This window comes from Pseudorca crassidens, chromosome 2 (assembly GCF_039906515.1).
Source record: "Pseudorca crassidens isolate mPseCra1 chromosome 2, mPseCra1.hap1, whole genome shotgun sequence".
Classification (NCBI taxonomy): domain Eukaryota; kingdom Metazoa; phylum Chordata; class Mammalia; order Artiodactyla; family Delphinidae; genus Pseudorca; species Pseudorca crassidens.
The window spans coordinates 57,617,998-57,906,355 of NC_090297.1; the positions used below are offsets into that span (position 1 = coordinate 57,617,998).

Sequence of the window (288,358 nt, forward strand, 5' to 3'; positions counted from 1 at the left end):
TAACAGAGAAGGTGCTCAACATCACTAATCATGAAGGAAATGCACATTAAAACTACAGTGAGATATTACCTCACACTTGTTAGAAGGACTTTTTTATCAAAAAGACAAGAGATAACAAATGTTGCAGAAGATGTAGAGAAAAGGGAACACTTCTACACTGTTGGTGGGAATGTAAAATGGTACAGCCATTATTGGAGATAGTATAGAGGTTCCTTAAAAAATTAAAAATTGAACTACCATATGATCCAATAATCCCACTCCTGGGTATATATCTGAAGGAACTGAAATCAGTATCCAAAGAGATATCTGCACACCTATGTTCATTACCTTTATACACAATAAGTGCAATAACCAAGCTATGGAAACAACCTAAGTGTCCAACAAGATGAATGGATAAAAAAGATGTGATGTATATATACAATGGAATATTATTCAGCCATGAGACAGAAAGGAATCCTGCCATTTGCAACAACATGTATGAATTTGGAGGACACAAAATGAAATACACAAGACAGAGAAAGACAAATACTATTTGGTATCACTTATATGAGGAATCTAAAAAAAATAAAAAGTGAAACTCATAGAAACAGAGAGTAGAATGGTAGTTCCCAGAGGCTGTGGGGTGGGGAAAATAGGGAGATGTTGATCCAGGGGTGCAAACTCTTATTTATAAGATGAATAAGTTCTGAGGATCTAACATACAGCATGGTGAATATCGTTCATAATACCATATTGTATACTTGCTAAGAGAGTAGATCTGAAGTGTTCTTACAAAAAAAAAAAAAGAGAGAGAAAGAAAGAAAAAGAGTAACTATGTGAGGTGATGAATGCACTGATTATCTTGATTGTGGTAATCATTTAACATATGTATACATATACCAAATCATCACATTGTAAATTTTAAATATATATTGAATACAATTTTGTCAATTATACCTCAATTTAAAAAATATTTATTATTATTGCATTTCTGGTATGGCCTTCTTTTCTTTGAGTCACTAAAGACTTAAGGTCTCTTTTAAAGAAGATGGTAGAAGAATGAAGGAGAATTTAGTGGGATAAAAACTCTTCCCCCGCCTCCACTTAGAGTTGAGCTTGCATAAATAAATGTGTACACCAGTAGACATATCAACAATTGCCTCCAGCTGCCTCATATTTTAGAATCGACTAGGAAGTAATCTCCTCTTTATATCCTTCCCTTTAAAGACTTCCTGTCCTTAATGTGTTTAGTATTTTTTAAATGTTTTTAAATTATCATATACAATATACTCATCCTAAAAAATAGGAAGTTATAGAAAAGCAAAAGGAAGAAAAAGTAACCATAATTCCATAATCCAAAGAAACCACTATTGATATTTTGGTGTACTTTTTCCACATACGGATTTTGTTTGGCTAGTATAGGTGAGAACTAGTACAGTGGTCTTCCAAATGTTTTCCTTAAATACCCTTAAAATAAACTTTAAAAATTATGTACCCTATTGCATATTTTAAAATTAATGTCTAAAATATTAAACATAAGTCTAAAAAAGTTTACTTCCTTTTAAATAGAAATTACTGAATGTTTTACAAGATGAAATAAGTGAGACAAGGCTGTTATAGGGACAAATATGCCATGATATAGTTTGATAACAAAACCTTTAAAATTTTACTTGATTTCTTTCAGATTTGCTGTACTTTATTGATAAGGTAGTTACACATGAATTTTATCCAATGTGTCTAGAAAAAATATGACAGTCCATCAAAAATCTCATTTACATTTAAGAGGATAACCATAAGTCCCCCATATTACTTCTGATGCTCAGCATTCAGACTATTCCAAAATGGGCCCAAATATCCCCAAATTGGCTAAACTTCAGAGTACATCAATATGGGCTGAAATACAAGTATTTTAGTAAGCTTCACTTTTCTAAAAAATGTATACAATGCAGGAAAAGATTAGAAGCCTTATGAGTTTAACGCACCTTGATTAGTAATCAGAAGAGTTCTCTCTGAAACCAGTATCTCCATTTCTCTGTTTGTTTGGTACCCTGGAGCTAATTATACCCAGGGTCATGCACAATACTGAGATTTGGGGTGGAGGGATACCATTCTTTAAGAAACGAAAGAATGACTACTGTGAACCCAGGCTCATTCTCAGAGAAATCAAATGTAGGGAAGTGCACATTAGGAAGTGGAAAATCTGGAAACTGATCTCCTTAGGAGTATGCATGAAGTCTCCAAGAGCTACAGTTGTACACTGAAGGTTTTGAGTTCACCTCCGCTTCTGAGCATTCTTAAGTCTCTAAGAAACTCACAGGAAATAAGATAAAGTTGACCTTTAATGCACACCTCACAGGAAATGGTGATGATTCAGCCAGTAGCGCCCACTCCTCCGATAGAACTGAATGAGCCATAAGGTACTTGATACTGAGAAATGCTGAGCAGATGCATGTAGGGCACATGTAGGGTCCTTTGGATGAGTCAAAAGATTTATGGTATTTATTTCTCTTCAAAGCGACTACCTAACTCTTTATGAATAATGGGATTATTAATTCAGTAGTTGAGAAAATTAATAAAGTGACACCTCTTTTATCTGGCATAGTAGAAGAATGAGTTTTTCCAGGTAAAATTATCATCAAGAAAATTATAACTCCAAGGCCATAAAGTTACAAAAGTAAGTTCAACATTTTTGACAAAAAGTTTTCTGAAATGAATACTACTGTCTGTTACATTCTTAAGACTGCGGAACTGAAATTGTACTTTTCATAATTACTCAGTTGTGAGTTTTGAAAAGTAGGGCAGGCCCAGACAGTGAGCTGGGTACTGTTGGTGAAGCAAAGTGATATGGTGTGGTACACACCCACTGGAGGATGATGGGGTAGAAGTAGAGGCAGCTAAAAGAGGAATGCTGGTACCATAAAAAGGCAAAAGATTTACATGATCTGAAGAGAAACCAGAGTTATTTGGTACCATAAAATCTAGTTCAGAGTCACAAGTGTGAGATCAAACTGCAGGGAATAGGTAAGAAACCAAGCCTGAGTCACTGACCCAGATCAGGTAAACTTTGCCCTACAGGAGTTGGCATTCAGGGCTGAAGCTTGCAAAAGTGTGAACCTGAGGCTCCTGTATATTCCTCTCTGATCCCCTAATTGTTTTCATATTTTCTATTAGCATTTTTTTTCATTGTAATTTTAAAATACAATTTTGTTTCCTACTTCAGGGTCCTTGAAAGCCATTAACATCCTCTTCTGTAGTCACAACACTTAGCCAGTCTATGCTGGCTCACAGAAGGCACTTAAGGCCCCTTTATCAGGCCTGTAATAATAGAAGGGCAGGGTGACACAGTCAATTATCCAAATAAGTCTTCAATTGCACATGCAAATGTCAGTATATTGAAGAGTGCAAAATGGTTCTTTACTCCAGGCTCAAGCCCCTTATTGCAGTATATACAGAAACCACCTTAAATAGACCTGAGGAGTGGCTCACTGCCCCTGCACAAGTCCATCCACAGCCACAGTGGGCTTTTCTTCTCTCATCCTAAATTTTGGGGGGCCCACACATGCAGTTGCCTCTCTTTTGAATGTTTAAAGAAGAAATTGGGAGGAGGAAGCCACTTTCCTAGCCAAATGTCTATTAAACAATTAGACTATTATTCTACTATGAATTGGGGAATTGCTTCAAAGCATAACTCCTGTTTTTTGCCTAGGGAAAAAGCAGCCCTCTGTCTTACCTTTGTGCTGCAGTTTCTAAAGGCCCTTTTCTGTCATCTTGGTTCGATTTGTGACTGCCCAAGGAGGAAGAGTGGATACATGTCTAGCCCCTGGCAGGGAGTGAGGAGGGAATCCAGTCACACTTTAGTCATTGTAGTACAGTAAGCCCTCTCAAATGGGAACACCTGTTTTACATGGTGTAGTGAGAGACTGGGCTGTACCACTGTATCCTAGCTACCAAGAGTTGTGCAGATATGTACAAATGTCTGCCCTGAGCATATCCGTATATTAGGTGACTTCCTCTGGCCTCTATGGGTAGCCGTTGTCATCTTCTCTCCTACAAAAAACAATTCATCCAAACACCCATCAGTCTCCCCACCCTTCCATAATATTGATTTCCTTTTTTTCCACACAGAATTGCTAGATTACTATGGCACAAAACTTTAAGCCTCCCAAATCAGGTCTACTGAATGGGATCTGCATATTTAGTGGTACCTTCAAAGGGATGGCTTAGGAGCTTTCACGTGATTCAGACATTCTCCCCTACTAAAGCCACTTCAAAGAAACGCAGTAATCAAAGTAGAAATAGTGTACCTGCTTTGCAAGCACAAATTCAAGAGTTCCCTAGTCCTCCTCTCTAACCAGATTATCTGCCCTAAGCCAGGCCTATTTAAAAATGTTGGGGCTGCCATATCACTTCCCTATACAGAGGTGGTAGGTTTTCCACCTCTATTCAGAGTCAGGGAGTCACTAAGTTCCCATTTCAGGGATCAACAGTCCACTCCTTGTTCTTCTCATTCCCACCCATATAGGGCATCTGAGTTCTGAGGCAAGACAGATCCCTCTAGGTCTCCTCCCCAATGCTAGACGAGTGTTGTTAGGCAACAGTTTAACATTCCAGGTCTTGGTCCAGCTATACTTCTTAAACTGGAAGATCCTAACCAATCCACTTCAAGGAGCTCCTTCTAGTAGTCAGTTGGTTTATGACAATGTTGCCACTGGATGGGGAAACTGGAGATATTTTCAATCCACAATAGGCAGGTAAATTTATAGAAAAGCACAATTGCATAAGGACTATAGTTCTAGCTGTTTTCTTCTGTTCTGAAGTTCCCTAAAGTGGATTTGAAGTCGGAAAAAAGCTAAATGTTGCATTAAATGTATTTACCCTGTATGTGTTAACTCAAAATATACTTACTAATTTAATATGATATATTTTCAAGATCATGCATTTTACACTCAATCACCCTTTTCATCCCCTCAGCCAACAACCATTCCAAACTTTTACCAAATGCTAGAGAAAAACTTGAAATTGTGTGACTTTTAGAAAATAAACAAGGTTTATTACTTGCAGGCTTGTAAGATGGTGACAAGATATCTTCCAAAATGGAATAATTTTGAAAGTAAAATGGAGTGTTATGTGTAATTACCTTGGGACAAGTTTAAATTGCACTGTCCCAGGGTACCCAGATGGCAACCCTGCCTATGGAAAGCAAGCCAGGACAATGGGTTTTGATGCTTTCTGATTAGCAAGTGAAGTCAGACCATTTACATACAAGATTTTATATAGTCGATCCTCATCATTCCAATTCTGTATTTGTGAATTTATTTACTAACTAAAACTGATTTGTAACCCCAAAATCAACACTTGCAGCACTTTGTCAGTCATTTGCTGAGATTTACAGAGTGGCGAAAGATTTGAGTCACACAATGTGCAAGTTCCCAGCTAAGAAACTTGTCTCGGCATGATACTGTAATCAAGTGTCCTTTCTCAAGTCTATTTTAGTGCTACATTTTTCACATTCTGTGCTTTTTTTTTGGTGATTTTGCTGTTTAACATGGCCCCCAAGTATAGTCCTGTAGTATTGTCTAGTGCTCCTAAGTGTAAGAAGTCTGCAATGTACACTACAAAGAACACCCGTGTTACGTAAGCTTTGTTCAGATATGAATTATAGGGCTGTTGGCCCTAAGTTCAATGTTAATGAGTCAACAATATAAACAGAAACACACGTAAACAGAAACACACACAAACACACATAAAGCAATATTACGTATTGATCCATTGATAAAATTGTAAGCAGAGACTCACAGGACAAAGAAGCAAAAGAAAGAATCACTAAAATAATTAATGAATTGGACTTAATCAAAATTAAAAACTTCTTTCAAAAGATGTTGGTAAGAAAATGAAAAAATAAAGTACAGACTAGGACAAAGTATTTGCGAAACGTATGTCTGATAAAGGACTAGTTTCCAAACCACATATAGAACTCTCAAAACTCAGTAATAAGAAACATAATAAACCAATAAAAATGGACAAAAGATTTGAACAGACTGTTCACTAAAAAAGAGATATGCATGGCAAATATCTTTGAAAAGATGGTTAAGAAGTACCACCAGCCCCCATTAAAATAAATAAATAAATGAATCCTGATTTGCACTGAGCTGTCCATCAATCTCATCTCCACTGTCCGAATTCCTGAAAGATTAGATGATGTCCTCTCCTTTATTTTCTATTCTAATTCACTTCAATCTCCTTTTTGCCCCCATTTCTTTTCTGAAACTATTCTCAGGGAAGACAGACTTTTGTTAAATTCAACACTACCTGTTAGTTCCTATCATATTTAATCTCTGACAATTTGACACTGGGCACACACTTCTCGTGTCTCTTCTTCTGTCCTTTGGTCAAGATTTTTGGTTCTGGCCACCTACTCCCTTCCCTTAGCTCCCTGGATGTTCTCTTTGAGTTCTCTTATTCTAATCTTACTTTTAATACTATTGACATGCTGAAATCTTCTAAATTTAGATCTTCAGCTCAAACTTCTCTCTTAATTTTACCCATGTCTCCAATATCCTACCAGTCGTCTCTGAACATGCTGTAAGCTCCTCCAAATCACCACGATCAGAACCAAATTCATTACTTCCCCACCCTCACTCCTCCTTTTGTGTGCTCAGTTAATGCTGTTATCTGCTGAGTCAGCAAAAGTAGCCACAGAGTCAATCCTTAAGCTCCCAAATTCTTAGCCCCACACAGCGGTTGTTCACTGCACAGCTATTGAATTGGCCTCAACAGAGCTCTCAGGTGTGTTTCCTCCTCTCAGGTCTTACTGCCTTTCTTTTGCCTTAGGCCTTCATCAGACTCTGATTTTCCATAGCCTCCTAACTGGACTCTCTACCCTCATTCAATTCTTCACACAGTAATTAGAATTATCTTTCTAAAAATCCAACTTGATTATGTATTTCTCTGCCTAACAATCTTTGCTATCTCTGACACTTTCTGATAAAGGAAGTTGGGGTTTTGTTGTTGTTGTTTTGGTTTTTTTTCAGCTGTGTAGCCTGACAAGCAACGGCCAGGTGGCGATGTGCAGCTGGGTGAATGGGAGGACGGACAGCAATACACAGGAATACAAAGCCCATTACATTCTGCCACTGACCTAATTTTCCAGCTCAAATCCTTTTCCTTTCAACCTGGAGAAACAACCTGCCAGTCCCAAACAATTTACTTGCACCTTCTGTTCTTGGTATGTGAAATGTTTTCCCATACCCTCTCCTTCACAGTTCAGAAAATTGTTACTGGTGATTAAAACCCAGTTGATAGTCAAAGACACTCTTATTCGTGTATTCCAGTGGACCTCAGCCCTGGCTGTTCCTTGTAACTACCAGGAGAGGCTTTTTAAAAATATCGATGCACAAACATCCACTCACAGAAATTCTGATTTCATTGGGTACAATAAATTTGAGCATAGGAATGTTTTAAATATTCCCCCAGAGTATTCTAATGTGCTAGGTACAAAAGATATAAAAATTAAAAAGACAGTATGGAGTTTCTAACTTCAAGAAATTCACTGTGGAGGAAATTAATAAATTAATTGTCATTTACATTATAAAGGAGTACAAAGAGTGAAAAGATATTCATGTACAACAAATAAGGAGGCAAGAAAAGGAGGTGTGTCGCAGAAGTCTCCTGGTGATGCTTACTATAAACCAACCAAATAATTTGATAATTATTTTATTTGGTTGTAGGATCCTGCTAAACCATGAACAATAGTTCAAAGCCACTAATCTGTAATTTTGTCATGTAAACAATACAATAAAGCGGATGTTCTGTGATTAATCACCATTATATCTTTAATGCCCTGAACAATACCTGGCACATATTAGATGCTCAAAAATGCTTGTTAAATACATGAATGGTCAACAGTAGCATTTAAACTTTCTTTTCTTAAGAAATGGGTTTATAATGGATATCACTGTTGGTTGCAAATGAAAACTAAGCATCATATCTTTGGTGTCAAAGATTTTGATAGATAAAGCATATATATGTGTTCTACTTCTTGTCTGAGACAGATTATTTTAAATTAAGATGAGGGAAAAAAAGTACTGACAAAGCAGTTCACTTTCAGTAATCTGGGTTTTCCCAAATAGTGACATAAGAGCCAGTCGTTTTGAATTGGACGGTTTGAGTTCCTCTTTGAGAATCTGAAATGTAGGTCGGTGCTTTGCTGACATTTCCATTTGCCTCATCACAGAAAACCTGAAGTGATCGTTGACAGGCAGGCAGTGAGGAAAGAAGATGTGACACAGGCGACAGCCTGGCTCTGAAGTGGAATTATGTGCTTCAAACACGTTGAAAGGTAAAGAGACAACGATCATCTAAATACTCAAAAAACAGCTATATTTTCTTTTGGAAATACACGGGCCAAGTTGTCTTCTCTTATAAGTTCTTGTGGTATTTCATACAGTGGTTACTGATGGAAGTTGAATCTGTAATATTGTCTATCACATCACTTTAAATAATATTATTGCGTATATTCTATTAGGTGAGTAGTTAACTCCTAACTAGGAACATTTTAGGTCTTGTTTCGCCTATTATTTATAAAGTGAAGACCTACTATTGTTAACAAATTATGAAAGGGATCCTTATATTCATAAGTCACGGGGACCCCAGTTTTTAAAAGTGTTATCAGATATCTTGTGCTATTTGATGAGTCATGAGTTTTGTTGTTTTATATGAAAGGCTCAGATTTTACTAAAGAGATAAAAATAACTGAATAATGTTGATTATTGAATAATTTATTCAATAATGTAGGTAACTGATTAACTGAATAATGTAACTCCAGTTGTAAACTCATGGCAATATTGTTTGGCATTTCTATAAGGTATTTCTTTTGAACTCTCTACAGATAAAAGGGCTTTCTGTAGATTTAACCGGTGATAGCACATAGGCCTTTGTCTCACTTTCTCTTTCTTCATTTTGAATGCTTTTTTTTCTGGAAGTTCTGACATTTTTGGCTTTTCCTGAGTTTTACTTATCAAAGACTAATATTTCTGAAGCTTGATAGGCATGTAAACCTGGTCAGGAAAAGAACTGAGCATCAGGGGTTAGAGCAGAGAGAGATTTCTGATGAGAGAGACAAGATTAGGAGGAGTTATATTTTATCAAGGGTCAAAATGTCCTACTAAGGTAATTCATAGTGATTTTGGGAGGGTATAAAATTCCATACTTTTGCTTTACTCCTCCACCTGTATTATACCTCCTCGCACTCCAGTAACTCCTTTGCCCTGTTTCCTTTACCTCCCCCTTCCTTCCTTCCTTCCTTCCTTCCTTCCATTTTTTCTTCCTAACTATTCTCATCAAAAACAACTGTTAGAAAAAATGTTATGCCTTTTAGTATTTTATTGTTATATTATTAAAATATTACAATTTAAACATTTTTCATATTTTTTCTAGAGGGCGACAAAGAGCTTTTTCCTGCTTTTGGTCATGAATCAGGTCACAATTCAATGGGACGTGGCAATAGCTCTTTACATATTCTTCAATTGGTGTCATGGAGGTACAGTGTTTTGAGTACCTATTGCTATTTTTTATTCAAATAAAATATTGAGTGTTTATTATGTTCATGGCATTATGCTAGGATCTCTGAAGAATAAAAACTTATTATATTCAAAAAAATTATATGCACATAAAATTATGTGGAATGAAATAAAGTCCAACCTCCCTACTAATTCAGGATTCATTTATCAAGCATCCTAACAGACAGACGTCTAATTCTTATACCAACATTTCCACGAAGGAGCTTATTATTTTGAGTTGGCATATTCTATCTTTGAACATTTTTAACTTATACGATAACTCATCAAACATTTCAACTTAATTCAATTCCACAAACCATTTATTGACGGTTACCGTGTGTCAGGTGCTGTGCTAAGCCTTGTATTCCTTTGTGCAGTAGTATTATGTGCTATTATTATTCCTATTTTGTAATTCATACAAACATCTGGCATTATGACAAAGGCATACACAGATTTTAGGAGTCCAGGAGGGAGATCATCAGAAGTTCAGGCAGGGCAGCCATCAGCATTTGAGAGTTTCTGCATAGCATCCTGGGCAGGTGACAGGGATTCATTTACTAGGAGATAACAAACACCAAGGCAGGGTTCTAGACCTTGAAGGAAGCTTTGCAAATCATGCAAGTTACTCAGAATAGTGACAAAAGCAAAACTGTCTTCTGTAGCTTGGGACACATTATATTAGAGATATAGAAGTAGCCCCACCTTGAGAACTAGAATCCTTCCAGCAGGATATTGGACACTTCCAGAGTCAGACCAACAGCTATCCAAGAAGACTTAGTAAAAATAAGACACCAGCTACTTTTTCCAGCTTCTGGAAATATGCAAATGATAAGTAGGACTTCTGTTTATATATCCAAGTGATTAATATAAAGCATAGAGAAATAAGACAAGCCCGTGTCATGTGGCAGAGACCTACTAGCTGTCCATTAAAAATTATTTTATATATTATTGTTCAATCTGCTATGAATATTTTTAATATCATCCAGACTATCTTCTCCACGTTTTCTACTAGAACAATATTTTACCCCTTTTTAACAGATTTGCTGAATAAAAAATATACTATGTTTAGCATTACTCTGACCAATCTAAAAAGAAGAAATTAATGTTTTATATGACTTATTTTAACATATTAAAAAGAGAAATTGACAATTTTTCGTATGACTTATTCTTATATAATCCATGTTGATTCCTGCTGATTACTGATTTTTTTCTATGTACTGAAAAATGATCAACTTACTAATTCATTCTTGAATGTTGTGAAGCTCAGTGGTCCAGTGTTTCTGGGGTTCTTCTTTATTCCACTTTTGAAAACCAGGAGAATATTTGTCCAAATCTGAATTGATATTTTCTGTGTATTCTCAAACACTACTCGCAATGGTTTCATGAAAGTATTCACAGATTTTTTAAGGTGCTCAAGATGCAGTTTGTCTGAACATGAATTGTTGAACTTATTTAAAGCAGTCAGATGCTTTCTTAAAACTTCTTTCCATGTCTTTGCCTTCAATTCCCTATTGATAATGATGGAATTATTTTTAGCATTACCTCAACATTTAAATATTTATAACTTATATGTAAATGTTCATTACATAAATGGCCATATTCAATTATGTTTATATTATAAAAAATTTAATTCTTTTTTTTTTAAATTAATTAATTTATTAATTAATTTATTTACTTTTGGCTGCATTGGTCGTTGCAGTGTGCGGGCTTCTCATTGTGGTGGCTTCTCTTATTGTGGAGCATGGGCTCTAGGCACGTGGGCTTTAGTAGTTGTGGCACGTGGGCTCAGTAGTTGTGGCTTGCGGGCTCCAGAGCGCAGGCTCAGCAGTTGTGGTGCACGGGCTCAGTTGCTCTGCGGCATGTGGGATCTTCCCAGACCAGGGCTCGAACCCGTGTCCCCTGCATTGGCAGGTGGATTCTTAACCACTGCTCCACCAGGGAAGCCCCCAAAATTTAATTCTTTAAGCTTTGAATTCCAAGGATAAGAACTTTTAAAAATCAAATACTGACCTTTAATTATCACTATTTTGATAAGGTTTTAAGATATTCTGATACAGGTATTTCCAGAAAAAGCCTACAATAAATTTTCCTTGATGTGAATTTAATTTAATTGATATTGCATTGCATTGTCATTCAAGTTTATGAAAATGACTTTATTGTCTTTTGGTTATAAAAATAATATATTATATAATTTTTAAAACACAGAAATATACAATAAAAAATTACTGTAACACACAGAGATTATCATTGTTAATATCTTAGTGTATTTCTTTTTAATTCATTCATTGAGTTATTTTTAACATTGAGCCTCCATTAAATATGTTGTTTTGAAACTTGCTTTTCAACTTAAAAATGATGAATTTTAAGTGGTTGTTAAGCAATAAATTTTTGCAGTTAGTAATTAGTACTGATTTTACTCATTAAACTCATAGTTTTCTGTTAAAAGTAGCCTTTATCAAGTGAAAGTGAAAGTAGCTGGTGAAAGAGTGAAAGATTGAGTAGCTGGTTAATGGGGTTTGGATTCTGCAGTGCCAATTCTTATTCCTAATGTTACCTTTGAAAAATGAGGTAGACTCAAAAAGTCTCAGTCCTCACCTTTAAAATAGGAGAGCTAATAATATTTGCTCTTTAGACAGCTAGAGAAGCTTAAAGGCTGAAAGCTGACTCTAGTCTGGTGTCATGCTGCCGAACATCAATAGAACACGGTAAAAACACACTTTGATAAACTAAACAAATGATACTCTGAGTCCTAAAACTCTTTTCTAATGGAAATTATTCAGTTAATTGAAAAAAATTTTTAAATGCAATAGCACATTCTTCTGAATCTCTGGTTTTAATGCTTTACATGGAATTTTTAATTTTATCTATTTGTTTTCCAGGAATTACAAATATAAACTGCTCTGGACGCATCTGGGTAGAACCAGCCACAATTTTTAAGATGGGTATGAATATCTCTATATATTGCCAAGCAGCAATTAAGAACTGCCAACCAAGGAAACTTTATTTTTATAAAAATGGCATCAAAGAAAGATTTCAAATCACAAGAATTAATAAAACAACGGCTCGCCTTTGGTATAACAACTTTCAGGAGCCACAAGCCTTTATGTACTGTACTGCTGAATGTCCTGGATATTTTCAAGAGACACTGATATGTGGAAAAGACATTTCTTCTGGATGTAAGTGTTGAGGTGCATTCAAAATCCAAATGAAAGTTAGGCTAACAATTAACTGGTAATTACCAATCTTGTCTAAAAATAGAGGCAAATTTATATATTTCACTTCTTGTATTAGTTTAAAGTAAGAGTTGCAAATTCAAATGTCTCCAGGGGCCAGGCTGGTGAAATGTGTGAGTTAAGGAGGCTGGTGGGATCCGTGCAGAGAGGAAAGCACAGAGATGGTCTACTGGGCTCAGCCTCTGCCCAGCTTCAGCATCTATGAGGGTCCAGTATCCCTAGATCTTTGGACACTTCAAAAGAAGACAGAAGTGTAAATTTTCAATGTGAACTCTACAAACTTTAAATGTTTGTATGCCAATGCATTCAAAAAATAATTTTTCAACACTAGTCTGGCCAAACACAGCATATGTGAAGGGCAGCATCCTCAGATTTTCACTGTTGCTCTTCTCATCTGTCTTTTACTTAACATTGTTATCCAAACTATTCAATAATATCAACCTTGAAGCAGATCCCATTGCAAAATTTTGAGGCTAAGATTTAGGAAGGAGAAAAACATTTGCAACATTAGCTTTGTGTGCCTGCTATACTTCTTACCAGCTGTGTGACCTTGGGCAAGTTGCTTAACTAGTCTGAGCCTCAATTCCATGTCTGTAAAATGAGGCTAATTATATTGGCTATGGTAAGCATCAAATTTCAATAATTTATTTGAAAGTATATTATACACTTTAAACTACAACATTAATGTGCCTAAATCCTCTTAAATGCATCCTTTTGATAAAACATGGGGAGATTCTGATACAATTCCCTGCTCCTAATGTCACTGCCCTAATTGTGAATAATTGTGTTTGTTATTACAATTATTAAGAAAAAAATTAAGTTAATTTTTTAAATATTTGGTAAGTTCAATTTGTGTTCATGGTATTCTGAAGGTGTTTAAGTTACTATAGTAACATGGGCTGGCTTGTATAATTATACACTTAACTCTTGGTTCTACTATTATGAAGGAAAAATCAGTAAGTTCAGCACGGTTTTAACCCAGAGGTTCATTCCCTACAGCATCTGGGCCCATTTTCAGTGAAAGATAGAGGGCTTTGGGTCTTTGTCATGCTCCCTTTCTCCATACTTTTGAGAATCAAATCTGAGTTCTTCCTCATCTCCAGTACTCAGCTAGACAGAGCAAGCCCACCTGGCCACCTCCACCTGCCCCTTGAGGGGATGTCTGAGAAGCAAGAGGCTTCCTTGTTCTCAAGTAAGGCTATCGTCCTGCTGGGCTCCTGATCTCTGTGATTTTCAAGAGAGAAGAGCCGTGGGAAGTGGTAGAGGTCAACTAAGGAAGGAAATTAGTAGGTTTTGGAGTCAAAGAAAAAATTTATGCCTTAAAGTAATACTAACATGCTAAACTTGCCCTAAATTGTAGGAATTGAAACCACAAGTAGACATCTTATCTGATGTCTAAGGACTTCTTAGCTTGTCCACATCCTCAGGAAACAGAAATAACCCTTCATGCTTAAATACTTTCCTATTTTTTCTTTGGGGGTGTGGTGGGGTGTTGAGAGAATATTTCTTTAGAGGGCAAATGAGTAACTTTCACAGTTGTGTGGAAAGGTTAGTTTTTAATTAAAGCCAGAGTAAGAAAGGAGGCAAAAGAAGTACGCCTCCTTCCCTCTGTTGCAGTTTGGGTGACAGGTTATTGCCAACCGCTCTCCCTGTGTTGCCTGAGGCCCTCTGCCCTCAAACACAACCACCAGGCGATGTTTAAGGCCAGGAAATGGCCTTTTCTCCCCTTCCAGGACAACATATTAGAAGCACTTATACTTTTTGCTGATGGCTGCTTAGAAAGAACATCATCCTTTCCACTTATTTACTTTGTGAGTTGGAACTTCTTACATAGACCTCTGGTTATGAGCATGAAATTGTAACTGCCATGTAAGGGTTTACTCAAACCCCTGGATTCAAGAACCCCTGTGTTCTCAGGCTCTGCACTCTTAGCAAACAGAACTTTCTATTTAAGTAGGTCAAGCAAAGGTTTTTGAGGGGTTTTGTGGTATTCTAGAAATCACATTGCTTTCACTGATCACTTTGATTACAGGATATTCATCCTGTGAGCTTTATTGTGTCAACTTATCATCACTGTTCTGAACAAAATGATTATGTGTATTTTTTTAAACTGGAGACAAATCATAAAAGACAAAGAGAAGATAAATGAGTCGTTGCTGTTCCTAAAAAGATATCTAAACATATTAAAAAGGTTCTGTACCTTAATGTGTAATTTGTGAAATACAAACTATTATTATCACAGTTTTCATTTTTAGCCATAATCTTAAAAACTTCCTAGATTCTTATCTGTGATTAAATGCATGCATATTATGAAAAGTATTCTATTAGAGTCACACCATTCACGGGATAAAATACTATAAGATGTCTTTATTCATTTAAAAACACCAGATTAAACTATTCATGAAAGTCATATATCCACATAATCATTTATTTAAAAGTTTAAATATCTTTGACTTAAATTTTAACCATCTTTGATCTCTACTTGTCATCAGTGCCTAGAAGGCACTGAATATTCGTCTTTAACATTGCTACTACGTCTCATTAGTGACACAATAGGCTGGTCTGCGTGCTCCTTAGGTAAGGAATTATGGAGTGATCTTTGACAGAAGTATTGACTTTCTTTTAATTTTAAATTCTTCTCATTGTCATTTTATTAATCAAGCCAATCAAGTCATGAAATAAACTTTACTAAGTGGTTGGTATGCACCATAAATGTGTTAAACGATAGAAATTCAGAGAAGAGGGGATCACAGACAGTGCCTTCAAGAAGCTCTCAGTAGAAAATGATACTTGGCTAAACTTTGAATTAACAAGAAACCTGGCCTGTGAATAGTGAGGGACCCAATGGTAGGGGAGAGGTGCAATTAGTAGGAGAGAGCAGAGTGTTTTCTGCTATCTGGCTGTACAGAAGGTTTTTATCCATGGACATTTAATAACCTGGCAATGAGATCTAAAAACAATTCGGTCTTATTCGTATAACCATATTCACATTCCCTTCTTTACATAGCTTCACATTAACAAATAGTGTGTATATTTGCATGTGTGTATATAATCTATTTGATCTTTTGCAAAGTTAATTAGTTATCAGACACTTCAGAGAGAATGCTGTGGAATAACATAGCCCAAAAGACTGACAGCTGTCTTTTAGGATGGCCAAATCAGTGATACTCTGTCTGAAACCAGAGGGAAAAAATAACTTCAGCACAGATCACTGAGGGACCCCAACTCAATCAATATCCAAAATGATTTAAATTTATGTTTCCACAGCTACCTCCTTCAAGGCTCAAAGAAAACTTAAAGATTTCTTTTATCCTACTTGGAGTCCAGTTTCTCCCCATTGTAACTTGATACTACAACTACACATTTTAGTGTGTTCTTACTGTTTGAAAACACGTTTTTTTTTTTGTTTTTTTTCTGAGAACGCCAAGTTAAAGTTTTATTTTTATTTAACATCTTTATCGGAGTATAATTGCTTTACAATGGTGTGTTAGTTTCTGTTTTAAAACAAAGTAAATCAGCTATACATATATCCCCGTATCTCCTCGAAAATATGTTTTTTAATTGTAAAATCAAATTGCATTCATGTAGAAAGTTTTTAAAATTTTGGACTAACAAAAAAGAAATACTTATCATTTCTATAATCCCATAATCTCACTACTAACAGACTCCCTCTTTAATAATTTGGAATATGTCTTTCAAGTTTCAGTCTTTTTCTCTCTCTCCCCTTCTCTATCTCTCTGTTTGTCTCTCAAATGAGACTACTATACTATACTATTTTTTTCACTTTATCATATGGCCAGTACTTACTTACTTAATTAAACATATTTCTAGTGCCTTCCAAAGGCCATATACTTAAACTGTCTTCTATAACTTTGTTTTTGGATGTATTTTAGGAGTGTATTTTGGGTTGTTAAGGTGGTCTCCAATTCTTTCATTATTAGGAACAACACTTTAAGAGGCAAACCCTTTTTAGCCAAATATTTTTGTATATCTATGAACATTTCAATATGGTTGCATTCCTAGATTTAAAATTGCTGGGTCGCAAGATATTACTCCCACTTTTAAAGATTGTGATATGTAAAGTGCTCTCCATAAAGGTTGTATCAATTTGCATTCCCACCAGCAGTGTGTTAGAGGATTTCCCTGAGTTCATTCCAATACTGTGGATTAACATTTTTCAAAATCCTTGCCAATTTGATAGATCTAAATGACATCAATTATCGGTTTAATTTGCAATGAGGATAAGTTTTTCATATATTTATTTCTTCTTTTATAAGTAGTATTCTTGGTAGATGATTTACAGGTGAAGTGCAAGAACATACTTGTATTTAAGATAAAGCTTTGGGTATAACTTCAGGTGCATAAATGTCTGCATTTTTATTCTTTCTGAGCCCCCATCCTTTCCTTTTTTTTTTAATGGGAAAGAATTATCATTTTCTTTTTTTTTTTCCTTTTTTTTGGGGTGCACAGTGAGGCATGTGGGATCTTAGCTCCCCGAGCAGGGATCGAACCCACGCCCCCTGAAGTGCAAGTGTGGAGTCTTAACCACTGGACTGCCAGGGAAATCCCTCTTGTCATTTTTTGAGTCGTCAAGTTTCCCAGGCAGTATTGCAAATGTAGGCACAAGCTGAGAGAGCCACACCTGAAAAGTGAGCATATGCTAAACACTCAGTATTTCCATACTTCTTTTTTTATCTTGATTCTTGGTAATTTATTATTGGATGATGCATCTGAAATTCCAGATGCAGTTCTACAGTTGCTGGGGTTTCATAGGCTTCAGAGGCTCCAAGGGCTCAAACAATGTCATTAGAACTCTCTCATCTTTTCTCATTTCTTGGGTTTTGTTTTCCCCTGTGTTGGCTTCATTCTTAAATAGACTGTTTCACTATGACAGCAAGATGGCCATCAACAACTCACAGCTCACATGTTACTCAGAGATAGCAGTTTCAGTGGGGGAGAAGCACCTCTTTTACAATGGCTCCAGAAGAAGATCCTTGGATAACTCTGATTGGTTCATCTTGAGTCATGTGTTCATTCCCAAGGGAAATACTCTGATTAGTTAGCCTAGGTCAAGGGTACACTTCTGTGTGATTGACAGCCCTTGGCATAGGGGCGGAGGTTGGGAGTGAGGGAGATGTCAATTCTCAAAGGGAAAGATGGTAGCAGACAAAAACTAACAATATTCCCCATAACAGGGCCACTCGGGGAAAGAGTTGAGGGCATGGGAGAAGGGGAAAAGAGAGAGAAACTAGAAATAGAATTCTATGAATGCCAAAAATTTTAAATCTTTTTTATTGTAGTAAAATGTACCATTTTAACTATTCTTAAGTGCACAGTTCTGTGGCGTTAAGCATATTGTATATTCACATCACTGTGTAACCATCACCACCATCCATTCCCAGAACTTTTTTCATCTTGCAAACCCAAAACTCTGTACCCATCGAACAACTCCCCATCTCCCCCATCTCCCCAGACACCATCATTCTGCTTTCAGTCTCTGTGTGTTTGACTGTTCTAGATACCTCCTATAAGTGGAATCATACAGTGTTTGCACTTCCATGTCTGGCTTATTTTATTTAGCATAATGTCCTCAAGGTTCATCCATGTTGTAGCATGTCAGAATTCCCTTTCTTTTAAAGGCTCAGTAATACTCCATTGTACGTATGAACACCAAACTTTTAAAGTGGGTAGTGGAATAGGTGCTGGAGAAGTAGATAGTTGCCAGAGCAGAAGAAAAACACCATGGGGAACCCTTTCACAAGAGCCAAACGGCAGAGAGGTTTCAAGGTGGGAGTGACCAAAATAGCAAATGCTGCAGAGGTCAAGCTCAATGATGACTTCACAGAAATCATGGGATTTGTGGATTAGAAAGTCACGATGACCTTAACAACAGTGGTTCTGGTGGAATTGCAGGTCTGAATCTTGATTGTTTGGGGTTCAAGAGTAAATGGGAGTTGAGGGAAAAGACCAGTATAATGGACTTAAAAAAAAAAAAGCTATTATGAAACGGAGAAAGATACGTTGGCAGCTGAGGGGAGACAATTTGGAGAGGAATTTTCTTTTTGGATGGGAGGAACTTGATCACCTTAGTATCCCAAAGGAGGGGAGAATATAGTAAAGTATATGGAGAAAAGTAGCAATGTTTGAGGGCAAAGTGGGTTGCAAGGTGAGCTGGTAGGGATGGAATGGGGGAGGTGCTGTGTACCAATTGGCCTGGTTTTCCAAATAAAATGGAAAGTTTATCAAGTAACTATAAAAAACTTTATGTTTCTATGCTCCTAAGTGATATATTTTGTTGCAGATCCACCAGATGTCCCTGACAAAGTAACCTGTGTCATTTATGAATATTCAGGCAACATGACTTGCACCTGGAACCCTGGGAAGCCCACCTACATAGACACCAAGTATGTGGTGTACGTGCAGAGGTAGGTTCCCTCCTAACAGTCTAACCTGAGCAATTCCACTCCAGTCCAGCCCATGCTGTGCCTCCAGCAGAGATCCAAGAAATCAACTTTAAATATTAAATGCATCCTTTTTATCACCAACTCCCTAATAATGATCAAGGAAGCTACCAAAACGCTTTTCAGGCCATTAATATTCTCACTCTGTGGGAAAATGTGTTCCATAATCTTTCTACTCTTTTTACTCATTGGAGGTAATTGGGGGCAAGGGCCTAATGGGATACAGCACAGCACAGTTTTAAAAGGATCTTTGCTCAAATCCCAGCTCCATCCTCCTTCTAGGGTTTAGGCAATTTTAATCTCTCCAAATTGCCATTTCTTTATCTTTAAAATGGGTTTAAAAATAAAACCTAATGCACAGGGTAATTTTAATTATTTAAGTGGAATTTGGCTTTTTAAGTATGTATCACTGTGCCAGGTCCACAGTCAGCACTACATTCATCGAAGCTATTAGTTATTAATAATGACCCCCAAATCTTAAATTTGGTGTCTGTGTAGGCTGACCATCTTCCCTGGTTTGCCTGAGACTAAGGGAGCTATCAGGACACAGGACTTTCCATTTTAAAACTGAAAGTAATAATTGAATGAAAGTAATAATTTTCTAATTGGAGTTGAGGAGGGCTTTGTGGAAACGCTCTTTTGTTACGTTCTAACGATAACCAGACTTCAGGAGCCAGACAACCATGCAGCCAAAATCTCTTAAGTTTTATGCTTAAGGACAAATAATTGATCGTAAGAGTTATATTACTTCATACTAAATTAAATTGGGAGAAATGTATCTTTAGTTTCTGCTATTCAGAAACTGCAAAATAGGAAAAGGTTGATGTGAAAAAAATCTTTTCCTTCCTGAATGTACATAGTTCAAATGTTTCACTGTTAGAGCAGTTCCTCAGAGCTACTGAGGCTGTCTCCTGGGCTATAGTCCTCAGTTTGGCTTGAATAAAACTCTCTTCTATCCCTTAAAAAAAAAAAAGTTTCACTGTTACATCTAAACTATATCCACATATGTCAGTCTGTGTTGGACTCCTTTGCTAGTGTTAAAGATGGAAATAATACCATTAATTTTGGGGGAAAAATTGTGGGCAAACTGGGCTACATTGGTCACCCTATCCTTGTTTTGTTTCATTTATTTTTTTTTAAAAAGAATGTCTTTAGTTTTGTACAATTGATCCTTGAAAAACGCAGGGGTTGGGGTGCTGACCCCTTTGTGTAACTTCGTGTAACTTTTGACTCTCCCCAAACTTAGCTACTAATAGTCAACTAATAGTTGACCAGAAACCTTACTGATAACATAAACAGTTGATTGACATATTTTGTATGTTATATGTATTATATACTGTATTCTTACAATAAAGTAAGCTAGAGAAAAGAATATGTTATTAAGAAAATAATAAGGAAGAGAAAATACATTTATAATACTGTACTGTATTTCTTGTAAGTTAATGTTGTCTGTTTACAAGCTTAATCATCTCTTACTACTGATATCAAAAATGAAAAGATCATGTGAAAAAGAAATTCATGTTTATTTACAGGTGTCACAATTCATGCATTGATAGGGAAGAAGCAGCAATATGATTGCTTTATAATAGCCTAGCCTATACACTAATGAATGAATCATTATAAAATTTTTATGGCGTACAATATTGCAGTCATATTCATAATACAGCATTGGAAGCTTTTACATTTTTTAAAAAACCACTTACCTGTGATGATAGGCTGATACACAGTTTCTCTGATTAGGAAAAACAGGCGTACTATATGGTAATGTAATTCTTTGAAAGCAAAGTTATAGAACAGTAAGAAAGTAACACATCATTAATTTTATATTAAATATCATTCACTTTATGCCTATGTAAGGATAGACAAGTATCTACTAACATCTACAAATATTTTATGCATTTATGACATACCTAAGTTTTTCTTAATTTTTTGATATCTCTAGGCTATATCTCTATGCAGTTCATCTGTGAGTTTTTTCAAATTGTCACAAATCTCCTAAAATTTTTCCAATATATTTATTGAAAATAATCCACCTATAAGTGGACCTGCACAGTTCAAACCCATGTTGTTCAAGGGTCAACTGTATTTGAAGTACACGTTTTCTCTAGTGATTCTCAAAAGTTTCACAAACTACTTTTTCTTTTATACTTAAAAATATATATATATTTATTGGACTCCTACTGTTTGCCAAGCACTGGGCCAAAAGCTTTATATGTGCTACCTCATTTAATCCCCTATACAACCTTGTGTGGTACATATGATTATTTTTCCGATTTTTGTAGACAGGTGACTGAGGCTTAGCTAGGTTAGGTGATGCATCCAGGGCCACGCAGCTATGAGAGGGAGAGGTGGGATTTGAATCTGGGGTGGCCTGACTGCTTTCTTCCTAGTTTAGTCTTTTCTGCTGAAGTGGTGTGGGAACCCAGATCACAGGGTATATTTGAGAGATGCTATCCAGGTCTCATCATTATGGGAAAGAATAACCTTCCAATCTTACTCTCTCTCTCCATCTGTTAGGTACTCAGAATAACTTTGATTAAGTGAAACATAAAAATAACACCTCTGTGTTCAAGACATTTTGGGTAAAAACTAGACAGATTTTATGAATACATTGCTAAGCCTGGGGTTACTGGCTACATGTCATGGGCAAGAAGCTCACATCTTTCACTAAGTAGCGGTATGGTCAGGTAGCAAAGGGATGATGGAAACACTGAGATCAGTGATGGGTGTGTTGTCAAATATATAATATACTAAGCACTGCGCTCCATACTTTATGTGCCTTACATCTTCAATCCTCAGCTTAACCTTGAGCAGTAACTATTAGAATTGTCCCCTTTACAGAGCTTATGTTACTTCCCCTTAGACATAAGGGAGCCAGAATTCTAACAGGTGTCCAAGACTTAACCAATCCTCCTTGCCTCTGGGACAAAGTAGTCCCCTCGAGATGAAAAGAGTCCATGAGGACAAGAATCTCATTGCAAAGGCAACTTTAGGAATGTGAAAATGAGGGCAGTATGGGAGCAAACACCACAGTTTAAGCTCAAAGAAAAGTTAGATAGTGCCAGATTGACAGAGAATGCCTAGGCTTTGCTATCTCCTGCAACTTATACTATCTCATGGACTCACTGATCTTGATTAGTTGGTTCATTCTTTTTCTTTTAATATAACAGCTTTATTGAGTATAATTCACATACCATACAATTCACCTTATTTAAAGTGTACAATTCAATGATTTTAGTATATTCAAAGAGTTGTGCAACCATCACCACAATATTAGCACGTTTTCTTCATGCCAGAAAGAAACCCCATCTTCATTAGCAGTTACTCCCCATCTCCCCCCAACCCTCCCAGCCCTAGGCATCCTCTGTGCATTTGCCTACTCGGGACATTTTATATAAAAGGAATTATACAATATGTGGTCTTTCATGACTAGCTTCTTTCACTTAGTGTAAGGTTTTCAAGGTTCATCCATGGTGTAGCATGTATCAGTACTTCATTCCTTTTTATGGCTGACTAAAGTTCCATTATTGTATGAATATATCACATGTATCCATTCATTAGTTGATGGACATTTGGGTGGTTTCCATTTTGGGGGCTACTAACATTCATGTACAAAATTATGTATAGACATATGTTTTCATTTCGCTTGAGCATATATTGATACTTAGGAATAGAATTGCTAGGTCATATGGTAACTCAGTTTAAACTTTTGAGGAACTGCCATACTGCTTTTTTTAATTGAATTATAGTTGATTTACAATATTATGTTAGTTTCAGGTGTACAACATAATGATTCAATATTTTTATAGGTCATATTCCCTTTAAAGTTATTGCAAAATAATGGCTGTGTTTCCCAGTGCTGTACAATATATTTTTGTTCCTTATTTATTTTATAAATAATAGTTTGTATCTCCTAATCTCATACACCTATCTTGCCCCCCCACACACACTAGTAACCACTAGTTTGTTTTCTATATCTGTGAGTCTGTTTCTGTTTTGTTACATACATCTGTTTTATTTTTTAGATTCCACATATAAGTGATAACAGAGTATTTGTCTTTCTCTGTCTGACTTATTTCACTAAGCATAATACCCTCTAGGCCCATCCATGTTGTTACAAATGGCATAGTTTCATTCTTTTTTGTGTCTGAGTAATATTCCATTATATATATATATATATACCACATCTTCTTTGTCCATTCATCTGTTGATGGATACTTAGGTTGCTTCCATATCTTGGCTATTGTAAATAATGCTGTTATGAACATTGGGATGCATGTCTCTTTTTGAATTAGTGTTTTCATTTTCTTCCGATATATACTCAGCAGTGGAATTGATGGATCATATGGTAGTTCTATTTTTAGTTTTTTGAGGAACCTCCATACTATTCTCCATAGTGGCTGCACCAATTTTCAATCCCATCAACAGTGTACTAGGGTTTCCTTTTCTCCACATCCCTGCCAACATTTGTTATTTGCAGACTTTTTGATAATAACCATTCTGACACGTGTGAGGTGGTATCTCATTGTTTAGTTCTGTTTTGTTTTGGCCATGCCGCACATCTTGTGGGATCTTAGTTCCCCGACCAGGGACTGAACCCAGGCCCTTGGCAATGAGAGCACATAGTCCTAACAACTGGACCGCCAGGGCCCCTCTCATTGTTGTTTTAATTTGCATTTCTCTAATGATCAGCAATGTTGAGCATTTTTTCATGTGCCTGTTGGCTACCCCTAATTTCCTATTTAATATCATAAAAATGTTCTCCTAATATTTTATAAGATTATTATATATCTCTTTTAAAAGCCATTAATGCATTAACAATTATATCTGTCTAAATTATTTACACGTGGTTTTTGAGGGACACATCTTCTTTATCAAGTGAGGAATACTTGCAGTAGTTATGAATACTGAAATTGTTCTCAGTACCCAAAAAGTCACTTTGGAAGTCTTAAGAATAGATTTATTAAAGAGCAAACTGTCAGAAATATCCATTGGAAAGAGTACAGGCTTTAGAATTTTATGTTTGAATTCCAGTTCTGAGGCTTATCATTTAGATGTCTTTTGTGGTACAAATATCTGAAAACCCAAGTGCAGTGACTGAAACAGACAAGGCCATAGTGGTAGGTAGTACGGAGCTAGCATGTTAATTCAACGATACCCCAAGGAACCAGGCTCTTGCCACTTTTCTCCTCTGCAGCCTTTAGTGCGTTGGCCTTAATCCTCAGATGCTACACATCCAGGCTTCTCATCCAAGTTTCAGGAAGGAAAGAGGTGAAGGGAAAAGGATATTCTCCCATGGAATTCCACTTGCATCTCATTGGCCAGAGTTGAGTTACATGTCTACTCTGTCAGGATGGCAACCTCAGAGAGGGGTGTTATGGGTGGAGTTCAGTACTGTCATCTAATAGTATCTGCCACAATTGCTAGCTGAGGGATCTTGGTAAATTTGTTTAGCTTTGCTAAGCCTCAGCCTCCTGAGAAATGAGTATAAGTAATACCATACTGAGTGTTATAAAACTTACAAGAAAGCAAATTATAAGAAAAGGCTCACAGATAGGAAATGCTTAGAAACTGACAAAAAGGTGATGTTAGAATATTAGAACATTAGGGTGAAACTAAGGCTGGCTCTCTAGACTTGTTTGATTTGTTCCAAAATCAAAACCTGACTGATTTGGGAGACAAGATTAATGTAAAGCCATAAAAAATGATCACTTACAGGATATTATAAACAATAACTTTATTTACATTATTTTCAAGTAACAGTAATTTTGGACAGATGACTATCTAGAAAGATTGTTAAATGTGCTCTAATAAGACTAATTTTCTAACTGTTGTACATATGTCAGTAGTAAATTCACTCATTTATTCCAACTAGAAATGTAAACCCAATGTGGGCAAGAATTTTTGTTTGTTTTGTTCATTGCTATATTGCTTGAGCCCAGGATGAGGCCTGGCGCATAGTAAGTGCTCAATAAACACTCGTTGAGTGATTACTCTGATAACTAGAAATAAACATTTCCTGCATCCTCCCTTCACAATCTAGTTAACTAATAATACTACAAGGTCCTATATATTAAAAAAACTTTTCTTACTGTCTTTTCTGAAACCAAGAGCAAATTATAGCCAAACTCAGGCAAACCTAACCCAAATTCTGACCTGATTGAGTCCAGATTAATGGAATTTTATCATTTTTTTAAAAACTTCATCATAGGTTATCATAAAAGATGTGAAGGGTTACCATAAAAACAAATGTTCTCCTCTAGCAAATTCAAAGAATGAGCTCCTATAAGCACAAACTGGAAAAGAAAATAAACATCTGTTTGTCTTACAATTAATTAAAAATGCACCCACGAGTTGAGAAAAATTAGAGCAATCCATTTTTCTAACTTATGGTTAAGAAGGCCTTTCCCCCTAGGAAAAAGGTGAGTTATAATGAATTTTGTGGTTGAAGTGGTATCAGATTTAAAAAGCCTTTTCTAGATCCTGGGTTCTCAGGGTATTTTCCACTTGGGCAGATAGGTAGAGATCAGCATTTGCAAGGTTTCACTTCCAACTCATGTGGTTCTGTTTTCCAGTAAAATCACATATAGAGAGAGGCATTTCACCTCAGCCCACCCACTTGTTTCCACAGTGGCAGAAAGATGGCATTCCCTCTATGGCAGCATAGGGGCCATCAGGGCCTCCGTCTGGTGTTGGATTGAAGTTGTAAAGTAGAGGAATTGTGTCTGTGTTGCTTCAAGAGTCTTCTTTCTCCCCAGAACCTTTGTGGTGACCCCACCAGCAGAGCTGCATGTCCATTCACATACACTCCTCAACCCCTCTGTATTTTGCTATGTACCAGTGGGTGGTGATAGAAAAAAAAAAATGAATCTCTGCTAATAAATATCTACTTACTGTTGTCCCATTACGCTCAACAGCTTCATGTAAATACGTTCTTTCTTTACCTTGGATACTCTTGCAATGTCTGGCACAGTACCTTGTTGAATCAAAATAAATAACTTGTTAAATGAAAATAAGTGCATGATGGCCCTTCATTCTATTTTATTCAAGTCAATTTAACAAATATTTATTTAGTATTTCATGTCTTCTTGGAACTATGTTAAATGCTAGAAAAATTTTTAAAATACGCAACATGTCGGTACATGACAAGTTTATAAACTGTTTAGAACAGCACCAATGGTAGAATTTTCAGGTACTATGAAAGACCAATAGGGTCTTTTAATTTTTTGTTTTTTGTTTTAGATATTGTATTATTCTTATTATGTAACTGCTACACTTCCACTTTTTATTTATTTATTTATCTTTTGGCTGTGTTGGGTCTTCGTTTCTGTGCGAGGGCTTTCTCCAGCTGTGGCGAGCGGGGGCCACTCTTCATTGTGGTGCGCGGGCCTCTTACGGTCGCGGCCTCTCCCGTTCCGGAGCACAGGCTCCAGACGCGCAGGCTCAGTAGTTGTGGCTCACAGTCCTAGTTGCTCCGTGACATGTGGGATCTTCCCAGACCAGGGCTTGAACCCGTGTTCCCTGCATTGGCAGGCAGATTCTTAACCACTGCGCCACCAGGGAAGCCCAGGGTCTTTTAGTTTTAATGAGACCCCTAAAAACAACTGCCTACTTTTCCAGTTCATAAGGCCTGCTTGTTTTTGCCACATCTTCCTCTCCATATGCATATTCATTATAACCAGAGTTCTTAGATATAATTCCAAATATATTTGAGGCTGTGATGTTATATTTCTACTGAGTTCAATAACCAGTTCATATGTTAAAATCCATCTCCTCACCGATTCTGCACCAGTGCTTGGAGAGCTAATTGTGGCTGGGGACAAACACAAACTTACTGACTGATATTATTTTATATTCATGACCACTCACCTCACCTGGACCCAGGTAGCCACCCAGTAGTCCTACTACACTTCACTGGTCAAGTCACTCCCCCACTAACCGGGTAATTATTTCATTACTCTTTCTTTCATCTCTGGTCTCTAACATCTTCTCCTCTTCCTCACTCTATTGATGACCTGCTTTCTATTTCACTGAGAAAATAGGAGTAATGAGAAATACCACAGCCTCCCTCATCTGCTGACACACTGACATCTGTATCCACATACTTGGTCTTCCCTTCTAGTACTGTGGATGAACTACCATTGCCCTGATGCCAGCTCTCCACTGTGTACTAGATCTTACCCTGCCTGCCTACTAGAGGACATCGCTCCAACAATACTCCTTTTCTCTGTATCATCACCTTTTCTATCTTTACTGGATCTCCTCATCAGCTTTCAAAGATGCTGTAGCATCTGCTCTCTTGAAAATACAACCCTCCCTTGGTCCTTGCCTTCCACTAATCTATTTCTCTGCTCCTTCTACGGCAAACTCCTCAAAAGAGTTGTTTGTACTTTCTGCCTCTACTTCCTCTCTTTTCATCGTCTCTTTAATCTAGTCAAGTTTTTGCCCTTCACCTCCAGGTCTTAGCAGTGTCACTAATGACTTCCCCATTGCCAGATGCAATGGTTTATTCTCAGTCCCCACCCTCCTTATCAGGAGGATTTACCATCAGGAACATTTAACTTAGCTTTTTACTTCCTTCTTTTGGCTTCCAGGACAGCACTCCCTTTTGGTTCTCCTCCTACCTTCCTGGATGCTTTTTCTCAGTCTCTTTTGCCAGTTCCCCTTTATTCCAGTTAAGTAATGGTGACCCAGAGCTCTATCCTAGGACCTCTTATTATCTCTATCTACATTCATTACCTAAAAGATCTCACCCAAATTTATGGTGTAAAACTCCCTAATCTATATCTCCAGTCCAGATATCTCTCCTGCAATGCAGCCATCATTTATCTAACATCTTACTCAGTATTTCCTCTTGGATGTCCAAAATGTATTTTCAAGCTAACACTTTCAAAACCAAATACCCAGTTTCCTTTCCCCAGACTCACATTCCCTATCTCAGTAAGTGGTAACACCATCCTTTGCAGTATTCAGGTTAAAATCATTGGAGTCCTCCTGGATTCCTCTCTAACACGCCCCCCCATTCAACTGATCAGCAAAACCTACTGGATCTGTCTTTAAAAAACTGACTTCTCACTGCCTGGTCCAAGCCATATCATCTCTCACCTGCATTAGTAAACTGGTGCCCTTCACCTTTGCCCTGCTACAGTCTATTATTCACAAGTAGTCAGAGTAATCCTTTTCACATGCACATCAGATGTCACTCCTCTGCTCAAAATCTCCCATTTCACTCAGAGATCAAAGGCAGCATCCTTCCATGGCCTTATGTGACCTTACAATGTCTTCTAAATCTCCCACTCCTCTAGGACTCTCTGATATCATCTCATCCCTTTCCATCCCTCAGTCTACCAAGCCTCAATGACCTCCTTACTGTTCTTGAACAGGACAGGCAAGGTCCTGCCTCAGGGCCTTTGCATATCACCTAGAATGCTCCAAAGAGCCACAAGACCTGATTCTTTACTGCTCTAGTGTTACCTTCTCAGATGCTCAGATCTTCCCAATCTCCCTAAAAAAAAAAAAAAAAAAAAAAAAACCCACATCTACTCCTAGCATTTCCTAACCTCCTTCTTTTCTCTTCTGAATGTTTATCACCACAAGACATATTATATATGCATTTGTTTCCACCAGAATGTGTGCTCCACAAAGGTTGGGACTTTACCTGTTTTGTTCACTGTGGTAGCCCCAGTGACTAAAGTAGTGCTTGGAACATAGTGGGTGTTAAATAAATATTTTTTGAATGAATGATTAAATTAAAAAGTACTGTTCACCATTATCACCACAAATCAGCAGTGTTTATTAAAAATCTATTAACTACAACTAGGATTAGGTGCAATGGAAACTTCAGAAAAATATAAATCATGCTGACTCCTTCAACAAATAATCTGTTATGTATTAGTTAGCACAAGAAAAAAAGAAATAGAAGTAAGAAATTTAAAAAACTTTGTAGCAGGGCTTCCCTGGTGGCGCAGTGGTTGAGAGTCCTCCTGCCGATGCAGGGGACACGGGTTCGTGCCCCGGTCCGAGAGGATCCCACGTTCTGCGGAGAGGCTGGGCCCGTGAGCCATGGCCGCTGAGCCTGCGCATCTAGAGCTGTGCTCCGCAACGGGAGAGGCCACAACAGTGAGAGGCCCGCGGACCGCAAAAAAAAAAAAAAAAGAAACAAACAAAAAAAAACTTTGTAACATACAGTTGTATGCAAAAATTGTCCTAAAGTATATAGTCAGTCATTACAATTAGATTCTTCATCTAAAATAGTGCTTTGTGGTCTAGGTGCTGATATGAGGGGTAGACTTTAAAAGAAGAATTAAATTGCCTAGTAGCTATGGTTAATGTCGGTTTGAGAATACATTTCCATTTTGACTTGTGGTCTCAATACGTGTGATAAAAGAATTAGCCACAAACCAATTAACAACATGTATGTGGTTTTCTCTAACTGGAAAATATTCAAAGATGCCCTACTTACTACTTACACATAGTTGCCATTCTCTTATTTTCACATTTGAATACTTATTTACCATGAAGTTAGCACTCCTTATTACAAAGCCCTTGCATGGAACCCCTGTGCAATGCTCCTTCTCAGAGGGAGCTCATTTACTTCAAGCCATGTCCACAGCTGCCCTTCCCAAAGAGGTACAGTAGGCATAGTACCCAGGGCTAGCCATACTTTCAGGAGTCTACAGGATGTTTAATTGCATTTAAAATCACAGGAAAAAAAATGAACCATTAGGTCAAAGAAAATGGTTTAATATGTGATATTAATATAGTTGCTTTTATATCAGCAGTTGTGAAACATAATCTATATGAATATGTGTGTGTGTGTGTGTGTGTGTGTGTGTGTATATATATATATATAAACATAAACATACCTACACACATATAAACTTTTTTATGTTAATGGGAGAAGGGGTCTATGAAGGCAAAAGTGCTTAGGGCCCATGAAAGTCATACTGTGGCCCTGGATGGTCTTGACTTTGTTTTAAAAAATTCTAAAAGTGAAACCAATTCTGATTCATTTTTAAGTAAAAGGTTGCCTTCTGAAAGCTAGCTAAAAAGATAGCATCAAAAAAATTGAGGAATAATTAATTCAAACCAACATAACTGGTGATCATAATCTTTTTTTTAAGTTTAGAGACAGAAGAAGAGCAAGAGTATCTCACTTCAAGTTATGTTAACATCTCCACTGATTCATTGCAAGGTGGCAAGAAGTATTTGGTTTGGGTCCAAGCTTCAAATGTACTGGGCACGGAGAAGTCAAAACAAGTGCAAATTCACCTGGACGATATAGGTAAAGAAAAAGAAATTCTGTAATGGCTTTACGAATAAACAACTAATTTGTTCTGACCTAATCAAATGAAGTTGAGATTTGAAAAGAGTTTCCCTAAAGTTCCTGAAGATCATGATACAGACAACAAGAATTACCCATAAGTCACTGCCTGAGACAAGCCAAAGATAAGTAAGGCTGCCATTGTGTTGTATATTCTTCCAGTCTTATTTCTACATGGGGTATGTCTTTTCACAATATTTACTGAGAACTTCTTATGTTTAACCATCGTTCTAAGGGCTAGGGAGAATGAGATAGACAAGGAAGATACTTCCTGTCCTAAATATCTTGCAATCTACCAGGGAAGAGGGAAAGAAATAAGGATTATAATAAAGTGTGATGAGTCTTATGTTGTGAGAAGTACAGCATACTAAAGCATTCTACTGTATATGCTATTTTGGAAGTTATGTTTTTGTTTGAAAAGTTCTACAAAAAACAGAAAATTGTGGAGAATTATGTAGACATCTCTATGTACACCAGCCAGATTCAACAAAAGTTAACATTTTTTGCTTCAGGTATTTTAGAACTTGCCTTTAAAAAAATAACAATATAGAATATATATTTCTATTAATTTAATCTATAATCTGTTTTTAATTAATATCTTTAATTAGTTCCTTATTATTGTTCTCAATTTTTCACCATCATAAACTGCACTGCCATGGACAACCTTTTGGCTGAATTTTTGCATAGTAGTTGTTTTTTTCCTTAAGATAACTTCCAAAAAGTGATTGCCCTTGAGCCTTTTACAACTATATCGTAGTCCTAAAGCCAGAGTACAGCCAAAGAGCACCAAGTGTGAATCACCTTCTCTCTGGAGATTCTAGTGCCAATTATTCCTGTTTTTGTTATTAAAGATGATTTCAGTAGCTAACATTTATGGCACACTTTCTTCAGTGCTAACTGCTTTTACATACATTATCTTATTTAACCCTCACAACAGTCCTATTCTGTAGAAGAGATTATAATTTACACATGAGGAAACCAAGGCTAGGTGGCATTAGAAGTTGAGTTTGCAGAGCTAGGAAGCCTCTAGTTCTAGTATCCTCAACTCCTATCCTCAGTCTTTATTTAAAGCACACTGCAATGTGTCTGACAACTTTCCTGCTGATTAATGTTCTAGGGGATGTGGCACCTCTTGGGGCACAACACGGGTATCCTTTGGGGACTACTGGGGTCTTTTATTGGAACTAATATCTCAACGTCTCAACTAAACTGAACTATCTCAACTAATAAGATTGGTCTAAAAATCTGTCCTTATGCTATGAATATTGGCTTTGAAAACAAACACTGCTGACTGTGGTGGTGAATAGTAACTCCATTGTACTGTATATTCTTGGACTTATAGTTCTCCACATTTTTGTAAGTTTACATTTTGAGGTAGGATATAGCCATAACATGCCCTTATCTTAAAACAGGTTCCCCTCAATGGATTAATGATGTTTAAAGGCTATTGTGTTCAGTATCATTTTGGCAGTATCATTTTTAGGAACTAGATTATGACTATTAGTCTTACTGCTATTATTACCATTGTTATCTTATTATGATCTTAGTGTCATTGCATCCATTTATTGAACACCTATAGTGTTCCAGACAATTAACATGCAAATCACATTTAATTCTGAAAACAATCATGCATGGTACCACTGTGCCCATTTTACAGACGAAGAAAGAGATAAAATAATTTGCTCAAAGCACATAGCTAGGAAGGAGGAGAGCCAGATGTCATCTCAGACTTGCCGACTTGCTGTAGTTAACCAGCACCCCACCTCCCATAAAGGGAAAATCTCATCTGGCTGTCACCTCCAAATCTGCTTTTCACACTGAACCAGGGAGCCTCTTGTTTAGAGTAACTCCACCTCCTTCTCTTCCTCCTTTCTCAGTATCCCAAAATGCACTCTTAGAAACTCAGGTTGAAAAGCACAGGTTGACAGTGTAGGAGGCTACTCCCAACAGAGCCCCTAGGTTATTAACGGATGAACTATATTCATTTGTGGCCCTTTAAGATTGAGACATTGCAAGTTAGATATATGAACTGTTCTATGAAACTGAAGACAGGGAACTCTCCTGGGAGCAATTTCCACATAACGGCTATGGGATTGGTCTTTAATTAAGTTAGGAAGATATGCTGAAAGGCAGGGCTGAATTAAGAGTGCAGTAACACTGCCAAAATGACATGTGAGAGGAATGCTTAAACTTCTCTTATAGAGAAATAAGTTTCAATATGGAAAATGCAGTGCCTTCCGGTTGCCATCTTGAACATTAGTTCTCCCCACTGAATAATTATAAGTAAATACATGCTGTTAGAAAGACACCAAAGAACTACAATATGGTTCTTTATTTCAATATAAGTGGAAACTAAAGATATGGCATCTACGATGGAATTGACGGTTTTTTTAAAAAATGTAAGATCTAATGGGAATGTATGAAACCAAAGCAATGAGAGCAAAAATTCAACATTCTGAGTCTTCTGTAACAAACTAATTGTTCAAGTACATATTATATAACATGTTTTTATTTGAAAAATATAAGCTCATTCAAACCTAAACCATCAGATCTCTATTGCACCGATCTGCTCTGTGCTAAGACAGATCTATCTTAAACTCAACTTACGTTTCTCATAGGACTAAGCAGACTTTTGCTTCCTCCCCAGAATATCTCTTTCTGCAAAAGGGTCTCGGAATGCTTGTGCTGTTACGTCTGTGGCAGGTCACACTCAGAGGTGGGAGACAGGAGGGGGTAGGTAATTTGTAGCCTTGAGGGTGCTTAAATGGTCCCAAGTGGTTTCAGAGCCCTGGAGATCCACTTCCCTGACTCTAGAAATCTCTGAATTCTGATTCTCATTACAAGAAGCTTAAACTAGCAAAAGGAAACCACCTATGGAATTCAGATGATAAAACTTCAGTATGGTAAGCTCTTTAATTAGATTAATCCTGCTACTACTACTTATGTTCTATACTGGGTTTAGCCCACGGATTTTATTTTAGGTCAGTGCTACTAGAAAGCAAATCTTTAATTTTTATATTTTTCTACAAATCATATATCTGTGCACATAATTTTAGATAATATTATTCACTGAAAATAAAACAAATTTCCCAAAGAATACTTTATAAACTTAGAATAAACAAAAAGGAAACTAAGTCATAGAGAATATTAAGCTGTAATAATGGCCTCTAAAAACACACATACAGGTTCTTGAGTTCTTTGTTAAGTAATACATCTAACAAAGTTATAGGTTTTCACTGTTCTACTATGCATATAGGAGAAATGGGAAATGCCCATGATTTTATTCTGTTCAGACAGAACAAATTTACAAGAATTTACACAGTTTAGAAATACAGAGCTTCCAGTTACACCATTACACCTACTACAAAAAATAACTAGTAAGATAACCAATCAGAATGTCAGTTTCCTTTTGAAAATCATAATCACAGAACACAGCAATAATTTGTAAAGTCTAAGAGTCTTGTGAGACTCCTTGTTCAAATCATACTTTCAAGTACAGATTTATTTTAATAGATAACAAAAGTTAGCAATAAATATAAATATTCATACAAGTTTCCCTATGACACAAGAGAATAAAAATATTATTGTGAACGATCTTAATTTCACATCTTACCAAATTAGATTCTCTGAACTAAATTTAGGATGCAAAACATCATTTCTCCCTAAACAGATGCGGGAAAGAAGAGATATCTTCTTTACCTCCTTTTTACATTCTTTTGTTAATAGGTCAAGCTTCAGAATTTCATTAGTTCGGAATACAGGGGAGTATGAGGTGGGAAAGGACAAGACAGAGCTCCATTTAACAGAAATGGAGAATGGGTGGAACAGAATTTTACTTAAGAACAGCAGTTTTCTCCTACATAATAGATTAGAAAACAAGAAAAATTTCATGTTAATTAGATCATGAGATTTTTTTTTTTTGGTACTTTGAGTTTTAACATTCTAAATATTGATGAAAAAATATTGATTTCTCCCTAGGCAAGTTTTAAGCTGCTGGATTTCTGTTTTTGTTTTTCTTTAGTGATACCTTCTGCATCCATTATTTCCAGGGCTGAGGATATAAATACTACAGTGCCCAAAACCATAATCCACTGGAATAGTCAAACATCAATTGAAAAGGTTTCCTGTGAAATGAGATACAAGGCTACAACAAACCAAACTTGGAACGTAAGCTAACTTTCACTATTCTTTTGCATGTAAGTGAGTGAAAGAAAAGCCAGCCAATAGTCAGTGACCACAGTGGATGTATAATGATCTATTTTACATGTTTTTATCTGATTGTTCATGTAATATTCAAACCACTCTACTTTTAATAATGATGCTTCCAAATAGAGAGGTGTTTCCTGAAAAGGTCTCTTGCCTTTTGTAAACTGCTAAATAGACAAATGTCCAACTAGGACGGATTCATCTCTTTAGCTCCTTGTAATTCACTGTCTCTTAGGGTGAAATTTATATCAGTGATTATGAATATAAAATGTAAGTATTCTATGCTGAAATTTAACAGCCACCCAGGGAAATAAAATCTGTTCAAAGAACTTCAGATTTATGGGTGTCTCTTTTTAAATGAAAAATGTGCAAGCCAAAATGTAAAATTTGTTACTATATTAGTCTTAGATGAGCATAAGGTAAAAAGTGAATGTCTAGGCAAACTAATCATCCTTAAATACCAATGGTAAGTTAGTAAGCGTCTTAGGAGAGGCATAGGTACAAGGTTCATTAATAAAATCGCATCACATGACAGCACCTGTGAACATTATAGTAAAAACTCACTAATTTGAACTACAGGGTAACACTAGCCTGGCTGAAGAAAAAGTACCAATTTTAGTGTATTTGAAAACAAATGCCATTTTATTTTTTTTAAGTACAATAAACTGGCATTTAGTCAAAATAATTAAGGAATGGAGTTTATGGCTTTGCTTAATTAATAGTTATGTGTCATGTATGAATTTACCAGTTTTCAGAGAGTTAAGTGAAATGATATGTATTTATTCTCTGGTGATTAGCATGGCTCCAAAGTTTTCATCATTCTGAACATGAACGATATTGGCTTTGCTGTAGAACAATATGTTTAAAGAGTGTCAAGAAAATGAGGGTAAAACTATACTGATTTCATGACATACTCTAAAGACTGCTCTTTAAAAAGAAATCCCGGATGCCAAGTTGTTTATTTACCCTTGTTAATGTACATGAGAAATGCGATCTTTTAGTTGTTTAGATTACACTTGGATGCAAGTCCATGTTCTGCAACATTTGGTCAGTAACCAAATGAAGAGCCTGCTGGACTTCGTTGACTAAATAACTGCGGCATTTGTGTGCACAGCAACCCCATGCTTGAAGCCTAGGACGAGCAAGATTAAAAACTGCACAGCCAATCTTTTGCATATGTGGAATTTAGGTAAATTTGAAAACAACCCAAATGAAACTCTCATCCTAGATTCTGAGTGGATGAGGCTTTACTCTAATAAGACACCTGGGTAGTGTCAGGGTCATAGGATGATACTGAGAAGATGAAATTTCTTTATTTGGCATAATAAGCTATAAGAATGTTTAGAAAATAGAAAGGAGTTACAGTATCAGTATCCCTGAATAGATTTTCAGAAACCAACTGTTTTCTTGTTGAAATTCTTGTTCTCTGCTCCCCTTGGTGGTGCTACATATGCCACTGTGAGACTTGGTAACTCAGAGGTAAATCCGAGTTCCCTTTTCAAAACCTTCTCTTTATCAGAAGCAGGCAAATGGAGGAGCTGAAAGAATATTTGCTACCTCGTTTCATCTTCATCACAATCTTTTATGATAGGTAGTATCAGCTCCATCATCGAAATGAGGACACAGGGCTTGAAAAGAGCTTAAGCCAGGTTCTCCAAGCTTACAGAGTTAGTAACTTAATGCCTCTTACAGACCGTACATCACTTTGGGCACCCCAAAAATGTTGGGAAAATGAAGGAACCAGTTTCAATTCAATATGTGTATCCTATCCCTTTTACCATGATTCCTCCAAATGTAATTACTCACACAGATGACCTAAGTCCAGTTGGTAACAGCCAGAATGATGCTTTGTTTTTTACATTTGTTACCCATCAGTTTCATCTGGATCATGCATAAAATGTTGTCTTTACCTCCTTGTAAGGAGACAGGAAGCGAGAGTCATGAAGAGTGGGCAGACACAAAGGACTACCGATTTGTTCTTCCACCTCAGCTCTGCCTGCATCAGATAACTGATGGAAGGAAGCTCTTCACTTCAAAGTGGCAGACAGCTATGCACAAAGCCTTGTGGCTAAGCACATAGGCTCTGGAGTTCAAAGCCTGGCTCTACCACTTTCTGGTTGTGCAGCCTTGGGCAAGTTCCCTAGCTTCTCTGGGCCTCATTATTACCACACCTAAAAGAGGGATAAGATAAGCACCTACCTCATATGGTTTGGGGGATGATCAAATGATGGAAGAAGCTAGCCCAGAGCCTGGAATAGAGTTAATGTTCAGTAAATGCTGGCTGTTACTGTTCCTCTTCATCTTAACCTCCAGGAGAGCCATGCAGCAGGTGTGGTCGAGCCAAGGATGCCCACCTGAAAATCAAAATCAGTGCATTGAGGGTGTTTTCAGCTGTTTTTAGCTAAGCTGCATATAAATTACGAGGTATCAGCCAGTCCTTCAGGTGAACCTTCAAGGCTGACACCATGGGGAGAATACCTACTTGTTGGTTATCTTCACGGACTGTCTCCCTACCTCCCTGGCATCCTTGCCCACTTCTGTGTACCTTATCTCAGGAACATTTACCATGTTGTTTGTATTTACCATTTTACACGTGTATTTTCCCATCCTTTAACTATGAGTCCCTGGAAGACAGGACTGTTCCATAAGCATTTTTGTATTTCCATTGATATTTATAATGTCTGGTTCACAGAGATAGTATTTTGACACATTAGCTATTAGTATTATTATTATTTGCCTTTAATGGTGCCAACAGCAGTGATAGTAAAGTAGGGAAATCCTGACTAGAAGTTCAACTGAATGGATTAACATTGACTCGAGTCTCTGATTAAGCTAGACCAGGGTATTGGCAAACTTTTTATTCAAGGGCCAAATAGTAAACAATTTAGGCTTTGCAGGCCATAAGATCTCTGTCCCAACTATTCAACTCTCCATTTGTAGCATAAAAGTAGCCATAGGCAATATGTAAATGAATGGACATTGTTGTGTTCCAGTAAAATTTTACTTTTGGACACTGAAATTCAAATTTTATATCATTTCCATGCATCATTGAAATAGTCTTCTTCGGATTTTCTTTCAACAATTTAAAAAATGTAAAAACTCTTCTTAGCTCATGGGCTGCACAAAACCAAGCATTCACTTTTTTCCTGGAATGGCTAATAGAACAGCAGGCAGATAGCCAAGGTTCAAATCCTTGGCCTTTGCATTTCAAAAGTATAAATGCTAGTATAGGACAGAAGACTTGTAAGAAAATGTGATTAGTCATGACTGGCTCTCTCAATCCCCATCCCCCTTCCCTCTCACACCAAAGACTAGATAAAGATTCCTGAGCAGAGAGAGGGGGAAATGGGTGAGGGGAAGAGGTTGGTAAGGGGGAAGAACAAAAAGAGTTTAGACTTGGGTGGTTACTGAGCAGGACCCCTCATCTGGGCCATGCCCCAGGTTGGAAGTCAGAGGAAGTTGGGATTATAGAACTCTGAATAGGTTGAGATTCTCCCCTTCACCCAAGGATGCTCCCAGAAATTTAGGTGTAATCCTAAGAAAAGAGGTACCTCAAAATGATGGAGATTAAGTTTCTAGGCCTCACGCCTTCAGAATTGAGGCTCTAAAAAGAAAGCAGCTGCTATAAAAATAAAGTTATATTTCTGGCCCTTGAGGTCATACCCTCTGCATAGGAACACAGTTAGGTCCAGCTCTCTCAATGACTATTGTAGCCTCTGAAAGTATCATTTTGAAGGTACCATCTTCAGCTTGCAAGGCCCTAAGCAGGCACCTGGTTGGCCTCTTAGTAGAAGCAACTGTTAACAGTTCCATAAAATTCTTCTTTCTATTTTAGAACTCTGGCTGTACTTTAGGGTATTTCTCTTCTTAGAGGACTTATCTATAAACATAATGGCAAGAGACATATTGGAGAACAGCAACTCCCCTCCAAAAGAAGCTCATATGAAGCAGGGTGCATATGGAAGTCAAACTTCTGGCACTAATAAAAACTCTCCTGGCACAGGAGATCAGCTCGGTGCTTTGTGACCACCTAGAGGGGTTGGATAGGGAGGGTGGGAGGGAGGGAGATGCAAGAGGGAAGAGATATGGGAACATATGTATATGTATAACTGATTGACTTTGTTATAAAGCAGAAACTAACACACCATTGTAAAGCAATTATACTCCAATAAAGATGTTAAAAAAAAAAATTTCTCCTGGATCCCAGTAGCCTCTAGGGGTCTTCAGTCATATTTAGAAGAGCAGAAAATTTCAAGGGCCGTGGGTAGAAATGTGGCTTACGGAAACTCTGAATGATATCTTTCAGGAAACGTGATATCCCAAAACAGATATGTTTATGATTTTTACATTTTCAATGCATTGCAAGTTTTAAAGATTTATGTTAAGACTGGGTTTTAACATTAGAATCTCTAAATGACGTGTATACCTTGTTGTGTGTGTGTGTTTTAATCGTGATAGTTTTAACTTTCTCTTTCATGGTGACTGTTCTCTCCCAGTTGCTGAATAAATGCATTTCTAGACTTTTTTTTTTTTTTTTGCGGTACGCGGGCCTCTCACTGTTGTGGCCTCTCCCATTGTGGAGCACAGGCTCTGGACGCGCAGGCTCAGCGGCCACGGCTCACGGGCCATGGCTCACGGGCCCAGCCACTCCGCGGCATGTGGGATCTTCCCGGACCGGGGCCTGAACCCGTGTCCTCTGCATTGGCAGGCGGACTCTCAACCACTGCGCCACCAGGGAAGCCCTAGACGTTTTTTATGTTTACGTTTCAATTGTGCTTCACTTTTTTCAGTAGATCCACTATTACGACACACTAAGGTGCTGCGTAAATGCCTTGGTTTTTCTCTCGCATCTGAACCAGCTTGTCTGGGGGTCCTTTTTCATTATATTTTATAGCAGGTTGTAGTCCCAGAAAAATGATTTTTAAGTTTATCCCTCAGCTATTTTCTTGCTTATCTTCCATTGGATTTTCACGTTTCAACAGTCTTAAATGTTTTGTTTTCTCATATATATATATGAGAAAGGATATATATATCCTTGTAGAATGCATAGATCTGCAATAAGGACCAATTTAACAGCTTAGTTTGTAGGTAATTTTTTCCAAAAGTCATCATTCACAAGTGAAATTATTTCATCATTCAGGAAGAATTATTGATCTAAATATGCAACTGCAGAGAAAGAGAGAGAGAGAGGAGGGAAGACTGAATTCAAACAATTGCTATTATGTCCCCCTTTCTCCCACCCTATTAAAATCAGCTGTTCCAAAATTAAGACTATATTACATTTTGGAATTTCTTGATATTTAAAAGCTTGAAAGAGTTGTCAAACACTAAGCAACATGTATTTCACTTTTAAGGTTAAATAACACGTATTTGATTATCTTTGGCCATCTTTTATACAAAGTAGCCTATTCCTCTCTGTTTTCCCAGGGTCCTGGAACATAATAAGTGTCCCATACATTTCTGCTAAATGGAATAATTGTTTTAAAAGCACGGTGCATCATATCTTTATGGTATTTCACTATGGTTATTCATCCATTTTAGGTTAAAGAATTTGACACCAATTTTACATACGCGCAACAGTCAGAATTCTACTTGCAGCCAAACACTAAGTACGTATTTCAAGTAAGATGTCAAGAAAAAGCTAAAAGGTACTGGCAGCCCTGGAGTTCACCCTTTTTTCATAAAACTCCTGAAATAGGTGAGTGTATTTATATATTTAATCTCTTAGGCTTCTCTTTTGACTTCTGTCTCTTTTCTAAGTATATATTTGTTTCTCCTTAATTTCTATCAAAATCGACAAAACTATTCTAGGGCAGGTGATAACATTTAAATTGTCATTTTCCTTTGATTTTGTTAAGGCTGACTACAATTTATGTAATGGTTCTCAAACATTTCAGAGCATAAAAACCACCTGGGGGTGCTTGTTTAGTATGCATGGGATTACGTAATTCTCTTCTCAATAAAATCTAGCTGAGCTATTATCTTTAGGTATTTTCCTGCTCTTAATATTATTCGTTTAATTTTCTAGTCATTTACACATCGTTCAATAAAATCTTAGCCAAACAGACTCAATTGTAAGCAAATAATAAAATAAATCTATAGTAATTTTCATAATACTCCGTAGTGGCCCCATTATCCTGAAGATGTCTCCCTACTGTAGGTAGCTTATACACTAGATTAAAATTTTTTTTTCAGAACTGAAGTACTTAATTGTAATCAAAGCATTGTTAATAGCGTTCTTACTATAATACAACATCTTGGAATTGTGTTTTATGTTTTCAAAACACTTTGACATACATTATAAATATTGATGGACACCAAATAAGCAGAAGGTGCCAAGAGCCAGACAAGCTAAGAAGTTCTTTTGGTGCCCCCTACTGCCAAAATCTCAGAAACACATTATTAAGGGAATCATTTACAATACGGGTTATCAGTTCTCTTTTTTTAAAGTGATTTTTTAATTTAAGGTATTCTGTTTTAAGTTGATATTGTTAAAATTCTTAGGACTTTAGATGCCATTTTAGAATAGTCAGAATTTAGTTGATAATCTATTTTAATGAAATCTAAAATTGTTTAGCAAGATTATTCAAATTGATAATTAACATTTACTTACCACTTACAACGTACCACTATATAGAAGCTTGTTTGATCTTTACATTAGTCATATTTGGTAGTGTAATTGGCATCATTTTACAAATGAGGAAACTGAAGCATGATTTGCTTCAAGCATGATTTGCTTTAACAGCAGTTAAAGGAGAACACAAGTTTTCTTACTCACCACCAGCCCTCAGTAATCTCATCAATTTCTTTCTTTAACCAATTACAGTTGACCCTTTAACAACATGGGTTTGAACTCTGCGGATTCACTTATACACAGATTTTTGTCAATAAATGCTACAGTACTACACAGTCTGTGGTTGGTTGAATCCACGGGTGCAAAACTGGGATGTAGTGGAACCAAGAATACTGAAGGCCAACTATAAATTATACGGGGATTTTTGGCTGTGTGGAGGGTCAGCACCCCAACCTCTGTGTTGTTCAAGGGTCAACTATACATCAAAGTGGAGGAACAGCTTACTAAAATATCCTACAGGTTCAGTACAGTCAGCTCTCCATATTCATGGGTTCCACATCCACAGATTCAACCAACCACAGATAGAAAATATTTGGGGAAAAAAAGCCTGGAAAGTTCCAAAAGCAAAGCTTGAATTTGCCTCACACCAGCAACTATTTCCATAGCATGTACATTGTATTTACAACTATTTACATAGCATTTACATTGTATTGGGCATTATAAATAATCTAGAGATGATTTAAAGTATACGGAAGGATGTGCATAGGTTATGGGAACATACTACTCCATTTTAATTAAGGGACTCGAGCTTCCTCGGAGTTTTGTATCCGCTGTGGGGGGCGGGGGGGCGGTCCTGGAACTAATCCCCCATAGATACCAAGGGACTACTGTATAGGACCACAAATGTTCTCCTTTAAAAGTAAAGGCCGTAAAAAAAAAAAAAAAAGTAAAGGCCGTAAACCTCACATAGAAGGAACAGGAATATCAGCTACCCCGCAACAATTCTAAATGTAAAGTCTTTGTTTCCTAAGGGGGAGAAAACCACTTAAGAAGCAAACATGCCAGTTAAAATGAAATATCCCTGAAAACTTGCATCTATCCATGTTTAACATGTTAGCTAAGAGGAACCATAAACTATTGTCTTGGTACAGATTCCTTTCTAAGACACATTAAAGAAGAAACAGGGAAAGTGTGTTAAGGAAAGTACTAGTATTAAATCTTTTCAAAAATTTATCTCTTTTTATCTATTTGTAAAAGCAATGTAAGTCTGTTGTAATATGCAACCTAGACATAAGTGTTGTTTACATTTTAATGGATTTAATACTAGTTTTTTCCTATGCACATATTTTTAAATGGTTGATGCTGTGGTATATGTACTGTTTTATATCCTGATTTTCTTACTTAATCTACTTTGTTGAATTTAAAAACCTATTAATGGGTGCATTCCAGTTTATGGATGTAGTATAATTTAATCATTTCTCTATTTAAACAATATCTAGGTTATTGCATTTTTTCCGTTATCAATAAACTTCTTTGAATAGCTTTGTATATGAACTCTCCTTACGTCTTTAGGTCTTTTTGGATCAAGAGTTAAGCACATTTTAAGATGTTTGATGCAAGTTGCCAAACTGCTTTTCAGTAAATCTTTAATATCAATTTCTTTTTAAAAAGGTATCCATGAAAAGACAGTAATTCATTTAAGTTGTTCATGAAGTATTCATGTATCCTCTACCATGCACCAGACACTTGCTAGGTACTTGCAGAACCTCAGTGAGCAAAGGAGACAAAGATCCCTTAATTCTAGAGAAGACAGTCAATACAAAAGTATAATAAAAAGTATATAACATTATAAATATAGAAATCAAGCAGTAAGAATCAAACCTCACAACTGAAGTTTGAATTGTTTCATAACCAACTTGTTTAATAATGGGGTTTTTTTGGCTAAACTTTCCCAGTCATTAAGGTTTATTTATTTATGAAGAAACACAGCCCAGGCAATACTTCACCCTCCATGCAGGAATTTCCTGGTTTTGTTCTCTAAAATTCTCATATGTGTATCACTAAACTGATTCATCCTGAAACAATGTGTTTCCAAAATTATGCCCAGATGGCACAGCAGGACAAATCATGAAGTAGGTACGGCTTTTCCTGCAGGCCCCTAGCATTCTTCTGTACCACTTTCCCTCTGGACAGCGCCTTTCCTTGGTCTTTAAAAACCTGGTCTCCAAAAGAAACCAAAGGAACTCAATTATAATAATGGTTAAATGACGTATTATCTTTTCCTTCCTTAGAGTATTTAGACTTCAATGGAAAACAAAGCCTTACACAGTAGTCCCCCCTTAACAGTTGGGAGACATATTCCAACCCCCCCAGTGGATGCCTGAAACCACGGATAGTATTGAACGTTATATACGTTTTGTTTTTTTTCCAGTACATACACACTTATGATAAAGTTTAATTTCTAAATTAGGCACAGCAAGAGATTAACAACAATAGCTAGTAATAAAATAGAACAACTATAACAATATACTATAGTAAAAGTTATGTGAACGTAGTCTCTTTCAAAATATCTTGTGGAAATTTAATGCCTTTTGCATCTTAACTAAGCACTTATCACACTCTATAGCTGTAACTTTTACAGTTTCAGGTATGACAGCAAAACTAGCACAAATTTCTTTTTCCCTCTTCACAATTTCAAGGATAGAAGATTCATTCTTACCGTACAAGTTAGCAACCTCAGCATAGGATTATTTTTCCTTCCTTAATAAGTTGAGAACTTGCATCTTTTCACTTAAAGGAAGCACTTTACGGCTTCTCTTTGGCATATCCAAGTTGCCAGCATCACTGCACTTGTACTTTGGGCCATTATTACGTAAAATATGGGTCACTTGAACACAAGCACCATGATAACCAAGACGGTGTTCTGATAACCAAGATAGCTACTAAGTGACTAACAGGCCAGATCCGTGGATGATTCCCATCTGGGGTGGGACAGAGCTAGACAACGTGAGATTTCATCACACTACTCAGAATGGTATGCAATTTAAAACTTAAGAATTGTTTATTTCTGGAATTTTCCATTTAATATTTTGGGGCCCAGCTGACCAAGGTAACAACCCAAGGAAAGCAAAATGTTGGATAAGGGGGGACTCCTGTACTAAAAAAGAAAAAAAAAAAATCAACCTTAGTTGATTACTTCCTCTTGGGCTTTAACAATCACATAGGAGAAACTTCTCTAGATTAGAGACTCACATTTTCCTACACTGGTATAATAACAAGAGGCTAATTCGGTGACTGAATCCAGGTGACTTCAGAATAATAAATAATATAGCTAACATTTACTGGATGCTTATTGTGTGTTGGGCACTGCGATAAGGATTTTACTCATCACTGCAGCCCTATAAAACTGTTATTCCAACTGTGCAGATGAAGAGATGAGGCTCAGGGAGGTTAAGCAGTTGGCTGAACATTATAGAGCTGGTAAATGGTAGGGCCAGGGCATAGCTCAGGCTGTAGGATTCCAGCACTCATCCTGTAGCTCTACTTCCTAAGAGACCTAGGAGGGTCCCATGTCAACCTTCCCTGGGCCACCTAACCATATTCTCCTCTACACATTAGCTAATATGCCAACATAACTTCATTTAATGTAATGCTTGTTATGAAATGCAAATGAATGAGAGAAGAGGGAACTGTAAGATGCTATCAACTATTTCTACTTTGGCAAAGAATACAAGATGTGGAAGCACGTTTGGGTTAAAGTGATGAGAATGAAACAATGGAAACTTTGGGATAGGATAGTGCAGTCTGAGATGAGGACAAAGTATACACGGGAAAGGTGACCTTGCCCAAGACAAGGCACCACAGGGAAATGTATAGTGTGTTTTTCCAGCTGGCCCTGGCTCAGGAAAATGTCCTGAAAGCAATGCTTCTCAGAGCAGGGTCTGTGGACCATCTACATTAGAAATGCTTGGTACTAGTTTAAAATGCAGACGCCTCAGCCTCTAGTCAAGTGATACTTCTGCAGCGAAGTGTAAAAACCAGTGTTCTGGAAGTTGGACACACCCTTTAAGAGGGAGAAGTGTCATGAAGGGTGTGGGTAGGAAATGTGGACAGAAAGGAGGAGAACAGAGTGCCCAAGCCATTGCCTTGGTAAGAGTGGTTCTGGGGGCCAGAAAAGGGTGGGCACATGAGAGTCTCAGGCCACTCTCTCTAGTACTGTCCTGTTCCCTCTCTATTCCTTTTCCTCCTGCCCACCGCTTTCTCAGTCACTGGGCACCCCAAGTCTCTTGGCAGCCCAGGATCCCAAGAAGCACGGGATGCAGGACCTAGGCTCCAGTAAACCATCACATCCCACGTTACCCCCTCTGCCTACACCCTCCCCTGCCTCTGGGTGTGAGGTTTCAGCAGAGGCTCTGAAAACCTCCAGGGGCTGCTGAAATGGCAGCTTCTAGACCACCAACCTGGATAGTCGCTGTAAAAATTTCTGGGGTCTTTAAGCAGTACAGAAAGAGCCCCAAAGGGGAAAAGATGGTTTGTCAGCATAAAAAACCAACACTGAAAATGTGAACATGAATTCCCTACTACCAATGTGAGGAGAGGTCTTCCAGGCAGGAATGTTTTTTTTTTTTTTCAATTCTGCATTGTAATACAGATCCCTTTGTAATGAAGAAAAGGTAGAGGCTTCTCTAATCCCTTTAAAGACAAGTCAGAAGCCTGAGGGAAGGGCAGTCACATTTCATAATGACTAATTAACTTGCTTGAATTGCAACTTGCAGTAGAAAAGTTTCCCAGAGAAATCATATTCTTTTTTTTTTTTTTGACAATTCTCCAGAGGAAGGCAAGTATAAGTAAGATATTAAACCACATCGTACTTTGTTCTCACAAAATACTGTTTGTTGTTGCATTACCAGTGACTCAAAGATTCTCATTAATTTTCCAGGACTTTTAGTGGCTTTTTAGCCACTAAAACAAATGTCATATCAATGGAACCAAATATAGGTGGTATTAAATATAATGCAAATTAGAAGTGGCACACAGAAAGTACTCTTGCAAAAATTCTGTTATTTGTAACTAGAGATTTCTGATTCATTCATATTGAGATGGATTATAAATTTGTAGATTTGTGGTTACTAAACTGGGTTAAACATATACACAATATTCCTTGAAATACTAATCATTTTAGACCCTTCATCTGGATTTATTTAATCTTTGGGTCCTGTCCCTAATAAACCACCAGCGTTTTGTAGAATAAAAAGCAATTCATAAGAGTTTCACAATTTCTCTGAGGTTTGCAATCCGGTAATAGAGAATAAAGATTATGCTTTTTCATGAGGAAGTAATAATCTCCTGTATTAGTTTCCTATTGCTTCTGTAAAATGTTACCATACATTCAGTAACTTAAAACAATACAAAGGTATTATCTAGTAGTTATGGAGGTGAGAAATCCAAAATAAATATCACTGGGCCAAAACCAAGGAATCGGCAGGACTGTGTTCCTTCCGGAAGCTCTAGGAGAGAGTTTCAGTGCGCTTTCCAGACTCTAGAGGCTGCCTGCATTTCTTGGCTTGTAGCCTCATCTTTCATCTTCAAAGCCAGAAGTATAGCATCTGCCAATCTCTTTCTCTGACTCTGACCCCCCTGCCTCCTTCTTATAAAGACCCTTGAAATTTCGTCCCTGTAATTTAGGATAATCTCTCCATCTCAAATCCCTTTTGCCATATAAGGTAATCTATACACAAATTCCAGGGATTAGAGCATGGTCATCTTTGTGGGGTCATTATTGTCCTACCATGTCTCCTCACCTAACCACCCACTACCAACAATTGCAATTTTTACCAACTACACAAGTTTTCACTGCGATAGGTGCAAGCAAAAGAAATAAAATCTGGTTCTCTTAAGCAGAAAGAGAATTATGGGAAAGATAGCTGGAAAGTAGTAGAAAGGCTGGCAAAATGATCACGGGCAGGATCCAAGGCCTGCAGGAACTAGAACCACAGCCAAAATCGCAGCCTAGGAAGAATCTGGTGAGAACTCTGCAGCTGGCACTGTGGTCACTGCCACTGCCTGCCCTGTGCCCTGGACACTCCACTGGTGCTGCTGCTACCAGACCCTGGATATAGCTGCTGCACCCATATTGGATTCTAAGCGATTTCCTGGAGCTGTGTGTCCTGTGTGAGGTGGGGAGGAGGGCATCTGATGAGCTAGGCTCAGGTCATCTGCTTGCAGCTACTTGCTGGCTGTGGGGAGAGGGGGCCTCTGCTCCATTGAGGCTACCACAGTGGGAAGCCCTACTGGCCTCCTACCTACCCTAGGATGCCCACAGAGTAAGTCCTGGTGCTGGGCAACTGAAACATGGCAAATGTCCACTAGACTGTTCAGACTCAGGAACAGGAACACGCTGGCTTGACAGCAAGGTTGCACCTCTGAAGAATCCTAAACCACTGGGTAAAACTTGGAAGCTGCCTATTCTTGCACATAGAATTTTGCTACACTTTGACATCAGACCCTCACCTCTGTGTGGTCCATGTCACTCAAGAAAATGTCTAGGTGGCTGCTGCTTTTTACCTTTTCCTTCTCTTATTCTTTCTCTTTAACAATATGATTGCCATATACATATTTCTTACCTTCTTTACTCTCTATGTACCAAGTACTTACAGCCTAGGAATATAAGCATGAAGACGGTCCCTTGAATATGCCTAGGCACGACCTCCTATCATTAATATACAAGGATAACACGGTAACTCATGAAATGATTCATAGTTTGACTTGTTTTTCGAGGTGTGATAAAGAGTTTGTTCTGATGTATTGTTTTCTCTGCCCTGGGCTTCTGGTGCCTATTTGATAGGTCTGGCCACTGTCTTTTGCTTTGCCATCTGACATGGACTGGGGTCAAATCTTCACCCTTGGCCCAATAATGTTGAATTCCAACCACAGAGCTAAATTGGCCTAGGGAGGGCTTCCCTGGTGGCTCAGTGGTTGAGAGTCTGCCTGCTGATGCAGGGGACACGGGTTCGTGCCCCGGTCCGGGAGGATCCCACATGCCACGGGGCAGCTGGGCCTGTGAGCCATGGCCACTGAGCCTGCACATCCGGAGCCTGTGCTCCGCAACGGAAGAGGCCACAGCAGTGGGAGGCCTGCGTACCGCAAAAAAAAAAAAAAGAAAAATAAATAAATAAATAAATAAATAAATTGGCCTAGGGAGATAGCATGTAAATGCTGTGAATAGCTGAGATTATTAGAAGAAGGAGAATAGAAAGAAATCAAAAGGAGATGTTTATGTTTTAAGAAAAACAAGATGGAAAAAAAACCCTTCACTAACTTGAAAAACACACCTTTAATATGGTTCCTCTTTCTTAAATATCTAGAAACTTCTGAAAGAGAAAGATCTAGAAAGGTCCCTGTGTCGGCTCTGGTCAAACCTCTAAGAAGCAGGCCTTGATCAGTGTGGCTCTGACACCAAGACTGGCAAGGACAAAAATAAACAAAGGAGCATTATAAAATGTCCATACCCTTTGGCCCAGTAATTCCACTTATAGAAATCTAGCCTTAGGAAATAAGCAGAGCTATGGAAAGGAGTCTTATGTGCAATGATATTTATTTAAAAGCTAATCATAAAAGTAAGAATTTGGTAACAATCTAAAAGTCCAATCATAGCAATAGCTAATGCTTATTAAGCTTTTAATTTGTATAAGGCATGGTACTAAGTGCTTTGTATGAACTATGTCATCAAACCTCATGAATGAAGCGTTGTTATTACCCAATTTTACAAATGAAGATACTGAGTCACAAAGCAGTTAAGCAACTTGCCCAGGGCCAAGCAACTCCAAGTGGTAGAGCCGGGATTTGAACTGAGTTTCATCTGAATCCAAAGCTGGTTATTTGAAATCACCAAGCTATACACTTTTTTAATGGAGGATGATTGAATAAACACAGTACAAACATCATGAAATATTAAATTGCCATTAGTATGATGATTTTGAACAATTTTTAAAAAAATTTTAAAATGTTCATGATATAATATTAAATTTAAAAATCCCAGACACAACATTTAGTAAAGAGCATGATCTCAACTAGGGTACAGATATACACAAAAGACTGTTAACAAATGTAAAAAAATGATTGTTTCTAGTTTGTGAACAAATGTAAAATTATATTTTCTTTTTCATACTCTTCTATACTTTTCAAGCATCCTACAGTTAGCAAGTATTGCTTGTATAAAAGGGAAATAGTTGGTGTTCAGAAGAAGATAACTCTAGGCTGGAAGAGTCTGAGAATCAGTGCTCAATGGGTTAGCCCAACCATCGTCCACTGTGGTGGGTTCCGAGCCCTACAAGGCCAGGCAGCTCTAACACACTGGCCAGCCCCCAGGGAGCAATGGCTAAGTCTCAGCATGGGAGCACTGCTTGCAAGGCTGACTCAGCTGCCCCATCTGGAGCCATCCTGCTACAAAAGTGAGATTATTAATTAATGGAGCCAGTGACCAGCACAAATTACATGCCAGAACCAGGGAGGAATTTTCACTCTTGGACCTCTACCTAGGTGACTTTGGACAAGTCATTTATCCTTTTTATGCCTTTGTTTCCTCATCCATAAAATGAGGACAGTAGTACTATCTACCTGATTGGGTTGTTGTAAGAATTAAATGAGAGAAAGCATGTAAAGTCTAGTACAGTATCTGGAACATAATTAGTACTCGATAAATCATCACTTTAAAAGAATAACAAAACACACTTTGCCCCATGATAGACGTAGAGGGAAAGGCTGAGGAGGCTGATTTAACATTATCCCTAAGAAACAGATGGAATACATTATTGCTAAAACTAATTCCTTTTGAGTGGATTTGATTAAATTAAGCTGGTATTGGGTAGGCCAAAGAATGTAGTTATGCTTCTAGTTTTGTCCAAGAACAAGAAACTGCATCTTTTTTTAAAACCATTCTAAACTCCCTATAAACATACTGCCTTCTGTTAAGACTAACTCTAGTGTCCAATGTCAGTGTGTATAAGTTATATAAAAATTCTTACCAAATTAGAGATGATTTGGGGTTTCTGAGTATACTCAAATATATGCTGTGAGAGTAATAAAGCATAATTTAATATTCCGCTGCAGGGACAGAACTGTCTCTTTACAGACATAACACTGCAGATATTAAATAAATAACAAAAATACCATGAGATTTTTTTCTAGCATTTTAGGCAATACACTGACGATTAGAGTTGATATAAACAATGTTTTTCAGTCATGGCAGGTGGATTAAGGGGATGTATTAGAGGGTTTTTCCCTCTCTCTTTTATTTTTCTTATTAAAATTATTTTTTCCTATCATAGTTACTGCTTTTATAATGAAAAATATTAAGTATGATTTAAGAAGAAATGACCTAGCCACTTGGTGGCAGTATGTCATGAAGATAATAGTCTATATGGCTTCATTTCAGTCCTTCGCTTAAAAATTTTGTCATTGACATATATATACTACCATGTATAAAACAGGTAACTAATGAGAACCTACTGTATAGCACAAGGAACTCTACTCAATGATCTACGGTGACCTAAATGGCGAGGAAATCTAAAAAGAGTGGATATAGGTACAGCGTATATACGTATAACTGATTCACTTTGCTGCATAGCAGAAACTAACACAACATTGTAAAGCAACTATACTCTAATAAACATTAATAAAAAAAATTTGTCATTGGCTTGATTTCTTCTCTGACAGTTTTGTTTATAAATTGTCTTACTTCAGATATCTGATTCTTTGTGAAATTACCCTCTTACAATTAAGCATCTCTTTTAACTGACTTTAATTTAATCTAATTTAAATTAATACACCTGGTTGATTTGAAACTATGATAACAAAAAGACTCTAAAGGAAGATTATGTTTATTCTCTATTACGGCTAATAAAGCCCTAGTCAGATATGAAAATTATTTTTATGTGATGCAAATTAATAACTGACGTTTCATGCCAAATAACCACCTGTAGTTTATACAACAGAATTATATTAACCTGTATTAAAAGCCAACAGCACCATATATATTTTTAAATAAAAATGTTATCTTTAAAATAATGAAAGTGAAAACAAAAATAATCCAGCAACATATGCTGTAAACCCATGATTTTGCAAAATTGAAAGTTGTGTTACATTTTAATGTAATATTTTTCTTAAAATTGTAAACTAATGTAGATGCAGACTCCTGCTTGGGCTCCCTGAGAATGAACATAAGCCTGTAAAATACTAATTTAGATGAATAAACCTGGCTGTTGACCACTGGGGATGGAACCACATACTTAGGGAAAAAAGAGACGTAGTGAAGCACTGAGGAGCCAGAAAGAGCTGCTGATTTGTCACAATCCACAGTGAAACATTTCCCTCTTGCTGTGGAGAAGTGAGAATAAAAACACAGGAAAGAACTTTTGGCTTTTCTGATGTTTTCATCTTCTAAAATTCCCTACCCATTGTTCTTAGAAAACTACTCTTCAATCGAGCCTGTGTTTGCACCCAGATCAGCCTTTTTAAAACATTTCCAAAGACCCATAGGAATCTTTTTATCGGAACTCTGTGATATTTTTCTCAAAGAGAGTTGCCCTGGCCACATAGCTTGTTATACAAGCCTATGATATCTCCGTAGCAGTTAAGGACACCTCAAGTTGTGATTTCTCCCTGGCCCCCAAAGTGATTCTTTTAATAGAAGAATTTGAACACTGAAATCAGAATGACTGAATAAATAGGGCTTGAGGCCCTCTTGGAGATCCAGAGCTTAGAAACATTTTCAGGAATATCTTCTGTCAGCTGGGAGAATTGTGTCCTTGAAGTCACCTCTGGCAGCTTTTAATTATCAGGAGGGAGGAGGTGGGTAAGGAAACTCCAGGACTCTTTTTTCTCTTTTATAAATTTATTTATTTTATTTTATTATTATCATTATTATATTTTTGGCTGCATTGGGTCTCCATTGAGGTGAGGTGTGCGGGCTTCTCATTCGGTGGCTTCTCTTGTTGCAGAGCATGGGCTCTAGGCGCGCGGCCTTCAGTAACTGTGGCACGAGGGCTCAGTAGTCGTGGCTCCCAGGCTCTAGAGCACAGGCTTCAGTAGTTGTGGCACACGGGCTTAGTTGCTCCGCGGCATGTGGGATCTTCCCCGACCAGGGCTCAAACCCGTGTCCCCTGCATTGACAGGCGGATTCTTAACCACTGAGCCACCAGGGAAGCCCATCCAGGACTCTTCTGAGTTCAGGCTGAAAACAAGTTAGCTACCAAGGCAGCTGACCCCACCCTGGTCAGAAGATTTCATTAGCAGTGTTCTGACAGGCTTTACGGGTAGACAGGGCTGGCCAGGATCCTTGCCCGTGGGGAAGGAGCAGAGGGAAGTCATTAATGGCATTCCACCCTTATGTTATAACCTCAAAGTGTCTGCTAATCAAAACTGGGCTTCTTATATGAAGCCAAGAGGCTGTTCACAAACAGCATCTGTAAGACTGTGCAAAGGCAAAAGTGACACATCTTGGAGGCTCTTAAGGAAACCTAAACTTTATTGCATCATCTATTGGAAGGAATCAAGTAGAGACCAGTTGTGTGTTTTTTTCTGGCTCGGTGAATGAAATAAAGCTCCTTGGAATTTGTTGCCTAGAAGCCTCATGAAATTAGTGGACACACCTTCAAGTCTTACAAACCCTAGGTAGTTTTTATTGTCCTTTGAATGTTTCCTCCTTTAGGATTTACCCAATTTAATAAAAAGAAGAACACACACACACACACACACACACACACACACACACACACACACACAGGTTTTTGCTTTTACTCCATCTTTCCAGCCTATTAAAGTTACTGGTTTGCTTTAATCATCTCCAAACAAGTGAAGAAACTCTCTTAGGAAATTGGGTAACCTGAGTGCAAAAATAAAAAGCTGACACTATTTTCTTTTTGTTTAAGTTCCCCAGGTCACACTGAAATCATTTCAACATGATACTCAGAATTCTGGGCTTCTAATTGCTTCCATCTTTGAAGGACACCTTACTTCTGGTAAGAAAATACTGCTTAGGTTTGTTGAGTAGTCTTTACTAATCATCCATCTGAATGCTCCATGCTGAAAAATCATGTGTCAGGCATACGTTTCTTGACAGTAAGATATGCCACATGCTTTCCATAGGAAAATAATCAAACAAAAATCTGCTTAAAATTGAATGTAAGGAGTGGTTTAGGTAGATTTTGCCAGCTTTGCTCTGGGTTAGATACACGTTCAGTTCAATTGCTGCTGGGGCTCAAGACCTCAAAAATTCTTCCCAAAAAATACCATTATGTGAGCGTCTACCATGTGCTAGGAATTTCATATACATCATCTTTTTCAATCTTCAAAATCTTCATCAATCTTCAAAGCAACCTGTTGAGGTAAGTGCTATGTATCTATTTTACAGATGGGAAAACTGGAGCTCAGAGAGGTGGAGGAACTTGTCTGGACTAAAATTCAAATACAATTTTCAAATCCTGAAGTCTGTGCTCCTTCTCTTATGTAAACCAGCTCCCATTTTATTTGTTAGTATGACTTTGTATTTTCCATTGATAAGCATATCTAAATGTTTCAGGCATAAAAAAGATACTAGATTAGGTTGTAGAGCATTTATCTCCTTGCATAGAAATCTGGCAAGAATAGTATAAAAACTTTGGCAGGTGATATTGACATTCTTTGGACTTCTGTTTATTTATTCAAAAAATATTCTATGTTTCCAGGCACATATTTTATGTGCCAGGCACTATTCTGAGTACTGGGGAATCCGCAGTGAAAAAGATGAACAAAGGCTCTGTCTTCATGGAGCTTCCATTCCAGATAGACAGGGTGGGGTGGGGGAAACCACAAACAAAAAAAAGAAAAGGAAGGTGGCAGCAAGTGTTATATAGGAAATGAAGCAATGTAAGGGTACTCTGAACTTGCGTTATGTGAATCAATTACGGGCCAAGTGCTTAGGTTCAGCACAGATCCCTAATTACAAATGCCTGCACAGACCTGCACCTTGATATTTCTGTGGGAATTGTGGAGGCTAGGAACCCATGGCTGCTCTGTGAGATAGCTATTATTTTACAGAAGAGGAAACTTGAACTTCAGCAAGTTCATTATTATGCTCTGATGTTACGGAGCTGATAAGCAGCAGCATCTAGTTCGAACCCAGGTATCTCAGGTTATTCTCTTGGTGACTCTGCTCTACTCCTCAAACCCCTTTACCTGGCCCCATGTTAACTTGGGAATTCCTCATTCTCCTCCAGGACTAATGCACAAGGATATGTGGAAGCCAGTACCTCCCGTTAGTTGCTTGAAATCCTTAGCAATAGTATTGTAGTCCTAGGAAAACACTAATTCCATACCCCACTGGGACTTTGGAGCGAAGTAAGCCACACTGGCCCTGGCCCACCAGTGGCTTTAGGAGAGGGGCTGGACAGCATGGAGACCCCCAAGTGCATGTTAGGTGCAGCTGGGGAATAACTAGGCCAGGGCCAATTCAGTGTCTGACACATGGTATGTATCCGACAAACGTCTGCCAAAGCTGGGGAGGAAGGAGGATGGAAGGGGCCAATACCCAGCATGGCTCAGAACCAACTCCAGCATGACAAGTCATGTCCAAATTAAAGTTTACATTTGAAAATAGAAAATAGGGTTTTTCATGTACTAGGGAGAAAATAGGATGAGCCTGGTAGGTAACACATGCCGAATATAATAATTATTTAAAGATTACAGGTGATTAATTCCACTTCAAAATTCAAAAAAAGCACTGTTTTTAAAATAAAATGCCAGTGTAAGATATATGGCAATTTGGATTTCTCTCATAACAAATATTGTTCTAAGTAGAGTGAAGGTTCTTTTTTAGCAGGAAAAAATTCATGAACAATAAATTTCGAAGAATGGTGACAAGTTGTACATAACTTCCGTCTTGTACAAAAGGTTAAAAAAAAAACACAACTCAGTTGTGATTGTGGCCAGCTTTAGACTCTGTCGCAAGCAATTGGGAATTCTCACTCGTGCCAAACAAACCAAGTGATGTTTATCACTAAACTTTTTTTATATAAAATATGCAAGCACAAGCTCAGAAAAATGTCTAATGCTGACCACGTTTGCCAGAGACTCAATTCACTGACATCAGATATATGCAGCCCAATTCCCTCAAACAAAAGGTATTGTGCAGTTTGGAAGGGCAGTCACTTTACAGCCCAAGGTAAAGGTTAATTTTATTTCCCCTTCCTATTTCCTTTGAGATCAATGACCTTCACTTGGAGCAGAGTAGAAGAACAATGATTCTGGCGTCACATAGATGGAAATTATACCTAAAATTATTTTTCTTTCCTCTCAGACAATAGGCAACAAGACATTGGGCTTCTATTAGGAATGGTCTTCTTTGCCGTTATTTTATCAATTCTTTCTTTGATTGGGATATTGAACAGATCGCTCAGAACTGGGTAAGTTTTTGTAGAATTTGTTTTCTCATTTGGACATATATTGGTACCATCAAAATGTAGTCAATTCTATGATTTACTAGAAAAATTCATCAACATTTTTCTTGAGAGAAAGACAAAAGAAACTGTTCAATGAGTACCCACCCATGCCAAACTATTTACAAATGTCATTCATTTAATCCTTGCAAGATCCTGCCAGAAAAGCTCAGTGGCCTATTTTACAGATGACTTACACGAGGCTTAGAGAGGTTAAGTGCTCAGCCCAAGGTCAGCAAACACTAAGCCAGGAACAGCTCACGTCTCAGCCCATGTTCTGTCTTTCCTTAGGCAGCCTTCTCATTGTGCCCTCAAGTCTGTCTACAGTGCCTGAATTCTTCACAGTAGTTTAAGTCGTAACCTACCTCAAGTTCTACCCAAGCAAATCCCCTGAATCAATGTGAAGAGAAGTGTGGCAATGTGTGAATTCATCACTTTGATACCAATCGTGTTAGTGTTTTAGCATCCAGCCCCAATGCCCATTCCCCTTGGCCTCCTTCAGTCATTTTTTTCCAATATGGTATTAGTATAATAAAGATCAATGCCTAATTATTTTAAAATGAGACTTTGAGGGAAGCAAGGCCTTTGACACCCTAAATTTTACCAGATGCACTGAGTAGTTCTAATTGGTTAATAAAGTTGTTTGATGTGGCAGTCCCCCAGTTCGTCCAGTGACGCACAAATTTAACACATGTGAATGTTCTTTGCCTAATTGGCACTGAGTTTCTATTTCTTGCCATCACTTGCTTCATGAGATAATCCTTCTTTCTTTGAAATTTATAATCAAAATGCAGTAGAGAGATTCAGAATGAGCTATTGTGAATAAGGTACACTAGTGATATATTTTTTAAATTTACATAGGTTTTTTCCTCAAAACCTAAGCTTTTAAATTACACATTAATAAATATATCCCTGGTACCCTTGTGAGGTGAGAAAACTAATATGGAACTTTATTTCAGGTTGTTTTAAAATATACTTGATTATAGAACCCTTTGAAATATCTTAATGTTCCAACTTGTAGTGCATAATCATATTAATATTTGTGTTATTATCCAAAGATGTCCTAGAGAGTGTAAAATTTTAAATAACATTAAGTTTGTTACGAACTAAAAATTAACTTCCTACTGGTAACAATAAATAAGAAAATAAAACAATTCTTTGCTAATTTAATTATTTAAATAAGCATTCTTTTTAAAAAGATAAAACTAGAGATAATTCCAATATTACTGTTTTGCATATGAGCAGATACTGTTTTTACTATAACTTTACATTATTTATAAAAGCCTTATTTCAGAAACAGAACTGGAAAATGGAGAGCAAAACAATTTTAAATATAATGAAAACAAGAGTGGTATCTATCTATTTATCTATATATATACACACACACACATATATATTTTTCTCACTGTATCAGTATGCTGTATAAAAACTTTTCTTCAATAGCATGAACTTACTAATTTGGTCTAATTTTAGGTATACAAAGGGAGTGTGAATTATTTAAAAAACCGAACCATAAAACATTGTATAAATATGTGTAAAGAAATTATTTTTTACCCTACAGTTCAAGGTCAAATTGGGCAAGCAAAGTCCATGCAGCTAATTTGGTTGATACTTAGCAAAAGTTCTTAGAGAAGCTGCATAAACAGATATAAGAGTCTGATCTGTTGTGCTGCATTGTTAACACATAATAATGTGCCAGAGATCAGTGTAGTCTCTTCGAAGCTCCCGGGACAACCTTTTTGCTCAAATCAATTTTTACGTAAATGCAGAAAGTGCTTTCAACACAGTTGCAGTGCCAAGGGGTAGCTTAGGAGGAAAAGTGAGGTGTTCACAGCTTCTCACTCTTCCTTCCACCACCCGATCCCAGAGATCCGTAATAAGCACACAGCCTAAGTAAAAACTGGTGTCCTCACCATGCCACACAACTGCAAGCCAACTTCCCAGGACTCCTGCTCCAACTACATAAGGAAAGTCTGGAGCCACCACTATCATCTCAACCCTATTTAGAATCATTACAATTAGAGGAGCTCAAATATTATAGTTTTATTATATGACATTCTCTTCTTTAACATTTCTCTGTGGTTATGGTCCCCTTGGAAAGTTTTACAAAATATCCCTTAGGTTTTACAAACTTTTCCACACTGACATCTCCGCTTATAATGGTTTGCCATATTTAACATGTGTATAGTTTCACTTCCTGGGTGGTTCTCCCATTTATCTTGAATCTAGTGTGAGTGTTTTGTAATGTTCCGGCTTATTAGAGACAGGCAGAGCAATAGAGAGAAGAGGAAAATCTGAAAAGATATTGAATCAACTTTCCACATAACTTTTTAAAGTAAGAGATGGAAATCTTAGTTTCTGCATCGGAAAGTTTGGTTTTAATTATGCATTCCATTCTAGTTGATTTCCTAATCTCCTAGATGATTGCCTGCACCAATCCTCAAGTAAGATGCTTATTCTTAGTCATTTTTTGTTTTTTAGAATTAAAAGAAGAATCTTATTGCTAATACCGAAGTGGCTTTATGAAGATATTCCTAATATAGAAAATAGCAATGTTGTGAAAATGCTACAGGTAACCAAACACCATCAAATACAAACTAAATGGCAGCTGAAACCAAGAGTGCAGTCCAATAATTAGAGTAGAATTTCCATTCAAATAAAGAAATATGTGTGCATATTTGCACAACTGTATGGCTTATGTAGAGATAAAATTATACATATTTCAAATCATACTTGAGAGATGAGAGAATGGACTAAGGGAAGAAAAGAGAGATGAAAGAGAGAAGCAATGCCATTCAAAAGAGAAGAGTGAATGGAAGATTGTAAGCCAGGTGCCAGAGCCACTTACTTGGTAGCCAAGCAATTGGAAGGTGTCTTCAGGGACAAAAGGAAGAGGGAAGAAAATCTCAATAGATCGAGCCTCAGAGACACAAAAGGGCTTCTGTTTTACATGAGACTGGAGAAGCAGGTGGAGCCCAGGGAGGACACCACTTTGCTCCTGAGACCCAGTGGAATTCGAGAAGATGAATGTGAGGGGACTATGGCAGATGGCGTCACCAGGGGTGGGCCAGGTATCCAGTTTAGCAAAGAATAGAAGGGTGCCCCAGGAAGACCCTGAGGCTGTAGGGGGACTTTGCCAGTTATGGAGGAGCTGCTGCTGATTATGGAAGAGGGGAAGTAATCTGCTATGTGTGCTCCTACACTTTCTGGCTCTCCAGCCTGGCTGTCAAGGGGTTCAAAACTCAGTTGATGGGACAGACACATCATTCAAGCATTGCAATGCAGTGACGTAGTACAGTAACAGAGATGAGACAAAACATGATGAGAGTATAGAGGAAACATGTTAAAAGACAGGAAGGAGTTGCTCAGGAGAAACGGAAGACATTCAAAATAGACAGGCTACATGAGCAAAGGCACAGAGGTGAGAAGAGCATGTTGGGTGTTGCTTTGTAGAAACACTTGATGTGAGGAGTGACTGGAATAATGTGGGAATGCAGAGTGGGATCAGGTCACAGGAGACCTTATTATGGAACTCAGACTTCATTCTGCCAATCAATAGTTTTCAAACTTGAAAAAAAGTTATTTTTAGCCTAGGAACCCTTTGTTCAAATGATGTGAGGAAGACAAATACTTGTAAAACAAGAAAAAGTGGCTCTTTTTGGAGATCTAGTGAGCCCATTAACCAACTCCTTCCCTAGCCCCAGGTGAGTCCCTAAGGCAACAGTTCTCAGCCTTGGTTGCATGCTAGAATCCTGATTCCCAGGCCACAACCCAGGGTCTTTGGGGGAGGGAGGGCAGGGGGAGACCCAGGCCTCAGCATTTTCCAAAGCTTCCCAAGTGATTCCACTACACAGCCATGCTGAGCACACTGTTAAGGGGTTGAAAACTATTGCTAAAGCCAGTGAGGAGTCAGTGAGGGTGTGTCCATTGGAATAGGAATGGTCCTAGGAAAGAGGCAGAATGGGAAGGTAGAGAAATAAGCATCGTGAGTTGTGGGCCAAGTGTTGGGAAGCAAGGGTCCTTGGTGCTGACTTTGTAGAGGGTCTGTAACATAAGAAGTGGAATGCATCTGTGGAATGTGACAAGGAGCAGGTCACTGGTGGTCCCGGTCCAGGGGTTCAGTTAGAAGTGAATGGAAGGGGACTGAGAGTGGAGACATCTTTTGAGGAGTGTACTCTAGAAGGGAAGTAAGAAAGGGGCTATGCTGACACATGATCAAATACTCTCAATACTGATGCGACGAATGTATTAACAGTAGCTCCAGAGCAGTATGGACTCAGAAGCGTGTTTGTACTAAATTGAATGGGCTTGAGAGGACTAGTATGGGGGGGCGGGGGAGGGAGAGGACTGATCAAGTACGACTATGAAGGGATGTGGAGGAAAGTCTCACCTGGAGCAAGAGGAGGGATCCTTGTCTCTGGATCCTTGAAGGAGAGAAAGGGTGTGGACGTGGTTGATTTTGAAGGAGGTAATGTTGCCTACACAGTGGACGGGTGGTCTGGAATAACTGAACCCACATATAGAATAAAGTACACAGTTAACAGCTGACTGAAGGACAAGTACATAGTCACCAAACTACAACTAATAAATACTGTGGTCTTGATATACATTCCACTTAGTCGTTCTGTCTTGCTCCCCCACTAGTTATGCTAGGGAACTGGGGACACTCTGTGATTCAGAGCATTGTCCCTGCCCTCGTTGTGATCAGATCCTCCTCTTCCTTTACTGTCCTCACACTGGAATAGTCCCTGTTGCTCTTCTATGTCCTTCACTATGGTCTGACTCCCATCCACTTCTCCACTCAGCTGCCAGCCTGAAGAGGGGAAAACACCGCCTTCCTCTCAGTTTACTATAGCAACTCTAGTTCCTTTGACTTCATCTGACCCACGACTACATGTCTGCCCTTCCCAACCCAAACCTGGCAAGTGCCTTGGGGAGGCAGAGCCGATGAAAATTTGAACGACCCTTCATGCTGCTTTATTCAAGGTCTTTGTCTTTGTCAAACTTCCTTCCCATTCTGGGCTCCTGGAATTAGAAATGAACCTTAGGGTTTCCTTCAGATGAGGTTTTGCTTTCTGCCCAAAGACTAAGGAGTAGTGTTCTAGTCAGTTCAGGCTGCTCCAACCATAGACTGGGTGGCTTAAATGACAAACCATAGACTGGGTGGCTTAAATGACAAACATCTATTTCCTACAGTCCTGGAGGCTGGGAGGTCCAAGATCAAGACACCAGCAGATCTGGTTCCTGGTGACAGCTCTCTTGCAGATGGCTGCTTTCTGGTTGTGTCCTCACATAGCAGACAGAGAGATCAGCTCTCTCGTGTCTTTTCTTATGAGAACGCTAATCCTATTCATGAAGGCTCCACCCCCATGACCTAACTACCTCCCAAAGGCCCCACCTCCTAATACCATCACATTGGGGGTTAGGGCTTCAACACATGAATTCTGGAGGGACTCAAACATGCAGTCCATAGCAAGTGGCTATAATTTTGTAATTGTGTTGGGTGGGAGTTATTTGCCCTGGGAAGCCAGCCATCAGCTGGAAGGCTTCGAGTCCTTTTCTTACCAGAAGAGTCATCAGGCTTTTATACAAAGAAAAACTTTCTTCACCCACCCTCCTGACTGATCATCACAGACATGTCTGACTTGTGAGCAGCTAGCTGCACGCCTTTAGAACCACAGCACAAAGCATTTACTACAACTTTATTCTCAAATGGAAGCAAAATAGTATTCTCCATGCACTATCCCCCACCGCCAACTTTCTTTTATTTAAGCAACAAAGTATTTTCTTGTAGAAAGGAACTATAATATTAAGAAATAGTCCAAAATTTTAAAAGGCCCTGAAATAATTTGCAAGTTAATATGAAAGAGGCTTCTTTCTCTTTAAAATTTTTAAATAAAGGCATGTGCTTACAGCATGGACTATTTTTATTACTCCCTTCCTTCAGTCTCCTCCTGGGAGAATTTAACAAACATTTGGAATGGAGCAGGGTTAACAAAAGACAAAAGGAGGAAACCATATGGGAAGCGAAACAATATGAAGAAAAATTAGGGGGAAAGGAAAGTTGAGGGAAAGCAAAACTCCAGTCCTTACTCAATTATCCAGTTGGCTCCTTTAAACTTCTTTTGTAAAAAAAAAAACAATGTCTTTTCTTTCTAGGAAAAAAGTGAATTTATGAATAGTAATTCCAGAGAACAGGTCCTATATGTTGATCCAGTGATTACAGAGATAGAAATCTTTCTCCCAGAAGAAAAACCCATGGACTACAAAAGGGAAAAGAACACAGGATCCGTGGAGACCAACGACAGCCTGCAGAAGTCACTACTCACCAACACTACAATTGTATATATTCCTGATCTCAACACTGGGTATAAACCCCAGATTTCAAATTTTCTCACTGGGGGAAACCATCTCAGCAATAATGATGAAACAGCTTCCTCAACTCTGGAGCCACCAGCTGATTGCTTAAACCTGGGAAAGAATGCCAGGTTTAAAAAATATCCTAATTTTTCTTTCTCTGTCTCAAGTATGAATTCGCTAAGCAACACACTATTTCTTGAAGAATTAAGCCTCATTTTAAATCAAGGAGAATGCAGTCCTCCAGACATGCAAAACCCTGTAGAAGGGGAAACCACCATGCTTTTGGAAAATGCATCACCAAATGAAACTATTCCAGAACAGACCCTGCTGCCTGATGAATTCGTGACCTGTTTGGGGAGCATGAATGAGGCGTTACCATCTATAAATTCTTATTTTCCACAAAATATTTTGGAAAGCCACTTCAATAGGATTTCACTCTTAGAAAAGTAGAGCTGTGTAGTCCAAAGCTGCCTTGCAATTTGAAGATGGCTCTCTCCCTCAACACAAATTTAATTCTGCCCTATTTTTTTTTAATTGGAGAATTAAGATCTAAAGATAGAACATAATTCATGGCCACAAAAGCAGCAACAATATTAGGGATGCCTCCTATATTTTAGAAGATGTATCAACTATATCTTTTTGAATTTTCCTCATTACAAGGCACAAAACAGATCTCTCTTTTGTATGAAGGATAAATAATACAAAATATGTGGTAGTGAAATAAATGCTGAAAATCGTTCTTTGAAATTGAGATATTAGTATTCGCTTACAAGAGGAAAAGCAAGTTTAATTTTCATTTTATTACTTAGTGTTCTCTCGAGTAGATAAAAATACAGCCCACAGACAACAAAATAGGTAAGGGATGGAAACAGAGGAACAATTAATTGCATGTTTACTGTGTTGGGTTTTTGCCCTACGACTTTCTATTCAGATGTTAAGAATTTGATCTTCCTTATTTTGATTTTGGACTGAGAGAGTTGTAAAACAGTGATGTGTGGAAATCACAAGATAGCTGTCTTCATTCCAGTTCAGAGTGATGGCATTGTTCTCCTGTGGTGTAGTTGGTGTATTAATTACACTGTAGTAGATTTATTGAGGTAGAAGATCAACAAGGTGTAATTATTTCTTTTGTATTAGATATCTGTCACAAAATTATTGTTAAACCAGGTATTTTTCCAAATCTAGGATGGCAATACTTGCCACACCTGTCACTGCCCCATATCCTGTGTCTCCTGTAAACATCACCAACTCATCACCACGTGCCTTTCTGCTGAGCCCTAAGGTGGCCTCAGAATCCTCGCAACACAGTGCTCCTCATGGCCACAGTCAATAAGGGCTGGGACTGGAGATGAACTCTATCTGCCAACCAGGTCAATATTGGAAGTAGGTGATCTTAAAAATATAAAATGCATATTTTAATTGAGAAACGGTACCCAGCAGACATCTCTATTATGATTAATTTTTACATCAGGGGGACTTTTTTCTAAAGATCAGAACAATTTGAAAATTGAATAGATTACCCATTGAATTTCTCTTCTTCTAACAGTTGTCAGCAATAATTTATATTCAGATTAGTTTTATTTTAGCAAACAAAGCAGTTAATCAAAAAAGGACCAGTTGTTAGCACATGAGCAAGCTATTTTGTTTTGTTTTGGCTTTTAAAAAAAGAAAAACCACAAAAGCAGTTTTGTTGTCATTAAATGTCCCCATGGGGCTTCCCTGGTGGCGTAGTGGTTGAGAGTCCGCCTGCCAATGCAGGGGACGCGGGAAGATCCCACATGCCACAGAGCCGCTGGGCCCGTGAGCCATGGCCGCTGAGCCTGCGCGTCCGGAGCCTGTGCTCCGCAACGGGAGAGGCCACAACAGTGAGAGGCCCGCGTACTGCAAAAAAAAAAAAAATGTCCCCATGAGGAGGATGACCACACATCCTGGTTTGTCCTGGTTTTTGTCTGTTGTCCCAGTGTTAAGTATGGCCAGTGTGCCTTTTCCCTCTCAGAAGCGTCTCTTTGGATGATAAATCATTTGGTCACTCATCTATGAAGACTGTTTAATGTCCAACATATAAATAATTTATCACAATTCATCTCTTTTTTTGCCTTGGTGGTCCTCTTTACTTTATATCATTTACTAAAGCCATTGTGCTCCAAAATGAACATACTATTGGTGTAAAAAATATATCTCCTGCTGTGAAATTCTATTCTGTTTACCCTAAAATATGTATATATTTGTTGTACTTCACATATTCTGAAAGGTGTATATTTTAAATCACTAATGAAATGCTAACATTAAATATCTTGACTTGTAAATGATCATATGCCTTTGTGTTATTCCTTACCCAATGGGAGAATACAATGAAGCAAAGAGGCGGGTAGTATTTGAGATAGAAATAACAAAAGACCAAGATGAAACTTTGATGTTTACCAATCTGCTGAAGACATCTGTTAACAAGTGAAAAATATTTTCATAGTGTGTTTCAGTATAACTGTAATCTGCCACACATCAAAAAAGCTTTTGTCAGGCTTATAGGATTGCAGCATTATTTGATCTTCTGTGTGTGCTTTCAATGCAGTCAGTGCTTCCTTTATAACATCTTCTTGTCCCCCTGGAGCAGAAAGGGGGCTGCTTTCTCTTCCTATAGTGTCCTTCTCACACCCACATCACGTTAAGAATGGAGGAGACACTTCTAGTTCCATCCATGCCATTGGCCCTTGTTGGTCCCAATGGACTAAAATTTGAGGCTATACCTATAAACAAAGCAGTATGCTTGCCATTGCCCCAACTCAGAGAAAATTTCAACTGCTTCATCACAATGCAACCTTGGTAAAGGGCAAAGGGTTTTCTTTCTATGATTCTTTTTTTTTAATAAAGTTATTTATTTTATTTATTTATTTTTGGCTGCCTTGGGTCTTCGCAGCTGTGCGTGGGCTTTCTCTAGTTGCTGTGAGCCCGGGCTACTCTTTGTTGTGGTGTGCCTCATCATCGTGGCTGCTCTTTTTGCAGAGCATGGGCTCTAGGCACATGGGCTTCAGTAGTTGTGGCACGTGGGCTCAGTAGTTGTGGCTTGTGGGCTCTAGAGCACAGACTCAGTAGTTGTGGTGCACGGACTTAGTTGCTCCACAGCACGTGGGATCTTCCTGGACCAGGGCTCAAACCCATGTTCCCTGCATTGGCAGGAGGATTCTTAACCACTACGCCACCAGAGAAGCCCATCTTTCTATGATTCTTATTCAACAAGTATTCACTGAAGTGTTGAATGCCCCTACTATGTGTAAAGGCACTTTGAACCAATATAGATGTTAACAAAACCAGCCAAGTCCCTGCAGTCTTAGAGCTTATATTCTACAAGCAAGAAGCAGATAGCACATGGAACCAAATCACTGCCCTTCAGGGAGCTTTTGGTGGGGAAGAGGGTGAGGATAGGAGATCGAGAGAGGCAGAAAAAAATAAAGAAGAAAAATGCCAGCTAATGAGTGCCATGTAGAGAGGTAAAATGGGATAATGTGATAGAGAAGGACCTGGTGGCCACTTTGTGCTGGGCAGTCAGGGAAGGTCTTTCCCAGGAGGGGACATTGCAATCTGAATCACAGGTAGGAGCTGCATGTGAGAATCAGCTTGCCACTGATAAGTCCCTTTTATAGAAGAATTCTCCAGAGCTAATGTCTCTACTTCTTTCCCTCCTGGACAAGTTGCCCCTAACCCCAGACCTCTGCCACCTTTCCCTTCCTCAGTCAGAATTTTCTGTAGCTTTAGGGGACAACTTTGTATCTTTTCACCTTTCCATCTAGCCTTTGGGCTTATTATTAACTTTCTTTCTCTGAGTCTCACAATCTAAGTTGCTGTTTCCTAAATGAATGTGTCATACTTACTGGAGTGGGTTACGGAGAAAGAGGAAGAAAGAGAGAGAAAAAGCCCCTCGAGATACCATCGAGAGGAAAGAAGGGGAGAGAAATACAAAGAAAGAAAGGTAGATTAGTATGCAGTGATGCTGGAGCAAAATGGAATACCTTGGTCTGGACAATACTGAAGCTGATTAAGGGACATCCAATTTCCTCCTGTTTTTGAATCTTCTTTGCCCCCTACCTCTCTTTTCTTACACAGAAGCAATATGGGGAGGAAAAACTGAATTACAATTTGGGGGTATCTTCTTGGTTTGTGTGTGTGTTTTATCCTTTTTTAAATTAGGAATTTGTTTTTGCCAGAGTTAGAAATAATATTGATGCTATAAGAGGGCTTTAGAGTTTTAGCATGCAGTTTTTGGGTAACATGGGTTGTTGTTTGGCCCTCCTGGTTCAGTCAGAAGGTGTTCCCAGCTTCTTTTCTTTCCTTCTATTTTCAGTCCCTTTGACATAGAGGCAGAACATGACTATGGCATAGGGCAGAGGTTTTCAAAAATAAATGTTAGCAGCTGATCCCCTTTCTCCAAATGAAATCTGTTGCAGAAGCCCCAAATATAAAACAAGTGAAAGCAAATATTCTGTTGAAACAGAGGGTGACGTTCATGCTTGTCCCCGCTACCCCTCCCCTGTAGCTGCTGCTGAAGCAGCCTATCCGTCCATGCATAGGCTTGCATATGAAAATCCAAGGCTGGGGAATTGCTAGTCCACACCTGGGTGATCCGGGTCCTAGCCCAGCCTTGAGAAGCCTGTACCTCAGGATTGAACTAAACTCCCCATCTCAGCCACAAGGTTGCCACTAGGCAAAGAGGACCAGAACTCCCTCGAACCTCCCTACACTCTGAATGACTCTGTAAAATGCTTTCTCTCGGAGACTACTAATAGAGGTGGTACTATATGCAATAATTAACTTGTTTCTTTCCAATTACTTCATCATAAATGTCTGGGTTTTGTTCAAGTTTATGTTCTTTTTGTGATTACTAAGAATAAAATATTGTGTTGTGAATATAATTAGATTTTATAAACCCAAAGACTGCCAAATTGTGCTGCAGTTTATCTCTTTATGAAGTAATCATACCAATTATAGGGAGATGATGTTTTAATGGAAAACATTACCCACTTGGCAGACACTATTGATTTAAGATAAAAGAAGTGATTAAAAACAATTTATGGATCTCTCTTGGGTAAAAGCATGAAACCAATAAAAAATAACTGGATTCTGATTCATGGAGTGGATTGTGTGCAACTTTCTTGGATGCTATCATTAAGGCAATATTACAAGGATAGCTAACAAAGGTTTGATAGAATGTTATTATGTCTCTTTCCTACCGCTAAGATTATCACCATTAAATCCCAATTAATGTTTCATGTTAGGACTACCCTAGCCACTTTGCTAATTTCACTTCTGAATTTAATTTAGGATAAATAATCTGCATCTTTTATATACAGAATTTCCATCGATTTTCTGAAGATGCATTTCCTTTATGTTTATGGTCAGGAAAACAACTTATTATCTAATTCTCATCGTTAGCATTTAGCAACAAATTAAGAACTTATTCTTAAATGGTCCCTTTTGTTTGGGGTAGGAAGAGGATTCACACAGTAAGCAAGTGTTGCAGAAACACAGTTCTTGAGATCACTGGTTCAAAAATTCAAGCAAAACAAAATGCAGTTTCTAACCATAAAGGCATACCTAAAATTAGTGACTTTGTCAGAGCACAGGAAGGAAATCATAAATAGTCAAACACTGGAACCCAAGTGTGAGATGCGGAAGTCCATAAACCTGACTGTTTCTTTCTGTTCACATCCTGCCTGAGAATTTTATTAGAAGTGAGTGAGAAAGAAAGAGTACAGCAGTAAAATATATACATAGTTTTAAGCTATACAGTTATACATGACAAAATCAAATCTAAGCAATACCAATGTAAATGGAATGAAAAGTGACAGTGCCTCTTCCCACCCCTGCTTCCCATGTGTCATCCCCATCATCAAAAATAGTGACTCTCAACAAGTTAATGGTGTTCTTTCCAATATGTTTTCTACCTAAGTGGTTAACATATAGTATTATTCTGTGACTTTTTATTTTCACCTATCAATGTATCTTGGAAATTTTTACGTCATTATATTTAACCTTATCTTACTCCTTTAAACAGTTGCATAGTATTCCATAGAATAAATGTGTTTTTAATATATTTACCTATTCTCCTGTTAACAGACATTTAGATTGTTTCCAATTTTTCACTAGTATACCCATTCCTGTAATGAATCCTCTTATATATGTCTGTACACACATATGTGAGTCTGGGGGGAAGAGACAGATACTTAAATGGAGACAGCAAGAATGGGAATATGAGGTACCTGAGAGGAGAGGCAGGAAGTGTCACTAGACTTGTGGACTGAAGAGGAGGAAAAAGGACTAGAAAAGTTGAAAAGCATGCATTTTAGGTAATGCAGGCTGCTCATGTCCACCTAGTAAACAACACCAACCCTAAACTCTCATCACGCTCCTGCTGTTTTCTTTTCAGTGTTCAGGATTTCACGGTAAACATGCAAAATTTGATATTCATTGGATACTGGCTGATGTGATGCTTATTTAAAACCTCTTCTCATCTGGATTTAAACAAAGTTCAGCACTCATTTTACTTTGGTATTCAACGTAGAATATTATTTTAGTAGCTAAAATTGAAAATCACTTGTATTTCATTAAATGAGATTAGGATTTTAAGAAGCTGCCAGCTGCCAAGTGTTTGCAGGTTCATTTCTCCTTTTTTAGTATTCATTGCACATTCCACCCAGCATGCTACTTCGGAGATTCCACTTGATTGAACAGAGGCAGCATATGTAGAACCTTGTGAGGGATGGGGAAGGAGCTCGCTAAAGCCCAGAGTAATGCAGAAAAGCAATTCGAATGCAACAAACAAACCAACCCAGAAACACTTTGGAAAAATGCTAGATGTTGGTTTCAGCCTATCCTCATAACTTTAATGAAATGATGATTTTTAAAAGCACTTTTTAAAACTCCTATTTTTTTCCCCATTTTGTTTCCTTTGTTTTACTAAGCATGGAAATCCTTCTGTTAAAAATCCAAATTTTTTTAACAAAAAATTTGCAGAAAAGCACGTAGAGCTATAAATACAACTGATGTTGCAAATAGGTGGACTACACTTTGTTTTATTTTCCCTTTAAGAGCTTGGATTAAGGTCAAACAATCAGGGTTTTTGAATCTCAAATCTACCACATGCCAAGTGTGTTACCCTGGGCAATCACTGGAGTTTCATGTTCTCTCTCTTCATCCTATTTTCTGGGACAGGGACACGGATCTTGGTGTACCTTGCAGAAGAAGATTTGACTGAGTTGACTACTCTCTCCTTCCTGAAACACTCTCTTCATTTCACTCCCAGGACACCGCTAGCCCATGACCTCTTTCTCTGGCTACTCATTCTCAGCCTCGTTTTCAGGTTTCTCCTAGGCCTCTCTGTCACATAAATGCTGGAGGCCCCACAGCTCAGGCCTTTGTTTCTCCTTTGGTGATCTCGTCCATTCTTGTGGCTTAAAGCACTATCTACATGTCATGAAAACAGATTAGCCCGACCTTGACCCTGAACTCCAGACTCATACATTCAATTTTCTGTCTGACGTGTCCATTTGCACCTCCTCACAGGCTGTAAGATCCAATACAAGATGATCTCCCAAGACTTCTCTTCTCACAGGCATGCCCATCTCAGTAAATAGTACTGCTCACAAATCTTGGTGTCATCCTTGATTTTTTTTTTTTCTCTTACTCCTCATGTCTACTCTTTCAGGAAAACCCATTCACCCCACCTTTAAAATATATCCAGAAATTAAATCACTTCTTACTACCTCTGCTCGACCACCCTAGTTCAAACCACCAACATCCCTTGCCTGGGTCATTGCAAAAGTCTCCTACAGATCTTCTTCAATAGAGTAACTAGATGATCCTGCTAAAACAATGTTGTCTGTTCAAAACCTGTCAGTGGCTCCCCATCCCACAAACAATAGTAGTCCAAGTCACTACAGTGACCTGTGAAGGCCTACCTGGTGTACCTCTCTCTGTCCCCTGGCCACCTAGCAAACACCTCAGGGCCTTTGCCTTGCTGTTCCCTCTTCCTGGAATGCGCTTCCCCAAGGTTGTTGCGTTGCTCACTAGCACACTACCTCCGGGCCTTCCCTGGTCACTCTATCTAAAATTGGAAACCTGCCCCCCATACTTCCTACTCTCCTCCCCTCCCTTTTCTTTATTTATTGTACTCACCACCATCTAAAAACAAACATACTGCATATTTCAAACATTATTCATTGTCACCTACTACAATGTAAGATCCAGGAGGGCAGAAATTTTGTCTGCTTTTTTCCGCACCAATCTTTAATGCTTAGAAGAGTGCCTGGCACATCGTAGGTGCTCAATAAATACTTGTTAAAAGAGTAAATGAATAATAGATGATGACACAATTTATTAATTCCATCTGTTTCCCATGAGAAGGAAAACAATCTTACATGAAGGCATCAGAGAACTTTCAGGCCTCAGTGTGTCTTCTGAGGCTTTTCCATATAGTCTATTATTTTATCATCATCATTGTTGTTTCTCTCTAAGCTGCCACAGTATAACTGATGAGAAAGCAATGATACAATGTAAAAATATGCGTTCTTCTTTTCAATTCTGCAGTTTTCTTTTATTTCCTTGGATCATTTCAACATGGCAGTTATTTTCAACCACCTTTTAAATTTTTGACTGAATTCCTTACTTCAAATAGATTCACATGGCAGAGTTAACAACACCTCAGTGAGCAAACAATACTTTCCATTTCTTCAGGAGAAAATGTTTCTAGCTACCACACTAATTAGACAGCTTTCTCTGATAATCAGGAGCAAAAAAATTGTGTGGTGTGTTAAAGAAAACGAGCAAACCAACAGGTGTGCTCACCTTACAGGACCTTCATTAAATAGCTCACTAATAAAAAAAACACCAGCTGAATTCTGAAAGACCAGGCATTCTCGTCGATAGGAACTTTGGTGTAAAAAAAAAGCACTATAGTCTACTAAAATAGTAGAGATAATACGTAGAATATACTTACTTACTTATTACTTTTCTAAATGTCGTCTATTTTGTTTCAATCTAGCCTGTTAATTTTTTCAATGAAGCTGGGGTCGGCTCAGTGATTTATGCAGTGTGGCAGAGCTGGGGGCACACCCACTTTCCCGACTCCTGCTCCAGGGTTCTTTTATCACCTAAACCAACTTAACTGCTTAGAAATAGACCAGTAGTATGGACTTGGAGGGCATTATGTTAAGTGAAATAAGTCAGACAGAGAAAGAAAAATACTGTATGATATCACCTACATGTGGAATCTAAGAAATACCCAAACTAGTGAATATAACAAAAAAGAAGCAGAATCACAGATTAAAGAACAAACTAGTGGTTACCAATGGTGAGGGGGCTGGCAATAAAGGGGTAGGGAATTAACAGGTATAAACTACTGGGTATAAAATAAGCTACAAGGATATATTGTGCAACACAGGGAATATAGCCAGTATTTTATAGTAACTATAAATAAAGTATAACCTTTAAAAATTGTAAATCACTATATTTTACACCTGTAACTTATATAATGTTGTATGGCAACTGAACTTCAATAAAAAATAAAAAAGTAAAATATTGATTAAATAAAATGCTTAATCAATTCAGAAAAAGAAAGAAATAGAGCAGTAGTTCTTACCTGCCTAAACTTTAGAATCACCCGAGGAACTGAAAAATCAAACAAAAAAGAAAACCCAAAACCTCCTGAAGCCTGATCACGGTCGCCAGCCTCATCAGTACCTTTTTAAAGGTTCATCAGCGGTATCTTGTGCACTGCCAGGGTTCAGAACCAGCCACTTAAATGTTTTTCCTTGTAAAAAGGAGCTTTTTGCCTTTGTCCGTTATTATTCAGCATCCCCACTTCTTCCATGACCTCTTCTTCTCAGGGACAACAGACGCTAATCAATGGAGCCCCTTCCTCACCACCACCTCACCTACAAATTGCTTTCCCTCATCCTCTCTCCTTACTTCCATAAAGCAAAAGAGATACACCTTTCCCTTGTCAAGCTACTCTCTCCACCTGGCACTGGACTCGCCCCCTCATCTTGTGCCTCCTTAGGGACTGGCTATAGTTCACTGTTTATAAATCACACCCACCTCGTTCTTGTTTACCAGTGTCTGGCTCATCGTAAATGTGGTAGAGTCTTCTAGTTGTCTCTTCAGCATCCATTCGCACATTCTTACTATCAGGACCTCTCTGTTATTGAAGCAGCAATGTACCCCACTAAAAGCCATTTTCCAGCCTCCCTTATGACTACGTGTGGCCGTATGATTGAGTTCTGTCCAATGAGATTTACATAGAAGTTTTTAGAGGGATTTCCAGGAAGTCTTTTAAAAAGGGAAGACAGACACATGGAGAAACCTCTTCTTTCCTCCCCCTTCCTTCTTCCTGATGACTGGAAAGTAGACATGATAGCTAGAGCTCCAGCAGCCATCTGGGACTGTGAGACAACCTGAAGGATAGAAGCCACACACTGAGGACGGTGGAGCAGAAAGATGGAAGGAGCCCACGTCCCTGATGATTTTGAGGGGCTGCCCTGGAGAACTTACCACTATTTTTAGGTGAGGCTAATATTTTTAACTCACTGTTATTGGTAGTCTAGATATTTGTATATGAGTTAATCATTATGGATGCAATAAGTAATCAGAAATTAATTTTTCTAAGAAAGGATGGAGTACACCCCTATGGTGGCCATCTATCGTCTGCCCAGTTCCCCTTCTCTGGGAACTGCCCCTTTCCTCCCTTCCACATGTTCCTTCAGTGTCACACTGGTCAGCAGGCTGCAGTTGATTAGTGTGGGGTACCCTAATCCAAGGCAGGCCAACCAAATGCCCTCCTAGGACTTGACTCTGGTTATAACAATTGGGCTAGAGGTACACACTTGACCTAAGCTGGACCAATGAAAGGCCTTCCCCAGAAATTCTGGAGAAACAGTCTCTCCAGTGATAGAAGTTTAGATGCAGAGTTCAGAAGCTGTTGTTAGTCATGTTTTTTTCTCACATGACCAGAATTTAAAAAGGAGGATGGTTTGCAGAGAGCAAGAAGAATAAACAGATGAACAGAAAAGGGCAAAGAGGAGAGGTGGAATGAGAACCCCAAATGCATCACAGTCCCTGGTTTTAATTGTTAACAAGGTTCAATTACATTCGTGACCTACAGTATAAGAGAAAACTTTATCATACAGTCATCATTTTGCATAAACTACTTAGAGTTGTATTTCTGTTATTTGCTATTGAGAGTCCTAATACAACCCTCCAGAGTTATAGCTTTGTATTTTGCTCCCAGAATCTATATAGTTTTAATAATGATTAGCAATAGTGGTGTTTATCTTGTGCACTAATTTACCTGAAATTGAATAGGGACTACTGCACAAACATATATTTGGTGTTGTTTTCAGTAAATTTTTAGTAAACTGGAGTTAAACCTCAAGCCGTCCTGACAACTTCTTCCTCGATCAACCTCTTTGCAATTACAGACAGAAGAATTGGCCATAAATGCAATTCAGCTTAAAAAACACCATAAATTTTAAAAGCCTGTGAGGGACCACTGGATTGCATTATCAACTCATTGTACTTCCTATTTGGAAGACTAAAATTAGAAATGAAATTCTAATGTTTTTGTTTATATAAATGTTTATAACTGTCCTCTTTCCATCTCAAACAATTATGCCTCAATAAAAACATTGCACGCTATTTGAGAAGAGGAAAATACCTTTAAATTATGTGACTGAGTTTTAGAATGTTAATAAAGGATGGCTAACCAAAATGTTCAAACTAACTGATGAAAATTTCCTTTTCTATGACTACGTACACAAAAATCTTTTGCGCAGTACCAAGTTGTTTTTCTTGTGTGTGTGTGTGTGTGGTTCGCGGGCCTCTCACTGTTGTGGCCTCCCCCGTTGTGGAGCAGAGGCTCCGGACGCGCAGGCTCAGCGGCCATGGCTCACGGGCCCAGCCGCTCCACAGCATGTGCGATCTTCCCGGGACCGGGGCACGAACCCGTGTCACCTGCATCGGCAGGCGGACTCTTAACCACTGCGCCACCAGGGAAGCCCCAAGTACCAAGTTTTATGTGGTATAATGTGTAAAAGAGAAAGCACCTTATCTGTGTTTGTGCAGAAACCAGGTAACCTTGTCATAAACTGGGGAAGAAATGACTTAAGTGTCACCGCCCACTTCTGCTGTGAATAGGCTTAAGGGCTACTAGGTGTCATAACCATTAACACAAACTTTGACAGAAACTAAATCTCAGTGCACAAACTAAAAACAAACCCGGTCTGCTCTAAAAGTTCTATGAATTCATATGGGGCTATTCCCAAACATTGTTTAACTTCCCAACAACTTGTGAGGTATTATCATCACCACTTTGCAGCTGAGGAAACTGAGTCAGAGAGCTGTTGCATTGTGCCAGGGTCACCCAGCTTGTAAGATTTTGAACAAAGGTCACTCACTCCCACCATATGCCTAACTCAGCACTGTGCTCTACTGTGAATTTCTCAGCTGTGGTTTAAATTGTTTCTTTAAAATTAACATTTGCTATGCAAGACTGGAGTTTTCTTCTTGGGAGTAATACTGTACTCAGCACCAAGAATATAGTAATTATACCAAGAGTATATTAAAGTCAGCAGGTGTGTGTAATAGAGCAATTACAAAAAGCACACCCGTGCAACATGTTCAGATGCAGCAATAATAAATCATTTAAAAACTAGGCTTGACCACTAAAACCGACACATGATTCTGGACTGAATCCTATGCTGAGGGCAAGTATGAGGGGCAATTTACTATCAAGACTATTATTGGGACATTCAGCAGAATTTTAATATGAGCTGCAGTTTATTTTTAAAATGCTGTATCAATGTTAAAATTTCCTCTATTTGATACCTGCACTGTGAATATTTAAAAAAATATTGATATGAAAACACATTGGAGTATTTTAGCTAAAGGGCAATAATATATGCAAGCAATCTCTCTCAGATGGCTTAGTGAAGAAATTGTGTCTCAAGAGAGATAGGAGAGAGATGACGAAACAAAAGCAACACGTTAAAAATATCCAGTAAATGTATATGTGAATTCTTTGTGTTATTTTCATGGTTTTCCTGTAAGTTTGAAATTATTTAAAAATATAAGATTAATTTAAAAAGAGCCCTATGGGCTTCCCTGGTGGTGCCGTGGTTAAGAATCCGCTTGCCAATGCAGGGGACACGGGTTTGAGCCCTGCTCGGGGAAGATCTCACATTCTGAGGAGCAACTAAGCCCGTGCGCCACAACTACTGAGCCTGTGCTCTAGAGCCCGCGAGCCACAAATACTGAGCCTGTGAGCCACAACTATTGAGCCCGAGTGCCACAACTACTGAAGCCCACGCGCCTAGAGTCTGTGCTCTGCAACAAGAGAAGCCACCGCAATGTGAAGCCCGTGCACCGCAGTGAAGAGTAGCCCCTGCTTGCCACAACTAGAGAAAAGCCTGCACGCAGCAACGAGGACCCAATGCAGCCAAAAACAAAAATAAATAAATTTATAAAAGAAAACTTACACACAAAAGAGTAGATATTAAAAAATTAAAAAAAAAGAGCCCTAGGTTACACCCAGGGGTTCTGGATTCAGGCTCAGATTTCCCACTGTTCAACTGAGTGACATTTGCCATTTCACATAACCTCTCTGGACCATGTAAAATACGGAAGTTTTTTGTTTTAATTATGGATTGGCATTCCATTATATGAATAAACCTCAGCTCATCCATTCCCCTACATGGGGTAGTTTCAACTTTTTCACCATCACAAATAGTGCTGCAATGAGCAGCCGTATACATGCTTCCTTGTGCTCACATGCAAGCTTGTCCCAGACCTGATCCACATTATCGACAGGGATAAATTCAAGAATATGAGTGAGTGGGGAAAAAAGCACACTGCAAAAGGATATGTCAATCTGATTCCCTTTATACAAATTTTCAGACACTAAAATACATCATAAAAGTACAAAAACATATACTGGATTAATGTATATCAGCTTCACCATAGAGCTAACCTCTAGGCGGGAGGGAGGAAGGGAAGGATAGGGTGGGCTTTGGTCGTATCTATAATTTCCTTTTTTTTCTTTTAAACTTATTTTATTTTATTTTATTTTTGGTTGCATTGGGTCTTCGTTGCTGCACATGGGCTTTTCTCTGGTTGGGGCGAGCAGGGGCTATCCTTCGTTGTGGTGCGCAAGCTTCTCACTGCGGTGGCTTCTCTTATTGGGAGCACGGGCTCTAGGTGCACGGGCTTCGGTAGTTGTGGCTTGCGGGCTCAGTAGTTGTGGTTCACGGGCTCTAGAGTGCAAGCTCAGTAGTTGTGGTGCATGGGCTTAGTTGCTCCACGGCATGTGGGATCTTCCCGGACCAGGGCTCAAACCTGTGTCCCCTGCATCGGCAGGTGGATTCAGAACCACTGCGCCACCAGGGAAGCCCTATAATTTTCTTTTAATAGATCTTTATTGGAGTATAATTGCTTCACAGTGCTGTGTTAGTTTCTGTTGTACACCAAAGTGAATCAGCCATATGCATACACATGTTCCCATATCCCCTCCCTCTTGAGCCTCCCTCCCACCCTCCCTATCCCACCCCTCTAGGTGGTCACAAAGCACCGAGCTGATCTCCCTGTGCTATGCAGCTGCTTCCCACTAGCTATCTGTTTTTCATTGGGTAGTGTATGTATGTCGTTACTACTCTCACTTTGCCCCAGCTTCCCCCTCCCACCCCGTGTCCTCAAGTCCATTCTCTAAGTCTACATCTTTATTCCTATCTTGCAACTAGAGAGAGAGAGAGAGAAGCAGAGGGGAAGAGACAGTGAGAGAGACAGAGAAAGTAAAATAATTCAGCTAAAGAATCTTTCAGTCCTTTCCAGCTCTCATGTTCTATGTTCGAGTTAGATTTGTAACCTTAAGAAACTTTATAACCTTTAGCCTACACAGAGACAAGTAAAACATAGTTTAGTATGCTTTGAAGGAAAAAGGACTGATGTTGTATTAAAGAAAAAGCTTGATTAATCATTTCCTTGAGATAATGGAACTTAAGCTGCAATTAGAGGAGATAGTGAACATGGGGAGAAGGGCAGGCTTTGGTTAGAGAAGTGCTTTTAGCCATAGATTCCTGATGGGGAAAGAGGACCTTTTCATTCTTAGCATTGTTTGCTCAGTGAACCACCTAAGGAAGTTACACCCCAGAAGGAAACCTGTTATTACACATTGGAATTAACTGGTCCTCCATTAATAGCTACCACTGAATAGCATGTTTTGAAACAGCAGAAAAGCACAAAGAAAAAATATTTTTGATCCAGGACTGGTGTCATTTAAAGTAAACAAAGTGGAAATTTCGTAATTATCCAGTGAATTTCTGCAACTTGATTACTAGACTGGATAGTTCAAGCAAAAAGTGCATCTATTGGGACTGTCCCTAGTGGAGCAGTGGTTAAGAATCTGCCTGCCAACGCAGGGGACACAGGTTCAATCCCTGGTCCGGGAAGATCCCACATGCCGTGGAGCAGCTAAGCCTGTGTGCCACAACTACTAACCCTGCGCTCTAGAGCCCGCAAGCCACAACTACTGAACCCGAGAGCTACAACTACTGAGCCTTCATGCCACAACTACTGAAGCCCACGTGCCTAGACCCCATGCTCTGCAACAAGAGAAGCCACAGCAATGAGGAGCACGCACACCGCAACGAAGAGTAGCACCTGCTCGCCGCAACTAGAGAAAGCCTGCGTGCAGTAACAAAGACCCAACACAGCCAAAAAAATCAATCAATCAATAAAATTTTTTTTAAAAAGTGCATCTATTGGTGAGTACACACAACTGCAGCAAAACATCTCTCTAGCTCTGAGGGTCACCTTATATAAAATTAAACAGAGAGGGGTTTATCCATCAGGGCTCTTTTGGTACCAAAGAGTAGAAAACCTGATTCAAATGAACTTAAATGAAAATAAGAGTTTATTGCATCAGGTAAAAAAAACCCAAAAAACTCCAAGGGCAGATTTAACTTTAAGTACCTCTTGATCCAGGAGCTAAGGCAATGGCATCAAGACTTTGCTTTCCCCCATCTCTTGGCTTGTCCTCCTACACTGCTGGCTTATTTTCAAGCTTCATATGGTGTCCACCATCAGGTCACTCTTACTGCTAGCAGTCCCAGGGAAAAAGAGATGGTCTCAGCTGAGCAGCTCCTACACAAATTCCAACAATTAAGGTGCTTGGAATAACCCACATCACATACTTATCTCTAAGCTAATTAATCACTGTTGCTAGGGAGTGCAATGCTTTCATTGGCCAGGCCAAGTCACATGCCCAGGAGTCAGGGGTGGAGTTAGTTCCAACCTCAGCTCCTAGGGGAGAAGAAGTGTTATCAATGAACACTTCTCCCACTTTAATGTGCACTAAATTGCCAGGGAACTTCTAAAATGGAGATTCTGATTCAGGAGGTCTGGAGTGGACCCAGAATTATACAGACAGAGAGTCTGTATTCACAATAATCCTGGCCATATAAAACTCCCAAGGAGAATGCTAAACTACTGTTTAAGGATCTCAAGTGTTGTTAGTTACAGGCCAAGCCAGCTACATAAATTAAGGGGCCCAGTGAAAAATGAATTGGAGCTCCTTGTTCAAGAATTATTAAGAATTTCAAAAGTTGGGGACAGCAGAGCATTAAACCAAGCGCAAGACTCTTTTCAGCTTGGGACCTGTGCATCCTTACAGGTCACACATCCATGAAGCCAGGCTTGACTGCAGGCTTCTGTTTTGATGAGTCTATGGCCAGAGCAGGATTTCTGTGAATACTAGGGGACAGGCTGAGGCAGACCCTGAGGTCCTTCGCTGCTCTTCCCCCAAAGAGATTCAGCCTCATCTTTGAATAAATGTTGAATATCTATTTGAAAATCATCTCCCTGAAGGAACACCAGTTATTAGGCTGCCTGTGGAGCCCACGAATCTCAGTCTGACTCTCATTAGAAGAGCCCTGCAATGCTTACTCCTCTTCTTAATTGCCACTGATTTTACTCCCATATTAGGCTAGATATTCTTGCTGTGTGTCCCAAGGCATCTCACACTTTCACAATCATTGCACTTAGCACATACTATTTGTTAGCTAATTTAGCTGTCTGTCTTCCCTCCCAGACCATAAGTTCAAGGAGGGTAAGAAAAGTGTCTACCTTGTTTAGAGTCCCTTTCTCTAGTACAGTGCCTGGGACAATGTTTTACAAATATCTGTAAACAGAGTCGACAATTATAGCAATAGTTAACACTTTTGGCACTGTCAGATGTTTAAATTTTAGCCATTCAGGTGGGTGTGGTGGTAGCCTAGTGTTTTTAATCTGCATTTCCCTGATGATTAGTGAGGTTGAACACCTTTTCGTGTATTAACTGGCCTTATGAATACTTTCTGCATCAGCTGGCTGGGGCTGCCATAACAAAGTATCACAGACTAGGCGGCTTAAACAACAGAAGCTTATTTTCTCACAATTTTGGAGGCTAGAAGTTTGAGATCAAAGTGTTAGCAGGGTTGCTTTCTTCTGAGGCCTCTCTCTTTGACTTGTAGATGGCTATGTTCTTCCTGTCTTCACGTGGTTATCCCTCTGTGTATGTCTGTGTCCTAATTTCTTCTTATAAGGACACTAGTCAAATTGGATTAGGGTCCATCCTAATGACCTCATTTTAACCTACTTCCGCCTTTAAAGAGTCTATCTCCAAATACCGTCACATTCTGTGGTACTAGGGGTTAAGACTTCAACACATGAATTGGGGGAGGGGTGCATAATTCAGCCCATAACCCCTCTTCTGTAGAAGTGCCTTCAAGTCTCTTGCCCATCTTTCTTTTGAGTTGTCTGCTGCTAGAAGCTCTTTATATAGCCTGGATTCTGTCCTCTTTGCCTTCTTCTCTCTCAATGGACTCCAGCTCTATGTATGTTAGACCTTTTTACTGTGTTCTATGTGTCACTTACCTCTTTTGTCTCTCCCTGCTTCAGTCTGGATATTTGACTCTGACATATATCCAATTTTATTTCCTCTTTAGCTGCATCGAATCTACTATTAAATCAATCTATTCAGTGCTTACTTTTTATTTTTCAGTTCTAGAACTTCCATTTGATTCATTTTTATAGTTTTCAGTTCTCTGACAAAATTATTCATCTTGTTCTTTAATATCTTAAACACATTCTCATAGTTATTTTAAAATCATGTCTAAAAACCCCAACATTTGTATCTCCTGTGGCTCTGTTCATATTTTCTTTCTGGTTTAGGTTAATTATTATTTTGGTAGGCTTCATTCTTTTTTATTGAATTCTAGACATTGTACATGAAGAAATATGAAGGCAATTTGGGGCCCTGGGTTGACTTTTACTTTTGGCAGGAAGTTTGGCGAGAGGTAGATCATCTTAATGCAATCTGGGATTAAAATAATGCAAAGCTAGGCTGGAGTTCTTGCGAAGCCTATTTCGTACTCCCATTGACTCATAGGCTGAAGCCCTTCAGGATCCCAACTGAATGCCTGTAGAGTTTACCAGGGAACATTTTCTGAGATCCATTTTTTTGTCCCTGCAACTCCTGGGACTTCTCAAGGAGCTTCTCAGTCACACATTTGTCTGGCACCTCTAAAAGGAAAGAGTCCAAATGCCAAGCTCACATACCCAGACTTTACTTCCAGGTCTTGCTCCTGCAAATTCTCATGGTCTTCCCTGGCCTCTTGCCAGCCAGGTTTAGATGGGAAGAGGTAACCAGAATCAGTTTTTCAGAAGCTGACTTTCTCAGAGGGTCCCACTGTTGGGACACACTGGCTGGTCCACTGAGCTGTGCTCAGGTGTCTCTTGGAACCAGTAGTACTGCCTCTTCAACAAGGAGTCCCATCACCAATCTTAACTTTCTCCCACAGGCAGGAGTATATGCCTGGGAACAAGTAAGCCTTAAAAATATGTTCTCTAGAGAATCATTTTTTTTTATTTATTTTTTTGGCATGTGGGATCTTAGTTCCCTGACCAGGGATTGAACCCACGCCCCCTGCATTGGAAGCGTGGAGTCTTAACCACTGGACCACCAGGGAAGTCCCAAGAATCAATGTTTTGAAGGCATTTATTTTCAACAATTCCTCCTCTGAATCTGTGTATGTTTCAATTAGATAGGAAACTCCATCTTTAAGCTGGGTTGTTGCATGTAAGCACAGCCGGCAGCATAAGCTCTCTATGTGAGCAGCCTAATGTGAGAACTCTGCCTCATACCAGTTTGGAGAGTGACTGTGCTAGATTCAATAATGTCTCCAAAATTCATGTCTATCCAGAACCTCAGAATATGACTTTATTTGGGGAAAAGGTCTCTGCAGATATAATTAGTTAAGATAAAGTCATACCGGATTAGGGTGGGCACTAAATCTAATGACTGGTGTCCTCATAAGAACACATCATGTGAAGAAATAGGCAGAGATTGGACGCTGCTACAGCCATGGAATTCCAAGGACTGCTGGGAGCCACCAGAAGCTAGGAAGAGGCAAAGAAGGATTCTTCCCTAAAGCCTTCAGAGGGAGCATGGTCCACCTTGATTTCAGACTTCTTGCCTCCAGAACTGTGAGAGAATAAATTTCCATCATTTAGGTCACCTAGTTTGTGGTAATTTTTTTTTTTTTTTTTTTTTTTTTGCGTTACGCGGGCCTCTCACTGTTGTGGCCTCTCCTGTTGCGGAGCACAGGCTCCAGACGCGCAGGCTCAGCGGCCATGGCTTACGGGCCTAGCTGCTCCGCGGCATGTGGGATCTTCCTGGACCGGGGCACGAACCCGTGTCCCCTGCATCGGCAGGCGGACTCTCAACCACTGCGCCACCAGGGAAGCCCCTGTGGTAATTCTTTATAGCTGCCTTAAAGAACTAATAATACAGTGACAAACAAATTTAATCACAACTTCTCCCATTAGTAATATTAAATCCGAGACATTGTCTTGATTGTACTTGGGATTTATTTTATAGAGATGACTGAGTGATGACATGGAAAGGAAACTGTGAGGGTTTTTTTTTTAACATCTTTATTGGAGTATAAGTGCTTTACAATAGTGTGTTAGTTTCTGCTTTATAACAAAGTAAATCAGCTATACATATACATATATCCCCATATCTCCTCCCTCTTGAGTCTCCCTCCCACCTTCCCTATCCCACCCCTCTAGGTGGTCACAAAGCACTGAGCTGATCTCCCTGTGCTATGCGGCTGCTTCCCACTATCTATCTATTTTACATTTGGTAGTGTATATATGTCCATGCCATTCTCTCACGTTGTCCCAGCTTACCCTTCCCCCTTCCCGTGTCCTGAAGTCCATTCTCTACATGTGTGTCTTTATTCCTGCCTGTCCTGCCCCTAGGGTCAGAACCTTTTTTTTTCTTTTTTTAGATTCCATATATATGTGTTAGCATACGGTATTTATTTTTCTCTTTCTGACTTCCTTCACTCTATATGACAGACTCTAGGTCCATCCACCTCACTACAAATAACTCAATTTCGTTTCTTTTTATGGCTGAGTAATATTCCATTGTATATATGTGCCACATCTTCTTTATCCATTCATCTGTCGATGGACACTTAGGTTGCTTCCATGTCCTGGCTATTGTAAATACAGCTGCAATGGACATTGTGGTACATGACTCTTTTTGAATTATGGTTTTCTCAGGGTATATGAGAAATCCAGTAGTAGGATTGCTGGGTCATATGGTAGTTCTAGTTTTAGTTTTTTAAGGAACTTCCATACTGTTCTCCATAGTGGCTGTATCAATTTACGTTCCCACCAATAGTGCAAGAGGGTTCCCTTTTCTCCACACCCTCTCCAGCATTTGTTGTTTGTAGATTTTCTTATGATGGCCATTCTGACCGGTGTGAGGTGATACCTCACTGTAGAAACTGTGAGCTTTATTACTCCTCACAGTTCCCAAGAGAAGGGGGCACACCACACTGTGCAGGGCCACATAGGGAAGTTCCAGGATTGGTCAGGAGGCAGAAAGAGTGAGGGGAGAACATGTCCTACAGCCTTTTGGGGGGTTTTCATGGGAAGGAATGAGCGGGGCAGAGCAGGCAAGTTTGAGCAAGTTTAGGATTGGGTAGTTTGAATAATCCCAGTGGACTCTGGGCTATAAAGGTGGTCTTTAGTCGTCTGGTACTCGGACGTGGGGTGGTTTGAGGAAGGGGAAATACTGACTTGATGCATGGAAATTGTATAAAGGAGGTGTTCAGGGATATGGACTTTAGGTTAGTTGGTGTTATGGACTGAATGTTTGTGTCCCCCCAAAATTCATATGTTGATGCCCCAGTTCCCAGTGTGATAGTATTTGGAGGTGAGGATCTGGGGAAGTAATTAGGCTTAGATTAAGTCATGAGGGTAGGACCCTCCTGATGGGATTAGTGTCCTTGTAAGAAGAGGAAGAGAGTGAGAAATCTCTCTCCATGAGAGTGCACGGAGGAAAGGCCATGTGAGCACACAGCAAGAAGGCAGCCATACGCAAGCTGGGAAGAGATCTCTCACCAGGAACAAATCTGCTGGCACCTTGACTTTGACCTTCCCAGTCTCCAGAACTCTGAGAAGTAGATGTCTGTTGTTTAAGTCATCCAGTTTATGGCATTTTGTTATAGCAACTGGAGCTGATTAAGACAGTTGATCTGTATATGAAGAGTGTTTGAAAGCAAATTGTTTACTATCTTAGGAATTAGCTAGTCCTGGGAGGGGAGGTCTCTCCCCAGGTCTGCAAGGCCCCAAAATGTCAAAGCATCATAAAACACATAAAGTAAAAAACATGATCATCAAACTTATAAAAAAGCTTTTGCACAGCAAAGGAAACCATAAACGAAATGAAAAGACAAACTACAGACTGGGAGAAAATATTTGCAAATGATGCAACCAAAAAGGGCTTAATTTCCAAAATATACAAACAGCTCATACAACTCAATATCAAAAAACCAAACAACTCAATCAAAAAATGAGCAGAAGGGCTTCCCTGGTGGCGCAGTGGTTGACAGTCTGCCTGCCGATGCAGGGGACACGGGTTCGTGCCCCAGTCCGAGAAGATCCCACATGCTGCGGAGCGGCTAGGCCCGTGAGCCATGGCCGCTGAGCCTGCGCGTCCGGAGCCTGTGCTCCGTGACAGGAGAGGCCACAACAGCGAGAGGCCCGTGTACCGCAAAAAAAAAAAAAAATGAGCAGAAGACCTAAATAGACATTTCCCCAAAGAAGACATACAGATGGCCGACAGGCACATGAAAAGATGCTCAACATCGCTAATTATTAGAGAAATGCAAATCAAAACTACAACGAGGCATCAGAATGTCTATCTTCAAAAAGTTTACAAATAATAAATGCTGGAGAGGGTGTGGAGAGAAGGGAACCCTCCTACACTGTTAGTGGGAATGTAAATTGGTGCAGCCACTATGGAAAACAATATGAAGTTTCCTTAAAAAACTAAAAATAGAATTACCATGTGATCCAGAAATCTCACTCCTGGGCATATATCTGGAAAAGACAAAAACTCTAATTCGAAAAGATATGCACCCCAATGTCCACAGCAGCACTATTTACAATAGCCAAGACATGGAAGCAATCGAAGTGTCCATCAACAGATAAATGGATAAAGATACGGTATGAAAGAATAAAGAATGGTATGATATGTATGTATATACATAAATATATATATATATCTGAATCACTTTGCTGTACACCTGAAACTAACACAATATTGTAAATCAACTATACTTCAATAATACATAAATAAATATATAAATAAAAACATGATCAATACAGACAGAAGTCACCAGAAGCAGAAGCTGAGAGAGAACGAGACAGAACCTGAAATTACCCCTTTGTATTCAGGGCCAAATTTCTTGAAAGGATAACTTACATTTCTTATTTATTTATTTCTCATTTACTCCTTACCAACTACAATTTGACCTTTTTCGTTACCTCTAAAGAATTCCTCTTACGCAGGTAATTGCCAAATCCAATTAATACTTTCGCATATGTCACCTTCTATATGAATCCTTTCCATTTCCCCTGCCCTCCACAGGTAGAACTGGTCTCTCTTGCATTGGTGTTTTTTGGTATACCTTACGGAAATTTTGATCAAACACCTTAAATATTTCATTGTTCATATTTGCTTATATAATACTCCTCTACCAAAATGTAAGCCACCAAACTCTGAATTTCTATCCTTAATATTTAGAATTGCTTCTATTCTTAATGTTTAGAACCTGACACAGACTATGTTCCCAATATATATTTCACAAATGAATTTAATGACTAAATGCACTCCTCTGAAGCAGAACTTATCATTTTGGACAGTTCCTTACCTTTTTAAGTTAGTTCCTCCCTCAGTTTCCATGGTCTCTTTCTCTACCTGATTTTTCCCCAGCCTCTCACAGTTTCTTGTCTATCCCTTTTTTTCTCACATTCTTTCAAGATTAGTGTTTCTAAGGTTCCCAAGGACTTTATAAAATCTCCCTGGATGATCTCATGTACTTTCATGTTTTCAATTACCACCTTCATGCTGATGCCTTCTATATGTCTTGGCTAGATCTCTCTTCAAAGTACCAGGCTTATATAGCCAGTTGCCTACTAGACATCCTCCGTCATAACTCCAAACGGCCTCAAACTCAGCCTGTCCAAAGCTGAACTGACAATCCTCCTCTATGTGACATTCCATAATCTGGTTGAGTCCTATTTTGGAATCTGTTCCTAAATGTCTCTTAATTCCATATTCTCCTCTGCATCTCTGCCTCACTCACAGAGTACCCAGTCTCTCCTTCCTCCAGGTCACTCTCCTCTCTATTTCAAGACTTAAAAGGAGAATTAGGTCAATGTTTTTAGTGCTTCAACAGTTCTCTATATACTTCAGGATAATTCTCTCTCCCTAAACATAACATGCTTATTCCTTTGTCCTCTACTTGGGAGACCCCTCCCTGTCATATCAGCCAGCCAGTCTCTTGTCCGTGTAATCATCCAAGGAACTTTAACGTGTGCCTTCTATGTGCAAAACACTGGGCTCATATATCTTTTCTTTTTTTAAAGTACAATGATTATACATTGCAGTTGTTAATAACACTTTCTTTTCTTTAATATTTATTTATTTATTTATTTGGTTGTGCCTGATCTTGGTTGTGGCATGTGAACTCTTAGTTGCGGCATATGCTTGTGGGATCTAGTTCCCTGACCAGGGATTGAACCCTGGCCCCTGCATTGGGAATGTGGAGTCTTAACCACTGCACCACCAGGGAAGTCCCTGGGCTCATATATCTTCCTTCAAAAAGCTTCCCTGATCTGCCTCCCCATTTTACAAGATGGCCACTTTCACAGAATTCATCAAACTCTATTATGATTACTTATCTACACATCTCTTTTTTTCCCCTCAGCGTTAGTGAGGTATAGATGAGAAACAAAATTGTAAGGTATTTAAAGTGTACAACATGACGATTTGATATACACATACATTGTGAAAGGATTCTTCCCTGCATCAAGTTAATTAACACATCATATATTTACCTTTTTTTTTTTTTTTTGGTGAGAACATTTAAGTTCTACTCTTTTACAAAATTTCAATTTGTGTCTCTTATCACGTCTTTCCTGTGGGGCCTATCATAGCGCCCAACCCATACCAGGCATTTAACAAATTGCCACTAATGGAATGGACGGTTGAATCTTTCATGGGTCCTCACAAAAGACAAATGAGAATCTTCCAATCTGACCAACCCTACATGTCAGCTCATTTCCCACACTCCACCCCATGCATCTTTAGGATTCGTAGAAATTATTCAAACCTTCCCAAGCTCAACCTACACTTTGACTCCTTACATCTAACCATACAATCCACCTCCATCGATGATCTTCCCACGCTCCTTTGGACCTGCAAAGTTCCTATTCATCCTTCCAGACCCACCGTGAGTGTCACATCCTGTGACTCTGTTTTTTATTCCCTCAGGATGAGTTAGATACTCTTCTGATTATTACCATAGCAGTATACACATAGTAAAACTTACTCTTGCACATATGCTGTTGTTTAAAAATATCTTTATATCTGTTTTTTTTCACCAAAATGGGGAAAGATTGAGGATATGAAATATCTACCCATCTTGGTATTCTCAGCAATTGGCACTGTAAACTGAATGAATGGTTGACTGGCTAAACACATGTTCAAATTTGGGCTTTAGGAAGATTAAATTGGCGAAAGAGTAATTAGGAATATAATACAAAGGCAATGAATACCTGAACTAGGATGCTGCTAGTGATGATAGAAATACTAAGAATATCAAGGTGGCAATGTTGAAAGAAATTGACAACCCAGCCAAAGTTAAAAAGGAGAGAGAAAAAACAAAATTAACTCTAAGAGTTTTATTCAGTTATGCACGCCTTTGAAAATCTAAAGAAAGCTAAGGGCATCATTCCTGGAAAAGAATGCACATATGCTCATTCGAAAAAGCTTCTTTGCATAATAAATCAGGAGATTCCTTCCTTTCTTAAATATCACCACTTAAGTTCACACACCACTCCTTTAGAGTTGTAAGACTGGATGGTTTGGAGGATGGTGATAGCGTTAAGCAACCTATAAACAACTTGAAAAATAGTTGGTTTAGAGGAGTAGAGGGAAGTCGAGTTTTAAAAATACAGAACAAACACCTTACAGTGTGCGTGGTTTTGACTACTCTAAAGAGACCCTTGAGGAGCATGACGTGTAATTTCTAAGGATGCTGAAGCCTGAGGCAGTGCTCTATAACAGCAAGTGACTTAGTAGTTAGCCCGGCTGAGTGCCTAGCCAATGAAACTCAGCTTTTAATGCGCTAGCCCTAACAAAGTGAAAAAGATCAGCTTGTGGAATGGGTATGTGCAGAGGAAACTCATGACTTTAAAGGCTAAGTTTAAATTATGAACTCACACAATCATCTCCTTATGTGAGAATTAGATACATCATTGATCAAGGTTTACTGTATCGAGTTTGAAATGCTCATGAGCCACAGAAGCAGAGATGCTCATTAGATGGTTGAAATGGTTATTGAAAAAGAAACTGAAGTTAAGGTACAGACTTGAGATTCATTCCTGCTAAAGAGTGAATTTCAAATAGTATTCAAGTATAAGATTACCAAGTGTGATAGGCAGACTTCTAAGATAGTCCTATGATTCTCACTCTCTTGTATTCATATCTTTGTATAATCCTCCTTTCTTGAGTGTGGAACCGGTGACCTGTTTCTAACCAAGAGAAAATGGTAGTGGTGGTAGGATATCACTCCTGTAATTATGCTACCTTATATGGCAAAGGTGAAGGTATTTTGCGGGTGTAATTGAGGTCCCAAATCAGTTAGCGTTGAGTCAGTTAAAAGGGAGATAATCAGATGAGCCCTCTAAAAGAGGGACTGAGGCCTTCCCCACGTTCAGAGATTCTTCTGCTGGCTTGAAGGAACAAGCCACCAAGAGTTCTATCGTTGCATGGAAATGAATTCTGCCAACAACCCTGTGAGCTTGGAAGAGGACAGCATGCTTCAGATAATGTCACAGCCTTGGTCAACAACATGAGTGCAGCCTTGTGAGACGCTTTATGAGCAGAGAGCCCAGCTGAGCCATGCCCGGGCTCCTGACCCACCAAAACTCTGAGATAATAAATATATATTGTTTTAAACTGTTACCTATGTGGCAATTTGTGATGCAGCAGTAGAATACTAATACACCAATGGAAAAAGAATATGAAGAGAACCAAAGAGGGTCAAAATTTCTGACAAATATTGATATATCCATATTTGAATGACTGGGAAAAGAAATAGGGACAAAAATGGGTATTAAAAAGGGGTGGTGGTCAGACGGTGTCTTAGTTTGGGCTGCTATAACAAGAATTCTAGAGACTGGGTGGCTTAAATAACAATATTTAGTTCTCACAGTTCTGGAGGCTGGAAGTTTGAGATCAGGGTGAAAGCATGGTCAGGTTCCTGTGAGAGCTGTCTTCTTGATTTCCTCACAATGTGAAGAGAGAGCTTAGGTTTCTTTAACTCCTTATGAGGGCACCAATCCCATCATGGGAGCTCTACGCACATGACCTCATCCAAACCTATTACTTCCCAAAGGCCTACCTCCAAATACCATCACACTGGAGATTAAGGTGTCAACATATGAATTTGGGGGGGAACGCAAACACTCTGTCCAAAGCAGATGGAGACTTCCTGATAATAATATAGCAGGTGATATAAGAAGCTGTCTCTAACTCCAAATACATTGAAATTCTGAATTTTTAAAAAAATTTGTTTAAAATACATAGCCAAGCCAAAAGTAAGAAAGAACTACCCCATTTGCCAGATACGAAGAGAGGCTCAAAGTAAAAGCACTGAGTAGGAGCTAAAGCAGAATTCACAGGGGTAAAGGAAATAATTACAGACCTTTGGGACTGGAGTTTCACTACTTGTGAGAAGAAGCAGCACATAGCCTCAGACCCACGTTTGATGGAAAGCTTGAATAATTCTGTGAACCACTCAAGGTTGACCTGTTAGTGAAAATGGGTCAAGGAAAACTCCACCAAACCAACACAATAAGACAATTAAAAAAATAAGAAGTATAAGAATTAGAAGTGACAAAGGTTTCATATTTTTAGGTGATACAATCATTTATATAAAAAAAAGATAAACTATGATAACCAATAAGATTAACTATTATAACAGAGTGTTATAATAATTTATCAGAATAAGATCTGTATATAAAAATCATTAGTGCCCCCTGGTTCTAGCAATATCCAATTAGAAAACATAATAAAAAGATTTTTTTCCAATTAAAAAACGTAATAAAAAGATTTCTTTTATAACAAAAGATAAAGTTGGAATTAGCATAATAAGTAATGCCAGACCTTTATGCAGAAAATTTTAAGTAAAAATTATTCATAAAATAACTACAGCATACATATAGTTCGAAAATTTAAAACACAAAAAGAAAGAAATATTATTTAAAAATGACCTCCCACCCTTTCTCAGCCACTTAATTCCCTTCTCCAGGGGAAATCACTCTTGGTTTCTTATGCATTCTGTCAGAGATATCCTAGGGATACACAGGCAAATATATATTTTTCTTTCTTTTTTTTTTTTTATAAAATGACAGCATAGTGGAACATTGCTCAGTACCCCATCTTTCTTCACATATCAATATATCTTGGGGATAAATTCATATTAGTACATATGAAATTGCCTCATTCTTTTGAAGTGTAGCACTGCATTCCATTTACATAACCAGTCCCATGCTAATTAATATTGGTACAAACAATGTTATTGTGAAAAGCCCTGTACGTAAATCACTTTCCACATTTCCATATGCAAAAGTATCTCAAGTTCAAATTGCTAGAAGAGGAATTGTTAAGTCAAAGGTTTGTGCATTTAAGATATCAATAAATAAGCCAAATAGCCAAAATACCTCCCTAGAGGTTGCACTAATTCACATTCCCACCAGCAATGTTGGTTAGTGCCTGTTTTCTCCCAATATACTCTCCATCTCAGTGTTTTTTCAAAATTTGATCTTTGCTAATATGACAGGTAAAAAATGGTCTCATGCAAGTGAAAACCACAAAGAGATACCACTTCACACACAGTGGGATGGCTATAATAAAAAGACAGATATTAAGTTTTGGTGAAGAACCTGTATACACTGCTGATGGTAGGAATTTTAAATGATGCAGCCACCTTGGAAAACAGATTGAACATTTCTCAAAAACTTAAACATAGAGTTGTTATATTAGACCAAGCAATTTCACTCTTAGGAATATACCCAAGGGAAATGAAAACATATGTCCACACATAAATTTGTACATGAAAGCTTATAACAGCATCATTCCACCAAAAGATAGAAACAACCAAAATGTCCATCAATTGATGAATGGCTAAACAAAATGAAGTATATCAACAAAATGGAATATTATTTAACCAGAAAAAGGAATAAAGTTAGTGATACATGCTACAACACAAATGAACCTTGAAACCATGCTAAGTGAAAGAGGCCAGCTGTCAAAGACCGTATATTATATCATTCCATTTATATGAAATGTCCAGAATAGGCAAATCTACAGACACAGAAAATAGATTAGTGGTTGCCTCCGGTCAGGAGGGTTAGAAGGGTCGGAGGTGATAGCTAAAGTTTACAGTGTTTCTTTGGGAGGTGATGAAAACAGTCTGAAATTGATTATAGTGATGGTTGCACAACTCTATGAATATACTAAAACCATTGACTTCTACACTGTACATGGATGAGTTATGAGGTATAATAACTATATCTCAATATATCTCAAACTGTTACCAAAAATATCTCAAATTATTACAAAAAAGTGGTTTCAGTGTAGTTTCAACTTGCGTTCCTATTATTAAGAGTGAAGTTGAGCATCTCTCCATATATTTATTAACACTTCAGGTTTTTCCTTTTGTGACTTGTCTATTTATATCCATTACTCATTTTCTATTCATTTTTTTCTTATCAATTTATAAGATTTTTTTGTACATTTTAGCTACAATGAGATGCTTTACAAATTGGCAAGAACTATAAAGTTGGTGTGGTCGGCAGAAAAATGCACCCCCCCCAAAATGATCCTGACATTTTAATCCCCAGAACCTGTGAATATATTAGGTTACAGGGCAAAAGAGAATTAAGGTTGAAGGTAGAATTAAAGTTGTTAATCAGTGGACTTTGAAAGAGGGAGATTATCCAAGTGAGCATAATGTAATCACAGGGGTCCTTAAATGTAAAAGAGGGAGACAGGAAAGGGAGAGTTAGGGTGATGTGACATGAAAAACACTTGACTGACCATTGTTATCTTTGAAGATGAAGGGAGCCGTGAATCAAGGAATGTGAGTTGATTCTAGAAGCTGAGAAAGGCAAGAAAATGGATTCTCCCTTAGGGTCTCTAGAAAAGAGTGCAACGTTGCCAACAAACTGATTTTAGCTCAATATGACCCGCTTTGGACTTCTGACCTTAAGAATGTAAAAATCTGTGTTATTTTAAGCCACCAAGCTTGCAGTAATTTATTGCAGAAGCATTAGGAAACTAATACAATTGGATAGTACAAGTTTCTGAAAAAGATGAGGAGAAATGGATATCCTCACATGCCACTCATGTGACTGCCAAATGGTGCAGCCAATTTTAAAGAGCAATCTTGTAGTACTTAGTTCATTTGAGTGTGTGCATCACTTATGACTCAGCACTTCTATTTCTGGGTGCACACCTTAGAGAAACATCCACATACATGCACAAGAGACATACACAAAGACGTTCAAGGTATTATTTGTGGCAGCAAGGAGTTCGAAGCAACTGAGAAGCCCATCAATATGAGAATGAATGTGGAAATGTGGATTATGCTTTTGAAGGAATGTTATGCAACAGGCTGCAACAATGAACCAAAGCTACTTGTAACAACATGAATCGATCATAAAAACACAATGTTGAGAGGGAAACAAATGTGAAAACAGTATTAAATTTATAAAGCAATACCATTCATTTAAATTTTTTAAAACATAACAATGTTAGATATTTATCATAAATTCATAAGTATGTGAATAAACACACAGAATGCAAATTGGAAAGATACATTATATAAATGAGAGTGTCAGTGAGTTGGGAAGTAATAAGACTGGGGATAGACAATTAGAAAGAAAAAATAAAAGTAAACAAAACAAAAAGTTAAAAGGGGGTATGAACTAGACTCACCAAAAAAAAAAAAAGAGAGAGATAACTCAAATAAATAAAATCAGAAATGAAAGAGGAGACATTACAACTGATACCACAGAAATACAAAGGGTCATAAGAGACTACCATGAATAATTATATGCAAAAAATTGGACAATCTAAAAGAAATGGATAATTTCCTAGAAACATACAAAGTACCAAGACTGAATCATGAAGAAATAGAAAACCTGAACAGACTTATTACTAGTAAGGAGATTGAATCAGTAATCAAAATCTTCCCAACCAATAAAAGTCCAGGACCTGATGGCTTCACTGGTGAATTCTAACAAACACTTAAAGAAGAACTAATATCATGCCTTCTCAAAATCTTCCCAAGAAATAGAAGAGAAGGGAACCCTTCCAAACTCATTTTACAAGGTCAGCATTACCTCACTATCAAAACCAGAAAAGGCCACTACAAGAAAAGAAAATTACAGGCCGATATTCCTGATGAACATAGATGTACAAATACTCAACAAAATATTAGCAAACCAAATCCAACAATACCTTAAAAGAATTATATACCATAATCAAATGGGATTTATTCCAGGGGTGCAAAGATGGTTCAACATCCACAAATCAATCAAAGTGTTACACCATATTGACAAAAAGAAGGATAAAAATCATATGATCATATCAATAGACGCAGAAAAGTTATCTGACAAAATTCAACATCCATTTATGATAAAAACTCTCAACAAAGTGGAAACAGAGGGACTAGACCTCAACATAATAAAGGCTATACATGACAAGTCCACAGCTAACATAATACTCAGTGGAGAAAAGCTGAAAGTATTACCCCTAAGATCAGGAACTAGACAGGGATGCCTACTCTTGCCATTTTTATTCAGCCTAGTACTGGAAGTACTAGCTAGAGCAATTAGGCAAGAAACAGAAATAAAATGCATCCAATTGGAAAGGAAGAAGTAAAACTATCATTATTTGCAGATGATATGATACTATTAGAGAAAACCCTAAAGGCTCAACTAAAAAAAAAGCAAAGAAACTGAGAAGTAATAAACAAATTTAGTAAAGTTTCAGAATATAAAATCAATATACAAAAATCAGTGAGGTTTCTATACACTAATAATAAACTATTAGAGAAAATAAGAAAGCAATCCCATTTACAATTGCATCAAAAAGAATAAAATACTTAGGAATAAATTTAACCAAGGAGGTGAAAGACCTGTACACTGAAAACTATAAGACATTGATGAAAGAAGCTGAAGAAGTCACAAATTGAAACATAGTCCATGCTCATAGATTGGAAGAATTAATATTGTTAAAATGTCTATACTACCCAAAGAATCTACAGATTCAATGCAATTGCTATCAAAATTCCAATGGCATTCTTTCACAAAAAGAACATACAATACTAAAATTTGTATGGAACCACAAAAGACCCTTAATACCCAAAACAAACTTGAGAAAGAATAAAAAGCTAGAGACATCATGCATCCTGATTTCAAAGTATATTACAAAGCTATCATAATCAAAGAGTATGATACTGGCATAAAAATAGACACAGATCAACCGAACAGAATAGACAGCCCAGAAATAAGCCCACACATATGTAGGTTTATGACAAAGAAGCTGAGAATACACAAGGGGGAAAAAGGAGTCTCTTTGATAGATATTGCAGGAAAAACTGGACAGACACATGCAAAAGAATGAAACTAGACCACTCTCTTACACGTTACACAAAAATTAACTCAAAACAGATTAAAGCTTGAACATCAGACCTGAAACCATAAAACTCCTAAAAGAAAATACAGGCAGTAAACTTTTGACATTGGTCTTGGCAATGATTTTTTGGCTTTGACACAAAAAGCAAAGGCAACAAAAGCAAAAGTAAACAGGTGGGACTATGTCAAACTAAAAAAGCTTTCACACAGCAAAGGAAACTGTCAACAAAATGAAAAGGCAACCTACTGAATGGGAGAAAAAATTTGCAAGTCATATATTTGAAAGGGGTTAATATCCAAAATATATAAAGAACTCATACAACTCGATAGCAAAAAAACAAACAACTCAATTAAAAAATTGGACAGAGGATCTGAATAGGCATTTTTCCAGAGATAATATAGAGATGGCCAACAAGCACATGAAAAGGTGCTCCATATCACTAATCAAAAGGGAAATGCAAGTCAAAACCACAATGAGATATCACCTCACATCTGTTAGAATACTATTATTAAAAAAACAAGAAATAACAAGTGTTGGAGAGGATGTGGAGAAAAGGGAACCCTTGTGCACTGTTGGTGAAAATGTAAATTGGTGCAGTCACTATGGAAAACAGTATGGAGCCACCTCAAAAAAGTTAAAACTAGAGCTACCATATGATCCAGCAATTCTCCTTCAGGGAGGAAAACAAAGACAATGACTTGAAAAGGTATCCACACCCCAAAATTCATTGCAGCACTATTTACAATAGCCAAGATATAAAAACACACTAAATGTCCACTGATGGACAAATGGATCAGTTGTGTGTATATATATGATGGAATACTATTCAGCCATAAAAATGAAGGAATTACTGCCATTTGCAGCAACATGGATGGACCTTGAGGGCATTATGCTAAGTAAAATAAGTCAGATAGAGAAAAACAATGCTGTATGATCTCACTTATACATGGAATCTAAAAAGCGAACAAACAAACACCAAACTGGTGAATACAGATAACAGACTGGTGTTTGTTGAAAGCAGAGGATGGAGAGTGGGTGAAATTGGTGAAGGTGGTCAAAAGGTACAAACTTCCAGTTATAAAATAAAATAAATAAGTCCTGGGGATGTATACAGCATGGTGACTATAGATAATAATACTGTATTATAGGTCTTCCCTGGTGGCGCAGTGGTTGGGAGTCCGCCTGCCGATGCGGGGGATGCAGGTTCGTGCCCCGGTCCAGGGGGATCCCACGTGCTGCGGAGCTGCTGGGCCCGTGGGCCATGGCCACTGGGCCTGCACGTCCGGAGCCTGTGCTCTGCAACGGGAGGGGCCGCAGCAGTGAGAGGCCCGCGTGCCGCAAAAAAAAACCAAAAAACAAAAAAACTGTATTACATATTCAAAAGTTGCTAAGAAAATCTTAATAGTTCTCATCACAAGAAAACAAAATCGTAACTCTGTGGAATGATGGACATTAATTAGACACTGTGATGATTATTTCACAATATACACATATATCAAATAATTATGTTGTACACCTGAAAGAAATATAATGTTATATGTCAATTATATCTCAATAAAAATTGTAAACATGCACTTTTTCTGATGCTTAAATTCTACTTCCAAAATTTATCCCATGAAATAGCCACAAATGTTCAGAAATGCGTATATAAACTATGTAAAGTATGTTTCTTGCAATATCATGTTGATAATGGAAAATTACAAAACAAAATGTCCATTAAAATGAAACTAGTTCATGAATTGTGGCCTATTTGTGTTACAGATGTGATGAAGTTGTTTAAGAAACATATGAGATAGGCTTACACACTTTGACATGGAAAGAACTCCAAGATGAACAATGGTAGAAAAGACCAATATGTATACCATGGTCCCAAATGTACCCACACAAAGAAAGGCGTATGTTTGTGAATACAATGAATAGAAAGTGGGTGTAGAGGTTAGAAATTGTTAACAGTAGACCCAGCTAAAAGTTGTGTTTGCTTGGGACTTTGCATAAATTCAAACAACAGAAGGTGTCACTATCAAAGTATGGTCTGGATGGACTGATAGATATAATAAGAGGACCAAAATCTCCCTAAACTAAATTTGATAGTTGTTGGGTTTGTGATGAGGGTGGGGAAAAAGGGCATTGTTTATTTTGCTCTCCACTCTTATATTCTTGACTGTTGCCTAATTAAAAAAAAAAAAGTACTGATGTATTAACTGCAAAGAAAGAAAGAAAGAAAGAAGAAAGGCAGGGGTGGGGTAGGATTTTAAAAGACAACTGCATGCTGTGTACTCCATGTACTGGCAGTTATACTCAACATGATTCTATACATCTAGGGCAAGGTTAGCAAATTTATTTTCTGTATAGGACCAGATAACAAATATTTTAGCCTCTGTAGATCCTGTAACATTTACAATATCTAGGATTCAGTAAAAAATTACTACATGGGCAAAGAAGCACAATTAATGTGATTCATAAGCAGGCAATAGAAATAAAATCAGAAATAGCAAAGATGAAAGAAATAGCAGACAAGGACTTTACTACAACTATTATAAATGCACTCAAGGATTAAAAGGAAAAACTGATAACAAGTGAAAAGGAAACTATTAAAAATGGAACTTCTAAAGATGATAAACATTTTAAAATTTTTTCTAAAACTAACTGGATAGGGGGCTTCCCTGGTGGTGCAGTGGTTAAGAATCCACCTGCCAATGCAGGGGACATGGGTTCGAGCCCTGGTCCAGGGAGATCCCAGATGCCACGGAGCAACTAGGCCCGTGTGCCACAACTACTGAGCCTGCGCTCTAGAGCCTGCGAGCCACAACTACTGAGTCCGCATGCTGCAACTATCGAAGCCTGCGCGCCTAGAGCCCATGCTCTGCAACAAGAGAAGCCACGATGCTGAGAAGCCTGTGCACTGCAACAAAGAGTAGCCCCTGCTCGCCACAACTAGAGAAAGCCCGCACGCAGCAATAAAGATACAATGCAGCCAAAAATAAATAAATAAATAAATAAAACTAGATAGATTTAACAGATTTGACACTACTGCAGAAAGAGCAATAAACTTGAAGACACAGCAATTGAAACTATCCAAGCTGAAGCAAAAAGAGAAAAAAAAACTGAAAAAAAAGAGGTTTACAGGAACAATGTCTGAATATTTTTCCAGTTTTGGCAAAAACAAAAAACCCCCACAGATCTACCAAGTTCAACAAACACTAAGCAGAATTAACACCAAGGAAATCACACCAAAGCACATCATAATATAATATGAATATCAGTGATAAGGAGAAAAATCTTGAAGACATCAAGGGGGCAAAAAGGACATTACATATAGGAGAACAAGATAAGAAATCCACCGACTCTCATCAGAAACAATGCAACCCCAAAGACCATGGAATAATATCTTTAATATGCTACGGAGAAAAAAACTTGTCACTTTATATAAACACGAAAAATACTGCAAAATGAAGGTGAAATAGACATTTTTAGACAAATAAAAGCTGAGAAAATTTGTCACTAGCACACCTGCACTATAGGAAATGTTAAAGGAATTTCTTTAGACAGAAGTGAAATGATACCCAGTGGAAACTTTGATCTCTACAAACGAATAAAGGGTTCTGGCACTGAAAAATATGTGGGAAATATAGAAAATTTTGTTTTCTATTTTTAAATTTCTTTAAAAGATAGTTAAAGCAAAAGTAGTAATAATGTATTGTGTGGCTTGCAATATGTACGAAGGTAAAATGTGCAATGGAATAGCACAGAAGATATGAAGATAGAAGCCTACTGTTGTAAAGGTCTTGCATTATACATTATTTGAAGGCAGGCTGAGATAAATTAATAATACTTATTTGTAAAAACTATCAGACATAGGAAAAGATGATCGTAGTCAAGGATATACAGTTTAAAGCAATGAGATACCATTTCTCACCTGTTATATTGATAAAAATTACAGAAGATGGATAGCATTCATTGTTAGTGATGATGTGGTATGCTCCTAAGAGTGTGAATTATTACAGTTTGGATAATAATCTTGCATAATATATTAAAGTGAAAAAGCTCAAACCCTTTGATTCAACAAGCCACATGTGAGATTCTACTACACACTATACATTTGTGTATGTTTATGTTTAAGAATATTTTTCTTTTGGTGAGTATGTTGTATTTTTGTTTGGAGGAAAATAGGACAAAAACTGAAGACCTATAAATAAGAGAAGGGTCAAATAAATCTTAGTGTATACATAGTATGGAATACTTGTAGCTATGGAATAAATGAATTAGATCTATTATGTATGTTGTGGAATGAAGTTTATGCCAAGTGGTAAAGAAAAACAAAAGATAGATAGAATGACTCAATTTTTGTTTAAAGCAGAAAAAAAAACCCTATACATCTGTAAAGACATGAAGAAAAATGTGGAAAGATTCTCACAAAACTATTACTTTAGGGGCTTCCCTGGTGGCGCAGTGGTTGAGAGTCCGCCTGCCGATGCAGGGGACACGGGTTCGTGCCCCGGTCCGGGAAGATCCCACATGCCACGGAGCGGCTAGGCCCGTGAGCCATGGCCACTGAGCCTGTGCGTCCGGAGCCTGTGCTCTGCAACGGGAGCGGTCACAACAGTGAGAGGCCCACGTACTGCAAAAAAAAACAAAAAAAAAACTATTACTTTGGAGGGAGGGACTAGAAAGAAAGGCCAAATTATTAATTTACCCTATTATTACTCTGTTGTGTTTGACTTGTAGCAAAGGATACTTAATTGAGATTCTGTCTCAGTTTTAACAGAGGTCCTGTAGACTAAAATCAAAAACACTAATACATCACCCAGCAGATAGCAGTGCTTCAGACCAATGACTTCCGGTGTCTCACATTTTTCTCCCTTCCAAAGGGGAGCATTCATTGTTCCTGTTCCACCACTTTACATCATGGGTGAGGGAGTGGGGTACAGGTAATGTGTGTCTGGCGGTTATAGGCAGTGGACCAGAGGAGTCATAGCTCACTAGGTAGCCACTGTTGCTCACTACCCAGAAAGCTTGGCTCTGAGCTGGATACATTGACGGGACAGGATTGGAGGTTATCTCACTACAGAAATCAGAGAGTATTTTTTTTAACATTTTTGTTGGAGTATAATTGCTTTACAATGGTGTGTTAGTTTCTGCTGTATAACAAAGTGAATCAGCTATACATATACATATATCCCCATATCTCCTCCCTCTTGCGTCTCCCTCCCACCCTCCCTACCCCACCCCTCTAGGTGGTCACAAAGCACCGAGCTGATCTCCCTGTGCTATGTGGCTGCTTCCCACTACCTATCTATTTTACATTTGGTAGTGTATATATGTCCATGCCACTCTCTCACTTCGTCCCAGCTTACCCCTCCCCCTCCCTGTGTCCTCAAGTCCATTCCAGAGAGTATTTTTTTATGTATGGAAAGCATGAAGCAAAGAGATATTTGGAGCCTAAAAGACTGATACATAGAAAAGAATGTTAATGCTCACCAAGCATCTATGTTCCAGAGTGCCCTTCATTAGATTTTCATTGAGCAAATCTATAACTAACTAACTAATTAAATAAATAAGAATCTACTGTGTGATTTTATGTAGGAATGTTTGTGAGAAATTTGTCTTTTATGTGAACCACTCTCCTCTTTAGAAGAACCTAAGAACTTTCTCTTGGGCCACCGCAAGTTCTGCTTCTGATGCCCAGGTTACAAGCCATTATATGATGGGATCTGTGAATCCTGTGTGTCATATGTCTCTTAGATTTAGCTGTTGAGAAGAGCCAAGCCAGACTGCGAATCAAACTTATATTGTGCAGGGCCTGTGGCTGTCAGTGTTTTAAATTTGCCTCCTGTCTCATTTTACTCTTTAAGCTTTATTTTCATTTAATAAGGCTTCTGGCAACCTAAAAACCTCTTGTAAATGCATTGTTCCTATCTAAGACACGGCATTTTCCATGTGGTTTGTTCATCTATAAACAACATCTGCGCTTGCTGAATGTCAGTTGTGGAAAAGTTACAACTCTGCATTTTAAGAATCTTTGGGGATCACAAATAATCTAAGAATCTTACACTACAATATTTTATATTTTCAACATATGACACTATAAGTATATTTAGGAGTTACATTGGTGTCCTATCAGTGTAACACTTTGGACAGATGAGTAAAATTGATAATTAAGCAAAAACTTTCAGAAATGGAACTTTTGCAAAGTGAAGCAGTAAGAATGAATAATTAATCTTAGATTCTAATCTTCTTATTAAAATAAAAGGTTAAAATGTATGTCAAAACTTCTTACCAAGCTTAAGTGTGCCAGCATTTGTCTGATGCACTAAATCACTATGTTGGCAACCATCTCTTAATATTTATTCTGACAAATGACACTCAGTTGTTCATAGCACAGTATGATTAAGTACTTTCAGGACTTCTGGTATCAACAATGAGCCAAAATAGACATTTAAAGGAATGGAAAAATACCAGAAATGGAAACTGAACTAGTATTTCCTAGAAAAGTCTTTGTCACTGTCAGTGTGGTTATTCACTTAATTGAGCTTTTGATTTGCAAGTGCTATAGCTACACAGATGACCATCTCATATCCAAAGACTTAATCATCCTAACCATCATAGGTTGATAGTTTGGTTTGTATGTTAGGCTCTTGCTTCACCAGCCTTTCTCAACTGTCTAGGGCTTGTTCTCAGAAAATACAGAAGCAAGATTTTTTTTTCTCTAACTAGATAGGCAACCACTGACAACCACCACGTATCTACTAGGGAAACTCCCCAGAGATTCAAAGAAGAGGAGGAAGGAAAGGAAAAGAAAGGAAAAAAGAAAACAGAAAGACCTCTACAGATGGTTAAATTCCATACGGAAGGGTCATTGACATGCTAAGCAAAACTATATATAATTTTCCAACTATTCTTTTTTAACTCTGTTGAAAGTTTGAAGATTCAATACCACTTATAACTTTGGTTGACCAGAGAGAATGAGATCTCTCCAGAGCAAGTCAATTCAACTCAACAAGTATTTGTTGAGCCCCTGTTCTGTGCTGCTCACTGTGCCAAGTGCTGGAGATAAGGGGGCAAACAAGACAGGACTCCTTGCAGTCCTGGAGCTTACAATAACAGGAAGGATGCAGGGAGGATGGGAGAACCCCTGTTATCAATAACTATTAGCACGAGCTTTCCCTCAATATTTAACCCTAAACTGAATGAGCTACTGATGAACTTAGAAGAAGATAATTTCTCTAATAATGCTTATGTAAGATAAGTCATCTTCTGATTTATTTGCATCCAGGGAAAAGAAAAGAATAATGAAGGCTATCATTGTTGCCTGCATCTTATAGTTTTCTCATAATTTGTTTTGCTTGCTTAACTGATTCAAGTCCTTCCTCCAATACCTCTCATCTGTTCCCCTACAGAAAATGGCTCAGATGTACTGGAATACCATCTTGTGTCTGATTTAGCAATTTTATAACATGCTTCAGTTAGAAGTTAACAGACTAGTGGTTTCTAAACATTTTAGATTGTGCATGCCTTAAGAAAAAAGGGACTTGAGAATATATCCCCAATATATGGTCAGCTTTTTAAAAAATTTTATATATACATAAATATATATTATAAATATGAATTTCCAACATATATATTGTAAAATGTACACAAAAATAGAAATTAATTTTAAAATGAGAGTAAAATTCATTTTTTGAATAATTTATTAACAAAATAAGAAGCCTTTCTTCTCACTAAAAATTGTAGAAAAATAAGCTAATCTATGAATTATATAAGCTTTTTATTAACATTTGGTTACATAATTTTATTACTCCTGATATTGATTAGTCGTCCTTTCAAACTGAGCAGAAGCTGCTGCATTTTCATATTTTTTAACACCTGGGTTGAAAATTCACTCAATTACTCAACTGAAAGACTGAAAAAGATAGTAAATTGTTTCCAAGTTTTTTAAGCATTTTTTTGTAGGTGACAAAGTTACATATTTTTAGCAAAAAAAAAAAAAAATCTCACAATAGTGGTAACGTTTTGAAATATTTGTTTTCAAATGTTCTCTTTATAGCACTTTCTCACCCAGTGTTGAAATGTTATCTTTACTTGAAGGGACAAAAAAGCCTTGTTTTTTATTTTTTTCCAAAAATATCTATTAGGTAACATACTACTAAGAGACACATCATTACAGAAAAGATCAGCGAGTTTAAAATATTTGCCTTCTTCGTAAAAAAAAAAAAAAAAAATAGCTCAGTTTTAACTAGATTCTTTTAACTTTGTTGCAAATAATTTTCACAGTCACTCACCAGCTCACTAGGCAGTGATGTTAAGATTCTATAACTTAAGGATTTGTTTTTATCAAATTATTCACGTAGATAAATTGCTGAAGTATGTAAACTACATGTCACAGTCTCATAAAAGCAATCCACTGTACTTTGTGATGTCTAAGACGTACATTTTTCATATTTAACATCTTCAAAACTGGGAGGTGTCTCTACATAATGATCAAGGGATCAGTCCAAGAAGAAGATATAACAATTATAAATGTTTATGCACCCAGCATAGGAGCACCTCAATACATAAGGCAAATGCTAACAACCATGAAAGGAGAAACCGACAGTAACACAATAATAGTAGGGGATTTTAACACCCCACTTACACCAATGGACAGACCATCCACAGAAAATAGATACATAAACAAAAGCTTTAAATGACACAGTAGACCAGGTAGATTTAATTGGTATTTATAGAACATTCCACCCAAAAGTGGGAGAATACCCTTTCTTCTCAAGTGTACACAGAACATTCTCCAGGATAGATCACATCTTGCATCACAAATCAAGCCTCAGAAAATTTAAGAAAACTGAAATCGTATCAACCATCTTTTCTGACCATAATGCTATGAGATTGGAAATCAATTACAGGAAAAAAACTGTAAAAGACACAAATACATGGAGGCTAAACAGTGTGCTACTAAATAACCAAGAGATCACTGAAGAAATCAAAGAAGAAAAAAATATATACACAGAAACAAATGACAACAAAACACAGTGACCCAAAACCTATGGGATGCAACAAAAGCAGTTCTAAAGAGGGAAGTTTATAGCAGTTCAATCTCACCTCAAGAAACAAGAAAAATCTCAAATAAACACTCTAACCCTACACTTAAAACAACTAGAGAAAGAAAAACAAAGAAAACCCAAAGTCAGTAGAAGGAAAGAAATCATAAGGATCAGAGCTGAAATAAATGAAATAGAAATGAAGAAAACAATAGCAAAGATCAATAAAACTAAAAGCTGGTTCTTTGAGAAGATAAGCAAAATTGATAAACCCTTAGCCAGACTCATCAAGAAAAAAAAGGGAGAGGAAGCAAATCAATAAAATTAAAAATGAAAAAGGAGAAATCACAACTGACACCGCAGAAATACAAAGGGTTATAAGAGACTACTACAAACAACTATATGCCAATAAAATGGACAACCACAAAGAAATGGACAAATTCTTGGGAAGGTACAATTCTCCAAGACTGAGCCATGAAGAATTAGAAAATATAAACAGACCTATTAAAGTAATGAAATTGAAACTGTAATTAAAAATCTGCCAACAAACAACAGGCCAGGACCAGATGGCTTCACAGGAGAATTCTATCAAACATTTAGAGAAGACCTAACACCAATCCATCTTAAACTCTTCCAAAAAATTGTAGAGGGAGAAACACTTCCAAATTCATTCTATGAAGCCACCATCACCCTGATACCAAAATCAGAAAAAGATATCACAAAAAAAGAAAATTATATAACAATATCACTGATGAACATAGATGCAAAAATCCTCAACAAAATACTAGCAAACAGAATCCAACAGCACATTAAAAGGATCATACACCATGATCAAGTGGAATTTATCGCAGGGATGCAAGGATTCTTCAATATATGCAAATCAATCAATGTGATACACCACATTAACAAATTAAGGAATAAAAACCATATGATCATCTCAATAGATGCAGAAAACGCTTTTGACAAAATTCAACACCCATTTATAATAAAACCCCTCCAGAAAATGGGCATAGAGAGGACCTACCTCAACATAATAAAGGCCATATATGACAAACCAACAGCAAGCATCATACTCAGTGGTGAAAAACTGAAAGCACTGCCACTAAGATCAGGAACAAGACAAGGATGTCTACTCTTGCCACTCTTATTCAACATAGTTTTGGAAGTCCTAGCCATGGCAATCAGAGAAGAAAAAGAAATAGAAGGAATACATATTGGAAAACAAGAAGTAAAACTGTCACTGTTTGCAGATGACATGATACTATACATAGAGAATCCTAAAGATGCAAAATTACTAGAACTAATCAATGAATTTGGTAAGGTTGCAGGATACAAAATTAATGCATAGAAATTTCTGGCATTCCTATACACCAACAACGAAAAATCAGAAAGAGAAATTAAGGAAACACTCCCATTTACCATTGCAACAAAAAGAATGAAATACCTAGGAATAAACCTGCCTAAGGAGGAGAAAGGCTTGTACTCAGAAAACTATAAAACACTGATGAAAGAAATCAAAGATGTCATAAACAGATGGAGAAATACACCATGTTCCTATATTGGAAGAATCAATATTGTGAAAATGACTCTACTACCAAAAGCAATCTGCAGATTCAATGCAATCACTTTCAAATTACTAATGGCATTTTTTACAGAACTAGAACAAAAAATCTTAAAATCTGTATGGAGACACAAAAGACCCCGAATAGCCAAAGCAGTCTTGAGGGAAATAAACGGAGCTGGAGGAATCAGACTCCCTGACTTCAAACTATACCACAAAGCTACAGTAATCAAGACAGTATGGTACTGGCACAAAAACAGAAATATAGATCAATGGTACAGGATAGAATGCCCAGAGATAAACCCATGCATATATGGTCACCTAATTTATGACAAAGGAGGCAAGAATATACAACAAAGACATTTCTTCAATAAGTGGTTCTGGGAAAACTGGACAGCTACATGTAAAAGAATGAAATTCGAACACTACCTAACACCATACACAAAAATAATCTCCAAATGGATTAAAGACCTAAATGTAAGACTAGACACTATAAAACTCTTAGAGGAAAACACAGGAAAAACACTCTTTGGCATAAACCACAGCAAGATCTGTTTTGACCCACCTCCTAGAGTAACAGAATTAAAAACAAAAATAAACAAATGGGACTTAAAAGCTGTTGCACAACAAAAACCATAAACAAGATGAAAAGAGGACGCTCAGAATGGGAGAAAATATTTGCAAATGAAACAACGGACAAAGGATTAATTTCCAAAGTATACAAACAGCTCATGGAGCTCAATATCAAAAAACAAACAATCCAATTAAAAAATGGGCAGAAAACCTAAATAGACATTTCACCAAGGAAGACATACAGATGGCCAAGAGGCACATGAAAAGATGCTCAACATCACTAATTATTAGGGAAATGCAAATCAAAACTACAATGAGGCATCACTTCACGCCAGTCAGAATGGCCATTATCAAAAAATCTAGAATCAATAAATGTTGGAAGGGATGTGGTGAAAAGGTAACCCTCCTGCACTGTTGGCAGGAATGTAAATTGATACAACCACTATGGAAAACAGCATGGAGGTTCCTTAAAAAACTAAAAATAGAACTACCATATGACCCAGCAATCCCACTACTGGGTATATACCCTGAGAAAACCACAATTCAAAAAGAGACATGTACCACAATGTTCACTGCAGCACTATTTACAATAGCCAGGATATGGAAGAAGCCTAAGTGTCCATCGACAGATGAATGGATAAAGATGTGGCACATATATACAATGGAATATTATTCAGCCATAAAAAGAAACAAAATTGAGTTATTTGTAGTGAGGTGGATGGACCTGGAGTCTGTCATACAGAGTGAAATAAGTCATAAAGAGAAAAACAAATACCATTTGCTAACGCATATATATGGAATCTAAAAAAAAAAAATTGTACTAATGGACCTAGTTGCAGGGGAGGAATAAAGATTAGACATAGAGAATGGACCTGAGGACATGGGGTGGGAGGGGGAAGCCTTGGCGAAGTGAGAGTAGCATGGACATATATACACTACCAAATGTAAAACAGTTAGCTAGTGGGAAGCAGCAGCATAGCACAGGGAGATCAGCTCCGTGCTCTGAGATGACCGAGAGGGGTGGGATAGGGAGGATGCGAGGGAGGCTCAAGAGGGAGGGGATATGGGGACATACGTATGCATATGGATGATTCACTTTGGTGTACAATAGAAACTAACACAGTATTGTGAAGCAATTATACTCCAATAACGATCTATTAAAAAGAAATTGGGAGGTGTCTTATGCTTACTGCCCAAACGGTATGGTGATGGAGTTGGCTCTGCACATACTAAGCAAGCCTGGATTGGTTTCAGTGGAAGGGAAGAACATCCCAGAGGTAACAGTGGGACATTCTTTTAAGAAATGTGGCTTTATTAATACTCATGTCACTGAAGATGATATTGAGTGAAACAAAAAAGTCATCAGGAATGTTGCAGACTGAACGCGAATGTATCTAAAGAATATTTTAACCAAATTTATTTTGCTTCTATTTTCCTTTTTCTTTTCAAATGAACAAGACTGATAGCAAACACATATGTCTAATAAATCTAAAAGGGATATTTTTTAAAACATAAAAATTTTAGGGGCTTCCCTGGTGGTGCAGTGGTTAAGAATCTGCCTGCCTTCGCGGGGAACACGGGTTTGAGCCCTGGTCCGGGAAGATCCCACATGCCGTGGAGCAACTAAGTCCGTGCGCCACAACTACTGAGTCTGCGCTCTAGAGCCCATGGGCCACAACTACTGAAGCCCACGTGCCACAACCACTGAAGCCCACGTGCCTAGAGCCCATGCTCCTCAACAAGAGAAGCCACCACAATGTGAAGCCCACGCACCGCAACGAAGAGTAGCCCCCGCTCGCGGCCATCAGAGAAAAGCTTCCACGCAGCAACGAAGACCCAACGCAGCCAAAATAAATAAATAAAATAAAATAATAAAATAAAAAAATTTTTTGAAAATAAAAATTTCAATTAAAAATATTCTAAGTGACAAGAAAGCATTATGTCACAAGTTTATAAGACAGTTCTTTTTCTTACTAGTGTATAAAAAATAGTACGGGGCTTCCCTGGTGGCGCAGTGGTTGAGAGTCCTCCTGCCGATGCAAGGGACACAGGTTTGTGCCCCAGTCTGGGAAGATCCCACATACCGCGGAGTGGCTGGGCCCGTGAGCCATGGCCGCTGGGCCTGCGCGTGCGGAGCCTGTGCTCCGCAACGGGAGAGGCCACAACAGTGAGAGGCCCAAGTACCACCAAAAAAAAAAGCAAAAAAATAGTACGTCTTAGAGTTGAATTCCTAGCGTCAATAAAATATTGTCATAAGTAAAAGCACCGCTGTCATCCCCTCTGCATTTTGGACAGTTTTCCCTCTTCCCTCAGAATCCCACTTATAACATATGGAACATGGGACCATTTAGAGTCAGGGTCATGCCACCTATTTAATGTGAATTCTTTCTTACTTTTTAGTTACAAACACAAATGAAAGTTCTAGTATTTTCTTCTCACACCCAGTCTAACACACAGCCCGCTTCGGTGACCGCAGCACTAGGGTGTGGTAAGTGCTGGGCAAGCACAGAAGAACGTCTCTGAGGAAAGTTCTCTACAGAGTGTCAACGAAGTGCCGCTTCCCCGTGGCGGTGAAGGGCGAAAACATGATTCGGCCGTGCTTTTCATACCCTGGTGCTTAATTCACCTCACCACCCCGGCTGAGGAGCGAGGCTTTCCTACCCTCCTTGTATAGAAGGGGAACCCGACGTGTGCCGCGGTAATTACCTTGCTCCGGGCGGCACGGGCACGGGCATAGCCCGCCAGGAGCGGAACCGGACCCTGGCCGGCCCGCTTCGACAGCTGACAGTGCAGCCTCTTTCCCTCTGCCGACGACCACGGCCACATCCATCTCCTCGGCCCGGGCGCCGCCCGACGCACGTCCGCGCGCGCCCCTGCGCCGCCGGAGCGCCCACCCCGGGGTCACAGGCGGGGCGCGCACGGGCACCGGAACGCCCGGAGCGCACACTGCCTGCGCCGCACGTGCGTCCCACAGCACCCGGGCCATCGGCTCCGCGCCGCCCCGCAGCGGGCCCGCGGGCTGGAGACGCGCGGTGAGTGGCCGGGGAATCGGTGGGGCGCGGACGCTTGGGACCCCCGGCTTTCGTGCTTCGCTTCTCCCGGGGAGGGGGATTTGGGGGCGGCCTCTGCTCATCTGGGTCCTCACTGTAGGCTGGACGTTCGCTTGAGAGTGCCGGGTCGCGGTTGGCCAGAGGGAGCGGACGGGCGCTCAGATTGAGTTTCCAAGGCGTTCGCAGAACGGTGGGAACGTGAGGAGGGGAGGGCTGGTGTCTGGAAACGGCAGCGGGTACCCGTCAGGGGCCAGGCCCACTGGCGTGACTCGCGGCTCGGAAGTGGATCTTTTGTGAATAAGATATGGAGGAGTCTTACTTAGTCTTGCATGGGGGTGAATTGTCCCTTTCTCCGCAGCACTTTCCTGAGGCCTCTGTAGAAGCACAGTCCCCACCTGTCTAGTCACTAGCAGAATGCTCTGGGGCGAGCCGCCTGGCCAGTCGCTTTTCTCATCTGTGAAATGTCTCTTTAGAGAGGCTCTTTTCACTTGGTTGAGGGGCAGTAAATACAAACATTGGAGGAGATTAAGTATCCCTGCGATTAGATCCAGGTTTTACGAATAGCAATGCAAATGCATACAAAAAGTTTTTTCCTGGTATCTCTAAAGAACAAGGCAAAACTCCGAATGTCTGTTACAATCCCCTACGAGTATATCCTGTGTGGATAAAAGTCTTCGTTGAGCACCTACTATGGACTTGGCCCTTGGGTATCACTGTTATCCTCTATAATTCTTTAGAAACTCAGTGAACTGGTTATAAGTATTCCCGTTTTACAGATGTGGAAACTTTCACACTTTCACAGAGATAGTGAGTTACAGGTTTTTGGCTCCAGGCTCTGTGCTCCTTGCCTTTGCACCTCTGACTCAAAACATTATATCCACCTCCACTTGGGCAAACAAACATTAGATTCTGGTTCCCATTAACAAGGAATGGTACAGTGCACTGTTTCTCTGTCCAGCATATAACTGAAAGGACCTTAGTGGCTGAGAGCTGATACTCTTTCCCTCCATTTTAATGTGAAATTCTCAATTCATTACTGTCACTTTCTTGGGCACAAAAGGCTCTAAAAGAGTTTGCAGCATTCTTTTATCATGTATCATGTTTCTTGACTGTCATGATGCTTACATAAATTCCCAAATTTTGGCAAGCTTTGAATCTTTCTTACATTAGAATGAGTTCTAGTGTGGAAAAAATTCTAAAACAGATGTGAGATTTTTATGGGAGAAGAATCCTATAAGTACAGTAGATGTACATCATTTCTCAATTGTGGACTTTTTTTTTTTTTAATTGTACCTGCTTTGTTCTTTGGCCAATTATTTGTCATCTTTGCAATTACACTCACAGCACTGCTCTCAACTTCTGCATGTACATTTGTGCAGGCTAATCTGGAAAGAAACCCAAATCCCAAAGAAGCTTTGTCCAATTTCCTTTGTTCTTGGAACATGGTGGTGTTCTTTGCTAATGGTAACAATGTGTTTTTAAAGTATAAATACGTATTGAACATCTGTTATGTTCAAGACATTGTGCTGGTCATTGTAATATAAAGAAACGTAAGTCTCAGTTCCTGTCCTCAAAAAAGTTAAAACTGTTTAGGAAGACAATAATTATGAGAACACTTAGTATGTCATAAATTATAAGTGGCATGAAGTCACCTTTTATGAAGGAGGTATGGGATCTAGTTTTAATCAAATTAATTCTTCAGTGATGAGCCAGATGAATGGGCCAAGAGAGAGGTCAAAAAGCAAGACTGTCTAGCTTAATTCTAACAATGTCCTTGATAAGTAAATGATATTATCTTTTTTCTTAAAATAATAATAATGGATGATAGTATTTATTGAGCTCTTTCTATATACCAGGCACTTTGCTAAGAGCTTCTCATTTAACTCCCACAATAATCCCGTCAGTTTGGTGCTATCTTTATTTTTATTTTACAATTGAGGAAACTCAAGCATGGAAGGTAGTTCTAATTTAGCTAATTCTGAATTTACTTCTGGTTTTTCTGTATTAGCGTGATCAACTTGCAGATCTCTCCACCTGCAGAATAGAGATACCAATAGTTACTTTATTTAGTAGAAGACCAAATGTTAACAACTCAGTCACATGCTCTGCATTGTGATAAATTGCTAAGTAAATGCCTATAAAAGATTATTAAGATTAGAATCTTAATTTACATCCCTTTTGCAGTAAAAGGAAAATATTAAGTAAAACAGGCAGAGGTGCTGAGATATGGGATTATTAGTGTCGAGATTTCGGTTGAATTTTTAGTTTATAGAAGAAACCTTGAGGAATATTGTAGCATGGTGATCATTAGTCTTTGCCGCCTAGACCCAGGGTGCCTCCAATTATATTAGGATAGTTGTGAAATTCCGAGAAGACTCTTAAAACAAAGTAATTGTAATGTGCTTTAATATTTTTAATGCCTTATAGCACTAAGAAAAGACTCAGGGGTTGAAGCTACAAAACTTGCCAGGATTTTACAAGACTCAAGGATAAACCTGCCACTCCCATGCCATTGTCCACGAATAGAGACTTCAAGGTTAAATGTGTCAAAGGAGAGACCTTTCCAATAAACTAAGGAAGAAAAGTTAGTGAAAGAGATCTAATTTTCTCAATAAATGTGGATTGCCATTTTTCAGAGTTACTTGTGATGATGTTACTATGATGACACAGGTAGAAGTGGAGAAACCAGGATGACACCTGGCCCCAGGATGATCCTCTGGCCCTAAATACCAGGCTCTTTCCAGTACATCATCCTTTTCAGTAAGAGATGGCTTATTTTTTATTTTTTTATTTTTTTTGCGGTACGCGGGCCTCTCACTGTTGTGGCCTCTCCCGTTGCGGAGCACAGGCTCTGGACGCGCAGGCTCAGTGGCCATGGCTCACGGGCCCAGCTGCTCCGCGGCATGTGGGATCTTCCCAGACCGGGGCACGAACCCGTGTCCCGTGCATCGGCAGGCGGACTCTCAACCACTGCGCCACCAGGGAAGCCCAAGAGATGGCTTATTTTATTTATAGCTATTGAAAGATGCAGAGAGTGAAATTAGAGAAGATTGGATTGTTGAAACTTAATTGAACAAGTGCCATGAAAATTGTAGCCTTGTGAAGCTAATCGAAGAAAGAAAAAACATAGCAAATAACACCAACTGATCTGAAAGTACCTTGTTTCTTCAAGACTCCATCCACCTCTTATTTCTTCTTTCTTTATTTCCTGTTTATTGCTCTATTGTAGGAATGCTTGTTCAATTTATAAGACAGTTCACAGTACACATGATTCTGGGGTTGGGGCCTGATAAGATTCCCTAATGCATTTTAAATGTAATTTGTTTACACACAACATTTCAGGAGCCAGTATATTATGTCCAGGGTGATATATCTGAATTGGAAATAGAGACGAATAGGTCTGACAGAACATTCCAGAAAAACAGGAAAGAAGGGGAAAAAAGCATAAGGGGATCTTTGTTAAGAAAAATTATAAAGAGGTCATAAAGCGGGAAAGGAGAAAACACCCTAAAATTTAAAAAAAGAGAGAGAGAGGGACCCAAACTTCAGAAGTCTCCTGAATTCAAGCAAGAGAAGAAAGTTCCTGTAAATGGGTAAAATTAGGACTACAAATGCTAACCAGTGAGATGAGAGAAGGTTCAAGAGAGCCTCAGCAGCTGCATAAGAAAGGAAAACAGGTGTGCGTCCAATTCGGCTCATGTAATGGGGGTTGGAACTGTTGGCTAGAGAGAAGAAAAAGCAGAAGGGGTTGATGTGGTTACTTTCCTTCCCCTTTAAGCCATCTGACATGACATTATGAAGGGGGTGATTTGATGATCTGAGGCTGGCAGGCCAGGGTTTGTCCGTGTTATGGCTTGTTCGATTTTTCAACAAATGGTAGACTCAGAAGCAAAAAGGAGATGATGCTTTGGTCAGGAAACTCTTCTTTTTCATGACATAGCCCATGGAAAGGTATGGGGAAGAGAAGTTGGCTCCAGTGGCTGAGTTGCAAGTTAGCTACTTGGTGGACCTGATTTTCCTCTTCCATCCTCAGAGTGGAATAGATCATTAGAGATGGTTACATATTGTATGTACACTGGGTTTTATTGTTTGATCTTCTTTTGAGGGAGGTGGGTGATTCAACCTTCTGAAAACTAAAGCATTAGTCATTGTAAGTGCTTTACTAGATGGGTATCATAAAGATTGTATGTAATGTACATCAAACATAATAAAAGATCAACAAACTGTAGCATTAGTATTAAGGGCAGTGTTAATATTAGCGTTATTTCTAGTTTCATGCTGCTATAGTTGCAACTGGTCAGAAGCAATCTTACCTGCTAGAAGTAATCTTGGATTAGAAATTGGGACACCTCCGTTCTGATCTGGATTCTGCTATTAATGTGACCTTTGGACCTTTGGCAAGTCCCTTGTTTTCTCTAGGGCTCAGTTTATCTGTATATAAAATGAGGAATGTAGGGCTTCCCGGGTGGCGCAGTGGTTGGGAGTCCACCTGCCGACGCAGGGGACAGAGATTCGTGCCCCGGTCCGGGAAGATCCCATATGCCACGGAGCGGCTGGGCCTGTGGCATATGGGATATGGGCCATATGGGCCATATGGCATATGGGATATGGGCCATATGGGCCATATGGCCATATGCCATATGTGGCATATGGCATATGGCCGCTGAGCCTGCGCGTCCGGAGCCTGTGCTCAGCGACGGGAGAGGCCACAACAGTGAGAGGCCCGCGTACCGCAAAAAAAAAAAAAAAAAAATGAGGAATGTAGAATACATGACCTCCAAAGTGTTGTCCCTGATCTGCCACCAGTAAGATATGTCTGTCAGTAGCTTTGCTGGCAGAAGAGAATGATTTTGTACCCTGCCTCATTGCGTCAACTGGGTAATTAACGGCATGTATTTATAAGGCAGACAGCCTTAATGCACATTCAGAACAATCACTTGGTTGTTCTCTGGTGGCCCAGACTCAAATGTCAGCTTTTGGGAGAGGAAAGGAGCAGTAGGACATGGTAATTATTGGCTAACCTTTGAGGTTCCTTCCTCCTCTGAGTTATTAAATTCTTTGATAGCCAGGGCTAAGACTGCCTAACATATGACCTTTTACCTAGTCTAACAAAACATACAATTCCAATACGTTGAAAGTCGTAAACGATTTAGAAAAGAGATACAAAAGCTGGACCCAGAAGGGAAAATGGGAGCTAGCCTCAGTGGAGTGCCTACCCTGTGCTAGGTATTCTCATGGGTCCATGACACTGGCATATTCATCCTCCTAGTAACTTTGTCTAGGTAGGTATTCCTGAACTCATTGCATGAATGAGGAAATGGCCCCCTGACAGTTAACAGCACACAGTAGAACTGAGATTCACTAGCCTTTTTCTTTTCCACAATACCATGCTGCCCCTTGAGCTTACTATGGTGCTACAGAAGAAAAGTGATGTGGAAGTAGGAAGAGTTCTAGCCTACATGAAATTACCACCTGTGGTAAGGGTTTTTCCTAGCCTAGTCAAATATGATTTTAGCTCTTTATTTTGTGCTTCTTGGAGCAGTGGGGAAAGAGAGGCTCACTGAGGGGGAATTGTCTCTGCCCTCCTGCCAGTTGCTTTATTTCTGGCTGGTCCCCGCCCCCCTCATTGAGATGTTGTTTTCACTGTCTGGAAATTGTCACCACTTGAGTGATGAGTCAGTGACATAGCACACTTTTTGATTTTCTGATTCAAGACAGAGTTGTAGTTTTAATATTGACCCTCCAGGCAGGCTGTATGAAGGATGTTTACAGTTGATAGGAGGTTTCATTTTATTGGAAGATACCTCATTTACTTGAAGGTCTTTGGGGTTCTGAGTTTCTTATAAATGAAGCAGCTATTTTATCTGGTCATTCAGAGGAAATGAGCATGTTTGTGTTTGAATCAATGTACTATATAAACTCAAATTTATCCTCTATTTTGCCTATTTCATATATAGGTGTGTGTATATATCTATCATATATGTACATATTTCAGATATATACATTTTTAAAATTCTTATAATAACCAAGTAATGTTTTACTGTTGAATATTTGGAGAATGTTATTGCTTCATAAGTTGCAAGGCACATTGAAAGATACCCTGTAGATACCCTTTGCAGTTAAGAAGCAGAAACCTATTTAATCCCTATATATCTGTTCATTCAGTTATCTTCTAATTCAATCCATAATTTCCTTTATGCCAGAATATTCCAAGGCTTAATGAAAACTAACGAATTTTAAACTAAACTAAGGTAGCTACAATAAAAAAAGACTTATTAATGATGTCGAACACCATGTAGCAGAATAAGATTTAATGTACTTTTAACGTATTGTAGTTATATTAAACTAAACCAGAAGTAAAAAACAGAAAAACCATTTAAATTTTATTCAGTTCAGCACATGCCTTTTATGTGCCACGGATTGTGGCCTCTGCCCATGAGGAACTTGCAAGCTAATGGAGGAGACAAGCCGATACCAGAAGAAATTAGTCCTATTTAATACAACAGGTGCTAAGATAGGAGGATGCCAGGATGCTATGAAGATACTAGTAGGAGGCTTCAGTCTACCTGAAGACATCAATAAGGCTAAGATCTGGCTACTTCTTTCCATCTCTGCTGCTATCATTGTGGTCCACATCACCATCACTTCCTACCTGGGCCTCCCCAGGTGCTTCCTAACTGGTCTGCTTGCTTCTACTCCAGCCTCCATACACAGAGCCAAGACTAGTTTTTCTGTTTGTTTGCTTTTGTATTTGTGTGTGTGTTTAATGTAATTCATATCTTGTGATACCCTAGTTAAAACCCAGCTAAATAAATAAATAAACCCTCTAATGATATACCAATGGTTTCCCATAGATTGGAGAGTAAAATCCAGGCTCTCTTCCATGGCAAACAAGCCCATGGTACATCTGGCTCCTACCTTCTTCTCAAATTTCATTTCATACCATTCTCCCCAGAGTCACTTTCCCCAGCTACCCTGACCTTATTTCTATGCCTCAACCACAGCAAGCTTGTTCCTTTGCCTCCAGGCTTTGCACTCAACCTTTATTCTGTCAGGAAGTCTTTTTGAGTCTTTGTCTGGCCTGTGCCAATCTCAGCTCAAGTTTCACCTCCTAGAAACACCTTCATTGACTGGCTTCTCTCCTCCTCGGGTTCTCTCTCCCCTTAGCCTCTCTTATTCTTTCGTCATTATCTGAAGGTATTTGTTTGTTATTTATTTGTCTTTTGTCTACCTTCTCCAGAATGTTGGTTCCATGAGACCTAAAACCTTGTCTGTCTTTTTCTCCACTCTCTCCCAAGTCCTTGGCACATAGCAATGGCTAAATATATATTTGTTGAATAAATGACTGAATAGAAGGTGCCTGAGCTGAGTTGGGATGGATGAGTAAGACTTAGCCAATCTGGGGCTTCCCTGGTGGCGCAGTGGTTAAGAATCCGCCTGCCAGTGCAGGGGACATGGGTTCAAGCCCTGGTCCGGGAAGATCCCACATGCCGCGGAGCAACTAAGCCCGTGCGCCACAACTACTGAGGCTGTGCTCTAGAGCCTGTGCTCCTAGAGCCCGTGCTCTGCAACAAGAGAAGCCACCGCAGTGAGAAGCCTGTGCACCGCAGCAAAGAGTTGTCCCTGCTCGCCTCAACTAGCGAAAAGCCCGGATACAGCAACAAAGACCCAACACAGCCAAAAATAAATTAAATAAATTAAAAAAAAATACCATTCACTAAAAAAAAAAGACTTAGCCAGTCTAAGAACAGTGGAAATGTAAGAGAATAGCATGAACAAAGACACAGAAGCATGTATTGGCATGGGATGTGCAGCTCAGTGTTACTGGACAACAGTGTCAACAGTGGTGGATGTGGCTGGTAATGAAGACAGGAATTAGCTCACAGAAGCCATTGTGTGCCATGACTTGGGCCTTCATGATTTAGAGAGAGCAAAACTGTTGGATTTCAATTTAGATCAGTGTTTCTCAAACATTTTAAACCAAGACCCAGAGAATACATTTTACAGTATCTGTGAGCTGAGGGTCATCTCCAGATTTCAGAGGCACCACCTTCCTTGGCCCATAACCCCCTCCCTCCATCTTCAAAGGCAGCTGCACAGTCCTCGCTCTACAGCTGTCTGACCGACCCTTCTGCCTCCCTCACCCACTTTTAGGGACTCGCATAATTAGATCGGGCCCATCTGGGTGTCCAGGATAACCTCCTCCCCTCAAGGTCCCTAACTTTAGTCACATCTCCAAAGTCCCTTTGTCGTACAACATAATATATTCACAGGTCTGGGGATTAGGGCATGGACATCTTTGGTGGGCCATTATGCTGCCTACCACAGGGACGTTTATAGGGAATTGTCTATAGCCCCTCCATTCCCTTCTCTCATTCAATAAAGACATATTGAGTACTCTTTCCCAATGCCAAGTGCTCGCATACGGCAGTGAGCAAGACAGTCAGAGTTCCTGCTCTCATGGTGGCTTAAACTCTAGCACAAAGACAGATGACAAATAAGACAATCAAATAAACAAGATAGTTACAGATTGTATCATGAAGTAAATAAGGTGATGAGTAGAAAGGAGATGGCCAAGACCACTTTGGCTGAGTGGTCAGGGAGGGGCTCTCTGAGGAAGTGACACATGATCTGAGGTCTGAGAGATGTAAGCCAGTCAGCCACTAAGAAGAGCCAGGGGAAGAGGATTCTAGCAGAGGAAATGAAAAGCGCAGAGTCCCCGGAGCAGCAAAGGGCATGTCTTGTTCAAGGAACAGTCTGAAGGCCAGTGTGAATGAAGCAGAGCTGGCAAGGCAAAAACGTAGAGCAAATGATGGTGGCAAGATAGGAGACATGAAGCCATGCAGTGGCTGAGAGACTCATGTATGGTAAGGACTTGGGATTTTTTTTCTAACAGCAATGGGGACCTGTTGATGTTTTTTTGTTTGTTTGTTTTTTTTGCGGTACGCGGGCCTCTCGCTGTTGTGGCCTCTCCCGTTGCAGAGCACAGGCTCCGGACGCGCAGGCTCAGCAGCCATGGCTCACGGTCCCAGCCGCTCCGCGGCATGTGGGATCTTCCCGGACCGGGGCACGAACCCGTGTCCCCTGCATCAGCAGGCGGACTCTCAACCACTACACCACCAGGGAAGCCCTGTTGACGGGTTTTAAATAGAGGTGATATGAAGCAGGTAACATAATCTGATGTATGTTTTTAAAAGGTAGTCAGCTATGTGAAAATGACTTAGAAAGGGGCAAAGATGGATGGAGAGGCACATTAAGGAGCTACTGCAGTCATCTAGGGGAGAGAGGACAGTGGTTTGGACTGGGGTGAGGATGGTAGAAATGGAGAGAAGTGGACTGATCTGTGATGTATTCAGGAGATAAAATTGACAGGACTTAGTGATGGTTTGGCTGTGGGGCATGAGAGAGAGGGTGGAATCGAGGATGACGTCTAGGTTTTTGAGCAATTCAGGGGATAAAAATATTATTCACGGAGGTAGAAAAGGCTGGAGGAAGAACCAGTTTGGAGAAGGGAGACCAAAAATTCAATTTGAATATGTTAATATTGAGCAGCCTCTTAGATGTCCAAGAAGTGATGCCAAGGAGACATACGTATGAGACTAGAGCTCAGAGCAATGTCTGAGTTGAAGATAAGCATCGGAGAGTCTTTAGCATACAGATGGTTTCTAGAGCCAGGTGACCAGAGGAGATCCCTCGGGAGAGACTAGAAATAGAGACAAAAATGTCTTGAGTACACTGAGGTCCTCCAAGACTTAACAGTCAGGAGGAGGAGGAAGAGCCACCAGCAAAGACTATTGAAAAGATGCTGATATTATCTGGGGGCTACCCTGAGTGATGATTGGGTTAGAGGCAGAGGAGTCAAAAGAGCAGGTGGGGCTTCCCTGGTGGCGCAGTGGCTGAGAGTCCGCCTGCCGATGCAGGGGACGCAGGTTCGTGCCCTCCAGGAAGATCCCACATGCCGCGGAGTGGCTGGGCCCGTGAGCCATGGCCGCTGAGCCTGCGTGTCTGGAGCCTGTGCTCCGCAACGGGGGAGGCCACAACAGTGAGAGGCCTGTGTACCGCAAAAAAGGAAAGAACAAGTGGACACTTTCTAGAAGCCCACTAGGGCAGGACTGTTGTATCTCTAGCACTTAACACGGTGCCTGGCAGATGAAAGGTAGCCATCACTGTTGAATGAATAAGTGAATTTTTCTGAGGCTCTCCAGTACGTTCTGGCCCATTTCTAGGTATGGGAATGTGAGGTGAACATTTGCATTGGCTGGTTGCCAGTGGCCCAACATCACACAGCTTTTCAGCCTGCTTCGTGAATTTCTGGCCCACCTTTAATAGAATTTAGGGATTTGCTAAAGCCATTCCTTAAGTTTAAACTTGGAAACAAACAGAAATCACCAGCTTGCGTTTTCCAAATCATTCAAGGTAAAAATACTCAGTAAAATAAATAAATAATGAATTAACAAGCAAACAAACAAAATTGAACTTCTATAGAAAACCCAAACAGCCCCCTAAGAACCCTTGGAATTCTTTTCTTACTGCCAAAGAGATCAATCTTTTACTAAATTCTTGGTGGGGGGGGGGGGGGCGGGGTGTGTGTGGTTATGAGCCACTTTTTTTTAATTATTATTATTATTTGTGTGTGTGTGGGGGGGGTACGTGGGCCTCTCACCGCTGTGGCCTCTCCCGTTGCGGAGCACAGGCTCCGGATGCGCAGGCTCAGCGGCCATGGCTTACGGGCCTATGAGCCACTTTTTAATCTCCTGTTACTTCCAGAAGCACATAACTAGATCAGAAATTCTCACTACTGGAGCTTCCCTGGTGGTCCAGTGGCTAAGACTTCACCTTCCAAAGCAGGGGGTGTGGGTTCCATCTCTGGTCAGGGAGCTAAGATCCCACATGCCTTGCAGCCAAAAAACCAAAACATAAAACAGAAGCAATATTGTAACAAATTCAGTAAAAGACTTTAAATTTTAAAAATTAAAAAAAAAGAAAGAAATTCTCACTACTCTTGGAATTTAATACTACTGCGTTTGACTATGATGATGCAGCCCTGTTTGGAAGAAAAAAGTTTTGTGTGAGACTGAAGCTCAGAAGGTTAAGTAACTTGCCCAATAGTCTCAAAAGTATTTAAACCAGTTCTAAAGGACTCCAAAGGCCAGATCTCTTCCCCCACCCTTTGCTGACCCCAAGAAGCTTAAAGGACATGGGGGTTAGAGGTGGCTAAGATTTTCAGTTTACTAGTTTTAAAGGTAAACTTCATTAAAAAAAAAAAAATCTTAACAACGTGAAGAAAATTAAAGGGGCATTTTAAGCCCTCTGAATAGTATTGGTTCTGGTATTTTGTGAATGTATTTAACATGAATGAATTTGTGTTCTTTTACAAGGAAAAATACAGAGGTGTATTCCAGAGTTGGCTGTCCATGGTACATACAGTTAACGGGTGCCCATTGGCACTTATTTTTATCATCGTGTGGCTGTTAGTTAAAGCAAAAATAGGTAAGATATTTCTGTAATCTAATCTGTGGAGGGATTTTTGGTTTAAATTCTCAGTTATAGATGAAATATGCATTTGTGGTAAATGTTCTGGTAGTTGGTCTTTTGTAGTCAATCTTCTGTCAAGTTTAAGTGGATAAGTCTGGTTCTATGTCTGTTACTAATATGTATTTTATTTCATTAATACTAATGATTAAGAGTCCAATGATATCTTTCCTCTTAACAAAATGACTAGGTATCAAGCTAGGCATCATGAATGAATGTTTTACATTATAGTGCATTTTAACAGAGGGTATTCATGGATGGTTCAGCTCTGCTAAAAAAATAATGGCTGGCATTTTCTTTGCTGTTTTTATTGGCATCTTATTTTTTACTTTCTGGCCCCTTAGGATCAAAGAAACAGAAAACAAAAATATAAGTAAGATTAGAGAGAGAAAGAGACTTAGTTCTGAAAATAAAAATGGAAACTTTTCAGAATTCAGTATTTCCTTTATTTGATTTGAATAACTTTTTTACCAATTTGTTTATGGTAGTTGATCCAAGCAATCTGATAATTACCAAAAAAGGCTTTCAGTGGAGGCTTTATATCACATCTAAAAATTCAAGGTGAGTCTATAATTCTGAGGGTTTTTTTCTTTTTTTCATCAGCAGTAGTGAGTACTACCCAAAACTGCTAATTTCTGATTAGTTGTCGTATCTACATATACAAAACCTCCTGGAGAGTAAGAATGACCTCTCTTTAAGAGTTTATTGTGGGACCTGGCATATAGAAAATAATATGGAGAACTCTTTTTAAAAGAAGAATACATTCATGTGATTTCGTATTAGCTGTATTGGGCAATGGTTCATCCTACCTAGGGTCTTACATCTTGAAGGAATACCATGGTAAGACTTGATTTCCATCCTTGATGCAAACTACACATACAGAGCCCCTAAATATTTTCTCTTTGTTATAAAATAATAGATTACACATACTTTAGACCTCTAATATAGCAAGAGAGGGAATTATTCCCAAATCTTCCCTTTAACATTTGTAATAGCCTTTTAAACATTTCTAATAGCTTGTTCATCATTTTGGTATGAGTATTGAAGTAAGTGTTATAAATCATAAGTGGGGATGGAAACAAATGTGATTTATTCTGGGAAGTGATTTTTAGTAGTCTGGTGAATAATTTGCATATAAGAGAGATTGGTTTTTCCTAGAACTGTGCTCCTGAATGTTCTTCCAACCCTATTTTCTCACCACTTTCCTATTTATAGTTCTGGTTATAGTATTACTGTTTTGAGAAGGATGTACATTTTAATTCAAATACAGTTAGCCTTCAATATGTTTGCCTTCTCTCCTCATTGTGCTTCACCAATACAGCCAGAGCAATGTAGCTTATGTATATTTCCATCATTTGACAGGGTTAGTTTTATCCAGCTTTGGGGAATTACACAAACCCTCCATCTTGCAATGGGTTTCTTATATGCCATCTTATGTCTTTTGCATTTGTGTCTATTGCAGATGTGTGCAAGAGAGGGGATGTGACTGTGCAGCCTTCCCATGTAATTTCACTTGGGTCAGCTGTCAACATTTCGTGCTCTTTGAAGACCAAACAAGGCTGCTTGCAATTCTCCAGTTTTAACAAGTTAATCCTCTACAAGTTTGACAGAAGAATCTATTTTCAGCATGGTCATTCCCTCAGCTCGCAAGTCACAGGTCTTCCCCTGGGTACAACCCTGTTTGTCTGCAAACTGGCCTGTAGCAGTAATGATGAGATTCGAATATGTGGGGCAGAGATCTCCGTTGGTGGTGAGCATTCCATCCTGAATTCCTAAAAATTGGTGATCTTCTTGTATTTGTCATGATTAAGCAGAAATCCAAGTAGGAGACAGTGTTCTTTCTTCTCCCACCACAAGGATATATTTAATCTTTTTTTAAATATAAATTTATTTATTTATGGCCGCATTGGGTCTTTGTTGCTGCACGCAGTCTTTCTCTAGTTGTAGCGACCGGGGGCTACTCTTCGTTGCGATGTGCGGGCTTCTCATTGCGGTGGCTACTCTTGTTGTGGAGCACAGGCTCTAGGCACGTGGGCTTCAGTAATTGTGGCACATGGGCTCAGTAGTTGTCGCACACGGGCTTAGTTGCTCCGCGGCATGTGGGATCTTCCCGGACCAGGGCTCGAACCTGTGTCCCCTGCATTGGCAGGCAGATTCTTAACCACTGCACCACCAGGGAAGTCCTGGATACATTTAATCTTGATAGTAACATGAGCACCTCAATGTAAGAAGTCCAGAAATCAATAGAACTGGGATCACATTTAGTAAGTCTCCTCTTCCTTCTCTTCTCTCTTTTCCACCCCTCTCCTCCCCTCTCTCTTTCGCTCCTCTTTTTGGCCATTAAGACCATTTACCTATTGCCCGTGGCCTCCAATGGCAGGAAAATGGCTCTCCACAGCTGAGTCTTCATTCCTTCTTACTTATGAGAATTGTTCAAAGCCACTGCCCCCTAAAAAGAAGAGAGATGTCTCTTTTGACTTATGCAGCCCAGGCTGATACCCAAGGCTGAGCACTTTTCCTCTCTCTGACTTAATGCACAAAAAATAGTTCTTCCATCCACCTCACTCCTGACCACTGGTTATCAGACTTAGCAGAAGTTGAGAGAACTATCGTCATACTTAGTATCTTTTCCTGGGTTTTCTAGAAAACTGCCTGAGACAAAACTGACATGCTAAGACTTCATGGGGGGAGGGGAGTTGTACAGTTCTAGAGAAGCAAGAGTGAGGGAATGAACTAGGAAAGGAGCAGAGCAAACACGAGGTGGTTAAGTGACTGAGCTGGCCTTGGCATCAACAGAAGATACAGCTGGTTTCTTGGTCAGTAGCGACATCCCCAGAAAGAACATATAGAAATAGAGTGACACGTGAAAGAGTTAACAGTCTGCCATCGGTCAGAGTTCACCCACAGAGCACCAACTCCCCCGCACTGCTTGCTTGCACTGTGTGTGGGCTCCTCCACGCAGCCGTGGGGAGAAAGAACTAAGATGTCAGAGTTGGCGTCTGCAGCCTGAGCCACAGTGCACAGGGTGAGCCAACAGCACACCTTCCTGCAGCCTGCAGCCTGCAGCCTCTAAGGCCCAGCCCAGCAAGCCAGTGAGCATACATAGGCCCTGAGCGATCCCACGGCACTCTGTGCCTCTGTGGATCCAGGGAAGCTCCGAAGGGGCAGGTGAGAGGCATAAGAAGAGTGGGAGGAATTGCTGCAGTAGGCTGACTGACCAAGATGCGAGGACGGGGTCCCTCTCATAAAGAGAGTGACATAGAGCTCAGTGAGACTCTTCAGGATGGAAAGAGTCTCTTTCCCTCTTCTAGGGACCTCTTCTCTGTGACCTATAAGAAGGTGGTTGGTACCAGGCGGTCTTCCTGGAGGTCAGCCACAAGCATTGAGCAGAACACCAAGCAAACGTCTAAGCAGATCATTTGTGGGCACGGAGGCATAAACTAGGTCCCGTACTCCTCTTCCAGATCAGGGGCTCCTGTTCACACCACTTATGGGTCATGTACTCTCAGCTCTGATAGCCTGTGGTGTAGTAAAAGGTACCTGGGCTTTGAATCTCAACACTGCCACTAGCAGTGGGCTCTTAGACAATTTCAATTCTCTGAGTCTCAGTTTCTCCATCTGTGTGATGAAGATACTAACACCTACCTCATAAGATGGTTGTAGTGATTAGATGACACCTTGTATGCAAAGTGCTTAACCTAGTACCGGTCACATAGGAGGCACTTAAGTGATGAGCGCTAGGGTTGCAGGTCCATCGGTTTTACTCTTTTCTTCATGTGTGCAGCATGCTAAGTGCTGAGCCTGTTTCTCTTGAAAGGAAGTATAAGCATTGGTTACAGACAAAATGAAAATTTTTTCTTAAAAACACCATTAGTCCTCACCTCCCTTGTCCTCAGAACACCTGAATATTTCATCCAGGTAATTCACAATCTTACAGACCATCATACCATATTGGTATCAGACATTCTCAGCCCTGTGATGTCAGTTCCAGGTGTCCACAGTGCTGCAGGTGTTTTCTTCTTATTTAGGGGGCTAACAATGGCCTTGAAAGTCAGTATCTTTGCAGATGTCCTTAAGCCATTCCATTCCATTTCCTATCTTTGCTTAGGTGCATGAGAGTGATGTAACCCCTTTTCATTTGTTTACTTTTTTTTTTTTTTTTTGCGGTACGCGGGCCTCTCACTGTTGTGGCCTCTCCCGTCGCGGAGCACAGGCTCCGGACGCGCAGGCTCAGCGGCCATGGTTCATGGGCCCAGCCGCTCCGCGGCATGTGGGATCTTCCCGGACCGGGGCACGAACCCGCGTCCCCTGCATCGGCAGGCGGACTTGCAACCACTGTGCCACCAGGGAAGCCCTCATTTGTTTACTTTTCCATCCAGAGGTTGTGGATACATCTGTGACAGTTTGCAACATCAGGAGATCTAGGGAGATAGTGAGGGGTATCTGCCCAGTGCAGCTCAGTTGGGTGACACTGCTGGGATGTTGCTTGTGCAGCATACTCAGGTGGTAACCACACTATCAAATGGCTGCTCTTTGAACAAGTTTAGCACCTTTGAGGTGAAGAACTGACTGGAAGCAACACCTTTTTCTGAGTATGGCTAGTCATTCCAAGAAAAGACACAATGAATGTTGGTTTAACCCAGTGTAGTAAGCTTAAACCTATCTAGTGAGGGATTGAGCAGCCCATTTTCTTTTTTGTGATAAGCAGTAGCCCATAGTGCCATTGCATACTCTGAGTGGGCCTGTCATAAAGTTGACTGGTTCTTCAGAACTGGGAATGGGTAAATGGCCTTTAAGCCTTCTCTTTCTGGCCCCTTCCTGGGCTTGTGCTGCTCTGCTGCCTGGAGCTCATCCAAATTGTGCGGTAACTAAACAACCAGTGCTCTACCTAACCTCAGAGGATTGGGCCACAAACTATTTGGACAATCAAGGAAATAAATGAAAGGCAATGGATCCTTGCTTAGTTGTTTTCAATATATGTTTAGCTGTTGATATTTCTGAAAGCTGTTTTTCTAAGACCTTTTATTTCACCTAGTAAGTAGGGCTTTTAAAAATAATAAGCATAATACGCATAACAATTCATTACATGGTAAACCATTTTAATTTTCAGAGACTTTGATTTCTGACCTTTCCTTAGCATCGGCTATTATATATTTGTATTGAAGAGAATCACATCTGGTTTCTCCTGGGGCAGACAGTCTCTGCCCAAACCAAGTCCTGGGCTGAAGTAGACACCTTGATTTCATGGTCCAGGGAACTCACACCGAGAAAGTTGACTTGATTTGTGGGTAAGAGCTGTGGTCTTTAAAATGAGATGCTCTGCAAACTTTTAGGAGTAAAGGTGAGGGTGAGTAACTTTTTCATTAAGCAAAAGTGCCAGGTACTTTATCTCATTTGGTCATCAAAAGACTGTATGAAGCGTTAGGGTAATGATGCTGGTTTGAACACATGCATTTACTTTCATTCCTTGTGAAATAAAGCCAAGATGCAGTAAAAAAAAAAAAAAAAAAGTTTTGTAGAGGCACAAACCGTAAAGGACAAAAGGAATGGGAGGGGAGACACAGCAACAAAGTTTTGGAAGCTGGAAAACAGGTGGGCCAGTGATAATTGGCTTAGCCTACAGCTGGCAGTGAGAAACTTCAAGATGCAACCTGATTTAATGCAGAAGCTCCCACCCCAGACAGACAGAAATTGGTGATACCATATACTGCTGGGAGTGAGGGTAGCAGTGGGGATAAAAATGGGAGATTTTAATTGAAAAATCTATTTAAAAAACAGATTCTCAGATTCCCTTCCCAATTTCATGTATCCAGTTACTTGCTGCTTTTCTACACTGGCATAGCCCTGGAGGCCTGGTATCAGAGGGCCACTGAGCTAGTTTCAGCCCATTCAGTTGAGATTGATGGTACGCACTGAAAAACAGAAGGATGAAAAGGACATTGGCATATAGCTCCCTTCAGACCTGTACCCTCCTCCTGGCAGATTAGAAAATCCTTTTCTAGAAATCAGACCAGGCTAAGAGGAAATATCTAAAATTATTTGCAATAGAGGTTCCTAAGAAACCGTAGTCAGATCATCCTGGAGTGAAACCCAGAGTCAACAAATGTCCCTCAACTGACATACCCACAGAGCTCCAATCTATAATGTAGTGTTCCCCCTCCTATATATGAATAAAAATACAAGGATCCAGGAATTCCCTGGTGGTCCAGTGGTTAGGACTCAGCGCTCTCACTGCCAAGGGCCTGGGTTCAATCCCTGGTTGGGGAACTAAGATCCCACAAGCCACACAGGGTGGCCAAAAATAAAAAAATAAAAGAAAAAAAAAAAACAAGGATCTGAGGAAAATGCCTAACACGGAGAACAGAAACTGAAACAAACATGTGGAACAAAGCATAGAAGCAAAGTGGAAGAAACAGATGTATTCAGGGAGAAGAAATGTTAAGAAACAAAATCTATCCTTGATACACTTAGGAACTAAGAGCAAATATTGCATGTAGAACAAAAATAGGATGCTATAAAAAGGAAATATTCAGAGAATAAAAAACATCCCCCCCCAGAAAAAATAAGTGGAAATGAAAAACTCAATAGGAGGGAAGAAATGTAAACTGAGGGGTTTTTTTCCCTCATATTAGAGCAAAAGGATCAAGAGTTTTAAAATATAGGAGATAAAATACAAAATTAGAGAAGAAGGTCCAACCTATGAAACTAGGGATTTTTAGAAAGAAAAAAACAGATAAGAATTATCAGAGAAATAATTCAAAAATGTTTCCCAAAATAAAAACTAAAAGTTCCCAGAAGTTATGATCTCTTTGAGAATCCATAAGAATGAAAGAAAAGAGACCCCATTAAGCACAGTCTATACTCAGCCAAAGTATCAGTCAAGTGTGAGGGTAGAATAATGACATTTTTAGCCATGTTCAAAATATTTCCTCTCCTGCAACCTTTCCCAGGGAACCACTGGAGGATATACTCCACCAGCACAAGTAATTAAATCAAGAAAGAAGAAAGCATTGGATCTAAGAAACAGGAGATCCAACACAGGGAAAAAGAAAAAGAGAAGGAATTTCCAGGACACTGAGGTCTGGCAGTTCCAGAAAGATAGCTGTGTACAGGCATAGAGGCAAACCCATCTTACTGGAAAGTTCACAAGGCTCCCGGAAACTGGTCTCCAAGCAGATGAAACAAATAGAATTCTCAGTGCTTCTGAGTATGTTGAACAGTGATTCAGATAATTGACTTGAAAGTTTAGAATTATATTAATAATAAGGAAACTAAACAAATGGAAAAACAAGACAATGACTACCTCCAAGATAAACAAGAAGTTGTACATAAAATGAAATGTTAACATAGTATTAGTCATAAGCGGTTGTATATACAGATACATAAATGTATACATGTATATATGTATATCTATATATACACATATGAGTCTATTATCCTAGGAAAAGAAAGAGTTTATTATTCCATTAAACAAACCTCTATGAGCTACATATTGTTCTACTCACTTTATAGATGAAGAAACTGAAGCTCTGAGAAGCTCATCTGGACAAGATCACACAGTGGGTACTTACTGTCCCCAGATCTATGGTGTGTGCTAAGGACAAAAAAAGCTTTTATTCCATCAATTACAGCTTTCTTTTTTTCTGAGCAGACAGTGTCTAGGGCTTCGGTGGTACCCTCGCTTTATCTCACCCAAAGGAAGCCTCTGTCTACATCTGGGTCTCAGTATTAGGGTAGAATGAGATGACCCAGTAACAGAGTATTCTCTCTTATCTCCATTAAATCTGAGAAACTCGTAGCTTTGAGTTCTGTCTTTGACTATAAAATGGCTTCATTTAAAAATACACACCTTATGATAGAAGGGACCATGCCTGCCTTGTTCACCTTTGCATTTCCACAGCTAACACTGCCTAGCCCATGGAAGGTTCTCAATGTCTGTGTACATAAAGAATTAATTTATACGTGTTCATTAAGTGCTCCAAGTGATGCTGCAGAAATTAGATTCAGGTGGTACAGCCCAGGAAGGCATGACTAAGGGCCAGTGCGTAAAAGTGCCTTGGCAACAAATCTCAGGTCAATGGAGAAAGAAAGCCCCTCAGTTTTAAACGTTTCTAATATTTGAATGGGCTTCATTCTAAAAAAGTAAACTCATCATCAACCGGGGTAATGGAGCTAGCACTGGACGTTCACCTGTCAGGGAGAACAGTAAAATATGGTGGTGAAAGGCTTGGATTCAAGTCAGCCACTCCTGGGCTGGAGACCTGATTCTGCCACTTCATCGTTTTGTAATCTTGGGCAAGATACTTCATCTCTAAGTCTTAGGTACTTGATATAGCTGCTATGATTTCCAATTGAGAAAAACCACACATAAAACACTGAGCATAGGACTTGGCATATAATAATTGTTTGATCCATATTCACTATTATTGCCATGGTTATTAGAAGAAATGCATGCCTAGGAGGCAAATTTGAACTTCATGGGATCTGAAATAGCTCCCAGCTCCTCTGGGTATAGGAGACATAGGGGAAGTATTGTTATCTTGTTGGCAAATAATAACAATGTAATAGAAGTATCACCTGTGTGCTGTTTAAAATAGGTGGTTTTGTTATTTATTTTTAAAGTTGTTCCAGAACAGCCTCAAAACTTATCTTGTATACAGAAGGGAGAACGTGGGACCGTGAGATGCACCTGGGATAGAGGACAAGACACCCACCTGTATACTGCCTATACTTTACAGTGAGTGAGACTGTATTTTCACAGCTTTTTTGGTAGGTCTTCTCTTAGATGACATTTAGAAGTACCGAACAGTTCTAGTTTTACCAGAGAGAAGAAGCAATAAACACCTCTAGATAATTAGATACTTTAAAAAAAATTCTAGTGTTCATCAAGTAAAACTGGTTTATTCGTCTAAAGTGTGACTAACTCAGAGTTCTCTTCAGGGCCTCCAAGGCCCCTGTTGTAGTCGTTCTTCCCTGCTCTATAGGATTAAACTGGCTGCATTATATCCCTTTCCTTTTCTGCAGTTGTGGACTCTTAGGGTCACGGTATAGACTCTTAGAGTCTATAAATAGACTCTTTTTTGTGGTAGCATTCCATTTGCCTTGGAGGAGTTTCTTTTTAAAGCACCTTTGCCTGACCTGAGAGTTCACAAAAAGAGAGAGTCTGGGAGATTCTTTTCCTTGGAGTTGATTCTGTAATCCTCTCCAAAGATCCCGCTGGTAGCGCTATGCCTAAGTGAGTAGGAGATAAGGAAAAGGCAGTGGGGCTCAGGGTTCTGGTCTCTACCAGCATCTGGCATTTCTGTGCAGTAAATGCCAAGGTGGCCATGGATCCTTTGGATGATTGGATCTGTCCTAAGGAGCTAAGATGTCAGCCAGGGTTTTGGGAATTCAGACAGTGTAGAGATGGTTACTCACCCATACGAATGTCAAAAAGTCTCAGTCCTACCAAAAAAAAAAGAGAGGGGTGAAGTATGGTCCTATTTATGACCACAGAATACAAATATTCCCATTGTGTATCCCCTAGTAGTAAAACTGACCTTAAAAATGTGAGGAATTTTAAATATATGAACATTTTGTTCCTTTGTGCTAAGAAGGCAACAGCACATAAAGTATCTTGCTAAACACAATCGTCTTTCATTTACAGGTTAAAGGGACCAAAAAATTTAACCTTGCAGAAGCAATGTAATGATCACTATTGTGATCATTTGGACCTTGGAATTAACCTAACCCCTGAATCACCTGAATCTAGTTACACAGCCAAGGTTACTGCTATCAATAGTCTTGGGAGTGCTTCTTCATTCCCATCCTCATTCACATTGTTGGACATAGGTATGTATTATTTCACTTTTTGTAAGTGTCGATCTTTAGCACATGAATATTATTTTTTAAATCACTTGAATGTTCTATGTGTGATTGTTTCAAAAGGGACAGTGGTTCATGGAAAGTGGCCAGTAGGCATAGGCAAAGGATAGATGTTTCTTTGATGCAAGCAAAAGGATGTATGTCTCTAGAGCTATAGAGAGATGTTCAAAATGGGATATTGAACATTATTCTCTCTGTTGGAGAAATAAGAGCCCCCTGGCCTCAAATCCCATGAAGGCACTGGCTGCCAGTGATACCATCTGACTGAGGCAAGGGTCATGTGAGGTTATTCAGATGTCTTTTCACCCCCATGGCTACTCCATTGTTCTGAGATAGGCTGCATGTTGGCGTGCAGGGCTAGAGCAGCCAGGTGCCACCTATAAAGAAAGTGTATCATTGTACCAATCCATCTTCCTCAGAGAATACCTACCTCCACCCCTCTCATCAGCTTGGGAGCTAGAGTGAGCCAGTCCCAGCACATTTCTGAGCAAATGTAATTGGCCCAGTTGAATCAGAGGCCAATCCCAGGCATTCCCAAGGTCTCAACATCCCATGTAGGACTGGGCTTCAGGCCTGCCTGAAGTTCTGGCCTCACACTATGTGTCTCTCTTCTCTCTTCCCAAAGCACCTCTTTGCACACATACTGCTAACTGTGAGTCTGAACGTCGGTATCTACTCTATATTTTCCTATCAAAGTTCTGCCCATTCTACCTTCCATCTCTTTACATTGATCATCTCTAGCCACCTTCTTTCCCTCTTATTCTTCTCTTCTATTCCTCTGTTGCTCTCTTTCCTATGGCTTTTCCTACCAATATTTCTTCTCCTTCTGAGGTGATCACCACTAACCACACCTCTACCTTCTCAGCCACTGGAACTCCTGGGTTTTGGCATATTGGTTTTCTTTTAATCATTGAATTAAATGGAATCGAAATTATTACTGATGTTCATCGTAGTTTAGTAAAAATGAGGGTAGATTAAAGGGAATTACTTTAATGATTTAGAAATGAATCCAACTTTTTCTTCTTTCTAAAAGCCAGGGACTGCTCTCTTGTCTATTTCACCGAGTTTAGTAGCCATGCATCTTAGAAATGAGATTTGTTCAACTCCTTGTAAGCCCATGTCAATACATAAGACAATTTCCAATTATGGAGCCTGAATCACACTTTTTTTTGTCCTGGTTACCAGTGAGGCCTCTTCCTCCGTGGGACATCAGAATCAAATTTGTAAACGCTTCCGTGAGCAGGTGTACCCTTCAGTGGAGAGATGAGGGTCTGGTGCTGCTTAATCGACTCAGATATCGGCCCATTAACAGCAGGTCCTGGAATATGGTAATGGTCTCTAGAGTGAAGGGGAAACCAGGGAGGGGTTCTTAGTAGCAATGCCCAGATCTCTCTTTTCATACCAGCAAAATATGGAGTTTAAGAATATTTAGCCCAAAAGTACACATACACATTTGAGACATACCAGTCACTTACACTTCTGTTTATTAAGAAATATCTTAAAATTTGATCGCTGATTCCGAAATTGTTTAAGCCACAGGCTTCTGTAAATCCACATTGATTTTCTACAATTTATTTCTAGTGAGTCATTTTTCCTTGTTATTTTACCCCCTACCCCATCATTACTTCCATTATTACTTTTTAGTAATTTTTTTTAACATATTGGAAAGAGAAATATTAGGGAATGTTCAAAGAGGGGCTTATCTGAATTGAATACTCCAAAGAAAAAGCTTCACATTTTGATGTAATAGTAAACATTAATTTTTTTTTTTTTTTTTTGGCCATATGCCACGTGGCTTGTGGGATCTTAGTTCCCCTACCAGGGATTGTGCCCCAGCCCTTGACAGTGAAAGCGTGGAGTCCTAACCACTGGACCACCAGGAATTTCCCTAAACATTAAATTTTTTACAATAAAAAATATAAGGTTATAATTCCTTCCAGTATTTTGTAAAATATAATGGCTTATAATAATAACAAAGGATCAGCTCCACATGTAGAGAGGTATAATCATTAAATTTTTCACCTATAATTTTTCCTATATAATTTTCTTATATAATTAAATTTTTCTGTTTGGGACCAGTTTTATGTCTGTGTTAAAACATTCATCACATCCTAGTTGTAACCAAATAAAGAATAATCTCTAGTGTAGGAACAAGCTTCTTCAAGGCCCTTTTGAAAACTGGTAGTTTTCAATCTTGTTTTTCAGCTGGTTTCGGGATCCCCCCTTGGAATCCATATAGATGGGTTCTTAGACCCAGGAGTTTTTTGTTTTATTAATGAGAAGCTATTGTTTCAGATTAACATCACGTGTATTCAGTAACCCAGTCATTGATATTTCTTCTTATTGAATGACAGATTTGAAAAGTAAAAAGCGTTATCTGGTCTGGTTTTCCTACCTTTATTTAAATTAATTTAGTATTAACGGGCACTTTTTAAAATCTTGTTGGATTCAAGGTTAATGCCACAAATGCCAAAGGAAGACATGATTTGCTGGATCTGAAACCCTTTACAGAATATGAATTTCAGATTTCCTCTAAGTTACATCTTTATAAAGGTAGTTGGAGTGATTGGAGTGAATCATTGAGAACACAAACACCAGAAGAAGGTATGTGTCTAAAAAACAACGGAGGGGAGGGAGGTGGATAGAGTGGAGGAAAGACAGGAGAGAGAAAGATGTAATGATTTCCTTGGAATAGAATCTCTAAAGAACTGTTACTGAATCAAAAAGTATGAGTGCATTAATTAACAAGCTCATTTTGACATTGACTTAAGTATTGAAGCTGTCCAGGGAGATATGTTTATATTGCTAAAAATTTTTTAACATTAGGTAAGTCCTACTCCTGTTTGCCACATGTTATCATGCTGGTTACAAGTTTATGCCTCAGTAATGTTTGATTATATCTCTTATTTCTATTTCACTTACTTTCTCAGTTACTTTCTCTTATTCCACAAAGCTGCAACCAGTAATTTCATTCCTTTACCATTAAACCTTGATACATTTTACCCTTTAGATTCTATGAAAATTAATATGGCTTTATAAGCCATACTAAAAGCTTGAAAAAAGGTAAACTCTGGAGACAACATTTTAAAATAAAGTTTAACATCTGGCAATCTTCTCTCCTCCAAATGTTACAGCACTGCACTTCTTCAAACCTTTGATACTCACTGCTCACATGAGTACCACTAGACTGCCCATAGCTATAAAGAGGAGATCAAATATACTTTTAAGTCTGATGGACTTTTCTTTTTGGTAATTATTGGGAAGACAATTTTATTGAAGTATAATCGAAAAAGCAAAAATGCTTATATGAACTTTATGACAATACTAAATCTTTGGAGATATAAAAATAGCCATCTGAATATTAGTTTTCAAAAGCACTCAGTGATACAGTATACAGCTTCATAATTTATGAAAATTTGTTTCAGAGGAAAAGTAATTGACATATAATCTGTTGCTTTATTATCTGGAGATTTTGAAGCATTAATGTCAGAAAAGCTAAGTCCTTATTTGTGAAACTTATAGATATGTGTGCATGTAAACTAGCCTAATGATTAAGCTACATTCATTTTCTGTGAGCTACTAGTGATTTCTGGTAACTGATGACACTTATCAGTGATACTCCAGTGACTTTCAAGGATGTAAACTATTAATAAAATAAATAATATATAAATTGTAGAATAATTGTATACTCTTCCTTTCTTCTGACAATAATTGCATTTCGCTATTTAAAAAAATATTTTTAAATGAATTCATTCAGCAATTATAATTTATTCCTCTCATTTTATGATAAAAATCTCTTAAATTAATGTTAAGCCACTTTTTCTCTGTTTAAATGTGTGTCATTTTTATACTCCGGAGCTTACTCTTGTTATCCTTTTAGTACAATGTCAAAGTAATGCATTTTAAAAATACCTCATGGATTTTTAGACTTTATTTATACATAGTACAGATAAAATTCTTGGAAATGGGCCATATTTTATGTCCAAGTCCAAGGTAGTAAATAGGCTGAAAATTTTTAAGTTATATCACATTAAGCTAAAGTATAAACTAGGGAAACTCTGGGCTTGTAAATTCTTATCATTTTTACTCACACTTGATAATGACCCATTTAGAGATGTATGAAAAGGTTTTTCTTTCTTTCTTTTTTTTCAAGTGTTTATCTGTTGCATTAAAAACCCAAGGCAGGATGGTAACTTTCTCATATCCTATAAAATAAACCACCATCATAACAATGAGTGTAGCAACTTGTTACGGTTATGAACTCGTAGATGATTATGAATTGAACCAAGGAAGCTGGCTTATTCAGAGTAATTGCAAACATTCATAAAGAGAGAAACGCATTCTCTGAGATACACCACGCTACCAAGCTCTGCTGGTTTCCTTTCAGTGTCTGAATCTCCCTTTTTTGTGTTTGATCTTTCTGTGGGTTGTTGTAGGATCTCTTTTCTCTTACTCTAAACTTCATGGTTTTCACCTCTAACCGCTGTTCCTGTCATCAGTTTCTGTATGAAACATCAACTGATGTAAACCTAAAAGGTGTGAATTTTTTTTTAACACTATTTCCTTTTGACCCCTGAGATGTGTACGGATATATAACTTGGCATTTAAAAAAAAAAATACTAGTAAGCTTTTTTCTTTTTTTTTTTTTTTTTTTTAGTTACTGTCTAAAACTGAATGATCTTATGGTAGAGCTTTTTCTTTGCAGCCTTGGCTACTCAAAACAGAGCAATATGTTATCTCCTGGTGGATTGGGCACAGTTATTTATAGCACTCCAGCAGAGAATGAGGGTATTATTCACTCCATATGGCCCTTTCCCATGTCATTAAATTCAACTCTTGTCATGGTCCTCCATGAAAAACACTTTTTAAATGACCACTAAGTAAGGGGTGGAAGGAAAGAGATAACTTTCTTATGTTTGGGAGGACAGTCCAGCAATCAGTAACCATCAGTGGGCCTGATACTGGGAAACAAGCAATCATATTTTACTTCTAGTGGGAAAACAGTCTGAATTTGGGCTGCATAGTGTCCAAACATGCCTGAGAATATGCCCAGATGTTGGGGGGAAGGCACTCCCTCATCATTTTGAACACCCAGGAGGAGACTCCAAAATAAAGATGAATGAGCCATTCCTTAGAGCTGTATCATCAGTTACGTGTTTCTGTCTGTTCATTCACCATTTTTCAGTCTTATTTATATGTTTGGTCTTGCTAAATGTGACGGTGAACAATTAATAAAGGAAGTGTTAAATGCTCATACTAGTGCCAGAGCAGCAAAGGAGGAGTCCTCCCCCACTGTGGTGATAGCATAGGTGATTGGTGAGAGATCCCAAAGAGGAGAAAATGCAAGGCTACCAGCTGCAGCCACCCATGTTCACATTAAGAAGCTAGACAATTATTCATTCATTTGTGACTTTGAACTATTGCTAGGATAGGTTAGGTGTGAACAATTAAATACTAGAGGTTATTTTACCATCTTAGTTAGCAAGCAAGATGGTAAGTCTAGCTTAGGAGTCAGCAAACATTTGCTATAAAGGTCCATATAGTAAATATTTTCAGCTTTGCAGACCATATGATCTTTGTCACAACTACTAAAATCTACTGTTATCACAGGCAAGCAGCCATTGACAGTATGACAAATACATAGACAAAGCTGTGTCCAAAATTTTATTTTTGCACACTAAAAATTGAATTTTATAAAATTTTCATGTCACTAAAAATGATTCTTCTTTTGACTTGTTTTCAACCATTTAAAAATGTGAAAACCATTATTATTAGTTCACTGGCTATACCAAAACAGGGAATAAGGAATCAGCCAGATTTGGTCCATGGGCCATAGTTTGCTGACTCCTAAACTAGCTAAACTTGAAACTATTATACTTGCATCTTTTTTGCCTAAGGCTTCAGGAAATGAGAATGAATGGTTCTTTACATTCTAAAGGGATTTACCTACAAACATTTTCATTAGAGGGAAAATGTTATGTTTTAGATCCAGTGAGTGTCCCTACCCTTTTTTCTTCTTCTTGTGGTCTCTTCTAAGCCCAGCATCTGTCCTGGAAGAAGTAAATGCCTGAGCTTAACTATTTGACAAGGTAGTGATCACCCAAATGGGAAGAAATGTTTTCCATGAAGCCCTCCAAAAGAAGCCACTGGGGGAAAAATACTTCTCTGGATGATCTGTGAGGAATGTGTGTATATCAGGAACTATGCCAGGTGCTCAGACATAATGATAACCAGTCAGATCCTCAGACTCAAGAGCTTATAGTCTATCTTGGAACGTCACGGAAAGATTCCTGGAAGAGACGACACCAAGAAAAACCTGCAAAGTCCAAAGGGAATCTTGTGGCCTTCCTCCATCTGGAACATGTGGTCTCCAAGGTTATTGCAGTAGAAGAAAAGAGCTATTTCCTCCTAGAAGTACTTGATTCTCTTGAATTCTGTGAAATCCCTTGTTCCTGGTTTTTACTCTACCATGTTGGTCAGTTCTTCTTTGTCTCTTTTGCTGTCCATCTTTCTCTTTTTAATCTCAATCTGTAGGGCTTTATATTGGACCCCCTTCTTTTCCCAGCTGACCTCATTCAGTCTCATGGCTCTAAAACTAGATAGGTAGGTGAAGAGAGAGAGAGAAAGATAGACTATAGTTTCTGTCCAGGACTCTTTCCAGAACTTCAGGTTTGTGTTCCAATCACCTATTCCATATCTTCACTTAGATGTCAACAGACATTCTAAACCTCACATAGCCTAAACAGACACTTTTATTTTTTTCTCCAAAGCAAAATGTTTCCAAAATGCCTCTGTTTCAATCTTTCCTATCGTGGTAATTGACACCACCATCTTCCTAGCTACGCAAGTCAAAAATGCAGAAATCATCCTTAACTTCTCCTTTTCTCCTATCCCCTCATACCAGCAGTTGACTCTTCTAAAACATTCAGAATGCATTCATTCTTTCCATTGCTACTCTGACTATCCTAGTTTAAGCTACTTTCTCATTACAAAGCGTAACAATAAAATGAACACTTAGAAACCCACCATTCAGCTTAAATGCTATAAAATTACCAATATATTCTTACCGTGTCACGCTTCACTATACGTAACCACTATTCTGGACTGTGTGTTTATATCATCCTCATACTTTTTCTCGTAGCTTTCAGAAATGTATGTATTTCTAAACAGTGATTAGTTTTGCTTATTTTTGAGCTTAATCAAAATTATATGTGTATGTAATCTTTTGCAACTCACTTTTTTCCCTTGGCACTCTAACATGAGGCCTCCATTGACTTTCGTATGGATGAAACATTTCTGCTTCTATTAAGAAACAAGCTCTTCACTTGTGATCTGGATGTTGAAAGGTTATGTTTCTCTAAGAAAAGAAAAGATGGTGGAGTATTCAGCTATGTCAAATGCTGCCAGTCAATCCAATGAAATGAGAATAGAGAAGTGATCATTAGATTTGGCAAAATAGCATTCATTGCCGAACAGGAGCAGCATCAGTAGTGTGATGGGGACAGAATCAGTTGGCATTGCTTGAGAGTGAATGTTAGGTGAGGGAATAAAGACAGTGACAATTCACAACTCTTCAAGAAGTTCTGTGAAGGAGAGCAGAGATGTTGGGCAGTAGCTGGAGCAGGATGTGGTATTAAGAAATTCCCTATTTGTTTTTGCTTTTAGGATCAGAGATAATACAGTATATTTGCAAGGTGATGATAAGGTCCCAGCAGAGAGGGAGAAATTAATGATACAGGAAGTAGGATAATGGTGGGAGAGAGATCCTTGTTGAAGCAAGAGGATGGGATCCAGAACTCAAGGGGTTGGTCTTTGATGGAGGTGGGGATGCTTCATCCACAGTAAAATCAGTAGGGGTGCTGTGTTAGGGAATTGATGGGGAAGTTCGAAAGTTTCCAGGGTGGAAAGATTAGGGAATCCCTCTCTGATTGCTTCCTTTTGCTCAGTGAAGAAGTTGAGAGAATCAGATCATTGGAAGTGAGCAGGTGGAGGGAGGGACAGTACCAGCCATTGGGAAGGAACACCAGGGTGGATGATGAGCCACCAAAAATAGTGACAGAAAGGAGTGGAAAGAGAGAGTGAACCAACTGTTGAAAGTTGTCAAAGAGGAGGAAGGGTGGGAGCATCTGTGTAGGGCTTCCCATGGAGACATAGCAGGGGGTAACATATAAAGGCAAGAGTATACCACTAAAAAATTGTTTAAGCAAATGGGTGTTTGTAAATCTGTTTGAGTTATTTGAAACTAGATTTTAGAGAAATGTATCACAGCCCAAAGAGTGGACGTGGAGTAACCAAGATGGCAAATGACTTATCTCTATCTTGTCCTGCTTGGAGCATGGTTTGGACCAAAATATTCTCATGGGTTCAATTTAGCCCACTACCTGAAATCTCTCAAGATATTCCTTTTTCATATTTACTTTGTGTTAAATTCTCCATTTTCACTGTTCTTAGAGATCTTTCTACTCCACTCCACTGCCTGCTCAAATCTCTGTGGAGGGATTGCTTTCCACTTGCAATTCAATTGCTCTTGTTTACGCCCTTGCACTTGCCTTGGCTTCAGAGATGGATGCTAACCTCAGAAGCAGCACATGGCTTGGCCCTGATTTATTTACCACATGTGCTGTTTCACAGAATCCTAGAATCTTGGGATTTAGAGTTGAAAGAACCCTCGAGGTCAGTTAGGTCAGTTAAACTGATCTTCTGCTTAATTTAGGATGTCCTCTTTTTTCATATTGGTGATTCCCTCCTCTTTAACCCAGTGGTTTTTTCCTTTACCTTGAAGGTACATTCATCTCAGGAGAACTGACTTCCATTTCTCAATATTCATATTTTTAATCATTTGTACCCATCTTTTTTTTGTCACTTGGACATATGGGCCTTTGACTTACCTTTTCTCGTCTACCCATAGTAGTTTTATCTGTCTTTTGTTAGATAACACTGAGGTTAGGACTTTAAGTGATTTTATGACAGTTGAATGTCAAAGATTGTCTCTAATATTAGCCCTTAAGTTGCTCTAAGCAGAAATGGTTTGACATTCCTGGTCATGAAATTTTACGCTTGACACTCATACAGATTTAGCTAATGATTTCTCTCCCATAGAGGCTTATGCTGCAAGTGGGCACCATTAAAATTTCAGCTTCACTTGCAATTTACCCTGTGAACAAAATATGACTCTAGAATTTGATTCTTAGCTCTGTGATAATCTGGTAGGTTGTAGAGGCAATGAGTGACAATGAGAGGCAATGAGGCAATGAGTGTTCCCTTTAAATTTCTTACCAATATGTAATTGACTGAAGACATTTAGCACCATGGAACACGTCCACTGGCTTTGACATTGAGCACACCCAAGTTTCCAAATCCTGATTATGTAGTCAATGTCTGGATTATCTAGTTTGTGGAGTGTTCAGATCTTTGCTCAACGCGGTGGACTGTAACGGACGAGCGGGGTCTTTGGAGACAGTGAGACCTGGGCTCGGCTCTTAGCTTTGCCATCACCAGCTCCACGCTTTTTGTAAATCACTTAACATTTGTCAACCTCCTTGTCCTCAGCTGCAAAACAGGTATAATCACATGTACCCTCTGCCTTGTGTGAGGATTAAGTGAGATCATGCATATAAAGTATCCAAAGATTACCTGGCACATGGTCGGTGGTTAATAAATGTCAGGCCCCCTTTCCTTCTGTTGCCTGTGCTTTTTTCCTTTTATGCATCTGGACTAGCAGAAAAAAAGTTCTGAGCTTGACTCCTGGCTCCCTGTAATCCTGAACGATTGAGAGCACTTTCAGAATGTCTTCTGTACACATTTCTTACTTCTAATTCCTGGCTGCAAGGGTAAATACTACCACTGGTGGGAAGAGAAGGGGAAGAAAAGAAGTGAATGTTTAGAAATAAAAAAAGAGAGACAAAGGCGAGAGAGGCAGGAAGAGGAAGTGACAAAGGAAGAGAATAGAAAGGTGTACCTGATGGAGGATGTAAGTTTTATAGAGAAATCATAACCCTTCACAGAGCCAGGCAACCACATGATGCAGAGCAAAGAGCACAGGCTATGTGATAAAACAGAGCTGTGTTCAAAGCCTGGCTTCTCCGATGATTAGTTCTGGAACCTTGATCAAGTTCCTTAACTTCTCAGTACTTCAGTTCTCAAAGGAAGAAAACACAGCAGCAAAATTTACTGAGTACTTACCATGTGTCAGCACTCTTCCGTTCATTTACATTCTCACAACAGCCCCATCTGATGTGTAGAATTACTGTCCTCATTTGACAGATGAGGAACCTGGCTTGAGGACATGGTAAACATTTGTTCAGGATCACAGAGCTGGGATTTGCCCATAGACAGTCTGGCTCTGGAGCTCACACTTTAACCACTGCACTGAAGCTAGTGCATCACGGGGCTGAGGAGGACGGGAGATGTAATTGAATGGGCCCACAAAGGGCCTGCCCATAGTATGTGCTGGGACATGTGCTCCCTCCCTGTCCTTCTTTCTCTTCTCCCCTCTCTGGCTGTTTGTCTTCTGCTCTCCAGATGGGACTTAGTTTCTGGAAATTTCCATCTGGTTAAATGGAACTTGCTGCTCCAAAAGGAACCCCAAGATAGCCTCACCCTAATATACTCTGAATGTCACTGTTACACAAGTAAAATTGGTGCAATTGAAGCCGTTTTCAGGGATTGCTTCTGCTGATTCCACCCCTGGCTGTAAATCAAAACAAATCTGACAGTGGGAGAAATAAAACTACTTGACCCATTCATACACACACACACACACACACACACACACACACACACACACACACACACACACACTCTTAGACACAGGAGTTGATTACTCAGTTTCTTTTCAAGTATGTTCTATTGACTTTCTCAAATTAAATTAGGTAATATTTGACCATCGTCTTATGGATTGGTGATTATTTCTTCTATGAGTTCAGCCTGTGTTTCAGCATCAAGTAGATAATATTGCCTGGTTTTTTCATTTGCTTATTCATCATTTAACAAAGAGTAACTGGGAGTCTGTTACATTCTAAGCATTGTGCTAGGTATGAGGAGTATTAAGATGAATGAGATAGGCCTCCTTACAAATAGATTATTGTCTAGTGATCATAAAACCAAATAATTATACTCCAGCATAAGTTCAGGAACGGAGATGAACACAAAGTTCATCATTTGTATTTTGTATTTTTACAGGATCAAAAAAATGTTTCCCTTATGATTTATGTTTATTTTTCTATTGAGAATTCTTTCTGCATTCCAATAAAAAAGAATTAACCAGACGTACTTTCTTTGAGTTGTTTTACTAATACACGTTTTAAGAGTAAGTTAAGAATCTAATTTCCTCGTCATTTTTTAAAATTTGTCTTCAAGGTAACCTTGTTTTTTCTGACTTCTGTAGTCAAAGATATATACATGTTCATTGTGTAACAGCAGAAAAAGGAAGATACTGGGACACAAAGAAAATTGAAATTATCCTATAATCCTACTCCCCCTGAATTATTTAATGAATAACCAATTGACTTCCAAAGTCTTCATATTGTATAGATATATATGTATATATGAAACTGTTTTTTTTCCCCTTCAAAACAGAGCCTACTGGAACATTAGATGTCTGGTACATGAGACAGCACATTGACTACAATAGACAACAGATTTCTCTTTTCTGGAAGGTAAGTTTGCAGTGTCCACTTAAAATTCAGGAGAATTATAGATTTGGGTTTTTTGTTTTGTTTTTGTTGAGGTATAATTGACATATGAAGAGAATTACATATTTGAATGATAAGTTTCAAGGCCAGAAAAAGACCTTCTGTTTCCATAGTGGCTTTGGTATGAGCCTTCAGAGTCTGTGTTGGAGCTCATTTTCTCAGCCAGATCCTCATGATGCTTGATTCTGTGTCATTTATTTTTCCCAAACAAGGGTGAGAACTCTGACTTCCTGCCTCCACACAATCACATCTTTCCCTCACCCACTTCCAGTCAGATCAAGGTTCCCTCCCATCCCCGAGCATGTCCACCCTTTGACCCCACTCAGTACACCTTCTCTTCTGATTCATACAATATGCCCAACAGTGACCATGCAACCTCACTTATTCATTTGTGGGGAAATTAAAGCTGTGGATGTTTAAGAATATGGTTTCTTGCAAATCAAAACTACAATGAGGTATCACCTCACACCAGTCAGAATGGGCATCATCAAAAAATCTACAAACAATAAACGCTGGAGAGGGTGTGGAGAAAAGGGAACCCTCTTGCACTGTTGGTGGGAATGTAAATTAATACAGCCACTATGGAAAACAGTATGGAGGTTCCTTAAAAAACTAAAAATAGAACTACCATATGACCCAGCAATCCCACTACTGTGCATATACCCTGAGAAAACCATAATTCAAAAAGAGTCATGTACCACAGTGTTCATTGCAGCTCTATTTACAATAGCCAGGACATGGAAGCAACCTAAGTGTCCATCAACAGATGAATGGATAAAGAAGATGTGGTACATATATACAATGGAATATTACTCAGCCATAAAAAGAAATGAAATTGAGTTATTTGTAGTGAGGTGGATGGACCTAGAGTCTGTCATACAGAGTGAAGTAAGTCAGAAAGAGAAAAACAAATACCGTATGCTAACACATATATATGGAATCTAAAAAAAAAGGTTCTGAAGAACCTAGGGGCAGGACAGGAATAAAGACGCAGATGTAGAGAATGGACTTCAGGACACAAGGAGGAGGAAGGGTAAGCTGGGACAAAATGAGAGAATGGCATGGACATATATACACTACCAAATGTAAAATAGATAGCTAGTGGGAAGCAGCTGCATAGCACAGGGAGATCAGCTCGGTGCTTTGTGACCACCTAGAGGGGTGGAGTAGGGAGGGTGGGAGGGAGACTCAAGAGGGAGGAGATATGGGGATATATGTATATGTATACCTGATTCACTTTGTTATGAAGCAGAAACTAACACACCACTGTAAAGCAATTATACTCCAATAGCGATGTTAAAAAAAAAACCAAATGGAAAACAATATGTTTTCTATGGTCATTGAAAAGGGAAAGGATGGAAAAAAAGCTGCTCTACCTCAGGAATACTAATAATAGTAGAAAATAATAGGAATAGGAAAAGGAAGCAGCCCTTACGAATAGTAGTAAAAGAGTAGTAAACTGGACAACCTTCCAGAAAACAATGAGGCCTAATGTTATTACAAAATGTAAAAGTTTTACAGAGTACTGAAAGCTGGCATTATCGTTTCACTTAATCCTTACAAAAACTCTAAGAGGTACATACTAGAATCCCCACTAACACATGAAAACACTGAGAGTCCAAGAAAGGAGGTTCTTCTCAAAGTCACCCACCTACTAAGTGCAGAGCTGGGGCTGAAACCCATCCAGCGCTCTTTCTGCTACAGCATGACTCATCTTTGTCCCAAAAAATAACTATTTGAATTGAGCTACTGATTGGCATGTTCATAAGAAGAGGTTTTATTTCCCAAAACTTACATCCCTTTTACGACAGTTCTTCTAGTTAAGGGCAAATAAACAGTTTTGGAATTATGAAGCTGATGAGCATGAAACCAGAAGTCAGACTAATGAAGTCCTCTGGTGGGGTTAGCTGGATAGATTTTGATAATTGCAATCTTCTTCAGTTTTAAGAAATGAGCTCTTGCTCCCTCTTTCCCTTTCTCTCTCTCACACACGCACACAAAATGTCTGGCATAAGAGGAGTCTACTATAAATAGCTTGGTGAGTCATAATCAAGTTCTTCCCTTCGAAACTAAAACTGCAGCTTAAAATTTATCTTAAAATAAAGCATTGTTAATAGCAAGATTATTCCTAAAGCAAGGCGTTTAGAGCAGCCATGATTTGTAAATAGTATAGAAGAACCCAGCTCAATTCCTGGCTATTGGTTTTCATTTTCAGAAGTAAGCGACTGGTTAAAACGAATATTCTTCCTCCCATAAAGATCCCTCCTCCCAAAATGTACTTTACAGTTATCTGAAAAGATACTCTGTTCTGGTCCCATTTCACTCCTCTCTACTCTAGGGTTTCTCTCGGTAGAATGAGGGTAATGAGCCTGGTACCTGCAGAGCTGACAAGGCCGTCATAGGGCCCAGTCAATGAGAAGACACAAACGCAGAAAAATCACGGGGGCCACCAAGGAAAAATTAAATGATACTGCATCATGATTTTTATCCTAACAGGGTAAGCAATGTGCCTGGTGCTATATCTGTGTATACTGTCACAGAGAGAATTTAGAACAGGCATGAGCAGGGTACCCTGAAACCAACATCAGAGCAAAGTCAAAATAATTATTTGTTAGCCAACAGGTAATGCTTAGCAAGCTTGCGTATGCAAACTCCTCTCTGCTACTCATCTTGATCCTGTCGCTATTCCTCACGAAGCTTAGATTCTGAAATGAAGCCTTGAAATTCAAAGAGGCTTTAAAGCTCTTCTAGTCCACGCTTTCTCTCATAAACATTGCTCCCAGCCCAGCCAGGACAGACAGATATCTGGGACCTTCTGGGACAGGGAGAATCGCTTTGGAGGAAGCCCAGGCCTCGATGGCATCTCTTATTGAGAAGTTAGAAAATCTTTCCTTTTGTGGAGCCAGAATTGTGGGCCCAAGAAGGATGCTTTGGACTGGAATCGATTTGAATAAGAAACCAAAAATGTAAATACTAGAAGCTTCTATAACCTTGTGCCAGATGGTAGTCGTGACAGGGCACCTTCAAAACCTTCAGTGATGGTCCAGGCTGAGAAAGGAAAGTTGGACCCAGTCTTCAGTTTTATAGGGTCATTGCAGGATTTAGTCCTTCTCTGTCGAATCCTGGGCTTCTTCAACTGCCTCTCCACCCACCTGGGAGAGGCAATTAAACCCCAGCTGGAGTTGCTGAGATGAGCAGTCCTGCTCTGGACCCCAGAACCACGAATCCCAGACCTCTAGAGCCAAAGGGCATTTAAGCAGCATGCGGTTCTAACACTCGTTTTACAAACACGGAAACTGAGGTCTAGGGAGGGGAAGTGATTTCCCATGAGAGGATTCCATGATGTGGTGCTTGTGCTGGAAGCCTTTCCTGGGCGGAAATACTGCCCTCTGGAACCACCCCTCTCCCACTCATCCGCCTGGGGATTCCTCTTGCCCCCCTTAGGCAGGCTTGGGAGTCTCACATACAGGGCTGTGCTGTGACACAAGGAACTCATCTAAACCTCAGGCTAGAAAGAAACACTGTAGCCGGATCAAGAGCTTTGTGGTGGGGCCTCAGTCAGACCACACAGGGGAAAGGAAGCAAAGACGTGTGTGGTGGCTGATTTTTCTTTTTTCACTTTGATCAATACTGGGAAACCAGATAAGGGGGACACCCCGCCACTGCAAAGGGGAATTTGGGGCTTTGGCACCAGAGGAAGCCCCAAGTAAAACCCCATCAGCCTGTGAACACAGAGAGAACACGTTTCTCTTGCAGATAGGGAGAAGTGAGATGACCTTTCATTTTTGTAGGATGTTTACACTAGGGGAGAACAGCTTGGTGCTGAATGGGTACAGCCCCGGTGTGTGTGGAGGGAGTTGAGGATGTATGAATGTGCGTGTCTGGAGTGGTGTGTGTGCATGTGTGTTGTATATGTGAGTGAGTGCACACGTGTGTGAATGCGTGGGAGTTTTGTATGCGTGGGAGGGATGTGAGTGTGTGGGTGTGTATATGTGAGTACGTGTGTGAGTGTGCGGGCATGTATGTTATGCATGGATGTGTCTTAGTATAATAAAATACCATAGACTAGGGGCTTATAACTAACAGAGATCAATTTCTCACAGTTCTGGAGGCTGGAAGTCTGAGATCCAGCTGCCAGCATGGTTGGGTGAGGGCCCTCTTCTGTGTCGCAGACTTCTGTTGTATCCTCACGTGATGGAAGGGGCTAGACGGCATTCTGGGGTCTCTTAGAGAGTGCTAATCCCACCCATGGGGGCTCCACCCTCAGGGCCTAATCAACTTGCAGAGGCCCCACCTCCTGACACCATCACATTAGGTGTTAAAGTCCAACATGTGAATCACCCTCCGCAGTGAGTAAGTGTGAAGGTGTGTGTGGGATACATGTGGGTATAAGTGTGGGTGTATACGTGTGGGTGTTTGAGTGTGAATGTGTATGAATGTATCTATATGCGTGTGATTTATGAAGGTGGGTGTGCGAATATGTTGAGGGTAAAGGAGACCTTTGATGTTCTGGTTCCCACATAGTTACTCATTTTCCCACACCTTGGTTTCTCCGAAAAACTCCATTTCCTCAAAAATATCCTGTACTATTTTTTGCCATAGTTGCTTTTTAAAAATTTTTTAGTTTTAAATTTTTGGCCACACCACGTAGCTTGCAGGATCTTAGTTCCCCAACCAGGGATCGAACCCATGCCCCTGGCAGTGCAAGCCAGAGTCGTAACCACTGGACCGACAGGGAGGTCCCCATAGTTGCTTTTAAGAGAAAAAATACTTTCTATGTTGAAGCCAAAAAGTAGAACCTAATCTATGAATCAAGCAAAAACACCTGGATGTTGTTAAAACAGTAAATGCAATAACAGGTAGAAACTGTTGCTGTGTTACCAACAGCCTCAGTGTTGGGTTAGAGCCCTTTAAGGGGTGGGGAGAGGAGTGTCACCAATTCTTTCCCTCAGATTCCCTCTATCATCTCCTTCTGCACAAACTTTCATACCGTTTCCTTTGCTTTAACAAAGCGTTTCAATCCATGATTCCAGCACACTTTTCCTTCAGTTAATACAGCTTCTATCCTTTAAGAAGAAAGTCACCTCAAATATATATGGGGATGATGTATGAAAAGATATGACGATGGGTTAAAGCCACATTAACCTTTCCAATTTCCTCTGTAAATTTCTTCAGTGTCCTCTCACTGTCTCGATCATAGCAAGTCACAAACTTTCTGAAATGGTGGTTTGGGCCATGGGTCTGGAAGAGAAATACCTGTGTGCAGATGGAGCTGAATTCACTCCTTCATTCACTCACTCATTCATTTATTCATTCAAGCAAACACATACATGAAAACCCCTCTTTAGGCCTAGAGCCCGTGCTGCATGTGGGGATATGGAAGTGAACAAGCCAGGTCCAGGCTCCATGCCCTTGAGCTCACAGTCCAGCAGGAGGACAGAAATAGCAAGGAGGTGGTGAGGGCCCTCAGGTTCAAGGAGGGGTTCAAGGTTCGGCTGGGGGGGATGATGGCCAGGCAGGGGAAGGAGTGAGGAGTCGGAGAGGACCTTTCAGAATGTAATACTGCAGATTTCAGCATCGTCCATTCTCCATGCAGCTGACTAACTTTGTGAACCATAGAACAAAGTGGAGCCCAGGCAATGAGCGAGTCACTGCAGTTAAAAGATGGAGCATCAGAAGGACAAAGGGCATAGGAGAGTCTACACATCGAAAGATAGGCCTGACAGTCAGAATCCCACGTGAGTTTCTGCTTTTTAGTTTCTTAATTGGTTGGAAGGATGTCGAGGTATGGGTAAAGTGAGTCCACAGTCGAGTTGCTGAGGGTTAAATAGGGTGAAGTTTTTGTTTGTTCGCTTGTATTTTTAAACAATTTTAAGGATAAAATCTTTTGGAATAGTTTAAATCTTTAGAAAATATCACGTATAAACTGCCCCTTAAATTGTTAGTATTGATTCTGTCCAGGTGTTATTAAAGTTTTCTGACCCTAAAAAAAAAAAGAGAAGTTAATACTGGAGTTCCCCAGAAGAACAAGTTAGTCAGGACAAGGGTGGGAGAACATTTGACAGGAGAACCCCTGGGGACACGACTTCGGCTTGAAGGATCACATTAGTGAAGTGCTGTCCCATAGAAATATAAAGCAGGCCACGGATGCAAGCCACATGCATAATTTAAAACTTTCTTGTAGGGCTTCCCTGGTGGCGCAGTGGTTAGGAGTCCGCCTGCCTATGCGGGGGACGCGGGTTCGTGCCCCGGTTCCTGGAAGATCCCACATGCTGCGGAGCGGCTGGGCCCGTGAGCCATGGCCGCTGAGCCTGTGCTCTGCAACGGGAGGGGCCACAGCGGTGAGAGGCCCGCGAACAGCAAAAAAAAAAGAGAAAAAAATAACTTTCTTGTAGCCACATTTTAGAAAGTAAAAAGAAACAGGGACAATTTTAATAATATATTTTACTTACAGATATATTTGGAATGTTATCATTTCAACATGTAATTGATTTTAAAAATATGAATGAGCTATTTTACATTCTTTTTTTCCTGCTATGTCTTTGACAACTGGTGTATCTACTAAGTGCCAGTATGGCACAGTGGCCAGGGGCTCACCCTCCAGATAGCAGCCCGTCTCAGGTCAGGAGAGCCCCGTTTTGAAGGCTGCAGAGCTCCCTCCTGTAGTGGCCAACAACCAGTGTCCTGAGCCTTAACAAGCAAGATAGAAGAGAGATAGGGAATCTTTTGGTTCCAAAGGTGGGGAAAAAACTGGGTGTTTTATATTCACTTGTTCAATGAAGTAATTCATTTGGATAAACAGCTACCCTCGAACCATAGAAGTCAAGAAGAAAGAGAAAGAGCCAGCCCCATACACCAGTTTACAGCACAGCCTCAGACTGTTGAGACCAGAAGCGGCTTATTCAGTACATTCACTTGGTCTCTTTCTCCCTGTCTTTGTCTTTGGTGAAAGAAGAATATTCCAACCTGTATCACATTGCACTGAAGGGATGAATTCTTTGGCCTCCTCATATGAAAGGGATTCAGTAAAAGTAGAAAGTATTATTTGTAACCTGGTTTATATTGATGGAGGACAAAGGTCTATTGTAAATCCCCAGGGAAGATTGGCTTCCAGGAGCCTGAGGCCCTTATATAATTATAGGAGGTATCCAACCTCAGAATCAATGTTTAAATACAAAAGCAGCAGATGGGAAGATTAGTTTTGCTGCAGTATTCAACTCTCTCTCCTTCCCTTTCCCAACCCTGTCTCATCACAGGCTGGCACAGCATTTCTGGAGATATTTTCAGACAGAACAGGTTGCTTTCCCTTGCTTACTAGTCACACATACTGTACCAGATGCAATGCAGGGAATTTGGGTTGGATAGCAGAATGTGGTCAGTGACAAAGATAAGAGTAAGTAGCAGAGAATTAACAGAAGATAGAAAACAGAGATGGAAGGGGAGTTAAAGCTTTGCTCTTTAAAAGTTTCCATTATTTTGCTGTTTTCTAGCTGTAAAACAAGATAGACATCATTATGCCCGGGTAACGACCAGGAGGTATGACTATCAATTAAATCAGTTCAGAGTAGCAGAACACCTGGGGGATGCCTACTACGTGCCAGCATGCCAGCAGTTAAGACTTCATTCTCCAGATAGAGCAGCTGTGCTAGCTGGGTTCAAGCTCCAGCTTTACCACTTACTGTGTGTTCCTGAGCAAGGCGCTTAAACTCTCTGTGCCTTACTTGCCTCATGAGTACCGTGCAGATAGTAAAAGTATATATAACATGAGGTTGGTATGAAAATAAGAATTGTGAAAAGTGTTTGCCAGGTCATTCTTAGGAGGCGGACACTGGTCATGACACTGAGGATGCAAAGACGAACTGACAGGCTAGTGGGGAGATAGGTCCACAGATGGAAATTTCCAGTACAGTGATTTTTAAAACTTCCAGGTGAGGATTGTCTTCACTTTGGACTGGGGTTGCTGAAGGCAGTCATAAGTTCTGAAGTCAAGGTACCCAGACTTAAACCCACAAATTGCATATACTTTGTAATCAACTGTATGGCACTGGTGAAACTTCCATAGAGAGCTGTGGTATAAGCCAGGTCAAGATTAATAGAAGAGCCATATAAGTATGATGGGAAAAGTGCCAATTATGATGATTTTTATATTAGAGTTAAGTGAGAGTAGGGTACCCACCAAGTGTCTTCATATCTCTCATGCACCAAACACTCTTTTGAAACAGTTTACTGCCCTTAGCTCATTGAATCCTCCAATAAGCCTATGCTGGATATAGAATTATCCTCATTTTACAGATGAGGAAATTGAGGCTCAGAGAGGTGAAATAACTTGCCCAAGGTCATGTGGCTGCTAGGTGGTGGAGCAGAAAAGCAAAAGATCTTTCCGAATAACAAGAACCAAGTCAGCAGTGTTCCAAAACCAAAAAAAAACCCAAAAAATCTTCACAGATAAAGCTGTGACTAATAAGTATTCAAACTGCCCAGCTTTCCAACGGGTCTTGATTACAGACTCTCTTCTCTGATACAGGCTAAGCTCTAACAGTTTTTTAAAAGTTATTATTTGCATCAGGGGAAGTTCAGAAGTAAAATGTTACTTTATTGTAAGTACAGTAGTTTTTTCGAAGTCTTAAGAGGAAATGATTTATCAGTTCACAGAAACACCTTTCCTATAATATACTTCAAAACACAAACGGGGCACACATTCACAGATGCATCAGACTTTGTCCTTTCTTGGATTACATTCACCAAGTTATTTTTGACGCTGAAAGCCTTTTCAGGCAGCAGAATTCTTATAATGGTTTATGAGGGAGCTGTTCACTCTTTGCTTCTCAGACAAAGCGAAGTCAGAAAGGCTACGCTCACTAAGTTTAGATCATTTTCCACAGGGCAGAGCAGAAAGAAGACTGAAGGGAGAGAGGCAGTGGGCAGCTTTTCCTTTTTAGTGTATTCTTACCAGTAGGAGAGGGTGACAACAACAGTAGGACCACTGGCTTGAAACCCACTCTCAGCACTGCCCAAGAAGGGGCAGGAAGTACCCTGTCTTTGAGATGCTCCTAGGGACCCCAGACTCCGTCTGGATATCGCCCTCCTCTCTCATATCCACCAGGGGGCGCACTAAAATCTCGCATTACTTTTCTGTAGGGAGGTTTTTTTGAATTAATTTTTTTTTTTTTTTTTTTTTTGCGGTACGCGGGCTTCTCACTGCTGTGGCCTCTCCCTTGGCGGAGCACAGGCTCCGGACGCTCAGGCCCAGTGGCCATGGCTCACGGGCCCAGCCGCTCCGCGGCATGTGGGATCTTCCCAGACCGGGGCACAAACCTGTGTCCCCTGCATCGGCAGGCGGACTCTCAACGACTGCGCCACCAGGGAAGCCCTAATTAATTTTTTTTAACATCTTTATTGGAGTATAATTGCTTTACAATGGTGTGTTAGTTTCTGCTTTATAACAAACTGAATCAGCTATACACATATGTTCCCATATCTCTTCCCTCTTGCATCTCCCTCCCTCCCACCCTCCCTATCCCACCCTTCTAGCTGGTCACAAAGCACCGAGCTGATCTCCCTGTGCTATGTGGCTGCTTCCCACTAGCTATCTATTTTACGTTTGGTAGTGTATATATGTCCATGCCAGTCTCTCACTTCGTCCCAGCTTACTGTTCCCCTCTCCGTGTCCTCAAGTCCGTTCTCTAAGTCTGCGTCTTTATTCCTGTTCTGCCCCTAGGTTCTTCAGAACCTTTTTTTTTTTTTTTAGATTTGTAGGGACTTCTTGAGTCAGTTTCTTAACCTCTCTAAGCGTTAGCACCCTCATCAGAATGAGGAGTTATAAGGAATAAATATGACAGGATGTAGAGCTTCTGACTCATGGTATGGCCCAATAAATGATAGATTCCCCCTTCTCACCCACCCAAATAAACAAACACTAGAGTAAAAATAAATTTATCTGAGAAGACCCAGCTGGCTCCTCAGGCCAAGGTTTTTCTCAGTTCAGAGCTTCTCTCCTTCTGACTCAGGGCTCGTTGGCTCTGGAAAAAAAGAATTCTGGATCTCCACTCTCCCCAAATTGCTGACCTCATGCCCACTGTTGATGTTCCAGTTGCTTTGCAACTCTGGGCCAGAAGGGTGAATAGGGTCCAACTATGCAACATGGCGCTCGTACTCACCAGTTCATTGTCTCATGCTTGCCGTTAGAGGGAGCAGTGAGTCAGAGTGGAGGGGTCATGAATCCAGAAGTCAGGAGCCCTGGATTCCACTCTCAGCCCCTCTATCTGTCCCTTGAGTGGCCTTAAGCAAGTCATCTCTTGTCCCCAGGGCTTAGTTTCCCCGTTGATAAAATGAAACACTGAATTCATTGTTAATCTGTAGAACCCCTTCCTGTTCTGTTGTTCTGGGATGGTAGTCCATTCCGTCTACGTGTCATCAAGGGGTAATGCATTATATACCTGATTCGCAAACTTGATGTTACTGGGTTTTTTTTAACCAACCTAATCACACTCTTTTTAGTTGCTTCAGGAGACTGAGTGCCCCTCCAGCTAAATACCTGTTTTCCCATTGGCTCATTGAACTCATTGAATCTTTTATTCTATGGACCCTGCTGGACAAGTTAGACCCATTTTCCAGTTTGGTTAAGGAGACCAGTTATCTGAGAGATGTTTACAGCCAAACTGGAGCTTGACATTTTATACAAGCATAACTCAAGGGATACCATATTTGTTTGTCTAACTCCTTGGCTCCATCCTCACCTTCTCACTGATATTTGCAACTCAAAACTAATGCAAGGTGGGTCCAAGCCCTTCCCTGCCCTCTGGGAACATTTACTCATCTTTCCAACCCACACCTCTGTTTACTACATCACTGGGATCAGCTGGATTTCCACAGCGGTCTCTAGGTAGGTTCATTGGATCCAAGAGGACTTGACGTTTCCTCCCTTCTGTCAGCACTCTACTGCTGGATTGCTGAGGTGTCTGTGAACAATAATGAGCGCGTGGTAATGCAGGCTGTTTCCCTATTGCCCCTTGGGCAAAAGAATGGGGAGCTTTGTGAGCCCATTTAACTCTTGGGGAGTGCCTTTGGGTGGGGTGCCTGGGATGGGGGTGACAGTCCTCCCTCTGGAGCTGCACAAGGGACAGGGAGGGAAGAATGGAGTGAGAGAGAGCTGAGGGAATGGTCTTCCCTAGCCAGCTTTTGCTTTAATTTATCTTGTTTTTTCTCCTATGACAAAGGGCATGTTTATTAATAACAGTTCAGAACATCACAATGTCAAAAGCATTCACTTGTTTTAATCCACACAATGGGCCTATGAGATCAGCTGATGGACGTTTGCAGCGCTAACTTTCTTGGTTCTTGCCAGGACACAGGATGTCTTCTAGGGAACAGCTGAACGTGCGCCCAAAAATGCCCCCAACAACATGGCATTCACCCAGTGTGTTGACCATGGTTTATGACCCAGTCTTGGGCCTTGTGGATCCAGAAGGGTACCTAGGGCATGATCTGCATTTTTCAAGCTCCTAGAGCCTGAAATATAAAAAGCTGGATGTTCATGCATTAATTTATAGTGAGAATTGCAGCTGTTGGGCCAACCAGAAGGCTTGAGTCAGCAGATAGGAGCATCTTCTCCCAGCGTGCTAATTATTTCAGAAGCCAAATTATAATCAGAAGGCCAATTTTTTCACTTTAAGTGAAAAATACAAATTTTAAGTGAACCAGATGTTCACGTTAGCCCAGCCTCTCCTGACAGATAAATGACGATAAATGACATAGGAAACCAAATTATTAAAAGATTGCTTAGGGAGCAGAGAACCAGAGAAAGGGGCATTTGCCAACCCTAAGGTGTGTCTTTCAGCGGCTTGAGGCCACCCCACACCCCATGGAAGGAAGAGTCTTGTCAAGAAAACTGTGATGCTTAAGTCTGGTGAGCAATGCCTTTCTCTCCCTGCACTAGGCATGGACAGGCACTGCCAGCACAGGCCTTGGCAACTCCCCATTTCCAATGCTTCTGTTTCCCATGGTCCTTGTCCAAACAGGGTTACAGTACAAATAATTAGTTTTCTGCTTACTTTCTGGGATTGTTCCCAAGCCGTCTCAATTGGAATTCTTGCAGTTCCAAAACTTGTTAGTCACACATCTATAAACAGTGTCTTAGTTTCCTAGCACAGATGGCTAATCCAATTCACTAAGTATGGATTTTACTAGTTTAGCTCTTAGAAAGCTTGTTTTTGATTTCAGGAGCAGCATTGCACTTTCTATGTAAAAATATATACGTGTGTGTGTTTCACAAATTTGGAAATGGAGACTCAGAGGGTCTGAATGCCTTGCCCAGGGTCACACAGCTGGTGATTGGTAGAGCTGGAACTCAAACCCAGATCTTCTGAGTCCAGATCCCTCACTTGTTCCATTGAATGTAATTGAGTTTTCTCCTATTAGGAAGTGTCACTTTGAAGCAAGAAAGGAAAATCAATATGTTTTTAAGAATTAGCTTTAAAAAATGTTAACTGATTTTTTTTTCTAAGTGGCGGGGCTGGGTGGAGACATGAAAGTGTGCAGTGGAGGAGATGAGAAGATGTAAATAAAAAGGTCACTGCAGTGTAGCCACCTGCTGCTGGTAGTCATGAGGTCCTAGCACAGAGCATCCAGTGACCTTGTCTGAGAGTACATAGTAAGGAGATGTGTTTTGTTGCAGAATCTGAGTCTATCAGAGGCAAAAGGAAAAATCCTCCACTATCGAGTGACCTTGCAGGAGGTAGCAGGGGGGAAAGCCACACTACAGAACATCACAGAACACACCTCCTGGACCTGGGTCATTCCCAGAACTGGGAACTGGGCTGTATCCGTGTCTGCAGCTAACTCGAAAGGCAGTTCCTTGCCCACTCATATTAACATAACGGACCTGTGTGGGGCAGGTAAGTACCAAATTTTCTTTAATATTACTTGAAGGAAATTGTTTTACTAATCTCTTATCTCCCTCAGGTCCAGCTCAGGGCCTGGTATGAGTAACACAGGAGTTTAGAATTTGGAGTCAACAGCCTTCAGAGGCTGTCCGAAATTCCCATTTAGCCAGTGAGTGTCCTTGGACAAGTGAATTAACACCTCTGAGCTTCAATTTCCCCCTCTCTAAACTAGGGATTTTATTACCTGAATTACAGGTCATTGTGAGATTAAATACAGAGACTAATACATAGCAGGTCCTTAATAAATACTAGTTAAGGAAATATTCATTACATTAAATTGAACGCTCTTATCTGGCTCATTTTTCCAGAAGCAAGAATAATATGTGTTGTCAAGTTCTAGAAAAACCATACCTATAGTCAAAATATGTTTTAAAACCAATAGTCTTAAAATGAAATTCTGGCTGTTATGGAACTATAGTACAATTTTGCTATAATACAGCTCTTTATTACACAAATTTAGATATGTATCCAATTATCTACTCTGAAAACCTCCCAACTAGCTATACACATTTTATAGTTGCATCCCCTGAAAACTAACTTAGGGTGTAAGCCCGTAATTCATCAAAAAAAAAATAGATATTAAAGCTATTTCTCAAGATCTGTATAATAAAAGTATTTCAAGTCAAGATCATTGGCCTAACTTTTTCAAAAAATGCCTGATAGAATAAAACTCTATAATTAGATCCTTCCTTAAAATTCAGTGTAACAGTTTATCCACATGGGGGTCTAGCAATTATCATTTTGAAGAAGCTTCTACCAAAAATGATTATCTTATAGACACTGTCGAACCTTGGTTATATGTCATTTGAGTCGTACATCTGTAAATGTAGAGGTAATATAGTAGATAAAAATACAAATAAATATTGATATAACCTTGGGTTGGCATATGAGTTAGGAATCGCTCTTAGGAGTAAGAGTTGCTCTTACCAAAGGCCTGACTACAGTGACTTATTTATTCTCTTGTATAAAAGAAATTTGGAGGTAGACAGCCCAGGGTTAGTGTGACAGCTTCATAACATTGTGAGGACTCCAGGCTCCTTCCTTCCGTACCCACTGCCAAGTTGACTTCCATCCACAAGATGGAAGTGGTCCAGGATGGCTGCTGGAGCTCTAGCTGTTTCCTTCTAGGCAACAGAAAAGAAGAAGGGAGAAGCCTCAACTCTCCCTCTTCAGGAGTTTTGCCCCAGGTCACACAACAACCCTTGCAGTCATTGACCCTAACTGGTCACCTGATCACACCCAACTGCAAAGGAGGCTCAGAAATACATTGTTCCCTTGCTAAAGAAGCTGAGGAGAGAGTATTTGGTAGGTAACTGGTAATCTCTGTCTCATGTGGGGAAGGCATGAAACCTGAAGGAAAAGATGGATTAACTATAGGGAAAAAAATCTCAAATTTTATGCATAGTAAAGTAAAAACTTTTAAAACACCATAAATAAGGCTTTAAAATGCAAAGAGCAATTTAAGAAAAGTGTATGCTACATTTTTGGTGAAAAGAGGATTGATTATCTGTATATATAAGTTTTCAAATAATACGAGATCATGGGATATGAACAGGCTACTCAAAACATAAATATAAAATAAAAGTAATAATAAAGATATGAAATTTTTAGCCTAGTTAGCAATCAATGAGATGCAAATTTTGAAAAAACATGAGAAATCAAACCAGACCGAGAAAGAGTAAGTAGAATTAGCATAACCTATATTGGTGAGAGTGTGGGGAAAATATACCCTTGTATACTGCTGGCAGGTGTGTAAATTGGTACAACTTTCTTAAGAGAAAGTTGGCAATTGGTAACACTAACAAACTTTAAATATGAACATATCTTTCGATCAAGAAATTTTGCCATTGGAAATGTGTCCTCGGGACTTCCCTGGTGGCGCAGTGGTTAAGAATCCACCCGCCAATGCAGGGGACACGGGTTCAAGCCCTGGTCCAGCAAGATCCCACATGCTGCGGAGCAACTAAACCTGTGCACCACAACTACCAAGCCTGCGTTCTAGAGCCCTCGAGCCACAACTACTGAGCCTGCGTGCCACAACTACTGAAGCCCACGTGCCTAGAGCCTGTGCTCTGCAACAAAAGAAGCCACCCCAATAAGAAGACAGTGCACCTCAATGAAGAGTAGCCCCCACTCAATGCACCTAGAGAAAGCCCATGCACAGCAATAAAAACCCAATGCAACAACAACAACAACAAAAGAAATGTATCCTAGCGAATAATAAGGCATGAGCTTAAAAAAATGTAAGCACAAAAATGTTTGTTGAAATGTTTTTGAAATAATGAAACACCTCAATAATGAAACACCTCAAAGCCTAAATATTTAATAATAGAGGATGGATTGGTTAAATATGTCATGACCCTCACCCACCTTAATCCCACTCCAGCATTAAAGTGATATTGTAGCTATGTTTTTATTAGCATGGAAATATGCACATAATAAGTGAAAAAGTAGGCTTTCAAAAGTATACATGGTATGATGTCATTTAAAAAATATATTTACACAAATACACATTTTAACATAGTAAAAAAAAAAATCTAGGAGAATGTACATGGAAATATTAACAGAAACCATATCTACAATATGGTATTACAGGTGATTTTTATATTTAAATTTTTTTTCTTCAATGAATAAGTACTATGTATATAAGTTTTAAAGGGAATTCTGGTGGGGGGAAATTGAGATCTTACCACTGTTTAGTATCCTGCTCTTGTTAAGATGTAGTATGTCAAAATACGTTACTTCTTTAAACCTCACTGCAGATGGGTCTTGAGGATATAAGCTTCTTGAAGTTTCTGGGCCCATTCCAGCTTCTTTATTTAGAATTGGAAACAGCTTCTCAAAATGACACATTCATTATTTTAGAGTTGGCCTCTACATTATTGATTCAACAAAAATTTATTGAGATTACTATATAAGGTAACTGGAATTCACAAGAGGTAAAAAATACAGTCAAGGTCCTACAGTTATATTTTGATATTTTGTCCGCTGGGAGGGATAGACATATAAACAAGTAAACTGCAGTACAGGATAAGTGTAATATTAGAGGTGTGCACAGGGCACTCTAGGAACAGAGAAAAGCTGAAGCATGGGCTTAGAGAGGAGACTACATGTGAACAGAAATGGAGAGACAAGATGGTGTTAGCCAGGCAAAGTAGTGCAGGTGTGCGAGCGTGAGGGTTTGCTTTAAAGTGAGGTCTGAGCAGGCATATAAGTTGAAAAGGAGAAATGGGGTGGGAAAGAGTTGAAGGTAAAGGGGAAAGGGGATCATTAATGGAATGAAGTTCCTGGGGAGCTGAAAGATGATGGGATCCAATAGCAAAAAAGATGTAAGAGACACACTTCTTCCTCTCATAATGGAAGGTGTTAAATAAGGGTGAGGCTCAATAAGGAGGAGCGTGGAGGGGTGGTAAAGTAGGATATTGAAACAGTTCTCTAGAACTGAGCTGTGACTAAGAGGGTCCTACTCCCAGAAATCTCAAGAGCCTATTGTCTCTCCTAATGCCACACCTAAACCATCCAATAAGAGTAGTTGTGCACCCCAGCGAGACCTGGAGGACAGATTTGCAAACCACATGGTCCCATCCTGGAGCCCTCTTGTCTTATGCAAATTCTGCATGATCTGTAGGAATAGCGTACCATGATTTTTGTCTCCCTCTCTTTCAATATATGTTCACACTACTCACATAAATAGCTTTCCTTCTAGGAAGAGAAAAATAATGCCCCACGAGGCAGAATTATGTTGATTTTGAGAAAGTAGGGACAACTTTGTTGTAAAAGGTATATGCCACAGCACTGCATATCAAGAAGCACTAGAATGATTTTGTTGGTTTATGATGAAAATTGAATGTGTGCTAAACCCACCAGTCAACAAGTAAAACATATTTAATATTTCAGACCAGTCCCTATGCTCAAGAATTCTTGAAACTATGACAAGAAACAGAAAGCAGTACAGCCATAAATAGAGGCCCACACAGATGTCAGAGACTGAGGCCCCAGGAGGTGATGTAACTTGGCCAAGATCATATACACAATTGGTGGCAGAGCTGGACTGAAAAACCAAGCCACCTGTCTCTTAGGTGGGCACTTTTTCCAAATACCTTATGACTCCATAGCTCTATTTAGAAGTTCTCGGTGAAAATGGAGATGGGAAGTCGAATGATAGAGGCTAAAGGAATAACTTTGAAAGGTGTCAGAGAGGTGAGTTGTTAGCAGAGTTCTAAAGGAGAGAGCATGCCCTGGCAAACATGATGGAGAGGAAATTCAGGCTGGTTCCTGCCAAGTGTGGTGACTCAGAGGCTGGGCAATGCCAGGTTGATTTACTTAGCTAACTGCAAAGAGAGCAGTGGTTAGAAAGGCTCTTTGGCTATTTTAGCCCATCATCTGGCAAAGGGTCTTGCAAACCCTAGGTGATCAATACATATTACTGAATGAATACATTTTATTCTCCAAAACAAAACAAAACAAAAGCAAACTTGTGACATAGCCAGAAAATAAGATACCAAGGCAAATGAAGATAAAGAACCAGGGCTGGGGAATTCGAGTTCCTGGCAAGGGAGCCAACACACAGGTTCCAGGCTCTCACCACCAAACCTTCCCTGAAGATAACCACAGGAGAGACAGAACTGGATGGCTGAGTGCCTGTGGATGGGTAATAGTGATGAAGGGGGAGGGCTGAGGTAGCACTTCCTGGTTGCACTCCTTTTTCTTCCCCTTGTTGCCCTGAGATGTCCATCACCTGGGCATTTTTACTATGGGCAGGAAAGTCTGGAGGGCAGGGCAGAGTAACTTCAAGGAAGCCCTGGAACCTGACAAAGAGTGCCTGTGATTTTCTTCTGCCACCCATCCCATGGCCTGGCAATTATAAAAGAGAATAACAGCCCTGCCCCCCATGAAGAGCAGTGCCATCCACAGAGACATGGGTAGGTTCTGGAGCTGCCAGGTACACCTACGGGGAACAGGAGGCAGGCAGAGCTTAGGGTGAATCACTACAGGCTCCCTGGCTTTCCTCTCTGAAAAGCTCTTCCACCCCACCTAAACTTACCTGGAGGAGCATGAGCTCTGGCTAAACTTTCACTCCTCCCCCAACAGAAAAATAAAGGCCAAGGCTGCTGATCAATCCAAGAAAATAAAACATGATCCCAAAGGAGAAAATTAGTAGAAATCTGAGGGGCACAAATTCTGAGAAAGAAAGGCAGCAAATGGGACTACCTGTATGGTAGGAAGTATAACCAGCACAACAGAAAGAGCAAGAGTTTAGAATAAGCATAATAAGTATCCTTAGAAAGATAAGAGAGGATGCTAGGAACATAAATCAGAAATAAGTGGTTGTGGAAAAGGCCCAAATAAAGAGATTCAGTATGGAAAGTTCAGTTGTTGAAATAATGAACTCACCCAATGGGTTGGATTGCAGAAAGGACTCATCTGAATATTGAAAGAGTACATGGAAGATTGGATGAGAAACTCTTTGAAAAGTCATCAAAAGGGGAAAAGAATTTGAAAAATGAGAAGACTTAAAACACTGAAAGAATAAAAAGAGAAGTAATGACAACCACCTAAAAGGAGTCCCAATAAGAGAAAAAAAGTAAATGAAAGGGAAAAAGTATTCTAAAATATTTATCAAGAATCTTATAGAATGTACTACTCTGATGAAGGATGTCAATAGTGGGGGAGGCGATGTGTGTATGTGGGCAGGGGTGTGTGGAAAATCTCTGTGCCTCCCACTCAATTTTGCCATGAACTTAAAACAGCTTTAAAAAATAAAGTCTATTAAAAAAGAAAGAAGTAATAGAAGGAAAGAATACGAGTGCAGAATGATCAAGCAGGTGTTGCTCCCAAAAATACAAAGATAGATCAGTATCAGAAAAATGCATCATTGTAATTCATTACTTTAATACTGAAAGAGAAAAAAAAGGATATGTTCTTAACAGATGTAGAAAAATATTCAGGGCTTCCCTGGTGGCGCAGTGGTTGGGAGTCCGCCTGCCGATGGAGGGGACGCGGGTTCGTGCCCTGGTCTGGGAGGATCCCACATGCCGCGGAGCGGCTGGGCCCGTGAGCCATGGCCGCTGAGCCTGTGCATCCAGAGCCTGTGCTCCGCGACGGGAGAGGCCACAGCAGTGAGAGGCCCGCGTACAGCAAAAAAATATATATATATATATTCAGTAAAGCAAAGTTTTTAGTAAATAAATAGTTTTTGTTGTTGTTGTTGTTGGGTGTTTTTTTGCGGTACGCGGACCTCTCACTGCTGTGGCCTCTCCCGTTGCGGAGCATAGGCTCCGGACGTGCAGGCTCAGCAGCCATGGCTCACAGGCCTAGCCGTTCTGCAGCATGTGGGATCTTCCCGGACCGGGGCACGAACCCAGTCCCCTGCATCGGCAGGCGGACTCTCAACCACTTCGCCACCAGGGAAGCCCAAATAAGTAGTATTTTATTACAAATAAAATCAATTTGAAAGCTATGAAGAAAAGAAAACTTTTCAGCTTTGCTAAGACTTTCTACCAAAAACATGCAGCAAGCATCATCGTAATAAAGATATGTAGGAACATTCTCTTTAAAATTACAAGATAAAAGCAAAAAAAAAAAAAAAAAAGCATAAGATTTAATTCAAAGATTGAAAAGAGAAGATATTTTAAGTGTACAGCTAATAAGATTATTACATGGAAATTTTTTAACAAGGGCAATAGACAAATTATTAGAACTCATTAGAGAGTTTAGCAGGTCTGCCAGAATAAGAATAACATACACAAATTAATACTGGAAAAAGCAGTAGAAAATAAGATGCCATTTAAATTGCAAACTAATAGTATAACGTGTCTAGGAATTAACCTAAAAAAGAATGCATTAAAACTTTAAGGACGAATTTTTGAAATTCCATTAAAAGATATAAAAGGAGACCTAAATAATTTCAAATAGACAGTATATTTATAAATGGGACAATTTAACATTGTCTAAATTGAGCTATAAATTTAATATAATTTCAATAAAAGTACCAGCTGAAATTTTTGAGGACTCTGATAAACTGATTCTAAAAGCTATATGGAAGAATAAAGTTTCTTGAATACCCAAGACCACTTTGTAAAAAGAAGAGCAAAATGAGGAGGGACTTTAACCACCGAATAGTCAGGTGTCACAGAGCCTCGTAATGCAACCAGTGTGTTCTGGTGTAGAAGCTGACCTAGACATAAACCCATGAATGTGTGGAACTTGGTGTGGGACAGGGATGAAACCACATTTGGAAAAATGGACTCACTGTGTGGAAAAAATAATAAAGTTTATTTCCTTAAAAAAAATACACTTTAGCTAGATTTGGATTAAAAACCTAAATGTGAAAGGTAAAACCAAAAGCCAATGGGTGGAAATGTAGTTTAGTATCTTTGTGACCCCAGAATGGAAGGATTTCATAAACAAGACTCAAAATACACAAACTGTGGATAAATTTACCCACATCAAAGTATGTTTGTGCAACAAACACATCACAAAGTTTTCAGAGATTGAAAGACTGGAGTGAGATATATTTGGTGTTGAAAACTAACAAGTGATTAATATCTAGAATATAAAAGCTATTTCTGCAAGTCAGGAAGAAGACAGGAAACACAATAGAAAAAATGAGTGAAGTATGAGAAGGGGAAAGTCACACAGCTAGTAATATGGGAAGAGAAGCTCAGCCTCATAAGAAATCAGAAAATGAAAATAAAACCACAATTAAATACCACCTTACATGTACCGGATTGGCAAAATGAGAAAGTCAGAAAATACCAAGTGCTGGTGGGGAAATGAGAACTTCTTATGCTTTTCTTGTTGGAGTGTCAACTGACTGACTATTTTAGAGATCACCCTGGCTGTATTTAGTGAAATAGGTGAATTTAGTCTATAATCAAGAAATTCTGTGCATTTAGAGAGAGAGAGAGAGAGTCACTCTTTTTTTTTTTTTAAATTGGAGTATAAAATAAATGCAGAGGAAATAGGCAAACTACCTGAAAAAGAATTCAGAGTAATGATAGTAAAGATGATCCAAAATCTTGGAAATAGAATAGAGAAAATACAAGAAACATTTAACAAGGACCTAGAAGAACTAAAGAGCAAACGAACAGTTATGAACAACACAATAACTGAAATTAAAAATACTCTAGAAGGAATCAATAGCAGAATAACTGAGGCAGAAGAACGAATAAGTGAGCTGGAAGATAGAGTGGTGGAAATAACTGCCACAGAGCAGATAAAGAAAAAAGAATGAAAAGAATGGAGGACAGTCTCAGAGACCTCTGGGACAATACTAGGCACACCAATATTCGAATTATAGGCATCCCAGAAGACAAAGAAAAAAAGAAAGGGTCTGAGAAAATATTTGAAGAGATTATAGTCGAAAACTTCCCCAACGTGGGAAAGGAAATAGTTCATCAAGTCCAGGAAGCACAGAGAGTCCCATACAGGATAAACCCAGGGAGAAACATGCCGAGACACATAATCAAACTAACAAAAATTAAACACAAAGAAAAAATATTAAAAGCAGCAAGGGAAAAGCAACAAATAACATACAAGGGAATCCCCATAAGGTTAACAGCTGATCTTTCAACAGAAGTTCTACAGGCCAAAAAAGAGAGTGGCAAAATATGTTTAAAGTGATGAAAGGGGAAAACCTACAACAAAGATTACTCTACCCCGCAAGGATATCATTCAGATTCGACAGAGAAATCAAAAGCTTTACAGACAAGCAAAAGTTAAGAGAATTCAGCACCACCAAACCAACTTTACAACAAATGCTAAAGGAACTTCTCTAGGCAGGAAACACAAGAGAAGGAAAAGACTTGTAAAAACAAACCCTAAACAAGAAAATGGTAATAGTAACATACATATCAATCGTTACCTTAAGTGTAAATGGATTAAATGCCTCAAACAAAAGACACAGACTGGCTGAATGGATACAAAAACAAGACCCATATATGTGCTGTCTACAAGAGACCCACTTCAGACCTAGGGACACATACAGACTGAAAGTGAGGGGATGGAAAAAGATATTCCATGCAAATGGAAATCAAAAGAAAGCTGGAGTAGCAATACTCATATCAGACGAAATAGACTTTAAAATAAAGACTATTACAAGAGACAAGGAAGGACAATATATAATGATCAACGGATCAATCCAAGACAAAGATATAATAATTGTAAATATCTATGCATCCAACATAGGAGCACCTCAATACATAACGCAAATGCTAACAGCCATAAAAGGGGAAATCAACAGTAACACAATCATAGTAGGGGACTTTAACACCCCACTTACACCAATGGACAGATCATCCAAACAGAAATAAATAAGGAAACACAAGCTTTAAATGACACATTATACCAGATGGACTTAGTTGATATTTACAGGACATTCCACCCAAAAACAACAGAATACACTTTCTTCTCAAGTGCACACAGAACATTCTCCAGGATAGATCACATCATGTGTCACAAATCAAACCTTGGTAAATTTAAGAAAATTGAAATCGTATCAAGCATCATTTCTGACCACAACGCTATGAGACTAGATATCAATTACAGGAATAAAAACTTTTAAAATGCACACATATGGAGGTTAAACAATACGCTACTAAACAGCCAAGAGATCACTGAAGAAATCAAAGAGGAAATCAAAAAATACTGAGAAACAAGTGACAATGAAAACACGACGACCCAAAACCTATGGAATGCAGCAAAAGTAGTACTAAGAGGGAACTTTATAGCAATACAATCCTACCTCAAGAAACAAGAAAAATCTCAAATAAACAACCTAACCTTATACCTAAAGCAATTAGAGAAAGAAGAACAACAACAACAAAAAAAAAACCCAAAGTTAGTAGAAGGAAAGAAATCATAAAGATCAGATCAGAAACAAATGAAAAACAAATGAAGGAAACAGTAGCAAAGATCAAGAAAACTAAAAGCTGGTTCTTTGAGAAGATGAACAAAATTGATAAACCATTAGCAGACTTATCAAGAGAAAAAGGGAGAAGACTCAAATCGACAGAGTTAGAAATGAAAAAGGAGAAGTAACAACTGACACTGAAGAAGTACAAAGGATCATGAGAGATTACTACAAACAAGTATATGCCAATAAAATGGACAACCTGGAAGAAATGGACAAATTCTTAGAAAAGCACAACCTTCTGAGACTGAACCAGAAAGAAACAGAAAATATAAACAGACCAATCACAAGCACTGAAATTGAAACTGTGATTTAAAATCTTCCAACAAACAAAAGCCCAGGACCAGATGGCTTCACAGGTGAATTCTATCAAACATTTAGAGAAGAGCTAACACCTATCCTTCTCAAACTCTTCCAAAATATAGCAGAGGGAGGAACACTCCCCAACTCATTCTACCAGGCCACCATCACCCTGATACCAAAACCAGACAAAAATGTCACAAAAAAAGAAAACTACAGGCCAATATCTCTGATGAACATAGATGCAAAAATCCTCATCAAAATACTAGCAAACAGAATCCAAGAGCACATTAAAAGGATCATACACCATGATCAAGTGGGGTTTATTCCAGGAATGCAAGAATTCTTCAGTATAAACAACAATCAATGTGATATACCATATTAACAAACTGAAGGATATAAACCATATGATAATCTCAATAGATACAGAAAAAGTTTTTCACAAAATTCAACACCCATTTATAATAAAAACTCTCCAGAAAGTGGGCATAGAGGGAACTTACCTCAACATAATAAAGGCCATATATGACAAACCCACAGCCAACATCGTTCTCAATGGTGAAAAACTGAAACCACTTCCACTAAGATCAGGAACAAGACAAGGATGTCCACTCTCACCACTATTATTCAACATAGTTTTGGAAGTCCTAGCCACAGCAATCAGAGAAGAAAAAGAAATAAAAGGAATCCAAATTGGAAAAGAAGATGTAAAACTGTCACTGTTTGCAGATGACATGATACTATACATAGAGAACCCTAAAGATGCTACCAGAAAACTTCTAGAGCTAATCAATGAATTTGGTAAAGTAGCAGGATACAAAGTTAATGCACAGAAATCTCTTGCATTCTTATACACTAATGATGAAAAATCTGAAAGAGAAATTAAGGAAACACTCCCATTGACCATTGCAACAAAAAGAATAAAATACCGAGGAATAAACCTACCTAAGGAGACAAAAGACCTGTATGCAGAAAACTATGACACTGATGAAAGAAATTAAAGGTGATAGAAACAGATGGGGAGATAGACCACGTTCTTGGATTGGAAAAATCAACATTGTGAAAATGACTATACTACCCAAAGCAATCTACAGATTCAATGCAATCCCTATCAAACTACCAGTGGTATTTTTCACAGAACTAGAACAAAAAATTTCACAATTTGTATGGAAACACAAAAGACCCCGAATAGCCAAAGCAATCTTGAGAAAGAAAAACGGAGCTAGAGGAATCAGGCTCCTGGACTTCAGACTCTACTACAACGCTACAGTAATTAAGACAGTATGGTACTGGCACAAAAACAGAAATATAGATCAATGGTACAGGATAGAGAGCCCAGAGATAAACCCACGCACTTATGGTCACCTTATCTTTGACAAAGGAGGCAAGAATATACAATGGAGAAAAGACAGCCTCTTCAATAAGTGGAGCTGGGAAAACTGGACAGCTACATGGAAAAGAATGAAATTAGAACACTCCCTAACACCGTACACAAAAATAAACTCAAAATGGATTAAAGACCTAAATGTAAGGCCAGACACTATAAAACTCTTTGAGGAAAACATAGGCAGAACACTCTTTGACATAAATCACAGCAAGATTTTTTTGACCGACCTCCTAGAGTAATGGAAATAAAATAAAAAATAAACAAATGGGGCCTAATGAAACTTAAAAGCTCTTGCACAGCAAAGGAAACCATAAACAAGACGAAAAGACAACCCTCAGAATGGGAGAAAATATTTGCAAACAAAGTAACTGACAAAGGATTAATCTCCAAAATATATAAGCAACTCATGCAGCTCAATATCAAAACAACAAACAATCCAATCTAAAAATGGGCAGAAGACCTAAATAGACATTTCTCCAAAGAAGACATACAGATTGCCAACCGACATGTGAAAAGATGCTCAACATCACTAATCATTAGAGAAATGCAAATCAAAACCACAATGAGGTATTACCTCACACCAGTCAGAATGGCCATCATCAAAAAATCTACAAACAATAAATGCTGGAGAGGGTGTAGAGAAAAGGGAACCCTCCTGCACTGTTGGTGAGAATATTAATTGATACAGCCACTTTGGAGAACAGTATGGACGTTCCTTAAAAAACTAAAAATAGAACTATTATATGACCCAGCAATCCCACTACTGTGCATATACCCTGAGAAAACCATAATTCAAAAAGAGTCATGTACCACAGTGTTCATTGCAGCACTATTTACAATAACAAGGACTTGGAAGCAACCTAAGTGTCCATCAACAGATGAATGGATAAAGAAGATGTGGCACATATATACAATGGAATATTACTCAGCCATAAAAAGAAATGAAATTGAGTTATTTGTAGTGAGGTGGATGGACCTAGAGTCTGTCATACAGAGTGAAGTCAGAAAGAGAAAAACAAATACCGTATGCTAACGCACATATATGGAATCTAAAGAAATGGTACTGATGAACCTAGTGGCAGGGCAGGAATAAAGATGCAGACGTAGAGAACAGACTTGAGGACACCGGAGGGGAAGGGGAAGGTGGGACGAAGTGAGAGAATAGCACTGACATCTATACACTACTAAATGTAAAATGGATAGCTAGTGGGAAGCATCTGCATAGCACAGGGAGATCAGCTCAATGCTAGAGGGGTGGGATTGGGAGGATGGGAGGGAGGCTTAAGAGGGAGGGGATATGAACATATATGTATACTTATAGCTGATTCACTTTGTTGTACAACAGAAACTAACGCAACATTGTAAAGCAATTATACTCCAATAAAGATATTAAAAATTTTTTTTAATAAATTGGAGTATAGTTGCTTTACAATATTGTGTTAGTTTCTGCTGTACAGAAAATTGAATCAGTTATACATATATATATATATATATATATATATATACACACACTCTTTTTTAGATTTCCTTCCCATTTAGGTCACCACAGAGCACTGAGTAGAGGTTCCTGTGCTATACAGCAGATTCTCATTAGTTATCTGTTTTATATATAGTAGTGTATATATGTCAATCCCAATCTCCCAGTTCATCCCACCCACCCTTTCCCTCCTTGATAACCATAAGTTTGTTTTCTAATCTGTGACTCAGTTTTTGCCCTGCAGATAAATTCATCTGAACAATTTTTCTAGATTCCATATATAAATGATATATGATATTTGTCTTTCTCTTTCTGACTTACTTCACTCTATATGACAATCTCTAGGTCCATCCACATTGCTGCAAATGGCATTATTTCGTTCCTCTTTATGGCTGAGTAATATTCCATTGTATTAATATATATGTACCACATCTTCTTTATCCATTCCTCTGTCGATGGACATTTAGGTTGCTTCCATGTCCTGGCAATTGTAAACATGAATATCGGGGTGCATGCATCCTTTCAAGTCATGGTTTTCTCTGGATATATGCACAGAAGTGGGATTGCTGGGTCATATGGTAGCTCTATTTTTAGTTTTTTAACGAACCTTCATACTGTTCTCCATAGTGGCTTTACCAATTTACATTCCCACCAACAGTGTAGGAGGGTGAGAGAGACACTTTTGCACAGGCACACATGAGGACATGCTAGAGAATGTTCATTGCATCCTTGTTTGTGTTGGCAAAAAGTTGGAAGGAAGCTACTGCTTGTCACTTGGAGACTGGACAAAGACAGGGTTGAGGCAGCAGTCTGAAGGAATGAGCTGGATTTTCATATAGCAGCAGGATGGATGTATCCTGGAAACATAATGTTGAGTGAAATAAAAAGTTAGCAAATGCATTAGATTTACTCCAAACATGTTTCATGAAAATTCAACACACCAGCATAAAGCGACACTAATTCTCAAGGACACATATATATGTAAATAAACATATGGGAGGTGGATTAGAAGGATGCATATTATATTCACTAGAGCAGGTACCTTTGGGGACACAGAAATGGGAAGTGAAATGGAAGGTGAAGGGGAAAATAATTTCATAAATAACACTACATAGGGTCCTGGCACTGATCTGAGAAGCTGGATGAACAAAATCTGTGAACCTGAAGTTCTTTATAAGAAATCGGTTCTTGCTACAACTTTGCTGGGTTGAGTTGTTGTTTTCTATGTCTTTATCCACTGTGATTTTATTTTTACCCCTCCTCCTCTTTCCCCATAAAGGGTTGCTGGCTCCTCAACAGGTCTCAGCAAACTCAGAGGGCGTGGACAACCTCATGGTGACATGGACACCTCCAGGGAAAGCTGCCGCTGCTGTGCAGGAGTATGTGGTGGAATGGAGGGAACTCCATCCGGGGGCCAGCACGCAGCCCCCTCTAGGCTGGTTGTGGAGTCCCCCCTACAACCTGTCTGCTCTGATTTCAGGTACTTAATTATTCACCTTCCTTCTAGAGGGTTTCTAAGTTCACGTTTTTTGAGGAAATTGCAGGTGGGAACCCAGAGTCATGCCTTCAGTTACAGGCAGCTGCATGAGAAGAAGGATAGTGATGACCTAGAGCCCATCAGGATGCACCACTGCAGCCATAGAAGACTCACTGATTAACTAAAAACTCTAGAATTTATGGAAAACTTATGTGCCTGATACAGTGCCGTATAAGATGACTGAATAATGAACCCAACAAGCATGGCTGAGAGCTAAGTAGTAGCCAGTCAGTGTGATGGACACCTTGCATTTGGGAGTTCATTTAATTTTGAGAACAGTCATGTGTAGCAAGACTTATTATACCCATTGTACAGATGAGGAAGCCAGAAGATCTTTCATTTCCAATTCTGCTACTTACTAGTTGTGTGATAACAAATCCAGAATTATCTATATGATAATTGGTGTCTCTAGCCCTCAAATTCTGAATCTGTCAGTGGTTAAAATCAAGTGATAGAAAGTGTCTGAAAATGTATTCAAATAATTGGACAGAAGTTAATCAATGCCTTTTCTTTTTTTTTTTTTACAATTTCATTTTACCCTTGGAGCAAGCACATCCTAAATTTCTGTATCATACAATATGAATTTAAACGAAAAAGAAATCTCACAAATAGTCAACCATTCAATCCTGAGCATAAACCACATTGGACAATTGGAAAACAAGGTAGCCAAAGGCTCATTTAATCATTTTTATAAATCATTGCTGTGGTGCACATCTTCCTCCCATCAGAGTGTGACACTTGCCCTTTAGCTTTCATCATAGCAATCCCTAAATGGGGCTTGCCATTCCTGACCAGTGAAAAGAATCCTTAACCTCTTCTCTCAGAGGGGAGATCTAGTCCTAGTCACACAGCAGGCAGTTGACATTTGCCAAACAAACATTAAAGGGCAAGGTCTCAGGTTTATTTTTTTTCAAGTTCTTAATTCACAAACTCTGAAGTGTCTTACTCTGTCTGTTAGCCACAGTCAGCTTCTTCTTTTTTTATTTTTATTTTTGGCTGTGTTGGGTCTTTGTTGCTGCACGCAGGCTTTCTCTAGTTGCGGCGAGTGGGGGCTACTCTTCGTTGCGGTGCGCGGGCTCCTCATTGCGGTGGCTTCTCTTGTTGCGGAGCACAGGCTCTAGGCGTGCGGGCTTCAGTAGTTGCAGCAGTGGGGCTCGGTAGTTGTGACTCGCGAGCTCTAGAGCGCAGGCTCAGTAGTTGTGGCGCACAGGCTTAGTTGCTCTGTGGCATGTGGGATCTTCCCGGACCAGGGCTCGAACCTGTGTCTCCTGCATTGGCAGGCAGATTCTTAACCACTGTGCCACCAGGGAAGCCCCACAGTCAGCTTCTAAGACTGTTTTGTGTTTAAAGTACTCAGAGGCCTCCCTTACTTACCGATGAATATGTTACCAAAAACCTATTAGTGAAATTCTTCTTATTTTAATTTTCCCAAAGAGAAATGGTATTATTTGCATATCAAAGTTAGGTTAGTTAGGGCTTCCCTGGTGGCGCAGTGGTTGAGAGTCCGCCTGCCGATGCAGGGGAGGCGGGTTCGAGCCCCGGTCCGCGAGGCGACTAGGCCCGTGAGCCATGGCCACTGAGCCTGCGCATCCGGAGCCTGTGCTCCGCAATGGGAGAGGCCGCAGCAGTGAGAGGCCCACGTACCGCAAAAACAAAACAAACAAACAACAACAAAAAAAAGAGTATGGGCTTCATCCACCAGAAGCAAAGGCTAAGGAATTTTTGAGGTAGGGAGCAGACAATGATTAGGGGGTGTTCATGTAAGAATTAGCCAGTAAAACAGGAGTTCTTAAGGTCAGAACTGGGGAACAAGCTTGCTAGGGCTCTGCTCTTCATAGAAAGGAAAATGTCAGCTAAGTTATGGAGCCACATTTTCCTCCCTCCTCCACTAAGGGTAGGCTGTTCATAAGAAGGAACCCACAGCTTCTGATGCAGCAGCTCCCCAAGGCCTCTGCCCTGAACTCACACTTTGCATGGCAAAATGCAACGAAACCATTTGCCTAATGAGCTCATCTGGAACTCCCACATGGCACGGTGGTTGGTGGGTCCCTTCCAGAACTAGCGACAGAGCAGCCAGGCACCAGCCCCTCCCAAATGAAATGATTCCATATTCCGTGTTGCCCTCGGAGCTTCTGGGTCTGGAAGCTACCCACAAAGTATCTCTGGATTACAGGACTAAGCTGATTGCAGCCTCGCTCCATTTCACTCGGTTCATGGATACGAGTTGGAACTCACCCATGGTGTGAGTTTTGATTTCCTCGTGGTCCCTTCCGACGGTACTGGTTGCACGTCTGCGCTTCATATACTACCTACTTGCTGGAATATTTAAGGGACAATGGATTTTTATATAACACACACACTAGTAAATTATTTTGTGATGTAAAATTCTTCTTCCCAAAAAAGAAAATGTTAAACCCTAATCAATTGTCAGTGTAGGGGACCAGACCTACCTATGGCAGGGCATTGAACAATATGGGAGAGAGTCCTTACCCTGACCACATGAGACTACAGTTAGGTACCTAACAGAAGTAATCTTTTTCCTTTAAACTTTCATTGGGAGTTTAAAGATATGTCATGGGCAGTATCTATGAGAGGGGACTTTTCTTTACAAGAAGTAGAAATCTGAGATTCATGGAAATAGGGAGTTCGGGAAGGGAAGAGTGACTTGCCAGTAAACTTCATGACTGACAGAAAACTGCCAAGTGTGGCACTTTAAAAGCTAGGAAGGAGGGCTTCCCTGGTGGTGCAGTGGTTGAGAGGGATGCAGGGGACACGCGTTCGTGCCCCGGTCCGGGAGGATCCCACATGCCGCGGAGCGTCTGGGCCCGTGAGCCGTGGCCGCTGAGCCTGCGCGTCCGGAGCCTGCGCGTCCCGAGCCTGTGCTCCACAACGGAAGAGGCCACGACAGTGAGAGACCCGCGTACCGCAAAAAAAAAAAAAAAAAAAAAGCTAGGAAGGAGTATTAACATTCCCAGGTATCTTCCTAATCTTCCAAGCTGTGAAACAACTGAGATCTGAGTGGAACATGGTACGAGGAGTGGGGGAAGTGGGGGAACAAGGGGTAGATTGCACTGAGCACCCCTGATTAGTCACGCCTGAATGTGTCATCCCATGTTGCCCTGTCAGAGCCTGATAAGCATCTAGGGAATTAGAAGAGCTGTTCCGGTGCTATGTCTGCAAAACACCACCCTTACTTTTCTGTAAACAGCAAATAATTTATTTGTAAAAGTCAAAGTTTTTCCTTGAAGGTGAGTTTTGTTTCAGAAGCTGTCTGTGTGGTTTTCTTTAAATCCTTGTTTCACCCGGAGTAGTGTCTGTCTTTATGTCTTGCAGAAAACATAAAACCCTACATCTGTTATGAAATCCGCGTGCATGCACTTTCAGGGGACCAGGGAGGATGCAACTCCATCCGGGGTAACTCTAAGCACAAAGGTGAGTCTTGGGACCTTTTGCCCAATTTTGCTGTAGTTTAATGGTTTGGATTTGGAGGGTGACAAAAGCCTCCTGTGTTCTACTTCACAGCACCACTGAGTGGCCCCCACATTAATGCCATCTCAGAGGAAAAAGGGAGCATTTTAATTTCATGGAACGAAATTCCAGCCCGGGAGCAAATGGGCTGCATCCTCCATTACAGGATATATTGGAAGGAACAGGACTCCGATTCCCAGCCTCAGCTTTGTGGTATGTGTGAGAAACAAAGCCAGCAGGGTCTTTCTTGTTTAGATGTTGGGAAAACACAAGGGTGTGCAAGTGCTAGCACCATACCTGGCACTTAGGAGGTGCTCCATAAATATATGTGAAATTAATTGAATGAAGAAAAATAGACATCTAAACACACACACACACTCACACACACAAAGTTACTGAATATGTGTTACGTGCCAAGCAAATTGAAGAAATGAAGTTACTGGACGAGGCTTTCAAGGAGCTTACTCATATGGGGAGATAGCATTTCAAAAAGCAATAAGTGTGCTTTGATACTATTATATAGACCCTAGAGGCTTGCAGGAAATGCATTTGGAGAATCTTCGAATCACCACACTTGCAAATATCATCATAGCATATTATTTTCTCCTTAAATGGATAAAATACAATTTAAGTAACTCCTTATGACCCGTAATTACGCTGTAAGACTAAAGCAATTAAATTCTGGCTGGAGCATTATCTCAAATGATTTCATCACTCGTTCACCGAGCAGTTCCAAGTCACTTGCCAGATTTAATGTTCTAATCTTTGATTTACTCAGTTTTGTTTTGTTTTTCCTGGCTTGAGCTTCCCTTTAGTATTTCATAGGCAGCTGGCTTTCTTTCGGGAGCATTTATCATAAAGAAGCAACCATTTTATTCCTTCGTGAGAACTATTAGGTCCAAGAAGAATGTAACAAAGCCAGCCTGAGATGTAGGTGTCAGAGGGCTGCCTGCAGAGTGATTTTTACCTGGGAAACCTGAGGAATTGGTCCTCTCTCTTGACCTTAGATCTGCAGTACTGCTTCTCTAAAAGTTATGACTTTTAAAGCTAATTAATTTCTTATTACATAAATAATACTTGTATATAGAAAAACATTCAAATAGTTCAAAAAGATATAAAGTGGAAATTATCCCTTCCTCCATACTTAGGCTGTTAGCAGTTCTTTGTGTGTTCGTCCAGAAAAAAACTTAATGCATACACTAGCATACATTTGGGATAAACATCTGTATTTTGATCTGCACCTTACTTTTGCCTCTCAATAATGCATACTGAGATCTTTCCACATCAATCCATGTGGACTTGTCTCATTCTTTTTTTAACAGCTTTATAGTATTCCACTGTAAGATCTTACAATAATCAGCTTAATAATCCACCATTGTTAAATACAGCAGATCACTGAACAGAACTGCTCCCCACCGTTGGGGTCAGTTCTGAAATGCACCAAAGGTGATGAATCAATTGATCTCGTCATGAGCCATTTGGAATACTTCATATGAAATTTGCTCCCCCCCAATTTTTCATTTTGACAGAATTTAAACCAAGATACTTATTTACAACAAGATCAACATGGTTAGATGGTTCTTAAATCTGCTCTTGTAGATGTTGAAGAAATTACCTACCTTTTTTGCACCAAATCTGATGAATCTAAAGTCTGTGTAAGGGTATTTTAAAATAAGTTTAAAGGGGAGAAGGTGCAGATTCAAAGCCCTGTTTTGTACCAGTTTTAGATGGTTTCCCTTTTAGCACTTACAGATGAACAAAGACCTGTTCCCTATCTTCAGAGAGCTCACAGTGCACCCAGGGAGATGGAAAAGTACACAAAAGTGATATGTAAGTGCTGTAATCAAGGACTGACACCTACTATTGCATTGGGCAACCAGAAATCATTGGCAAATCCACAAGTGCCATTTCTAGAGAGTGGTAGAGGGCAGTAGGTTGAGGAGGAGGGAAAAAGAAAGCAGAGAGGCTCCACATCAGCAAAAGGAGGATGGAGTTCCGAGGCGTCTTCTGTCACGGCCCCTAACAGCACAAGCAGGGCGCAGTAGGAACACTTCGCCTGCCTGGGCAGGTGAGCGGGGTAGCCCTGGGGTGGGGCATCTGCATTCCCCAGGTGATTTGGGTCCACAGCCACTCCTCTGGAAGTTTGTTGATACTGCCATGTGCACTGCTCTATGGGCACACACATTCTACTTATCACTTGGCTGTTTTTGCCAACATGAGGGCAGAAGCCACGGCAGTTAGCTCACCATTGTCTCCCCCTTACCTATAATACAGCCAAGCACCCAGTAGGTGCTTAATAAAAATCGTATTTTTTGAGTAACAAATGGGTTAATACTGCCGTGGGCTTTGTCAAACCAATGCAGATGTTTAGATAAAAGCTGATTTCCAGGCGCCATGCAGCTGTTTTGCCTGGTACCACTTGACCTTCTTACTGGTGACCTTTCAGATGATTGGCAACCATCACATCTCCCTAAACTGGTGCCTTTGTCATTTAACCACCTTAAACCTAAAGTTTCAGATCCAAGAACAGAATGGCCTCCTTTATCTCTGCCAGAGATCACAGCCCAGACAAGGCAGCAGAACCAGTATTTCCTGCATGGCTTCTTTCTTCCTTTACTCGCCTCAACCTATTTGCCAGCCATACTGCTGACACCATCACCCTCCTCTTGGCTTCCCCCATAGTTTCTATTTTTATTCTTCAAATATACACATGTGCATGTATCTGTGTTTGCGTGTAAACTTTTTTGGCCCAACAAATCATTCAAACTCCTTCCCTTGTGTTCCAACGGCTCATTCACTCCTGGAGTTAAGGATGCCCTAACACCGTTGGACGACTGACTCCCTGATGCTCGCCTATGCTTTGCTGCAGAAAGATGAGCAGAAAGTCTCTCCCAAATTATTGTTTTAGTCCCCTGCCTTGGGAATAAGAGACATTTTAGTGTAATCATAGAGCTGAAGTCTGTGCAAGCAATTTCATCAGGTTAAAGTAGGCTTGGGAATTTTCCACATGGTACTTTTTCTCAAAAGGATGTAAAATATAGAAATTGCTCTGATAGTCACAGCTGTTAAATGATCTGCTCAGGCCTCAGCTCCTTTGGGTGGAGTGGATGCAATAATACAGGGTTCCATCTTGCTGGTCACACATAGTAAGTAGGGGTGAGTGAGTGTAAGGGGTCTGTTTTCCCTACTAGATGGTGAACTCTTTGAGGCAGATTCTGTGCCTTGGTGCCTTGTCCAGGGCAAACACTCAATAAATATGTGTGACTGTTGAAATAAATTCAGCAAACAGGGTCAAGATCTGACTTGCCCTGGGGTTTGTGAGACAGTAACTAATGTTGAGGCACAAAGTGCTGAGTTCTAGTTTCCACTTTGATCACCAGCACACACACAGGTCTGCTGAGCAAACCAGTAGGCTACACCTGTCAAAGTTCTTGCCTCGATTCTATAGCCCCCCTCAGTTTTTGAGAGGTCGCTCCAAAACTCACACCCAGCAGATCCGTGGAGGAGGAGACTGCCTATTTACTAAAGGCTACCGATATTCATATCTCTTGGAGGAAAAAAACAGCATCAACACATTGCTCAAAAACCAAAGTCTTACTTGCTGAGAACCTGCAGGGGTGTTAAAAGCATAAAGAACTGACAGTCTAGCCTTGAACTACCAAAATAAATCTAAGTACCATTGTTCTCATTTTTTAGATTTTATGTCAAATTGAAGCAGATCAATGATTAAACCCACTACGACCAGTACCCAGAACTTACCAAAAAATAAAAAAGAAAGTCAGAATTAATAAATGTTATTAAATGTCTATTTCATTAATTGCTAAACTTAGCTTGCTTAAAAATTCCGTTGAAAATAATTTGTACATTTAGTTTCCTCCCCAGGAGTTCTCAAATATACCTGATAAATGTCGGAAGCATTATAGTCGTAGGAAATAGAAGAAGTTACTACAGCTAAATAGTTTCAAAAGCAAAATAATAAAAATTCTTTGAAAAGATTTTACCACAGGAAAAAAATGTAATTCTTCTGATATGCTGTGAAGTGGTGCTGTCATAAATGACAGTGCCTAGGGCCTTTTAAAGTGTTAAGTATTAATGAATTAGGACTACTTTAAAGCAGCAATGTGCTTTCCTCTTTCAAATTAAATGAAGCATTAACAAATAAAAATGAGTAAGAGCCCACATTCAGATATTTCCTTTAATTTGTGCCTTAACCTTTATATTTATCTTCCTTTCAGAAATTCCCTATAGGGTCTCCCCAAATTCTCATCCCATAGACAGCCTGCGGCCCAGAGTGACATACATTCTATGGATGACAGCTCTGACAGCTGCTGGTGAAAGCCCCCAAGGAAATGAAAGAGAATTTTGTCTGCAAGGTAAGAACCACCCTTAGAGAGGGCAAGTCCACTGTGAATTCCTATACAGGAGTATACTCCCACTCCTTGATATGGAGATTATCAGATTTTCTGTAATTCACTAATTACTTTCTTGCTGCTATACCTTTGCCCTTCCTATTTCCTCTAACCAGAGTGCCCTACCATTACATTGTCTGCTTGGAGACAGTGTCTACTCGTTTTTCTAAACTCAGCAAAAATGTTGCCCCCTCCAGAAAGCCTTCCCAAATGCACATCCATATTTCCTTCATAATGCGCTATACTTGACCCCTATTCAAAACTCTGAATCCAACAGGCAGGGACTAGTATCTGTTTAATCTCTATCATCAAGGTCTAGAATGGCACCCAGCACATAGTACTTGTTAAATGAATATCTGTTCAATGAATGATGAGAATAATCCCAAAAATAATACAGCTACTGCATATCAGATAGTTATGTGCCAGGCACTGTGTTAAGCTCTTTGAATACTGCATCAGTTTGCTGGGGCTCTTGTAACAAAGTACCACAAACTGAGTGGCTTAAACAACAGAAATTCATTTCCTCACAGTTCTGGAGGCTGGAAGTCTGAGATCAAGGTGTCAACAGAGTTGGCTTCCTCCAAGGGCTATGAGAGAATCTGTTCCACGCCTCTCACCTAGCGACTGGGGGCAATCTTCGGCATTCCTTGGTTTCTAGATCTCTACCTTCATCTCACTTAAAGTTTTCCTTGTGTGTTTCTCTTTGTTCAAAATTGCCCTTTTTACAAGGATACCAGTCATGTCAGACTAGGGGCCACCCTACTCCAGCCTGACCTGTCTTAACTAATTACCTCTGCAATGACCCTATTTACAAATAAGGTCACTTTCTGAGGTACTTACTGAGTTAGAACTTCAATATATGAATTTTGGGGGTGGGAGGACACAATTCAACACATGTGACACATACGTTTACTCGTTTAATCCTGCCCACAACCAAGTAATGTGACTGCTTTACATGCCTGTACCTGGCCATACTACCAGGCACTCAATACGAAATGAATAAAAGAATGAGAGATTATGATGCCTTTTTACAGGTGTGAGGTACAAAAAGATTACCCAAGGTCTTAGAGGTGGCAAGTGGCAGAACTACAAATCAGACACAGATTTGAGTTTCTTAAGTTAAATTTGAGTATGTGACGAAGTGACCCAGCTAACATGAGTTTCTCTCCACTGGCTAAATTATGCTTTTCTCTCTGGCAGCCCCTGTTTGCATCTGCTCTAAGCATAAAACAAGCTGTTCTTGCTTTATGACATGGAGTATCAAGTTAATCATTCAGGACTTTGTTGTTCTATGCCAGATACTCCTCCACTGGGGAAAGTGACAAGCCCTCTTCTCAAGCACTCCCATGAAAGTTAACTTGTGAGCAATTAATTGGACTAAGGACTCAGCATCTTTCTACTCCTGGTACTCCAGACTCGTCCCATCTGCCCGGAAAGAAAGGCAGATGCTAACGAAATGTCAGATTGTGCCGATTGTGTGGGGTGGTAACAAGGTTTCCTGCATTAACTCCCCTGTTCAGCCCTGGGAAAAGCCCCTGTCACAGGGGCTAGCAGGTCTCTGGCCGCTAGTGGCCCCTGGTCACCCTCCCTCCCACCCTGTTCTTCACTCTATCAGAAGAATCTTTCTACAAGATCCCTGTTGCTACATTCTACCTCCTGTTGCAACCCATCGGTGGTTCCCCACGGGCTTTCAAGCTAGAATTTAAACTGCTTTGTTACCAAGCCCTGCACGACCTGGTCCTGTTCATCCATCTAGCTTTGTTGTCTGCCGCATACTCATCATTCATACTGGAAAGCAAGGCCAGACTATTTGCGGTTGCTGAAGCACTCGCTCTTTCCTCCTTCCTCCTTCCGTGCTTGCTGTCTAGTCTGCACTTCCCTAATTTGTCCACTTAGCCAACTCCTAGCCATCCGACTCTAAACTTTTGACATCCTGCCTTTTGGGAAACCTTTCTGAGCTGCTCGTGAAGCCATTTCCCATGCTGTTCTCTGTGACACAGCCTTGTACATGCTGTTTTTACATGTATCCCGTGGCATCATGGTTTACTGTTTACATGTTTACACATCTGTCTCCTGGACTGTCTTCAGAGCCTATGTCCCATTCACCTGTGTATTACAGCACCTAATCTGGCCTGTTACATGGTTTACATTCAATACATGTTGGATGAATTAATGAAAAATTCCAACACGTAGTGAAATATTTACATGTCATAGGAAGGAATCAGAACAATTTCAAAGACCCTAGGTAGACAGAGGGCTTATCCAATGGTTTGGTAAAATTAATAGCTACCATTTCTTGAGGCCTCCTCTGTTCAAGTACATGGCTGTGCCCTTTAAATACACCATCTCTAATGTTCACAACAACCTGCAAGGTAGATGTCATCGTTCACCTTTTGTAGATCAGGAATCTGAGGTCCACACATCAGTCAGCGGCAGAGTTAGGAATGGAATCCAGGGCTTCCAGTTCACAACCAGTGCTTTGTATACCACACTCCCTTTCCTTCTGCACCTATTAGAGGAAGAAGCCCTTGTAGGGCTGGAGCTCCTTCCTTGGAACCTTAGTATTGGCCCCTTTGGGCCCTTTCTTCCTTCTTCAATGGGCGAAAGAGAGTTGGCCTTGTTCCTGAGTCTAGCTATCCAGGAGCTGTGGGTAAAGCCCAGCGGGTTCACACAACAGTCAGTATTTAGAAATGTTCATTGACGATAACTCAGTCACAGGGTTTGCTAACTTTTCGTTTCAGGTAAAGCCAATTGGAGCACATTTGTGGCACCAAGCATTTGCATGGGTGTCATCATGGTGGGCGTTCTCTCAGTGCGTTGCTTCCGGCAAAAGTAAGTTCATTACACCTGCCAACTTTGGTAAATTTTTTTTTTTTTCATATAATAGCTGTTGCTGCTATGGGTCAAAAAAATGGTTACTCTCCTACATCGCTGGTAGCACACTAAATATAGTCACCTTTTTGGGGTGACAGTATATGTTTAATTTTAAAAAATATTAAACATTTCACCTAGCAATTCCCATCTAAGTATATCATAGGTATATACAGATATTTAGTGGCAACTATGTTCACTGAAGTATCGTTCATAGAAGGAAAACAATTTGAAGCAACCTAAACGCCTAACGACGTGGGATTGGTTAAATAAATCACAGTATATTTCATGCTATACAGCATACTATGCATTCATTAAAGATGTAGAAGAAAATTAAATGGTATGAATATTTGCTATATTACATTTTAAAAAGCAGGTTGCAAAACATGTACTTTCATTTTTAAAAAATAGTGCATACACACGTGCCCACAGACACGCAAGTTATATTAGTTAGCATTTAATTTGGTTGTATGTAACATAAAAATATGACAAATGAGCTAAGTTTCTCACCCAGGTAAAGTAAGTAAACTCAGGTAACGGCTGGTGTAGGAGGTCCCCAGTCATCAGAGACCTAGGCTCCTTCTTTTTCTGCTTCACTATCCCGACATTGGCTTTCATCATCAAGTTCACCTCATGGTCCAATGGCTGCAGGATCTATGGCCATCGTGCCTGCATTCTACAACTACAGGGAGAGGGGAGGTGCCCACACCCACCTTTTCAAGACACATGAAGAAGTCACACATGGCACTTTAGGTTACCTCTCATTAGCCAGAACTTGGTGAGGCAAGGAAGGCTTAAGACTGTGGCCTTTTAGCTGGGCTTATTGTTGTCCCAGTAAATCAGGGTCCCCTTTCTAAGAGGGGAAAATGGGTATTGGACGGCAGTTAATACTGTCTGCTCCAAGGACATACACTAAAACATTAATGGTGGTTATAACAGGGGATAGAATCATAGTGCTTTTAGTTCTATTTAACTGTATTTCCTAAAATTTCTTTAAACATGTATTATTTGGTAAAGAGAATTTTTTAAATGAGTTATTCAATAGTTTTCTTCAGATGTTGTGTAATGTAGGAGAAGAGGTCAAAATAAAACTAGCTCAAAGTCATTCTACTAGTCATTGAACCTGTCTGAAAGGTTTTCCATTTATTGAAGTTCCCCCATATGTGATAGATAATTCAAAGCAGAGCTCTCTTTAGGTAGACTTTGAAAAAGTTGAACTCAGAGAGTCAACTAGGATCACATGCATCCTCTCTTCAGGGAAATAGTATCAGTTAGGGTGGAGGCTTCTGCTGTTAAAGAAAAAAAAAGAGCCCCCAAATATAGTGGCTTTAATAAAATAGCTCATTTTTCTCCCATATAATAGTTCTAAGGTATGTCATCCAGATTGGTTGGCAGCTCTGCTCCACACTGTCATTTAGGGATCCAATTGTCTTCCACTTTATTGGCCCACCATCCCTTGGGTACTTTCCTCATCTGCATGATCTATACTAGGTCACAGGTACCTCTGCTCACATTTCTTTGGAAAAAACCTAGTCACATGGCCTCATCTCTTGTTTCAAAGGGTTGAGCACGTCCCAGAAGCTTACTTTTCTTATTAAACAAAGTGTGTTAAAGCCAAGTCTTTAAAAATGCTTCATATTGGTCTTGAAATTTTTTTAAAAAAGTCAAAATAGTTAAGTCATATGCATATGAGAAACATTTTTAGGATTTTTTCTTCCACATAATAAACTCACTTTAAAATATTTTCAAAAACCCAGAGATGTGGAAAGAAGAAATAAAAAGACCCTCTGATCACCAAATACAACTACTTTAATAGTTTGGATATTTCCATATTGGTATTTTTTTTTTGGCATTTTTTTAATTGGTTATGTCCAAGCTGTTTATACCACCTGTATCCCGTTTTACTCTTTGTTTTCATTACAAGCTCTTTATAAACATTCTAATTTACTAAATATAAACAGTAATCTCCCCAAGGGTATTGACCATGTCCTCTTGTCTGCTGTTTTATCCCCAGCATGTGGCACTGTGCTGGTCATACATTAAGGATTCAATCAACGTTTGTTGAGTGAGTGCTTGGCTGCTTAGTGATAGCTAAACATTACACCGAGCAAAAGTTCCCTAGTTTATTTAGCAAACCCTAAGCGGTTGCACCACGAGTCTTTATCATCTATCCAAACTTCACAGAAAACTAGTCCAGACTTGGACGATGCATCATCTTTCTCCTGCAGTGTTTACATTTTACTCATTTGCATACCCCTACACTGAAGTCACTGTGCTTCCATGCCACCGTGTGCCCACTTAACCCATGTCACTGTTTTCTTTACCTGCAGGGTAGTTGTTCTCCTTTTGGCCCTCAGACCTCAGTGGTGTAGCAAAGAAATTCCAGACCCAGCGAATAGCACTTGGGCCAAGAAATATCCCATTGTGGAGGTAAGGTATAAAGCCTTAGTGGTCAGTCGATGGGGTTCTGGTGATCAGTACATCTAAGTCTTTCATTGTAGTACAGGGAAACCTCGGTGTTTAGATCCTATGGATAAGCTGCTTATCACGAGTGCTAGGTTACCATCTGAGTCATCACTCCCATGCACAGGAATTTTCTGAAGCTTCTGACCAAGACTAAAAGACCCATAACTTTTCATTCCTCTCTATGCCTTCTGTTCCTCTCCTCACCTCAGCTCACTTCAAAAGAAATTTTAAAAGCAAATATATTTGCCAAGCACTAGTCTGAGCATTGGCTCATCCAAATTCAAGAGCACTGAAGCTTTACTGTGATGTTCCCCGTCCTGTGTGAGCACAGAACAGATAAATAGAGCCCAGACTATTTTGGTCTTGGCAGGAAGCCAGTAAGTCATTCCATTGTGCAAGGAAAAGGTTTGAAGGCAGGAGAGGTTGCTCAGCTGCAGATGAGCGTGCTGGGAGTAAAGGACACGCAGGGAGCGGCTGCCACAGTCCTAGGAGGGAAGAGCAGCTCACAGCGGGCAGCAGGGTCTGTCTCTGACGGAGGGTCTTGAAGGGGAGGAGAGGGGTGCCCACATTCTTCCCATCACCCGGCGCCTCGGCAGCCCCGCACTCTCGCATCGTATAGCCCTCCTCCTCCGAGATTCTTCTCTTCAGTCACCCATGCCTCATCCAGAAGCCAGTGGTACCAGCCGCCTCTCAGAGAAAGAGCTGGTCCCAGCCATGTCTGCCTCCGTAGGAAGTTAAGTCACCGCAGTTTAATGCCTTTGAAATAAGGCCACCTCTGCCACTTACTATGTCAATGACCCTTGAGCGCTTGCCCGATGACATGAGCCTTAGTTTCATCCTCCGTAAAATAGGAATTGACAATATCTCTCATGTATATTGTTGTGAAGACTAAGTAAGATGCCATGTAAAGCACATGGCTCATACAAGGCAAAGATCATTCATTTTCTTCCCAGGAAGATTTACACTTGAAGTCTCCTCTCTCTATTGAGGAGTTTTGTTGCTGTTAAGTTACAGTAGCAAGAACAGTATAATAATAACAGTATATGTATGTGCGTGTATATGTCGTATATATGATAGATGTTTGATATATATTTGATTATACATGACATATAATTATATATGATATACAACAGTATTACATAATAATATATTTACATTTATATATACACATAACATACATTACTTTCTCTATGCCAGGCACTTAAAAAAAAATTTTCATGCATTAACACCTAATCTGTACAACAGCTTTATGAGATTGTAATATTATTATCCCCATTTTTCAGATGAGGAAAGTGAGGGACAGAGGACTCAGTAACTTGCCCAGTGTTAGTCAGCTAGTAGGTGGACCCTGGATTCACATACAAGCAGGATGTGCTGTCCTCCATTATACTATACGTTCTAAAAGATCTTAAGCACAGGGTGAGGGGTGTGTTTCCAGCAGTCAAAACCTCTGAGCTGAACAGACTAACTCAAGAGGTGTTCACACACTGGGCCCTCACTTGGTGGCAATATTGTGATGACCTATGGGAAGGCACTCAATAAGGATGCCACTGCTAGTATTAGAGGGGATTCAGGTACCAGGAACTGAATCAACTGAGCTCTAAGATCTCTCTCTTCCAATGCGGAGATTCCACAGTCCCATGTCCTAAAAGCCTGAAATAGCACAGTGAGAAGCAGCTCTGGGTCAGTCGCTGACACCTGGCTCCCAAGCTGGTAGCTGTGGCATCGTGGCCTCTATTTGCCACTGCCTGGACATGAGGGGATACAGAGGCATGCAGAGCCACTGAAGAGCCCATAAAAGCCTAGAAGAGATGCTGAGAAAGACAAAGAGTTAGAGAAAGTAACACATGGAAAAAATAACAAATTGCCATACACATGCCCAAAGTTGTACAGTATGAGTATGTTCATTGCAGCATTATAAATAGAAGCTGTAACGTAACCTGCCACCAGGGGGCTAGGTTAAACATTTGGGTATATCTGTACAACAGGATGTTATGCAACTACTCAAAAAAAATGAGATCTATATGTGTCTTAACATCTCTAATATATTTAAAAGTGAAAAAAAGCAAAGTTTGTACTAATTGTCTAAAGTGGGTTCTCATTTGTATAAAAAGATGATTTTATACACACACACACAGTCTCCAACATGTACACAGGATATTTCTGGAAGCCTAAATATGAAACTGATAATGGTGGTTGCCTTTGGGGAGGCAGCTGTAGGCATGAAGCCCACTTAATTTTTATTACAAATTCCCTTTGAACTTAAAAAAGTTTTTTTACAAAACTATGTGCATATATTTCTTTTGCAAAAATAACCAGTAAATTAGAAAATAAAAAAAAATTAAACATGCCATCTATGATGGCCTTGTGGCAGCCTCAGAACCCCATGTCACTTGACCCTTGAAGGGGTAGACTGTTTTTAAAGACCCAAACTGCTCTCCTGGTGACAGGCTGGGGCAGACATCAGAAACACAATAGTCTTTCACCTCCAACAAAATGTGCTTTAAGTTCTCAGACTTTACATCCCCCTACCATTTCTTAAAATGTGGCTAAAAAGCCATGGGTCTTAAAGCTCTAGAGGGAAAGGCCCAGTCATAAAGGGGATCACTGGGATGTTATCTATTTTGAGCTTGTAAAAGCTTAAAATAGTTTCCATGATGTACCTGAGTTATTAGTGGTCCAAGACGCCTTGCCCCAGGACTTGTCAGCCAGGGGGGCTGCTTTGTAAAAGCTCTGAGGAACAGCCTCTATTGATACTGCCAGAGCTTTCAAGAAGGCAGAGCCTCGCACTGTGAAAACAACGTGATCCTCATCCAGTGAGATCTCTTCCATAGCAGTGGTCTCAGCACTTTGGCCGCTGCCAGTCATGTTCCAAGCCAGACCAATGTGCCAGGGCCAGTTTGCATAGCGATAGGGAAAAAGCAGGCTCCGGAAAGAAAAGTACACACGTACCCTCTGGCTGCTCAGCGTCCTTTGCAGAAGTCTACCCTAAGACAGCATCGTCATTCACTTTGGGGACAACTGCCATGCTCAAGGCAAGGGTGGGGACATCAGAGGCCAGTCCAAACCAAACCATTCTTGCACAACTTGGCATCCGACAGATGAGGGATCCAAAGTCCAGACAGGTAGACTGAGTTTTCCCAAGCCATAGAGTCTCCGAGTTGGGACTAGTCCTCAGGGTTTGCCCTGTCCTGATGCTATTTTTTGTTATTCTCCTCCTCCCTTAAGGCATGGTCCCTACTTGCAGATAGCTTACAGACATGTTAAAAAAAAAAAAAAAAAGTGACAGCATAAAGCTTCTTGTGCTAAGAACCTAACAGGTGGCTTCTTTGCTGTTGTAGGAATCCAGTGGAGGGAACAGTCACTAGGGGCTTCATGAAAGCAGGCTTTGGAGATCTGCTTCAGAAAGATCAAGCAGTCAGCATAAAACATAGTTTCAAGGACGTAAAGAGAGCCCAATAAAGCCTGTAAAAAGAAATGTTAATAAAGTGCTTGAACTTGACTCAGGAATCAGTAATAAGTTTGGAAAGGAAAGATATGACACTGAAGAGCTGGTAACCAATTAGATGTCGAGAAAGACAAAGCAAGAAAAGTACCAACTGAAATTAGCTGTAGGGAAGAAAGGATGAACATCATTTCCAAAAAAGTTATTCCAGAGGGTTCTTTCTTATGAGCATAACTGACAAGGATATTACCCTGACAAAAAACCTTCAGTAGTTGTATCAAAGCCCAAACTCTTTAGCATCCCATAAAAGTCCCTTCAACATGTGACCTCCTTCTATTTCTGAAGCCTCAGTGTGTCTGTCCTAAGAAAGAACTAGCAGGTTCCAGAATAGACCAATTCTCCTTGCCCACCACCTCCTTACCTGGAAAATACTATACATCTCTCAGGATTCAGCCCTAGTGTGACTCTTTTAAATTCTTCTGTGCCTCATCCCCAGACAGATGCAAGCTCAGCCCTTCCTTTGCACACCGTCGTACCCTCTCTGCTAGAGGAAAAGCAGCTGGTGCAGTTTGACTCACCAGAAACAAGTCTAGTTGAAGGTTGAGCAGGGTAGCGAATCGCTCACTGGCTGGGGTTGAGAGGAGTCCACGGCTCCTGCCTGTCTGCCTCCCCAGCAATGTTAACTGCTTCTCTTACCTCACAAAGTAAAGGCCCACAGTGTTCCACCTTGAGCTGACTAGGCAGTGCAGGCTGCCAGGCCTTTTGGAACCCTGGAGAAGTCGGTCGTCATGGCTACTTACTCAACATAGCCACATGAGTTTCTTCCTCCCCTTTTTCAGGAGGAGACGCAGCTGGCCTTGGATAGGCTCCTGACAGACTGGCCCACTCCCGAGGAACCTGAGATCCTGGTCATCAACAAAGTCCTTCACCAAGTGACCCCAGCCTTCAGACGTTCCCATCACCCCAAATGGTCAGAAAAGGGACAAGGAGTCCAAGGTCACTATACCTCTGAGGAAGACACAGGATACAGTGCCTCGAGCCCCCCACCTCCAAGAGCTCTCACAGCAGAGACAGGACAAGGGGTGGATCTGTACAAGGTGCTGGGGAGCAAGGGCCCCGACTCAACACCGGGAAACCCAGCCAGCCCCTCGACAGTCCTCCCAGTGGACTACCTTCCTGCCCATGAGGGCTACTTACCCTCCAACATAGATTATCTCCCTTCACGTGAGCCTCCCATAACTGACCCTTGGGAAGAACTGCCTCAGCACATCTCTCTTTCCATTTTCCCCTCGAGTTCCCTTCACCCACTCACCTCCTCCTGTGGTAAAAAGTTGACTCTGGATCAGTTAAAGATGGGGTGTGGCTCCCTCATGCTCTGAGTGGCAAAGCTTGAAGTTTGGAAAGTCGATGTGCCTCCAAGTGGCACAGCGTGCCCCATCTCCCCAGCCACCTGCTCCAGTGGTGGTTATGTCTGGTTGCAGCTAGAGGGCAGGCAAGCCAACTCAGGGTGAATCTCATCTCAAGATACCTCATCTTGCCTTCTCCAGAGCCTTAAGATCACATCCTCTGCTGTGTGGACCTAGAGACTCCAATCTGGGTTCCTGCAACTTTCTTGGCTATGTTGGCCAGAAAGGAGAAAGGCAAGAGTGGAAACCAAAACTCTTACTAGCAATGGCAGACAGTCCAGAGGACCATTCATCCAACAACTATTTACTGTTGACCCTGAATAATATGTTTGAGCTGCATGGGTCCACCTATATACAGATTTTTTTAAATAATAAATTCTACAGTACTACATGATCCATTGCTGGATGAGCCCATGGATGCAGAACCACAGATGAGGAAGGCCAGCTAAAAGTTATATGCAGATTCTCAACTGCACAGGGGAGTTGGCACCCCAACCCCCACATTGTTTAAGGGTCAACTTATAAAGCAGCTACTACAAACCAGGTCTTATGTCTAGATCAGTACCGTCCAATAGGCCTGAGATAGAAATGTTCTATGTATAGCTGCCCTGTTTGATCCAACAGATACTAACCACATTGGCCATTGATTACTTAGGGATGTATCTCTAGTATGACTGAGGAATTGACTTTTTATTGTAATTAGTCACATATGACACTTGGCCACTGTATTGGAGAGCACAACTCTAAATGATGGACATATTAGTGAGAATTACTGGGTACCTTCAAAACAGATCGACCTAGTTTTACATATGCAGGCATAAAAGACCCCAGTGAACACCAATATAAAAGGGCTCCCAAGATGGTCATGGTTGTCCTTATTTGTAGAAGCCTAAGAATGTACCTTTTCCTTAGTTTTGCCCGTTTGTTTTCTTTTGCCTTCACCCTTTTTCAGTGAAAGCAGCTTGATGGTGGAAAGCTACTGCTAAACCCACTGTAGGACCCTGGGCAAGCAGCCTCCCCTCTCTGAAATCCAATGTCTTGTAAAAGAGTGGGCCAAAGCTTCTCTGACCCCTTGTGTTTCCTCTTCTTTCTGCTGCAGCTGATACTGCCTTTAGGACCAGGGCTACCTCAGGGTCTAAGACCATTGCACTCATAAGTCATCCCTTCTGAAGGCATCCTGCTTTCCTTCCTCAAGAAAACTCGTGAGCTGGTCCTCAGACAGTTCAAGTTGAGCATGGAAGATAATTCTCTTTTCCCCAGCATGAACTTGGAAAACTTTAAAGATATGGCCTCTGGCTTATCATCCTCCCTTCACCCATCACTGCCTCTATCCCTTAACTATAGGCACTTCTGCTAAGTTGATAGAGAAGACTCTTAGTCTACATGCTAATAGTACTCTTTGCAAACAAATGGGATGAAAGGTCCAGAAACCTTTTTCTTAAATCCCTGTCAAGCCTGGGTCATACACCCTACCACCATCCCGCTCAAACACTGGAGCTGAGGCAGCTTTGGTTTACCAGATGTCCCTCAGAGCTCTAGAAATTGAAATGAGCATTTGCTCTGTTTGTTCAACACTTCATCCATGCCTCCTGCTATTCCAGACTAACACGTTCAGTTCTTCCGAGCTTAATTTGAAAAGCTTAAGCTTCTTCCTTACATCTCCATTCTACTCTATTTAGCTGCTGTGTAGCACCCCCATACCATGGTTCCCTGCATCTCAGCAGCTTCAGTACTGGCTTGTCTGCACCCAGGATGTGGAGCCCCTTGACTGTTTGCAATGGGCCATGACAAAGCTGCCACCTCAGAAGCAGGCCAACCTATCACCTCTTGACAATAAGAGCCAACTTTTCTTTCTTGCAATACCTGCTTTTCCTATATTTACTTTCCTTTTGATTACCTGATAGCCATCTTAGTCACTCTTCCCCTACCCCGGGGGTCCGCAAGCCCCAGGCCATGGACCGGTACCGGCCCATGGCCTCTTAGGAACCGGGTCGCACAGCAGGAGGTGAGCAGCGGGCAAGCGAGCGAAGCTTCATCTGTATTTACAGCCGCTCCCCATTGCTGGCATTACTGCCTGAGCTCCGCCTCCTGTTACATCAGTGGCGGCATTAGATTCTCATAGGAGCGCAAACCCTACTGTGAACTGCACATGCGAGAGATCTAGGTTGAGAATCTAATGCCTGATGATCTGAGGTGGAGCTGAGGCAGTGATGCTAGCTCTGGGGAGCGTCTGCAAATACAGATTATCATTAGCAGAGAGGTTTGACTGCACAGAGACCATAATAAATCAATTGCTTGCAGACTCATATCAAAACCCTATCAGTGAGCGGCAAGTGAAAACAAGCTCAGGGCTCCCACTGATTCTGCATTATGGTGAGCTGTATAATTATTTCATTATTTATTACAATGTAATAATAATAGAAATAAAGTGCACAATAAACGTAATGCGCTTGAATCATCCCGAAACCATCCCCCCTCCCCCCACCCTACCCCCGTCTACGGAAAAACTGTCTTCCACGAAACCCGTCCCTGGTGCCAAAAAGGTTTGGGACCGCTGCCTTACCCCTTTGGCCTCAACACACAGGCCCCAGTCTCCCTTTTCCCCTCCACACCTTTTCCCCTCCCTTAAAACTCCAGGTGGTACTGCAGTCCTCACTTGCTTTCCTAAAAGGTGAAAAGGGAGAGTTCCTTGACCCCTAAAGGCTCCTTCTAAGGATGCAGAGGCCTCCTCCGTGCTCCCCTAGCATGATGCACTTACTTCCTCTAGTGGACTGCAAATAGCTGGAAAGCAGGAACCATGGCAATCTCCAGCACCATGCCTGGTCCATAGTAGGCTATCAATAAAAAGTAAAAGATGTCTTCTGCCACCACTTCCACCTTGTTCCTTCTATTCCAGAAGCCAGTCCAGCTGTGCCTGCTTCCTCTTTATTGAGACAATTGCATTTGCTTGTAATCTCTTCATTCCCAACCCCCATTCTACCCTACCGTTTATTGACAGCACTATTGTAATACATGTAGCAGTTTCTTATATTAAAAACATATTTGAACATGCCTTTGGCTGCTCACCCTGCCAGAGAAAATGTCCTCTTTCCGTGAATGACAGGATGGGTAACCTCATTCTGCCCTTGCCCCAAAGTTTTTGTTATCTCCCTTTCTGCCCACACACAGTCAAAATCCCAAATCAGATTGCCTAGTTTACCAGGACTAGGTAGAGCTCACTAATATTCATATAGCCAGGCTTTCATTCCTCAGGAAAATTGCAACTCTTTAAATCCTCTCTCCTTATATCCAAAAGCCAACCCAGAAATCTCTGCTCTACTAAAACACATCAAATTCCTTAATTCTCTGGGACCTAAATACTACAAATAGTCCAAGTTCATTCTCAATGAATTCATGGGAATCTCTACCAATTCCTGTGTACAGATCATTACCCTGAATTAAAAGGGCCCTCTTTTCCAGAAGCCAGAAATTCTATTTCCTGGGCCTCTTGTTTTCCTTATAGGCAATAGGAAAGCCAAACTGGTGTTATCTAGTTCTTTCCCTTTAGTGCCTTTTCCCCTCCACCCTGTCCCAATTTCTCAGCTTCCATTAATAGCCTACAGCTGCAACTCTCCAATTCCCAGAGGCCAGTCAAAGAAATGCCAAACTAGGCACATTCTATTCTAGTCAATCCCCCCGTGTTTGATTCTTGGTTTTCTCGATCAAGCTCTTTTTCTTTCACCTGACGTAGTCGTCATCTGTCCCAGCTCAGGCCCTCCAAAGAAGCCCTGTTGTTCTCTTCCTAGCCTGCAGGACACAAAGACACTCACATTATCCACCCTTATGAAAGGCTAATAGGTGAACCCTCAAATTAATCAATCTCTAGAATAAAAGATCAGAAAGGCCTCCTCTTCAACCTAAAAGAAAAAAAAAAAGATAAGCAATTTAATCAACTGGCCAACTGATGATAGAAAGAAACAAGTCATATTTTTACATCACAGCCTACACAGGAATAAATTTCCAATTAAAACTTTGCAAAACACACACACCAAGTTAGATAAAAGTATTTGCAAGACATGCCAAGATACTTAATAAGGCACTCTTACAGATCAATATGATAAAAGCCAACACTTCAAAGAAAAATGGAGTGAGCAACTCAAAAAATACATATAAATGTCCGATATGCATAAAAAGCCCCCAGCTGTAATCAAAGAAATAAAAATTAAGTACCATTTTTCCCTTACCAAATTAGCAACAGTAATGAAAAAATTAGCGACTATTAATCAGAGAACTGCGGTTGGCTACAGGAATGTTAGTTGGCTCTTTTCTGGAGGCACCTGGGCAATATTCAATAAAATTTGACTAGCAATGTAGACTAAAGAACAGTACAAATATCATAAAGTCTATAAAAGATTTATCACAGCATTGATTATAATGGGGAGAGGAACCTAAATGCCCTTCAGTAGGGACATGGTTAAATCACGCATACAATCAATCACTGAATTTCATGGAGTCTAAGACGCCACCAATTTTAGGGGACACCTCATTACTTTGCTATGAATAGGGAAAAATGCAAATTAAACTGTAATATGCCATTGATTGCTATGGTGCACACTTCCCCGCCCCCTCCACATAATTTTAACATGACTGAAATTGGGATGCGTCTTAGAATTGATGCAAAGCATACTATGCAGCCTTTTAAAAAAAACATAACAATGTTTGACATGGAAGTGGTTAAAACGGCTGAATAGAATCATCTCACTTTTATAAAGCAATGCAAAAAAAAATCTAAATATACACCAAAATGCTAACAGTGACTACATCCAGCCACAGGTTTTTAAATTACACTTTTGCATTCCTTTCATCACAAAGGCTCATTACTGTTAGAAGTGGAGAGTCAATGAAATATAAAATATTACCAATTTCTTTCCAAAGACCTGAGACAGTGGGTCCTAATGACAGACACTCACCACTTTCTTTATGGCCCATGTCTCTTTCATCCTCCACCTCCTGTCTGGCACTTCGACCCTTAATACTCCAGTCAGAGGGTAGAAAAGACAAAGTAGCTTCCACACTAGGTGAGGCGGGGGGAGGGGGGGGGATGTTAGAGTAATAACTGAAGCAATGGATCTTTGAAATACAAAGTTTATATAAAAAGCCAAATTTTGCCTTATTCCCATTCTAACAGTAATTGTTAATGATCAATGACCTCTAACACAGTACTTAATACATGCAGTTTTTAAGGGGTGTAAGACGGTTCTCACCATGACTGGTTTAAGGTAGGTGTTATCTCCACTATAGAGATGAGGAAACTGTGATACAAGTAACTTAACCAAAGTCACACAATTAGTACCTGATACCGGTCTGGTTTTAGAGCATAATTTTCAACTACTTTAATTCTTTTCTGTGCAAGTGACTACACAACAAATTTATATCGATTAGGGTTCTGACTGTAGTTGACTGTAACTGTGAGTCCATAAAAATCTTTGAAGCTATTGTTACTAGGTAACCAAAAACTGGCATCTCTGTACTTCTAAAGTTCTAGAGCCTTCTTGGTTCTTGAGAAATCTACCCAAAAAGCATGACACCAGGACAACTCTAGCACTCCTGAATTTGCTAACTTATCTACCCAGCTAATCTAAATCCTACAATACAAGGCACACTGTGTAAGGCCACAGAAGGGAAATAACACTCCTGAGAAAGTCCATTATTTTAAGGAAATTGGTAAGTATTTAAAACTATGAAAACATTATGCCTTTCAAAGAAAGAGAAAAGTAACCAGAGCAGTGTGTTCTCTCTTTAATTAAAATAACTATAACCCCATCCAACTTACCTGATTTTTTCCAAACATGGTTATTTCTTAAGTAAAAAGTAGGGCTGCATTTGACTCAACTGTGTTGCTTGTATGAACTGTTGAAACATAAATGCCTTTCCTTCATTCTATGGTAACTGGCTCCACATTTTGTTAATCGTCCTTTCTTTTATTTACAAGTGGCAAAACCGTTCTTAATTTGGCTCCGAATCTCCAAGAAACATACAAACCTATTATGTGCTACCTTGGGGTTCCTTTACCTCAATTCTGGCCACTTTTCAATTTCCACAACTGTACGGAATTCTTCCACAAGAGACCTGGGCCTTGCCTAGGCAAGAGAATGTCAGGTGAGGCCCACAATACCTTCCCTTTTCCAATTTCACATATTTTGCTACCCATAGGTAATTGGACCCAATGAAATACTTATAAAAGCTGTTATGAGATTCTCACAGAGACTAAATTGTTTTCAAAGGCCCTGAATTTTCACCAGAAAGGTAGAACACCCACAAGCTGAAACATTTTTGCAAGTTCAGAAAACTGCAAAAACATTCTTCTGAAATTGGATAGAAATTATTAGTAACGAAACACACTTGTTCCTTTAGGAAACAAAATCTAACTCACTTACTAAAATGTCAACTATATATCCTCCTGCACATTAGCTGAAAATGTAGCCTGTGTTAACTAGAGGGTTTTTCCTGTGCTATTCAAAGCGAAGAGCCTGGAGACCCTCATCCCTAGATAAAAAAATCTCTCAAGGTGAAAATAGGATGCCACAAGAGTTCATTTAGAAGCAGAAATCTTACTTCACCCCATCACAAAGGGAGTTAAAAGACCATTTGCCTTTTCACAATACTGTAGAAAATACTAGTTTTCTAAGTTTTCTCTCCTTTCACTTTAACAACTGCATATGACTGGATTCCTTTGCATACCTATGAACACTCCCTTTAGACTCCCCTCTGGTCTATGGCAGGATAGCTTTCAGAGCAGTTGTATAGATGTAAAAGAAAAAAAACACACCCACTTTTGACATACTTAAAATAGATAAAATAACTAGAAAGGATAATTCAGTAATTTCTCCAGCTACAGATACTCTTCAAACTTTTTCCTCTAAAAATCTGCAGTTATTTTTAAAGTTTAATAACTCTTAAGTATCAAGAAACTGATGATCCTGAAAAAAAAGGTGGGGGGAACATCCATGCTTTGCTGTAATTGAGGTGCTGGTTATTTAAGTTCTTCAAGCAAATATTTTCACCTGGTATCATACAGCCTCCAAAGCACTTCTCTATTTCTGTCAACGTGACTTCCAGCTCTACCATTTGACTCAAAATGTGGGGCTGAGTGGGGGTGGGCCAATCCAACTGTTCAATGTTGAACACTTTCATCTACTGGATTTTGTCAATACAGTGACAAAGTGCCACTCATCTTCAAGGGATACTGTTATGAACAAAACACAGTGGTCTGAAGCACACACAATATACGTGGCTGGGTATGCTGATTTTCCTCGTATGATTAGTGACCAATGAACACCTGCATGAAAAGTAGTTTTATCCAATCCAGTCTTCCATGGCATATTTAAGAAGCTACTACAACTGTAGCACCTAAGTGAAGCCTTGATAAACAAGTACACAAGAGCAAGCTGAAACCAAATTATCTGTAGTTTTTAGGAAAAGGTCTTCCTCTTTTACTGGGGAAAAAAAAATGTGGAAGCTTCACTGGAAATTCAGAATTTCCACAGAAAAGACAAACCACTGTATCTCTAAACAGAAAGGTTTTCTGTGTTTAGTTCATTTTGCCAGTCATGTAAGCCTACACATTTTCAGCTATGAAATAGTGTTGGGGGGGGTGGGGAGGATTCTACCATCTTCGTTGATGTGTTTAGTCAACCCCTGAGCACTTTGACAAAATGCCTAAACATGTGCTCATCTAACTTTTGTCAGTATGGCTGCCAAACAAAGTAACATTTCACTATAGATTATTACACCCAAGGTGTGAAACAACGAATTCAACATGCAAAAGTTCCCGTAATTTCTGACATTATTCATCAGCTAATAAAAAACTTGAGATCCAATCTGACAAAATTCTGGGCAATGTCAAGAACCAAGTTCAACTGCATCACTTTACACAAAATCTCCATTCTAGGTAGATGAAAACCTGTGCCATTTCTTCAAATTGAAGCTCTTTCTAGGTCCTAAAATCTGTAAGAGAAATCAACTACAATTGCAATTAAGGTGACAGTGTAAACTATATACAGTGTATATTATACTACGTATTGTATATAGTGTAAACAATACTGTCCAAACAAACTACTTCCCAAATAACTTCTCAGTTCTCCAAATAACAAAATCCTAAATATTCACTAGCCCTTTGCTTTTCACATTTCCATACCAGTAACACTAAAGCAGCTATTTAAGGAGTAAAGCCACAGCAAGATCAGTTCAGAGCAATTCTCATCACTTTAGGTACTGTCTGTAAAGTTTTTAAAAATCCATTATGAACCAGAATTGTCAGATTAGTTATCAGCAAGTATCTCTTTTATGTTTTCCAAGCACAAGACTTAGAGTACACCTTCAAGTGGCAGAATACACATTCAAGTGCAATAGAACTGTCATACCCTCCTCAATGGGCAACAAAAGGGACAAATGTTACTGATTTAACACTACCTATGTAATTAACATCTCCAACAAAAATGTAATTTGGTAAATTATTTTCTAACTTGAACAGGCCGTTTCTCACCTTTTCTTTCCTTCCATTTCAAAGCGAACTGACTTCCAGTTATTTTGTACGACAGAAGCGAACAACTGACTCTGTTATTTAAGACGGAAGTAATGGCACAAAAGCTAGATTCTGCCCAGATAACCTCCTGGTTAAGCTGAGAAATGCAGTCCTCAGAAGCCATTAATTCCCACCCCAGTCAACCTATGGAGTTAGAGACATTAGTTTTCTTACCTATACAAAATACTCATAACTGTCATCTTACGGAAAAGTCAAAATTAGCACAACAGAATTATCTTAGCACTAAGTGGTTAAGTGCCACTAAATGTGAAAAACTATAATCGGGCACTAAATATACTGTTTTAGCAAATTTATACTTTCCTAACAGCTTTCAGAATTTGCAAGCTAAACAATTTTTTAAATAACAAGATCTTCTTTACTAAGAAGCTATCAAGTATCTTGCCCTTATTCTGATTAGAGGTAAGGGGTAAAAAAAAATGTTTTTTAATACTTCTAATTTCACAACTTCCCAGGAGGTAGGGTGATTTAATCTGTACCTGGAAGTAAACTTTTTTTTTAAAAAAAAGAACTTATATGTTGACCTGAGAGTGATGCTTAGATCAGGGGTCAGCAAACATTTTCTGTAAAGGACCAGATGTTTTAAGCTTTGTGGGCTACACACATCTTTATAGAATAATTTTTAATCCTTTTAAAATGTAGAAGCCATTCTTAGCTCAGGAGCCATACAAAAACAGGCCACAGGCTGAAATCTGTTGACCCCTGGCTTAGACATAGCACTTATTTAAATGATACTCATTACTCATTTCCAATGTTAGTAATGATTTCAATAATTTATATCTTAATCACTTTCTGAAATTAAGCTTATCCTTTAGGTTACAACCTTTCCCCATATTACTGATCTAATGCATTCCTCTCAGCTTGACTTATTTCGATCACTTCTCTATTTGTCTAACTTACATCAAGTAAGATTCTGAAGCTGAGAGAACATGTCATAGGTAAACCCAGGCTGAGCAAAAAATCATTGAGCCCAAATTCCTGAAAGCTGCCACTTAACATACAGCTCAATGGTAAAACCTGATAGTTTTACAATGTTTATAGATTATCTCACTAATTACTAGAACTGAAAATCTGACTAGGGATTTTACTGCCTTGTTACTACTGTAAAGCATTCTAGTCATCACGTTCCGGGCTTTCTCCAGTGAACCTGGAGATGTGGCTTGTAAGTGTTCCGACTCCCTAAACATTTATTTACACGTTAATCTCAGCAGAATTACAAATGTCTGCATTAGAATCTATTTTCTAAGCATTTATTTATTTTCTTTACAAAGTAGAACTACAGGCATCTGAGAGCCTGAGAATTTGCTTTACCAATTACTTCAACGTTGGGATACAGATGTCCATTAGTATACCTGATATGATCTTACCTTAAAGTCAAAATCATTCCAGTTCTAGTAGCTCCACATTTCTAAGTTTTTATTTAGCCCTTTACTATTTGTTGATTCTTTCCATATAATGCTAGTGCTCTTAAAAATATATTTTAAAAATCCAATATACCGTATTCAGACTTTCTATGCAACTCCCTAACAGCATAACAAAATTTTTCTATTTCAGGACAACCATCTACAGCAATTCGAAAAATAACACAATCAAAATGAACACTTAATATTCCCCCTCCACACCCACACCAACAAGCCCCAAATGTATTTACAACTAGATATATGTCCTGCCTCCACTTTTTAAATAAAACTGAGTAAACTTAGACGTATAGTGCCTAGCGACACATATTAAAATCTTTCATAACTCTGCACAGGTCTCAAAACATTTAATTATAAAAAAAGAGACCTCATCCCAATCATCAATGCAAACTGGAAACATGTTAATAAAAAATATAAGCTCTGGCATTATTTCCATTTAAAAGCATCAAGATAAAAGTTCATTAGAACATTCTATCAGCCACCAAAAAACAAACGACCCCCCGACATTCAGTATGGTTAACCTTCACGCTCAAAAACATGGTTTGCTAAAAAGAAATGCCAATTGTCTTGTCAGTCCTTGAAATTCATTTTACAAGAACTTTCTTATTATAATAATTAAAATAGGTATCCCTCCCAAATGTTGACAGCCTAGTTTAATAAACACCCCACATAAACAAAACCTAAGTTTAAGGAGGAAAAAAGAAATATGAGCATTACCCTTGGGGGTGCACACATAGAAAACACATGACGATAAATGGGCTCCTATTTGATTGTTTTTATGACTTTTAAGAAGTGAGCATGAAAATAAAATCTTTATTTTCAGTTATTACCCACCAATAAGAGAAAGTTAGGTTCACAGTTTTAGCTCTTGACACAAAGTGAACTAGGAGGCAAATTTACATCCATCAGATACAACTAATGGACCAACTTTTAAATTCCAAGCTATCTTGAAAGCTTGCAACATACCAGATATTGCTGTGTATTCTCTAGTGACAGAATGCCAGCAATGGCTGACAATGAATAGAACTTGTGATGGGTTTTTAATAGCAGTGTTTTTTTATATGTTGCTAGAATCAGGAGGTTTATAACACATTCATGTCCAGAAATGAGTTAAGATACTTCTAAGTCTAAACACACTTATGTATGAGTGTGTTTAGGAGTGTGTATGTTGCAATCTCAAGAGGGGTAAAAGTCCATATGGACTAAATTAATACTTGCCTCTGGGTAGCAGGTATGTTTGTAAATATAAAATTATGTTAAACATTAGCACCAGTGCAGAACATGCTCAGCATCATAAGATCCAAAACACCAGCACAAGTTTATCCATCATTAAAAAAAAACCAATTACCTCCTTCCTAAGATGTCAAACTAGTAGGTAACTAGGTTAATAAATCTAATCCCAATGAACAACTCTTGTACTGTACAATTTCTCATTTAGAAGTATAGGGGAGAACTAATCAGCTAAACAGACATTTTATGATTTAAAGTCTTAAATCATAAAGTATTTTAAAAACTGGACATTACCATAGATAGAAAATTACTAATAATAGTGACAAAAAGATCTTCAAAACTGTAAATAAAACCCCTTTCCTGTTTATCAATAAATGTTGCAGAAGACTTAAAAAAAAAAGGTCCTAGAAAGCCTGTTTGATTATTCTCTCCATGTATGTTTTAGTCAGTGGTGATGCTCTCGATCAAGAAATCCATTATTAACCTAATTCTCTAAGGGAGGAAGAGGTAAAAGATACTTATCACTTTCTGTGGAATCTATCAACTTAAGACCAAAATGAATAGCAATATAGGAAATTCAGAAACAGTAAAATTTTTGGTTTGTATTTCATGGATGGTGCTGCTGTTCCAACCTTATAAAGTAAAGCTGTCTGCTTTCCAAATTCCAAAAATTAACATACCCCCCCACTTACCATACTAACCAGTGCCCTTTGGTTTCTTTAGAACAAGGGTTGAAGGGTTGATTATGGATGTACAATTTTGATTTGGGACCTTTCACACATACAAATCATACTGAGCGGCCACTTACTTTACAGAGCAGTTTAAATATTACGCATTAGCCAAATTAACTTGTTCCACCCACCCTACTGGAGGAGGAAAAACCCAACACCCATAAAACTACTTCACTTGACAGTATGTGTCTATCAACAATAAGTAGCTTAAACAACTTTCACCAGTAAGGTGTCTAGATTGGTTTTTAAAACAGGAAAGTGACATATTTTAAAAGTAAATGTAATTAAAATTGTGAATCAATTATAAATTGAACCTAATGAACCATGCAGGAGCAAGGGTTAATAAACCAATGTGCTTTGAATTTGTTCAAGTACGGATATTTTTGTATATAAAGATCTAGCATATATAACAGCTATCATGAGAAGTGAAAAAAGACCTTATCCCCAGAAATGAAAATATTAAAACTAAGTTAAAATACATAAAGTAGTTAGTATTCCACACAGCATAAAATTTGACAATCAAAGTTTACATGTCTCAGTTGACCATGTGTGAAAATGCAAAGCAGGTATTAAAACTGCTATTATGTCCAATATTTAAAACCAGTTTGTAATAGGGGGAACATCTAAATCCTTAATTAAAAAACACAAATGAAGTGAAAGCTTTAAACTGGTACACACTGTTCACACCTATATTTCAAGTTTGGAAATGCATATTTGCAAGCAGCAATACAAAAGTATTCATGAAGAATGCATAATCTCTGAAAATTATGAAAACATCCCCGCTACCAATACATTTCCTAAATACAAAACTGACTACCATATTGTTACTTCTGTGTAGCAGGAGAAGTTCATTTTCAAAACAGATAAAATTCAGTCTTTAGGTGTGAATGGTATGAATGACAGTCTTTTTTTTTTTTTTTTTTTTTAAATTTCTTAGTCGTTTGGGATCCTTAAGCATGCAAGCCTCAAAGAGGAGGGTCCACAAGGAACCAGGGTTGTCTTATGGCATCCAGTTAAGCCAGAGCTGGGAATGCCTCTGGGTCATCCACATCAGGAGCAGAAGCACTTGACTGAAAAAGAAACAGAAGCAAAATTAAAGATTTTCAAATCTTATTAATATATTTCCAGTGTCTACATTTAGACACAGAATTCTGGAAAAAACTTAGTCTTATTACAATAAGTAAAATATGTCAAAGCTTTTACTTTTGAAAGGCAAAATTATGGATCAGAATAGGACTACAGTTGGGGAGAGATTGGGATTGGCATATATACACTACTATATATAAAACAGATACCTAATAAGGACCTACTATATAGCACAGGAAACTCTACTCAATACTCTGTAATGACCTATATGGGAAAAGAATCTAAAAATGAGTGGATATATGTATAACTGATTCACTTTGCTGTACACGAGAAACTAACAACATTGTAAACCAACTATACTCCAATTAAAAAAAAAAAAGAATAGGACTACAAATATTTGCAATGAGCCTTGTCCTAAATTTCTATCAAGATCTCAGAAAACTCCCTAGCAACAGCATGGGTTATTTTTCTAATAAATCACACAAGTAGATTCACACAAGGTATGTATGTGGATTCTTACTCAGTTGTTCAGTATCCTTTTATTTTCCCCACTTGCTAAATAAGAATGGTAGCAATAGGACAGCAGGCTAAGAAACCAATTACAATTATTGAAGCAGCACATTCATGGCTATTTACAGTCAAAATACAAATTTTTACAAAACAAAAAAGTATTGAAAAGATCCATATACACAATGCCTTTAAAAAGAACCCATGTCACAGAAAGAAATAAAAAATCACTACATTGTTATGGGTGACCATAAAATCTAGGATATTAAGTTACCCCTATAATCAAACATTGGCAGACTCAATCAAGCAGATGGGTCCCCCAATTTGCATATCAGGTGTTGAGAATTCAGGAGGACATTATGGTTGTTTCCTAGGTAGACCATAAGAGACAATAAACTAACCCAAGTTATCTCTAATACTTTAGTAACATCTAGTCATTAAAACCATGGACTTTGGCATCCGACAGATCATTTCAAATCTACCAATTACTAGGGCTTCTATCAACGTATTTCAGAAGAATTTGTTTTTTGTCACACTTAGTACAAGGCAATGGAGATTACAGAAAATAGGACACAAATGAATCCCAACTTACAGAACAGCTCTCATGAACAAAAAACAATCAGTCAATGCCACAAAATTATACAAAGGAAACAAAGGTTTTATTAAGCTGAGCCCTAAAAAGCAGTGAAGATTTGTCAAGGCAAAGTAAGTATTTGGCATTTCAGGCAGACCTTACCAAAGGCCAAGAATTACCTTGGTTCCCTTCACCTGAATTTCATCTTCTGTAAAATGGTGGGGTTTTTGTTTGTTTGTTTTTGTTTTTTTAGCACAGTACCATAACTGGCACCAGATAAGTACTCGATGAAGGGTGGTAAACTTAACTACTGGCAGCACTATTCAGTCACATAAGTGCTTTAAACAAAAAATATAACCTAAAATGCAATTTCTTAAAGGCATGCATGTCAACCTTTTTCTTCTTCGACTTATGTCCCCAAAAGGACCTAGGGCAGTGATATATGGAAAGAGGTCCTCGAATTACTTAAAAGGGTAAAAGAAGCCTTAAAACTACCTTGTCAGTCCTGATGCCACGGTTTGGACGTCCACCACGCCCACGGCCACCTCGTCCTCCCCTGCCACCACGTCCTGGGCGGCCAAGGTCTCCAAAATTGATCTCCAGCTGAGACGTTATATCATTTGCTGGCTTCCGGAAATGGTGATCCATAACCGAGTCTTCAGCATGAGCCTAAAAATTTAAGTGAAGGCCACTGGATGATTAATAGGAAAGTAATGTTGCACACTTCTAAATAATGAGTTTTCTCCTAAAAAGACCAAAAATCCAACCTGCTCTTTGTGTGAAAAAATATAGAAACACCTCTACAGGTAATAAGTAAGCTTTGGGATCAGCTACAGTAATCTAGGAGGAATAATTCCCTTCACTTTTCTCTATTTCATGTTCCCTTAACTTTAAATTATAGATGATATTATCAAGTCTTGATTAGAGATATAATCACAATTATTCAAGTGGCTGGGCCCCATCTCACACCTACTGAATCATCATCTTTAGCAGTGAAGTATGAATAAGTACATTTAAAATATGCCCTTCAGATTAGCATTCCAATGTGAACCTCTGAGGAAGACTTGGATAGATGGTATATATTTCTATTAGAGACATTATTGAATATTTAAGTTTTAAAGAGAACTTTTGCTCTATACTCTTCCAACTATGACCTGGGAAAGAAATTATATATAAACTTCTCAAAATGCTTTTCTGTTCATATATAACTATGTGTTCTTCCATATAAATTGGAGAACTACAAATTCAAGTGAAACACAACGTTACATAAGAAAGGAACCTTGAAAAGCTGTGCACAAATAAAACCATGCCTTAAATTTACCACAGGAACCTTCTTAAAAATGAAGTCATCATATTTGGGAAACCCAGATCCTAAGCTACATAATGGACTCTGCAAAAAAAGGCCAGAGAATTTTACACTGCTTAATATCTGATCTCTTTTGTATGCTTGGGGTAAATGGGTTTTAATCTTCCAGCTAGAAACTTCTCATACTAATTTAAAGTATGTTTTAATTTTTCTAAATACACATATAATCCTCTTTTCTGAAGAGATATTTCACTCTTTCTAAATAGCTTGTAATATTACGTTAATAATAATTACCTTTTAAGTACAAGTAAATTTTGTATTTTTACACAGATTTTCATTCCTTTAATCATCGAATACCCAAATTAAATGTCATCCCTTTAGGTGAACTTTAAAGGCAACAGAAGATTCTTTTTAAAATATTATAAAGGAGCATAAAACACAGATGCAAACCCACAAAATCACTAGCAAATTAAAGTCAATGATATATACTAAGTCTCTGATTTTAAACGTTAGCTATTGCAATGATATCAATTTATCAATTAAAAGCATTTATAGGTTTCCAGAGCACAGAAGCAAAAAAACTTAAGTTGATATACTACTGAAAACATCTTGAAGGTTTTACTATAATAATAAAGAGGAAGTCTGGATGTTCAGGTTACATCCCCAACCTTCAAGTTAACTAGTAGGATAAATTTTTTACAAAGTTTTTTTTCTAGAGCACTGTATGACAATGAGGAAATAAGAGCTCTGGTCTCAGCTGTCAATAATTCAGTTCTCCATTTCTCAAAGTTTCTTTCTTTCCCTAACTACTTCATATTTGTTGTGAAGATGAAGATAAGTAAAAGAGAAAGAGTACTTAAAGCACTGTATACAACAAACTTGAAGACCTATCATACCGATCTTTCTCAAATTACAATGGTGTTGCATCCTGATAAAACCTGAATATCTTTAAATCCAAAATACATTTAATACACCTAACTTACCAAACATCACAGTTTGGCCTAGCCTACCTTAAATGTGCTCAGGACATTTACATTAGCCTATAGTTAAGCAAAATCATCTAACACAAAACCACAAAGCCTATTTTATAATAAACTGTTAAATATCTCACATAATTTATTAAATGCAGTATTGAAAGTGAAAAACAGAATGGTTTTAAGTGTATCAGTTGTTTACCCTCATGATCAGGAGGCTGACTGGGAACTGCAGCTCGCTGCCACTGCCCAGCATCACAAAAGAGTAGCGAGTACTGCATATTCAGCCTGGGAGATCTAAATTCAAAATTTGAACTATGGTTTCTACTATATGTGCATTGTTTTCACACCATTTTAAAATCAAAAAACCAAAAAGTTCTAAGTTGGGATCAATCTGTATTCAAATGATAAGGCCATATATGCCAGTAAGGCTGGATTTCATGTACATACATCACAAAGGCAGCATAACTATAAGGGTCCAAACATACAAAAGTGGCTTGATAATGAAAATGTCCTGATTTCAAGATTACTCACCAGCAATTTCACATTTTATAATTTTCTAAAATTTCTAATTATATACATCACCTTGTATAATAGTTATTTCTTAAAAGCTCGATGTAAAATAATACTTAAAGCTGGGACACCTAACCTGATGTCTAAAAAATGCATGAAGAGGCTTCAGGGTATTAATGATACTAATGATACAATATATCAGAACATTTTATATCTGTGTGTCCTATTCTGGAGAAAAGTTCCATCGGGACCCCAAAAAGGTCATGAATAATTGTCTCCAAGGTGCCAAGGTAAACCTCTTTCACATTAACCTGAACAGTTTAATAATTAGTTCAAATGAACAATCTCCCCGAAGTGAACTTTCATGGTTCTTTAAATAAAGAATTCTCTTTGTTTTACAGATACACAAAACAACTCTGTCTGCAAGAACTACAAAAAAATAACCAAAAGCATTCTAATGAAGGAAGATGTTTTTTCTTCCCTACAGGAATTGACAATATCCTCATTTATACTACCTTCATGAAGTCAATGTTTAAAAAATCATCTCCAGGGCTTCCCTGGTGGCGCGGTGGTTGAGAGTCCGCCTGCCGATGCAGGGGACACGGGTTCGTGCCCTGGTCCAGGAAGATCCCACATGCCGCGGAGCGGCTGGGCCCGTGAGCCATGGCCGCTGGGCCTGCGCGTCCGGAGCCTGTGCTCCGCAACGGGAGAGGCCACAACAGTGAGAGGCCCGCGTACCGCAAAAAACAACAACAGCAACAACAAAAAAAGTTTAAAAAAAAAATCATCTCCAAACCTCTATTTTATTTAAAAGTATTTCCAAGTTTATTTCACAGCTATTTTTTTGTTTAGAAAATTAAAATGTGGATTTTATTGAATCTTTTTATTACAGGTTGCCTTCATAACATTTCAATTTAACTTTGTGACTAAAATCTCATACTTACACAAACCCTAAAAGGATACAGCAGTGAGATTTTCCTCTAAGAATGTGCCCCAAGGCTTAAATAGAAGCTACCAAATCAAAAGCCACACACGTTTTTCTCAAATATTTTCATTAGTTTCCTTGTTTCCTAAGGAAAGGAAACTCATAAATTAATTCTCTGGTCTTTACAAGACATCACTCCTCAGTAAAGAAGGATAAAGATTCCTGGATATTATATATGGCATACGCAGACAGTTTCCCACATAAAAATGCAAACCGCCTAACCTAATACAAGTCTTAATGACTCCGTTAGGTAAGATTTTTTAAAATATTACACAAATTTGAAAGAATAATTTCTTAGACTATATGATAATGCAGTTTATTTTCCTCTTGGGGCAATTTATCTGCCTCAAATAATCCTATGTAAAACTTTTTATAAACAGATTACCCACGTGAAATTTTAACACAAAAATTGTAAATGCAATTCAAGACATCTGAACATTTTCAAACACCACAAAACTTCATTTTACCTCTTCACTCTTTGACTTATGAAGAACAAATCCCTTCTTCCACTGCCCATCAGCACCTTCATTTGGTTTTCGGATATTAAATTCTACTTTTGCCCGGTCCTTATTTTGAATAGCCTTCCATTCATCCAAAGTCATTTCTTTTGGGCCTTCTTCCTTTACTTCTTCAACTTCATTCTCCCTGTGTGAAAATGTTTTAAGTTTTACACGTGGTAAGGGGCTTATAAAATCATATAACTTACAATTATAAGTAAGGAAGTTAACCTTGGCTGGTTGGTAATCTTCTAGATTACCCAAGGACAGGAGAATCACAGTTTTCTTTGTAACCCAGTGGCTAACATGTGACTTGGCAGAGACCAGGAATCCAGTTTGAATTATTGAAAGCGTGGATAACTAAGGAACATACAATTCATCTTCATAAACTCTTAAATGATCATCTATCAGTAACACAATCTTGAATTGGCTATATCAAACCTAGAACGCATTTTTTAAAACCACACTACTGTTTTTAAAACTTACACTATGTGATTAAAATCATGAACCTAACTTCTCCTAAAACACATTTTTTAATTTCCATAATTTTTCACAATACATAATTTATAACATATATGAATGTAATCATCTAGGACATCCATAAGCAACCAAGTTTCATATTCTAGAATATAAAAGAACTGTTCCCCTATCCTTTAACACTTAAGGCAAATCTTTAATTTCTACAGATCTTAACGTTATATACTCCAACTTTCAAACGAATCGGTATATGAAAACAAGACTACAGTTTCACTAGTAATGGAAGTTTCTACAAAATACTGGTTTCAATGCTTAACACCAAATTAGTTATTTCTAAATATAATTCTCAGGCTATAACTATTACATATTATCCCTTTCCCTTTTTACAGAAACAAAGCATGGGCCTAGGAATCCACTATTTAATCTCAATTTCCAATTGTCACCAAACAAGTTGTTTGCTATTTTGGGAGCATTGCTTTCCAAAGATAGCAGGTGATTCAGTTAGCCTTGCTCAAATATCTCCTGTCTGTGCTACTACTCTTTACTGTTTGACAAATCCCATCTTAAAACTTCCCAGACCAAGCTTACACTGAATTGATGAGATCTAGACTGTAAAGTCCAACCCTGTCAGTTTATATATCAGAAAACTAAAGACTGAAAAAAGGTCCTAGGCTACGCGTAAGTTGTACCACAGCCAAGAAAAGAACTCGGCATACCTTTATCATATCATGAAACCATGACACCTACCGTCAAGGGTAGGATTGTAAGGATCAAATGAGACAAAACAGAAGCTCTAGAACTATACATAAGGAAGCTAATCAAATTCAGCCAAAGCTGTTTCTTAAATTTACACCTGCACATGCAAGACATAATACTATGTTCAGATTCTCCCCTATTCTGGGGTAAGACTAGAGGCTGTTCTAATGTCATCATCATGGTCTTTAGACCCAATACCCCCTTTTTAGTCCTGGGAACTGAGCTAAGGATTTGCTTCCAATACCCTATCAATAACATCCTTTCCTTCTGATAAAGTTATAATCTTGTCAGATTACTCTTTTTTTTGCAGGCAGAGGGGAGCGGGGGTTCGCGGGCCTCTCACTGTTGTGGCCTCTCCCGTTGCAGAGCACAGGCTCCGGACACGCAGGCTCAGCGGCCATGGCTCACAGGCCCAGCTGCTCCGCGGCATGTGGGATCCTCCCGGACCGGGGCACGAACCCGTGTCCCCTGCATCGGCAGGCCGACTCTCAACCACTGCACCACCAGGGAAGCCCCCCAGATTACTCTTAAAGTGAGTTAAACATGAACTCTTCATTAAGGGAACAACATTTATGTTGAGCTTTGTAAAGTACTTAATGTTATGTAAGGTTCATCTATCTCACCTATCACAATTTCATTGTTTACCACACAAAATTAAGACTCCATAGTTTCGTATAAATGAATTTATATTACCAAGTTCTACACATCACTTAACACCATGTATTTTTATCTACTCTCTCCAATAGTAAATTGATTATTATTCCTTATTCAAACAAATCCACAAAATATGATTTTCCAATCATTAATAGTGGTTCACTGTAAGAACAACTCTTTCTGGAGAAAAAGAGAAGTTTAGAAAAGCATTGCCTCCCTAAATGATTTGAATATGCCCTGATTAAGAATTACTGACCTAAATAATCTGTAATGCAAGACTTTAAACCACATACCGAAAGAAATGCCTGGCATATAACTTCTGCTTGTATTGATGGAAACCAGAGGAAAGCATTAAATTATTTCTAATAGCATAACTTGAGTCTTTAAAACTCTCCCACACCCTTGAACAAACAATTTCAAAACCGTCTTCTAGTGAACTGACAACATGTTCTGGTGCTTGCTCTCCTCACACATTTTAAAACAAGCCAATAATGCTATGTTCCAAATTCTATGTTGATGGAAAAAAAAACTTCAAGGAGATGGAGCAACTAATTTTAAAATGGTCATGTTTTCTCATTTTAAACTGTATTAGAATAAAATTTGTATAGTTACATAGAGTCCAAAGTACTTTGAACTACGAGTTCCAAATATTTCTCAGGTTAAAACAGCTATTTTTGTGCTTAGGGTTAACAGGATTTACTAAAATACGTATCTTCCGTATCTTTTTAAGATGACAATGGTAACTTCAAATAGAAATAACCACTTCTATTTGTCAAACCATTAGAGCCCAACATATACATTTGTAAACCACTCCTCTAAACACTATTTGAGGGAATGGAGTACAATAAAGTCTCTCCTTTTAAAAAGCAAATAAATAATAGCATTAAGCCTACAGGTTGTTTTCTTGCTAAACCCCAAACATTTCAATGCTCGAGCATTACCGCTACCGTACACACAAATCACTTACTTATTTTCAGTGTCCGCAACTGGATGTTCTTCACCTTCAGGTGTTTCCTCAGTCACATTTGATTGCTCCAAGTCACTGCAATTATAAGATATTGGTTTCTGAATGTATTTGGGGGACTCTCTAAGGAAAGAAAGAAAAAAAAAGGCATCTAGGTCCATTTACATGTAGCTGAAAGTCTTCACAGAAATATTTTAAAATTCTCACATTCCCAATGTCTTTTCCTACTAAATTTACTCCCCAGTAGACCACTAAGAGAAAATAATTTAAAAATGTATACTGATCCAAGTTATAGCTCAAGTACATTACTCAAAGAGTAGTATGACAGCAGTTAGTTCTAAAATAAAGCCTTACTGGCTTTTCAAATTTTTGTCATCACCAAAGGGGTCAATAGCTAGAATAAGAACTATTAAGTAAGAAACATACAATAACATAATACCCAAATAACCTCAAAATAGGATTTCAATAAAAGCTATACATCCATATGAAAAGAAAAATTAGTACCATATATTTTTGAAACGTAGAAAAACTGGTCATTTGATACATTATAATCCAAACATATCCAAAAAAGCATTCATTATCTTGTAAGGAAGTAGCTCTGAGATAAGAGCATCCATCCTTGTCCCAGGGACAAGTAAAAATTTAATGGGCAAACCTCTAGTAAGGTATAAGATCAATTTTATTAGAAGTATTTATTTAAAAAAACCAGAATACCAACGTTAATTCATCTTTGACAGTTCCCCAGTTGTGAGATCCGCTACCTCCACGCTTGTCCTCATGCTTCAGGCCACTGTAATGTGAAAAAGAACTAACAAAACTGAGTTAACATAATACTCTTTAGTTCTAGAAATTCAAATTTTGTTTTATTAAAGTAGTAGCTTCAAATATAAAAGTATAATAAAAACCAATATAAGACTTACGATCTATCACTTCCACTATGCCTATCAAATTCACGTTTGCCACGAGAATCAAAGCCATCTCCCCGGCCCATTCCTCGTCCACGACCTCCTCGACCTCTTCCAAGACCACCACGGCCTCGGATAGGCCGGTCAATAATTGGTCTGTAACAAATAAAAAAATATTATATACTTCTAAGGTTTCTGGTAAAAGGAAGAAGGGAAATTCAAAGGCTCAAAGATGCAGGAACATATTTACTGGCTCATATCCCAAAGGAAATCAAAACTAGGAAACTCCCCAACGTAAGAAAATTACTTTGACATTCTCTAAAACTTTACTACTAATGCATATACTTCTTCCTTGTTACTCATTTCACATTATAATCTAGTAAAACTGCTATTCACCAATATACATAAAAATTAAAATAAACACATGTAACCTTCATAACTGAAGTGTTTCATTACAAGAAATCTAAGTTTGAATACTAAAAACTGTTACCAAAATGTCCTAAGAACAACACATACTTAGACGTTTCGCTAGAAAAACTGATAAAATTAACTAGCCACACTGCTTCCTGGCAATTATGCTCAATTTATCTGTGTTAAGATGTCTCTCTATAAACTGACAAAACATGAAGAGATTAAGAAACAATCTTGCCTATCAACTGAAAATTCTCCTCCTTCACCCTTTTCTTCAAGTGGTTTTTCAAATCGTCGTTCACGAGGTGGTCGCCTTTCTGGTCTCCTATCAATTATCTTCCCTTCACCCTGAAGTTGCTGATCAGGTCTTCTTCCAACGCGTCTTATTCCTAAAATGATTTAAAAAAAAACCACGTAAGCAAATTATTTTTTGTAACACAAAAAACTAGGCCTAGGCTGTTAAAAGAAAAAAAAATTTACTCTTTAAGTCCATTAACTAGCACTTCCCACTGAAAAAGGCTAACACTGGGCATCTCTAAAGTGTAACAAGGTACTTCAGAAAAATTCCTATTTAAATAAACTTGTTTCAAACTTCCATTCAGTTTGCCAAATCACTTTTTTCCCCTAAAGCATTCTCTATAACTGACCTGGAAGTCATTTGGGTAGCCATTATTTCTCTCACTTTTCAAGATGCCAGTCTCTTAATTTAAAATTCTAAATTTAAAGAAATTTTAAGCAAATGATACATTTTGGTTTTAAAGATACCAAAGATAACACCATTAGCCATTCATAAATAATAACCAAGCAAACCAACACAATCACCAGGTAAAGACCCCCCAAAAAACCCCAGTGAAGACATTATTTTATTTTATATAATCTGGAGGGGGAGAAAAAGAACAGAGTAAAAAGACTGATGATTCTATGAAATTACAAAACTGAAAGGAAAACAAATGGCATTTAAGATTACATCTCTGATGGATAACAAGGTCTTACTGTAGAACACGGGGAACTATTGATATATTCAATATCCTGTGATAAACCATAATGGAAAAGAATATATTAGAAAAAAGAATGTATATATGTATAATCGATGAATCATTTCACTGTACAGCACAAATTGACACATTGTAAATCAACTATACTTCAATAAAAAATTTTCTCTATAGTTGAAGATAGCTATATAACAGCAAAAAAGTACCATTTTCCTCTCCTGTTGCAGTCTACATACATATATATGTATACATATACATACATACCACACCTAACTTTTAAAACATACTGTTATGCAACCAACAGGAAATAGTCCACTTATTTTATTATTATGGAGATTTTTTTGGTTTGCCCTTTCAAGTATCTTCATTTCCAAAGAATCTTTAAAAACCACATACACAAAAGAACCCCTTTTAAGCAAGACACAGAAATAGAAACTTGTGAAACTAAGTGATGGCTGAAGCATTTACTGATTTCCCCCTTCATGCATTACTTTTTTCCTGTTAGTGTCAGAGGCCAGAAAGGCAACCAATATGCATTACTGGTAGCCTTAAAGATAATAAGTAGATTGATGGTTAAATTCATGACTAATATTTTAGGTATGCTCTAATTCCCAATCCACAATTTCTGACAAAGTCAAAAAGCACCTGAGGAATTGGTTTCGCAAGAAATTAAGTTGGTTCACTCTGGTTCTTTCTAAGAAAGTGTAACACCACCAGGATGCCCCCAATTCGGCTGCTGGTAGCCAAAGTCAAACGGTAAATGTCAAACTCTTCAGTGAAATTTTAAGGTCCATTCCATACACTCTCAGGACAGACCAGAAATCTTAGATCTTACACCAAGGCATTTTAAATAAATTTCATCAGAGGTAGTGTATTAGGGTGGAGCTATGGAACCAGTCCTTATAATATCCAAGCCACACACCCAAGTGAACAATGGCTTGCTTCCCCACCCCAATATCCAGTATCAGGCTTACAGAATCTACAACACTTACAAAATAAATCCACCCAATGACTGACATTTAAAAATGCAAGCGTCTCTTGATTTTCACTAGATTCCAGGCTTCTAACATTAAAAAAACAAATGAGTAGATAGTGTCAATTCTCAAGTTCCTCAAATGGCCAAAAGACAAACTACAAAATTCAAAGAAAATAAACATCAACACACATCTAAGGCAAGTAAGTCTAGGATCATGCCAGGACCTCTATTCAAAGGCAAGGAACACATGATCAGGTTAACAATCAATCCCATGACAAGAGGCAGGGACTTTGTTTACAGGTCTATCCTTCCCCAATGCCCAGAATTGACTGCTAAGAGGTAAGGCCTCAAAACGATTTTTTTTCATTCAATATTTTTATAGGCTTGTGTTTTATGCAATTTAAGGTTAAGTGTGCTCTGAAATGCTGACCTAAGGAAAATGTTGATAGGTAATAATGGAAGTTTTCCCAAGGAAAGACTAGTGAATGTTGAACTCGGTCCTGGTCATAAATTTATGAAATGAATTTTTAACTTTGTAATTTAAAATACTAGGTTCCCGCTAAGAGCTTATTTCAAAAATGGGCTTTATGATCAAAACATATGAGGGGTTTAAACCATGCTTTATGTTTCAAAAATTCAAAAGGGGTGAACACACTTCAGATTCCATTTTTTCACGTACTTTCTTTGGATTAGTGTGATGAAGGAGGTAAACTTGAGCAGTTTAAATAAATACACAAACCAGTGTTCCTTAACACAGAAATTAGATTTATTACATTGTGCTACAGATTGCTATAAAACTTAGCTGAATATTTAGTCTAAACGATGTATATACATGCTTTCTAATACTCCAACTTGTGCTTCCCTCCCCAACCTGTAATTTTAATACAACTGTTTTATTTACCACCTAGGTTCTTCACCCCAAGCCTCACAAAGCTCTCTGTATTTTCTAAAAATTCTAAACCAAAACCTAACACAATTGTTTTGATTTTTTTAATTTAAATTAGTTGAATGTTATCAAATTCGACTAAAGCTAATGAGAACTCCTTTCAGAAGCACGTGGCAAAATTTCAATTTTCAGCACATAAAGGAAACCTTTAAGCTTCAAAGCTTAAGTCCTACACCTACTTATTACGGATCGTGTACACTTTTTCTAATCCCCCACTGTTTTGCTTTCTCATCCATCACAAAAGACAAACCAGTAACGAGTGAGAGAGCAAAAACCAAGTTCAAGACAGTCCTGAGAAGTTTACAGTGACCTGGAAGCAACTACTACCCGCCAATGAAATCCTGACCATGCTTCACGCACATGGGGAGAAAAAGCTGCACTCCAAAAGGCTCTGCAGCAGCTAAACGCTGTGACAGCCTCGGCACTCTTTGCACCACGAGGCCCAGGCCAGGCCACACCACATGAAACACTGCATGCGGGGGGTCCGGCCGGAGAAAAAGATCGTGACCCGAGGACGAGCTTCAGGATTTCCTGCCATCACCAATCTTCATTCAGAATTCCCGCTTCTGCTCAATCCAGGGTGGCCAAATTTCTCTCCCTCCCAACAGCCTGACGCACTCCAGCAAGTTATTAAGTTTGCAATAGTGGTGCGGGCGAGGGGATAAAGATAAAGCAGAGGGGGCACCTAAAAGGGCACCTTGCTCCACAACATCCGATAGGCTCGAACGTAGCGGGGGGGGCGTAGGTGGAAACTCCGACCCCCAGCTTTTCTCGGGGGTACCCCACGCCACCCTGGGACAAGACGGCAGGGCAGGAGCCTAAAAGACACAACCGCACCTCAGAGCGGCGGGCTGAGAGAAAGCTCTGAGCAGGAAGAAGCCGCGGAGGCCCCACCATCCCATTAACAACAAACGCTCCGAAAAGGAGCTCCCTTCCCCGAACCTCGGCCCATGCGCTCGCCCGCCAAGGAATCCGGCGGGAAGACAACAGCCTCCCAGGATCCCGACCACGCTCCTCCGCTCAGAACCTGAGGCGGGAAGGGGTGGCTCCAGGATCCTTGCAGGTGGCGGTTTGAACTTGTGGCTACCACGCTCCCAGCACCTTCGCAGGACCTGGCTTTCATCAGGCGGGGGAAACGCGAAGAAATCGGCGGCCAAGTCTCCCGCGGACCCTCGGAGCTCCAGAAGCCAGTGGTAGCCGCCAGTCCCCTCGCTCCTTCCCTCCATCCCGGGTCTCCCCCACCTTCCACCACAGCTTTACCTTCTTTCTTAAGCGCCACGGGCGGCTGCGTCTCCTCCTTCTTGTCAACCACGCCGACGTTGGGGGGCAGCGGGTTCTTGCGGTCTTTCTGGGACTCTTTACGCAGCTGTTTGCCCGCCGCGTTGGAGTTTGTCTGGGCTGCGGCCTGAGCTGCGCTCTTGGCCCCAGGGCCCCCAACGCCGCCCCCGCCGGCTTCTTTTTTCTTGTTCTCTGCTGCCTTCAACACCTCGAAGGGGTCCGATTCGTCGTCAAATAACTGGTCGAATCGGTTGGTGACCACGCAGCCGAAGCCTTCTTGTAAGTGCCCAGGCATGATGGTGGCTCGGCGGCGCGTTCCTCCACGGATTGCAGCGGGCCGCGCCGAGCCAAGAGCGCCTGCTTCAGCTCTTCCCACAAGATGGCCGGGCCGAGAGAGGGGGGCCGTCTTCTCTTCCGGCGCCAGGCAGACATCCGGGAGCGGCCAGCGCCGCGCGGTACCATGGGGTGTGTAGGCCGAAGTCGCCTCTCCCGAGGCGGCTCCCAGCGTTAGGACTACAATTCCCAGAACACACGGCGCGACAACTCTTCGCGCGCGCCTCAGAGGCGGGACCTCACCGAGGGAGTGGAGCAGCAAGCAGAGGGAGGAGAAGAGTGGTGGTGGGCGGAGCCCTGCCACCTGCTCTCGCCACCCTTAAACTCTCCGGGTCTCGAGCTGCGCTGAAAACAGGAAAACGGCTTGTTTTGCTCGGGAAAGTTCTGAGCTTTCGCTTTTACGTCCCGCCTCTGGCCCAGGGCTAACTTTCCCCACCTGTCCGGGAGGTCAAGGTGACTACCAGTCTTACAAGTGGAGACTCACAAACTTCCAGGGCTGGAGGGTTGCTGAGGTGCCGCACTTGCCTCACGAAGGCAGGACCCGCTCTGTGTCAAGTCCCTAGCTGATCAGTTGCTGGAGTCGCCCTCCTGCAGCCCCAATAATGAATTGAGGCTCTTCTGTTTAATATGAGGCGGAATACGCTTCCTCTCGCGGGGACTGAACTCGAGCAGCAGAATCAACCCAAAAGACAAGTTGAACTATCATATGTGAGTGTTGCGCTCTTTTCTTGTGTGAAGAATGCCGTGTTGCCACTAGTGCTTTAATTGAAGTAAACTGCTGACACTGCAACACTAGCCAGACGCTGGGCAAGCCTCGAAAAGGCACTGTTTGTAGAAACACTTTCTAGAGTCAATCCAATTGTCCTTTAGTGTCCGGCAAGCCAAGGATTGGGTGTCAGTAAAAAGTGCTCAAGAAATAACATTTTAGAGCATCTGAATGTGTGGTCTGCTGAGAGGTGCAGTGAGGGGAGGAAAATAATATCAGCGAATTAACTGTCATTACTAAAAGCATTGATATTAGTTGAGAATATTAAAGTCCATTAATGTAATAGAGTGTCAGTGCGTATTCAGGCATATTTGGTAACGCTGTAAGTGTACTATCATAATTTTAAAACCTTTTTCCATTAACATAAAATATAGAAAAATGCATCTCTATGTTCCAGGTGCTATGAACAACCTTAATGTCGACAACAACTTGTTAGGTAGGTGCTTTTCCCATTTCACAGTACCACATTCACATCTTTTTAAGTGCTAGTGCCAGGAGTTAACCCAGTCTTCTAACTCCACTCTGAGACTCTTGACATCAGCTCTTTAATCCAGACTCTGATTTCTGATAGAAGTCAGTCAATATAAGTTAATTTACAGTATTTAATAAGATTTAAATATTGTTGCATGTCAGGCAGGGTATGTCACATGGCCAAATGGAATCTTATCGATTTCTGAGCAGAATTTAAATCAGTTCCTTAACAGGGAAAATAAGAGAGTCGTGTTACAAGCATGTGGCAGCAAGCCTAGTGTTTTTCTTACTTCTAAATCCAGCCCCCATTCCTCAAAGTCACCTATTTCTCTGTCGCCTCAGTCCCTGCCATACACACTCCCATCTCACACAGAGACCCCACCTCCTTCCATGAGCTCTGGCTCTTGTAGCTCCTACCAAGACAAAGGACAAGGAGTGTTTGACTATACTCTTCATGCCCCTTTGAAAATAGCGCAAGTGCCATTTGGAAGATCTCCCTGCTTTAACAACATCTTTCTCTTTACCAAGGGCTGTTAATATCTGCATCTTTGAGACATCTGCTACACCTCCTCCTCTTACCCCTTTCTGACCACTGCCACAACAATGTCAGGAGCTAAAACTTTATATTTTATTAGGTACTTGGTGCACTTTACATGTATGATCTCATTTAAGCCTCACGTCAACTCTATGAGAAAGGTATTATTATTGCCTTTTTAAGGTGAGGAAAATGAAGCACAGAGGGACTAAGTAACTTACCCACTCCTACCACAGTCTGGGGGGTGGGGCAGGCCTGTCCTTAGTTGTTTTTTATCCTATGTACAGGTCTCTGATTTCCTCAGACAGATCTTTATGACCACCAAGCACTCTTACAACAAGAATACTTAAAGATATGCTACATGTAGGGAAATTGTATGGCTATGAATTTTTGAGTTTCAGTCATGCTCCTCAGGGACTTTATCTATTAATATAACGTAAAAATATAAATAAACGTTTGGGGAAAAACGGGAAAAATTTGTAAGCACTTTCAACTTCCTTCTCTCCCTTTTGTCTCTCCTGGAATTTTGGTTAATACAGGAACTTTTTTTTTTTTTTTTTGCGGTAGGCCTCTCACTGCTGCGGCCTCTCTACCGTTGCGGAGCACCGGCTCCGGACGTGCAGGCTCAGCGGCCATGGCTCACGGGCCCAGCCACTCCGCGGAACGTGGGATCCTCCCGGACCGGGGCACGAACCCACGTCCCCTGCATCGGCAGGCGGACTCTCAACCACTGCGCCACCAGGCAAGCCCTTAAAGCCCATTTTTAAAGTATACAAATAAAGCTCCAAATGCTAATTCTTTTACATCTCACAATTTTATTTTATATGTAATTATTTTTGCAAATGTTTCCTTTCTTCTGAGAAGTTGAAATAGTCTTTAAAAATATTTAAAAGTTCCTGCTACTCTCAATAGAAAAAATATTGGCCAAATAAACCTCAAGAGAGAAGGAAAAGGAGACTTCTTGCAGACTTATTCAAATGAATGGCAGGAGTTGTAAGGTGACATGGTATAAGATATCACTGATTAGAAATGTAGCTTAAAATATCAGCTCTCTGTAGCGATGCTTGAATCACATATTGTTCTCTGAAAAATACTTGTGCAACTTCATAGCCTTATCTATAGCAAGCTCTCTAGAGTTTTCTAGCAGTAAATGCTGAAAACTATCCAAATACCTTGATTAAATATCCAATATAGTTGCCTGATGTTAATGTAACTGAGAAATGGAATATTATACCTCCTTCCGGCCCTCACTTGTTTTTAGGATGCTAATACTCAGTTGTCAACCACATTACAACTTGTTTTTTACCTATTTCTAAATCTCAAGTCTCTGTTACTAACTGTTGCTATATTATAATAGTAATTACTAACAAGGACTACAGTTTGAGCATTTGCTATGCACTTGACACTGTGCTGAATACCTTGCATGAGTCATTTCCTTTAATTCTCAGAACAACATTATGGAGTAAATAATATTACTCTACTCCCCTTTTACACATGGGGAAACTGTGGTTAAGTGCCTCTCCCAAATTCATATTGCCTAGAAGAGTCCAGACAGTCTGATCTCACAGCCTGTTAAATTTGTGAGTGGCATGATAGAGAGAACAAAGTCTTTCATGGCTACCACCTGTAGCAAAAGAAAACTATTATTCTATTATAACACTTTGGGGACACTGGATACAGGTATCATATAAATGTAAATAAGAGAATCTGATTTTTAGTGTACTCTATATAATGCATTTTTAAAACAAAAGCAATAAAGGTGGTTCTTATGAAGAAAAGGGCAAATCCGCCATGTCTGAGTATGGAATGCTAAATATAATATTCAAGTCTAGGCTCTTGCTAAAGTTAGGATATCAAAGCTAAAAATAGAAATGTTACACTCTCTATTTTGTCACCTCAAACTTTCTTTGAAGGTTGATACTCTTGATTTTAAGCTTCCCTTCCTTTTTTCCCTTACATTGTACTCTTAAAAAAAACACACACAACTTTATTGAAACATAATTCACACAGCATAGAATTCACCCATCTAAAGAGTACTATTCAAAAGTTTTTAGGATATTCACAGAGTTGTGCAGCTATTACCATTACCTAATTTTAGAACATTTTTATCACCCCCAAAAGAAACCCATACTCATTAACTGTCACTCCCCCATTCCCTCCACCCCCAGCCCTGGGCAACCACTAATCTACTTACTGTCTCATAGATTTGTTTATTCTGGACATTTCATAGAAATGGATTCATGTGGTCTTTTGTGACTGGCTTCTTTTCACTTAGCATAATATTTTCTAACTTCATCCATGTTGTTGCATGTATCAGTACTTCATTCCTTTTTGTGAATAAATAATATTCCATTGTATAGATAGACTGTGTTTTATTTATACATTCACCAGTTGATAGACATCTGGGTACTTCTGCTTTTTGGCTATTATGAATAATGCTGTTATGAATATTTGTTTGTAGAACTTGTATGGACATATGCTTTCATTTCTTTTGGATATATATCTAGGAATGGAATTGCTAGGTCATATGGTAACTCTGTTTAACATTTTTAGGAGCCAGACTGTTTTCCAAAGAGCGTGCACCATTTTACAATCCCACCAACAATTATGAGGGTTCCAAATTCTCCATATCCTGTGTGTTTGTCTTTTGATTATAGCCATCCTAGTGGGTGTGAAGTGGTATCTCATTGTAGTTTTGATTTGTATTTCCCTAATGGCTAATGATGTTGAGCATCTTTAACATGCTTATTGCCCATTTGTATATCTTCTTTGGAGAAGGTCTATTTAGATCTTTGCTATTTTCTAACTAGTATATTTATTTTTTAATTATTGAGTTATAAAAATTCTTCATGTATTCTAGATCAAGGGCCTTATCAGTTATATGATTTACATATTTTGTCCCAGTTCTGTGGGCTGACTTTTCACTTTCTTGGTGGTATCCTTTGCAGCATAAAACCTTTTTAATTTGATATGGTCTTTTGTGATGAAGTCCAATTTATCTATTTTTCTTTGGTCACTTGTGCTTTTGTTGTCATATCTAACAAGCCTTTGCCTAACCCAAAATCACAAAGATTTACTCCTATGTTTTCTTCTAAAAGTTTTATAGATTTTTAAAATAGTATTGGCTCTTACATTTAGGCCTATAATCCATTTAAAACTAATTTTTTTGTTCCATGTATTCCCCTTCCTTTTAATTTAAATTAATTTTGAATATGTCAAACCCAAAGAAAAATTTTAGAAGGAAAAAAAAGGTGGTTATTTTTCATCTTACTATTTTAAAAACATTTTATTTTGGACATTACAATAAATTGCAAGTTTTTAGGTTTAAATACATCCAATGAAGTTCCAAATGCACCTGTATAAACCCCTTTGAAAACAGAAAATATATTTCACACTTAATACTATTTATTCATTTTGATAATAAACATTTAATTCAACAACTATTTATTGAACATCCACCTGTATGTCAAGCACTGCTCTGAGTCCTAGGGATTCTGTGGTGAACAAAACAGGCAAGGCCCTGGTCTTCGTGGACTTTACATGCTGGTGGAAAGAAGCAAAGAATAAACAAGTAAATAAATGTCACTGACATCATTTTCAGAGAATGGTACCTACTATGAGAGCATAATGTGAGGAAGGGACAACTGTTTTGGATTGTATGGTCAGAAAGCCCTCTGAGCTAAGGCCTGAACAATGAGAAGAAACCAGCCTTGCAAAGACTTTAAGAAAAAGCTGAGGAAACAGCAAGCAAGAGAACATGAAGTAGGAAGGAGCTTGTAGATTCCAAGACAAAAAACAAAAGCAAAACCAAAAATCTCTGAGTGTGTAGCCAGATGAGCATGAGGTTGGAGTGGCGAACTGGAAGACAGATCTTACAGTGAATACAAAGGTAATTTAGTCTGTATGTGCTTTCAGATTGCTTCTAATTTTCTCTGCCAAGAAGAATCCCCTGGGCTTCCCTGGTGGCGCAGTGGTTAAGAATCCACCTGTGCAATGTGGGGGGACACGGGTTTGAGCCCTGGTCCGGGAAGATCCCACATGCCGCGGAGCAACTAAGCACACGTGCCACAACTACTGAGCCTGAGCTCTAGAGCCTGCGAGCCACAACTACTGAGCCTGCACGCCTAGAGCCCATGCTCTGCAACAAGAGAAGCAGCCACAATGAGAAGCCTGCGCACCGCAACAAAGAATAGCCCTGCTCGCCGCAACTAGAGAAAACACGCATGCAGCAACAAAGACCCAACGCAGCCAAAAATAAAAATAAATAAAATAAATAAATTTTAAAAAAGAAGAAGAAACTAACATGGTAATAAAGCTTACAATATAAAATATTCTGGGGACTTCCCTGGTGGTCCAGTGGTAAAGAATCCACCTTACATTGCAGGGGACGCGGGTTCCATCCCTGGTCAGGGAACTAAGATCCACATGCCGTGGGGCAACTAAGCCCACATGCCATAACTACTGAGCTCGCGTGCCTCAACTAGAGAGGCTGCGTGCCGCAAACTACAGAGCCCACATGCCCTGGAGCCAGTGTGCCGCAACTAGAGAAGAGAAAACCCACACACCACAACTAGAGAGAAGCCTGTGCCGCAACGAAAGATCTTGCATGCCTCAGCGAAGATCCCGCGTGCCACAACTAAGACCTGATGCAGCCATAAATAAATAAATAAATAATAAATCTTTTAAAAATATTCTGTAATCAAAATTCTCATTTGTTATTCTGAAAGAAGCCAGGTCAACACATTCTTGAAGTTTTAACCTGATACTTTAGGCATTGAGAGCGCAAAGGCATTCTTATTGATCCCATAGGAGCTCAAACATTGCTTTTTTTCACTAAAAGTTCCCTCTCCGTACTCTGACTGTTCTTGGCTTCTGTGAAGTAGGTTAGATGTAACAGTACCAAACAAAGATTGTTGGCAGAAGGTTTCTTCATGGTGATATCATATTATTTACCAGGAGCTACCAAAAAACTGAAATAGTACATGTGCAGGTGGTATCCCTAAAATTGAAAAATCAGTAGAGTTAATTATAAGTGCAATGCTCAGACATAATAAGCACCGAATGAATAGGAGCTGTTATCACAATAGCTTAAACGAATCCTCAGAGACACTACTCTTGATTGCTGGCTGGAATCTCTTAGGTTTCTGCTGCTCTCAGAAGAAACAAATGGTGAGGTTATAGGAGATGGATCCTTGTGGCTGACATTCACATGTGGAGATTATGTGTAGAAATTTTAGAGCAAGTTGTGTGTGTGCAGAGATCTCAGGTTAGGCAGAGACACAGGAGTGAGGGCTACAAGGCCTTGCTGCCCACTGTCACCACAGGGAGTTTCTTCCTCTAGTGCCAACTTTGTAGAGATTGGGTTTGAATTTGTTAAGGGTATTCCTTTTAAATTTAAGCTGGGGCCTCTGCTTTCCTAGAAATTGCATACAAAATTTTGCATATTCCCAGAATAGACCTTGCTTTCATCAGATCTTTTGAAGAATTTAAGAGCAAATATGTAGAAACAGAAAGCAGATTCTCGTAGTGGCAGCCTACACCCGTGGAGGGGCTTGGGGACGAATGGGTAGTGACTGCTAATGGGTGTGGAGTTTCTCTTAGGGGTGATTGAAATGTTCAAAAATTTGGGAGTTCCCTGGTGGTCTAGTGGTTAGAATTCAGCTCTTTCACTGCCATGGCCCAGGTTCAATCCCTGGTCATACAGCTGAGATCCCACAGGACACTTGGCCAAAAAAAAAAAAAAGTTCTAAAATTAGCTTGTGGTGATAGTTGTACAACTCTGAATATACTAGAAAACATTAAATTGTAAACTTTAAATGGGTGAATTGATGGTATGTGATGGTATCTCAGTAAAGTTTTTTGTTTTTTAATGAATAGCTAAGACATTCAAAAGACTAAGGACCACTGCTGTCTGGCATGAACCTCTGATTGTGTCTTATTTTATAATCCCAGAATACAATGATCATGCGTACTATGTGCCCGGCACTGTACTAGGTGTTTTACATGCTTATGTTATTATATAACAGACTTTGAAGTAGGATCGTTATCTACACTAAACATGAAACCAACAAATGGTAGAGACTAGATTTGAATTCAGTTGCATGCGGCTCCAAAAATTCATGTTCTTTCCATTATGCCACCTGTACTCCTCAAACTTTTCCAACTAAGTACCCATCATAGCTAAAAGGATATTACTTTTGAGGGCAATGTAGGATATTCTGCCCTTCCATTCTGTTCTAATCAGTCATCACACTCTAACAATTCTTCGTATTATCTCCCAAATACCTCTTCTTCTCCATCCCCATGGCCAGCACTGCAATGCAGGCCTTCATATCTCTCTAGGAGTATCACTGTGGCCCTGACTTCAAATCTCATCAGGTCTGGATTATCTGATCATATTACTCCCAGACTTGACAGCTTTTCATGGCTCCCTGTTACTTACAGGATAAAGTCCAAAGTCCTCAGCAAAGCCCTGAAGGCCTTTAATAATCTGGTGGTATCTTCTTTCCAGCCTCCTCACCTTCTTCCTGCCTCCTGCCCCATGCACCCGATTCCTTAAGCCAGGTAAAACTACTCACACTATCCCATGCACGTGCTCCATGCTCTTTATACACCTTACAATTCACATCCTGTTCTAGTAATATGTGGCAAATTCCTTCTCATCCATCAGGTCTTACCTTCAGTTCACTTCCTGTAAGAAGCCTCCTCCAACCTTCAAATGTTATGCACCCCTACCCGCTCTTATGCTCTAATATAACTCATTTCTACTCTATTTGCAGTACTTATTACATTGCACTGTCATTATTTGTCTATTTACCTCTTCTAGTAGTTTGTAAATATTTGTGGTGGGGGTGTTTTGTTTAGCTGTTATGCCCCCCAATGCCTGGTGCTTAGCACGTGAGTGGATCTATTGACGGAATGTGCCCTCTATTTCTCACTAGATTTCAAGTGCTTTTATTTGCAGTGCCTGGCATACTTCTATTTCCTAAGTAGCTGTTCAATGATACTTTGTGCTTATTGAGCATTTACTTGTGCCATGCACAGTACTAAGTATTTAATATAGATTAACTCATTTTAAATTCATAATAATTGTGTGAGGTCAGTGTAATCATTAACCCATTTTACGTAAGAGACCTGAGGCACAGAAAGATTCACTAACAAGCTGTGTGACCTTGAGCAAGTAAATGGCAAAGCCACAATTCAGACAAAGTAGTCTGGTTCCAATGTCCGCACTCTGACGCTATGCCATACTGCCTGTGTGTGAGTGTCTGTCAAGTGAAGGAATGAACAAATAGAATCCTTTCCAACCTCTACAGGAGCAAAAGGAGTTGTTAGCCTATTTAAGGAGGGAAGATAGAAAGTCCATTAGGAACTGGAATGCGCTTAATTTCTCATGGGAATAATGTCAGATTTCACTGGGATTGGTTGAAATACTGTGAGAGCTTCAAGCATATTACAGGCAGTATAAGCAATTGTGAGTTGGCCAGTCATGCTGGGAGGTGGCAGAGCCTGGTCTTGATCCTGGGACTGTGTGAAAAAAGGCCCTCGCATCAAACCATCACCCCACTGACCTGGGGCCTGGTTCTTAACCTCTCTAAGCCTCAGGTTTCTTATCTGTTAAATAGGGATGTAATTGTTAGAGAGCTCTTAGGTTTGTGAGGATTCAATGAGTTAATACTTGTAAAACACTTAAAACAAAGCAAGGCATGCTAAAAAAAAAAAAAAGGAGGAAAATGTTTTTTCTTGGGGAGGTTCACTAAAACCAAATAATCATTTCAGTGGTTTATGAATAGCTGCTAACACCTTTCTAAATGAGTAGAAGAGGGAAGAGAAAGCATCCAAACTTAAGCCAATTCTACTTTTTATCAAGTTTGGGAATTAAATGTTAGGAAAGAGAAGGTCATTGTAAACATTTGCTAAAGGGAAATGTTGGGGACACAGCACAAATAAATAATCACGTTAGAAATTCTCCATAGCTCATTAAGAGGTGCCTGACCATATATTTATACTTACAGAATACCTCTCTTTTGAGGAATTTAAACAACTTTTAAAATTAGATGGAACCGTTCTAGCTCAAGGGAATTCTGAATTCTGTTAATAATTTTAAGGGCTCTGTTTCCTCCATTCCCTAAATCTCCTTTTCCCCCCTTTCCCCTCTAGCTACAAAATTTCCCTCAGAAACAGCTTTTTAAGATACATTTCCACTAGTAAAATCCCCAAGTTCTTTTTTGTTTATTTTGAGAGGAAATGGTTAAGAACGAAAGTAAAAGAAAACAGAGAAATACTCAGTCCCCTTGGCTGCCTGCCAGGAAAAATGCCAAATGTCAGATGAGAGGCCTTGCTGAAAGCTACCCAGCCACAAGCACAAGGGATTGGCCTACCACAAGATAATCCTCTGGGGAAATTTATACCAGCAGTCTAAAAATTGGATGGTTTTAGGAGCTCTTCTCCAACAAGGTCTCACAACCAGACTTGATAGTAAAATATTAGGGCCTTAAGCTTCCAAATCAGTTGCTAAAAAGAGCCTGAGATCTCAGGTCACACGCAAAGGATTCAAATATGTGAATGCTTTAATCTGTCTGAGAGGCCATGTAACACAATGGTGAAACACAGGCCCTGGGGCTAGAGAGATCTCTGTTTGGATCCTGGGCCACTATTTATCTCATGGATGATTTTGCACAAATTTCTTATTCTCACCAACCTACTATTTCTTCATCTATAATATCAGAAATAAAACAGTACTCATCTCAGAGGATTGAGTGAGGATTAAATCAAAAGCCCCTAACACGTTTAAGTACCCTGCTCAGTAAATGTTAATTACCCACTACCACTAGTAGTTGACAAAACGTCAGCCCTCAACATTGAAAGGTAGAGACCAGCAACTTTTTTTTTTAATTAATTAATTTTATTTATTTATTTTTGTCTGTGTTGGGTCTTCGTTGCTGTGCGCGGGCTTTCTCTAGCTGCGTTGAGCGGGGGCTACTCTTTGTTGCAATGCGCGGGCTTCTCATTGTCGTGGCTTCTCTTGTTGTGGAGCACGGGCTCTAGGTGCACAGGCTTCAGTAGTTGTGGCACGAGGGCTCAGTAGTTGTGGCTCATGGGCTCTAGAGCTCAGGCTCAGTAGTTGTGGCGCATAGGCTTAGTTGCTCCACGGCATGTGGGATCTTCCCCGGGCCAGGGCTCGAGCCTGTGTCCCTTGCATTGGCAGGAAGATTCTTAACCACTGCGCCACCGGGGAAGCCCGAAACCAGCAACTTCTAATACAGAGGCTGCAGGACCATGCTACTCTTAGGGTGTTTTCATTATGTCTACACCAGTAAGTCACCCCAGAGGATCTAGGTAGGTCTAATAACTCAACCATGAGTTTGGCAAAGGGAACCTAAAAGGTAATAACCTAAATCAAAAACAAGTTGTATACTTATTAATAACAGTAACTATTTGCGTAGCTAATACATTATCCTACTTCATCATCACAATAGCCCCTAAGGGAATATCATTAGTCCTACTTTATAAATAAAGAAACTGAAGCTCTCAGTTTTCCCTACCTAACAGGTAGTGGAATTGGGATTTGTCCAAGGATTATCAAACACTACACCTTCTTTTCTTTCATCTCTACTGTAAGGCCTTTTAGTTGAAAGCTGCAAGATTTAGCAATGTAATCTAGAAAAGCTCGGTATTTTTACTCAACGTGAACTGTGGCAAAACCTCAAAAAGTAGTTCCTCCTAGCAGCCCCTACCCCATCTCAAGATCAGAACCCCCCTTAAGCACACCTCTCATCCGCCAAGCACATACTTGGTTTGAAGAGATTTTAAGCAAGTCCCATTTAAATCATGTTAGACAGATACCAAAAACCAGGGCGGATACCCCAAAGCTGTCTTGTCTAGCCACACTTGGTCATGAATGCCTGCCAACAAGGCAGAGTGCATTCAGGGAAGCCTGAAAGAGGCAGAGCACTCAAAGCAAAGCAGTGGGGTGCCCCAAATAGCCCTGTGGCAGAGTGTATTTTCCAAAGATGAACAAAACAATGTCTCATGCCACGTGCTCTCCTGCCATGTGATCTTCCAACTCCCCATCAAGAGGTGGAGTCCAGGGGCTTCCCTGGTGGCGCCTGGTTGAGAGTCCGCCTGCTGATGCAGGGGACACGGGTTTGTGCCCCGGTCCAGGAAGATCCCACATGCCGTGGAGCAGCTGGGCCCGTGAGCCATGGCCGCTGAGCCTGTGTGTCCGGAGCCTGTGCTCCGAAACGGGAGAGGCCACAACAGTGAGAGGCCCGCGCACCCCCCCCCCCCAAAAAAAAAACAGGTGGAGTCCAATGCACTTGCCCTTGTGTCTGGGCTGGTCTTCATGACTTGCTTGACCAACAGAGTGTGTTGCAAGTGATGTTCTGGTTTTTCCAAGGCTGAGTCATAAGAAGTATTTCAGCTTCTGCCTGGATCTGTTGGACACCTCACTCTTGAGATACTGTCACTGAGAAATTCAGGCCATGCAGAGAAGTCATGTGTGGGGATTTCAGGTGACAGCCTCAGTGGAGCTCCCAGCCGACAGCCAGCATCAGCTAGCAGCCTTGTGAGTGAGGCATCTGGGATATCCAGTCTAGTCAAGTCTTCAGATGACTGCAGCCTCAGCCAGGACCAGCTCCATAATTTGTAAGGCCCAGTGCAAAATGAAAATTCTGGGCTCCCTGTTCAAAATGTATTTAGAGAATCAAGATGGCAACAACAGGACATTGAACCAAGCGTGAGGCCCTTCTAAGAATGGGGTCCTGTGTGACTGCACAGGTCTCAGCCATGAAGCCCACCCTGGTGCTAGTAGACTCTGACTGCAACCAGTTGAGAGATCCTAAGTGAGAACTTCCCAGCTGAGCCCAGTCAACCCATGGAACAATGATAAACTGTTATTACAATTCACGAAGTCTTGGGTTGGTTTGTTATGCAGCAATAGATCATGAGAACATTCCCACAAAACAACTGCAGTTAGCCCTAACCAAAAAATGCTCAAGATAGCAAGTCTGTGAAAGGATCCTCTGCTGAAAAGTCACACAGAAGGTTGATTGTATACAATAAAACACATAAATCCCAGACTGGGAGTCAGGCTTCCCTGGGCTCAGAGAGATTTTTCCCCTTTGGGCAGACTCTGGGAGAAACAGGCAGGCAGTATAGCTGCCTCAGAAACAGCTGAAAGAATTTAATAGCATTACCATTAAAAAATAAAAGTCAAAATATGAATAAAGTATACTTTGCGATTAGATTTATTGCAGCAATGGAAAGAAGTTTAAAATGAGGGAGCCAAACCATTTTGGTTATCTCTCTAAGGTATCAGGGAGAATGAAAAAGGTTTGGGGGGGGGATGCATGAATAGTTTGATTTTCTAAAAAAGTGAAAAAGTTGAATTCTGCAAACTACAACTTAGTTATTAATACTTCAGTGATCATCCTGGGCTGGATTCTGGAATAGCATGTTCAAGGAATAGTTTGTGAATTACTAAAAGAGGAAGAACTAGGGCTTCCCTGGTGGCGCAGTGATTGAGAGTCCGCCTGCCGATGCAGGGGACACGGGTTCGTGCCCCGGTCCAGGAGGATCCCACATGCCATGGAGCGGCTGGGCCCGTAAGCCATGGCCGCTGAGCCTGCGCGTCCAGAGCCTGTGCTCCGCAACGGGAGAGGCCACAACAGTGAGAAGCCCGCGTACCATAAAAAAAAATAAAAGAAAAAAAAGAGGAAGAACTGATCACTAGGATCCCATACTGATTAGGAATAAATCATGGTAGACACAGGGCTTTTTTTGGCACATAGCAGGTCATCAAAAAATACTTGGTGTATGAACTAATTTTATTTCTTTTTTTGATGGAGTTACCACACATTTCATAAAGAATTCAAGGCATTTAGCAGAGCATTTCATGAATTTCTTGAGGGAAAGAGAGAGAAATGTGGGCCACAGGATAGTGGAGTTAGGTGATTTGTAACTGATTAAACAATCGGCTACAAACGCTTTGTAAAAGACAGAAGGAGTAGACTACCTGGCCTATCTAACATAGAGGAATAAAGCTTGGATTTTAATGTCATTGTTCTGCCATTTGCTAGTTACAGGATCTGGGGCAAGTTACATAATTCCTCTCGGCCTCAAGTCTCCTTGCCTTCAGAGCGGGAGTAATATCCCACATGGGATAGGCATGGAGTAGTTAAACAGAAATCCCCAGGTCAGTTGGCCCTGGAGAACCAGAGCGGGTGGTTCCTCTGCCAGGGAGACAGTTACAGCGAGAGGCAGGAAACAACCCAAGAGGAAAAGGCTTTTGAGTAAGAGGAGAGTCTTCCGGGCAGTGCTTGGCTCAGAAGGCAGTCTTCTTTTCTTTTTTTTTTTTTTTAACTTTTCTTAATGGCTTTCTTTTTTTTCCCTTAATTAATTAATTAATTTTATTTATTTATTTGGCTGCGTTGGGTCTCCGTTGCTGCTTGCGGACTTTCTCTAGTTGTGGCGAGCAGGGACTGCTCTTCGTTGTGGTGTGCGGGCTTCTCATTGCGGTGGCTTCTCTTGTTGCGGAGCATGGGCTCTAGGTGCACAGACTTCAGTAGTTGTGGCATGCGGGCTCAGTAGTTGGGGCTCGCGGGCTCTAGAGCGCTGGCTCAGTAGTTGGGGCTCACGGGCTTAGTTTCTCTGCAGCATGTGGGATCTTCCCGGACCAGGGTTCAAACCCGTGTCCCCTGCAATGGCAGGCGGATTCTTAACCACTGTGCCACCAGGGAAGCCTAACAATCTTCTTTTCAACAGACTTTAGACACAGAGGTCCCTAACAGCCTGTCCTTCCACCACAGGTCTGAGAAGAGTCCCTGGCATTCCAAAGCCTTCAGAGGAATTTTTTTTTTTTTAAATACAGCAGGTTCTTATTAGTTATCTATTTTATACATATTGGTGTGTATATGTCAATCCCAGTCTCCCAGTTCATCCCACCACCACCACCCTGCCACTTTCCCCTCTTGGTGTCCATACGTTTGTGCTCTACATCTGTGTATCTTTCTGCCCTGCAAACTGGTTCATCTGTACCATTTCTCTAGGTTCCGCATATATGCATTAATATACAATATTTGTTTTTCTCTTTCTGACTTACTCTTCGGAGGGATTTTTGACTGGAGAGAGAGTCATGCCTCCTGATATGTGTGGTTCTCTTCTATTACTACTGTGTACAGAAACAAAACGTAAGAATAATATGAATTTAGCAATAGAAATACATAATGCAGGGAAACTCCATCCTGGAAAGACCCAACTTTGGGCAGCTTCAGAGACTGAGAGTTCTTTGCAGTTGGCAGATCAGCATTAAAATAGAAGAGCAAACAATCCAGGGACAGTCCAGGAGGCCTGACACAGAGCCTGGGCTCACGTTCAAAGCCCTCCCGTGTAGACTTTTGATGTTATCTCCAAATGAGGTTATATGTTTGATTGTCCTGGAGGTATATTTACAGAATTGAAAGTGGGTCATGTTCATACACGGTTTTAAACTGGTGTTTCATTGCTGGACCGTTACCACCTGTAATGTGTAATATTTTTAATAAAATTAATGACAATTAATTTTAAAATTAATGACAATTCTGTAATTATTTTGTGCATAGCTTTTTATCATACATTATTAACAAAACTGTTACTAAAAACCACTTAATGTAAACATGACCACAATTTTTGTAACTCTATTTTAGCATTTTTAAAAAACATACCAAGATTCTCAAAAACCACACATGGCCTGGGCTTCTCTCAACCTCTGAGAGAAGGTGGACGAAAGCCAGGTTCAGCATCATGACAGTGAAAGTAGATGATTCATGCCAGGACAGCATAGGTGCCACTCACTGGCTGAATTTCTCCGGAATCAGAGATAAGCCTTGGAGATGCTGGCCTGAGCTTTATGAGTTATCGTTCGTGTGTTTGGAGGCTCTTCCTGTGTAAACAATAGTTTTCACCCTTTAAAAGAGGGGAAGTGTAATACTTAAAGCAGGAAGCTATCTCAGAGATCATCATGTCCAACATCTAACCCCTTACATAAAAATGTTTTGCAGCTATTAATACCTGGGTGAAGAAAGGTAGTCCTCAATTCCTTACCCAAAACCTTTGCCAGAGGTTTTCAGAATTCAGAATTTTTCAGATATAAGAAAGATAATATGTGCATATAAAGTATATTATGTAACACTCTAGTGGGATATACAGCAGACCCGTAATTGTAATCAAACATTATTTCTGCACAAAAACTTATGAATATTCATACTAAGTGGGAAATAAAGACTATAAATAGCCACATAACATATGAGCTTAGTTCAGGTTTTTGCCACTAAATGAATTCAGATCAGATTATGTCTTGCCAGGAATGAGTTACAAAACTAAACCAAACCAAACTAAACACCACCAACTTTCAGCTTTTAGAACTTCTCTAAAGATTTAAGTTATGCAGTTAACCCCAGTCCCACTCCAAAGGTATGTCTTCATATTAAATGGAATTTATGTATATCTAAATCTGTTTCAGTAATACTTAAACTATAAATTGAGCATGTTAGAATATGCCTTGCCCTTTGCTTTTTCATCACTGATCATTTGTTTGTTTTTTCTTTTATAAGTTCCCAAGGTAAAAGAAATCCTTCAGATACGAAAAAAGAAAGGTAGCTAGTTATTGCATAACTAGTTTTCCATATACAAGGATACCATGCTATTTTTAAACACCAAAACACCAGGGTAGTTGTTGGTATATTTTTTTTAAAACCTGAAATTGAATCATTTGTTTCGGAGGATGTATCCAAAGAATTATACACTGCATTAAAATCCCAAGTCAAACAAAGGTACATGTATTCTGACAACACCACTCCTCTGCTTTAAAAACTCTTCCAAGCATTGTTAGCTTTGTTTTAAATTTCCACTTCCCAGGTTTCCAGAGAGGTTGGCAGCTTTTCTAATGTTTATTAGGCGTTTGTACTTCCCCCAGAGCCTGTTTCTGTCAGAGGGAATCCTTTCACAATGCACGGTAGGGAGGGTGAGTGGTGTGTGGAGGGGGTTTACAGACTGTGTATAGGTGTGGTCCAGGGGTTGGGGAGGAGGGGATTAGGAGAGGAAATGGGAAGAAAGTAGAGAGGGGAGGAAAGTGTTAGGTCCAACTCTTACCTTGTCCCTGGAGCCTAACCACCTTTTCTTCCTTGGGGCTGCCTTTCCTCAACACTCCTTCCTTCTGTCTTACAGAGGCAGACCCATTTTCTCACCTGACTCTACCATACTCCTAAGATAACTTATTTTAATTGGGATCTTCTTCCTTAGGCATAGGCATCCTCCCAGAAGAGAGTAAAGGCTCAAGGGTAGAGATGCCCAATCCTAGACCCTGATCTTTTCCACATGGAAGAACATCTGAGGACCAAGTGTAGAGACAATGAGGACATATCTTAGCCAAGTACGGAGATACCAATCTTGTCATTTTGCTCTGGTGTTGCAACCCCTGCAGTTTTGAGTACTCCTTATACTCAAGAACTGGCATTTGTCACCAATCTTCTAGGAGATCAAATGATATCTAGTAGAAAAATCCCAGTGGGTCTACTCCAGTCTTTGACTGTCTTCACTAATCCAGACAGATAAAGAGCATGCTTTGAAGGCAGGCTGAGACACCTTGAAGTGTGTGTTTAGCCTCCTTGAGTTTTCTCATCTATAAAATGTGGATTTAAAATACCCACTCCCTGTAAATCGGTGTGCGGTAGAGATAAAGAATGTAGTGTGTCTAGGGCAGTGGCAATGCACGTTAAATGTTTAAAATGTTTATTTCATCTTTTCTCCTTATAGGAACTTGTGGCCCCAGCACACTGATGGAGAAGTTATAGAAGGTAGACAAGGGAAAGGAGAAACATGGGGCCCCATATTTATAGGTCATTTTAGCTAGACCCAAAGAGAAAATTGACTGATATATCTTTTTTACATATGAAAGGTGTTGGAAGGGGAGAAAAGGACAATTTACTAGAATCTAATTATTTTCCCCAGTTTATCTGTCACTTTAGACACATCCCTTGCCTTTATCTCATTTTTATTACTTTCATGACTCTTCTAACAGAAACATGCCACAGCGAAACAGCAATAAAGTATCATCTTTGTGATCTTCCTTGAAGGCAGTGGGGCATGAGGTCAATGGTTAGTGACCAGTCTAGAATCAGATAGACTTCTTTCCAGTACCAGCTCGGCCATTTATTTTGTAACTATGGACAAATCTCAAAGCCTCTATTTCATCATCAGTAAAATGGTATAATCTTAACTCATAGGGTCACTAATTTGCTAATCAATATTTTTTTGAACACCTACCTGCCAGGCGCTGTATTAGATGTTGAGGATAGACAGTTAACAAAACAAAATCCCATCCTTATACACCTTGCATTCTAATGGGAGACAAGAATATACCAAGAAACTTAATTGTGTCAGGTGGTGACTATGGAAAAAACAAAGCCAAGTAAAAGCACTGGGGGTGAGGGAGCAGTTTATTCTCATATAGGGTGGTCTGAAAAGACCCCATAAGTAGGTGCCCTTTGAGTAGAGACTAAAGAAAGTGAAAGAGTAAAGTGTATTCCAGGCTGTTGTAAGATTTAAATGAGATAATGCTGATAAAATCTTAGCACAGTGTCTGGAATACACTGGGTGCCATATCAATATTAGCTGTTTAGATTATTAAAGAAGGTATTGCATTACAGGAAAGGTGAAAAGTTTTCTAGTTCCACATAAGACACTCCTGAGGGACTCTTAACCACTGCAAAAGATAGTCGTGATGGCTTTTGGGACTTTTTACACATACATTTTATTGCTAGCAATAAAATGCCAATTCTAAGAACAAAAGTACTTCTGTAGGAGTGGGATGTTTTAAGCCAGCAAAAAAGAGTGTGGGGTAAGATATACTCCATAGAAAAGTGTTCAGATTCATATTCTCTGTAACAAGTATTCCCTATTCTGCAATTTGCATGTGTGCTAAACTATTCCCCATCATCAACAACAATAATGGCAATGATGACATTAATTATGCTGTTTATAGGTTTGTAAAAGCTTTTCTTTCAAAGACCTCAAGTGTTTTATGGACATGACCTAATTCACCCTTACATCTTCCCCAAAGGAGGTCTAGTCCCACTTAATAGATGAGGAAACTGAGGTTTAAAGAAGCTAAGTAACTTCTTCAAGGTCAAACAATTACCTAGGCAACTCTGATGTGGATCCCAGACTTAATTTTCAAGTCAGGTCCCTTTTTGCCTGACTCTTTATCTCTCTGGATCTTGGAGATGACTAGGTGGGTGCAATGAAAGGAAGCCATGATGTCAGATGTCAAAGTGCCCCTCCCCTGCTCATCACATAGTCAGTGATCAGTAAATCTTGTTTTGTTTTTTAAACCCTTTAAGAAGGAACTTCTTTATTCTTTCTTCCTCTTTCTTTCTTTCTTTCTTTCTTCCTTCTTTCCTTCCGTCCTTCCTTCCTTCCTTCCTTCCTTCCCTTCTCTCTCTCTCTCTCTTTCTTTCTTTTTTGGCTGTTTTGGGTCTTTGTTGCTGCACGTGGGCTTTAGTAGTTGTGGCGTGTGGGCTCAGTAGTTCTGGCGCGCGGGCTGTAGAGCACAGGCTCAGTAGTTGTGGCACACAGGCTTAGTTGCTCCACAGCATGTGGGATCTTCCCAGACTAGGGCTTGAACCCGTGTCCCCTGCATTGGCACTGCACCACCAGGGAAGTCTCAAGAAGGGACTTCTTTAATGCTACCAAAATATTAAATATCTAGCACACTTCTCTGCTCTCTGTTAACCACCTCATGCTTATATGTCAAGATGGTATCAACAAATACAAACCTTGGTTGATGAGAGAGGCCTAGTTTGGAAATACCCATTTGCTTGTAAATAAAGATATTTGGTTTCTCTCTGTGAAAGTCAACAGAAATATAACAAGGAAATTCATTTTTGTCGCTCATCTCCTCTAGGCTAAGCCTTTTATATATGTCATGTGTTGTTTAATCCTCACTTTTACAGGAAAAATGATTGACCACACTTTACAGATTATAAACAAGGTATCCAAAAAGTTAAGTAATTTATCTAATGTCACATAGCTTATAAATGGCAAAGATGGGATTCAACCCCACATCTATCTGACATCCAAGTCTAGACATCTTCCATATGCAAATTTATGTTGCCTCACTCAAAGTACCTGCAGTCTGATGATCCAGTGTGAGTCATTTATGACCCATTTTTCCCTTTACATGAAATACTAGAAAAAAGATAAAATTGTCAGGTAAAATTTGAATAATGTAATTTTGCTGTTTTTAAACTTTCCTCTTTAAGGTTTATCAAGTTGGTATATGCAACTAAAATTTGGAATTTTGAAAGTTCTATCTGAATTTTAAGTATCTAATCTATCCCTTTGCTCTTAAATGTGGACAATTGGTAGCTTCCCAAACATTTCAGTGCACCTCTTTTTCCTGTAGTGATGACAGCTGGATTTCACAGGCAGGCACCTCTGGAGACTTGAGGAAGTTCTGAAATCTGGATTTCAGTGACATCAAGACCTTCCCAGGTGCCTGAGGTGATGTCTTGTAGTTAAATGCTGCAGACTTTGGAAAAAATTTCACTTATAATTCAATCATTCTTATTATTCAAACTGGTAAAGTGATGTTATGAGTAGATAACTTATGTATATATAATACCTAAGCAATCATCAAAAAAGCTATGCAAAGAAATATACTCCAAATCGAAATGAAATTCTCAAAAATGTTCGGGTAATACACAGGAAGGCATAAAAAAGAAAACAGAGAAATGGAACAGAATAAATAGAAAATAAAATGGCAAACTTAAGCCCTCACATATCAATAATTATATGTAAATGGCCTAAATACACCAATCAAATGACAGACTGGCAAAGTGAATTTAAAAATATGATCCAAATATGTTATCTATGAGGAACTCACTTCAATTATAATGAAATAGGTAGGTTGAAAGGAAAAGATAGAAAACGATATGTCATATAAACATTAATCAAAAGAAAGCATGATTGTCCATATTAATGTCAGAAAAAGTAAACTCCAATAAAAAGAAAATTACCAAAGACAGGCACAAAAAAATAATGATAAAAGGGACACTATACCAAAAAGACATAGCAATCCTAAATATGTATGCAGCAAACAACCGAGCTTCAAAATGTGTGAAACAAAACCTATAAAATTGAAAGGAGAAATAGACAAATTCACAATTATAGTTAGAGACTTTAATATACTTCTCTCAACAATTGATAGTACACCTAGACAAAAAATTAGCAAGGACATAAGAGAACAACACCATCAACCAACAGGATCTAATCAACATTTATAGAATACTCTGCCTCACAACAATAGAATACACATGCTGTTCAAGTGCCCATGGGTCATACACCAAGATAGACCATATCCTATGAGGTTTGCTATAAACCAAACCTCAACAAAATTTAGAAAATTGAAATCATACAGTGTTTTCTCTAACCACAATGAAATCAAATTAGAATAAAAGAAAGATTACCGAAAAATCTCCAAGCACTTATAAACAAAACAAATCCATTTTAACAATCCCTGGGTTAAAAAGGAAGTCTCAAGAGGAATAAAAAGTACATAGAAATAAATAAAAATACAACCTATTTGTTGTGAGATGCAACTAAAGCAGTTCTTGGAGGTACTCTTTCCATCCTATGAATACCCCAGTACTTTGCATGTTCCTTTAGCAAGACACAAAATTTCCTGTTTTAAAACCATTCCTTCTATATCTTACTCGTTTGTTAGGTTGTGAATGGACAGTATCTTACTTATTTCTCTCTGCCCTCATCTGGCTTACTGCTCAGTAAAAGTTGATTGAATAAATGAATGACTAGACAGAGCAAGTTACTTAGCTGAATGGAATTGCAGCCAAACCAATTTCTGTGTGGAATCAGAAAGTGTTTATGGTAATTCAGTGCAAGGTATGTGGGCCCTTACGCAGTGGGGCTGCTGCATAGACACGATTCTGAGCTGCTGCCTAGTTTGTCTCACAGGAGAGCCTCCTTGGATTTTAGCTGCCAAATGTGGCAAGTGCCTATGAGCAATGAAAGTGGAGAAAATTCAACATACATAATTCCATATCTCTGCCCTCAGTAAAAATAGTTTCTTTAGTTAGTTAAATCAGATTCAACCTTCTCCTTATTCCCCTGCCTCAACTATATAACTTTTCCTATCCCTTCCTCTATTCCCCTATGAATAGGTTCATGAAACCATAAAACCAGAGAATTGAGAAGGACCATAAAGGTCATCTAGTACAGCTTCCCATTCAATAACTGAATACCCTATAGTCAGTAGAGGGGTGAGCTGCCAGTTTTTTTCACAATTGACTCAACTCAGAACTCTCTGGGAAGAGCATTAGTAAGAATCAAAATGTAAGGCATAAGCTTAGTGACTGAGGAAATGACCTAAGAGAGAGTCTGTGAACCCTTCCCTTTCAAAACAAATGTTTCTACTAAACACATAAAGGCAGGCCTATTCTTGAAAGCTTGCTGGGGTCGAAAGTTGGAAACATGTTCCAAAAGGTGAATGTGCTAAAATTGCTCAATAGTCTTACATGTTATGAGGCTGGTTCTATATTCCTAGAGAACCCAAGAGTGTGATAAAATCCCTAATTATCACAGTCTTGACAGTATATTTCCAGGATTCTGTAGATGTGTCTAAATGTGTGTGTTTTTACCCTTACAATTGATAATGCAGTCAATTGGTTGACATATCCAATACGTTGTGTAGTTACATTTCTCATAGGGAATGAGTATATGGCACACTAATTTTTGTACATATGTCTCTCTTAGCTTTCGATCATATCTTGGTGTACTTGTAATTCAATTTATAAGCCTTTAAAGAGTATAATCCTTCCTGGAAATCTGGAGACTATCCCTAATTAATGCCACCATCTGGTAGACTCTCTAGTTGGTCAACTAGCTTTGTGGCTCAAGTCACATCTGACCTTACCCCAGGTCTTTCCATTCAGATGAGAACAACATCCTAACAAAAGATCCTACTGCCTATACTTGACTTTTGTTAGAGAGAGGGAACTTCATTTTCAGGAGGTTGCTTCTTCACTCTTTGATTGGTGCCTTTAGAAATGCTAAAACTTGCCTCCTTTTCCGTTTCTTCTCTTTGATCCTTGTTCTATCCCTTGGGGCTATGCTGAGAAAATTTAAGCTCTCCGTTTAGTTAAGCCAATGATAAAGCCTAAAATAGCAAAGTAAAATTAAATAACAAGTGACAACACGATATTATCTCTACATTCCTATTTTTCTTTTGCAATAATTAAAAAGAAAGAGAAGTACAGTTACAGCAGTCATCACCCCCATTGAGAGCAATCCAGGGAGTAGGAGACTCCCAGGATCTAGATCTGCAAGTCAGCAGCAATTACCCTCCCACTCTGAAGTCAGCAGGGCCAAGGGCTGACTTTCTCCTCACCAGCCTCATTCAAGGTGCATAGGAACTGGCATTAGTTCAGCCTACTTAATAACACATGCTCTCTGTGAGGATACTGGATTCAGAAGGGAAGGACCAGTGAGACCTGTTTGTCAAGGTCCTAAAATGGGAATTTGCCTGGTTATACACACAACAATGAGTACCAGCGACATTAATAGTGTCAAGAGTGATGGGGTCAAGAGCTTGACTCTTGGTCTGCTGTTAATTATTATATGATGTACCCCCAAAGTAGGTGGACAGAATTCACGTTTCTAACTTAGAAATAGTCTACCTCTTACCCTAGCCTTAAGATGTTTGCTTGGCTCAAATTACATTTTGTTGAAGGTGATTTTGCATTAATTAGAGAGTGTTTAGGGCTTCCCTGGTGGCGCAGTGGTTAAGAATCTGCCTGCCAAGGCAGGGGACAGGGTTTCGAGCCCTGGTCTGGGAAGATCCCACATGCCGTGGAGCAACTAAACCCGTGCGCCACAACTACTGAGCCTGTGCTCCAGAGCCCTCGAGCCACAACTACTGAAGCCCACGTGCCTAAAGCCCGTGCTCAGCAACAAGAGAAGCCACTACAATGAGAAGCCTGTGCACCACAACGAAGAGTAGCCCCATCTTGCGGCAACTAGAGGAAGCCCGCGCACAGCAACGAAGACCCAACACAGACAAAAATAAATAAATAAATGTATTAAAAAAAGAAATATTAGAGAATGTTTAGAGTTTGAGAAGGTTATGGGTAAGTTTATAGAAATTCTGAATGGCAGCTCTAAAATGTTCTGAGCAGCTGCCTGGAGGTGATGTTGAAAACTTTAGGTTCCTCACATAGGTGAGTCCGTCTTTTCTACATTTGAACTTTCTCCCTCCTTCTCAGCTTTTAATTCCTGTTGAGATGCTGAAGTGGTCTCAGTTTGGAATACCAAACAGCACATCTGGGAGGCCAACTGCAGGCTTTGAAGCATTTGTGACTGTGGCTCCTAGAACAATGATAATAATTGACACAGGATGACCACCCAGGCCTAGCAGACTAAACATCTTTCCTAGTTCTTTCCCTTAGCAACACCTTCCTCCCAATAACCCAGGCTGAAAGACTGGGGCTAATTTCCTTCACTTTTCTCTTTTCCCACCTCCCCTTGATTTTGCTTTGAAACTTTTTTGTATGGTCCCCTCCTATAGAAACCTGCTATCGTTATTCTTGACCTTTCCTACGCATCATTGCAAAAGCCTTCATCCTAGGAGACATCAACTGTTAACTGTGGTTATCTCTGGGCTAGAGACTAAGAGGCACTTGTACATTTTTAACTATACATTTATATAGTCCTTGAAACCTGTAACTGGCATGAACTGCTTTTGCAATCAGAAAAAAAATATTTTAATTCAAAAAGGACAGGGGAAAGGGATATGTTTCTCAAAGAGGCCTCTCTGATGTGATGGGACAGGAGTGGGAGAGAACATTTGAGAACAAACACATTTCTGTAAGTTTTTTACAAGTAACATAACCCGGAACCAAACTTTAGTTCCCGTGCTAAAGCAGCACAACTGTCTTCTATAAATAGTCAGAAAAACTCTGTCTGGATTCTTATACAATATCATCTGACGGACAAGATGGAAAAGGCATGTTAGTCAGGGACTGACAGAAGAAAAGAGAGTGAAGAAATGAAGAACAGAAAGTCCTAAACAACTCATAACAGGAATTAGTCCTTAAAGGGACTCCTCAGCGTTAAACCTGTGTAATAGGAATTGTTTTTTTTCCTGAGACTCATCATTTAGACTCACTGGTTTGCAGTCACCGAGGAGAGCCAGCATGTTTTCCTGACCTACCTCCCCTTTCACATACGATGGTGCTATTTATGGAGCTGCTCGGCTGAGCCGCCTGTCCCAGGGGTCCAGTCTCAAGGAGGCCCTGTGTACTTTGTGACACGTTCCCCTCAGTTTGGGCAAGTTTCAAGACCAGCTAGCAGCTGCTACTAGTTTTTCAGAAGAGGTGCTAACAGGGCAAAGGAGAGGGCAACAGAGAAGACTCCTGGGAAAAAGAGCCTTCATCTGGCTTCCTTACTTCCGACTGGACCCAGGGTGACACTGTAGCACACCAGCTTCTCACGAGCCCAGAGCCTGAAGGTTGCAGCCATCCCTGGGCTGTCCACCAGGCTCCTCTTAGCTCATCTTCCCTGAAATTAGGGCTAGTGGGGACTCTGGAATTAGGACACAGACTTGTGTTTGCTGAAGTGTGGAGAGGGTTTTTGGAAGCCTTTTCCAAGCATGCCTTCACTAATGAGTCCCTGTCTCAGCAGGAGCACATGGGTTATATTTACAATGAGTAGGGAACTAAGAAAAGAGTCACTCAACTTATGTCTTTCGCATGACTAGTAGAACATGGTGGTAAAAATCATAAGCTCTGGAGGCGGCCTCACTGGGATTCAAGTCCTACTTAGCTGTGTGACCTTTGCAAAACTGAAGCTCTCTGAGTAAGAACACCTACTTTCTAGTCCAGACTGTAGTTTAGTAACCGAATTTGCTTGGCCAAGTTGTTTCATTTCTCCAAGTCTCAGTTTTCTCATCCATAAAGTGGGATAATTATACCTGTCTTGTCTACCTTAAAGGGTTATCAGTGGGATCAAATGAGATAATGTCATAAGAGCCCTTTGTAAATTAGAATATACTGTACAAATGCAAGCTACTATTACATTTAATTCTAGTGCCTAGTGAATAGTAAACTGGTGGAATCAATAATCCCATTGTCACCAACCTGAATCTTACACAGCAATTTCCCAATTCCACCCACTCTACCTTCTAGGCACTTCTGCCAACCTCCCTCCATGACTTCAGTAAGAGACAAGAGAGAGCACCATAATAATTTGCTTAATTAACTTCCTCAATCAGAGCCCTGTGAGAATGTATCCAAAAGAAAAGGGGAATGTATAACAGAGTGTGTACTCTTTCTTTTAGGTCAGCTCTTTATTCCCCTATATATTTTGGGGTGTTGTGTTTGTTTTGGTGCTGTGAGTCTGTGGTTGTTTTCATGCTGTTATTTGGGTGTACATCAGCAGGCTAAGGTTCTGGGCTCCTTTGGCCACAGTTGGCTAGGTGAGCATGCATTTGTTACGTTCCTCTCACTTTCTCCCATCTGTAAATTTAGGAGCTAAAGTAGATGACCCATTGGTTCCTTCCAGTCCTAGGGGACTATAATTCATCTGGAATCAGGTTTCCCGATTCCTCTGCCCACTCCAGACTTCAAACTTTTTGCTATTAGGCATGTGTGATTTATGCTGGGACGAGATTAAGAGCAAAGGAAAAAGTCACAAACACAGCAATCACAGGAGGTAAATGTTCAGCTTCTTTCCACATCTTCTTCTCATCCTCTCTTGTAGCTCTCCTCTGGAGCAGGTTAAAAAGGCCCTTTTAAAAGAGGTGAGGGGCTTCCCTGGTGGCTCAGTGGTTGAGAGTCCGCCTGCCGTTGCAGGGGACACAGGTTCGTGCCCTGGTCCGGGAAGATCCCACATGCCGCGGAGAGGCTGGGCCCGTGAGCCATGGCTGCTGAGCCTGCGCGTCCGGAGCCTGTGCTCTGCAACAGGAGAGGCCACAACGGTGAGAGGCCCATGTAACGCAAAAAAACAAAACAAAACAAAACAAAATAAAAGAGGTGAAAGCCAGAGTTGAGAGGTTGAAGTGGATTTGGAGTGAGAAACTGTCAGCCCAATTTATCGTTTTATTTATTTATTTTTATTATTATTATTTTTTTTGGCTGCGTTGGGTCTTCCTTGCTGCGCGCAGGCTTTCTCTAGTTGTGGCGAGTGGGGGCTACTCTTCCTTGCTGTGCACGGGCTTCTCATTGCAGTTGCAGAGCACAGGCTCTAGGAGCACAGGCTTCAGTAGTTGCAGCACGCAGGCTCAGTATTTGTGGCTCGCGGGCTCTAGAGCTCAGGCTCAGCAGTTGTGGCGCACAGGCTTAGTTGCTCCGCAGCATGTGTGATCTTCCTGGACCAGGGCTTGAACCCGTGTCCCCTGCATTGGCAGGCGGATTCTTAACCACAGCCCAATTTATATTTTCTGCAACTTTGGGCAAGCTAATACACTAGCTTCAGTCTCAGTTCCCTCATCTTTACAATGGGGCTAACACCTGCCTTATTTATAGTCTTGTTGTTAGGGGTTAAAAAAAAAAAAAAAAAAAACCCTGATTCTGGAATCTGAGGGCACTTGGGGCATTTAGATCAAGGTGGACTAAATGTAAAATAGAATCACAATGGCACCGAGCCTAGAATAAAAGCGTCGCTTTCTGCCTACCCATCCTTCCCTTCTCCACAGCAAATTCTTCCCAGGACTTTCTTGCTGAGTTAGTTGTCAAATGTTCCCATTCTCAGATGATTCAGGCTTATGTTCTTTAAAACGCCTCAGATGTCTAACACATAACTACCACTGCATTTAGAACCCCCTAAGCAGAGCCATGGAATTTGGAACTGCCTGCTGCAGCTAAGCTCCGTAGGTGCAAGACACAACTGCCAGCCACTCCTCATTGCCAATCAGCTTGATCCAATCGCACTAACAGTGACAGGCCAAATATAGGCCAGCGGCAAGGGTTCCTGTTGGCTGGGGTAAGCCAGCTCACATACTTAAGGAGCACTAGCTAGGACAAGTCACTTCACCACGTATCCTAATTACCTTAATGTGTTCAGGGCTGTCTACCTGGAGGAAGGAAACAACTTGCAGGATTCTGTGAACATATTTTCTTCTTTGTACTCCACACCCTCCCCACCGGGGGATCGCATCCATTTCCACCCTTTTCTGATGACTTCTACATTTCTGTCTTCAAACTAGGTGTTTTACCTGAGGGCTAAACTACTATCTGTTGAGTACTTATCTCACTTGCATGTCCCACTGGCACCTCAAATTCAACAGATCCCAGGCTGATGTCCTCACCCACCCATCCACACATCAGCTTCTTCTCTCCTGGTGCTTGCCCTCTGGCAAGCCCTATCCTAGGGGATGATACTCCATCCACCCCACTGTCCAAACAAAGGGATGGCCCTTGACTTCTCTCTCCCACAGCCCATCTTTGATCAAGCCCTAGTAGTTCTACTCCTTAAATCTCTGAAATTCATCTGCCTCCATCCATCCCTGTTGCCACTCACCTAACTCAGTTTATGATTATATTTTGCTTCAATTCTTTATTTTTTTAATAAATTTATTTATTTATTTTTGGCTGTGTTGGGTCTTCGTTGCTGCGTGCGAGCTTTCTCTAGTTGTGGTGAGCGGGGGCTACTCTTTATTGCGGTGCATGGGCTTCTCATTGCGGTGGCTTCTCTTTGTTGCAGAGCATGGGCTCTAGACACGCAGGCTTCAGTAGTTGTGGCACACGGGCTCAGTAGTTGTGGCTCACGGGCTCTAGAGCGCAGGCTCAGTAGTTGTGGTGCATGGGCTTAGTTGTTCCGCGGCACGTGGGATCTTCCCGGACCAGGGCTCGAACCCGTGTCCCCTGCACTGGCAGGCGGATTCTTAACCACTGTGCCACCAGGAAAGCCCTGCTTCAATTCTTGCAAGAGCCTCTCAACTGGTTTTCTTACTTCTATTCCTGCTCCCCTCTGATCCTATTCCACAACAGAAATGTTCTTAAGTCTGCAAGTCTGATCATGCCATTTGTTCTCTTGCTTGAATGTTTAAACAGCCTCCCAGCGCTCAGAGAAGAAAACTCAAGTCCCTTGACACGGTCTTCCAGGTTCTGTGTGATCCAGCCGAGCTCACATCTCTAGCCTCGCCTCTCACCACTCCGTCCCATCCCATGTTCTGGTCCAGCAGTTCTCAATCCTGGCTACACTGAAAGTCACCTGGGAAGCTTTTAAAACTACCCAAGGCTGGGCTTAATCCAAGACCAAATAAATCAGAACCTCTGGCAGTGGAGCCCTACCTGACTACTTCTCAGTTCCTGCAGTGCACCATGCCCTCTCTTGTCTTCCTTTGCACATGCTCTTGGCTTTGCCTGAAACACTTCCCCTTTAACCTCCCCTCCCCTCCTGCCATCTGGCTGACTCATTCATCCTTTAAGCCTCACCTGGAGCATCGTATTGTCCTCCAAGAAGCCCTCCCTGAGCCCAGTGCTTCGAGTCTGGGTTAAGCGTCCTTTCTCATGTGCTCCCAGATAAGTCACCCTGTACCTCTCTCTGGCAGTAGCATCTCTCACACTATATAATCCTTGTCCGTACACTCTGAGCTCTAAGAGGGCAGGGACTGGGCTTGCCTTGCTCACCCCTGCATCTCCAGCATCTAGCTCAGTATCTGGCACATACAATGTGCTCAGGGCATTTGTGGAAATAATTTAGTTAATTTTATAAGGTCACCCTGGTTACTCCAGACTTGCCAATCCCTCATAGCAGCAGGGTCTCTAGTCATATCTATTTCTGAGTTCCTTCTTGCAAATATTTGAGAATCTGGTAAGTGACCACTTTTAACCATCCTGAAATAAATTGGATTTCCTCAAATGAAAAATTCCCCGCAGTTGAGGCCTGAGACATATCTGAGGAGAGGCAAAGAAAGGGTTTCATGACTTCAGTTTGCCTGGGTCATAGAACTATAGCCAGAAGACATGGGCAGCTTCCCCTGTTTGCACCAACTCCACCCCACCCCATACAGGGAATCAGGCCAGGAATTACTTGTGATCGTTTCCAAGGATTGCCTCTCCAGATGCCTGAGACCTTGAACAAGAAAGGCTAAAAAACTGAAGGGGTTGTAATAAACCCTGAGTTGATAACCCCAAAGGGTAGAAGCTGGCTTCTTAAGCATCTAATAAGTGAAAACATGGGTGAACATCCCTCCAACATACCCTGCTCAGAGGGCCTCTGCTCCCCACTTCCAACAGTTTTAGAAGCCCCAGCCATGGACACCAGACAGCCAGAGCCTGAAGCCCAAAGGCTGGTGTACAAGGTTCCTAGGGAGTCTGGAAAGCTCTTAGCTCGTCTCCAACCTGCACCGAGCTGGTTCTATCCAGTCAGAACTATGCACTACCACCAAGAAGACCTGGCTGGGTTCCAACTTCAACTCATAAATGAACCAAACAGAGTAAAACTAACCAAGTAGGAGTAGGGGTGGGGGAGAAGAAACAGTAGGAGGCAGAGGCAAAGAAGAAACTTTAATTATGGTACTAGTAGTAACAAGACCAGCTCATGTTGACTGAACACTTAGGATGTGCCAGGCATTGTGCTGAGCTCATTTAATCCTCATAACAAACCTCAAACCCCAGTCACTGGTGTGGCCGCCACCCTGTGTTTTTAGCCATGATGCCAAAAGTCTGTGCAGGGAGTCAAGTTGAAAGGAAGCTGATGGGCTTGGGGATTTGGGAAGGGTTGAACAGCTGGAATTCCTGCTTTAGTGGAGGTGGGGTAAAGGACACTTGGAAGATGTAGAATTTTCAAGAGATCAGAAGGGTTCCAAGCTGGTGATGGTTGAGCAGGAGCCCCAGAGTGTGATGATGAAGGCCAAAAAAAGGCTCCGGTATCTGGGTGGTGTAGGTGGGAGATGAGAAGGAATCAGGTGTTGTCATCAAAGATGGCAATGGGGGAAAGTGTAGGGAGGTATGAGCTTTATTCTTCTGGTTTATAATTAGGTATTGAGCTCGGCTGTGCGTCAGGCAAGACTCTAGACTCTGTGGATAGTGATGAATAGGAAAGCTAAAGCCTTGTAATAATGGGGCTTATGTCCCTGTAGGAGTGACAACAACAATCAAGGAGCAAGTACACAAGAAAGAGGCCAGAAAGTGATTAAGTGCTGGCAAGTGATGGAGTGTGTACGGATTCAGATTTGGACTGTGTGGTTCAGGAAGTTCTTCTCGAGAAGGTGACATTTGAGTGGGATGTGAAAGGCAGGAAGGAGTCAGCCATGACAAAATCAGGGGGAAGAGCATTTCAGATACAGAGACCAGCTGGTGCAAGGGCCCTAAGTGGGAATAAGCCTGGAAGAAGACCAAGACCAGGGTAACTGGAGATAATGAACACCCAGAGAGTGGTGCGGATGAGGTCTGAGAGGTGGGCAAGGGCCAGATCATGGGAGACATTATTGTCCACGGTTTGCCATTTGGATTTTAATCTAGGATAGTAGGAAGCTGTGAAGTGCTTTAATTAGAAGAGGAATGGCCTGGTGTGTGTGTGTGTTTATTAAAGTGATCTTAACTGTGGAGTGGCAGTGAATTAGAGAAGGGAAACAGGGCCCCAACAGAAATAAGCCACTTTCCACAAGAGGTTTTTGGGTTTTGTTTTGTTTAGTTTTTTCAGATCTTGAAGTAGAATGCATTTCTAAGGGTCAACTCCCAAGGTCAAGAGTAATCTGAGAAGTCTGTCTGCTCCGTGGTTGTTTGTGAGGAAGTCAGAGAGAAGCACAGACCAAACCTCTTATTATGGAGGAGAGGGTGTGTGTGTTTTTCCTTTCCCCTGAAAAACAGACAACAGAAGAAGTGTATTTATCTGAATCTCTCCCTGCAGAGGATGTGCCACCCACCGTCCCCTCTCCCAAGGTACCTGGAAGCCCTTTCCCAGTATCTCTATCCTTCCAATGGTTTAACAAATTAAGCCCTGTCTAATTTCCTAAGTCGATTTCCCCAGTCCTCTTACTTGGGGAGTTCCTTTTCCTGTCATAGGAACTAGCTAACTGACTTCATTTTCCTTTCCTGCCCCCATCACCAGGGCAATGGACCTGGCAATCACTTCCCTGACTCCACACCACCCCCTTCTCAGGCTTCAAGTTGTTCCTCTGGGCTTCCATTCCTCCTGCTCCTTTGGTGGTCCAGACTCCTCATTTTCACCAGATTTCATGCTGGACAACATGCTGGAGTGAAGGAGGGAGTGACTCTGGCAACTTGAAGAGATACTTTGCATCCCTGGCAGCTGCTGCCCTGGCTCCCCAGGCCCGGAGCAATGGGCAGGTTGTGCCTGGTCCTAGCCAGAGTTCTATGAACCACCTACCACGAGGTTGCGGGCAGAGCCCCTGTGACAATGTGGATGATTCAGAGCAGGGAGCAACTTCTTCTGACTCTTCCTTTAGTTTTGGTTGCCATGGCACTGCACTGACGGCCAACATACAAGAGCGGCACATGCTGAGTGAGGACATACCATGGGCTTGACTCTGCGCTAAGGTCTCTATAGGCCCGTCTCATGAGACCCTCACAATTTTCCTTCAGAGAAGGGATCTTGATCTCCAATTTTTTGTTTTTGCGGTACGCGGGCCTCTCACTGTTGTGGCCTCTCCCGTTGTGGAGCACAGGCTCCGGACGCACAGGCTCAGCGGCCATGGCTCACGGGCCCAGCCGCTCTGCGACATGTGGGATCTTCCCGGACCGGGGCACCAAGCCGTGTCCCCTGCATCGGCAGGCCACTGCACCACCAGGGAAGCCCCTTGATCTCCATTTTTATAGAGGAGACTCTGAGGGGTTGAGTAACCTGCTTGCCTAAAGTAATAGAGAAGGATTCTAACTCAGGAGTCAAGCTCCAAAACCTCAAGGGGCTTAATCATGATGCGCCTACCATAGCCTTAACCTTCATTTCTCCTTCACCAGCATTGCAATCTCAAGGTAACCTTCTGATGCAGTTTACTTTCAGGATCTCAGTTACAAAAAATTTCCCATCATGAGCTCAACTACCCACACCAAGATTCTTTCTCAGTATGGGCCCTGGGGAGATGTGGAGGAGGTTCTGATTGATGATGTCAAATCTGAGGTTCCATATTTCTCACAAACAGCCTTGTTTTCTCAATGAATGGACTTCTAAGTGCCGCACATGAAAGTGTTTCCAGTATTTGGAATTATAAATGTAATGTCAATACTTAATTGTTCTTTCCATATTTTTTTTGCATCAAACATGCTTTAAAAAAAATTTTTTTTTGGATATGTTAGGTCTTTGTTGCTGTGCATGGACTTTCTCTAGTTGTGGCGAGTGGGGGCTACTCTTCATTGCAGTGTGCAGGCTTCTCATTGCGGTGGCTTCTCCTGTTACAGAGCACAGGCTCTAGGCATGCAGGCTTCACAGTAGTTGCAGCACGCAGGCTCTGTAGTTGTGGCTCCCGGGCTCTAGAGCACAGGCTCAGTAGTTGTGGCGCATGGGCTTAGTTGCTCCACAGCATGTGGAATCTTCCCAGACCAGGGATCGAACCTGTGTCCCCTGCATTGGCAGGCGGATTCTTAACCACTGTGCCACCAGGGAAGTCCCCAAACATGCATTTATTTTACTATCAGGAAGGAAGAAAAGGAACAGTAGGAAATAAAACAATAATAAAATAGGGGAAAAAAAGAAGAAAAGAAAATAAATTGTTCAGACTTGTCTCTGGCCATCGAAGCTAACAAGTTCCCTGTGCAGAGGATTTTACTGCAGTCACATAGACCCCATCCTTAGACTTTAATTCTGGCCTGGCTGAAGACCAAGCCTTCATATCTGTAGTACGTGGTCAGCACCCTTGAACAGAGATGGAGCTCTATGAGGATTGGTGGGTTAAATCAGATGTGGTCCAGGATACACGAAGAGTGCCAATATTTGGCCAATTTGAGATTAACAGTCCCACAGATTTATTCCCTGTTGAGGTGTGAGATCATTTTTAGTGAGACTCAGATTTTAGAGACTTGAGAAGAAAACTGATGTCATGATTCAATGAGTTCCTGAAGAAACACATGGACTTTTTTGGCCATATATTCTCAGCTTTTGGGTTCATTTGGCATAATGCCATGCTAACTTTGAAAGCAAATGTCAAACATAATTATTATATATGTAGAAATTCACCTCCAAGGGACTTATGTTCCTCATCTGGAGAATGAGAGGGTAGACCAGATGCTCCCTAAAGGGGTTTCTAGCACTTGTGCGCTCTGGTTTATGTATTTCGGACATAGTATTTCACTTTTTGTTTACTAAAAACTGAAAAGAGTGAAGAAGGATAATACCCAGTCTCCAACTTGCCACCCCCATTACAGCTGACCTACAAATTGGATGTCTAAAGGATTATGTTACCTTGGCTAAATAAAAGGAATAGGTCAGCATTCTGAGAAGATACCTGGACTGTGGCCTTCTAGATAAGCCCAATGCCCAGGCATTTGCAGCGACTGCCCTATGTCACAGACAGAATTATTCCATGCCTTTTGAGTGTACATGTGAGAAGGCGTTAAAATAAAGTACTAAGCCATGGCCAACTAAAATATTCAAGCACTTCTAATTTTGTGTTTTCACCCAGAATGTGTATATTGCTTTTTGGTTCTCTCTGTGTTTTCTTTTTCCTTTTTTTTTTTTTTAAAGCAAGTAATCTATAAATAACATTTACTTAGGCCTCTTTTAAAAAAAAATCACCCAATATTGCAAATAAACTCTCCAATACTCCTGTATGTGTGAGGTGATAATTAGTGACAGAACCATGTAGTGGTTAAGAGTTGAAGTCTTAGATCTCTGTCTTGCCACTTAATTAGCTGTGTGACCTTGAGCAAGTTACTTAACCTGAGTCCTCATCTATGAAATGGGTATATTAACAGTTCTTTCCTTCCTTCCTTCCTCCCTCCCTCCCTCCCTCCTTTCCTCCCTCCCTCCCTCCTTTCCTCCCTCCCTCCCTCCCTCCTTCCCTCCCTCCCTCCCTTCCTTCCTTCCTTCCACAAATACTTTTTTGAGCACCTGCAATGTGTGACTCAAGGCTCTGGGGAATAAGTACAGGCGTGAACAAAGACAGAGTTCCTTTTCTCATGTACCTAGAATCTAGTTGAGTGAAACAGGTAATAGATAAATATGGATGCCAGGTGGCAAGTGCAATGAACAAAGCAGAGTAAGGGGCATGAGGGGTGGAAAGAAGCTATTTAGAAGGGGTGGTCAAAGAAAGCCCCTCTGAGAAGGTGACGTTTGAGCTGAAACATGAACTAAGTGTAGAGAAGAAGATTCCAGGTGGGAGGAACAGCAGATGCAATGACCCTAATGTGGAAGGTATGCTTTGAATTAATGTCTGAGGAAAAGTAAGAAGGAACATTACTCCATGTAAAACCTTTAAGTTTTACTCTAAATGAGTTGAGAAGCCACTGGGGGTTTGAGCAGAAGAGTAGTAACATGACCTGATATATATGGAAAAGGATCATCTTTCCAGATGTTTTAATATGTCATTTGACTGTGTGTTTAAGGAGTGACTTCTCAGGCATGTGGTGAGATTGACATGAGTTTATGAGGTGGTGTGTATGTGAATTGCTTAGGCCAGTGCCTGGCAATAGACTGCATCATAGACTGCATTCAGAGGGCAGCTTTTATTATTACTCTGAGAGTGAAGTTGATAATCTGTCACCAAAGTTCTTCACTGATGATGATAGGGCATCTCTTGGGGGCCAAGGAAGCAGGGAGAGAAAACCAATGTTTCTTGAGCACTTACTCTGTGCCAGGACTATACATATTTAGCTCAGATACAATATAGAACAAAGCAGTGTGCTTTGAGAAAGGGAAACAATGGCATCTGACCCTAAAATACTCCTCTATCTTGTACCTGTCTTGTCGTGGTGCCCAAAACTAGTCATAACTTTGGGTTGAGGTCACTATGAAAGTGTACATTTTGACCTGGGATGGTAACACCAGGCCCTATTCATCCACTTTCCCTTGATGTAATTTCATGGATCATATAAACTAGCTGACTACCCCAGTGGCTCTGGAGTCTGAGGGCTTGGGGTCAAAATCCAGCTCAACCACTGACTAGCTATGTGGCTTTGAAAAAGGTACTAAATCTCTCTGTGCTTCAGGTTTCCAGTCTCAGGAATGACAGTGATAACTATCTCTTAGTGTTTATGTGAGCCAATGTGAAGTAATGCATGCAGAATGCTTTATCCTACATAACTATATTATTTGCACAGTTAAATTAATTAATGAGCCAACCAGAAGAGCTTTGAGGGGGTGGAACACGGGACTGGTAAGTTTTCAGGAGAAAGCAAAGGACCATTTTCAAGAGAAAGCAAAGAAACAAAAATGTTACGGTGCAACTATAAGAAGTTTTGCAGGATGAGCACTGCCAGGAGTGGAAACAGCTGGTAAAAAGATGCTAAAACATTAAAAAAAAACTAACTTAAGTCTTTGCAAGTTCTCACTATGGAGGCAGAAGATTCAAGTGATCAAGCAAGAATTTTTGATCAGTATGCTACAGGGTAATGAATGATAGGGAGCCAAACAATTAGATGGGCTATAAAAGGAGTTCAAACAAGGAAGCAAGATGTGGGAAAGGACAGAATCAGAAAATTCAGAGTAAGAAATGCAACTAGAAAACAAATTAGTGAAAAAAGTGTGTGCCAATCAAGTTAGCAAAAATTAAAAAAAAATACAAATCCCCTTGCAATTATGACAAAATGAGGGCTTTCTTATACAGTCCTTATATAGTCCTTCCTCAGTACCCGTGGGGGGATTTGCTCCAGGAGCCCCGCAGATATGAAAATCTCAAGTCCCTTATATAGAGTGGAATAGTATTTGCACATAACCCATGTACATCCTCCCCTATACTTTAAATCATCTCTAGATTACTTATAATACCTAATACAATGTAAATGCTTTGTAAATAGTTATAAATACAATGTACAGACATACCCCTAATTTTACTGAGGTTTGTTTTATCCTGCTCCACAGATACTGTGTTTTTTACAAATTGAAGGTTTGTAGCAACCCTGTGTCGAGCAACCTGTCGGTGCCATTTTTTCAAAAGCATTTGCTCACTTCCTGTCTCTGCATCACATTTTGGTAATTCTTGCAAGATTTCATATTTTTTCATTATTATTATATTTGTTATGGTGATCTGTGATCAGTGATCTTTGATGTTACTATTGCAAAAAGATTACAACTTGCTGAAGGCTCAGATGATAGCATTTTTTTTAACAATAAAGTCCTTTTTAATTAAGATATGTACTTTTTTAGATATACTGCTATTGCACGCTTACTAGACTACAGGACAGTGTAAACATCACTTTTATATGTACCGGGAAACCAAAAAAATTCATGTGACTTGCTTTATTACGATATTTGCTTTATTGCCATGGTCTGGAACCAAACTCAAAATATCTTGGAAGTATGCCTGTAAATGCTATGTAAATAGTTGCCAGTGTGCAGCAAATCAAGTTTTGCATTTTGGAACTTCCTGGAATTTTTTTTTCCTGAATATTTTTGATCCAAGGCTGGTTGAATCTGTGGATGCAGAGGGCCAACTATATACTGCTGAAAGGAGTGTAAACCAATAAAAACTTTTGAGAAAGCAATGTAGTCAAACATCTTTATTTTGTTTTATTTTTTAAATTTTAGTTTATTTAAGTATAGTTGATTTACAATGTTATGTTAATTTCTTCTGTACAGGAAAGTGATTCAGTTATACATATATATATTCTTTATCATATTCCTTTCAATTATGGTTTATTATAGGATATTGAATATAGTTCCCTGTGCTATACAGTAGGACCTTTTTGTTTATCCATTCTATATATAGTAGTTTGCATCTGCTTATCCCAAACTCCCAGTTCTTCCCTCTCCCACCCCTCTCCCCCTTGGCAACCACAAGTCTGTTCTCTATGTCTGTGAGTCTGTTTCTGTTTCACAGATAAGTTCTTTTGTGTCATATTTTAGAGTCCACATATAAGTGATATCATATGATATTTGCCTTTTTCTTTCTGACTTCACTTAGTATAATAATCTCTAGGTCTATTCATGTTGCTGCAAATGGCATTATTTCATTCTTTTTTATGGGTGAGTGGTATTCCATTGTATAGATATACCACATCTTCTTTATCCATTCATCTGTTGATGGACATTTAGGTTGTTTCCATGTCTTGGCTATTGTAGAGAGCGCTGCTATGAATATAGAGGTGCATGTATCTTTTCGAATTATAGTTTTGTCCAGATATATGCCCAGGAGTGGGATTGCTGGATCATATGGCAACTCTATTTTTAGTTTTTTGAGGAAGTTCCATACTGTTTTCCATAGTGGCTGCACCAATTTACATTCCCTCCAACAGTATAGGAGGGTTCCCTTTTCCTCACAACCTCTCCAGCATTTGTTATTTGTAGTCTTTTTTTTTTTTTTTTTTTTTTTTTTTTTTTTTTTTTTTTTTTTGCGGTATGTGGGCCTCTCACTGTTGTGGCCTCTCTCGTCGCGGAGCACAGGCTCCGGACGCGCAGGCTCAGCGGCCATGGCTCACGGGCCCAGCCGCTCCGCGGCATGTAGGATCTTCCCAGACCGGGTCAGGAACCCGTGTCCCCTGCATCGGCAGGCGGACCCCCAACCACTGCGCCACCAGGGAAGCCCTGTAGTCTTTTTAAAGATGGCCATTCTGACCGGTGTGAGGTGGTACCTCATTGTAGTTTTGATTTGCATTTCTCTTTTCTTTTAATTGAAGCATAGTTGATTTACAGTGCTGTGCCAATCTCTGCTGTAAAGTGACTCAGTTATACACATAGAGACATGATTTTTTTACATTCTTTCCCATTATGGTTTATCACAGGATATTGAATATAGTTCCCTGTGCTATACAGTAGCACCTTGTTGTTTATCCATCTTATATATAGTAGTTTACATCTGCTAATCCCAAACTCCCAGTTCTTCCCTCTCGCACCCGCCTCCCCCTTGGCAACCACCAGTCTTTCTCTACGTCTGTGAGTCTGTTTCTGTTTTGTAGATAGGTTCATTTGTGCCATATTTTAGATTCCACATTTAAGTGATATCATATGGTATTTGTCTTTCTCTCTCTGACTTACTTCACTTAGTATGATAATCTCTAGTTGCATCCATGTTGCTGCAAATGGTATTATTTTGGTTTTTTTACGGCTGAGTAGTATTCCATTGTAACATCATTCGCCATTGGGGAAATGCACATCAAAACCATAATGAGACACCATTTTATACCCACTAGATGGTTACACTAAGAAAGACAGATAGTATCAAGTGCTGACAAGGATGTGGAGAAATTAGAACCCTCATACACTGCTGCTGGGAATGTAAAATGATGCAGCCAATTTGGCAAACACTATGTCAGTTCCACAAAAGGTTAAACATAGAGTTACCATATGACCCAGCAATTCCACTCTTAGGTATATACCCAAGAGAAATAAAAACATATACTTGTACACAAATGTTCACAGCAGCATTATTTATAATAGTTAAAAAGTGGAGACAACACAAATGTCCATCGAGTGACAAATTGATAAAATGTCACATATCCATATAATAGAATATTATTTGGCAATGAAACGGAATGAAGTATTGATACATGCTATAACATGGATGAGCCTTTAAAAAATTATGCTAAGTGAGAGAAGACAGTCACAACAGACCATATATTGTATAATTCCACTTACATGAAACATCTAGAATTGGCAAATCTATAGAGACAGAAAGAGTGGATGCCTAAGACTGGGGTTGGGGTAGGGCTGGGGATGGGGAATGACTGCTAATGGCACAAGGTTTCTTCTTGGGGTAATAAAAATGTTCTCAAATTGATTATGGTGATGGTTGCACAATTCTGTGTATGCTAAATACCACTGAACTATATACTTTAAATGGGCAAATCTAAATTCATATGGTATGTGAATTACATCTTAATAAAACTGTTAAAAAACACATTTGTGTAAAGTATATAATAATAGAAGAAATGTTCATAAAATGTGTGAATGATTTGAGATCGTGTTTTGTAAACTATAATTATTTGGAAAAGAGATAATAAGTTCTGACAAATTCTGGCAAGAGATGCACTAAAGTGTTAATGAAGGTTGCCTTTGGATTGTTGAATTATGTATGGTTGATAGATTTTTCCCCCTTTGATGAGCAGGCCTTACTTTTATAATAGGTGGAAACTTTTTTAAAAAGAAATGAGGAGGCCTTATTTCCAAAACTGTCCTTGGGCATAATCCTTATGAAATATTGCCAAACACAAAGCAACTGAAGACAGTTTCAACTGTCATTCTTCAGAAAATAATCTGATTGAGACCAAAATGACATTTTCCATGTTCCCTCCTACCTCCTGTTCTTCTACCCCTCCGGCCCATAAAAGAAAATCATTTAGAAAGTCCTGAGCCAGTGAAACCCGGAAATGTGCTGGCAGCCTCCTGCCCTGGAGTGGGGGGCAGACAACTGCTCTCCAGGGCTTCGGACAGTGAAAGTGGAGTGAGAGAGGCATATGTCTCAGCTGGGGACAGGAGTTACGGCCCGTGCCAGGTACAAGAGTTTTATTTATTCCTGGAGCACACACTCTGTGCTTATCTCTACTGAGGAAACCAGCTTTTCCTTCTCACCTCCCGAAAGGAGGAGCCAGCACTGGCTCACGTCCCTGGACGGGGTTACACTTCCCAGCTGGCCCCTCTCCAGGCAGCCAGTTGTCCGTCTCTATCTTAGAGGAACAGCTTTGACAAAGACCTTGGCCCTGTTTGGAAATTCCCTTTCCTTTGCTCTCCCAAACAAAATTAATTTGAAACGGTTGGGTTCATCTGACATTTTTTCCTATAAGGAACATGTGTTCATGTGAGGGGGGGTCTCCTAGAGACAGTCCCCAGGCTGTCTGCTTGGAGTCCACATCCCTCCCCAATGCTGGCGATCTGCAGTGCATTCAGAGGCATGCCTCTGGGATGGAGAGGGACCTGGGGGCCAGGTTTCTGGGAAATGGTTGAAAGATCTGGGGCTGCTCAGCACGTCGAAGAGAAAACTCAGGGAGATCCTGAGAGGTGTCTCAGTGAGCTCTTACCACGAGACAGGTTTATTCTGGAATAGCTCAGAGAAAAACTGAAACCAATGTGGAGAAGTTGCAAGGAGGAAAGTTGCCTTAACAGAAAGAATTTTAATAACTAGAATTTTCCAACAAGCAACAGTCTTTATAGTGGAGGAGATAAGTTTCATCCCAGGAAGTCTATATAACAAGTTTGTTCCTGGCATCACCAACTTGAGAACAAAAAAATTTTTTCAACCATTATGTGGTGGTTATTATGGTGGCACTGTTCTAAGTACTTTACATATGTAATTCCTGGAATAGTCACAACAACCTTCTGAAGTAGTATATTATTATCTCCAATTTACAGATGAGGAAAAATAGGCTCAGAGAGGTTGAGTAACTTGCCCAGGGCCACACTGTGACTCAAACCCAGCTAGTCTGGCTCCGAAATCCATGCTCTTAACTACTATAGTGAGGGCACATTTATATGAATACCCCAAGATATAGCCCCTACATGTCGAATTATAGGAGTTTCTCCCCCTCACCCAGAGGTGCCTGGGTCATTTCCAGGAGTCCCCATGGAGTACCTACCTCCGCCTACAAACTAGTGCATGTGGTATGAGCACCTGTCATACACTGTGGCTTCCCTCTTGGTGACATCTTAGCTCTTGACACTATTTAGGCAGACTTGCTCCTGCCTCTGCCAACTATACTAATTGTTAGAACACCAATGTCTGTGCCAGTGTCTGCTTTCTCACAATGCGCTCTGGTCCTCGGGCTCAGCATCCCTGTGTGTACCAATGTATGTGCCAAGGGGGCTTCCTCACAATGCACCCTGGTCCCTCTGGCTCAGCATCCCCGTGTGTCACTGGGTCCTGAGAGCTGTGGAGAATTGTCCCACTTCTGTGCCACAGTTTGTCATTATGAGTCCCCAAGAAACACTACTTTTGGCCAGAGTCTTCTATCTCTCAACAACAAGATGTCTCTCTCAGCTTCTGGCCCTCATATTCTTGGTTATAGGGTTTCAGAGAAGTCCAACAGTTAGATTTGGGTCAAATTAATACAATATCCTGTCCCTCCCTGTCACCTTTACATCTCTCTCAACGGTCTCTGTCACCCGGACAAGCAAAATAAATAAAACTCTCTCTTCCCCCAGTCACAAAGCACAGAGCCTCCGTGCACCAGTTGAAGAGATACTCTGCAGAGATGCCACCTAGCTTCTCCCCAGGCCCTGCCTAGCCACAAAGGACCTGTGATACCTGTGAACAGAAGCAGAAAGGCTGTTGGTCAGGAGTGCAGGGGAAAGGGGTGCTGGACCAAGTTGGAGGCTGGAAAAAAATGGTAAGGTCTCGTCAATTCTAAAGTGTTAGAACCCTAAGTCCCAAATAGTTTGATAGAAATGGAGTTGTTCAGCCTGTTTCCTCAAGTAGCCCCACTGGGTTTGTTTGGGGAACAGTAAGCTGTGTTTCTAGGTCAAATTTTGAGCAGTTTCTGGATTCTACTTCATTTATGGAAGGTGAAGAGTAAAGTATCTGGCTATCTCATACAGCTCACCTTTAGGCAAGTGAGGAAACTGGCATTGAGATTTATTGATGAGGAACAACTAATGGTTTATCCAATAAGCCATTTCCTTCAGGGAGAATTACAGAGATGAGCTTCCTGTGTTTGTACCCTAGTCTCTCTCATGCTCTAGGTAAATATAGCAAGGATTTATTTATTTATTTATTTATTTATATTTTTTTTGCTGCGTTGGGTCTTTGTTGCTGCGTGCGGGCTTTCTCTAGTTGCGGTGAGCTGGGGCTACTCTTCGTTCCGGTGCATAGGCTTCTCATTGTGGTGGCTTCTCTTGTTGCAGAGCATGGGCTCTAGGCATGCAGGCTTCAGTAGCTGCAGCACGCGGACTCAGTAGTTGTGGCTTGCGGGCTCTAGAGCGCAGGCTCAGTAGTTGTGGTGCACGGGCTTAGTTGCTCCACGGCATGTGGGATTTTCCCGGACCAGGGATCAAACCCGTCTCCCCTGCATTGGCGGCAGATTCTTAACCACTGCTCCACCAGAGAAGTCCAGGATTTATTTAATTTTTTAACATCTCCACATTATCCAAGTGGCCTTCTTATTGTCTTTTATGGGTAATATGAAGGGTTTGGGACATTCAAATTCTCTGATGTTTCTGTTATAGCATTTGACTGAAAGAGGGGAGAGAAGAGTGAAACATATGTCACTGTGGGTTATGGAGAAAGGGTGTGGTAGCCAGCCTCAACATTACCTTCAGTATTCCTTGCCCCCTAGTGTTCATGTCTTGCATAGTGTATGTTCCCATATTGAATCCATGTTTGTCTTTATGACAAATAACATATGGCAAAAGTGACAGTGTGTGACTTCCTAGGCTAGGTCATGACTTCCACCTTGGTCCCTTGGACTGTGTGCTCTGGGGGAAGTCAGCCACCATGTTGTGGAGGATACTCAAGCAGCCATGTGGAAGGGCCCATGTGGGGAAGAACTGAGGCCACCTGCCAAAGCTAGCACACACTTGTCAGCTACTTTTATTGAAAGTAGATTCTCCAGCCCCAGTAGAGCTCTCAGATAACTGCAGCCCTGGTTGATATCTTGACTGCAACCTCAGAAGAGATTCTGAGCCAGAACTACCCAAATTTCTTCCTGACCTACAGAAACTGTCATAGATATTGATAATTTCAGCCACTAAGTTTTGAGATAATTTGTAGCACAGCACTTGATAACCCATGCAAAGAGCAAGTCTGATCATGTGAAGGGCTCCCTAGCATAAGCCCTGTGGGTTGGGCACCTTCACGCACTGTATCCTTGGGAAGCCAGAGGGCAGTTTCCTTGTTCTGTAGTTGGAGTTGGCAAACTAGGACCCATGGGCCAAATCCAGCCCTCCCCGGGCTGAGTCTGCCCACGTCATTTGTTTACATATTATCTACGGCTGATTTCTTGCTACAGTGACAGAGCTGAGTAGTTGCAACAGACTGGATGGTTCACAAAGCTGAAAACAGTTTCTGTTTAACCCTTTATAGAGAAAGCTTGCTGACCCCCGTTCTACAGGAATTTACAGTCGATAGCAAAATGTCTCTATCACACGTATACAGATCCACACGCTCTCCCCACACAAGAGCCTGAAGCGCATGCCTGCTACTTCATCTGCCCACAGAGTCCTCTTTTCCTTCTTCGTCTGGCCAACTCCTACTCATCCTTCAAACTCAGTTGAGATGCCACCTCCTTCACTCAACCTTTACTTGGCAAAAGTCCTCCCCTCCTTTGAGGTTGGTTTATACATCACCTTCTTCCCTCATTACCCCAACCCAAGCAAATTCTAACAGCAGTGTTTTCTTTAAGAATTCTAATCTCTTTAAGAGATTAGAATTCTATTCTCTTTAAGAATTCTGATCAATCACATGATGGAGTTTTGTTCAGTGTCTTTCTCCCCCAGTGGATATGAGCTCTTCAAGGGCACGGACTGTGTGATATTCATTTTATAACCTCAGAGTAGTATGCCTTTATTTATTCATCAGAAGTCCTTACTGAATGCTTATTTGCCAGATCATGGATGGCACCAGGATACGTGGAGAAAGAGACGGAGTCCTTGCCCTCAGGTTGCTCTAGGAAGGAAGTGGAAGAACAAACTGGTAGTAGGATTCAATGTGATGGAGATGTGTGAAGCTGCACTGTGAGCATATTTGCAATAACCATATAAACATATGCAAAAAATAATCGGTTTTCAACACTTTCATAGCATTTACTATGTGTCGGACACTGTACTAAGCACTTACGTATATTATAATTTGTTTAGTCTTTATACTACATGAGGCAAATATGTACTACAATTATTTCCATTTTATAGGATATAGAGACCCAGAGAAGTCAAGTAACACGCCCAGGGTCACCGAGCTAAAAATGTCAAATGAACTTCAGAGCAATTATTTAGTTGAATAGTTAAATTCCAAGTCTCAGTAACAATGCAAGTGTAAGGAATCGGGAAAATGCTATTCTTTTGTCTCAGTACACTATGTGGATGGTTTCTGTCAAGCTGGAAATTCCTGCTCCAAAGGCTTTCTGACAATTTGTACTGTGGTTGGCATTTTATTTCGAGGAATTGCTTCTGGGAGATTCTGCTGTTTTAATGATTGTGCAACCCTGGTTTTCTCAGTGAATTGTACCGTTTGCCACTTTGAAGTCATTCGAGTTATCAGTTTTACTTTCTTAGGGCTCTGCAGGGAAAGAACACATTCAACAGAAAAGTTACTGCCCTGCCCCAAATGTATTTCAATGTTCTTTCTTGCCAAAGTCAATAGGACTATCCGTTGTCTACAGCTGGGGTGTGAGATGGGGCCTTGGTGCCTTCTCTCTGCCATCATTTGTCTCCAGCCATGATCTGAAGCTGTGGCTTAATTGGTTCAAACCTTGGATATCACTCAGTGGATTGTGAACAATGGCTAATGATGCTGGTTCTAGCTTAAAGAAAACCCTTGCCCCTAGTAGTATAAATCACTGAATCCATTCTATTTTTCTTTCTAGGACTGAAGACTTTGGAGCTCCAAAGCTGGTTACTTTTAAAAATATTTAAGTAGGTTTTTTGAACCACTCTGTTCAGGTCACGCTTCCGTGCTTGGTTCAGCCTTCCTCCCAGAAGATGTGGGTGCTTTGTGATAAAGACTGGGGCTGGAGAGTGGGAGAAATCCTCTGCTGAGAACAGTGACAGGTGCGGAAAGCAGGTCTGTCCCCTATCCGAGCTCAGCGATTCCCTTCAAAGGGAAAGATGTAGGGTGAAGTGGTGAGGAATGGGTGTCAATGTGGGCAGGAGAGGGAAAGGCCAGTATATCCACTCATGTTTTTCATCATATTCACCAGCATTTGACAAGTCCTGATGGAATCAGTTATGTGCCACACCTTGTTTACAGTCAGGTCCCGAAGTTTACACTGGTGAATGAGACAGACATGGTTCCTGCTCTCCTGAAGCAGTGAGGAAGATCAGAAAACAGATGACAGATTTCTAAAAATCATTAAAATTTACGGTCAGTGCTAGTAGGAACTAAAGAGTGGGCTATTACAGAGAATAATCGAGAATGGGGGATGGGACGGGACATCTATTTCAAATGGAATTATCAGATAAAGGCCTCTGGGAGGATGTAAAGGATAGGACTTGAAGGATAAAGACGCCCAGGGAGAATTCTGGGCAGAGGAAATGGATTGTGTGACGGCTCTAAAGCTGAAGTTGGCTCAGGCTAAAAGAAGCTAAGCTACTCTTGGGGGCCCTCCAGGCTTCCTGCCTGGACTGCTTTCTCCAGAAAGTGTCCGTCTGCCCTAGGCCCAGTGCTTCCCTTTGTTTCATCCAAACATGCTCCTGGTAAGAGCATGAGAGCCAGCTTTGCCAGGATCCACAATTCACTTGGGATCTCAGGTTCAGCTATAGCTCTGAGGCAGAGTAGCAGACATTCATCAAGAAAGAAATAGGCTTTGGGACTTGGGGTCCCTTCTCTTTTATTTTAAGAGAGCAAACCTGGGTGAATCTTACTCTTACAAACTATTTAGGTTCAAATCCTGGCTCTGCCACCTGGAAGCTATAACTTTAGTCTGTTACTTAACTGCTTTGTGTCTCAGTATCCTCATCTGTAAAATGGGTCAAAAGGCAGCATCTGCCTCACAGGATTGTTATGAGAATTTAATAAGTTAATGTTAGCTAAATGTTTAGATCAGTACCTGGCACTTAAACATTCAACAATAGTGTTGCTGTTATTAATACTATTATCATACTTAAGCTCTTACACCCCACTGACGCCTTGTACGGCAGAGGAGGTGGTATTATACATTCCCCTGGTCCTGGGCTTCCTGGAATCAAGGTATAGACTTAATTATATAACTCAATTCAGAAATCATTTTTATACCAGGCACTGTGTTGGACACTTTACTATACCATTTCCTTTGATCCTGCTAATAATCTTAAGAAGCATGTATTATTATCCCCGTTTTATAGATGCAGAAACTCAGGTTTAAAGAGGTTAGCTAATTTACCCAACACCGTGAAGCTAATATGATTCCTAGGTCTGAGATTCTGACTCAGCAGGCCTGGCTAAGGCCTCAGAGTCTGCATTACAAGTACCTCTCCCAGCCTTCCCAGTTCTTTTTTTTTTTTTTTTTTAATAAATTTATTTATTTTTGGCTGCATTGGGTCTTCGTTGCTGCGCTCGGTCTTTCTCTAGTTGCGGGGAGTGGGGGCTACTCTTTGTTGCGGTGCATGGGCTTCTGACTGCGGTGGCTTCTCTTGTTGCAGAGCACTGGCTCTAGGCGCACAGGCCCAGTAGTTGTGGCTCACGGGCTCTAGAGCACAGGCTCGGTAGTTGTGGCGCACGGGCTTAGTTGCTCCGCAGCATGTGGGATCTTCCCGGACCAGGGTTTGAACCCGTGTCCCCTGCATTGGCAGACGGATTCTTAACCACTGCGCCACCAGGGAAGCCCCCAACCTTCCCAGTTCTGACGAGGGTGACCTCTTTATCGTACTTTGGAAAACTATGGCCTAGATGATCTCTAAAAATCCCTGAGGCTGCAATGTCTGTGAAGATGAGAAAGTCCATACATTCGAGTACACAGTTTAGTGGGGAAGGCAGTTTGCGGCTGATAATGTTTGTTTATAAGAGAATTAACTCAGGACATTTTTCTGACACGGTCGTTGTCTAACAGGCACACTGGGACTGAAAAATGTGTCCCCCCCGCCCCCCCACCTTAAGTGTTTTGCATTATGTAATCCCTGTTCACAATTTCTCATCTACCTTTACAAAATAAAATAAAATAAAATAAAAATGTGCTGAAAACCAGAAGTCAAGTTTGGGGCAACTCACTTTGCAGTCAAACTTGACTGAATTGAAGGAAGTTTATTTGCAGATGTTATTTAAACCGCTTACTATGAATATTTATACGTCGCCTTGCAAAATTATCAATGTGCTTGATTATGGGGTTGTATTAGTTATTAGCAGTTACGTAACAAATTACCCCCAAACTTAATGGCTTAAAGCAACAAATATTTATTATCCCACAGTTTCTGTGGGTCAGGAATTCCAAAGCGACTCACCTGGGTGGCCGTGCTCAAGGTGTTGCTGGGGCCGCAGTCACCTGCAGACTTGACTGGACTGAAGGGCTCTCCTGCAAGGCAGCTCATTCATACGGCTCTTGGCGGGAGGAAGCACAATGCGTTTTATGAGCTGGGCTTCAAAGTGTCACACTGTCCCTTCTGTTTGGTCCGTTTCTTAGAAGAGAATCACCAAGTTCAGCCCCCCACACACAAGAAGAGATTTAGTCTTCACCTCTTGAAGAAGAGAATATCACAGAACTTGTGGACGTATTTCAAAACCACCATAGGAGCACTACCCATACCTCCCTGGGTGTTTTCTGTTATATACAAGCTTTGGAGCAGTCTAATGCCTGCTTTAGTCTTTTATGTACTGAGGAATTCAATAAAGAATCCTAAATAATTATGAATTGCTTTTGACACCAAGAGTTTTGGATGAAGGGTTATGTTTCTATAGTATCATGATAAGCTTGCAGTATGTTTTTTTTTTCAGTTTAAATAAGCTAAAGAAATCCAGAGTGTTTTGAAATATTTTCAAGCTAGAAGGAACCTCACGGATTATCCAGTAACCAGAGTTTAGTCTCATTGCCCTTACTCTACAGATGAGTAACTTGAGACTCAGAGAGGAAAAAAAAAGTGTTTGCTAAGAACATACATACAATGTTTCAGACACTGCTAAGTGCTATAGATATATCATTTCATTAAATTCTCCCAGCTTTCTTGATGAGGAAAATAAGGATCAGAGAGGCAAGTAGCATGTCCCTAGATTAGACATCTAGTGTGTTTTGGAGACAGGGCTAAAACCCGTATCTCCCAAATGCCAGCCAGAGCCCTGCACATGTAACACCCTCTCTCATGACCCCATGGGATGTGACAGCAGGCTGGTAAGGCCTAGGTACCATATCCCTGGAGGATCAAGATGAAGGGTTTTCTCTCCAAACATCCAGGGTTCTCTTTAGTCTCTACATCTCACCTGACTTCTGCTTCCCGAGCTAATGTCCAACCTGAGAGTCTCCTCTGGAAACCAGACAAGAACCACAGAAGTTACAGAAGAAGTGACCCCATGCCTGTTGCCTCACCCTCAGGCTGGGTTTCTGAACTTCAAGCTCGGTAGGTGCTGCTGAGCTGTGAGGGGTAAGTTCCCACCTTGGGATAGATTCTAAGGGTACCTCAGATACATGTCATGTTCTCACTCTCATCTAAGAACAGGGCCTCATCCCCAGGGGACCATGGCTGGAGACTGCTTTCCCAACTGCTGTCAGCTTTAAATTCTATGAAGGATATGCCAATCATTAGGAATCTAAGTTAAAAAGTCATAATAACAGTAGTTGTAGTGATAAATCAGGATTCTTTTAGTGATACATGTTAGAAAATCCAATCCCAATGACATAATCTAAAGGAATATTAATTGAAAAGTCCAGACATAGAGTTGATTTCAGGTGTGGCATGATGAAGACAACCAAATGTTCCAGAAGCACTCGGTTTCTCTTTCATCCCGTAACTCTGCTTACTGCGTTGATTCCATTCTCAGACTATCTGATCTGGTCCCTGAACTAATCACTATCACCAGAAGAATGTAATGTTCTCATTGGCCAGGCCTGGGTCACATGATACTCCTGGATCAGGGGATGGGGAAGAGTACAAACTGCCAAGAAAAAAAACAAAAAACAAAAAAACCCCAACGCTTCATTTTACTGGACGTAGAATGAAGAGATGTTGCTAATAAATTTGACAAACATTTAAGCTCTTATTATGTTCCGGGTTCTATGCTAAGCAATCTACATGCACAATCTTATTTAATCTTTATTAACAACTCTGTGACATATATATCAACATTACCCTGTATAGTTTTACAATTTTTATTTAGTTTTATTGAAATACAGTAGATTTACAATGTTGTGTTAATTTCTGCTGTACAGCAAAGTGATTCAGTTATATCTATTTTTTCATATTTTTTTCCATTATGGTTTATTATAGAATATTGAATATAGTTCCCTGTGCTGTATAGTAGGACCTAGTGGTTTATTGTATCTGCTAATCCCAAACTCCCACTCCATCCCTCTCCCACCCTCTCCCACTTGGCAGCCACAAGTCTGTTCTCTATGTCTGTATGTTTCTCTTTCAATAAAAGTTCATTTGTGTCATATTTTAGATTGCACATATAAGTGGTATCATATGGTTTTGTCTTTCTGTGTCTGACTTACTTCACTTAGTATGATAATGTCCAGTTCCATCCACACGGCTGCAAATGGCATTTTGTTCTTTTTTTATGGCTGAGTAGTATGCCATTGTATATACGTACCACATCTTCTTTATCCATTCATCTGTCGATGGACATTTAGGTTGTTTCCATGTCTTGGCTGTTGTGAATAGTGCTGCTATGAACACTGGAGTGTTATGTATCTTTCTGAATTATATTTTTGTCCAGATGTATGCCCAGGAGTGGGATTGCTGGATCATATGGCAGCTCTATTTTTAGTTTTCTGAAGAACCTCCATACTGTTTTCCATAGTGGCTGTACCAACTTACATTCCCACCAGTAGTGTAGGAGGGTTCCCTTTTCTCCACCCCTCCCCAGCATTTGTTATTTGTAGACTTCTTTTTTTTTTTGAAGATTCTTTTTTGATGTGGACCATTTTTTTAAGTCTTTATTGAATTTTTTACAATATTGCTTCTTTTTTTTTTTTATGTTTTGTGTTTTTTGGCCAAGAGGCATGTGGGATCCTAGCTCCCCAACCAGGGATTAAACCCACACTCCCTGCATTGGATGCACTGGACCACCAGGGAAGTCCCTGTAGACTTCTTAATGATGACCATTCTGACTGGTGTGAGGTGATACCTCATTTTAGTTTTGATTTGCATGTCTCTAATAATTAGCAACATTGAGCATCTTTTCATATGCCTGTTGTCTATCTGTTTGTCTCCTTTGGAGAAATGTCTAGTTCTTCTGCCCATTTTTCAATTGAGTTGTTTTTTTTGTTGTTGAGTTGCGTAAGCTGTTTTTATATTTTGGAAATTAAGCCCTAGTCGGTTGCATCGTTTGCAGATATTTTCTCCCATTCCACAGGTCGTCTTTCGTTTTGTTTATGGTTTCCTTTCCTTACAAGCAAAAGCTTGTAAGTTTGATTAGGCCCCATTTGTTTATTTTGTTTTTATTTCTAAAATAAAAATAATTTTTACTTTTATTTCTAAAATAATTATATGGGAGACAGCCCCATATAATAGATGAAGAAACTGAAGCTCAGAGAGGTTAAGCTGCATGCTCAAGGTCATACAGTTAGTAAGTGATGAGGCTGAGTTTGAACCGGTTCTGTCTGATTCAAGATCCATTCTTGTGCCATTTCATGAAGCTGCCTGTGGCACTGGCTTCCTCTAAGTCATTTAGGCTGGAAACATCAGAGTCTTTTACAACATCTTTCATCATCTACATCCAATTAGTCGTTAAATCTAGTTATCCTACCTCCTCCAGGTCTATCTGTCCCCATTGCCACTGCCTTAGGTAAGCACCTGATCACTTCTTCCTGGATAACTGTAAAAGCTTATACTTTCCTCAGAGAACCTGTGAGGCCTGAGGACCATCTTAACTTACAAATTTACATTAAAAGTTAGACCCGTAAAAATCGATATCATCTGGCATTCTTTGAAAAACAGAAGAACCTGGTTAACACTGGGTCCACAGCCTACATGGAAACAGTGGCTGAGATTAAGCAGCAGCTGTCGCTGATAAGATGTCCATGGTCCCCATTTCTTCTTTTCTTCAGTGAACTCCTCACTCATTTAAGTTCCTTGCCTGCCCTCTGTAGGCATCTGAGTTTGCAAGCCTAGCACCTAGTCTGGCAACTGATCTAGAAGAAGCCCTTTAGGAAATGTTCATTTCTGAGAACAGCAGGGCTGCATCAGCATTGTGGAAGGTGCTGCCTCCCCGTTATCCCAACCCCAACTGAACTTCTGCCAGGCATGTAGGAAACAGCCCCAGTTTTTGGTATTTCCCTATAGTTCATCCTCTAGGAGAATAACATTCCCTGGCATATTATGAAATACCCTTTTTTGACCTTCAAAGGCCAATGAGCCCATACTCCTTGAAACACCTATGGAATCTACACCCCAAGGATTTTCTCTTATGAGGTTTAGGACTATCATAAACTCCCCTACACATTAATATCTTCATCCAACAGTCATGGATTGAATGCCTACATGTGCCAGTCACTGTGCTAGGTGTTGAAAAGAGTATAGAAAAGAATAAGACCCACCCCCTGCCTCAAAGGTATCCTAATCTCATGGGGAGTTAGAGAGAGAAACAGATCAGGTTCACCTGTGTTTAAGGGGCTAGAATCTAAGTGGCACAGGCCATAGGGTGGGCGCACAGAGGGAAACTGAGTCATCTTGCCTGGCGGTGCCTTCCAGACTGTGTCAGACAATGGACAGACCTTGGTGTCCTTCCCTTGACCTAGTGCTTGGTGATAAGAACTGTCACTTACTGAGCACCACTATGTCCCTGGTATAAAATGCCAGATACCTGTGTTGCTTAACTTAATCTTCATGACCATCCATGAGGACTGTATTAAATGAATTAGTACATTACAACATTTAGAAGAGTATCTGACTCATGGCAAATGCTCCATGGAAGTTACCTATTGTCATTCTATATTCTACATATACGTACATATATACATACATACTTATATAGTTATATATTCTATTATTCTATAGTGGATGAAAATGAAATCAGGTGGTGTAAGCTCAAAAGCCCATCAGGGCCAAGCATATGTCTTATGTAATTTCCCAAGGAGGCCCAAAAGCCAGCTTGGGTTTCCATCACTAGCAGACTGGATAGGTAAGAAGTGGTGGATTCACACAGTGGGATCTACGTAGCAGATAGAAGCAATAGATACACAACATACACAGTGCTTGTAAGTAGGAGGACTTGATCCTTGGCTTCTTCGGAAGGGGGCTTCTCAGCAGTAGCCGTTGGGGGCCCGTGGGAATGCAGACTATGACAGATACAGTAGAATGACTCGCTCAGCATCTATCCCTCCTTCCTCTGCGTGCCTTCCTGAACTGCAGAGGCTGCAAAGGTAAACTCCACCTTATCAGCCTCCTGTACAGGTTCTGGGTATGAGTGTCATTCAGACGTGCTTGCTGGAGGCTCAAATTGGAATCAAGTTAAATGGGGATGAAGGTGGGGCCGCCTTGCTGCTACACTATGTTGCTGGTGTAGGCCTGGCTGATGCAGCGCCAACGCTGATAATGGCAGCTTCTCCATCCTGGGTTGTGGCTAAGGCGGTCGGGGCCCCAACAGCAGTTGAGATACCATTTGGATGTTGTTCTGGGTGCCATTCCTGGGGGCCCAGCCTAGATCCCGCTCTTCCATCAGTTTTGTAAGCACCCAATTCCCTGTAATCCTTTCCTGCTTAATATAGCTGGAGCTATTCTTTTCTCTCGTGTGTGTGTGTGTGTGTGTGTGTGTGTGTGGCGGGGTGGTGGGGGAGTGGTAGCGGGTGTTTTTAAGATTTCACTGTGAAAGCTCCTTGTAAATATGGACTTGGACAAGGTACCTAACCTTTCTGAGCCTGGTTGCCTTGCTTATAAAGTGACTGCATGAAACCACTTCCCATAGTGTCGTGGGGAAGATGCATGGAATATCATTGGCCATGTGACTGCCATATAGCAGCTGCTCCACAACAGAAAACTTCGTGTGGTGTAAAAAGCACCATCGCATCATGATAACACTGCTTATCAGCTCTGTGAATACTTAAAACTTTCTGAGGCCCTGGGAGATGCAGATGATAAGTATCTAGCACTGCATTGTCTTTTTGTTGGTGTGCTGGTTTTGGTGAGGATTAAAGAGCTAGCACATATAAAGATGCCCAGCACAGTCCTTGCCTGGCACCCAGTAGCCTCTTCTCAAATGGTAGTTCCCTTCTTTATCTCCTATTCCCTCCAATTCACAGTAATTTAAAATATATCTGCGATAAATAGGCTGGTTGGAAAGAAACTAATTAGGTAAACGGTTGTAAAGGATGCAGTTACACAACCAGCCATGTGCTCCTTAACAGGAGACTGATAATTTTTTTCTCCATAATACAGGAAATAAAGCTGTATCTGCCGCTTCAGTGTGTGTGTCTGGGTGCTCTGGAGACTGTTCTGTGAACACCTCTTTCCTGCCCCCAACTGTCCTTTCTTCTGCTACCAGAGTTCTGCTTCAGAAGATAGGGCTGGTGCTCTGGGCATCTGGGGACTGCCAAGTGAGATAAGAGTGGATTGGGGAAGGGAAGTCCTCTGGCCTCCTTGGGAAAGTGTCAGTAAGGTCAAAAGAGAGGAGGAAGGGGTGATGCTAGACACACAGTGGGTCTGTTGGTTTGTCAGAGGAGTTGTCGGAGCCCCGGGGTTATCCGTAGAAGGGTGTGGGCAGGTGCAGAGCAGGCATACGGAGAGTAGGAACTAGAGCATCACTGATAGAATGAGAGAAATAGTGGCTATTTTAGGATTATTCATTAGCCTTTCTTGTTGTGAGATATACTTCTTGGTGAGAAGTATAACTAGTAGAATCCATTGAAAAGCATTGGTAGAGGCCATCAATAAATAATTATGTTGGGTCTTGCCCACTGTATTTTCCTGTGAGCTCTGGAAGGAAGAATAGTGTTTTGTTTTTATTTATTTATTATTATTTTTTTTTTGCGGTACTCGGGCCTCTCACTGTTGCGGCCTCTCCCGTTGCGGAGCACAGGCTCCGGACGCGCAGGCTCAGCGGCCATGGCTCACGGGCCCAGCCGCTCCGCGGCATGTGGGATCTTCCCGGACCGGGGCACGAACCCGCGTCCCCTGCATTGGCAGGTGGACTCTCAACCACTGCGCCACCAGGGAAGCCGTTGTTTTTATTTTTATTTTTAATCCTTGCAAAGCCTAGCAGTGGTGATTAGCACACAGTAATTGACACACAAGCCTGTAACTTAATGTGGGCAGGGCATCTTGTGGAGAGACTTGGCCACTCGGCAAACATTGGTAGAGTGCCCACAATGTTCCTGCCAGAGGCTGAAGACATAAAGATAAATAAAATCGTCCCTGTACCCAAGGAGCTGACATTCTAGAGACAGAGGCAGGGGTTCAGCTAACACTAATTGAGTACCTATTATGTACTTCCTACCAGTCTCTGGGGATGTAACAGTGAGTAAGATCTGGTCCCTGCTTTTAAAGATCTTACAGGCTGTTGGGGTGAGGGTGGGAAGAAGCTGTCAGATGGACAGGCAGTTGCAATCCAGTGCCCTTCAAGCCAGGGTGGGTAGAAGCTCAAGGGACTAAGGAGGATCTGGTAGGCCCCCTTGTCCAGAATGTGGGGCGCCGTGAGGGAGCTGTCCAGAGTGGAGCGTTGGGCTAAGCAGGGGTGAGCGGGACTTATCCAGGTGACAAGGAGGGGGTGATGTATGGGTGTGTTCACATCGCTGAGGGTGGGGAGAGGCCATTCCAGACAAAGAAAGCTGCTGCACTGGCCCAAGAAAGGGCCTGGAGGCCTGAGAGGATGGGGCAAGTTTGATGTTGCTGGAGGGTAAGGTACACGATGGCAGGGAGTGGTGGGAAGTGAGATTTGAAGAAAGATGGGACTAGCTCTTACTGAAACTTGTTTGTCTTGCTAAGTAAAGAACCTGAATTTTATCTTGAAACCAATGGGGAACCAGAAGAACTATTTTATAAATTAGACTGAATTCATTAATTCCATAAACATTTATAGATTGTTAAGTATGTATGTATTCACGAGTGGGCTGGATTCTGGGAATTTGATGGTGTTTAAAACAGCTCTCGCCCATGTGGAGTTCATGATCCAATGTGAGAGAGACAGATGAAACAAATAGATTTTTTGTCTGTAGGAGAATTAAGGTCATATTTACATAATTAAAAATCATTGTACACTGCACAGTCACCCCAAAGAAATTAATAATTATAAAATATGACAAGTGCTATGAAGGCAACTCTAAGTCAGCTGGTGGTAAAATGCCAAATAATAGCCAATAGTAATAGTCACAGGCATTTGGTGAGTGATCTCAGGGTAGCTGTCATCATGCCTCATGCAGACTATCTCATTGAATCTTCAAAGCAATCAGATGAATGAGATTTATCTCACATAAGGGTGTATGTCTGACTCCAAGATTTGTACAGTTAATGCATTGAGATTGCATCTTGATTTTTTGTCTTTTGATATTAGCAACTGTGATATTAGATTGGATAATGTCCCCCAAGATATCCATGTCCTAATCCCTGGAACCTGTGAATATGTTACTTTACATGCCAAAAGGGACTTTGCAGATGTGATTAAATTAAGAAGCCTGCAATGGGGAGAGTGTCCTTGATTATCCAGGTGGGTCCAATGTAATCCCAAGGGTCCTTGTAAGAGGGATGCAGGAAAGTCAGAGAGAGGGGGAGACATGATGTCTTTTGAACAGGAAAGAGGGGACCACTAGCTAAGCGATGCAGGAGGCCTCTAGAAACTGGAAAAGGCATGGAAATGGATCCTCCCCTTAGAGCTTCCAAAAGGAACAAAGCTCTGCCAACACCTTGGTTTTAGCTTCTAAGAATCATTTCTGTCTTCTGACCCCCACCATTATAAGGTAATAATTTGTGCTATTTTAAGCCACTAAGTTTGTAGTAATTACAGTGGCAATAGGAAACTAATAAAGCAAGTGTTTTTTTTTTTTAATCTTATCTCTCAACAGCTGGGTCAGAAGCCCCACATCAGAACACTCTGCTTTGCATAAAAGAAGACAAACAAGTATCTTAGAAGCTTGTAGAAGGTCTCCAGCTGGAGGAATGAGTCTGAAAGAGAAAGGAGAATGGAAGGAAATGGGAGAGAGAGTAATTTTTTTTTTTGCCTGTGCCACGAAGCAGGCAGGTTCTTAGTTCCCCCAACTAGGGATCGAACCCATGCCCCATGCAGTGGAAGCGTGGAGTCTTAACCACTGGACCACCATGGAAGTCCTGGGAGAGACAATATTTTAAGTGAAGGGACCCAAAGAAACAAAAACATGGAGGTGGGACACAGAAAGCACATATGAGGGAGGGTTAATAGTCTGGTTTTGCTAAAGCCATCAGGCACATCAGACAGGTGGAGTATGACAGAAGGGTGGGAATTTGGGCTGCAATCAGACCAGGGAGCCTGACCCTTAGGTGTACGAGCACTGAATAGGTAGTGAAGGATCATGAGAGGATTTGGGAGGGGGGGGCATGTGACATAATCTTGCAGTGTTTGTTTTTTTTTTGCGGTACACGGGCCTCTCACTGTTGCGGCCTCTCCCGTTGCGGAGCACAGGCTCCGGACGCGCAGGCTCAGCGGCCATGGCTCACGGGCCCAGCCGCTCCGCGGCATGTGGGATCTTCCCGGACCAGGGCATGAACCCGTGTCCCCTGCATCGGCAGGCGGACTCTCAACCACTGCGCCACCAGGGAAGCCCTCGTGCAGTGTTTTATGAAGAAGTCTCTCCACGGTTGGGAGTGGAAGGAGGGTAGGGGCAAGGCAACCAGTTCTGAGACTTTTGTTGTCACCTGCCCCGTGTAATGCAAGTCTGAACCAGCCTGGTGGCAGTGAGAAGAGAGAGGGGAGTCGCTCTGCTATAAAGAACACTAAGAAAAATGTCTTTACACCAACAGTTCTCCAAGTGTGGCCCCTGGACCTTTGCAGTGTCCTTTTAGGGAGTCCTCAAGGACTCTGTACTCTTATTCTGTACTCTTATTCTCAAGGTGTATAGTAGAGCTCTCTTACGTTAAGCCAGATATTAAAAAGACTTGAAAAAATGTATGTTTTTGTTTTGGAAAATATTATTTCACAAAAATGCTCTTTATGCTAACATATAATGACTTATTATTTCTAAATGAGTATATATTTAGACATTTCTAAGAATTAATTTCTAATATGATAAATATTGATGGATATAAGCCATATAAGCAATAGCTCTTTGGGGTCTTCAGTAATTTTTTAGGAATATAAAGGGGTCATGAGACAAAAACAGTGAGATTTGCTGTTGCATACCAATCTTTCTGCCTGATTCTGTTTATTTATTTGGGGTAAATTCCTAGACTTTATTTAGTCAGAGGATCAGTCTTTTAAATCCTGGAATAGGCAAGGCAGATGTGACTTCCCACCTGACAGCCGAGGCTCAGTGGGGTTAAGGTGCACACACCTTGAGTGAATGGAATAAGGGCCGAAAGCCTTGTGTTTGCGCCTGTATCCTGGGCTTTTCCCAGAGCTCCGAGTGCCGGGAAAAGGGATCGGCCTGCTGTTAGGAGCCCTCGGGGCGGGGCGGGGTGGGGGTGGGGGGGTTGGCGCTGGTCCTCAGGCAGCAGCCCGCGCCCCGAGGGCCTGGGTGCGCGCCAGGATGGTGCGTCCCAGCCTGTGCTCAGGGCTCCCTCTAGAGGCTGCGAGTAGACCCTACATCATTCTTGCTTCACTTTTCTACTGTTCCCGCTGAACTTTTTTTAGCCCAGGAAGAGTTGAAGTTCATGGCTGCCAGATGCCTTGAAGCAGGCAACGGGCAGCAAGCACATCTCCATTTTCACAGGAGGAAACTGTGGAGTCGAGAAACAGCGTGTTGCAGTGAAGCCACTGACCTGACCTGAATCTTGGGCAACTGGGGTCACTTATCTCTCTGGGTTTCAATTACTCAGGAGAAAACGGCCTACCTGATCTAGTCACAAAGATCCTTCCAGCTCTAGCAGCCTATTATTGTAGGTGCCAGTTCTTCCCATGTCCCAGACCAGTGAGTGAAGACAACAGGGAGAGAGGGCTTAGTTCACTGGGCTACTGTCTCCCAGAGCTCTCCTTGCATTTATGGGTTTGACTTAACCTGAATCTGGCTTCAGGATGGGTCTTGGTAATTATGGCCCTCAATGATTCTGTCCTTTAGCAAGTTTGCTTTTGAGAGCCTTGTCTACAATTCATTCATTTATTAAACAAACAGTAACAACCTGGCATTGGCTGAGATATGTGTCAGGCGTTGGGCTAAGGGCCATACACCTTTTTTCTAACTTGATCCTGCCCAAACTCTATAAAGTAAGTGCTAGCATTATCCCCATTTTAGAGAGGAGAAAACTGAGGCACAGGGAACTCAGAAAACTGAGGCACAGAGAGAAAACTGTGACAAGATCACAAAGCAACTGTGTGGCAGAACCGGAATTCAAAACCAAGCAGTGTGGCTCCATAGACATGACACTATACCTAGCCTTGATGGTAAGAGTTTGCATTTTTTAGGGTTTGCTGTGTCCTTGGAGCTTTACATACAATATCTCATTTAATACTCACAATTCTATACATCAGTTCTATAAAGTAGGTATTATCATCTCAGTTTTACAAGGAGGATACTTATTTTCTAGTCACCCAAATATTGAGCGGGAGAGCTGAGATTTCATCTCTGGGTCTTCAAAGACTGTGTTCTTCAATTCAGAGCCACCTACGTGCCAGGAAAAGATGAAGAAGACCAACTGGGTCTCAAGGAACTTGTAGCTTCCTTGTGGGATAATAATAGTTGCAGACATTTACTGAGCACTGTTCTAAGCATTTATACATATGAACTCATTTAATCCTCACAACAATCCAGTGAGGTAGATCTGATTATTATCCCATTTTACAGATGAGGAAATCAAGGCACAGGGGCGGGAGGGGTTAAATAAATTGCCAGAAGTCCCTCCCACATTTGGTAAATGGTAGAGTTGGGATTCAAACCCAGGAAGCCTGGCTCTAGTACCCATGCTTTTAACCACTACATTATCCAAAAACCAAATAGTTCCTACAGAGATGCAGAGGCTACTGACCAGGGTTGAAGACAGCTGAGGGGAGCAAGCCCAGCCTGCAGAGAGATCCCAGGGAGGGAAGGGAGGTGTCACCCCTGGGGTCTCTTCCTCTATGGTCCTGGCCTTCCAGCTGCCTATGAGTCTGCTGCACTTGAAATTATGCCTTCTCCTCAAATCTAGGGCTAAAACTAGAATTCAATACATATTCCCAAATCTTTCTAAATGTCTCTTTCTTGCCAATGTCATCATCATTCTCTCATATCATCAGAACCCAGCTCTGGTGGATAATTTGTTGATACTCCAGGACTGTGTTAAGAAAGATTCTAAGGTGATGTCCTGTCCAGCACCAGCAAGAAAGAGTGATATGATTAATGAAAACATTTCTGTTGTGGGATGGGGGAACAGACAGCCTGTGCCATATATTTGCTGTATCTGAACCGGGCTCTGTCCTGAAAAGGGGTTAAGGAACCGGATCCTCAGAGCAGGTGCTGACAGCAATAGCTAAGAATGTGGCTGTTCTTGGGGAGAGCAGGCAGGTGCTAAGTCATACTAGCCAGGCTTAGAGAAAAAGGAGTTCTGGACAAGGGGCATCAGCAGAAGCACTGAAGTAAAGCTGCCAAGCTGGGGAAGGATGGCAGGGCCTAGAGGAAAGACAAGGAGCAGATGGTTTCCTGTTTGAAAGCCATGGCAGAAAAGCCTCAAGCCCAGGGTGGCGGGAACCAACCAGGCACACCATCGAGAATTTCTCCTGAGCTATGGAGTTCTCTCCTCAAGAAATACAAAGCAGGGCTTCCCTGGTGGTGCAGTGATTGAGAGTCCGCCTGCCGATGCAGGGGACACGGGTTCGTGCCCCCGTCCGGGAAGATCCCACATACCGCGGAGCGGCTGGGCCCATGGGCCATGGCCGCTGAGCCTGCGCATCCGGACCCTGTGCTCCGCAAGGGGAGAGGCCACAGCGGTGAGAGGCCCACATACCGAAAAAAAAAAAAAAAAAAAGAAATACAAAGCAATGGGGACTTTCAGCTGGGTAGGATAGGGCTCTGGGATAAATTCCAGTGGGAATAAAATCATCCAGGATAAGTGGGTAGAGGTAGAAGAGAAGAGGTTGGTTGGGACTTAAGTTGTGAATACAGTGAACGTGCTAAGTAAGCCTGAACACAGTGAGGGGACTTGAAATAAGGATGAGCTGTGACTGTCTCACCTAAGGGTGAGAATGGGCCTGGAACCAAAACATCATGTGAGGAATTCTCACTGTCTCTGTCTCTGCTACTCTGTGCTTGTGTGCTTTGTTCTGTCCTCTCCCTGACAGCTGTCTTCACTTCTTCGCCCACTTGTTAGAATGAGGCTGCCTCTGGCTCTGAGGTTCTCATGTCACAATTCCAGCCAGAGTTCAGAGTTGGGTCTCAGTCCCTAATTTGGGGGAGCAGGAATCTGATTGACCCATCTTTGGTCTGTTGTCCACCCTGGGCCAATCAGCTAAGGGAGGGAAGGCAATACAAACACACCTGTTAAAGGCTCATCCCCTTGAATGTGGGATGGGGCTAGGGAATTTTCCCAGGGACTAGAGTTGGCTTGTGGGGCTAATGATATTTACTAGAGATGAGAGGTCTAAAGACATAGCACTGGAAAACGCCAACATTGATTGGATGTTAGAAAGAAGAGATGGGAGAGGAAAAAGAGAAAGAGTCTCCAGATAGGAGGGAAACCAATAGAGAGAAGGAGGGAGGCATAAAGCGTCAAATGTTACAGAACAGCCAAGAAGGACGAGCAACGTCAGAGACCATTTGATCACAAAACGTCCCAGAAAACCTTTTACAAATCACTTTAAGGAGCAAAGTGGTAAAGAAATCAGATTTCTGTGAGTTAAAAGGATGGAGTTAGTTGTATTTTTATAGGTAAACATAAAAGTGTTAGCTGTGCTGTCAATGCTGGACAAAGACTCCAACCGCACTATGTTGAGTTGGCATTATTCAGAATTTAACATATTGGCATAGAAACAGTAAACTCGCCCCACCCCGAGTCATTACAGGGGTAACACACTGTGTCAAATATATAAGGTTTTAACTACGTGGTTTAGATTACAGAAACAAATGCATATTTTCAAAATAATGTTAAAAAAGGGAGGATCAGGAATCCAAAGTCCAATAAACATAAGATGTGCTCAGTCTTACTTGTAACCATGGAAGTGCAATGAAACATAATTATACACTCACCAGATTCACAAAAATTTTAAAGTCTGAAAATTCCAAGAGCTGGCAAGACATGGAACAATAGGAATAATTCTGAAAAGCTTCTGGTGGGAGAACAAATTGACAGAGCCCAAAAGTCGCCAACTCATCTTACATTTAAGAGTGTCCATCTGCATAGGACACTTGGGGCGGTGACGCCCTCTCCAATTGTACAGTGAGGTCGCCTGCTTTGGAAGACACCTTGGGGATTTTTAGTTAAGTTGAAGATTCACATATCTTATCGTATGCAGTTTCACTTTTAGGCATGTAGCTAGAGAAATTTGTGTAAATCTGCAAGAATACAAGTCCAAGAATGTGTGCAGCACAATTATGCATCATAGACCCAAACTGTAAACAGTCCAGTGTCCATACAAAATAAAATGTGAAAACAAAGCTACCGTGCATTCATCATGGAATAACAGCAAAGAAAATGAATACGTCAGAGCTCCATGCAACATGGATACATCTCACAAACGTAACGTTGAAGGAAAGAGGCAAGACACAGAAGAATACGATAGTACGTTTCCCATCAAAAGAAGCTCCTAAACAGGCAAAACTAAATTATATGGTATAGAGATGGCTACTGTAGAGAAAAGTGAAAAATAAATGAAGAGCAAGTGAAGGATTTTTTAAAAAGTCAGGATGGAGGTTGCCCCTGGTGGCGACGGGGCTGGGATCTGATGGGGCTCACCGAGGTTCCTTGGTGCTGGCAGTGTTCTGTTTTTGGCCTGCGTAGTGGTCACATGGACCTGTTTTATAATTATTCATTAAACTATACATATTTGTATGTACTTTTCTGTATTTATATTATTGTTTTTGAATTAAAGAATAAAGAAATGGGTAAAGGGTGAGTAAGTTGGTATACACATTTCATTTTTTGTTCTCTCCCAGAACCCAGCTAAAAATGTCGTGTGTGTGTGTGTGTGTATGTGTGTGTTTTCTGTAGACTCGCATGGCCAGGAGAGTAAAAGAAGGGAACACAGATGAATGAGAGGTAAATGGCTCAACAGATTCACTGACGTAGAATTCTAAACTGGCAATGGGGAAAGCTGTGATGAAATAAAATTCATCGGGCCAAAATTTTATGGCAAGACAAAAAAATTTAAGCCTAAAAATTTTCTCTGCCCATTTGGGCCTCCTATCTCCCCTTTAGTGTGTATTGTGCATCTGCATTAACTAGACCTTATTAGGAGATAACCTTCCCTCAATCCTATAAGGGGTCACAGTGATCCACTACTGTTTCGTGTAGATCTGGATTGTGTAAACTGTCAGTACATTATTTGATGTATAATCCTTTGTCTCAAAAACGTGTGTAACTGGGCTTTGACCTCTAGCAGGCAGAGCAGTCTTCAGAGCTTTCTGAAAGACTGTCTCCCAGGTTCTAATCCTCAGGTTGGCTCAAATAAATTTTCCACTTCTTTGTTAGATGGACTATTGATTCATTTTTTGTTGACAGCTGAGAACCAACTTTATTTTCACTGCAGAATCTTGAAAAGGTTCAGGAAGTTTTGGTTCCTGGAATATCAAGAAATAGTATAAAATAGGTGTTACAGTAAGGAGTGTTTTTTGGCGGCTGTTTCAAAAGTAGTTAGACCTGTAGGTCCCGTCCTCTACCCAGGACTGCTGGATGACTCCTGCTTCCCTCTCCAAGCAGAAGGTTAGAGGTTTATTTTCTGGAGGAGGAAAAACATAGGGTCTCTGGATGGAGAGACCCCAGGCACAGGTGAGGATGGTGGTACCCTAACCATGAAATGCTGAGGCCCTCACCCCACAATTCCTCATGCAGCTCCCAGGAAGCTGGTCGCCAGGCCTTTACCATCTATGTCTAGTAATAGGAAGAATCTATTCTGGGGAATATAACCTGACCAACTTAAAAGACTGAAAGGTACTGATATTAGGAGTTTGCCATCAAATGGCTGAAGCAAATAACTTTATAGTGAGCCCCCAGGTCAGTAGAAACCACACCCAGAACTTCCAATACACTTTAAAAAAAAAAAATTAATTAATTTTTGGCTGTGTTGGGTCTTCATTGCTGCGTGCGGGCTTTCTCTAGATGCGGCGAGTAGGGGCTACTCTTTGTTGCCGTGCGCGGGCTTCTCATTGCGGTGGCTTCTCTTGTTGTGGAGCACAGGCACTAGGCATGTGCGCTTCAGTAGTTGTGGCTCATGGGCTCAGTAGTTGTGGCTCGCGGGCTCTAGAGCACAGGCTCAGTAGTTGTGGCGCACGGGCTTAGTTGCTCCACGGCATGTGGGATCTTCCCCAACCAGGGCTCGAACCCGTGTACCCTGCATTGGCAGGTAGATTCTTAACCACTGTGCCACCAGGGAAGCCCCCCAGTTCACTTTTTATTCCCATAATCTCCTAATCTCTCTCTCTCAATCATGTGTGCACTGTCTTTCTCTCTTTAAAAATATGGAATAATCTGGAGGGAGAGGGAGGGATAAATTAGGAGTTTGGGATTAACAGATACACACTACTATATATAAAATAGATAAACAACAAGAACCTACTATATAGCACAGGGAACTATATTCAATATCTCGTAATAACCTATAAAGGAAAAGAATGTGAAAAAGTATATATAGGGGCTTCCCTGGTGGCTTCTCTGGTGACAAATTTATCTTTGTCTCTCTTTTTGTGATGTTAGCAGCCACTGATGATCATTGAACAAACAAATCTATTAATTCATCTGGGTTGCCAAATGATGTATTTTAATTCTATCATTAATCTTCCTTTGTTATCTGGCCTACTTGAGCAGTTCTTATGCCGTTGTCTCTTCAGCCGTTTTGGTTGCATTCTTTGATTCCTCGGAAAAGACTCCTAGAAGTACTACTGCCTCCCAGGTTCTTGTGTGTTCAGAACAGGATGTTTGCTGACTTTATATTTGAAGATCAATTTGGCTGGATTTTAAATTCTTGACTCACATGTTCTTTGAATCTCCTAAATAAGTTACTCCATTGATTTCTGGAATGAAGCATTGATGTTGGAAGTCTAACGACAATCTGATTTTCTTTCTCTTATAAAATACTTGTTCTGTTTGTCTGGCTGCAAAAAGGATTGTTAAGATTTTTCTCTAAAATTCAGTAGTTTCAGTGTGGAGCTATTGAGGGCTGATTTTTCCAATTTATGCAGCGTGTCTGTTCAATATGTGTGCTTTTTTTAATTTAAAAATTTAAAAGTCTTTTTTTTTTTTCTTTCTTTTTTTTTTTTTTTGTGCTACGCGGGCCTCTCACTGCTGTGGCCTCCCCCATCGCAGAGCACAGGCTCCGGACGCGCAGGCCCAGCGGCCATGGCTCACGGGCCCAGCCGCTCCGCAGCATGTGGAATCCTCCCGGACCGGGGCACGAACCTGTGTCCCCTGCATCGGCAGGCGGACTCTCAACCACCACGCCACCAGGGAAGCCCCAAAAAGTCTTTTTAAGTTGAAGTATATTTGATTTACAATGTTCTGTTAGTTTCAGGTGTACAGCAAAGTGATTCAATATCTATATATATTATATATAATAAAAATTTTATACTGTACATTAATATATAGTATATATATTATATATATAATTTTTCAGATTCTTTTCCATTATAGGTTATTACAAGATATTAACTATAGTCCCCTGTGCTATATAGTAGGTTCTTTTGGTTTTCAATATGTGGTTTAAGGTGTTTTTTTTTTTAAATTTCAAGTTCTTTTTGTATTTTAGTTTTTAATAATTTTTTTTGTCTCATTCTTTTGTTTTCTTCTCTGGGGACTCTAATAGGTACGTTGCATATTCTTTGCTTGTTTTCTCTGCTTGTTACTTTCCCTCAAGCCCTTTTTATCTCTTTTTTTTTCCTTTTTGGTTTTAAAAACTTTTTCCATTTTCCATTTCTATTTCTCTCAAGGAACTTTTCATTTGGTTTGTTTATTCTTGTCCTTCTAGTTTAGCCTTTATTTCTGAAATGATTTTTCTTTTATCTCCAATTCTTTTTTGAATTCTTTCTCTTTTCAAATCTTCCTTTTCCTAAATCATCCTACTTTTTTTCTCATTCTGATTTATGTTGTCTTTCATAGTTTCTATTATTTTCTTATTTTTTAAGCTCATCTTGAAATATTAGATCACAATTTTCATCTTTTTTGTGGCATGTTTTTTGGTATTTTTTCATTCTCATGGTTGTATTATTCTGCTTCTTACTCTCTTTCTTCCTTATAATAATGTTTTTGGTATTTGACTACAGTCCTTTCCTGTGGCTCATTTTTTTAGGGAAAGGAGTTTCCCCTCTACTTTCAGGAGTTAAAAACAAGAGAGCTTTTTCTAGTTTCACAGTCTATAGCATCCCTTTCTGTTGATTTCATGAAGTCAAGGTCATAAATATGACCTTGTACGTTCTGAGTTCCTCTTCCCTGCTCACCTCCCCACCCTTTATTTATTTATTTATTTTTATTTATTTTTTGCGGGGGGAGGGTACGCGGGCCTCCCACTGTTGTGGCCTCTCCCATTGCGGAGCACAGGCTCCGGACGCGCAGGCTCAGCGGCCATGGCTCACGGGCCCAGCCGCTCCGCGGCATGTGGGATCCTCCCGGATCGGGGCACGAACCCACGTCCCCTGCATCGGCAGGCGGACTCCCAACCACTGCGTCACCAGGGAAGCCCCCACCCTTTATTTTATCATCACTTTTCTTTGCCTGTTTGCCCTGACTTACTCAGTTTGGATGACACTCTCAGCATTTTCTCCTCAGGGTGGGGCTTCGTCCTGGAAGAGTGCTTTGGCTTGTTGGCTTTAAGAATTCATAGGGTCTGGACCTCTGGACTCTGGGACCCCTGGACCCCACCAGCATGATCAGATCTTCCCATAGTCATCCTGTACTCATGTGTGCATTAGAACCTCCCCTGAACCAGACCCCAGCTTTGCCTCCATTCTCTAAATGGCCCACTGTATGGTCAGGCCACTCCAGATGGCTGTTCTCTTGCTCTCTGTACATCCCCTGCCCAACCAGTGCCCGCTTCACCTACACCTACGCACATGACTGACCTTCCTGCATACTTACCCCAGGCCCCAGCTAGGGACTGTTCTTGTCAAAGGTGTGGTGAGGGGTGTGCCCCTCTGCTGGTTTCCCTGGTAACTAATGAGCCCACCTGACATCAATTCCCCTATAATTGGTAATCGCTCCTCCCCCCTGGGAGCAGACTGCCATCATGTCCTGTCCGCCGTGTGCCGTACAAGGTGGGGTGTCTCTCCAGGACCTTGCTACAGATGGGTAAGCTCCCCCATTCATTAAACCATCGATGTGTCTGCCGCTGACTCCGGGCTCTTTCTTTGGTCTTGAAACTGGCCAGCACAGGCCTTGTAGGCCTGCCAGGTGCAGCCCAACACCTGCGGAACTTTCCAGTGAGTTTCTTTGGTGTTTGGGGGGGGGGGTCCTCCAATTCTTAGGGGCATCAGAAGCCCCTTTACCTTTCCTCTTCTTTCTTCTGCAGTTTCTGATATCAGGTGGGCCATGCAATTATTGGCAGCTTGTTCCTACTGACTCAAGTTCAAGGAAACACTGCTTGCCAGGTTTGGGTCCATGGGTTTTTGGTTTTGCTAACCTAGTGGCTGTGAATGTTTTACTGGTGGGATTCAAGGAGATTAAAAAACTGCTATACTGGGCTTCTCTGGTGGCGCAGTGGTTGGGAGTCCGCCTGCCGATGCAGGGGACGTGGGTTCGTGCCCCGATCCGGGAGGATCCCACATGCCGCGGAGCGGCTGGGCCCGTAAGCCATGGCCGCTGAGCCTGCGCGTCCGGAGCCTGTGCTCCGCAGCGGGAGAGGCCACAGCAGTGAGAGGCCCTCATACCGCAAAAAAAAAAAAACAAAAAAAAAACAAAAAAAAAACTGCGATACTACCTGGTTGCACAAAGTGGTAAATGTACTAAAAATCATTGAATTGTACACTGAAAGTGGGTGAATTTTATGATGTATAAATCACACCTTGACAAAATTAAAAAAAAAAAAAAAAAACACTTCACAAACAACCCTGCACCATTACCATGACATCTTACCAGAACTCTCCTTGTCCCTAATCACGTCAACAACTATCAGTAGACATCAAAGGAAAGTCTCAATGATAGAGATCACCAGTGCTCCCCAGGTCCCTTTCTCCTCTCCTGCCTGGGCACAGGGAGAGATCGCTTTCCCCAGTCCTGGAACTAGCTCTCAGCAGTGAAATTTGATCAGAAGTGACGTGTGCTGCTTCTGGGCTGAAGCATTTAAAGCCGGAGTGCTACCTCGACACTCGCTCTTCCTCTACCTCTGCAACCCTATAAGCACTGCAACTTAGCCTGTCCCATTCTGACAACTCAGCGTCTACCGGGAAAGATGGTGATGCAGGCAAACAAAGAGAAAACGAGAGGGCAACTCAGAGGAAACAAACGATTCAGAGAGAAGACAGAACTATCAAAGTCTCTTCTAAACATGTCCATCCTGTCTCATTTGTTTTACCTCAGAACTCTAAACATTCATAGCCCAGATTTGCTTTATAAAAAGTACACTGATGTGGACCCAAATAGATAGCTTTTCTATCTTAAGACCATTATGCCCTGAGCTAGGTATGATGGTCACCTGCACAAAGAGCTCACCAAGCGGCCACTCTCACAGAGCCAGCAGGTCACTACTGTCTACCCCACTCATCACTTCTAGGAGAGCAAGTAGAGTCAGAGATACCATTTCTGAGTTTCCTTATGGCCAAGACCTTTCCTTTTCTAACACTTGGTGGATGGTAGGAAGCCACACACATCCCTTTCAGTAAACCAGTCCAAATGTGAAGAACAACACATGGAAAATAGGGCAAACTGAGCTAGAGGACCTGGAAGTAAATGACAGCAATGCTAACTGTGGTCCTATCACCAGGAGAATGAAGCCCTGGACTGATGGTGGAGGGCAGTTCATCCCAGTGGTTAGGCATTGAGAACTGGTGTGAGACAGGTTTGAGTGGAATCCCACCTCTACCATTTATTAGCTGTACAGCTTTAGGAAAGTTCCTCACCCTCTCTGAGCCTCATCTTACCTGCCTTGTTCTTTAGGTCTAAGGATTAAATATGACAATACATACACAATATTTTATTTAGTGACAGACACTAACAAGCATTCATTAAATACTGGGCTGGGTCTTCAAGGTGGTGATTTGACCTCTTAAAACTCCCTGCTGAGAAAAAAGATCATCCATCCTTGCTGTTTGACCTCCCTGGTCTGAGGTCAGGGGATTGGGTAGCACACTTGCTTCAGGCCCTTTGTAGTTTTACAAGACTTGTAAGAGCCTGCATAGAGTTGGTGCAAAATAGAATTGCAGGGAAATGTCTGCAGGGAGCAGGACTGCAATGGAGAGAGCTCCAGGTTAGCTGTGCAATTCAACATGATCACGTTGGCTATTTTCACGGAAACGACTCTGCAGTAAAACAAAAATTTGCACACTGTGACGAAATGTTCCGCAGAAACCATCGCTGACGGGGTAGATATGGTCTTTCTGTGCTGTGGATACACATGTTTTGTATCCCAGCCAGGGACCCCGGTGTGGGGCAAGACCAGGCTGAGCTGCAGGCTTGGAAAGCAGACCTGGAGGGGCAGGGGGAGCCACCTGAGGGCTGACTGTACGCTGTGTGTGTGTGTGTGTGTGTGTGTGTGTGTGTGTGTGTGTGTGAAAGTTGCTCCCTCTGCAGGTTATTTTGATCTTCCAGGCACAGAACATTTGCGTGATCTTTGCAAAACCCTTTTTTTTTTTAAAAACATCTTTATTGCTTTACAATGGTGTGTTAGTTTCTGCTTTATAACAAAGTGAATCAGCTATACGTATACATATATCCGCATATCCCCTCCCTCTTGTGTCTCCCTGCCACCCTCCCTATCCCACCCCTCTAGGTGGTCACAAAGCACCGAGCTGATCTCCCTGTGCTGTGTGGCTGCTTCCCACTAGCCATCTATTTTACATTTGGTAGTGTATATATGGCCATGCCACTCTCTTTTTAAGGATTCATATTGATGATGAAAGGCCGTTCCACAGAGGCGGCGAACAAAGGAACTTGGCTGGACCTCTGGATGGGACATCCCCTCTGCCCCTCTGCCCAGTGTGTCCTTAACTGCACTCATCACCTGCCTCCCAAACCTATTCCTCCTCCTCCATTCTCTAGCTCAGTGACTTATTAATTACTAAGTCCCCACACTTAGTCATCATGCTGCGAACCTGGGTGCCCTCTGGTCTCTTCCCCTCCCTGCCACCTGCCTTCTTCTCTCCCTGTGTCATTCATAAAATCTGGCTGACTCTGCCCCAGAAACACCCTAGTGCTCACCACTCCTTTCCACCACTGACAGGGTGCTCAGTATTCCTCTCACCTTTACCTTGGCCATGGCCAAGTGGACACCTGCCCCTAGCCACACACACCCCACCATTTCTTCACGGTTCTCCAGAGCCTTCTTTCTGAAACCAGGCACACACCCCACTAAAACTTTGGTGATACTATTACTAAAAAAGGAAGGGGGGGCTTCCCTGGTGACGCAGTGGTTGAGAGTCTGCCTGCAGATGCGGGGGACACGGGTTCGTGCCCCGGTCCGGGAAGATCCCACATGCCGCGGAGTGGCTGGGACCTGTGAGCCATGGCCGCTGAGCCTGCGCGTCCGGAGCCTGTGCTCCGCAACGGGAGAGGCCACAACAGTGAGAGGCCTGTGTACCTCAAAAAAAAAAAAAAAGAAAGAAGGGGAGTGTAGGTACTAGGAAGCAGTCTTTGTCACATGCAGTATGAGCCAAGCGCTGTGCTAAGCAATTTACATAAATCTCTCACTTAATCATCAAGGTTTCATGAAGTAATGCATGCAGAACCCCACTTTAATGTCATTCTTTTTCCTTTCCCCCCAGTAAGACTTTCCCCAGGCAGCCAGAGATCTTTGCTCAGAAGCTGGTGAAGTTCCCTTATGGAAAACATTATTTCCTATTTAACAAATAAGAAAAGAGAGGCTCAGAAAGGTTAGGTAACTTGCCAAATGCCACACAGTAAATGAGGAAGCCTTAATGTTATCTCAGGTAATCTGACTCCCCAAGTCACATGTTTAACCACTCACACCATACTAAGGATGAGTAACAAGGTCCTTCCACCTCAGGAACACTTGGGCTAGCAGGAGAGATAGATATAAACAAATAACTCCTCTAAAACATGCTACCTACATTAATAAGGTATGACTGATATTCTGGAAACCTCAGGAAATAGAGGGCCGGTTCTCTGCACAGTTTGGCTTTTGCTCTGCATCAACGTAGTCTTCACAATCTCAGATCTAAATATTTCCTTACAAATATTAGAAAGTACTGTTATTTAGAGAATGGACCCAGCAGAATGATTGTTCCCTACCTAGCTATGCTTCTGTGCTCCCCATATTGCACCCCTGTCCGTGGAGAGCCCTTTAATCCTGCTGTTGGGATCATGAGCATATTCTGATAGGCTCTGTCCTTTGGCCGTTGGTAAAGTTGCAAAGGGTACTCCCTTTATGGGGTTGCAGCAGACAGCTCATAAAAGCAAACCCCCGAAGATCTATCCATCAGCTCTTCTCTCTCATTGATTACTAATGGGCCCCGGACCTTCATTTCCATGGGGAGCACTGTGCAGGTATATCTCTGAAACAGGTATCCTCCTTCCCTCCCATACCCCCATGTTTTACCTCCTCTTTGAACATGTATTAAGCATGTATTTCTGCCAGGTACAATGCTGAGAGCTGGGATGCAGGGACAATAAGACATAGACCTCATCCCTAGAGAAATAACGTTTTCACAGTAACAGGAAAAACATGAACTTTAGGACATGAGTGTCTCAATCATAATTCCACCTACACTACTTTTTAGTTGTGTGACCTTGACAAGTTACTTAGCCTCTCTGGGTCTTAGTTTCCCCATCTGTAAAATGGCATAACATAGGTATCTACCATATAGGGTTGTTGTATGGGTTACAGTGAGAGGATTACATATAATGCACTTAGAACAGTGCCTGGCACATGACAATGCTATGTAAGTATTTATTGGTATTTGCATACAATACGGTCCTGAAAGCTGTAATTTGATGGCTTTCATTTCTCCCGAGATAAATCGCACAGCATGCTGTGTCCCCTGGGTCATTGTAGCCTCTCAATAAAGTTAGGAATCATCATGCTGTCATTGTTGCAACTTGAATGGAAAACTCTGGATTGTTTTAAGTAAGTTGTTATTTCTTTCCTTGTTGCAGAAGTGTGAGGAACACAAAACTGACCTGTTAAGGGAATTTTCTGGGCATGTCAACTTTTGTGTCAAGAGACAAAACAATGGTGAAAACCTAGTCGTGAGGAGAGGCTGAAAGGCTTAACTATACATCCAGTGGAGTTTAGCACTCCACCGCCCAACAGAGGGGATGAGAAGAACAAATTCAACCAAGCTTCACCGTCCATAGGATGTTTATCATCTGTGTGTGTGTGTGTGTGTGTGTGTGTGTTGGGACTGCCAGGTCAGGGAATCTGATCTCGCACTATGGTTGAGGAAGCAAGCATTTTAAATTATTCGTGGGTTGGGTGTTTTCTACTAATCAGACCATTTCTTTTAAAGGTGCTGTTAGGAATGATTACTACTCTCCCTGGGACTTTATTTTCTTTTTATAAAATTAAGTAGTCCTATGTGTTTGAAGTAGGTGAACAAAAAGGAGCTGTCTGGTTTTGTTGTCTAAGCAACTCTGCCTGCATTGTCACCTGCATCACTTTTTAATTAAAGCCCCTTCCAAGTTCATGAGTAGGAACTGCACCCCCGTGCCTGAAACCACAGAATCATTCACACTACAGATGGTTCAAGAATGGCACGCTACAAACATGGGCAGACAAAAAGATCATGCATGTTTATATGACTTAAAGCTTTGGTTCAAGTGTTTCTACAAAGACAAGCAGGACAGAGCAGCCAATGTTATCTCAGAAATCATGATATTGCTTATGATCGGGCTTCACTCCCTTACCTGAATCAAAAAAAGTCAAAACAGAGTGATACTGCAGGTGAGCCAGGAGACAGATGAACGTTCGATTCCAGCTGCACCACTTACTGTGTGTCTTGGGCAAGTTTCATAACTTTTCTGAGCCTCAGTTTCTTTGTCTTCACATTGGAGCAAATACTACGGCCCTACAATCTCTTATCTCCAATCCCCAAATCCCCAAACTATAAAAATGGACATTTTTTTCCTTAACTCATTTAGCAGTGAAATCTAATTGATCTGAATTAATTTGCCATAAAATCCTACCTTGAACTGACATGAAACTTTTTACAGTCTGTGTTTGTTTTATTTAATGTGAATATACATGTTTTGCTGTATATTGTGAATATATTCACTCTGGGGGGGAGTATAGCCCCAGACCATCAGGTACAGAATAGAAAATGGTTACAACACACTTTTGCGCTGAAATCGAGAAATATCTGAATTCCAGAATACATTGGCCCCAGGGATTTTTGATAATAGACCATGGATCCATGCGTTCCTTACAGGAATGTGAGGGCTGTGTGAGATGGTGGGCTAGAGCACCTGGGTCAGCCCTGCCGGGGCATTTTCCTTCCCCTTTGCCCCACTGAGCCTTTCCCACGTGCAACGTCCCCCTTAGGCGGCAGCCGGTGAAGTTAGTGCACTTCTGCTGTCAGCCACTCCCTTGCTAGTTTATAAACTCCTTGAGGGCAGGGATTTCGTGCCAATGATTAGCAGCACAAAGTCCATGTTCAACAAATATTTTAAAAAAGAATTCAGCACTCGTTTAGTAGGTGTCTGCTGGGCCTCAGAGTCTCCTGATCACCTGCCAGGTGGAGGTGCCTGGCAGAGGATGTTGACTTCGGGTGCAAAAGAAAAGGGAGGCATGGAGTCTTGGGAAAGCCAGCAGGAGAGGCCCACCCTGG

At 40.3% G+C, this 288,358-nt stretch overlaps 3 protein-coding genes and 2 long non-coding RNA genes across 9 annotated transcripts; 3 read left to right on the forward strand and 2 right to left on the reverse strand.

The window, feature by feature from the left end:
* Nucleotides 1–9,447: 9,447 nt before the first annotated feature.
* On the forward strand, nt 9,448–62,614 carry IL23R (interleukin 23 receptor). The gene is made up of 10 exons (XM_067712749.1): nt 9,448–9,517; nt 12,416–12,712; nt 19,071–19,194; nt 30,354–30,514; nt 34,575–34,720; nt 40,301–40,457; nt 53,261–53,350; nt 55,666–55,771; nt 58,286–58,376; nt 61,964–62,614. The coding sequence occupies exons 1-10, from the start codon at nt 9,448–9,450 to the stop codon at nt 62,612–62,614; spliced, it is 1,893 nt and encodes a 630-aa protein (XP_067568850.1).
* On the reverse strand, nt 26,130–108,532 carry LOC137210696 (uncharacterized). The gene is made up of 3 exons (XR_010936668.1): nt 108,405–108,532; nt 36,959–37,113; nt 26,130–26,206 (listed from the first exon to the last, which is right to left on the reverse strand). It is a non-coding gene; the product is annotated as an uncharacterized lncRNA (long non-coding RNA).
* Nucleotides 108,533–108,637: 105 nt separating this feature from the next.
* On the forward strand, nt 108,638–191,081 carry IL12RB2 (interleukin 12 receptor subunit beta 2). Its single transcript, XM_067726518.1, has 16 exons — nt 108,638–108,730; nt 120,127–120,238; nt 121,743–122,030; nt 128,903–129,017; nt 129,927–130,111; nt 131,330–131,472; nt 132,598–132,748; nt 141,722–141,801; nt 154,511–154,730; nt 169,135–169,335; nt 172,726–172,824; nt 172,915–173,073; nt 177,096–177,233; nt 180,011–180,101; nt 182,471–182,570; nt 186,891–191,081. The coding sequence occupies exons 2-16, from the start codon at nt 120,163–120,165 to the stop codon at nt 187,428–187,430; spliced, it is 2,586 nt and encodes an 861-aa protein (XP_067582619.1). The 5' UTR covers nt 108,638–108,730; nt 120,127–120,162; the 3' UTR covers nt 187,431–191,081.
* A 7,168-nt stretch (nt 191,082–198,249) lies between these two features.
* Nucleotides 198,250–214,513, reverse strand: SERBP1 (SERPINE1 mRNA binding protein 1). Of its 4 annotated transcripts, none has more exons than XM_067726516.1 (8): nt 214,201–214,513; nt 210,265–210,415; nt 209,631–209,771; nt 209,429–209,500; nt 208,714–208,788; nt 205,830–206,007; nt 202,080–202,253; nt 198,250–200,487 (listed from the first exon to the last, which is right to left on the reverse strand). In XM_067726516.1, exons 1-8 carry the CDS (start codon nt 214,511–214,513, stop codon nt 200,431–200,433), a joined length of 1,161 nt encoding a protein of 386 aa, XP_067582617.1. In that variant the 3' UTR covers nt 198,250–200,430. The 4 variants fall into 4 exon arrangements, with proteins under 4 accessions (XP_067582617.1, XP_067582615.1, XP_067582616.1 ...); XM_067726514.1 differs by having other exon boundaries at nt 208,714–208,833; XM_067726515.1 differs by having other exon boundaries at nt 209,429–209,518.
* A 216-nt stretch (nt 214,514–214,729) lies between these two features.
* Nucleotides 214,730–217,126, forward strand: LOC137218845 (uncharacterized). 2 transcript variants are annotated; one of them, XR_010940888.1, is made up of 3 exons: nt 214,730–215,259; nt 215,715–215,753; nt 216,891–217,126. It is a non-coding gene; the product is annotated as an uncharacterized lncRNA (long non-coding RNA). The 2 variants fall into 2 exon arrangements; XR_010940887.1 differs by lacking the exon at nt 215,715–215,753.
* Nucleotides 217,127–288,358: the final 71,232 nt, after the last annotated feature.

Bases quoted from the DNA above. Each gene is read 5' to 3' on its own strand.
- IL23R (XM_067712749.1), top strand. From the start codon at position 9,448: ATGAATCAGGTCACAATTCAATGGGACGTGGCAATAGCTCTTTACATA. The intron at 34,721-40,300 runs GTAAGCTAACTT...CATCCATTTTAG, and splicing joins CAACAAACCAAACTTGGAAC to GTTAAAGAATTTGACACCAA. The intron at 40,458-53,260 runs GTGAGTGTATTT...TTTTTGTTTAAG, and splicing joins TCATAAAACTCCTGAAATAG to TTCCCCAGGTCACACTGAAA.
- IL12RB2 (XM_067726518.1), top strand. From the start codon at position 120,163: ATGGTACATACAGTTAACGGGTGCCCATTGGCACTTATTTTTATCATC. The intron at 122,031-128,902 runs GTGAGCATTCCA...TTATTTTTAAAG, and splicing joins GGCAGAGATCTCCGTTGGTG to TTGTTCCAGAACAGCCTCAA. The intron at 173,074-177,095 runs GTATGTGTGAGA...TCTTCCTTTCAG, and splicing joins TTCCCAGCCTCAGCTTTGTG to AAATTCCCTATAGGGTCTCC.
- SERBP1 (XM_067726513.1), bottom strand. From the start codon at position 214,513: ATGCCTGGGCACTTACAAGAAGGCTTCGGCTGCGTGGTCACCAACCGA. The intron at 210,416-214,200 runs GTAAAGCTGTGG...AAATCATTTTAG, and splicing joins CGTGGCGCTTAAGAAAGAAG to GAATAAGACGCGTTGGAAGA. The intron at 202,254-205,829 runs GTAAAATGAAGT...TTAAATTTTTAG, and splicing joins ATAAGTCAAAGAGTGAAGAG to GCTCATGCTGAAGACTCGGT.